Source organism: Microcaecilia unicolor, chromosome 4, assembly GCF_901765095.1.
Source record: "Microcaecilia unicolor chromosome 4, aMicUni1.1, whole genome shotgun sequence".
NCBI classification, from domain to species: Eukaryota; Metazoa; Chordata; class Amphibia; order Gymnophiona; family Siphonopidae; genus Microcaecilia; species Microcaecilia unicolor.
The window spans coordinates 154,691,880-154,980,237 of NC_044034.1; the positions used below are offsets into that span (position 1 = coordinate 154,691,880).

The 288,358-nt window shown below is 42.8% G+C and overlaps 2 protein-coding genes across 3 annotated transcripts; one reads left to right on the top strand and one right to left on the bottom strand.

The window, feature by feature from the left end:
• Nucleotides 1-23,652: 23,652 nt before the first annotated feature.
• Nucleotides 23,653-74,045, bottom strand: APIP (APAF1 interacting protein). 2 transcript variants are annotated; one of them, XM_030200792.1, is made up of 7 exons: nt 73,893-74,045; nt 62,886-62,986; nt 44,594-44,642; nt 37,077-37,194; nt 34,164-34,299; nt 26,703-26,870; nt 23,653-25,167 (listed from the first exon to the last, which is right to left on the bottom strand). In XM_030200792.1, exons 1-7 carry the CDS (start codon nt 73,938-73,940, stop codon nt 25,068-25,070), a joined length of 720 nt encoding a protein of 239 aa, XP_030056652.1. In that variant the 5' UTR covers nt 73,941-74,045; the 3' UTR covers nt 23,653-25,067. The 2 variants fall into 2 exon arrangements, with proteins under 2 accessions (XP_030056652.1, XP_030056653.1); XM_030200793.1 differs by lacking the exon at nt 23,653-25,167 and adding an exon at nt 25,178-25,748.
• On the top strand, nt 74,046-216,261 carry PDHX (pyruvate dehydrogenase complex component X). The gene is made up of 12 exons (XM_030200791.1): nt 74,046-74,220; nt 74,331-74,494; nt 87,975-88,058; nt 122,986-123,086; nt 142,152-142,330; nt 146,812-146,910; nt 172,166-172,349; nt 174,687-174,834; nt 195,533-195,591; nt 198,868-199,026; nt 214,921-214,985; nt 215,859-216,261. The coding sequence occupies exons 1-12, from the start codon at nt 74,162-74,164 to the stop codon at nt 216,121-216,123; spliced, it is 1,566 nt and encodes a 521-aa protein (XP_030056651.1). The 5' UTR covers nt 74,046-74,161; the 3' UTR covers nt 216,124-216,261.
• The last annotated feature ends 72,097 nt before the right edge of the window (nt 216,262-288,358 follow it).

Genomic DNA, 288,358 nt, shown 5'->3' on the forward strand with positions numbered 1-288,358 from the left:
TACTAAAGCCATAACATTTCTAGGATGCGAGTACTACAAAGATTGGACTTACCCCTAGCATGCTGCCATGCTTCCTCTTGAAATTTCTTCTTTATTCCATTAAATTATCTAATCCTTCTCCCTTCCACAGGTTACTAGAGAAACACTTTTAAGTGCATCATCTCCTGCTGCTGGTGTTCTCATGATAAATATCACATGATTCTGGGGTACCTACAGTCTTTGTAGTGTTCTACCTGTGGTGGTAGGGATCACCGGGTCCCCCTTCTTGACTGGATCCAAATCTGCACTACGAAGGTCTAGGCAATATTTGTCACTGGTTACGGGCCAGAAAGGTTCGGGGTGGATCTAGTCAATTTGCTCTCCAGCACTGTTCCAATCCTGCAAGGTTAGGAAAAATGCTTCATCACAATCAAAATTAAATACCCTGCATCAAGAAGTTTATGTACTAATGGGTATTACTGCCAATGCAGTGCACAAGATTGTTTGGTGCCATTTTGAATTTATCAAGAGTTGAGTGGAGGGAAACTGTCTTCTCCCCTTGTGGCTGGACACCTTCTGGACATGCTCATAGGCCACAAAGGTAGGGAGGAGAGGAAGTGCAAATGAATTTCTGTATGGGGTTTGGAGGAAGAGAGGCAGGTACAACAGGGGGAACAAAGCCCAGTAGCCTTTTTTTTTCTTTTTACTTGGTAGAGGAAACAATTAATGTTCTGGCCCACAAGCCACTTTTTTTGAAGGTAGGGGGATAGGTCTCTATGCAAATAGGTAGTGTTGCTATGGTTACACTGCCTTTACTGTAGGTACTACTGTCACATTGTACATCTCATAATTATCATATTTCCCTCATTAAAATGGAAAATATTGCCCTAGTTAAAACCTATCATCCTTATATTACAAGGTGGGTTGGGAGCAGAGCTTTTTTCCAGTGGGTACTATGTACCTGCTAAAATTGACCCATGGTCCCCAAGTATTAATGAAAGAGCCCAGACTCTGCACATCAATGCAGCCTTTTCATAGATTCTGAGGTTGGTTGCGGGGATTCTGGCTATTGTGGGGCAGAGCTCCCAGTGATCATCTCATGCCTGAAGGATAGCCTGGCACTTGAGTATTAGCACCGTTTTTGCTAGAAAAAAATGCACTGGTTAGGACACACATATTCCAAAATTATTTATCACATTCCTGTCCAAATTTTAATAAGGATTCCCCTTACCTTAAAGAATTTAGGGGACCATTTACTAAGCTGCAATATAAAGTGGCCTTAGCATACCCTTACACAGGAATGCCAGGGCCATTTTTACCACAGCCAAAAAAAATGTCTCTTTTCCTATTATTTTCATTTCTGGCCATGGGCTATTAACAAAATATCTAAAATCCTCACCAAACTTAACAGTTGTGTATATTAATCAGATTAAATTAAATCAAGGAAGAAAAAGCCTCAGCAAACCCCAACCATTTAAAACATTTGGTCAATCACGGGCTTAGTTGCAATCACTGGCATAAAAAACCTCCATTGATCAATTATTAATTTTTAACCAATTTAAATTTTTCATAAAAGCACTTAGCTTGAAAAAAAAAAAGCATGTAGCTTGCACAAAAGCCCCTCTGTTTACAGTGTTAAAGAAAATCCATCTCTGACAATGACAAGAATTTCGAAAAAAATGCGTCTGGGAATAGCAGAGAGAGCTGGAGTACATTTTTAACCTTGGTCAGCACCGCATCGCTGTTGCATAAGGGCTAGTGTTGTCATTAGTATGCAGCCATTTTTGAAAATTATCACAGCAGTACTTACTGCTCCCTATTTTGTAGGTGACAAGGGGTCCAGCGTTATCCGTGCGCTAACCAGTTAGCGCATGGTAATGTAGATGCATGAACTGGTTAGCACAGGAACACCAACTCTCTGCCCTGACACCTCCCCTCAAAAAATTACAAAAAAATATTTAGCGGTTAGCACTTACACATAGCAGAACTAATGTGGAACACTTTAGCGTGTCCTGTATTAGGAGTGCGTTAGTGCCTATCATTCTTAGTAAAAGGGTACCTTAATATTTATAACACAAATGCTGTTTATATCCAAAAAGCATCATTTATCCCCCCTTGGGGATCTTGCCAGGATTACTGTGTTCACAGAAATGGCTTTTAAGTGAAAGAAGGGTAAAGGGATACCAATCAAAAGGCATTGCTTTATAATTACCCTGTTAAATAACCTCACAGCAATATGAAGTCATCACATAAATTTCTTTTTCTTGAGGCTGCCCATTGTACTCTCATGTACCACTCCTTTATTTACACCTAGAAAGGATCCAAGCACACCCTTGCTTCTTGTGAAATTTTCATTTGGTTTGGCCAAATGCTACTAACTGTAGGTGTGGACAGGAATACTTAATTCCAATTGTTTGAAAAATATTGTGCAAGTCTGAAAAACTACCTTGGTGTGTTATTGTGGCACATGAGAAAATGACACAGTACCCAGCAAAACTGTGCATTGCATGAGAGATTATCTACCTATAATGTCTCTTTTGTAACGAACTTTTGGGTCAACATATGTGCCCATCCTGTGACTGCTTGCCCTTATCTGCTCAATTTCCTGCATATAAGATCACTTTTCTATCAGCTCATTTTCATTTACTCTGATATTGGCATACATTTCCCTTACCAGGCTCTAATGACCTCATGAGCAGGCGGTACATAATTTCAGCCTTGCAATCTATTTTCATCATGAAGTAATTCATGGGGAAAGATTCCAGGGTTAGGAAAATGCAAGGTGAAAGAAAAACTGCAAACATCCTACACACTGATTTATGAACATGAATTGGAGGAAGTACATCTTGCGAACAAAAATTTAATTCGTGGCAGCTCTTGGAAGCAGGATATATTCTAGAGAAAAGCATCATGCAACTAAAAATATGCAGAGGAGGCTATCTTGGAGTTTAGCATGAAACTGGTGCTTGCCTTCATCACTACTCACTTTTTTTTTTGATTACTGGTACTTCTGTTGGGGGCATATGCTGGAACAATCATAACTGATGAGGTTCATTTATGCATCAATATGCCAATGTGAACTGACACTTCTTTAAAAGATATCACTAATTTTTACATTGTTCATTGGTGTGGAATCCTATACCCTGCAGATGATATTGTCCACCAGAAAAACATCAAGTAACTCACATTTGTGAGGCATGCTGGTACCTGCCAGTGCCATTGCAGAAGTATCTAGTCACTCACTTATTAAAAGGTGCCCTAGTAACTGTCAACACCAATGTGTCAGCTATTCTGTATGCAATAGTAGTTTTTGAGGTTTCTTTTGGACATATTCAGGCTCATTTTCGAAAGAGAAGGATGCCCATCTTTCGACATAAATCGGAAGATGGGTGTCCTTCGCACAGGGTCATCCAAATCGGTATAATCGAAAGCCGATTTTGGACATCCCCAACTGCTTTCCGTTGCAGGACGACCAAAGTTCATAGGGGTGTCGGAGGAGTAGCGAAGGCGGGACTTGGGCGTGCCTAACACATGGGCGCCCTTGACCCATAATGGAAAAAAAGGGTGTCCCTGACGAGCACTTGGACAACTTTATCTGGTCCTGTTTTTCTTACGACCAAGGCACAAAAAGGTGCCCGAACTGACCAGATGACCGTCACCAACCCCCTCCCACCCTCAAAAAAAATCTTTAAAAATATTTTGTGGCAGCCTCTATGCCAGCCTCAAATGTTATACTCCAGTCCATCACAGCAGTATGCAGGTCCCTGGAGCAGTTTTAGTGGGTGCTGCAGTGCACTTCAGGCAGGCAGACCCAGGCTCAACCCCCCCCCTACCTGTTACACTTGTGGTGGTAAATGTGAGTCCTCCAAAACCCACTGTACTCACATCTAGGTGCCCCCCTTCACCCATAAGGGCTATGGTTGTGGTGTACAGTTGTGGGGTTTGGGGGGTTCAGCACACAAGGTAAGGGAGCTATGTACCTGGGAGCAATTTATGAAGTCCACTGCCATGCCCGGTTGGTGTCCTGGCATGTCAGGGGGACCAGTGCACTACAAATGCTGGCTCCTCCCATGACCAAAGGGCTTGCATTTGGTTGCTTCTGAGATGGGCATCCTTGGTTTCCATTATTGCCGAAAATCAGAAACGACCAAGTCTAGGGACGACCATCTCTAAGAACAACCTAAATTTCAAGATTTGGGAGTCCCCAACCGTATTATCAAAACGAAAGATGGATGTCCATCTTGTTTCGATAATACGGGTTTCCCCGCCCCTCCATCGGGACGTTTTGTGAAGACATCCTGGGTGCCCCTTTCGATTATGCCCTCATTGTGTCATAGATATAAATCATTGACCACTACTTTGATTATAGCACGGTCTACTCCTGCATTTGCCATATAACAATTCCAAATTGAATTCCACAATTGCTTCATGGCCCTCCAAACTCCAGAAGACACTTATGGGTAAGAACCAAAATCACACCAAGACTGTTATGTCAATTTGCCCCAAGGCTGAGAAAAAATGGAGACAAATGGATTTCAGAAGAGACCACTGAGCTTGTAGAACAGAGGAATGATGCTAAATTTATGAATCCAACAAAAGCAGGAGCACTCACAGGCAAGCACTACCAGGAAGAGTAACAAAAACCACTGCTAAATTGTGACCTGCAAACTATGCTTGACCATGATCTAGAAAATGAGGATGCAACTCCTGGTAATGCAAATGATGAGAAACTAACTCAAAACTTAGATTGTTCAAGCCATCAAAAACTCAAGAACAGCAACGCAGCTAGGCCAGATCAGGTCTGCTTGGCAGTCTTAAAAGCAGGAGGCAGTATTGTTGTTCAGAGTCTATACACACTATTCTCTGCTGTATGAGCTGAAGAACATGTTCCCACTGACTGGAAACTTGCTGACATAGTAACCATACTTAAAAAAAGAAAAAAGCGATAATACCAAAAGTGAGACCTACAGGGGAAATCAGCCTCCTATCAGTTGATGGAAAAGTGATTCTGAAATAATCAGTCTGCCTACAACCAACGTTGGAAGTCAACATCTGAAAGGTGCAATGTGGTTTCAAACCAGGTATAGATCAAATCTTCTGTTGGGCCAACATTTGAAGAGAGGATAAGATGTGGAAAAAGAACCGTCACAGTGTCATTGATTTCAAAAGTGCCTTGACAGCATCCATACAGAATCTATTTAGAAAATACTTCAAGTGACTGAAATCTCACAAATATTAGACCAAATTATTTCTGCCTCCTATGATGGTACACTCTGCAAAGTAAAGATGTTTGGTGAAATATCAAACAACTTCATTGTCCAAATGGGTGTAAGACAAGGATATGGTTTGACACCACTAATATTCAATGCACTCATCGACTGGTTTGTGAGGTAAAGCTTGGCTGGACATGTGGGTATGAAATGTGGTGCAGATTGCCCAACATTAGCTGATGCAGGATATGCCAATGATATGGTTTTCATGCAAGAATCTAAATTCAAGGCCCAAAAACTACTACATATGACATAGAAAGAGCAGGAAAACTGGGATTAAAGATCAATGGAAAGAAAACCAAGTGCATAACAGCCGAAAGTTCAAGAATGGGCCTGCTAGTCTGTGGTGATCCAATAAACCAGATAAAATCAATTATCTCAGCGTTGAAAGTTGTTACAACTGCTGATATTGCAGCTAGAATCAGTAGCGCCCAAGCAGTCGACATCAGTCTAAAATGGTGGATGTGGTAGAACCACAGTGTTACACTGTAGATCAAGATGACAGATTTTAAATGTCACAATCATGACAGTCCTATACACAACAGAAACATGGACATTGCTAGCTGAGGACTTGCACAAACTGGAGATGTTCCATATGAAATACTTGCATATGATTCTTGGCATCTTGCTGCTCGAAATGAAACATCTGAGAAGTTTGCAACAATCTACAGTGGAAGAAAAGACAATCACACCTCATTGGTTTGGCCATGACTACTAAGATAGTTACTCCAGTGGTGTCAACCACCTGCCTGGAAGGTTATAAAAAGTGCTCCAAGAATGACCTGGTACAGGCAAATCAAGGCTGAAGCAAAACAGCTCCACCTCTTTATAGTTGATTTTACTGCAGCTGCTCAGAACTGGACTACATTGAAAGACAACAGATGCCCTTGCCATGGTCACCACAGCACTTGTGGGACCACTCTACCAACTAAGGAACCATCCTACTGGTGCTAGACCATCAACCTGATTTGAGGCTAGTCCAGTAGCTCAGTTGAAGTGCTTTACAAAAGAGACCTGGGTTTGACTGCCATTGCGCATCTACCAGCTCTGGAGTCAGCCAGGGCTGGGGATGGTGTGAATGCAGTGTTCACAGTCCCTGAGGCGAAGGAGCCCTAGTCCTCAAGCAACAGTGACAGTTGGAAAGGCTTAATTTCTGGGGGAGGTGGGGGTGTGGAGAAATAGCCTGGAATGCAATTTGCCCATTTTTCAAACTCTAGAGCAGCCTGCAGAGAATATGAAGGGAAGGGGGTGAGCCTAGAGCAGAAAACAGTCACTCTACTCTGTAATCCTGCCCCTCTTCTCCTGTCATTCCTGCTCAGTTCCACATACTTTTTGTCTACATGTTAAGCCCTGGTGGTTGGATCGAGGGGCTTCAGGAAGGAGCCTTGGTGCACGGTCCTCAGCTGAGGGCTGCTATTGCAATGATTGAAAATAGGAGAAAAATGTCCAGGTGGCTGTGAATGAGGGTTCATTGCACCCTGCTTCCAAAAAGGCAAGTGAAAAATTGTCAGATTTGTGTAGGAACAACTGCAGAATGTTAACCTGCTTCTTGAGTAAAGCGGTGGGGTAGCCATGTTATAAATAGAAATAAATGAAAATGGAGAAAATAAAATAAGATGATACCTTTTATTTTTTATTGGACTAATTTAATACATTTATTGATTAGCTTTCAAAAGGTAACTCTTCTTCTACAGATGATTTTCTGCAGGTCATACCAGGTTGCTGTTGACCTCAAACCACCTTGAATCTGCTTCCCTTTCTCCACTGTAGCTGAAGCAGAATGTGGAACCCCGTGGTAGCCCTGACCTAATAGTCCCTTTCCCTTTTTATGTGATTAGAAAATTAGCAGCAGGAAGAAAGATGAGATGGGGATTGCAGTCTGGTTAAGTTTTTATTTGGTTTGGTTTATCAACATTTGTTTATTTCCGATCTGAAGAAGAAGGGTTACATTTGAAAGCTAATCAAAAAATGTATTTAGTCCAATACAAAAAAGGTATTATCTTATTTTCTTTTTAATGTTTTGATTTATTTCTATTTATAACCTGCTTCTTAAAATTTAGCTCCTAGGATAAAATGTCCTGAGGAGCTATTTTGCACTAATTTTTTTCTGGGAAATGTTTTCCCTGTTTGGAAGTTTCAGAGAATTAAATCCTCAGGCAGCAAGTGTGTTCTTTTTAAAACTGTGCAGGCAAACCTGCCTTGCAAGTAAAGCGAATGCTACATACCTGTAGAAGGTATTCTCCGAGGACAGCAGGCTGATTGTTCTCACTGATGGGTGACGTCCACGGCAGCCCCTCCAATCGGAACACTTTCTAGCAAAGTCCTTTGCTAGTCCTCACGCCGATGCGCACCGCGCATGCGCGGCCGTCTTCCCGCCCGAACCGGCTCGTGCCGGCCAGTCTCATATGTAGCAAGACAAAGAGAAGGGAAGACACAACTCCAAAGGGGAGGCGGGCGGGTTTGTGAGAACAATCAGCCTGCTGTCCTCGGAGAATACCTTCTACAGGTATGTAGCATTCGCTTTCTCCGAGGACAAGCAGGCTGCTTGTTCTCACTGATGGGGTATCCCTAGCCCCCAGGCTCACTCAAAACAACAAACAAAAAAAACAGCACCACGGGTCTTTAAAAATGGAACACAGTTCTTTAATGAATGAGCCTTGACAAAAAGACCCGACACGGGCCGTGTTTCGGTGACTAGCACCTGCGTCAGGGGTCACAGTGATGACGTGGAAAACTTGGGGAATAACTCGAATATATTCCTCTACAATATATTCGAGTTATTCCCCAAGTTTTCCACGTCATCACTGTGACCCCTGACGCAGGTGCTAGTCACCGAAACACGGCCCGTGTTGGGTCTTTTTGTCAAGGCTCATTCATTAAAGAACTGTGTTCCATTTTTAAAGGCCCGTGGTGCTGTTTTTTTGTTTGGACTTTAGTTTGTACTTTGTTCCCTCTCTTTTGTTACATCTCACTCAAAACAACAACCATGGTCAATTGGGCCTCGCAACGGCGAGGACATAACTGAGATTGACCTAAAAAATTTACCAACTAACTGAGAGTGCAGCCTGGAACAGAACAAACATGGGCCTAGGGGGGTGGAGTTGGATTCTAAACCCCGAACAGATTCTGAAGCACTGACTGCCCGAACCGACTGTCGCGTCGGGTATCCTGCTGCAGGCAGTAATGAGATGTGAATGTGTGGACAGATGACCACGTCGCAGCTTTGCAAATCTCTTCAATAGTGGCTGACTTCAAGTGGGCTACCAACGCTGCCATGGCTCTAACATTATGAGCCGTGACATTACCCTCAAGAGCCAGCCCAGCCTGGGCGTAAGTGAAGGAAATGCAATCTGCTAGCCAATTGGATATGGTGCGTTTTCCTACAGCCACTCCCCTCCTGTTGGGATCAAAAGAAACAAACAATTGGGCGGACTGTCTGTTGGGCTGTGTCCACTCCAGATAGAAGGCCAATGCTCTCTTGCAGTCCAATGTGTGCAGCTGACGTTCAGCAGGGCAGGAATGAGGACGGGGAAAGAATGTTGGCAAGACAATTGACTGGTTCAGATGGAACTCCGACACAACCTTTGGCAAGAACTTAGGGTGAGTGCGGAGGACTACTCTGTTATGATGAAATTTGGTGTAAGGGGCCTGGGCTACCAGGGCCTGAAGCTCACTGACTCTACGAGCTGAAGTAACTGCCACCAAGAAAATGACCTTCCAGGTCAAGTACTTCAGATGGCAGGAATTCAGTGGCTCAAAAGGAGGTTTCATCAGCTGGGTGAGAATGACATTGAGATCCCATGACACTGTAGGAGGCTTGACAGGGGGCTTTGACAAAAGCAAACCTCTCATGAAGTGAACAACTAAAGGCTGTCCTGAGATCGGCTTACCTTCCACACGGTAATGGTATGCACTGATTGCACTAAGGTGAACCCTTACAGAGTTGGTCTTGAGACCAGACTCAGATAGGTGCAGAAGGTATTCAAGCAGGGTCTGTGTAGGACAAGAGCGAGGATCTAGGGCCTTGCTGTCACACCAGACGGCAAACCTCCTCCATAGAAAGAAGTAACTCCTCTTAGTGGAATCTTTCCTGGAAGCAAGCAAGATGCGGGAGACACCCTCTGACAGACCCAAAGAGGCAAAGTCTACGCTCTCAACATCCAGGCCGTGAGAGCCAGGGACCGGAGGTTGGGATGCAGAAGCGCCCCTTCGTCCTGTGTGATGAGGGTCGGAAAACACTCCAATCTCCACGGTTCTTCGGAGGACAACTCCAGAAGAAGAGGGAACCAGATCTGACGCGGCCAAAAAGGAGCAATCAGAATCATGGTGCCTTGTTCTTGCTTGAGTTTCAACAAAGTCTTCCCCACCAGAGGTATGGGAGGATAAGCATACAGCAGACCCTCCCCCCAGTCCAGGAGGAAGGCATCCGATGCCAGTCTGCCGTGGGCCTGAAGCCTGGAACAGAACTGAGGGACTTTGTGGTTGGCTCGAGATGCGAAGAGATCCACCAAGGGGGTGCCCCACACCTGGAAGATCTGTCGCACTACACGGGAATTGAGCGACCACTCGTGAGGTTGCATAATCCTGCTCAACCTGTCGGCCAGACTGTTGTTTACGCCTGCCAGATATGTGGCTTGGAGCACCATGCCGTGATGGCGAGCCCAGAGCCACATGCTGACGGCTTCCTGACACAGGGGGCGAGATCTGGTGCCCCCCTGCTTGTTGACATAATACATGGCAACCTGGTTGTCTGTCTGAATTTGGATAATTTGGTGGGACAGCCAATCTCTGAAAGCCTTCAGAGCGTTCCAGATCGCTCGTAACTCCAGAAGATTGATCTGTAGATCGCGTTCCTGGAGGGACCAGTTTCCTTGGGTGTGAAGCCCATCGACATGAGCTCCCCATCCCAGGAGAGACGCATCCGTGGTCAGCACTTTTTGTGGCTGAGGAATTTGGAAAGGACGTCCCAGAGTCAAATTGGACCAAATCGTCCACCAATACAGGGATTTGAGAAAACTCGTGGACAGGTGGATCACGTTTTCTAGATCCCCAGCAGCCTGAAACCACTGGGAAGCTAGGGTCCATTGAGCAGATCTCATGTGAAGGCGGGCCATGGGAGTCACATGAACTGTGGAGGCCATGTGGCCCAACAATCTCAACATCTGCCGAGCTGTGACCTGCTGGGACGCTCGCACCCGCGAGACGAGGGACAACAAGTTGTTGGCTCTCGTCTCCGGGAGATAGGCGCGAGCCGTCCGAGAATCCAGCAGAGCTCCTATGAATTCGAGTTTCTGCACTGGGAGAAGATGGGACTTTGGATAATTTATCACAAACCCCAGTAGCTCCAGGAGGCGAATAGTCATCTGCATGGACTGCAGGGCTCCTGCCTCGGATGTGTTCTTCACCAGCCAATCGTCGAGATATGGGAACACGTGCACCCCCAGCCTGCGAAGTGCCGCTGCTACTACAGCCAAGCACTTTGTGAACACCCTGGGCGCAGAGGCGAGCCCAAAGGGTAGCACACAGTACTGGAAGTGACGTGTGCCCAGATGAAATCGCAGATACTGTCTGTGAGCTGGCAGTATCGGGATGTGCGTGTAGGCGTCCTTCAAGTCCAGAGAGCATAGCCAATCGTTTTCCTGAATCATGGGTAGAAGGGTGCCCAGGGAAAGCATCCTGAACTTTTCTTTGACCAGATATTTGTTCAGGGCCCTTAGGTCTAGGATGGGACGCATCCCCCCTGTTTTCTTTTCCACAAGGAAGTACCTGGAATAGAATCCCAGCCCTTCCTGCCCAGATGGCACGGGCTCGACCGCATTGGCGCTGAGAAGGGCGGAGAGTTCCTCTGCAAGTACTCGCTTGTGCTGGAAGCTGTAAGACTGAGCTCCCGGTGGACAATTTGGAGGTTTTGAGGCCAAATTGAGGGTGTATCCTTGCCGGACTATTTGAAGAACCCACTGATCGGAGGTTATGAGAGGCCACCTTTGGTGAAAAGCTTTCAACCTCCCTCCGACTGGCAGGTCGCCCGGCACTGACACTTGGATGTCGGCTATGCTCTGCTGGAGCCAGTCAAAAGCTTGTCCCTTGCTTTTGCTGGGGAGCCGAGGGGCCTTGCTGAGGCACACGCTGCTGACGAGAGCGAGCGCGCTGGGGCTTAGCCTGGGCCGCAGGCTGTCGAGAAGGAGGATTGTACCTACGCTTACCAGAAGAGTAGGGAACAGTCTTCCTTCCCCCCAAAAATCTTCTACCTGTAGAGGTAGAGGCTGAAGGCTGCCGGCGGGAGAACTTGTCGAATGCGGTGTCCCGCTGGTGGAGCTGCTCTACCACCTGTTCGACTTTTTCTCCAAAAATATTGTCCGCACGGCAAGGCGAGTCCGCAATCCGCTGCTGGATCCTATTCTCCAGGTCGGAGGCACGCAGCCATGAGAGTCTGCGCATCACCACACCTTGAGCAGCGGCCCTGGACGCAACATCAAAGGTGTCATACACCCCTCTGGCCAGGAATTTTCTGCACGCCTTCAGCTGCCTGACCACCTCCTGAAATGGCTTGGCTTGCTCAGGGGGGAGCGTGTCCACCAAGCCCGCCAACTGTCGCACATTGTTCCGCATGTGTATGCTCGTGTAGAGCTGGTACGACTGAATTTTGGCCACGAGCATAGAGGAATGGTAGGCCTTCCTCCCAAAGGAGTCCAAGGTTCTAGAGTCCTTGCCCGGGGGTGCCGAAGCATGCTCCCTAGAACTCTTGGCCTTCTTTAGGGCCAAATCCACAACTCCAGAGTCATGAGGCAACTGAGTGCGCATCAGCTCTGGGTTCACGGACCTGTGTCTGCAACCGTGCCCGGCTCGACTCCGTGGAACCACGGCCACGGTGGGAGCGTTGAGAGGTAGACTCCCTCACCCGCACCGGCGAAGCTCCCTCCGCCGACGTAGTCAGGGAGCCTTCCTGGGAGGCGACCGCAGTCGGTACCGCACGCGGTACCGATGCTGGAGACCTCACCCCGGGCAATGGGCCAGCCGGCGCCTCACTCAACAGTACCAGTGGCGCAAGCACCCCCGGTACCGGAGGGGTAGGGCGCAACAGCTCTCCCAGGATTTCTGGGAGAACGGCCCGGAGGCTCTCGTTCAGAGCGGCTGCAGAAAAAGGCATGGAAGTCGATGCAGGCGTCAATGTCAGAGTCTGTTCCGGGCGTGGAGGCTGTTCCGGGCTGTCCAAAGGGGAGCGCATCGACACCTCTTGAACAGAGGGCGAGCGGTCCTCTCGGTGCCGATGCCTACTGGGTGCCGACTCCCTCGGCGACCCAGAGCTCTCGGTGCCGACACGGGAAGGAGACCGGTGACGATGCTTCTTCGACTTCTTGGAACAAAGCATGTCACCGGAGCTTCCCGGCACCGACGAGGACGTAGAATCCAGCCGTCTCTTCCTCGGGGCCGAGGCCGAAGGAGGTCAGTCTCGGGGGGGCTGTACCGCAGGAGCCCTCAGGGTGGGGTGAGACCCACCCGAAGGCTCACCGCCACCAGCAGGGGAATGGACAGCCCTCACCTGCACTCCAGACGAAGCGCCACCGTCCGACGACATCAGCAGACGAGGAGGTCTCGATACCACCGACGCCGACGCAGCCTTCCGATGACGCCCCGATGCAGAGGGCCGATGCCTCGATGCACTCGGGGACGAAGATGAAGGTCCAGGCGCCGACGACGTCGATGCAGTCGATACTCCCGGTGCCGATGCTGACGAGGAGCCCGAGAACAAAATGTTCCACTGGGCCAATCTCACTACCTGAGTCCGCTTTTGTAAAAGGGAACACAGACTACAGGCCTGCGGGCGGTGCCCAGCCCGCAGACACTGAAGACACGACGCGTGCCTGTCAGTGAGCGAGATTACCCGGGCGCACTGGGTGCACTTCTTGAAGCTGCTGGAAGACTTCGATGTCATGGGCAGAAAAATCGCGCCGGCGAGATCAAAACTCGAAATGGCGAAAAAGGCACCGCAAAAATTAGGGGGAAGAAAAACTTCGACCGAGGCCTAAATAGGGCCTACCCCGACGACGAAAGAAAACTTACCGGGGCAAAAACCGGAAGTATGGGAAGGGAGAAGACCATAAAGGTCTCCCTCCGACACCTTTTTTTTTTTTTTTTTTAAGACACAGTCGATAAACGACGCGCGAGGTCAACTTTTTGGGGCGCGAACGGCGAAACACGACCTTACCGAGCGCGGACAAAAGAAGACTGGCCGGCACGAGCCGGTTCGGGCGGGAAGACGGCCGCGCATGCGCGGTGCGCATCGGCGCGCGAGGACTAGCAAAGGACTTTGCTAGAAAGTGTTCCGATTGGAGGGGCTGCCGTGGACGTCACCCATCAGTGAGAACAAGCAGCCTGCTTGTCCTCGGAGAATGGTAAGTTTTCTGCCTTTCTCTTCCCTATCCTTAAAGTTTGCCCTTTGAGTATACAAAAGCTCTGTGCAACAGGTTACTAGCACTTCACAACAAATTACATTCAGGTCACCTAATAGAGAATGTATCTAGAAGAGGGGGCCATGGCTAGTACTGGCTCAGTAGTAGGTGCTGCAAAGTATCATGAGGATGACCTGCATTTAAGAGCCAGTTCAGATGTCCCACTCCCTGGGTCAGCCAAGGCTGTCACCAATAGCGTTCACAGCCCTCAGGGGTAGAGGGACTCCCAGTTATTGTGCAATGGTGACACCTACTGAATTCATTTAGGGTCCATAATTGGAGAATTAAGGATAGAGTCTTGTTGCTTGGCCCCCATTGAGGACGGTCGCTGCAGTGACTGAGCCATATGAATTGACAAGGAGAAACAGAATAGCAAAAATGTTACTGCACAGTCATGATACTGGATCCCAACCTTTTTCTGTTCGAGCTGGGAGTCCAAAAGGAGTAGAAGGAAGCCTTCTAAGATAGAAAAAACAAATCCAAAAACAAGAAGCTGGACTGGAAAGATATAAACTCAGGAGTGGTGTAAGGAATAGTTTCTTTCAAAGACAAGAATCAGCCTCCCACTGGTGGCAGTAGGGAATACAACTGTATTGGAATTCCAGAAAGTTTAGGACAAGCACAGAGGAGCTTAACTTAAGGGATGTGAAGGTAATGGTACTAATCAAATACAGCCTGTGATAATGAGGTGGGAATGGATAGTGGTGATTATCTGCCAGGTCATACCAGGTTGCTGTTGACCTCAAACCACCTTGAACCCACTTTTCTTTCTCCACTGTAGTTGAAGCAGAATGTGGAATCCCATGGTAGATCTGACTTAATAATCCTTTTCCCTTTTTATGTGGTTAGAAAATTAGCTGCGGGAAGAGAGTTGAGCTGGGGCTTGCAGTCTGGTTAAATTTTTATTTGGTTTGGTCAAATGCTACTGATAGTTCATGTGGACAGGAATACTAAATTTCAATTGCTTGGCAACTAGAGATAGATCTTACGAGACAAATCTAATCAATTTCTTTGGCTAGGTGATTGGGGAGAGCACTAGATGTGATGCAATTAGATTTCAGCAAGGTCTTTGACATGGTTCCATATAGGTGACTCTTGCCACCACTCAATCTTTTTCTAACCCAATCAGTCACTTTGAGGTCATACCAAGGGTGCTCACTTTGAAAGGGTAGAGAGTTCACTCAAAGAATAAAAGTTTTACCAGGTGTGACATAGGGATCAGGTCTGGTTCTTTTCAACATTTGTATTAAGTGATACTGCAGAAGGACTATTGAGATACGATTACCTGTCTGTGGATGATACCAACACCTACAATAGGGTAGACTGGAAGGTGTAGCTAACGTGAGGAAAGATCTAGCAAAGCTTGAAGAATTGTCTAGAATTTGGCAGCTATGACTTAATGCTAATGAATGCAGACCAAGTATTTGGTCTGCAAAAACCCAAGGGGTCAGTATGGTATAGGAGCTGAAGTACTTCTAAGCATGAAAAAAAAAAAAGAGTTAAGATCTTTGGGTGATCTATCTGATGATCTTAAAGTGGCCAAACAGGTAGAAAAGGTGAAAGCAAGACCAGGCAAATGCTTGGGTGCACAGGGAGAGGAATGGCCAACAGGATAAAAAGAGGTGATAATGCTTCTGTTTAATTCTCTGGTGAGACCTCATTTAGAGTACTGTGTACAATTCTGGAGACTGCACCTTCAAAATGATATAAAGAGGATGGAGATGGGTCCACAGGGTGACTAGTAAAATGGTCTGTGGTCTTTATTATAAAACATAGGGGGAAAAAGACAAAAATCTCAATATGTATACTTTGGAAGCAAGCTGGGAGAGATGATAGTGCACGAGAGACCTCTTTCAACTGAAAGGAAGCTCTAGAACGAGGAGACATCGAATGAAAAGGGGAAACACTCAGGAGTAAGCTAAGGAAAGGGTGGTGGATGTGTGAAAACAGCTTCCAAGTGAAGGTAGCAGAAAGCAATGTATCTGAATTCAAGAAGGCATGGGACAAGCACCAAAGATCTATGAGGGAAAGGAAGGAATTGTAGAGTTTAGGAGTGGCTAAGATGGGAAAAACTGGTCTAGGCTGCCTAAGTTGGTCAAGGAGTAGGTTTTCAGGATATCCACAATGAATATGCATGAGATCAATTTGCATATACTTCTTACATTGATGCAAATCTGTTTCATATATATTCATTGTGGATATCCTGAAAACGTGATTGGCAAGGGGGATACTCCAGGACTTGGAAAACAGTGGCCTAGACAGGCTGTGGTATTTAACTGCCATTATTTTCTCCACTTTTAGGTTTCTTCTGCAGTTGTCTTATATTCTCTGTTTCTAAATAAATCAGCCAAGTCTAGTACAAGTTAGTGATACTTTACATCAGTAGCAATAAAGGATCTGTACAGGAGTTGCACATTCTGGGAAGCACTGCTTCAACATAACCCTTGTTAAAGTTGTTGTGGATAATTACCTAAACAATAGGCGTTAGACAGTATAATTGCCTAAATGCTGTGGAAGTGTTTTTGGATCTCTGAATGGTTACAAAGATGCCTTGGAGGCAATGGATAAAGCAGGAAGCTTTTCTAAGGTACAGTAAATCTTCTCTTGGAACCAAAACACCAAACAGACCTATTTCTCTTTTTCCATCCTCTCTAATTAGTTCATGCAAATTTCTCTTCAAATGTAAACAATCTTTCAGCAGGAAATTAGTTGAACATTCAGGGAGCACTACCAACTGATACACGGGCCTTTTAACAACAGTAGGCACCTACTATAGAGTGGTCATCTTTAAAGAGTCTTGCACATCTAAGCTATGTAACATTTCCATTTTATTTTACAACTCGGATGCTATTTAGTTTCCAGGCTTATGAAGAAATTATATTACAGGTGACTGGCAAATGCCACTAGACAATAAAATGCATGCGAAAGTTGTGAAATTGGGACAGGAAAAGTCTTCCAGCCCTTGAAAAGAAAGGTGTTTCCATCTGTAAATCATCTTTTACACATAGGAAAATGGCTTTTCTAAAATTACACAGCCGAATATAATATATTCTCTAAAATACACAATGCTACTCCTGGAGGAATTTTGTGCAACTGCGCAATGCAGAACACAGGATTTCCCCCACCTCTGCAGAATTCTGTGCAGGCAACTGCAACAGCTCAGCTTCCCTCCTCACAGACATGATCAAGAGGAGCAGCAGCACAGCTGCATATAGGGCTGTGTCCTCCTCCTTGGTCGCTTTGTCCCTGTTCCTTCAAACTATGTGGCTATAAGGAAGCCTACGTGGTTCTAAGGCAGTGTCTCCCAAGTTTAGTCCTGGAGTACCCGCTTGCCAGTCAGGTTTTCAGGATATCTACAGTGAATATTCATGAAAGATTTGTATATAATGGAGGCAGTGTATGCAAACCAAGTTCATGCAAATTGTGGATATCCTGAAAACCTGACTTGCAGAGTGGTACTCCAGGACTGGACTTAGGAAACACTGTTCTAAGGAATAGTCAGGCAAAGGAGGATACAGCTTGATATGCAGCTGTGCTCTTCCTTCTCTTGCATTGCCATGAGAGGTGGGTGAGGGGTACTGGCTGAAGAAAAGTGGATGGGGTGAGGTGTGCTATGAGGAGGCTGGAGCACCACAAGCGGGAGATGTCAGGAGAAAGATCGATGTGGGTGAGTAGGGAACGGCAAACAGTTATGGGGAAGAATAGATCTTAGAGGATTGTAGCCTCCTTTCCACAAGTTATAGGCCTCATGGACAAATATGTCCATTTGGTAACCGGGGATCAGTTACAACCAAGTGAGGTAAGATGTTCTCTCTCCAGCATTGGGTCCATCATTAAGCTCCAGTGGTAGAGGACCCTGCCTCTGCAAACTGCTTGACTCTGCTTAAAGAACTGATATATGGCACTAGTTCTACTTTGTTTTATTATTTTTATGGATTTTAGAAATATGTTGTTTTCTGTCTTTGTATTGTACTTGATATTATATTGCGTATGTATATTTGTAACACATCTTGATCACTGGAATGTATGGGCTATAAATCATTTTAAAATAACCTAATGTAAGGCTGCCAACTGGAGCCAGATTTGCAGAACAGGGTTGACCGAGTCCTGGGTTTACCCTAGTGCATGCTGGGACTAGTAGTCTTGATTTTCGTAGGTTATGCAATGTGGAAATCAGAAAAAGTCCCTGCATGCAACAGGATAAACCCAGGACCGGATCAACCCTATCCTGCAAATCTGAATCCAGTTGGCAGTCTTAACCTAAGGTCCTTCTTGGAAACCACTGGTTCTGTTCTTAAGAGACCTGAGAATTCTGCTGAGGATCTGCACAATGGACACCTGTCCTCCTCTGATTATGAGTTATCCTGGACTATTTATTTACTCATTAGGATTTACTTACCACCTTTTTGAAGGAATTCACTCAAGGCAGTGTACAGTAAGAATAGATCAAACATGAGCAATAGGCAATTACAGCAGTAAAAATATTCAAGTAACAATACAAAATATGGCATGGTATACTACTTGCAATGACAACACAATACGTAACAGAACATTATAAAATATTATCTCAGTTAGGCTAGAAGTGGATAAACATGTCCCGCTGCAGTGTGTGCAGCCTGAGTCAATCCTTGTGTGTGTGAGTGAGATTAACAAGTTAGTTACTTCTTCCGTTAAAGGCTTGGTTGAAGAGCCAAGCTTTCACCTGCTTCCTGAAGTACACAGTCTTGTGTTAAGCAGAGCCTTTCAGGAAATGCATTCCAGAGTGTGGGGGCTACTCAGGAGAAGGCTCACTTGCGGGTATCACATCTTGTAATATTTTTTGGAGAGGGTGTAGTTAGTGAAAGTCCTTGGGAGGACCTTAGTGTCCTTGGCAGTGTATGGAGGATCATCTTATTCTTCAGATACTTGGGGCCATTTCCTTTCAGGGCCTTGAAGATCAGACATAGAGTTTTAAATTTAGCCCAGTATTGTACTGGTAGCCAATGAAGTTGTTGCACAAATGGTGTGATGTGGTCACATCGCTTGCAACCTTCTATGAGTCTTGCTGCTGCATTCTGAATCAACTGGAGCTGGTGCAGGGCCCTTTGTAGTCAGACCATTGTATAGTGCATTGCAGTAATCCAGCCTTGATGTTACCATGGCATGCACAACTGGGTTAAGATTTACCTTCTCGATTTAAGGAGAGAGGCAGCGTAATCTGTAGACAGTGCACCTGGACAAGTTTCTTTCAATGGATATTTTGATAATTGTTTCAGGATTGTTTCCTAGTTACGCAGTTTCACTAAGGAGAAGTTAAAGAGACATATTTCCGATCTTGAGAAAGTTAGTGTTGTGCTGGAACCTCAAGTGAAGAACTTGCATGCCACTGGATTCATTGGGATTAAGGATAGTTTGTTTACACATTGGAGATTAAAAGTGATGGAGGATGTGGCAAGCTCTAGGAATCCGAGTTTCCTTCCCGTTATGCATTTGTTATTGCCTGAGATTCTTCTTAAGAAATAATTCTCAGAAATACTTAGTCTCAAATTCTGAAAGAATAGGTATTTCTAAATTATATATCTCACTGCTAATACTTCTTTGGCTAATGAAACTAAGGAGTATTTAGATATGGTGGTCAAAGCAGATTGGTAAATGACCTTTTACCAGTTTCAGAAAATTCACAAGACGTTATTGTTTCATTTGTTTCTGCGCAAGGTTAACAATTTGGTCTTTAAGCCCTACATTAGAAATAATAAAGGTAGTTACTACTGAAAACAACTGAATATGACATTCTGGAAAGGGGATTTCACCATGAAGATAAGATGGTGGGTGATAAAGGGTGAAATGAGAGTACTCCCTGTTTATATGGTAATACTGTAAAATCCTCTGGAAGTGGAAAGAATAGCTTACAGTACATTCATTTTTTGGGAGGAGGAGAGATGCTGCTGTTCTCTAGGGAAGATACAGTGAAATCTTAAGGCATTCAAGCATAGCGTCATGTCAAAAAGATGTTCTGAGGACCAGCGAGAAACAAGGCACAAAGCAGTTTTGTTTTTCCTGCACCGCATATCTCTTCATTCCCAATCAGAAATGGGAGATACTCTGCAAATATATCACAGCACTCCTGGGTCAGCATACCTGAGCAGCTGATTTGAGTGCTAGGAAATTGTATGGCAGGAGCTGCAAGCATGCAAAATCATCATCATCCAGCTCTCACTGGACAGAATAAGACACAGTGAAGATATATACACATTTTTGTAAATAAAACAAAAAAAATGGAACACAAATCTATCTACAACCGTATTTTCCAGGGGAGACAGCATTCTGTCAATGATTATTCAAAAGAAATATAACTAAATAAACACAGGTCCGGGCACCCACTCATTCTTTTCCCAGAGCATTTTGTTTAGTTGATCGGTTGATGCATTAAGGAACGTTTTTAGAAATGAAATAAATGAGTATGGCGTTGCAAGGCACACCAGCATCAGCTCAGCACACAGGGCTGCATTCAGGTGAAGCTTAATCAGTATTTATTTATTTAATACATTTATACCCCACATTTTCTCACTAGTTGTAGGCTCAATGTGGCTTACACAGAACTGTAGGGTAGGCTTCAAAAAAGCCCAACTAAAAGTAATAATAGGCATATATGAATCATTTAAACAACAAAGAATAACAAGGGTAATGCAAGGTAATAGGGTCCATGAATATTGCTGAATCCAGAAAGAAGTAAGATTAGGTTGAGTGGGGTAGAGCGGACAGATGTGAAGCATTTGTTTACACTTTCTAACAATAATAGAACCAGGGGACACAAGATGAAATTAGAATGTGGTAGGTTTAAAACAAATTGGAGAAAGTTTTTCTTTACTCAGCGCGTAGTTAGACTCTGGAACTCATTGCCAGTGAAGGTAGTGACGGCAGCTGGCCTTGCTGAGTTCAAAGGGGGTCTGCACAGATTCCTGAAGGAAAAGTCCATTGATCGTTATTAAATTTTGGTTTTTTTGCCAGATTCTTGGGGCCTGGATTGGCCGCTGTCGGAGACAGAGTGCTGGGCTTGATGGACCTTTGGTCTTTTCCCAGCGTGGCGGTGCTTATGTGAGTCTGGGAAGTAAGCCTTCTTGAACAGGATGGTCTTCAATAATTTTCTGAAATTTAAATAGTTCTGAGTTGATTTTAAGGATTTGGGTAAAGCATTCCATAGTTGTGTACCTATGAAGGAGAAGATGGAGGCGTAAGTAGATTTGTATTTAAGGCCAAAGCAGTCTGGATAGTGTAAATTAAGGTAGGATCGGGAGGAACTTGTACTTTCTGTGTGGCTAGATCATCTAGTACACTGTTGCATCTTGTGTCCCACTCGGAAAGAAAGTGGATAGAATCTGTAGTTGCTGACCATTGGTTGTCATACATCCTAGACCGTGGGAGAAAATCCGCCAGAAAAGTGGAGAACTCAAACGCCCCACCATAAAGACAATATTGCAGAAAAAGTGGGAGAGCGACCAAGGATACCAGAAACTGGAGGATGTTCAATAATAAACAGTTTTATTGATAATTTGAAGACTCTTCAGAAATAAGACTCTTCAAATTATCAATAAAACTGTTTATTATTGAACATCCTCCAGTTTCTGGTATCCTTGGTCGCTCTCCCACTTTTTCTGCAATATACATCCTAGACCAAAATTCCGTAGGATCTATTCGACCTCTTTTAGTCCGTGTTTTAGAGTCCGTGAGCTTGTACAGCGCATATATTACTACCATAATAAAATTACTATTGTCAATTAGGACCTACATATACTATTACAATATCAAAGATTCACTTTCTGGGGAAAGCACCTGGAACCCAGGTCCGTCACTTCTTTACAGACTTCAGAGCAGCAGAGGTGTTTTGCTTCAGCCCTCTCCTTCCAGGCTGCCTGCAGGAAGGATGTGGGAAAGGGATGAGACTGGAGCAGAGCACAAAAACAGTCACTCAACTCCTGAACTCAGTCCCTCTTCTCCTATTGGTCCTGCACCTGGCCTGCCCACTCCTTCCCCAGCAACACTGTTACAGGTCTTTTTTTTTTTTATCTAAAAATTACTGGAGTATATAGTAGTATATTTGTCAAAGATAAGCAGGTAACAGGCAGATAAAGGATAACCCTGAGAGGCAAGATGGCCGATCAGAGCAGACGCATGTGTCTGAGCTCCTGACTTACCAGGCCGTTGAACGTTAGGAGGTTCGTTTCCTTGTGCAGGACATGGGGAAGCGGAAAGGAAAACCCAGAGAGTCGGCCTCCTTACTCCCTGGGAGTGTTCCCTCCTCGCGACAAACGGTTCTGGAACAATTCGGGGTTCAGCCACTGATCATGCGGCAACCCGCCACAGAATGCTCCGCAATAACATCGCCGGAGACCAGCGAGGAGGCGTTATCGCTTAGTCCGCCTGGGAACATCAATCCTCCACAACCAGGAAGTAGAGTGATCCCGACGGTGAGAGCGGAAGGGACGTCCGAAGTGGCTGATTTTCCCCTGCCCTCAGGAGGCCTCGACGGTGGTCTTTCCCCAATCGTAGCGGAACAGCAAAAGTGTTTGATGACTTCTACCCCTTCTCCGATGAGCAATACCCTGGTTTTATTGGAGGTAAAAAAACCTAAAGTAGTAACTTTAGATGCCCTATGGGATGTTATCCAGGGAATGAACGCTATGCTTTCTCAAGTAACGAGTAACTTTTCACAAAATATTGATACATTAAAGCACCAGCAAAATCAACTTGTGGACAATTTTCAAACTCAAGCAGTGCAAATTGAGTCTTTGAGAACTGAACTTTCCACTTTAAAAAATTTTGCGGGAAATGTGGCGAAGGACAGAGAGATTCTGGCACGGAAGCTAGAATTTCTTGAGAACCAGGGGAAAAAAAACAACTTGAGGTTTATTAATTTTCCCAAATCGCCATTAATTTCAGCTATGGACATGTTAAGAAAATACTTTAGAGAAATTCTGGGTATACCAGCAGAGGGATTTCCGCCTATTACCCGAACACAGTACATAACTGGGAGAACAGTGAATCCGCTGAACCTTCAGCCACAGCAACCAGAATTTAATATTACAGAGTTTCTTGAAAACTCATTGGAACTAATTACGGAAAGAACTACTCTTATTGTTTCATTTGCACTGGAAATGGATAAAACAAATGTCTTTAAGCTTTATTTTAAATTTTTGAACAGTAAATTTCTTGGGCATACCGTTCGAATTTTTCCAGATTTAAACAGAGAGACTCAAGCTCGTCGGCGAGAGTTCCTCGGTTTAAAATCCAAAATTTTGGCTTTGGGAGGATTGTTTAAATTAGTTTTTCCTTGTCGTTGTATAATAACATTACAATCTGTTACATATATGTTTATGGATCCCAAGAAATTGAAGGAATTTTTGATTTCAAAAGAAAGTGTAACATGTTCGACCCAGGTAACCTAATAGGGTAGAAGGACTCGCTGAAGTCTGGCTGCGGATTGCCTCTTTGATCCTGCTCTAATTAGTTTTTGTTCTTTTTTCTTTCTATTATTTTTACCTTGTATCTTGTCTCAAGTTGTTGTGGTCTAAATGAAACTAATATTTTCCAATAAGTTTGTTATTTTACTATATTTCTGTATCCAACATTTATTGTTTTAATAGATGGATGTTTAAATGAAAAATAATAAATAAATAAATAAAAAAAAAGGATAACCCTGAAAAGTACCATAAGTACTGCCAGCATGGGACAGTGGCAGACAAAGAGTTCAGCACTTCAAGCTATGCTATTTTTATTGATTTGTCCCAGAACATGGGCCTGGGATCTTCAGTGCTCCTAAATCATCATGATGAGCTACTATTAACTGGTATGCATTGTTTCACCGCTCACGCCTCCCCCCCCCCCCTCAAAACACGTATCTGCTACATGCTTGAAGGCCTCTCCAAACTCTCACCCCACTCAGAATCTCAAACATGTGTCCAAAATGCTGCTGGTAATGCCTAATAGCAGTAAAGATTCTTTGTAAAACAAGACCACCACCGCCACTACTGCAAGTGAGAAGTACTGCCATTTTATTCAGTTCTTGCAACTCAATCTGAAAGTCAGAAGAATTTTGGGCATAAAAAAAACACTTTATTTAAAATTAATCCATAGCACAATATTAAAACTGAAAAATTACTAGTGTCTACAGCAGCACAAAACAGACGGTTCAATAGGAACTCCAGAAATAAGCCATTCAGTTGCTCAGCTATTTCTAAGAGATATTTATTCTTTAGACCTTTAAAATGATAGTCTCTGCCCATCATTATGAAGAGATTAAATTGGGATGCTGCATTGCTCTGTGGTATTGTCTCATCGAATCCGATTCAGGCACTCCACTCACACACAAAGCCCCAAAGTAGCAACAATTACAACTGTCTAAGGAAAGGAAATACTTAAAGAGAGGATGTGACCTAGGAAAAGGACTTAGGAGGAATCAATAGCACCAAGAAGCCCCTGGAATGAAATTCTAAAGACCCAAGTCAGCACTGCTGCTTGGAATGTGCTGAAATTACCTTTACAATTATTTTAATGGATATAACTTATGGTAATAATATGAATTAAATAATTTAGGCTTTTATCCTAATGCAACAGCATCAAGGGATTGTCGGTGACTTCCAGTGAAGAAAACAATTCACTAGAATTTAATCGCCAATGTTTTAAAAAGCAACATTCTCATATGAAAATTACAAAGACATATGCAGCAAATCACAAGAACAGATTAATACCAAGCATGTGATGCCATTTTGAAATGACTGAGGACTAACTGGGATAAATGGTAAACTGGAACTCTTTACAGTAAACTCCTTACTGTATGTATGTGTGCGGGTGGGTGTAGTCATGCAATCTTTATCTAGTAGAATGTTATTACAATTTGTTCTCAAGATAAATCTTTTAAGGTTTTGCTTAAAGTGATGAATCCTTAGAATGACCCCTGTTCACTCTGCAAAGGAAGCCACAGTTGATCAATGACACACACATGGCCATCCAGTGCTCATCTGATGATTTCACCTTTCATTGTCTTTGATACTGATAAATACTCATGTTGGGCTGACCAGCCTGTGGATTCTTTTTGTCCTTAATTTCAGGAGCACACATATGCCAAAATCTTTAGGATGCTTAGTCGTGAATTACCAAGTCTCCTCTGCTGTTTCCCCAGTGGTGACAGCAATATAAAAAGGAAGGCTTTTAACATCTATAATACACACTGGAAGGAAACAAGCAGCCAGAGAATACTCAATATTAAGAAATTTGCTGTAACAGAGCCCCACCATCCAACTGTAATACAAAAACATTTCCCTGTTTTTAGCATCCTGCTGTTTCTGGACCAAAAAGAGAAAATGTTTAATGTCTAAAGTGTGTCATGACTGAATTATACGATTCCTTTTTCTTCAGTAGGATCTTCAGAAGGGTCCAGTCCATGCTGCTTCATCTGTACTGCGATATCAAAGAGGTAATCGTAACATTCGCACCTGCAGGACAGAGAAATCTATGAGATAAAGCAGAAGCTGAAATTCTTACACCTTCTGCTCAAACAATCAGCAGCCTCAGCCAGGCTGATGTCCCTGAGCCATCCCTTTCTCTTCTTGTTACAAGGGCTGTATATCATTTAAGTAGAAGAAATTCAGCAAATGAAAACATAACAAAGATTTTAATGAGCACAGGTGTCCTAGTATATGTAGTATTTAACAGGTGAAAACCAGATGAAACATACCTAATGCACTCTGGGTAACACTAAATCAAACTGCGACAAGAATTTACTGACTTTACTACAACACAAATGTCATTCATTTTTTCCCGGTTTAAAAAGGCCCAAAACATCAACTTATAATTTGTCTCAATCAAAATAAACCATACACCTAAAATATTTTTTGGATCTTTCTCTAAAGAAGACTGCTAAATGTTTTTTCCAAATCAAGCAAAGTTTTCACTTTCAAAGCATAATCATCCGTTCTTTTTCTGAGGTTTTCAAGTTCAGCAAAATCGATTTTTAAACTGAACAGATATAGTGGTGTTTCATCATGTCCTGTTAAATTGCACTGGCTTCCCATAACTTTAAAAAAAAAAAAATCAGGTTTAAACAGTTTGTTAAGTTTTTTCAAATTTTATATGGCTTCATGTCTGACTTGTTAATTACGGTAACATGAGAGACAGAAACAACTAATTTTATCCTCACTGTTTTGTGAGAGAACTCGGTTTCAGAAGATTTTTAGCTCTTTCTCCCCTGTATTAGGATTTCTTTATGGAGTTCTTTACCTCTTGTTATTAGGTCAGGTAATAGCTGTCTTAGCTTTAGGAAAAGGTTAAAAACTTTTCTATTTCCAAAGACAGTTATATGACTTAGCATTACTATTTTGTATCCCTTAACTGTCCAAGGGCCCTCTTTACTAAGCTGCATTATAGGCGCATTAGCATCTCTAACGCTCGTTAACCATTTACGCATATCTACAATATCCCTGTAGGTGCCTACACAGCGCACGCGCCTTAGTAAACAAAGCCCTAAATGACTGTTCTCATCTTGTGTTATACTCAAGATGTAAACAGCACTGAACCCTGAAAACGGGACTTTAGCGGTATACAAGATTTGTTTTGATTTAATGTAACAATCACTCCCACTATCTCAATATAGGTTTCTTCTTATGTAGGGATTCTCCACTTTAGTACTCCAAGTACAGAACAAGTCCATATCAAGATGTGGGAGTGACTTTTATATATTTTTGAACCTGAGAACCTCAGAAAGCAGACCAATCATTAAGCTTTGAAAGTGAAGATTTGGCTAAAATGGATTTTCCAGTACACGCAATCCCCTTCAATAAAAATCTAAGAAGTATTTAAAAGGTATTTAGATGTATGATTTATTATTCTATTTGAGACAAATCCTAAGCTGTTATTCTGGGCATTTTTTGATGCTGATGAAACGTAAGCTGGCTTTCAAATATTTTAGAGAGGATTACTTTTCCTAGCATGTTCTATTATTTTCTACTGTCATGGTCTCACTCGTGCTCACATGGTCTTTGCCTTCTGCCAGGTTTCTCCCCACACGTAAACTCCGTGACGCCGAACCAGTACAGCACAGGAGTCTGGGTATTCATTCATTGCACGGGCCATGCGCTCCTTCAGGTCCTTCTCTTCTGGTGTATTCTCAATAATAGGGACAACAAGCACATCATCATACCTAAAAAGGACAGGAAAACTGCTGGTGAGCACAGTACCAGAAGCCACACTGTCTCCGCACTGGCTACTGTGCTTGCATTTTCACATGCCCAGATGATCACATAGTCTGAATACTGCAATGGGCCCTTTCTCATCAGAAATCCAGGAATATGTACCAAACAGCAGCAGCAACAGCAGAAGCCTGATTTTAGTAAATTATATTGTTCATGGCTTTCTTAATTTTTTTTCTTGTTCTCTTATTTCTTATATTTTCTGCACTTTTTGCAACAAAATAAAATACGATCACAACATATGCTCGGTTACCATTCCCCACCCAAGGGACTTTTTTTTTTTTTTTTTAGAACTACTCTCTTGTTGTGATTTTTAAGTTCTCTCTCTCTCACCAAAATGAAAGCCCTTTAGAAACCTTGGCAGGACTGGTCCAAGCAATGGAATCTATCAGATGACAGAATATTCAATATCACCCTCAATGTGTATAGTACAAAGAGAATTTTGTTATTTACACTGAAACAGTCTACTCCACATCACGACATGTTCTTGCAATCTGAATAGTCCAGACCAGCCCATATTGACAGAAATGCAATAAAGTCACTGAAATCAATACTCCCTGTATAATATCCTGTCCTGTGCTTTAAAACCCTCTGCTTAGTGTGTGGCGGCAGCAAATAGAATGTTGGGTATTATTAGGAAAAGAATAGAAAACAAAAATGAGACTGTTACAAGTGTGACCGCACCTTGAATACTGGTACAATTCTCACCGTATCTCAAAGAATATATAGTGGAATCAGACAAGGTACAGAGAAGGGTGATGAAAATGATAAAGGGGATGGGACGCCTTCCCTATGAGAAAAGGCTGAAGTGGCTAGGGCTCTTCAGTTTGGAGAAAAGATGGCTGACGGGAGATATGATGGAGGTCTATAAAAGGGAAAATTAGGTTCTTACCTTGGTAATTTTCTTTCCTTTAGTCATAGCAGATGAAGCCATTACGTATGGGTTATGTCCATCAACCAGCAGGGGAGATAGAGAGCACTCAAACTTTCACAGTGTCCTCTTGGCCAGCTAGCTCCACTGCCTCTTCAGTATTTGAAGCTTCCAAAGCAGTATGGCAAACCGCAATGGGAATCACAAGAGCTTTCCTCACAGCGAACGATGGCCCGTCACATGGGCATGAACTCATAAAGGAGGGAATGCACATCCTCCTGGAGGGAATAAACTCATCCTCCTTATTGTATAAGTGGAGAGGAACACACGCGCCTCCTGGAGGGAATCACACATCCTCCCAACACACTGGAGGGAATGAACTCATCCTCCTATTTATAGAACTGGAGGGGAACACACGCACCTCCTGGAGGGAATGAACACATCCTCCTAAATTTAAACTGAACATGAATCCTGAAGATTGTTTTCCAACTTTCTCCCAAGGAAGGAACTTCAGGAAATTAGAACAGAACCTGAAAAACAGATTCACAGCATACAGACAATCATACAGGGAGGGCTCATGGCTTCATCTGCTATGACTAAAGGAAAGAAAATTACCAAGGTAAGAACCTAATTTTCCCTTCCTTGTCATCAAGCAGATGAAGCCATTACGTATGGGATGTAACAAAGCAATCCCTAGATAGGGTGGGAACAAGCCACACCACGCGCTAGCACTTGTGCACCAAACGCGCATCCCTCCTGGCAGCCACATCCAGCCTGTAATGTCGGGCAAAGGAGAGCTTAGAAGCCCATGTTGCTGCACTGCATATCTCTTGAAGAGCGAGTGCTCCAGTTTCAGCCCAAGAGGAAGAAATCGCTCTAGTAGAATGTGCCTTAAAGGCTACAGGCGGAACCCTGCCGGCCAGCAGATAAGCTGAAAAGATAGTTTCTTTGAGCCAGCGGGCAATAGTGGCTTTAGACGCTGGAGACCCTCTGCGAGAACCGGATAGCAAAACAAACAGATGATCAGAAGTCCTGAAAGAGTTAGTAACTCGCAGATACTGCAGCAGAGTCCTGCGCACATCCAAAAGGTGCAGCTGCCCAAAAGATTCTGGAAACTCTTCCTCTGAAAAAGAGGGCAAGAAAATAGGCTGGTTAAGTGAAAGGCTGAAACCACCTTAGGCATAAAGGAAGGCACGGTCCGAACCGTGACTCCGGACTCTGAAAATTGCAGAAATGGGTCTCTACAGGACAGCGCCTGGAGCTCTGACACCCGTCTCGCCGAGGTAATGGCCACCAGAAAAACGGCCTTCAGTGTCAAGTCTTTCTCCGATGCTCGCCGAAGCGGCTCAAAAGGAGATGCCTGCAGGGTTTTCAAAACTAGCCCCAGGTTCCAAGCTGGACAGGGTGCTCGCACTGGAGGTCGGAGCCGAAGCACCCCTCTAAGAAACCGTGCCACATCTGGGTGAGCAGCCAAAGACACGCCTTCCACCTTACCACGAAGGGAGGCCAACGCTGCCACCTGCACCCGCAGGGAATTATAGGCCAAGCCTTTTGTACACCTTCCTGCAAAAAGTCCAGAATCGGCGAGACAGGAGCCCGCATTGGAACAATGGCTCTGGAAGCACACCAAGACTCAAACAGGCACCAAATCCTGGCATAAGCCACGGAAGTGGACCGCTTGCGGGCTTGCAGGAGAGTTGAAATAACTTTATTGGAATAACCTTTATCCCTCAATTGCGCCCTCTCAATAGCCATGCCGTAAGACCAAAGCGGCCGGCGTCCTCCATGGCTACCGGTCCCTGAGTCAACAAGTTCGGTACCAGAGGTAACGGCAGAGGAGCCTCCAGGAGCATCTGTCGGAGGTCTGCATACCAAGGTCTCCTTGGCCAATCCGGGGCGATGAGGACCACTTCTCCTGGGTGCAGCCGAATCCGCAAGAGCAGGCGCCCTATCAAGGGCCATGGGGGAAACACATAAAGTAGACCCGGAGGCCAGGGTTGAGCCAAGGCATCCAACCCTGCCGAGCGAGGATCTCTCCGTCTGCTGAAGAAGCACGGGACTTTGGTATTGGCACTTGTCGCCATTAGATCCATCACAGGCTTGCCCCATTTGGCACAGATCTGCAGGAATACTTCGTCTGCCAGATTCCATTCTGCTGGATCGATCTGATGCCTGCTCAGATAATCGGCCTGCACATTGCTCTGACCTGCAATATGAGCTGCCGACAGACACTGAAGATGCAGCTCGGCCCAGTGGCAAATCAGTTCGGCCTGTGCGGCTAGTGCTCTGCACCTTGTTCCGCCTTGTCGATTTATATAGGCCACTGTTGTCGTGTTGTCCGACATCACTCTGACAGCCAATCCTTCCAGGGTCACTTGAAAGGCCAGAAGCGCCTGAAACACCGCTTTCAACTCTAGGCGGTTGATGGACCACTCCGACTCCTCGGGTGTCCATAGACCCTGGGCATGCTTCCCCTTGCAGTGTGCGCCCCAGCCCTTCAGGATGGCATCTGTTACCACTAGGCACCAAACGGGGAGCGTCAGCGACATTCCTCGCCGCAGCATGCTGTCCGAGAGACACCACTCCATGCTGAGACGGGCCGCAGGGAGCCAAGTAAGTCTGCATTGGTAATCCTGAGAAATAGGAGACCATCTCCGGAGTAGGGAATACTGTAGAGGTCTCAGGTGCGCTCTCGCCCAGGGTACCACTTCCATCATGGCTGTCATCGATCCCAGCAGCTGGACAATGTCCCAAGCTCACGGGCGGGGCATCCTCAGGAGCAGACGGACCTGATTCTGAAGCTTGCACCGCCTTAGCTCGGGTAGGAACACATAGCCCAAGACTGTGTCGAACCTAGCCCCCAAAAACTCTAGATTGTGAAGGGGACAGGTGACTTTTGGCCATATTGACGACCCAGCCTAGAGATTGCAGTACTGAGACCACTCTGGCTGTAGCTTGTAAGCTCTCTGTTGCAGAGTCTGCTCTGATGAGCCAGTCGTCTAGGTACGGCTGAACCCTGATACCTTCTCGCCTGAGAAAAGCAGCTACTACCACCATTACCTTCGAAAAGGTTCAGGGAGCTGTGGCGAGGCCAAAAGGCAAGGCCCTGAACTGGAAATGTTTTCCCAACACCGCAAACCTCAGAAACTTCTGGTGCGGGGGCCAAATCAGAATGTGCAAGTAAGCTTCTTTCAGGTCTAGAGACGTGAGAAACTCTCCTGGCTGAACCGCCACAATGACGGAGCGCAGGGATTCTATGTGGAAATGCCACACTCTCAAGGACTTGTTCACTTCTTTTAAGTCCAGAATAGGGCGAAAGGACCCACCTTTTCGCGGCACCACAAAGTAGATGGAGTATCGGCCGTAGCCTTGCTCGGCGGGAGGCACCAGGGTCACTGCCCCTAACTGAATCAGACCTTGTAAAGTCTCCTCCACCGCCGCCCGTTTGACGGCAGAACCGCATCGGGACTCCACAAACACGTCTCTTACTGGGGCGTTGAATTCTATTCTGTATCCATCTCTGATCAGGTCCAGAACCCACTGATCTGAGGAAATCTTGGCCCACTCCTCGACAAAGAGGGAAAGCCGTCCTCCGATGACAGGCATCGAGGAGAGGGCCGGCGCACCATCATTGAGAGGGTCGCCCCTGAACTCCTGGTCTTGAGCCACCGGCTGCAGAACGCTTGTCCGAGTGAAAGGAGTTCCTCTGCTGACCACGGGCACGAGAAGTGAACCCAGCAGAACGCCCCGGGCGGTACCTTCTAGCTTCACGGAAGCGAGGTCTGTACGAGGAGTGGACCGCCTGGCCCTTAGAGGAAGGCCTCTGCCTATCTTCGGGCAAGCGCTGGGGTTTTGGATCACCCAGGCCTTTCACAATTTTTCTCTAACTCCTCACCAAATAGGAGAAGTCCTTGAAAAGGCAACTTCACCAACCTTTGCTTAGAGGCCATGTCCGCTGCCCAGTGTCGTAGCCACAGACGACGGCGAGCCGCCACTTGCTACTGCCATTTGTTTAGCCGAAGCTCTGACAAGGTCATAAAGGGCATCAGCCAGAAAGGACAAGGCCACCTCCATCCGCAGAGCCACATCCAAGAAGGGCTCCGCTCCATCTCCGGGCTGCGCCACTGCCTGTTGCAGCCAAGCTAGGCAGGCTCTCACGGCATAACAGCTGCATGCAGACGCCCTCCGAACAGTGAGACCTGCAATTTCAAAGGACCGTTTCAACGCTGTTTCCAGCCTACGGTCTTGAACATCCTTCAGGGCAACACCTCCTTCAACAGGGAGGGTAGTTCTCTTTGTCACCGCAGTGACTAGGCATCCACTGTAGGCATTTGAAAACGAGCCATATGTCCCTCACGCAGAGGGTATAACTGCCCCATAGCCCTGGAAACTCTCAAAAGGTCCCTCGGGGTCAGCCCACTGAGCCGAAACAAGCTCTAGGATGGAGTCATGCAAAGGGAGGGCCCGAGCAGCTTTCTTGGTACTAGCCATCCTGGGATTACCCGAGGAGGCCATGCCACTGTCAGGATCTTCAATCGAGAGGGCCTGCAGGGTATCTGAAATAAGCGCTGGCAGCTCATCACAGTGGAAAATCCTCACCGCGGAGGGATCATCCAGATCCTGTGGTAAATCCGCACCTGACTCTGGTTCCTCAGACCAAGAACGTCTGTCAGAGTTCTCCGAATCCTCACACCCCGACCACGGGGGGGAAAAAGGTGCACCACAATCTGAAGGGGAATTAACCCTTCTGCGCTTATCTTTAGGCCAAGCATCCGGGAAAAAAGCCTCACTGGGCAGTCCCAGGCCAGAATCCATCGGGGGGGGGGGGGGGGGGGGGGGGGGCAATCAGAGGAGCCTCAGGCGACCCTTGAGGAAGGGCTCTTTTCATCATGTATGCTTTTTATGCAGCAAAAGCACAAAATCCGGGGAGAAAATCACCCCCTGGGCACCCAAATCCTGTTCCGGTGCTAGCCACTCCTGAAATAACCTCATCTCGAGGTGCCCCACCCGGCTCAGGTCTCTCCGTGTCCATGGAGGCCGCGCCATGCGGTGTAAGCAAAATGGCGCCCGCTGCCAGCTCAGAGCGGGAAGAAACATCGCTCGCCATGCTCGGGCCGGCTCCTACGCCAATACAGCACGATTTACAGAGCCCTGCTGCTGATTTGCGCTTGCCACAAGTGGAACAGCGCTTTACATTGTCCGCAGCCATCGCCGAAAAACGGCGGTAAAATCCAAAATGGCGGCTTCGCGCCAAACCCCGATCGCGGGCCCACCCCGGAGGAGTTGGAAAACACTCTTACCTCAAAGGATCTAGTGTACAACTACGATCCTGCTGAAAATCAGGTCAAAAACCTCTGTTCCAGCGTCTCTGCGTTTAAAAACGCGACGCAACTTTTTTTTTTTTTTAAGCTGTGAGGAAAGCAGAGGTATTGAAGACTCCGGAGGCTCAGATGAGTGGGAAAGGCAGGGAAAGGGCGAACCTATATGCCTGCATCCACTGTTGGTGGGTAAGGACAGGGAAAACAAGGTAATATGTCCACATCCATAGAGGTATGGGTAAGGCAGGGAAAGGGCTAACCTATGTGCCTTTAAAGTGAAGCTGCTATAGCCTCCAACACCCCGGTTAACAACTGGCAAGCCAGGAACCACCTCCCGGCAGATTTTTCTGGAGCTCGAACAAGCTGCAGCCACCCTGCTAAGGGAGATAGAGAATACTGAAGAGGCAGTGGAGCTAGCTGGCCAAGAGGGCACTGTGAAAGTTTGAGTGCTCTCTATCTCCCCTGCTGGTTGATGGACATAACCCATACGTAATGGCTTCATCTGCTTGATGACAAGGAATAAGGAGTGGAATGGAATGGGTGGACGTGAACGCTTGTTTACTCGTTCCAAAAATACTAGAACTAGGAGGCATGTAATGAAGCTACAAAGTAGTAAATTTAAATCAGAGAAAATATTTCTTCACTTAACGAGTAATTAAACTCTGGAATTCATTGCTAGAGAATGCAGTAAAAGCAGTTAGTTTAGCAGGGTTTAAAAAAGGTTTGGATATCTTCCTCAAAGAAAAGTCCATAAGCCATTAAGATGGAATTGGGAAAAATCCACTGCTTATTTCTAGGATAAGAAGCACAAAATGTATTGTAGTGTTTATTTCTAGGCTAAGAAGCACAAATGTATTGTAGTGTTTTGGGATCTTTGCCAGGTACTTCTGACCTAGACTGGCCACTGTTGGAAACGGGTTATTGGGCTTGATGGACCTTTGGTCTGTCCCAGTACGGCAATTCTTATGTTCTTAAAAACAAACCTACAGGTATCCTGGAACGTGTGATCTCTGACCTAGCACTAATCCAGTCAGCTCCATGAATGGCTGCAGTACCTGTAATAGCCCCCTGAAGTGCATTTCTTGATCCCTTTAATCATCTCTTGATGTGCAATTCTGAATTCCTTCCCTGGAAAGAGAAGTGTGGCCATAACGGCAGCTTTGGAGTGAGTGTGGATCACTGCTCCGGCTCCTGAGGATGAAAAGGAGTATTAAACATAAGGTGGTCTTTTCCCACAAGAATAATGGTCATTATTACTTCAGCCAGTTTTCCAAGTGGATATTTCTAGGTTCAAAGATAATAATTAGGTCATGGAGCTGAAGAGATGCAATCAGCTCTGTACAAGCAGTTAACCCTCTGTTACCAGAGCCTGGGTTTGAGCTGAGGAAGTAAGAACTGCAGGCCCTCACATATTTCAGATCCAAAAACCAGGGAGTAAGGGGACAGTAACTGCAACCCTCACGTGCCACAAATCTGTCAAGAGCTCATAACAAAGAACCAAATAATTCAAAAAACACATCTACTACATGTTTTTCCTTGTACACACTAATTTCATACTGAAGCCACCCAATACTAAATTACTAATACAGATATCCATGGCATACCATGAGCCCACCAGTATCTAAGCAACTCACATTATAGTACGTAAACTAGAAAAAAAAAGGAACAGAAAGCTTAGATCTGCAGGTTTTCTCTCTCAGCAGCATAGAAATCTATCAGGTTTTACTTTGGTGATTGTTCAGTATAAAATAGCTTCAGTTTAAAATAACTTTCTAAAATTATTGTTGGCCAGGTTGGAACACTCATAGTAACATTCTTTTTTGAAGGGGTTGTGTCAGCATTAGCGCACCGCCAGCGCTGCTTAGTAAACAGGGGGAATAGTGTGCAACTGAAAAGGAGACATGGTTATGGGGGGGGGGGGGGGGGGTGTCACAAGAGCTCACTAAAAATGTGTGCACTATTATAGAATTTGGGGGATCCGCGCCTATAACATATTTCAATTGGGCATGGATCATGGCGCTACGCGCTATTCTATAAACAATGCTCAACTTGGAGCGGTTTACAGGATAGCGTTTGGGGCTCATTTTTTTTTTGCTCCCAAATTGGACACACTGAAGAAACAGTGGGGCACTTTTACTAAGGCGTGTATGCGCCTACACGTGTCCAACACGCGTCAAATTGGAACTACTGCCTGGCTACCGTGTACCCTGGGCGGTAATTCCATTTTTTGATGTGCATCCAAAACATTCAGTAGAAAATATTTTCTATTGCATGGCGCTTATCCGGAGGTAATTGGCAGTGTATGCACGCTGATGATTACCACCCAGTTAATGCGCGAGACCTTACTGCTAAGTCAACGGCTGGCGGTAAGGTCTCAGGCCAAAAATGGATGCGCGTTTGTTTTAATTTTTTTTGTTGTGGGGGGGGGGGGGGGGGGGGGAGAGATCTTTGCTGAAGCCCTGTAAAAAACAGCTATATTTGATAACTGGTGAACAGCTATATATGTGCTTTCTAGGAAGTATGCAAATGTTTAGTTAGTTTTCAAATTGATCCATTTTTCAGTTAGGGAAAGGGAAATGGGACTTGATATACCGCCTTTCTGAGTTTATTTTGCAACTACATTCAAAGCGGGTTACATATATTCAGGTACTTATTTTGTACCAGGGGCAATGGATGGTTAAGTGACTTGCCCAGAGTCACAAGGCGCTGCAGTAGGAATTGAACTCAGTTCCCCAGGATCAAAGTCCACTGCACTAACCACTAGGTTACTCCTCCACTTACTGTTTGCTAATTGCACATTTTTTTTGTCCACTGTTCCAAGTTCTGAGAATAAACACATTTGTTTGTTCTTTCTGTCTGTCTGGACTGGTAAAGAATCCTGGTGGTTTGTGTGTTGGGTCTGTAAGTGCTTTCTGGGAACTGTGGGACCACTGGGAGTGTGGCTCCAGTAACCTAGAAATCACTGGAGATTAACTGGAGAGCGGGAGACTTGCCCAGAGGCGGCTGTGACCCAGACAGTGGGAGGAGGGTGCTAGTGTAGAGCACAAGTGGCAGGTGAAGGCGGACCTGAGCTGTGCTGGGGATAGACCCTTTAAGTGGCCGCGGGGTAACCCCAGGCAGGTGGCTAGGTATTTCGTGACAGGCACTATTTACTGAATCCAGCTCTATATCCAGCAGCATCACCTCCATATCTTACCCTGGATCTGAATTTTAAATTTAATGCCTTGCCCTAACCTCAACGTTAAAGTTACAATCAGGTTCTCAACTTCTTTCTCTAGCCAAGAGAAGTTACAATCTACGTTGTATATGAAGGAACGGAGAGAGAGAAGTAAGTTGCCCAAGGTCACAGACAGTTATCAGTAAGAGGAGGAGGATCTGAACCTTGGCTTCCCTAACCACCAGACCCACTTCTCTATCTGGTTATCTAGATCCTAGGACTGTTTCCCAAGTCTGGTCCTGGAGTACCCTTACCAGTCAGGTTTTCAGGATATCCACAATGAATATGAATGAAAGATATGCATATCATGCATATTCATTGTGGATATCCTGAAAACCTGACTGGCAAGAAGGTGCTCCAGGACCAGACTTGAGAAACACTGTCCTAGAAGACATGGCTCTTTAGACACCGTTTTATCTGTTTGTTTGTTTGTTTGTTTTTTTCCCTTTAATTGGAGTTTCCCTTATGTGGCCTCTACTGCTTTGTCAATGCAGTTTTATTGTTCTGCTAAATCAGTTCACCCCCCCGCCCCCCCCCCCCCCCCCCCACCCCCCCCCCCCCCCCCCCCCCCCCCCCCCCCCCCCCCCCCCCCCCGCCGCCCCCAACTTGTGTGTTTGGTTTTGTTATTGTCTCAATTCATTGATTTTATGTCTGTTAAACGTGCTTTATGACTGTAAACCACTTGATATTTTTTACTATTTGTTAGATGGTAACAAGCTACGCTAGATCGGTCTCTAACACTTCCACATACCTCTCATGGTGTAGGCATTCATAAAGAGAGGGGTGCATTGACTTTTCTTTAAATTCTTATATGGTGGAGGGCATTTAATGTCATGTTCTTCTATGTCGCAGACAAACAAATCTTCAGGCTGGAAAAACAAACGTGGGAAGACAAAATATAATTCCATCTTCTAACATTTTTAAATATTTTTCACAAAATAGGCCTTGAAAGCTTTTCCATCTTTTCTGTGCAGTAAAAATACTGGTTGGATTTTCATACTGATCCCAGCAGGTACCTGAAGATCAGAGACAGGTCAGCAAACCTTTTATCAACTACTTCTTTCACTTTCACACCTGAGATACATTAATACCACAAATATACCAGGAAGCTTTTCCCAGATATCTGTAGGGTTACAGGACATATCTAGTCTGTATGTAATCTTTATTTTGGTGTACTAGTTCAAAATCAAAGTTTTGACATTACTCAGCTAAACTGCCATTTCTGTTTATGTCTGCTGGAATAGCCTCCAACTACACTCGTTATATGGGTACATTTTCTTCACATACAATAAATCCAGGAAACCTCTTGCATCCTCACCAAGTTCAACTATTAGTCTGGCTATAATAAAAAAGTGCTTTTTGTCAATGAGCAAAATCATTTTTACGGTGTCTGTATTTTGAACATATAGGTGGTTCACAATCCAAAAATAATCCAATAAAATATAACCAAGAGTCTAAAAACAAGCACAAAGGCAGATTTAAAAGAAAGCACTTAAAAGGACACAAAAAGGATAATACCACATAAATTATTATTTATTGCATTTGTATCCCACATTTTCCCACCTATTTGCAGGCTCAATGTGGCTTACATAGTTTTGTTAACACAGTTAATCCTGGATGTCAGGTACAGCTATTATTGTGCAGAGATTAATTAAGGGAAGAAAGTAGAGAGAAGAAGGAAGGAATTTATTAGGTATAGTAGAAGGTGGGTTTTCAGAAGTGGATTAGTGAGGTTCTGGGTTTTCATTGTAGGCTTTGTTGAAGAAATATGTCTTGAGGGATTTGCGAAAGATAGTTGTTTCGTTGATTGTTTTCAGGTCTCTAGGTAGTGCGTTCCATAACTTCGTGCTCATGTAAGAGAAGGTGGTAGCATGCATCAGCTTGTATTTTAGTCTTTTGCAGCTGGGGAAGTGCAAGTTGAGAAATTTGCGAGATGATTTTGTGGCGTTTCTGGGAGGTAGGTCCATGAGGTGTAGCATGTAGATTGGGGCGTCTGCATGAATGATTTTGTGTACCATCGTGCAGATCTTGAATGCAATACGTTCCTTAAGTGGGAGCCAGTGAAGTTTCTCTCTTAAGGGTTTTGCACTTTCATATTTAGTTTTTCCAAATATGAGTCTGGCAGCAGTATTCTGGGCAGTTTGGAGTTTCTTGATGTTCTGCTCTTTGCAGCCTGCATACAGTGCATTGCAGTAATCAAGATGACTTATTACCATTGACTGTACCAGGGTACAGAATATGTATCTCAGGAAGAAAGGTTTTACTTTTTTGAGTTTCCATATGGAATAGAACATCTTTTTCGTTGTGTTTTTCATGTGGGCATCGAGAGTAAGGTTTCGATCAATGGTGACTCCTAGAATTTTCAAGTTTTGAGTAACAGGCAGAGAACAGTATGGTGTGGTCATGGTGGAGACATTTTTTTGTGTTATGTTGTGAGGTGAGAACAAGACATTGTGTTTTTTCTGCATTAAGTTTCAGCTGGAATGCATCTGCCCAGATGTGCATTATTTGGAGGCTTTGGTTGATCTCGTTGGTGATTTCATTTAGATCGTATCTGAACGGGATGGAGATCGTGACGTCATCTGCATATATGTAGGGGTTGAGGCTTTGATTGGCTAGAAGTTTAGCTAAAGGTATCATCATCAGGTTGAATAAGGTTGGTGAGAGGGGGGATCCTTGGGGTATTCCACATTCAGGTATCCATGGGGGTGATCTGTCCGCATTCGTTGTTACTTGGTATGATCTTGTGGACAGGAATCCTTTGAACCATTTGAGAACTGTGCTTCCTATTCCGAAGTATTCTAGTATATGTAATAGTATTTCATGGTCAACCATGTCAAAGGCACTGGACATGTCGAATTGTAAGAGGAGTATGTTGTTGCCCGTTGCCACTGCTTGTTTAAATGAGTTCATTGCAGACACTAGAACAGTTTCTGTGCTGTGATTTGACCGATATCCTGATTGAGACTCGTGGCAAATTGAATGTTTATTTAGGTATTCAGTAAGTTATTTCATTACTATGCCTTCCATGAGTTTGGTTATGAGTGGAATAGATGCTACTGGTCGATGGTTAGGTCCATTGTGCTTTTTTTTTAGCATCTTTCGGTAGCGGAGTAAGTAGGATATTTCCTTTGTCCGTGGGAAAGAGCCCATTTTGAAGTCTGTGATTTACGTGGTTCGTGATGTCTATTTTGAATTGTTTGGGTGCTGATCTTATTAGACTGTTAGGGCACATGTCTAATTTACATTGCAATTTGGCGTATTTTCCGAGCCAATGTGAGATTTCATTTGATGAAAGTGTGTCAAAGTTGGTCCATGATCGATCTGCTGGGTATTCCCTGGGGTTTGGGGCTAGACATTCAAGGATATTTGTGAAATTTGTTTTATTGGTGGGTATCATGAGTCGGAGCTTTATAATTTTTTCCTTGAAGTAATTTGCAAGATTGGTTGCTGATGGGGTATCTGTGTTGTTAGAGGTGACCGTAGTAGTATTTAGGAGGTGGTTTACGAGTGTGAAGAGTTTGTGTGTGTCCTTGTAGTTTGGCCCTATTTTGGTTTTGTAATACTTCCTTTTAGTTTGTCTGATAGTGTATTTGTATTTTCTTTGTAGTTGTTTCCAGTCTTTGAGTGCGTTTTCGTCTTTTTTCTTGTTCCATGCTCTTTCTAATCTTCTGATCTGTGTTTTTAATTCTTTTAATTCTTCGTTAAACCATGGAATTGAGTTCTTTCTGTGTGAGATTCTGGTTTGAAGTGGTGCTATATTGTCTAATATTGTTCTGCATCTGTTATCCCATTCTTGGAGAAATTGGGGTGAGTCTGTAGGTGTTGTCCATTCGTCGGTATATAGTTGCTGCCAGAATATTAGTGGGTCTATTTTGCCTCTCATAGTGTAGGCTTTAAAACTCAAGGGAAAGACCACTCTCAACACCAACCACACCAGGTGCACATTCCCAGCCTTGTGCCAATCTTCACAAAAATGTCTGGTAAAATAACCAGGTCTTCAAGGCAACTTTAAATTTCCTACACTTGATTACTCTCCAATATTGGGAGGTAACTTTTTCCATAAACAAGGCACTAAGGGCCCTTTTACTGAAATGTGTTATGCAATTAACAAGTGCTTATTTACAAGGCAGCATGATGGCACGTGCTAATTCATGTATTAGCTGTACACTGTGACAGGGGGAGGGAACTGAGTGGAAAACAAGTATGAACTGCACACTTGGGGTGACATGATACAGATGTTCAAATATTTGAAAGGTATTAATCCGCAAACTAAACTTTTCCGGAGACGGGAAGGTGGTAGAACTAGAGGACATAAATTGAGGTTAAAGGGGGGCAGACTCAGGAGTAATGTCAAGAAGTATTTTATCACGTAAAGGGTGGTAGATACGTGGAATGCCCTCCCGTAGGAGGTGGTGAAGGGTGAAAACAGTAAAGGAATTCAAACCTGCGTGGGATAAACACAAAGGAATCATGTATAGAAGGAATGGATCTACGGAATCTTAGCGGAGATTGGGTGGTGATGCCGGTAATTGGAGAGTAAAACCAATGCTGGGCAGACTTCTACGGTCTGCGCCCTGATCATGGCTGAATAGATATGGATGGGCTGGAGTGTAAAGTTTAAGGGGATTCGACGTTAGCTTCAGAACATTAAGTACAGGAACAGTGCTGGGCAGACTTTTACGGTCTGTGCCCTAAGAAAGGCAGGGACAAATCAAACTTGGGTATACATTTAAAGTAGCACACACCATGTAAAATGAGTTTATCTTCTTGAGCTGACTGGAAGGACTGTTCAGGTCTTTTATCTGCTGTCATTTACTATGTTACACTGCAGATTATGTACAGTACTTAGCATCTTTGCAGGGTGGGTATAAGTGCATCCATGCTAACTGCTAATAATTATAATGTTCAGTAAAGAACCTTCTTCTGCATTAACTGCAGGGGACATTCTGGGCACTGTTACCACACAGCCTTTACACTAATTACATGTTAAGTTTTGCTGTTAAATGTGTGGTAAATGCAAAAACTTACCTGCTCTTTAATAAAGGGGCCCTTTAACATATAAAAGCAGCACATCTTGTAGTGTCCAATCTGACTATCAATGGTAGAAGGTAAACGCAATAAACCACTACTACTTATCACTTCTATAGCGCTACAAGGCATACGCAGCACTGTACACCATACATGAAAAGACAGTCCCTGCTCAAAGAGCTCACAATCTAAATAGGGCAAACAGACAGAACAACTAAGAGGTAAGGGAATTAAAGACGTGGGGATAAAATGGTAAAGGGCAAGAGAAGGAGAGAGAGGAGTCGAAGATGACCTCAAGGTTATGAGCTGATGAGACAGGGAGAATGAAAGTGCCATCCACAGAAATAGAGAAAGGGAGGAGAGGAGAGGTGGGTTTAGGGGGAAAGATGAGAAGCTTGGTTTTGGCCGTGTTAAGTTTCAGATGACGTTGAGACATCCAGGCAGCGATATCAGCAGGCTGATACATTGGTCTGGATGCTGGTTGAGATTTCGGGGGTAGAGAGGTAGATCTGGGAGTCATCAGCGTAGAGATGGTATTGAGAGCCATGGGATGATATCAGAGAGCCAAGGGAAGGAGTGTAGATGGAGAACAGGAGAGGACCGAAAACAGAACCCTGAGGTACACTGATTGGTAGTGGGATAGAAGTGGAAGAGGATCCACCAGAGTGTACACTAAAGGTGCGAAGCGAGAGGTAGGAGAACCAGGAAAGAACAGAGCCCTGGAATCCAAGTGAAGACAACGTATCAAGGAGTAAGCTGTGATCAACAGTGTCAAAAGCGGCGGATAGATGGAGAAGGATGAGGATAGAATAGAGACCTTTGGATTTGGTCAGTAACAGGTCGTTGGAAACTTTTGTAAGTGCAGTTTCAGTTGAATGAAGAGGGCAAAAGCCAGATTGGAGTGGGTCAAGAACAGTTTGAGATGAAAGAAAGTCAAGACAGCGGCAGTGAACAGCACGTTCAAGTACCTTGGAGAGGAAGGGGAGGAGGGAGATGGGTCAATAGTTGGAAGGACAGGTAGGGTCAAGTAAAGGCTTCTTAAGGAGTGGTGTGACCACGGCATGTTTGAAGGCATCAGGAACAGTCGCAGTGGAAAGTGAAAGATTGAGGATATGACAGATAAAAGGGGTGAGAGTAGGAGAGATGGTGTTAAGAAGGTGGGTAGGAATGGGATCAGAGGAACAGGTAGTTTGTTTTGAGGAGGAGAGAAGATGTGTTGTTTCCTCATCAGTGATTTTGGGAAAGGAGGAAAGGACGGAGGGGTTGGGGAGTTAGGGGAACAGACAAGGGGAGGGAGAGGTGGGGGTGGCTTGGTTGAGAATTCAAGGTTTATCTTCTGAACCTTGTCATGGAAGAACTCAGCTAGGGTCTGAGGAGATAGTAAGGGGGGAGTTGGAGATGGAGGCACCTTGAGGAGAGAGTTCAGTGTGGCGAAGAGAAGTCGAGGGTTTGAGCCGATAGAATTAGTCAGCTGGATGTAATAGTTCTGTTTGGCAGGCAAAAGAGCAGATTGGAAGGAGGTCAGCATAAACTTGAAGTGTATGAAGTCAGCAAGAGCACGAGATTTCAGCCAGAGGCGTTCGGCGGAGTGGGCACAGGAACGTAGGTAGCGGATTTTAGAGGTCAGCCAAGGCTGGGGTTTGGTACGCAATAAACAAAAATAAGATAAATTTAACTAGATGTGATGAGGTATGAGGAAATCAATAAGCTGGCTAAGTAGTATGAAAGTCCTTTATCTAAAGACTTACGTATGAAAGAATCAAACTGGATTCTAGAGAAAACTGGAAGCCAATGTTAGCTATGGAGCAAAGGTGTAACATGGTCGTATTTACCTGCATTCCACAACCACCTTATAGCTACATCTTGAATGGCCTGTAATCGCCTCATAGAAAATGTGCTGACTCCAGCCAAAAGAGATTTACAGTAATCTAGACTAGTTATCAGAGTACGTATTAGGATATGAACATCAGACTGACTTAGCCTAAAATTTCGCTGCTCAAATAGGTCTTGAATGAAAAAAAGACAAGTGAACCAGAGACAAAATGGATGCAAATTTAACATGTGAATCCAATATAATATCCAGTATGGAATCGGATACTTATTAAGGGAGCACAAATGTTCAGTCATTGGAGCTGGTATGGGCTAGAAGGTACCTTCTGCCAAACCATAAGGCTTCAGACTTCTTGGGATTAAGTTTAAACAGTGATCTCTAAACCAGCCAGCCACTGAATCAAAGTGGACTTATATCTGATGAAGATGGATCAAAAGATAAACAGCTGGATGTGACCAGCATAAGAGAAGGCAGAAAAACAAAAGCTTTGAGTAATGAAAAGAGGAGACGAAAAAATGTGAATACAAAAAAACAGTGAGAATTAAACCTTGGGGAATGCTGCAGGGGATCTCTGTAGAAGAGAATTGCAAGTTCCTGGCCTGACAGAAAACAGGAAAATGAATCAAGAAGGGATCTGGTCATGCCAAGAGTGTTCAATCGAAGCAACAGAAGGTAGCGTTTAGTACTAATGAAACTAATACAGACTCTCTCCCCAAGTCCATGTTCAAGCTAATTCCGTTTGCTAAAGAGACGAGAGAGGATTCAATGCTATAGGCTGCTGTCACCAGTCTACATAGTGTCTCTCGTTTCGTTAAGTCAATATTCTTTTTGTGAGCCAATGCTATTCTAGAAATAAAAAATAATAATGTCACAAAGTCATGGAACCCTATGCATTATATAACAGACTTGAAAAAATGTTCGACACAAAGCACTGACCCCCACTGGTGTTTTGACCCACAAGTTGTTTGCTTCAAGAGCTAATTTCAAAGCATAACATACAATTGAAATGCTTGAAAAACAATGTATGTGAAGTGTATGTTTACAGCTATTTGATGACAGCCAAATTAAAGAGCCCTCAGAGATGTTTCTATTCATTGACAATAGACCACTTTACGACACTCAGATTAAGAGTTACTTGAAATTTTTTGGTGCGAGTGTAAAAGGGTCCCTGGATTCTTTATATATTGGATTTGAGAGTCCCTCTTGGATTACTTTTATTTCCCTCATGACATCATAAAGCAAATGCTCCACTTAGATGCCAGTAAGAGCAATTCATCGGTTCCTGATACAGCTTGAGGGCCAAAATTTCCATAAACGTACTGAAAAAATGTAAATAAAAAAGGGAGGCGAGTATTACAAAGCAATGATTACATTTAAGCAACATGTTTGTCCAACAATATACTCACCTGTATTCTTTCCTTCTGCACCCCAGATGGAGCAATGTAGATTTCATCCCTTTGAGGAAAAAATACAGAGAACGTATTACGGACATCCAGGAAAAAAATCAGATCTGATGCAATCATGCACTACATAGGGCTGGGGCTTTCAGCTGCTGGAAACAGGATACACTGTACATGTGTGATAATATACAAGGAAAAAGAAAAAAGGAAAAACATTTCTATTTGAGGTGTGAAAGATTTCATGATTTTACAAGAAGAAAGCAAGTCAACATGGATGTTGAAAACAAGTCTTTCAACTCACAGAAAAAAAAAAAACCGTGGAAGCAGTTCATGCACAAAACAAAAAGGGGAAAAAAGTCTTAAAATTTCCATATCCTTGTAGCCTGGACATGCTGTGGCAGAAATTACTCACTGCAACAATTTGTTGGTAAATGTTCCCTAAAACTAACCCGACTCCCCTCCCTACCTTTCATTCAACTGCATGCGAACATATTCACACCATCTTCTTTAAATGACTTCAAATTTCTACAGCTGATGCTATAGACAGACTTGGGCTTTTTTTTAATTGTCAGGGTGCTTTTGTGATATCTCAAACTATGGCCAACCTTCCTATGTCACATACAAATCCAGAATGGTTCTTTGTTATAAACACAGTAGGAAAGGGGGAGCCAGGATTCAGCTTCTGCTGCTCCCACCGACTCTCCTTGTGACTCCTGCAAATCAATTCACCCTCCATTGACGCATACTGTAAGCCTTCCTGGGCAGGCAACTCACCTAGCGCTTGGACTTGTACAAGGCAAGTAATAAATCTGAAATCCAAACATCAACGTGTGACTCTCTCATCTCCATGCCATCAGTAAATCCTTCAGCTCTTTAGGCAAACACTGTGTTTCTTGCTGATCTCTCAATATTAAATTCTATTCTGCTTATACAAATAAAGGGTTTTCTTTCTTTTTTTAAATAAGGTTGTCATTCAGCACACAGAACACAAGCATGTGTTTAACAACCCTGGGCAGGGGTCCTCAAACTTAAGAGAAAGGCAATCTAGAATACTACAAAAATCACTGACTGGGAGAGTGGGTGGTCACACAAGAGTTTATTGAGCTTGTCCCACGTTATCGGATTGCTTTTGCTGCTGTTGCACGTTCTATGATGTATTTTACTTTCTGTTAATATATTTTGAACATGTTCATGCTTTTCTAATTGTTATGTAAGCCACATTGAATCTGAGTTCTACTCGGGCTAATGCAGGATAGAAAAGTCATAAATACATAAATAAAAAAACAGATATCACTTCCACCACAGGCTGGATTCAGTCACAGCCAGGAACCTTAAGGCAGACCAGAAAAATTAGTTCTATGGGCTGTGGTTTGAGGACCTCTGCTCTAGAGAGCTACATTTTTCATGCAGTCTAATTTTCTACAGCTTCCCTTAGACTTTAACTCCACTGCCACCCTGTGGCAAGATTAAATAACCCACAGCAGGATTAGTATCAATAGGTTATAAATAGTTTTATTAAGGAAGAGAAGAGTTTTGGATTTAGCTCATGTCTTTTATCAGTTGTAGCTCAAGGCAGGTACAATCAGGAGGGATTTTTCTCTCTCTGGAAGGCTCACAATCTATGTTTGGACCTGAGCAATGGAAGGTTAAGTGACTTGCCCAAAAAACCCAAGGAGCAGCAGTGGGATTTGAACAGTGCCCCCCCCCCCCCCCCCCCCGGTTCTCAGCCCACTGCTCTTATCGTTAGGTTACTCCTCCACTCCAAGTATTTGACAGCGGTAATTTGTTTAGGAAAGACCTCCTTTAATTATAAATACAGAAGCTACATGAAAAACAGTGAGGTAAAACTTTCATTTTGCTCCTGAAGTAGCAAATCTTTGCAACCATTGCACAACTACTCTGGATACTGTACTAATTTTATCTGATTTAACGCAATTGGGATTTTAACTCCTATGCAAGGAGGAAGAGAAGTGAAATTCTGTTTGTATGTGATATACAAGGAAAAATGGAAGCATGTGTCTTTAGGCTGCTTTCATATTTCCGCCCCAATTCCTCTCCCCAAAGCATGACATAACTAAAAATGGAAGAACCCTTCCTAATGACTACCTCATGCCATTAGGATTTCATAACCTGTAAGATGCAATAGTAGCCGTGCTCAGTGCCACTTCTTGGTCACCAATCTTATCATAAGCATTGCACTGAGCTCTGGTTCCTCACAGGCAACATCACTAGGTCTGTGGAGTCGATACACCAAATCTTCAACTCCAACTCCATTTTCCTACTGTCCAAACCTGACTCGGACTCCTACTATTTACAGTAAAGTTAAAAGAAATTTGATTACATTACATAAATATAGGATATTTCTTTGTGTACAAAAATTAGGACTAATACATAAAACGTATTTAAAGTTTTAACAAAGAACCTGCTGTCAAATTTAAAAAATGCAATACACTGTTGTAAGTTTTTATTTTGAAGCTGGAGTTGGAGTCTGTACATTTTTACTGACTCCAATTCCACCCAAAATTGCTTTCAGTTCCACCTCCACAATCCTGATGACCACCAAGATCAGACCCGATTCTTTGTTTTCATAAGTAGATTGATGACAAAATATTTGTAATGGTCATGTTGAGGCCTAACTGGGTATCTTTCAGAATACCTGCTGGATAAAGCACATTAACCAACTAAGAACTAATGCAACAAACAGCACAGATTACCTCTGTTTTAATGCACATTTCTGTGGGGGCCCATGGTAAAAACAAGTTTTGCCAATGAGATAAGTATGCACAGCACATTTTAAATCCCATGATAATGAGGATATTAGTTGATCAGCACAGATGCAGAGAAGTGAACAGAAGAGCAGAAGGCTGGGTGCAACGCTGGGCTTCAACGCAAGGTCCAAGGAGCTCATTCTGTGGTTCAGTGCTAGAGAGCATTTTATGCTCAAGCTTTAACACAAGCACACCGGACCTGCACCTTTTTCTAGCTTTGTGAAAAGGAGGAGCGGAGTGATGTGCAGGAATAAAGAAATGCTGCATTGCTGACAAATTGATATTTGCAAAAAGCATGGAGTTGCCCATGCTTACATCTGCACCTGTGCTCGAATGCTATTCTGTGCATTTTTTGTAGTTCTATCATTATTTACATGCAGAATAGCATACTAGTACACACATGCCTGTATACGCTGTCATCTCCAATTTTCCTGGGTATCAAATATAGTTGATATCCAATGAGTGATTTTGGGTTCTATTAATGCTATCTGGTGTTATTAGTTTCAAATCTAGTATATCGTTCACACTAGTATGTTGAAAGAACCAAGCATAAAATCACATTCAATTCTTTATCATTTTTTGTCTCTTTAAATATGCAGTGCTCAGTATGTGCTATTGTGCCAATTTACCGTAGTTCACGATGACAGCTTATGGCACAACAACCCTGAACCATCATAGTACCGAACCTGCCTGCCTTTTTAGTAAGATAATTGAGTCAGTATAGATGTAACTGTCACTTATCTTATTGGCCAATCAGTCCAGTGCTGGGTTAATTTTTTTTTTCTGATCAACACCCATGTATTAGTGCTCAAAAGTGCTTTAAAACTAAGCTTCTATTCTTATAGTTGTTCCTGACGCCGTCACGGTGAAACATGGCTCCATGTCAGGAACAACTATGAGAATATCAGCTTGGTTTTAAAGCACTTCTGAGCACTGACACATGGGTGTTAATCGATCAGCAGCAGCACACAACCCAGCACTGGACTGATTTGCTGATAAGATAAGTAACATTTACACCTATACTGAATGAATTATCTTACTAAGAAGGCAGGCAGGTTCGGTACTATGATGGTTCAGGGTTGTTGTGCCATAAGCTGTCACCGTGAGCTATGGTAAATTGGCACAATAGCACATACTGAGCACTGCATATTTAAAATGACAAATAAAAAATGGTAAAGAATTGAATGTGGTTTCATGCTTGGCACTTTCAACATACTGGTGTGAACGATACACTAGATTCGGCACCAAATATAGTTGCCAGTAGCAAAGACCCATGTGAGCATGCATCTGGCATGTTCTCCCATGATAATGCACTTTTCTGCGCACAGCCCATTTGCATTCTATTTCCTCACTGTATCAGGAAGCAATGTTTTCTTTTACATGTGCATTAGGAAACTCTGCGCTGAGCTTCAGGGCACAGCCCTAACACATGTTTTCTGCATCTGCACCTTAGATGGATGAGTACATTACTGAGTTTTGCAATACTCTGAGCAAGTAACAAGCGACTTCCTTCAAAGAGCAGGGAAAAAAAAATCAGTAGGAGTTACAGAGATCTTATAGCCTCTGGATATTCCACTTTTTCATCATCTAAGTATCTGGAGCAAACTGAGCTGCAAGCACAGAAGCAGCAGCTTTATAGCCTCTGTACAACTTGATTAGCAGAATGAACAGTATAGGTCGACCGAATTTCAGTTTCGGCTTCAGTGCTGAGACCAGCTCAAAACTGGTATCCAACCTTGGTCAGTTTCGGCCAAAAATGACAACACATTTTTGGCTAAAACCGAAACATGCTTCCCCCACTCCCTCCCTCTCTCCCCCTCCAAAGAAAAGAAGCGCCCCCTCCCCCAGGCTATTTCACTGGTAATGTAGTGGCTGGCTAGGGTAGGAGCGAACCCCAATTGCTCCTGCCCACACCCAAAATGGCTACCGAGACCTCAAGTAGCAGTCTCATGAGACTGCTACTTGAGGTCCTGGCAGCCATTCTAACCAAGGCTCCAGCGTGGGCAGGAGCAACTGTGGGATTGCTCCTACCCCGCCTAGCCACTATACCACCAATCATACGGAAGGCCTGGGGAGGAGGCTATAAGTGGGTTCATAAGGGAAGGGATCCTTCCCTTCGGAAGGTGGGGGGAGGAGGAGGAGTGCAGGCTGTTGCTGTTCAGGGGCTGGGGCAGGCCTCATTTTAACCTGTGGGATAGTTGGTCCATCAACAGTAGGTGGAGATAGAGATGTCTCAGTTCAGTTTTCAGTTCTCTCTCTTGGCATCCAGTCCAGTGCCTCAGTATTTACGTAGACAAGCAGTAAAGATAAATTCAGAATAATCATAATAACTTTAACAACTCGTTAAAACCTAACAATAACCAGATGAGCGAATGTGTGGACCTCTCTCTTCTCTGGACAACTTGTACAGAACAAGAGATATGCAGGAAGCACCATGCAAGTGACAGTCGTTATATGATCCATTACTTTGCACCAACATCTCAGAAACCTCAAAGCCCCAAAATTGGCACCCCACGTGCACCACAATGCCCACTCTGTTGTACTTGGCAAAGGTATGAAGCATCAACCACATTGCTGCCTTGCAAATATCCGGAGACAGTAAGGTTGTCTCCGCCCAGGATATTACTGTAGTCCTCCTGAGCCAACAAGGCCTGTAGAGCCTGCTTCCTGCAAGCAAATAAGCTAACACGATAGTCTCCTTCAGCCATTGAGCAATTGTGGGTTTGGAAACCATGAGGTCAAGCCTTTGTTTACCAAAATGAACAGTCTGTCCGATTTGCAAAACTCAAATCGTGACTTCCAGATATCTAATGAGGACTCTAAGCATATCAAGAAGCTGTAAGGAAGAATACTGAGCCTCTTCATCCTCTCTGCAAAAGGACAGAAGCTCCACAAATTGGTCGAGATGAAATTCTGGTTGTGATGAAATTTTGATACCACTTTCAGCAAAAAGGAAGGAGGAATCATGCACAGAGAGACCCTGCCTCCAAAAAGTAAAGGCTCCCAACACAAGAGACAACCTAAAGCTCCATAACCCTAACTGCTGATGAAACAGCCACCAAGAACGCTGACTTTAGTATAACTACTACTACTACATAAGATCTTTCAAGGTGGCCTTCCGGAGTAGCTCAAAAGGAGGCTTCTGAAGAGACTGAAGGACTAAATTAAGGTTCCACTCTAGACATGGTGTTTGAAAGGGTGGCAATAAGCGGCCCACTCCTCGCAAGAATCGAACGATATCTGGATGAAATGCAAGAGATATATATATATATTTTTTTTTTTTGTTACATTTGTACCCCGCGCTCTCCCACTCATGGCAGGCTCAATGCGGCTTACATGGGGCAATGGAGGGTTAAGCGACTTGCCCAGAGTCACAAGGAGGTGCCTGTGCCTGAAGTGGGAATCTAGTCGGCCCTGAAACAGGCCAAAGACACAAACTGAACTTTTACAGAATTCAACGCCTATCCTTTCTGAAGACAAGTTTGAAGAAATGTTAGGATGTGTGCAATCTGAGCAGAGAAGGGAGAAAGTACGCACTCAGAACACCAGCCCTCGAATGTCCTCCAAATCCTCAACATACGACATGGATGTAGAGCATATCTAAGTAAGGTAGAAATGACCGAATCAGAATAACCTTTTTGTCTCAACCAAGCTCTTTCAATGGCCAAGCTGTAAGACCAAAGGACATAGATCCTACCATAGCATCGGACCTTGTTTCAGTAGGCTGTACTTATGGAAGACAGAGAGGACCACCGTCCAGCAGCTGAATCAGGTCTGCTTACCACAGTGGAGAAGTGGCCTAGTGGTTAGGGTGGTGGACTTTGGTCCTGGGGAACTGAGTTCAATTCCCACTTCAGGCACAGGCAGCTCCTTGTGACTCTGGGCAAGTCACTTAACCCCCCATTGCCCCAGGTACAAATAAGTACCTGTATACAATATGTAAGCCACATTGAGCCTGCCATGAGTCGGAAAGCGCGGGGTACAAATGTAACAAAAAAACAAACAAAAAAACCCCTCCGCTGCCAATCTGATTTCATCTCCTCCATCCACTGCCAAAGATCTGTTTTCGTACCCCCACTGTTGGAGCTGAACCCTGCGAGTCAGGACCTGCATGCTCCACACCCACTGCCAACTGGGTTAAATGTATGCAGTCCTCCTCCACTGCTTCAGTTCCATGTGTGTCGTGGGCTACCAGTTTCTCCTAAGAACGTAAGTGTTGCCATACTGGGTCAGACCAAAAGGTCCATCAATTCAAACAGTGCCCAATCCAGGTTACAAGTACCTGATAAGATCCCAAAACAGTAAAATAGATTTTATGCTGCTTATTCTAGAAATAAGCAGTGGATTTTCCCCAAGTCCACTTTAATAATGGCTTATGGACTTTTCTTTTAGAAAGCTATTCAAACCTTTTCTAAAATCCTGCTAAGCTAACTGTTACCACCACATTCTTTGGCAACAAATGTGAAGCCCTCTCTCATTCTCAGGCTTTTTCTTGGACGCCATCTGGCTGCCAATCTTTCTATCTTCAAAAATCAGCTTCGCCTGCACCAAGAGCTGCCGAATTGCCTACAGGCTGGGGATTGCTCAGGGTGAAGACTGAGCTCTTGAGTAGGGCATCCATCTTTCCTGGTGACATCATTTCCTCCCTGTAGTTCTTTTCTAACTTGTAATTGTTTTTTGGAAATTGCTTCGATGGTACTCACTAATGAGCAAACACATCATTAACCTGGAAACTTTGCTACACTGAAATAAATCAAAGCACACACAAAATCAGCTCTAGACTAGAATTAAAACTGCTGCACTGTTAGCACAGTTTATCATTATCAGGACCACAGGTCTTTTACATTCATATATAAACAAAAATGCAAAATGCAAAGCCTCCTAAAAGACATCTCAGATTTAATTTCCAACAGCAGTCCTTAATAAAAGGCAGCAGAGACCCAGGAAGGGGGGTAAAAGAGTGGCACAGTGCAAAATGGCAGGCTTTGATTTTGAACAAAGCAGCCCATGTTAGCAAGTCAAGTTATAAGTGGGATTCCTGTGCTCTGACATATTGAAACTGAGCTTCTGAGCACACCAGACTAGAAACGTGAGCTGAGTGCCAAGGCAAAGTAAATCCAGATTAACCATTTGCCAAGCAATGGTTTTGAGGTCATTATGTTATATAAGCAGATTAAAGGAATAACAGCTTTGTGGGTGCACTAGAGATGTAAGGGGAGGGGAGGGGAACTAAATACCATTAATAACCCCCCCCGCCCCCCCCCCCCCCAATGTGATTGGTAAGGCTCCAAATCTTCATCCTCCCCGAGTCCTCGGAAACTGTGCACACTTGTTTACTGCCATTTCTGTGATCTCATCCCTTTACTTCTGCACCAGTTGAGATGTGTTTGAGGATTCTGGGAATGGGCTCAAACCCACAGTGTCTGAGCTTGTAACAAACAAAGAACTTGGCTTCCATCACTGTTTTTCCCCATTCTCTGCGACAATTGAAACTGATGCTTCAGTCTAATTTGTAATGTAAAGAGGAGCAAAAGTTCACATCATAAAAGTACAAATAAGTGCGTGTTCTAGTGGAAGTTTCCTTTTCCTCAGAATACTGCTGCATAATGCTGTCTACTCAAAGTTGCTCTGTTTGCCCTGTTGTGGTCCAAAACACACAGTTCTCACCTCCTTACTTTTTAATATCTTCCTATTCTCTGTGGCCACTTTAGTCCACGATAAGAACATAAGTGTTGCCATACTGGGACAGACAAAGTCTGTCAAGCCCAGCACCCTGTTTCCAACAGTGCCAATCCAGGTCACAAGTACCTGGCAAGATCCCAAAACTGTACATTTTATGCTGCTTATCCTAGAAATATGCAGTGGATTTTCCCCAAGTCCTTCTTAATAATGGCTTATGGACTTTTCTTTTAGGAAGATATCCAAACCTTTTTTAAACTCTGCTAAGCTAACTGCTTTTACTACATTCTCTGGCAATGAACTCAGTTTAATTACACGTTGGGTGAAGAAATATTTTCTCTGATTTGTTTTAAATTTACTACTTTGTAGCTTCTTTGTGTGGCCCCTAGTCCTAGTATTTTTGGAAAGAGTAAACAAACGATTTACATCTACCTGTTCCACTCCACTCATTTATAATAGACCTCCATCATATCTCCCCTCAGATGTCTTTTCTCCAAGCTGAAGAGCTCTAGCTGCTTTAGCCTTTCCTCATAGGGAAGTCCCACCTTCTTTATCATTTTCCTCGCCTTTCTCTGTACCTTTTCTAATTCACCTATATCTCTTTTGAGATACGGTGACCAGAATTGCACATAATATTCGAGGTGTGGTCGCACAAGTAGCGATACAAAGGCATTATAATGTCCTCATTTTTGTTTTACATTCCTTTCCTAAGAATACCTAACATTCTATTTGCTTTCTTAGTTGCCTCTGCACACTGAGCAGAGGGTTTCAATGTATTATCAATGACACAGATCTGTTTCCTGGTCGGTGACTCCTGATGTGGAACCCTGCATCACATAGATATATTTCAGGTTCCTCTTTCCCACCTAGATCCCTTTCCTGGTCAGTAACTCCTAATGAGGAACCTTGCACTACACAACTATAGTTTGGATTCCTCTTTCCCACGTGCATCATTTTGCACTTGCTCACATTAAACATCATCTGCCATTTGGGCATTAGTAGTCTTATTTTATTGATGACATTCTTTAGTTAGTCCTCATAGAACTCAGTTTGCATTTTACTTATTTAATCTCCTGTCTTTGAAATGGTAGACATTTGGCTATTTGATCACCTTCTTATCCTTAATTCAGGTAAAACAGTGCCTTCTTCGATCACAGGGAGACTATTTTGTCCTTCTATTGGTCCTCGATTATATGGGTTGCCAGTTACCTTGGTTGATCTATTTTAATACCTCAGAGTCTATATGAATCACCAGCTTTTATTTAAGCTTCAGGCTGCAGCCACTGTTAAAAGTAGTTTATGGGTATTATATCAGTTACACATTGTGCACTTATATTTTGACAAGGATGAACAAATTACACTTTTTTATGTCCATGTGATCTCATGTGTCAATTACTGTGGCTGGGATTAACTGCTCTTTGCTCAAAAAGTCTTCAATCAGTACAAAATACAGTTATCTGGACCCTTTGTCATGCACAGAAATTTAATCATGTCACCCTCCCCCTTCCAACATCATTAGCTTCCAATAGTAGTTTAAAGCCTGGTTTAAATCCCATTGCTGCTCCTTGGGTAAGTCACTTAACCCTCCATTGTCTCTGGTACAAATCTCAGTAGTGAGACCTCTAGGGACAGGGAAATACCTAGTGTACCTGAAAGTAACACATCTTGAGTTACTACTGAAATAGGTGCGAGCTAAATCCAAATAAATAAATCCACAATAGGATCCAATTCAAATCTGTCACTTACTCCTTTACGACCCTTCTCACACTCTAGGCTTTTAGCTGAGCAATTCTGTTTCACATGCACACCTTAATTCTACCAGACATAGGTTTTTTTTTTTTTTTGTAGTATGTTTCCAACACTTTGGAATGCACTTCCATTTGCTTGGGTTTAGAGTTACCTAAAAACCCATCTCTTTAATCGGGTGTTCAGGGAACTCTAAGCACTGAGGAACATGTTAGCTTCAGAGCTGTCTGTCTGTCCCCCTTCTCGCTCTTTTTGCCCCTATCCTCTAGCCACTTACTCCTCTTTGTTGCTTCTTTCTATCTGTTCATTGAACAGTGGAATTCCTTTCAACTCATTACTGTGTTTAGATTGTAAAGCCCTTGGTTAAGCCTAAATGAAAGGCTGTATATTAAATTTTAAATAAACAAACTCGTACTCTACTCCTACTCTGTGTTCAGGAGCAGCAAGGACAGGATGGGACACCTCTGAGGTGCCACAGCCCTAAGCTCAATGGCTTACACAATGGCCAAGTTTCTAATGTTTTGCAAACAGATCACAATAAGATCAATCTTCAACCCCATGGAGAATGTAATTTCTCTTTGAAAATTCTCTGGTTCTTTGCATACTTCATAGCTTCAGGAATTTCAAAATGAAATCCCTTTGTGGGTCTTCCCCAACCTAGCCTCTGTACCCTTCCCTGTATTTCCTCTGTAAATCAAATCAAATCAATTCTTGTATATTGCTAATATCCCCTTTCCAGAGTTCAGTGTGGTTTACATTCTAGGTGAGACAAAAGCCAATAATGTTCGTGTGAGGTATGAGAACAATTAGAGACCATTGGTGTAATGCACAAGACCAAAAATATTATAGGAAAGGATAATGGATGATACTAGGAGGTAAAAGTCAACGGATTGTTATGAAGCAGTCTTTGGGAAGAGAAAGGTTTTTAGCCTCTTCCTGAAGTTAGGTAGCTGTTTTGTGTTCTAATGGCAATAGGCAGAGAGTTCCATATGGGAAGAGAGAGCTGAAAATGTTTTAATTTCGAATTGTCTTTTGAAACGGTGACACTAGCAACAGTTGTCCTTGAAGTCTGTTAGACTGGACCAAACGTAGCGAAGTGATCTTAGTAGTTCAGAGGTGAAACCCTGTAAGATTTGAAAAACTAAACAAGCAGTTTTGAACCTGAGTCTTTCTGCTATGGGAAGCCAGTGAAGTTTGTTAAGATGAGTTGAAACACGAGTATATCTATTCAATCTGTATATTAGTCTAGCAGATGCATTCTGATTCTGTATGATTTGCAGTTTTTTCTGATATTGACACTTAATACCAAGAAACAGAACATTACAGTAATCCAAGTGTGGTAGGACTAACATTTGGACTAGTACTGCAAAGGCTTTTTGGTCGACGAATGATCTGGCTAGACACAGCTATCTCATTTTGAATAGTGTTTTCTTCCATAGATAGTTAATATGGGAAGAGAAGACGAGTGAAGAATCAAGCAATACCCCTAGTACTCTGGTTTCAGACTCAACTGTAAAGCTTTGGCCACTGGACAAAGATATTGATGATGGGACCTGATTTCAGAACCACAGGACCTTGGTATTTTGCACATTCAATTTCAGTTTACTGGTCAGAGCCCAAGTGCTAACAGCAGTCATGCTATTCACTACAGACTCAGTTGTATCTTTGTTTGATGTTGTCACTAGTAAGAGAAGCAGGATGTCATCTGCGTAGGATAATAACAGTTCATTAAGTCCCAGGCGTATTGAGGCAAGGGATGACATAAAAGGGATTGAACAGGACAGGTGAGAGGAGAGATCCCTGCGGGATCCAGCAGTTAGGAGACCAACAGTTGGAAAGTTGGTTGTTTTGCTTCACAGAATAGCTTCTATCTGAAAGTAATTCACTGAACCATTTGATCACAGTTCCTGTTATTCCTATCTGATTCACATGTTCAAGTAGCAATGTGTGGTCAACCGCATCGAACGTCACTGATTTATCAAATTGGAGAAGAATTACTTGGTCGCCTTTGCATAAGTGTTGTTTGACATATGTAGTTAGAACTAGCAGCAATATTTCCATAATATTTGACGATCTGAAGCCAAATTGGGACCAGTGTAATATAGAAAAATTTTGCAGATATAAAGAGAGTTGTGTACTAATGTAGGTTTCTAATACTTTAGTAAAAACGGGTATGCTTGCCACTGGACAATAGTTTGCAGGCGATGTTACATCTAGTCCAAATCCCTTCAAAAGCGGAGTGAGAACAATTTTGCCCATATCAGGAGGAAGAGAGCCAGTTTTTAACGGCTTATTGAGATCATCGTGTAACCTGTTTACTGATTCTATAGGGATGGATTTGAGTAGGTGTTTTGGGCATTGATCCAGGAAGAAGTTGACTTGGGAACATTTCAACAGCAGTGATCTTACATCCTCAACTGTTAGTGGTTGAAAATATTCCAAGTTTTGGTCTGTTTTAAGTCCCTGGATTGTAGGCTGAACTACAGGTTGGGCTATTTTCCTCTGTTGGAGTAGCTTTAGATAGTTCAGACCTAATTTGGAGGATCTTATTGGCAAAATTATCAGCTAGGTCTTGGGTGGTGGGACATATTTTCTTTGAACGTTCATCATCATTAGTGGAATCTAGTTTTTTTAACTAAGGAGAAAAAATTTTTGTTGTCAAAATCTTGACGTATTAGGCTGCTATAGTACTGACGTCTTGAAACAGCTAACTTCTTTTTGTAGAGTTGGAAGGCTGACTTCCATTTGAATTTATCAGTAGTATCTTTGTTCTTTCTTCATTGCTTTTCAAGGCATCGACATTCCCTTTTTAAAATGGATAGTTCCTCTGTAAACCATGGCGAATTTCTGGACGTCTTGACCTTTTTAGTGGTAAATGGAGCAATTTTGTCTAGTATGGCTTTCACCTTGGTATCCTAAATAGCACCTATAACAGGCACCTGTGTTTAGTTTGGAAGAACTTCCATTTGCGCTTCTAAAATCTGAGGACAGGATCTGTGTAGCCCTTCAGCACTCTGGAACTGTGGTATTTGTCTGTGCTAGTCGAACAAGAAAAGGTAGAACTGCCTACAAAGACTCCAGATCCAAAACAAAAACAAAGTCTACAAAAGTAAATGCTGAATTACAGCCCCAAACATCAAGCTTTACCAGCCTGACAAAATAAAGTTTGCCTTCCATAGTCTTGCTGTTAAAACTGTGTTAAAACAAAAATATTGGAAGTCGGGTTTTCTTGCTGTTATCATAGAATGTGCTTGCTTCTTGGGTCTAAACCTTCAGAAATGCCTTGGAGTCACTTGCCTTGAGTCCATAAAGAAAAACTCCGTAGGATTTTTATACAGTGCTCTCAGAGCTGATGGAGTGCTGCGACAGCCAGGATACAGAAAGAGCAAGTTTGTGTAGACAGACTGGAAACTGATCATATTTTCTCAACACACTTCCATCTTCAGCCACACATTCCAGCAGAAAGCCTGTGTGCTTTGTACACAATGAACCCAGGCTTGCCAACAATTGAAAAATAAATCAGGAACATTTTAGGGGTAAAGGACGCATCTCAGTATAGAGAATTGCAGTAGAAACATAGAAACATGACAGCACATAAGGGCCAAATGGCCCATCCAGTCTGCCCATCCTCAGTAACCACTAACTCCTCCTTTTCCTAAGCGCTTCCACGTGCCTGTCCCATGCTTTTTAAAATTCTGACACAGTCTTCGTCTCTACGACCTCCACCGGGAAGCCATTCCATGCATCTACCACCCTTTCCGTGAAAGAGTATTTTCTTAGATTCCTCCTAAGTCTATTTCCTCTTAATTCTATGCCCTCTCATTCGAGAGTTTTCCCCTTTAAAGGCCAAAATCATAAGAGCGTACTTTCTTATTCTACATAAAGGGGTGTTATCCAAAAGTTGCCCTTTCCAAACTGTGGATTGGGACTCCAAATGGGGTCATAAAACCTGTGTTTGGGGTTATGACCTGGGAGGGCTCTCCAATGGTGTATCATTATTCTGCACCTCTAGGGGGGGTCACACAATTTTATTTGGTTGAATCATGGGTCTAAGCCACAAAAAGATTGAAAAAAATCACCATCTTAAAGACTCTGAGGTGTATTTTCAAAGTATTTAGACATTACGTGGAGGGGCATAATCAAACGCCCCGCCCAAGTTTTCCTGAGGGCGTCCTTGCAGAACGTTCCTGCGAAGGGGCGGGGAAACCCGTATTATCGAAACAAGATGGGCGTCCATCTTTTGTTTCGATAATACGGTCGGGGACGCCCAAACCTCAACATTTAGGTCGACCTTAGAGATGGTCGTCCCCGGTTTTTGGCCATAATGGAAACCAAGGACACCCATCTCAAAAACGACCAAATCCAAGTCATTTGGTCATGGGAGGAGCCAGTATTCGTAGTGCACTGGTCCCCCTGACATGCCAGGACACCAACCGGGCACCCTAGGGAGCACGGCAGTGGACTAACTGATGCACTAACTGAAAGGAAAAAGCCCTTCCCTTACTGATCCGGAAAGGAATGGGCATGCATGAAGGAAATCACATGCAAATGAGCTGCTGTTAGCTCATTTGCACACGATTTCCTTCCTAAGGAGGGGAAACCAGTGCAGAGCAGCCAAGCATTATGCGTGGCTGCTCTGCGCATACCAAAGACGGCTTCATACATGCAGACAAGCTGCATGTATAATAGCCGTCTACAACCTTAGAAAAATACAAGTCCAGGTGAAAACGTCCAAATGCTGGTCAGGGATGTCTTTTTTTTTTTAAGAGTAGGGGTGAAGGACGTCCTTCGTTATGCCTCAGTCCCTGCAACGGCAGTTGAGGACGTCCTTCGATATGCCTCCGTCCCTGTGATGGCAGTTGAGGACATCCAAAATGTGGATGTTTCTGTTAGAAGGACGTCCATGCCTATGCCTCCGACACACCCTTTATTTATTTGGATTTTGGATCACAAGTAGCAGCAGTGGGATTTGAACCGGCCACCTCTGGACTGCAAGACCAGTGCTCTAACCACTAGGCCACTCCTCTACTCCCTTGAAATTTGGCCGTCCCTGTGGGGGGCAGTTCAGGACGTCCACGCCTTCGTTATGCATCCGCTGACACACACATACCTCCCTTCCCAGGGACCTGCATACTGCTGCGATGGACCTGAGTATGACATTTCAGGCTGGCAAAAAAAGTTTTTAAAGTTGTTTTTTTTAAGGGTGGGAGGGGGTTAGTCACCACTGGGGGAGTCAGGGGAGGTCATCCCCGATTCCCTCCGGTGGTGATCTGGTCAGTTCGCACAACTTTTTGAGGCTTGATCGTAAGAAGAAATGGACCAAGTAAAGTCAGGCAAGTGCTCATCAGGGAAGCCCTTCTTTTTTCCATTATCGCTCAAGGATGCCCATCTGTTAGGCACGCCTCAGTCCCACCTTCAATATGCCTTCGACACGCCCCTGGGAACTTTGGTTGTCCCTGAGACGGGAAGCAGTTGAGGACGCCCAAAATCGGCTTTCAATTATGCCGATTTGGGCGATCCTGAGAGGATGCCCATCTCCCGATTTGTGTTGAAAGATGGGCGCCCTTCTCTTTCGAAAATAAGCCTGATAGTAACCTATGGATAAGTCTAAGTGCTTAGAAAATGAGCCCCTTTGAGGCATATTTTCAAAGCACTTTGGGAGGCTAAGTTCCATAGGTTTCTATGGAACTTTGGGAGGCTAAGTGCTTTGAAAATGAGCCTCTTGGTATTCTAAGAATCTTGCTTTAATTTTTTCCCCCCATTACTAACCACTAGAGGGAGCTCTGAATCCATATCTACATCTCATACACACATGCACACATATACACATTCTTACTAATACTGTTACTCCCTCAGAAATAAGAACAGGTCACTATTCCATTTACTTTGTAGTTCCAAAATAGAGGGTCATTTTGACCAATTTTGGATCTCAAGGCAGTTAACTGTATGCTGAAGGTTCAGTTTTTGTATGGAGACACTTCGGTCATTGTGGCCGTTCGATCAGAAGAGTTTCTAATGGTTCAAGATTTGACAGAAGCTTACCTGCATATCCTGTTTCATTCCTTATACCAAAAGTTTCTTTGTTTTGTGGTTTTGGGCCAGCAGGTGGTGGCAGTGGCTCTCAGAAAAGAGGACGTTCTTGTCCATCCTTACCCGCACGATTGGTTAATCAGAGCAAAATCATATCAAGGAAGTTTGCAAGCTACAGAGAGAGTAGTTCAATTTCTTCAATCGGTTGGGTGGTAAACCCTCTCAAGAGTTGTCTGGTGCCATCTCACTCACTTATCTAGGCGTTTCCTTAGATAATCTGCAAGGCTGAGTATTTTTGCCTCACAACAGGATTGTCAAACTTCAGGATCAGATACAGCCCCTTCTTTGCAAACTGGTACCATGTATGAGAGATCGTCAAGTATTAGGATCAATGGCAGCGACAATTGAGGTACATATGAGGCCTCTAGTAATCCTGGTGGCACGCAATTGGCATTGCAGACCTTGGTATGCCAATCTCATACGTCTCACAGTCTAGGCGGGACTGGTAGTTGGGAGGCGGGGATAGTGCTGGGCAGACTTATAGGGTCTGTGCACTGAAGAGGACAGTACAAATAAAAAAGTAGCACATGAATTTATCTTCTTGGGCAGACTGGATGGACCGTGCAGGTCTTTTTCTGCCGTCATCTACTATGTTTACTACATATGAGCATAAGAATAGCCATACTTGGTTAGACCAATGGTCCATTTAGCCCAGAATCCTGCTTCCAACAGTGGCCAATCCAGGTCACAGGTATTTGGCAGAAACCCAATTAGTAGCAACATTCTATGCTACCAATCCCGGAGCAAGAGGTGGCTTCCTCCATGCCAACCACAATATCTACTAGGTTCACATGATCAGGCATGGGTATATAGTGCTATTAAACCAGGGCTGTGGAGTCAAAGCAATTTTGGGTGAACCTGAAGTCAGTAAAAATGCACTCACTCCGACTATAGCGTCAAAATAAAATATATTTTATAATGTAAATTTATCATTTTACAAACAGAACAGAGCAGACCACTATATTAAAGAAACAGATATTTACTTCTCAAGATGCTCGACACAGTCACGTTTTGCCTTCCGAGAGGCTGTGTCAGGAGCTACACTATTTAGCATTTCTCAAGGAACTGTCCCCTAACAGAAAGTAAAAAATTCAAAGCAAACAGCAGCAAAATCTCTGTCAAGCAGAGCTCCTTCTCCTCTGTGGACTGTTCACATGCAGATCGCCTCCTCTGTGTTATAGTACACGGGACTTTATATACATACCTCTGTCGTGAGCCTAAAGTACTGGTAAAGATATTTACCATTCTTTTCATCCAGAACAAAAACATTTAAAATTTAGTAATCAGTAGGAGTCGGACTCAAAGGTTTGGTGTATTGACTTCACAGTCCTCAGTCTCACTGTTAATGCTATCTTACTACTTGTATTGTCCCAAAGAGACACACCACCTTGTGGAGTTCAGAAGCGATAACACACAAAGGTAAAACATTAAGATGCATTTGGAAATACAGACATTATCCCAGCTGTATTGGGTGCCACCACCCTGATTAAAAAGGTAACTCTCCACCCACTTTTTCTATGCAGTCGGGCTCTTAGCTGTTCTATGACCCACTGCAGGAATCTAATGACAGATTAGTTCACAGAAAATAGACAAAAAGCATTAAAGAGCTCTAAATTTTAGACAGCACCAAATAGTTGGCAGAAATAAATTACAGAGGGAATATAAGCAATAAAACAAAATAACTGAATACCACAGCATAGCTGAATTAAATGATGGACTACTAAATGTTGCTTTATAACATTTGATCCCAAATAGGGAAGTCGCTGAATCACATACATTCTGTAAAATGAAATGCAGAGATGAAGCGAGGTATTCTCCTTCCTATACACACCGACAGAGCAAAGAAGAGACTGCAGGTCCTTTTTCTGTATTACTTGGTTCTATGCAATGACAGGGAACACCTTACAGGAGGCCCTGGCTGAGCCAGGAGCGTAAGAGTGCATGCCTTTCCTCACTGTGAAATGCAAGATATCAAGCAATCAACTGACTCTCAGGTGCACAGGAACAGAGCATACCCATATTTCAGGCTGATTCCTCCTCCAGTACCTGTCAACCAGCCCAAATGATAGAACTGTCTGCATAGCTCTGGGATCAGGTTTCTTGGATGCCCTTTGTCCTGTAAAACACAAATACATAAGGATCTGTTTATCAGATTGGATGAATGGAGAAGCACTGTCTGCATAACTCTGGGATCAGGTTTCTTGGATGCCCTTTGTCCTGAAAAACACAAATACATAAGGATTTGTTTATCAGATTGGATGAATGGAGAAGCTAACCAAGTATAACACATTCATCCTAATCCCCCAAAATACAACAGCACAGGGAGGGCAGCCTTAAATGGCTACTTTTTGAGAGTCATCAAAAATGGTTAAGAAAAATCAAGATGTACACAATCTACATCTATAGGTGTGACCCCATTACCACAAAATGTGAAAAACCTGGTACTGCTTATTCACAAATGACAGATGATGCACTCGATCCTTTTGTGAACTGGATCATCTACAAAGTATTGTGAGCTCTTTGAATTTTCACTGCGCCTGTGTTAGACATTCTTGCAATTACACAAATAAACATTTATATGTTAAACATTGTGTAAGTTATTGGTCTATTTTTTTGATCTAATTATATATATACACGCACACACACACACACACATGTGCACGCAGGCACACACACATATATCTACTATATAGTCAAACCCATTTAATATCACTAAGGTTAATATCACACCCTGCAAAATATCACAGATTTTTTTTAAATCTCCGGAATTACTCCATCTATTGTAACCCCGCGTAATGTCACATATCAGTTAATGTCAAGAATTTTAGCCGCTTGGTGATTCAAATCTACCACTTAATGTCACAAAATGAGTCGCCATGCCGTTAAACAGACAGTCACAGTGTTCTTCTTTATCACGTGACAGATTCTAGTTCAGGTGCAGCTTCACACAGACTCCAATTAGCAGTGACGCGTCGGTCTACCCATGCACTTAAAATGGCAACTATGCATAGAGTGTGGATTTGGACAAATTCAAAAATGGAGATTATAAGGATGATAGATAACAACTGTAAGCGCAAAGACATTGTTGAAATGTTTGATATTGACATTTCCACTGTGTCAAAACTTGCTAACAACCGGGACAAAATAATAAAGGATTTTCATTCATCACTAGCAGCGGCAAGTGCATGCGGACTAACCTATACATAGATGTCGGAGAGGCATCGTTAAAGTGGTTTAAACAGACCCGCACTGCAAAACTTCCGGTAAGTGGGCCGATGCTTAAAGAGATTTCTGAATGACTGGCTAAAGAGGCGGGGTTACCTGAATGGAAATCTTTTAACGGATTCCTTGAACGCTTTAAAAGCGCCATAACATCATGTTCAAGGTTGCTGCTGGTGAGTGTGCTAGTGTTGAACAGGAAGCAGCGAGTGGTTGGCTTTCTCGTTTGCCAAAAATAATGGAGGGCTACAGACCCAATGATGTGTTCAACATGGATGAAACTGGCGTCTTTTACAAACTGTTACCAGACTGAATTCTGGGCTTCAAAAAACGAGAAGTGCTATGGTGGAAAAAGAGCTAAAGACCGATTCACAGCCACAATTTGCTGCAACATGTCTGGCACTGACAAGTGCTCACTGTTTGTAATTAGTAAATCACAACATCCGGTCTGTTTCAAGAATGTTAAAAGCCTTCCAGTGACCTACAAGGCATACAAATGCACATGGATGACTGGAGAACTATTTGAAAATTGAGTGTTTCAACTGATAAAAAAAAAAAAAAAATGAAACAAAGGAAAAGGAAGGTCCTGTTATTTGTGGACAATTGCCCAGCGTACACCAACATCAGTAAACTGACTGCAACAAAGCTCGCCTTTCTGCCACCAAACACATCCAGTGTGATTCAACCTTGTACCAGGATATCATCTATGCATTCAAGCAACAATACAGAAAGCGAATTGTGCGATACATTCTGCATCCAATGGAACAGAAGTGATCAGCCGACATGGGTGTCAATTGCCACTAATTTCATGCACGCTGCATGGAATTCAGTTAGCCAGGTGGCCATTATCAACTGTTTTCGCAAAGCAGTTTGATTCATCACACGTACATGAAAATGCTGGTGACACAATCAACACTGATCAGCCTTTACACATCCTGAGCGATGAGGAGTGGTCTGCAATTTTGGACGGTTCAGCGACTTTTGAACAATTTGTAATTGCTAATGATGAACAGATTTTAACTGAAAGTCCATTGAAGAAATCGCTGCAAGCTACTGTAAAAACAGTGACTGTGCTCTGGAGGATGAAGAATGTGTTGAAGATGAAATGGACGAAACAACCTTTAAAGAAATGGCCACTGTTACATTTGCCCAGTCTGTGACTGCTTTCGAAATGGTGTGTGCTTATATTCAGTACTTCATTACTAGACCAGTGAAACTCACACAGTGTAAAATCAAGATTTTTTTTTCTGCTGCAGATCAGTGCATTTGATTTGAAAGTTCCTGCCCCTTTTGTGTAATGTATAGTGTGTCAACTCTATTGAAAAAAAAAAAAGATAAAATATGAAAATAACCCTCTGGGTCTGTCTTCTCTGCTTTTAGTGCACTGTAAATTACTCCTGTTAATGTCAATTCTGCTTAATGTCACATGATTTGAACAGTGCCTTGAATGTGATATTAAGCGGGTTTAACTCTGTGTATGCATGTTCACTTGCGTGGTTCTGATTTTAGATATTTTTATTTTAATTTCTATGAACATTAAGAGGTCTTTTAACAAGACATGTTAAAAAGTGGCTGGTGCTGTTGTAAAATGGCCACCTTGCCATATTTTTGGTAATGGCCACGTGCTAATTTTCCCATTAGTTGATGGCCATTACCTTGGGAGCCCTTACCGCCACCTATTTAGGAGGCAGTATGGGCTCCTGCGCTATCAGGTAGCACACGGTAATGTGCCCATGCTACCCAATTAGCACAGGCACGCCTACTCTCTGCCCAGGGGCACACATCCTGCACCAAACTTTTTTTCCCCAGTGTGGGATTAGCATGTGCTAAGCGGAAAACTACTGCAGGATGCCAGGCCCTCCCAAGGAGTTTCTCTAACCACAACCGCTCTAAAGGACATCACATGATGTGATACCCATAAGTGAGCCTTCTTCGGAGTAGCCCCCACACTCTGGAATGCACTCCCTGAAATGTTTCACTTAACAGAAGACTATCTCTACTTCAGGAATCAGGTGAAAGCTTGGCTCTTCAACCAGGCCTTTAACACAAGAGGTGAATGAAACCGGCTGCACATACTATAGCAGGACGTGTTTATCCATTCCTACCCTAGCCAAAAATATTAGGACTAGGGGGCACACAAAAAAGCTACTGTCGCACAACAATGCTAATAAGTACTAAATGTAAAATGAACTGGAGAAACTATTTCTTCACTCAACGAGTAATTAAACTCTGGATTTCGTTGCCAGAGAATGTGGTAAAACCAATTAGCTTAGCTGGTTTTAAAAAAAGGTTTGACTAATTTCCTAAAACAAAAGTCCATAAGCCATTATTAAGATGGATTTGGGAAAATCCACTGCATAGTCTAGGATAAGCAGCATCAAATCTGTTTTGCTGTTCTGGGATCTTGCCAGGTACTTATGACCTGGAATGGCTACTGTTGGAAACAGGATACTGGGCTTGATGGACCTTCGGTCTGTCCCAGTATGGCAACGCTTATGCTCTTCTTGCATGAGGTAGGCCCGGGTTAGGCCTACTGCGCCTTAGTAAAAGAGTCCCTAAATTTTCTCAGCAGGTGTGAAAACTCCACTTCCAAAAACCCAGTACTACTCCTTCCTTGTATATATCAGATTCCCATTGATTACAGCAGTTAGGCACTATTAACGACCCATATAGCAATGTAAAAATAACAGAGGATAACGTGGCTGGGTTGATGGAATTCTCTAGTTTCTTTAAAGGGTAATTGATCATGGCTATGAATATTGCTAACAGACAAGAAACAAATCATGTCTCTGCAGGTAAACCAAAGAAAATGGATTTCACTGTTTCATCTTTAAGAGGTGCTGTTAATACTAACATAATAAATGGTGTCCTTCCGCACTCAGTTAAAGAGTACACTGAAATATCAGCTGAGTATCTCTGTTGATTTAAGGTGTTCTTACTGTAATAAGATTACCTGTGGAATGAAGTAACCTGAAGATTGTTGGCTTGTGGCCATTTGATATGCTCACATCATTTAGTTTACATCCGTTGACATTCGTAAGTGCACAGCAAGCCTAATTTGAGACCTGGCTTTCCTGGTTCTCAGCCCACTGCTTTAACCACTATGGGTGGAAAAGTAGTTCAAACAGTTTGATGACAGCCTCAAGCTTTTAGGATCCAGGAAAAAATGTCTCTCTTGCTCATTTTGTTCTTCATATTTTTGAGTGGTTTTTTTTTTTACCATTCTCTCCTTTTGCCTTCCCTTCAGCGGCAGTTGCTACCAGGGATGAGGAGTTAGTACACCAAACCTTTGACTCCTACTGATATTAGGCTTTAATTTTTTTAAATTCTGGACCTACTACTACTACTTATTTCTATAGCGCTACTAGACATACGCAGCGCTGTACACTTGAACATGAAGAGACAGTCCCTGCTCGACAGAGCTTACAATCTAATTAGGACAAACAGGACAAACAAGAGATAAGGCAATACTAAAGTGAAGATGATAAAATAAGGGTTCTGAACAAGTGAATAAGGGTTAGGAGTTAAAAGCAGCATCAAAAAGGTGGGCTTTTAGCTTAGATTTGAAGACAGCCAGAGATGGAGCTTGACGTACCCGCTCAGGAAGTCTATTCCAGGCATATGGTGCAGCAAGATAAAAGGAACGGAGTCTGGAGTTAGCGGTGGAGGAGAAGGGTGCACATAACAGAGATTTACCCAATGAACGGAGTTCCCGGGGAGGAATGTAGGGAGAGATGAGAGTGGAGAGGTACTGAGGAATGGATTTATAAGTCAATTAAAGGAGTTTGCGGAAACGGATAGGAAGCCAGTGAAGAGACTTGAGGAGAGGGCTAAAATGAGCACAACGACACTGGCGGAATATTAGTCGTGCAGCAGAATTTTGAACAGATTGAAGATGAGAGAGATGGCTAAGTGGGAGACCTGTGAGAAGCAAGAAGGGCGAATTTTGGTGATATTATAGAGAAAGAAACGACCTAAAGTACTTGTAAATACAGGATACAATTACCAGCACTTTAGATCCAGGAAAAAGAGTAAAATGATAGATTTGCCATATAATGTACATTTTTATTTTGAAGCTGGAGTTGGTACATTTTGACTTCACCCAAAAATGCTTCCAATTCCAACTCCAGCCCTAGTTGCTACAGCTTTCAACAAGCAAAGGACCTGCAGACAAGTCCATGAATTTTAAGCACACTGAATTAAAGCATGTAATGTTAGTGAGCTGATCTTGACTAGTCAACCTGAAAGCCAGAGCCACTATATAACACTAAGGAAAGCTAAAAGAACTAAATATTTACAAGATGATTGCTTGTTATTCAATGGGATTATCACTTTCAAGCCTTAAGCAGAAATGAACATCCCACATCAAATCAAGACTGCTTTCCAAGTCATAGGATGGTATAAAAGTGTAAAATTCATTTGGGTATTATTACTAAAATCTGTACCATAATAATCAAGTGCTTTATGCAGGTATATGTGTTAGGTAAAGTATGCATACTCTGAAACACACACACACACACACACGTTTACCTGCTGAAAAAATGAGCCTGGAACAGGATGGAGGACAGGGTACTAGTACGTGTGCTGGATCCATTTTCAAATACAAATAAGTATCTATATATAATATGTAAGCCGCATTGAGCCTACCATGAGTGGGAAAGCGCGGGGTACAAATGTAACAAACAAAAAAATCATTGTATGTAATTTCTGGTGCACACTTTGCATCTATTTCAATGTAGGCACAAAGAACTTGAGTACTTTTGTATCAGTGCCACTGGGATTTTCAAAGGGAGTTTCTCTTTGAAAATAAGCTTGCAGACTTGTGGAGAAACTCTTGTTACCCTTGAAATACACAGTAGATTTCTGTGTCATATTTTCTGTTGAAGTGAGAGAGCAAACATGCCAAGAAGTCTGTACTGCTCCAGTCTTATGCCACTGGCTTTAAATGACGCCCAATGAATTTTCTAGCTGACATCCTCATAGAAGATTTTAGACTTCCAAAGCCAAAGAACAACAGACTTAAGACTCTCTCTCTATACTGTACATTGGGTGCTACCAAATGTTCAATACATGCTATGTACTTCTCTAAGGGGCCCTTTTATTAAGATGCAGTAAAAAGGACCCTGCACTAGTGGCAGGGGCTGTTTTTTTGCCGTGCGCTGAAGCCCTTTTTACCGCAGCGGGTAATAAGGCCCAAAAAAAAATTAATAGCCATGTGTTAAGATTTCACTTACCATGTAGCCCTGCGGGGTGGGGTGGGGAGAGTACTTACCACCACCCACTGAGGGGGCGGTAACTGGGTAGCGCATGGCCCTGCCCGATTACTGTCAGGTTAGCGCCTGCAGAAATAGTTTTTGAAAATTTCCGCTCACGCTAGAAATGCAGTGCGCTGGAACTGCCACTGGTGGTAGCTCCAGACTGGCACACAATAAGCCTGCAGTGGGCTTACCGCTGATTTGTAAAAGGGTCCCTAAGTAAGCGAAACAAGTGATGCAACATTTCATACAGAACTTGCTTTAGAGAACTCAGAGTCCTCACAACAAAACCATGTTGCATTTTTCATGCCAATGCAGCTCTGTTGACATTCCCTGATGTGAGGTGTTCCAGATCAACCTACCCCTCTTCTCTCAGAGGCTTTACACCTTCCAGGTCATGGTTACAGCTGTAGGTGGAATGACCAGTGGAAGTTCACTGACCCATTATAGATGAGTTAAGCAAATGTACTTTGAACTATGAAAAAAAAAAAGTTTCCATTGCTGCCTGCATCCTCACTGTTTTGTTTTTGGGGGAGGGAGGGTATTTTCTTGTTCCTCTGGGCATCTGGATCAACTGGAGCTGGCCTCTGTGGGCTACAGCATCATGAGGCTTTTTCAGAGCCACCAGAGATTTTCCCACACCCTCATTTTATATTTCTGTCCATCACAAGGGGCTACAAAAAGCTACAGCTCCTTCCAGAATCCAGTCAATACCCTTAAGTACAGGCACTAGGTATTACTGACATACGAATCATTTAGTAAAATGGCTGGTCTAATGATAAAGTACATAATAAAAAATCCCTCCACTGGATTATTCTTTCAATAGCTCTTTCCGTATAGCAGAATAAAAAGCTGATCAAATAAGCAAGTTCAAACTTGGCAATGTTCTACAGCTAAATGCTAAACCTGTGGTCTGTAGTTTGATCTCTAGGACCACATTTACTAATTTACTAATAGTGCTGTTTTTAGGCTTCTGGCAAAAAAAATTAAAATCTGGAGCCATAATAATTGAAGGTTAAAAATTATTTAAAGAATCAGGAAGCTAGTCTATATAGTTCACCTAAGGATACAATTTTAGAACTTAGAAGTCAATCAGCCTTTGAAAGCTTAAGGTTTTCAGTCAAGATAATGATTACATGTATATAAAACAAAACAATTTATCTTATAACAAACATATTTTCACACAACCTTTTTTTTTTCGTAAACAAATTACCCTAACTATGGAATTATCTTTTGTTTCTTGGTAGTCGTATGCCTGAACTCCGTTTTGAGAAACTGAAATCATGACTGCAGTCATTAATTTGAAGCACTCTAATATCATAAATGAAAATAATGATAATACCCCAACATTTACTTGGTGAAAGACAAATATGTTGAAGAGTTTCAGAAACTTTACTGGAAAGTTTCAGATTTTGCTAGATATTAGGATATATTACATTTAACTTTCAAAGTACCACTGACATACACAACACTTTTATTCCACTGTTTACTGAGTAGCGCAGCAATGCCGACACAGTTCATTCAAAGTGAATGGGCTGTGTCAATAGCGCACGGCTTAGTAAACATGGGGGGGGGGGGGGGGGTGTAAAATTAGGTCACATGGTTGTAAATATCCCTCCACTAAAAAGCATATAATTTCAATTCACTTTGATTAGACAGAAAGCATGTTAAGTTGTAGAACAGAATCAAACTAGATCTCATAGCTTAGCATTACCTGAGCATTTTTGTCCCTGATTCAGTTTCTGTAGGGCGACTTAGGCCAGTGCTAGCTTTATGACATTTATGCTGGTACATATAGCGCTCACTTCGAATAGAAATGGAAAGAAAAAAAAAAAAAAAAAAACAGGACTACAAATACAACAGTCACCACTCTCCCCTATCCTTTCTAATGTGTTTATTTTCTCCTTTGGATTTATTCTAGAGAACGTATTCAAAATCTGCATGACTGTTCATAAAATTATTTACGGCGAGGCACCTGGATACATGACAGACCTTATTGACCTGCCAACCAGAAACACCACAAAATCTGCACGATCATACCTAAACCTCCACTACCCAAGCAACAAAGGACTCAAATATAAATCCACCTATGCATCCAGCTTTTCCTGCTTAAGCGCACAACTATGGAACGCACTGCCAAAAGTTTCCGGAAAGCACTAAAAACAGACCTATTCAAAAGAGCATACCCCACCGACCCAACATAAAAATACATGGACACCTGCGACACAATGCAACCAAAGAACGTAAAGGACGTTACCTGCCTCTTCCTTCCCCTCCCTCTCTAAGTTCCTCCCAATTGTACTTACCATACATGTACCTTATCTACTACAATATCACCTTGTATTCATTCATACCATGTATCTGTTCAGACCGGAATCGGCTAACGCCGTTAACGGTAACATGTAAGCCACATTGAGCCTGCAAAAAGGTGGGAAAATGTGGGATACAAATGCAACAAATAAAATAAATAAAGCAGAGTTCTTAACTTTTATGTATGCAGATGACATTACGGTGCTGGTCCCTGTCCATATTATAATTATTCTAAGTTAAAGCAGCACAATGGCCTGAAGTCTCCCTCCAAAAACTGACTCATTGCAGTTAAACCTGAGAGGACACAGCAGCCAAATACTGAAGTGATGGAGCCTGTCCATCAGTTATTAATCTATTTTTATTTTATACTTGCTTTCCTAATGTAATTTGTAATTTTGCATTTATTATCTTTTCATTACTTTTTATTCTTTAATTTTTTTTAGGTACCATTTCAATTTAAAATTGTAATTGTGATTAATTACACGATTAAAAGGCATGTTATTTATTTAGGGGCCCTTTTACAAAAGGGCAGTAGGGGTAGCACTGGCTTGGCATGCAGCGATTTGGCCCTACCACTGGGCTCCCAGGGGAGCCTGGCAGAAGTTCCAAATTCCATTGCTAGAAAATATTTTTTTAATTTTCCAGTGCTGGGTTGTGCGTGGTGATAATCAGCTCTGCCCAGTTACTACTGGGCTACCGCCAGAGCCCCACCTCAGGACACGGCCATGCAACAAGTGTTTAACTTACCACATGATCATTTCCTTCCGTAAAAGAAAAAAAGCCTTTTACTGGTGGCAGTAAAGGGGGGCCTCAGCACACGGCTAACCCATACGCTGACACCACCGCAGGGCCCCTTTTACCGCCAGTTGCATAGGCGTAGTTTGACTGTTTCATTTGGGGGGGCAAAGGATGGGGCGGAGCATATTAGCATATTCATTTGCATATATATATATATATATATATGCATGAATATGCTAATATGGAGGAAAGAGTAAAAACACAGCAAGAAAGATCTAATATACCTGGCATTCTGCTACTCCCTCCTATATAGGAAAGCCTTCTTTTGTTTTTTTTTCTCTAGCCACCAAAAACTCCAGTATCCTCCGCTCGCTAATGTGTGAGAATCTACTTACACCAGGGATCCGCTCGCATCACACTTACTGAAGCAGTCCTCTAGGCGACAGCGCCCCGCCAGCCTCCTGACCACAAGCCATACCCCGATCTGCTCACAGCCCAGCAACACCATAAGCAGCTCCGGCAACGACGAACGGGCAGGCAGCGCTGCTGTAGTAAAAGCAACAAGGAGGCAGGTTCAACTCCGTCCATCACTTCCCTGCCCTCTCAGCGTCCCGCCCGAAAAGAAATTACATCACAGGAAGGCGGGACGCAGAGGGCAGGAAAGTGATGGACTGAGTCGAACCTGCCTCCTTGTTGCTTTTACTACCCCAGCGCTGCCTGCCCGTTCGTCGCTGCAACTTCGGGTAAAAGTCGCCATTCCAGTTGTCGTCGTTTTGGGGGGCATTGCCCCCTTGCCCCCCCAGTCTAAGCCCATGGCCATTTGGTAAACAGGCCCCTTATTTCCCCCCCTATTGCAGCTCCTTGTGACTCTTGCCAATGGAGGGTTTAGTGATTTGTCCAGAGTCAGAGAGAGCTGGGGGAGGGGGGGGATACATTTAATTGTGTACAATCAGGTACATTAGGTATATTTTTTTCTGCCTTTGGAGAATTCACAATCTGAAGGGTCCTTTTACTATGCGCTGGTAGGCACTAACTTGTACCTCCTGTGCCAAAATACAATACTGAGGGTCGTACTCAGTTCTCAGGCATTTGTGCACGCTTCCCCACCAGGGGTGTGCCTGCAGTTGGCCAGTAATCGGTTAGCACTGCTGCATGCCAAGCACATGGTTAACACAGTAAGGGCTCATGCTAACTGGATATTAGCACCTGGCCATTAATGGTAAAAATAGAAATACAACCATTTTACAGCTGCACTAAAGGTAGCCTGGGGCACAGGGAAACCCACACAATAAACAGCCCCTTTTAGCACAGTTTAGTAAAAGGACCCCTTAGTTTGTACCTGAGGCAGTAGAAGATTAAGTGACGTTGCCCAAGATCACAAGGATGGGCGACACGATTAGAACGGAGTTTCCCTGGTTCTCAGCCTGCTGTTCCTGCACCAGATATTTATAAGCCAAGCTCAGCCCGTCCCAGCTACCCCGGCGGCTCTGGGCGTCTCACCTTGGCATTGTCAGTCTGGTTACAAGCCGCTCCGTTGCAATAATACATGTTCTCAGAAACACTCTCAGCCTCCGCGCTCTGCAACTAGTCCTGCGGCCTGCCCCGCCTGTGCTGACGCGCCGCCACCGCTGAAGGACCCCTCAGCAACCGGGGGTCCTGACTCTCTGCCGGCGCGTCCCGAACCAGAAACTGCACCCAAAGGGCAAGCGACTCCCTACTCCGGACCCCGGCCTGCTTGGACGCTCAGGGCATGTCTCTCGCTTAAGAGGATGATGAGATCTTTGCTGCTGAGGGCAACGCAGAGCGCCCGCCACCTCTTATCACCACAGTATTTCAATAACTTTTGGTGGTGTGGGGAGTAGCGTTTTCTCTTGTTTTTACAAGGACCATTCTGGCGTTTGCATGATTTTTATTAATGGGATGTCGCTTTTGGTTCAGGCAGAGGGTAGGGCAGACCGGTGCCGGGGCGCGGAACATGGCGGCTTTCTTGAGACTGGGTTACTTGGGCTTCCTGAGGTCACTCTTCGTTCCTGGCCCCCACCTCCTTCCCCGCAACTTGGCTGTTGGTTCCCGCTGTTTCCACGCTTCAGTAGGTCTACAGGGTAAGTATTGCTGCCACATGGAAGTAACCGGCTGTCGTTGTCCCCGGTGTAATGTTTCCAATTGAGTTAATTTTGTGTTTGGCGGAAACATTAGCCTCACGCCTATGTGAAGGTATATTGGAGTGAAGCAGGCCATAAATTGCAATGATGGAAGTAAATTTGGAAGCCCTTTTCCTGAAAGTGTTAACAGCCCATGCATTACAGCTTTTTTAAAATGTAATATGGGGGGGGGGGGGGGGGGAGGTAGAGAGTGGGTGTGGAAGTGTTAACCAGCAACTGTGTGTTATACTTAATGAGCGTTAACTAACTAATGCAGAGCTAACACCTTTACTGAGCTGCTGCAAAAAGTGGCCTTAGCATGCCAAAACCATTTTTATCCTGGTAGGAAAATTGCTGATATTCATTTTTTCCCATTAATGGCCATACACTAATTTACCCATTATTGCGTGAGCCCCTATTGCCACCTATTTTGTAGGCAGCAGGGACTCGCATACTAATCCTGCACTAATCAGCATAGTATGCAAATCTCTCTCGTGAATATTCATTGTGGAAATCCTGAAAACCTGACTGGCAGGGGTGCCTCCAGGTTTGGGAACCACTGCGCTAACCAATTTGCATAGATGTTGCCCACCCTCCGCCTCCAGATTTGCTCCTTGGGTAGTGCACACACACATGGCAAAATTACCATGGGATGACTTAGCGTACCCCACGGTGAGCCATTTTCTTGTTGTAGTAAACATGTGTTAGTACTTATCACAACTTAATAAAAAGGACCCCTAAGTGCTCCCACATTAATTCTATGCAGGTGATGCTCGCTAATGACAACATTAGTGCACAACCTGCAATAATTTTAAAAATCCCCCAAAAGTGCAGTGTTATGTCTGGAGTTAGCATGTGGTAAAACCCACATTACCATGCGTTAAACACAGGTGCTAGCACATTTTTGTAAAAGGGTCCCTTATTGAATTCCCTACACTTAGACACTTAGACTATGATTTGGCTGGTTGCCTGCGTTGGTGGTCTGCATAAAATACGCATAAATATGCAAACATATACAAGTTGAGGGCTTCTTTTACAAAGCCGTGCGGCAAATGAGAGGAACCCCATTCAATTCCTATGGGCTTCGCCTCATTTGTGGCGGCGGAATTGCTAGTGCGGCTTTGTAAAAGAAACCCTAATGATCTATTTTATCAAGCTGCACTAGCTGCTCCCACTGCGGTAATGCTGACAAAGCCCACTCACTTTGAATGGGCTCCATCAGTATTGTTGCACGGGAACCACTAGCACAGCTTGAAAAATGAGGCCCTAAATGAATAAAAAATGTATAAAAATTCATTAATATAAAAAGAAATCATAAATTAATAAAAAAAGCATACATAAATAACATACTTCAAATATCAGTGATAACAGAAATTCATGCACTGATTAAATATAAAAGTAAATCTTAAATATGTAGAAATATATGTCAGGAATACATAAAAGTACCATGAGATGATAATCATTTCATTAACCTGATGTTATTTTAAAGAATGTTTTCATTATGTTTTGCACATATTTTTTTAACAAGATGCTATAATGTTCAGCTAATTAAAATTTCACTTAGGGCCCTGTTTACTAAGCTGCGCTGTAGGCATGCAAACTTTTTAGCATGCGCTAACAGTAGAGATACCCATAAGAATATAATGGCGCACACTACAAAGTTAGCACGCCTACACAACATGTCTTAGTAAACAGGGCCCTGAACGTGTTGCCCACTGAAGCGGTGAAGCCTGTCCGTTGTAATGTTTATTTAGAGTTCTAAGTTGTCCCTCAGTTATTATAGACAGAGGGAATCAGAACAAATGTGTCTAGATATTTATATTTTTCATTTTTATATTTATTTTACAAAAGTGCGGTAGGGTTACCACACGGGTAATGCATGGCACTACTGCCGGGTGTGCCCAGGCGCTCTGCGGTAATTCTGCATTTTCTGCATGCTGTTTCCAGTGGTAGAAAATAATTTTCTACCATGGGAGGCATTCCCGGCGGTAATTGGCAGCGTGGTCACATTGCTGCATGCTGCCCGATTACCGCCGGGTTAGCGCGTGAGCCCTTACCGCCTACTAAATAGGTGGTGATAAGGGCTTATAGGCAGTGAATGGCCACACGCTGATTGTAATATTAGCCCAAGGCCATTTATTGCTCCATTTTTAAAAAGGCCTTTTTCCTGCCACAGTAGAAATTGGCCTAGCATGCGGCAGTGTCATGTGCCAAAGGTAATGCAGGCCACTTTTTACCGCAGCTTAGTAAAAGGATCCCTTAATGTGATCAGTGTTCAGTAGAAGTTTGCTTCATAGTAATACTAGTAAAAAAAGCCCGTTTCTGGGAGAGATGAAACGGGCGCTAGCAAGGTTTTGGGGCAGGGGGAGATGGGGTTTGTAGGCTGTGGAGGCATGTGCAGCGACGCAGCTGTCCCCGAAGCACCCTGCAGGCACAGGGAGGTAGCGTTTGTAGCCTCGCGACCCGTGTCCCCCGACCCCCCTCGAGGTACCTGCGAGGTCCGTGATGGTGTTAGATCGCGTTTGTTTAGTTTCCAGCAGTGTGCTCCGCAGATGGCGTGGAGGTTCGTGATGGTGTTAGATCGCGTTTGTTTAGTTTGCTGCAGTGTGGTCCGCCCTCTGCCCTAGTCATGATGTCGTGATGCGAGGGCGGGGCATACGGCGCTTCAGAGTTCTGACTTCTGTTTTCGAGGCATGGGCAAACCAGATATCTCTGGCGCCTCACAGTTCCGCCTTTGAGGGGCTTTTGAGGCTTCATTTAGAACGTTGGGGTTGCGAATTATGTCCGGAAGGGGCGTGGCTGAGGGTGGGTCCAGAGTGACAGTGAGTGTTGCTGGGAGCCAGCCTAGCCTTCAGTGCTTCAGTGTTTCCCTCCCACAGAGTGAGCCAGGTGACAATTATTATATGGGATTTTATCCTTTTTTTGTATTTGGCTATAACACCAAAGCAAAAGTTGTATTTCTGTTCTTTTATAGCTTAATACTTGTCTGCATGAAAGCTGTTTACTATACGAAGCATTATATGATTGAACTTGTCGTCTGATGGTATTACATATACATTTATGGTTTTTATGTTTGTGTTTCCATTATGTCCCGCAGATCAATCCAGAGACTTGCAGGTTATACCCATCTACCAGCAGGTGGAGATAGAGATTATTCCAAATCAGAGCTATAAGCCATTCTGTGCTAATTCCTTCAGTATCTCAGTAGATGGATGGACATATCCTGTGCAGCTCTGTAATAGGTGTTTGCTCCTGTCCTGGTCTCCAGGTTTAGTTGAGCTAAGTGGATTGCCTCGGCGTTGCCAGCCTGTGGGGTACACTTGGTGGTATCAGGTTCCTCTTCCCCCTTCCCCACCACCGCCTTTCTTCACTTGCTCCTTCTGGAGATTTATAAAAAAAAAAAAGATTGATTCACCAGAAAGCCTTCCGCCTCTTTAAAAATTAAAAGAAAAAGAAAGGAGGAGGAGCAGTAGGAGTATTGTACCAGACGGCTGAAGCAGTGCTTGGTGGACTGGGGCCTTGGGAAGCATCGTGACTTGCTTACTGCACTTGCCTCTGCCAGTGACGATCTGCCAACCAGTATGTGGTTCCTATGCGGCCAGAGCCTGCCTCAGTTGGGTTCAGATGGCTTCCTCTGCGGGCTTCTGCCACAGAGATGTCCTTGGCAGTGAGTGCCAGACATTGGCTCTGTCTCTGTCACTAGGTGGCAGATACTGCTTCAAAAGCTAGATTAGCGAAGTTGCCCTTCTAGGTGCCGATCCTGGCCAGTTAAATTCTTTTGACTATTGGAGGGGGGGAGGGGACTATGACATTTAGGCATCACCTTACAAAATAGCACCTACTGCAGATAGGTGCCTAACGGTCAATTAATGGTGTCTATGATGTGCACCTCTATGTTCCAGTTTTTAGAATTGCCCCATATATTCCTACTAATGACAGCAGACATTTACAGAGTAGGGATCAGACTCAACCCCTATGGAAATAGCTAAGTTTTCCACCCCCTGTTGGAACTCCCTGAGACAAATGTGGGAGTTCTGTCCCCCATGGTTCAAACACACAGAGGGCTGCACAGTGCAGAGAAGAGGAAGCTTCTGATCTGGCAGGGGCAGCAACACAACAAAAGAAAACAAACTAACAAAACAGCAGGGCATGAAAATCCCTGGTGCCAAAGGGGAAGTTGCCATGGCAACCTGGCACTGGGCAAAGTCAAACCTTGCCATGAGATAGATTTGCATATCCAGGAATTCAACATATGCAAATCTTTTTCATGCATATTCATTGTAGCTGTATAGAAACTCGACTGGGTTGGGGAACAGATTTCTAGTGTTTATTCACTTTTCACTGGATGAGCTGTGCCAGCCTATTGTACCGTGTTTTTTTATACAGGGCTTGTGACATTGCACCCAGCTGTCATTCTAGCTCTATACTATAGAGTCAGCATTTGTCTGGTTTTGCCAGTATTTAAATCATGTTCTCATTTTTAGGCTCATATTCACTTCTCCTTAGCCGTTCCTGTGTCCACTTTTGATCTGCATGTGGTGGTTTTAAACAGTTCTTAGTCTAATGCTGTATTGAAAATGGACAATGATTTTACAGTATCAAATATAATAAAACAATCATTTTACAAAAATCCTGTAGAACTTAAATAAATTCTCAGTAAGCAAAGTTTTCATCTTCTTACCAGTCTGCATATAAGATTGCTCCAGCCTCAGGTCCTTAGGCAAAATCTATTCCAAGTCAGAAGTGTCTTGACATTTTAGTATTTGCCCCCTTATGCCTCCCATTTTACAGGCTCAAGGGTGAAGAGATTCCTATATGACATCAGCATGATAGTCTGCCTACGTGGATAAATGTGCTAAAGCGACCTCCCTTTAGGGAAAGCTAAGCAAACTTGGGATCCTGTGATGAGCCCAGACTGTGGGTTAAGTACTGTAGGTCTGCTAAACCGATCAAATAGCCAGAAATGTAAATTATCCTAAAACAGAATGACGCACCGAGATAACTGGCTCATGAGTTTATTTTTACATCATTGCTATCCTATTTAATATTATGAAAATGATTTATTTATAAACCCAAATTGTGAATGGGGTGCATTTAAAAAGTAAATAATATGTTGTGCTTCTTTGAGAAACAGATATTGAATGATAAGTTCAGTCTAATTTATTTATTTTTTAATTTAAATTTTATTGCATTATCTAAACATGGTAGGGGACACATAAATTTCAAAATGCTTCAACAAGAAAATATATGTAGCCAATACAACAGAGAATGTCAAAAACCATGACAAGTGTGAAACCCATAAAAGTAAGCAGAGCAGTTATTCCTCTAGAAGAACTTTTCAGTTAACCAAATCGTTTCCCACCTCATCCCTCCCCCTCCATAATTCCAAATGGCCATTGTTGTGCCATCTCCTTCCTGCCTGCAGCACATGAAGGTGATTTAGGAGCAACAAGTAAAACATGAAAAAATCCTAAAAATCCAAGTAATTCCAGGACATGTAGCTGCTCCCAGAATGCAGGTAAGGTTAGATATTTCCACTGTCTCATAAAATCCTCCCATCCCTGCTCCCCCCTACTCTGCTTACTGTGTGTAATTCTGGTCGCCACATCTCAAAAAAAGATGTAGTAGAATTAGAAAAGGTACAGAGAAGGGCGACGGAAATGATAAAGGGGATGGGACGACTTCCCTGTGAGGAAAGGCTGAAGAGGCTAGGGCTCTTTAGTTTGGAGAAAATTACAGCTGAGGGGAGGTATGATAGAGGTCTATAAAATAATGAGTGGAGTGGAACGGGTAGACGTGAATCGCTTGTTTACTCTTTTCAAAAATACTAGGACTAAGGGGCATGCAATGAAGCTACAAAGTAGTAAATTTAAAATGAATCGGAGAAAATATTTCTTCACTCAACGTGTAATTAAACTCTGGAATTTGTTGCCAGAGAATGTGGTAAAAGCAGTTAGCTTAGTGGGGTTTAAAAAACAGTTTGGATATCTTCCTAAAAGAAAAATCCATAAGCCATTATTAAGATGGACTTGGGGAAAATCCACTGCTTATTGCTAGGATAAGCAGCATAAAATGTATTTAGCTGTTTTGGGATCTTGCCAGGTACTTGTGACCTGGATTGGCTACTGTTGGAAACAGGATGCTGGGCTTGATGGACCTTTGGTCTGTCCCAGTATGGCAATGCTTATGTTCTTAGTAGATGGTATGGATGGGCAGACTGGATAGGCAATATGGCTTTTATATGCCATCATTTTCTAAATCCTGATTATACAAATTATCCTTTTTGTTTGAATTATTTTTCAATGGTATTTAATGTGATAATTCAGCAGCATATTTCAACAATTATCCTTATGTGAACCCTTAGTTCAGTAACTGGTGGCAACTTTGTGGGCAGCAACAACTTCAATTAAATATTTCTTGTAACTGTTGATCAGTATTCACATTGTCCTTGAGGAATTTCACCCATTTTTCCATACAGAGCTTTTTCATCTCTGTGACATTTGAGGTCTTTCTTGCTTTAGATTTTGCCACAATATTTCAATACGATTTAAGTCAGGATTTTGACTTGGTCAATCCAAAAGAAGTCTCTTTGTCTTAACCGTTATATAGTAGATTTGCTTGAATGTTTGTGGTCGACGCCTTGCTACATGACCCACTTGTGGCTCAGCTTAAGCTCACCGATGAGCTGACATTCTCCTCTACTGTTTTCTACTATGAAGCAAAATTCATGGTTTCATTGGTGATGGCAAGCCATCCATGCCCTGATGAAGCAAAGTAACCGCACATCATGATATTCCACAGCTGCGCTTGACAGTCAGGATGCGGATTTTACTTTGGAAGGTAGCTTGTGACAAAACAGGGGTGGAAAAGTCCATAGTCTGCTACTAAGACAAACATGGGGAAGCAACTGCTCGCCCTGGGATTTGCATGGAAACAAATACAAAGAAAATACAAATATGCAATAAGACAGACCAAAAGGTCATATTATAAAACTAAAATAGGGCCAGATTACAAAGACACAAAGAAATTATACCAACTCGTGAACAAACTACTAGACATCACCTTGGTCACCACAACCAATACAGACATCCCATCTGCAGACAACCTTGCTAAATACTTCAATGAAAAAATTGCAAACCTAAGTAACACGCTACCTCAGGACAACACCGATATCGAAAATTTCATCACTGGTTTGGATCCAACCCCTGGTGAATACCCAGCGGACCGAACCTGGTCAAACTTCACTCTCCTCACTGCGGAAACAGTCACCCAGGCGATTAATAGGTTCTCCAACTCTCACTGTAAATTGGATACCTGCCCCAGCTACCTAATAAAATCCGCCCCCACCTCTTCATAGTAGACCTTACATCCCACTTAAACTAATGCTTCAACAAGGTCTCCTCCCTAAGGAAAATGGCAACATCCTACTCACCCCAATACCAAAAGATCCCAAGAAAGAAAATCAAATGAAATCACTAACTACCGCCCAGTAGCATCAATCCCACTGGTGGCCAAACTGATGGAAAGCGTGATAACCAAACAACTTATTGATTATATAAACAAATTCACAATATTACATGAATCACAATCAGGATTTCGCCCCTCCATAGCACTGAAACAGTACTAATTACCCTCTTAGCCAAATTCAAGCAGGAAATAGCAACAGGCAAAAGCATACTTCTCCTCCAATTCGACATGTCCAGTGCGTTCGACTAAACCATAAAATACTACTAAGACTCCTAGATTACTTCGGGATTGGCGGACACATACTTAGTTGGATCAAGGGTTTCCTAACCACTAGAACATATCAAGTGAAATCAAGCTCAGACATATCGCCACCGTGGAAAGCAGAATGCGGAGTACCTCAAGAATCACCACTATCGCCGATCCTTTTCAACCTAATGATGACCCCATTAGCCAAATCCTTATCCAACCAAGGCCTTAACCCTTTCATCTATGCAGACGATGTCACATATACATTCCTTACAAATGTGATCTGACAGAAATCACCAACGAAATCAAGCTCAGCTTGAATATCATGGACTCACGGGCAAACGCATTTCAACTAAAACTCAACACAGAAAAAACACACTGTCTTATCCTCTCATCCCAATACTATACGAACAAACCCACAAACATAAACACCCCAGATTATACCCTCCCTATCTCAGATAGCCTGAAAAGTCTCGGTGTTACAATGGACTGTAACCTCACACTAGAGAACCAAGTGAAATCTACAACAAAGAAAATGTTCCACTCAATGTGGAAACTCAAACCATTCTTCCCTAGAGAAACATTTCGCAACTTCATACAATCAATGGTACTAAGCCATGTAGACTACTTCAATGGAATTTATGCGGGATGCAAAGAACAAATTATAAAGAAACTTCAGACCGCTCAAAACACGGCAGCCAGGCTTATATTTGGAAAAATGCAATTCGAAAGTGCCAAACCCTCCTAGAAAAACTGCACTGGATCCCAATCAAAGAACGTATTACTTTCAAAATCTGCACCCTGGTTCATAAAATTATCTACGGCGAAGCCCTGGGATACATGACAGACCTCATAGACCTACCAACCAGAAACACAACATAATGAACACGAACATACTTAAATCTCCACTACCCAAGCTGCAAAGGACTCAAATACAAATCAACCAATGCATCCAGCTTTTCCTACATAAGCACACAACTATGGAACGCATTACCAAAAGCCGTGAAAACAACTTATCACCTAAACTTCTGGAAATCATTAAAAACGAACTTGTTCAAAAAGGCATACCCTACCGACCCGACTTAAATGCCTGTACCCTGCAACACAAGGAAACCAAAGCTCGTAATGGACATATAATATCTCTTCCTCTCTACGATTCTCTAATTGTTTATTTTATTTATTTATTTATGCATTTGTATCCCACATTTTCCCACCGTGTGGCAGGTTCAATGTGGCTTACATATTGCTAAAAAGGCGGTTACAAAATAGTTGACTATTCAGGTTGCATTCTTCAAGAAGAACAGACATTTTCTGAGTGGGATGAATAGTTATGAGTGTAAATCTTCCACATTCAGTAAGTTTCTAATTGTGCCTCTGGAGAAGGGGTAAAATTGTCTCTAACAAATCTATCTTAAATGTTACCCTTCTGATGAACTCATTGATGGCTTGACCTTAGAGCAGTGGTTCTCAACCCAGTCCTTGGGACAGGTTTTCAGGATACTCACAATGAGTGCATATAACATAACTTTGCATACATTGGAAGTAGTGCATACAAATTTGTCTCATGCATATTCATTTTGGATATTCTGAAAATGTGATTGGCTGGGTGAGAACCCCCTGGCTTAGAGCATCAGTCCTCCTGATTTATTCGAAATATGAAAGTATAGCTAAGAAAATCCCTGTCAGGTGTACATTGAAGTATTGGTGAGTGAGGGGCTGGTTTATTTGGATTTATTTTACCACCTTAGAAGAAATTCACCCAAGGTGGTTTATAGCAAGAATAAGTAAGGCATAGGCAATAGATAACTACTGCAGTAAAAGTATTTATCAAACAGTATACATCATGTTTACATTGCAGGTAGCACACTGCACCATTATACGCAGCATCCCTCCATAATGTGTCTGTACACACAGACCTTATTCTACCAAAACATTACTGTATTTGTTCATACCAGAATTGGCGAACGCCTTTACGGTACTATGTAAACCACATTGAGCCTGCAATTAGGTGGGATAATGTGGGATACTAATGTAACAAATAAAATTTGTAGCATGGAATGTTGCCACTATTTGGGTTTCTGCCAGGTACTTGTGACCTGGCTTGGCCACTGTTGGAAAACAGGATACTGGGCTGGATGGACCATTGGTCTGACCTAGTGTTGCTACTCTTTTGTTATGTATCATGAGCCAAAAGTTTGGTTTTTAACTTGCCTATTTCACTATTTCAGAAATCTTTTGGCTCATCCAGATTCTCTTTGGCAATTCTGATATGGGTAGTTTTTTCTCAAACTGTTCTCTCTTGAATATCATTCTCATTCATTGTTTTCCTTTTTGGTTGACACCTGAACCTCCATATCTGCTGCAATGAGTGAGACCTGCATATTTTTAGATGTTGTCCTGGGGTTCTTTGACTTCATGGATAATTTTGTGGTTTGGTCATGGGGGAATATTTAGTAAAATAACTGCTTCTGGGTACAGTTGCTGTAGTCTTCAACTTTTTCCATTTACAGACTGCCGGACTGATAATAGCAGGATGGAACTCCGAATGTTCAGAAATGGTCTTGTAACCCTGTACAGGCAGATGAGCTGACATTCTCTGATCCTCTGATTATGGCATGATGAGTACTAAATAATCTTTATGGTGAATACCAAACTCCAAACCTTTTGGACCTTTTATATAAGACAGGATGCCTAAATTTAGGTGTGCAGGGTGCTTTGTGTCACCCGGTTATTTAAACACCTGGTTCTAATTAGTTTCACTGACAGCGATTCAAAATTACTCTTAACATTCTATTCTTTTTTTTTTTTTAACTGTTTTTATTGACAGGAGAGGCACAAATAACAGGATACAGGCAACAAGAGAGCCGCAGCTCGTATCCAAACTTTACAAATAGAGTAATAAAACATGATACAATGAGATGAAAACCAACTAATACAAATAGTGAGCTATCATTGCCTGATAGAAATACAGCAAAGCGTTTCAGTCGTGTCAAACTGTCCACCTTTTTATAAAATGAAGCGACTTATAAACTGTCACCCTAACGGGCTCCTCCCTCCCGTGAATCTGAACTGCAACCCATGCCATCAAAGCCACACCTTATTTATTGGACAGCTGCGACAGGCATTCATGACATCTCCGCCAAATACTAATAAAGGCCTGGGCATGTTTTCGAATAGAGTCCAAAGTCCCCTCCCTCTCCCATGCTCCCATTATTTGCATGCAGGGAACCTCGGATTTCCTAAAAAGGTGATGGTCCCACTATCCCCCACCCCCCATCCCCCCAGTGGGCTCGCCACATTCTATTCTATATTGTGCTTTGAAAATACAGCTCACAGACAAAAAAACAAAAAATTGTTTAATTTTTTTATTCCTTTTTATTGTGTAAGCAAAGACTGGTTTCAGTTAATCAAGGGAGTCATGATAAGAACTTCTAATTGTCTTGTGTAGTAGTGCTGTTGCTATTTCTTTGCTCTCAGTGGTTTGTACAGGATTGCTGCACTTTCTTCTGCTAGATATTTCTTCTGCTAAGTATTTGTTTACCTTCCTGATCAAATTTCTTTGTTGCAGTCGTCAGTTGGAGATGTTTTCAGTTTTCTTAGCTTGTCCAGGCAAGCGTAATGTCATCCTGATGTTATATAGGAAGCTCTTCACACTCAGTAGCTGGAATGTTTCCAGTCATCTATAACAGAAGGTGTGATGTTGTCTATTGGTCATTAACATCTCTTAAGATTACAGCTAAATTCATAGGCCAAAGAATTAATGAGGACTCGATGGATTCAGTGTCGGACAAAACAAGACTGGGAATGACAAATTGTCCATCTTCATAATTTTGATGGCAGATTAGTCTGATACATTTTCATGGTGAACCTGATATACTCCAACAATCCAGGGTTCACTCTGGCCATTTGCAGGCAATGTTTTTTTATTCAGGAGTATGAGATGCTATCAAAAGCTTTGTTTTACTTGGTCCATTAACAGTTATGTGGAAAAGGAATGGGACTTGATATACCGCCTGTGTTTTTTTTTTTTTTTTTGCAACTACATTCAAAGCGTTTTACATAGTATATACAGGTGCTTATTTGTACCTGGGGCAATGGAGGGTTAAATGACTTGCCCAGAGTCACAAGGAGCTGCAGTGGGAATCGAGCCCAGTTCCCCAGGATCGAAGTCCACTGCACTAACCACCAGGCTACTCCTCCACTTATAACTTCTTTTATGAAATAGTGACAAAGTTGCACACTCAGATTCCAGAGTGTGCAACTTCAAAGAGGTGTGAACCAGGGAGGGGCATGGGTGAGTCAGGGGGCATGGTTATAGGATATTATCATTTACATGCCTAACTACTTGTACTGAGGTTTTACTTTTTGTTACAGCAGACCATGATGGCTTTATTCCGTATAAACTGATCTTTGTTTCCAAGTGATCCCCAATGATTGCCCTTAGTTTGAGTCCCAAGTGTGATTGTATACTTTAACCACATATATTGCAGTGAACAGCTCATAAACTGTAGATAGGTGTGTTATTGGTCTCCCTTCAGAAGGAGAAGTGTTCTTCCTGTAGTCCTTGTTTCACTGTAAAAACAATTGAGGGAATTTAGTAAATGGAGCTCAATTCCATGCCTAAACAATTGGTGCTAAAGGCCCAATTCTATATATGGTGCCTAAAATTAACATGCGTTAGGCAATTATGCCTAAGTGTATTCTAAATACCACATGTAAATCTACACACAGTATTTAGAATACGCGGGCACAGTTCATGTGACTACGCGCGGACATTTACAACAAAAAAAGCTGGTGTAAATCCCTGCGTGTAGTTTTCGCGCACTGGCCCATATTTTATAACAATGTGTGTAGGTTTTTGAACACGCTCAAAATGCCCATTTCCACACCCTAAGCACGCCCCCTTTTGCCTGTGCGCATTAGAATTTAGGTGCAGTACATTACAGAATATGCTTAGCAATGTATGTGCATAAATTCAAATTTTTGCCAGTTTGTGCTCATTATTGCTTGTAAAGAGCTGTTAACGCTTAAAACCTTGTTAAAACAATCTATTCACATAGTTAAAGAATATGCCTAGATTTACGCGCAGAATCGCACGTAACTCTAGGCGCTATATGGGGAATTTATAGAACTGTGCGCAGGCGTTAATTCTCTCCTAACTGGACTTATGCCTGCTGAAAGCATGTGTAAATGCTGGTACCTAATTCTGTAATTCCACATGCAACTTTTGGGAATGCCTCTGACACGCCCCTGGCCATGCTCGCTTTTCAGATACACGCTATAAAAGTTGCACATGGAACTTTGTAGAATAGTGTGCATCCAGATGCGTGCACAACCGCCAATCAAAGCCAGTTAGCTGCAATAATCATTAGTTAGCGCCCAGTTATTGCTAGCTAAGGTCTCGTTAATTCTGTTGGGCACGCACAATATATAGAATCCGGGGGTAAATGTATTGCGCCTCAGGATTGTCAGTGCACTACAGAATGTGAGATTCCTTTAATGTTTGAGGGCCTTTCCAGTGTATCACTAACCTCAGAGCATTATTCACTGCCACTTTCTGTATAAGTTCCTCAGTAAACAGATTCAGTTGTGAAGAATGGGTGGTAATGGTCTTAAGCAGCCTACCTGTAAGAAGATCTGTCTGCCCAGTACCTGGATTTGGCAGTATCAAAACTTGTAGCGTAGCTGCATGGCATTATTTATTAATGCTTATATTTTTATCCTCTAGGTATACCCCCTGTTAAGGTTTTCATGCCAGCACTATCTCCAACAATGGAAGAAGGGAGTGTAGTAAAATGGCTGAAGAAAGAAGGTGAGTTGCTGTGACATAGTAACAGCAGTCAGATTGAAAAGAGAGGTTTGTCTTTGGTGCTCAACCTTTCCGAGTGGAAGGGTAATCATGCCTCTGTGCTCCCTGACCAACTTCTTTATCCAACAACAGAAGAGCCAGCTTGGAGTCAAGGATTCAGAATATAAGTACACATCATAAGGGGAATAACGTTAAGAATACATGTTTTTTCCTGGCAACATATAGGTAATGTTACATAGTAGTGTGCTCTGTGCATTTCAGTGTAGTTGACATACAGACATCCATGTTGAAATGCTACGTTACCTGGAAGTTGCTTCATCAGTTAAAGCAATCACACTGGGCTGTTACTTTCTTCTCCATGTTGCCTCTTGTTAGATAAGAAAATCTGGTCCCCAAAAATTTGGCATAGAAAACAAAACCTGTGTTTTTCTTAACAACCATCTGTGTCTGCAAGTGGAAAGACCAGAGATCCAGAGAGTCAGTGCTTGAAATCTCTGTAACTTGTCCCTGTTTCTGCCTCCCCACTAATGATAACTGCTGCCACCAGTCCAAACTGGAAATATTGCAGGTCTGCTCTTCCCTGCAGTAGCAGAAATAAGTAAGTCCACTTATGCTCAAAAATAAGTGTCTATAATCTAGGTAGCATAACCTAGGACTTCTGCATAACCCTTGCAGGATCCCCAGTATTTCAGTGGCAAAAGGCAGTAAATTTATTACAGAGACACAAAGCAATCCAGAATGAACCTACTGTTATTGCAGGGCAGTGGTGTCCATAGCTTCGGGGGGGGGGGGGGGGGGGGGGGGGCGCGCTGGTTATTTCCCAGTACCAGGCAGTGGAGGGATTTTGTGTTGCTGAAGTGACACCGGAATTTGAATATATATTTTGTATGATTAACCGAAAGGGGTAACATCCTAGCTATATGCTCTGTATAGTTTCTAGAATAGGTAAAAGTTTCTTGATGTTGATAGTAAGTTTAGTGTGAATGTGCTGAACATTACATCCGGCATCAGAAAAACGCTATGAAACATATCTGTCCTAGATTTCTCACTGATAAAGTAAATAACAATTGTAACTTTTTTTCAGAAAAAAACAATATAATAACTTTAATTTTGACAACGGTTTATAAAACAAATGAAATTCTGTTTGAGAATTTAATATTTCCGTTTTATCATTTTTAACATCAACAAAATATTTAGGAATTTTTTTTTTCAGCTATGAATTTTAGTGTTCAGAGCATCCCAGATATAAACGTTGTTTGCAGCTGTCATGATTGAAGAAAGGTTGAGAACCACTGCGCTAGACTTAAAAGGCTAGCAGTGCTAAATGAAGAGGCTGGGCAATGTATTATTTATCCGCACTTGTCTGTGAATTAGGGCACTCCAGCAGTACAGACTGACATAGATGATCAGCAGTCCTCCTCTGTCAGCTAGAAATCCTCTGCCCCTCTTATTTTTGTTTTGTGTATCTGTTTCTGACCTATGAAGCTAAAATATTATTTGTATTGTGGTGCATATCTTGAAGTTTTGCACTTAGCCAGCAGATTTCTGCCTTTCAGATTATGTGGCATATTGCTGGTCTTAAGAAAATTAGCTTATGCAAAAATATGAGGCATATGCAGATTTAACACCTATTTTATTGTAATTGGGACCAAAACAAGTAAAAGAACATGATGGTAGAAAAGACCATTCAGTCTATCCAGTCTGCCCATCTACATGTACTGCCCAGTCTCTACACAGGGACGCTGGGGGGGGGGGGGGGGGAAGATTCCCCGGGGCCCTGCCTCGAAGGAGGGCCCAGCGCTGGGGTCTGTCTCTCCTGCTGCTGCGTGTCGGGACCTGGGTGATTGCATTAATACGATAACCTGGGTCCCGGTACACAGAAGCAGGAGAGTGACAGACTGAGGTGCCTGAGTAGAAGGGAGTGGGGGACCCCGGCAGCCTGAGTTGGGGAGCGGGGGACAGTGGTGGCCCTGCCCTGGACCCAGCTCTGTCTCTCGGTGGCCTTGTCTCTACAGTCCCTCCCTTTCCCTCAGAAATCCTCTGTGCATGTCCCATGCTATTTTGGATTCTGATAGCGGCTCTGTCTCCACCACCTCCACTAGGGGGCTGTTACATGCATCTTGCCACCCTATCTATAAACAGACGTTTCCTCAGATTATTCCCGAGTTTGCCTTCTTTCACCTTCATCCTTTGACCTCTCATTCCAGAGCTTCCTTTCCAGTGGAGGCCTATCTCCTATGCGTTTATAACTTAGTTATTTATATGAGTCTATCATAGAACCCATATCCTGCCGTTCAAAGCGGGTTAGAACAGAAACAGTTATACAACACAGAGAAATACAATCAATGCCATAATTATAACAAATACCATTGAAATAATGGTCTTCACAGCTTTTCGAAAAAACTCATATAGTGTGAGAGATTTCTAACATCAGATTGTAAATTATTCCAAAGATTAAAGGCTCTTCCAAGTAAGGTAAAGATCACTGACAATTTTTGTAGCCACCCTCTGATTCCATCCTGTTTATATCCTTTTGAAGATGTGGTCCCCAGGACTGTTTCTTGTTCGCCCTGTGCCCCCAAGCATCCTAATGGCTTTTGCCATTGTTTTATCTACCTGAGATATCATCCTAAGATTACCACCAGATCCTGCTCTTGCGTTGTGCACAGAAGAACTTTGTCTCTTATATTGTACTGAGCATCATAAATGCATAACCCTGCACTTTTTAGCAATAAATCTTAGCTGACAAACTCAAGACCATGCCACTAACTTTGCTAGATTCCTCCTCATGTTTTGCACATCTTGAAGTGTCTACATTATTACAGATTTTGTTATCGCCCATAGTAAAACACACCTTTCCTGATAGCCTTTCTACAATGTCACTTGAAAGAATGTTAGTAAGTTGTGGGCATAAGTACATAAGTAATGTCACACTGGGAAAAGACCAAAGGTCCATCGAGCCCAGCATCCTGTCCATGACAGCGGCCAATCCAGACCAAGGGCACCTGGCAAGCTTCCCAAACGTACAAACATTCTATACACGTTATTCCTGGAATTGTGGATTTTTCCCAAGTCCATTTAGTAGCGGTTTATGGACTTGTCCTTTAGGAAACCGTCTAACCCCTTTTTAAACTCTGCTAAACTAACCGCCTTCACCATGTTCTCCGGCAACGAATTCCAGAGTTTAATTACGCGTTGGGTGGTGAAAGATTTTCTCCGATTTGTTTTAAATTTACTACACTGTAGTTTCATCGCATGCCCCCTAGTCCTAGTATTTTTGGAAAGCATGAACAGACGCTTCACATCCACCTGTTCCACTCCACTCAATATTTTATATACCTCTATCATGTCTCCCCTCAGCTGTCTCTTCTCCAAGCTGAAAAGCCCTAGCCTCCTTAGTCTTTCTTCATAGGGAAGTCGTCCCATCCCCGCTATCATTTTAGTCGCCCTTCTCTGCACCTTTCCAATTCTACTATATTTTTCTTGAGATGCGGCGACCAGAATTGAACACAGTACTTAAGGTGCGGTCGCACCATGGAGCGATACAACAGCATTATAACATCCTCACACCTGTTTTCCATACCTTTCCTAATAATACCCAACATTCTATTTGCTTTCCTAGTGATTTTATTCAGGGCAATATTCAGCCTGTAGCAGTCAATGGTCATAGTAAAACAAACCTTTCCTGATAGCCTTTCCACAATGTCACGAGAAAATGTTAGTAAGTTGTGGGCAGGTCAGTTTATTCCCTGTAATCTTAGTGATTTTATTCAGACCAATATTCAGCCTGGAGCAGTCAATGGTCATCCTAGCACTGGCCACCGCAGGCAGAAGTTGACCTGGATAGTCAATGTTAGGCCTAATCCGGGCACCAGCGTTAAATATCCAGGGCTTGCATAGCTGCCGGAAGTTATGGGGCCCCAGACAATATTCAGACTGATGCCCAGATAAAGTGGATAAAGTTAGTGTGACGCAACGGTGAGTTTCTGAGCCTGAAAACTGTATTATTCATGAAGTGTATTTCTCCTAATTGGCCAGCAGATGGCACTTGTTTTGTGTTTTAAAACAGTTGCAGAAAAAGACTTTCTCTCTGCCAGTTTCAGCTTATGGAAAGGCAATCTGCAGTACCATTGGGCAGCTACTTTCAAAATTGATGCCCAGGGCTCTGATTGGCCTTGGATTTCAAATCAAGCCTGAAGGTACTGGATTTTCCCCAGTCTGAGCTAGGGAGTGGAGAGAGAAAGATCTCTTTACTGAGGCCCAGTGAGCAGTTATATTTTATAACCTGTGAGCAGCTATATTTCCTGAACTCCCCAGGTACTACCCAGGTAGTAAATAAATGTTTAAATAGTTTTATAATTGATCTATATTCATTTACCTGTTATTGCTTGCTGATTTCACCTTTTTTCTGTTCACTGTTCAAGTTCTGTGACGACAAACCTTATTTAATTTATTGACTCTGCTGTCCTGGACTAACTAAGCATCCTGGTTCGTGTTTTGGGGTCTGTGGGTGCTTTGTGGGAACTGTGGGACCCCTGGAGTGTGGCCCCAGTATCCTAGAGATCAGTGGGGAATAACCTGAGAGTGGGAGACTAGCCCAGAGGCAAGCAGGACCCAGTTATTGTGTGGAGGGTGCTAATATAAAGCACAAGCCCAAGTGTAGGCAAAGCTGGGCAGACCCTTCAGTTGGCCACAAGGTAACTCCAGGCATTTTGTGACAGGCAGCCTTTTTGCAGTTCTAACTATCTCAATATGACCACTAACCTGATAAACTGTGCCTCAGCCCTAGTCCCATTCACGGACAAGCCTAGTACTAAGTGGACAGTGCTGTGGCTGTCTCTGTGGATTTTGTTTTGTGACACTGCAGAGCATTTCTAACTGGATATCTTCTTCTGATTATTGGCCTGATTATTATCACCTCATTTGGGGACAGGCTTGTAAACCTCAACATGTATACTCTGGGAGAGAGGGGATATGATAGAGAAGTTTGAATACCTCAGTGGCATCGGTGTACAGGAGGTGAGCCTTTTTCAAAAGAAGGAAAAGCCTGGAATGAGACGACATAGGAAGAAGTTGAGAGGAAATATGCTTAGGAAGAATGTAAGAAAACCCTCCTTCATGGAAAGGGTGGTAGATGCGTGGAATGGCCTCCCGTTGGAGGTAGTGAAGTTGAAGACTGTGTCAGAATTTAAGGAAGCGTGGGACAGGCATGTGGAATCCCTTAGGAAAAGGAGGATTTAGTGGTTACTGAGGAAGGACAGACTGGATGGGCCATTTGGCCCTTATCTGCCGTCATGTTTATATGTTCTATGTTTCTACCAACTAAAAAGTAGGGCTGCATTTCGATTAAAATTTTAATCACGATTAATCATGAGTTCCTTAGCACAGGCAGCAGATGAATCCATCAACTGGTGGGTTGTATCCATCTACCAGCAGGTCAAGATAGAGATCACTGACTTAAGTGAGTGGTATTGGACGACCAGCCCCTCTGTAAGCTAGTATATCTCCAGCAGGTGATGGACGTCTTCTTTCCAGCTCCTGGATTCTTCTGCTTTGGGACTCCTCCTGGGCTACTGTTGGCTAGCCAGTTGAGAGTGGGGGTGATTGGCTCTTGTGCCATCCTTGGGGGCATACTTCTTTGGGGGTCCTTGCCTCACCCCTTGTCCGCTTTTGCCTCCCTGCCTGGCCTGATTGCTGTAATCTTCCTCACCATTAAAAAAAAAAATACAAAAAAAACCCAGAAACAGCTTCAGAGCTTGTGCTGCAGCCTTGGCTGTTTTAAAAAAAAAATAAAAAAAGAGAAAGATTCAGCGAAGTTTAGTTGGAGGGAGCAGGAACACAGACTCACTTCTCAGCTGTTCTGTCAGCGATTTTCGTCTGGGAGGTTTGTTCTTGCTCTATTTGGGTTGCGCTGGGTGAGTGACCTAATTTCTTCTATTTCCTCGAGCAGCGTGTTGGTATGGCAGCTGAAGTAGTTAAAAGCGCTGCTCCCGCTGCGGTAGAAAGAGATCTGCAGCAGGTCTTTGTTTAGCAGGCTGCTCCAAATCTGTGCCGGCTGAAGTGGCACCCGTTGCTTAGCTGTCGGTTTCCCGCGGAGAGCACTGCTCCACGCGCCATTTTAGCATTTGTCTGCTCCCTCCGACGCGGCTCCTGCCAGTCAGCTGATGGCGGTTTCGGAGCCATTGCCTGCGGCTGAGTCAGAGCGCCTTTCTTCCACTTCAGCGTGTCTGACTGGGGAATCCCTTTCTGTGCATGGGGGCTCAGGGAATCCGTTCTTCCCAGAATTTATTCTTTTATTACACCAGGCTTATCTTTTAAAGAAGACTTCCTCTCGGCCTTCTTTCCAGGGTCCTTTAATGCCTGTTAACTCCTCGGTAACAGGGTTTGAGCACATTCTCTCCTCTGCTCATGATTCTCTCCCTCTTAAGAGGAGAAGAACAGCCTCTGTTTCTGAGGGGGCATCTTTGGGGCCTGGGTCTCCTTTACCTTCCCTTGCTGCTTTGTCAGGGGATTGTCTCCGCCCTTCTAGAACAGAGGATTTTGAGGAGGGTGATTTGAAGCAGGAAGAGCCTGATGACCCTACTGCAGTTCGTGTTTTCCATAAGGATGAGCTTACTTCTCTTATTTCTAATGCGTTGGCAACTTTGGATATTGCAGATCCGGAGCCTCAGTCTTCTTCTTCGGTCAGTCTTAAAATGACCAGTACTCGGAAGATAAATGTTCTGCAGCCACCTCCTCATTTCCCGGTGCTTCAGGATGTCCTGCGCAATGATGGGGGCGAAGGTCCACTCTTCAGTTCCCGAGATTGGCGGTTCGGCATTTTCGCATGGAAACTTTGTGGTCCGTAGTAACAGCAGTTCAGCCAGGAGAGTTCCTCTCGGCGCTGGACCTCAAGGAGGCATATCTTCATATCCCCATTTGGCAGCAACATCAGCGTTTACTCCGTTTTGCCATTTTAGAATGTCATTTCCAGTTCCGGGCACTCCCCTTTGGCCTTGCTACAGCTCCTCGGTCATTCTCCAAGGTCATGGTGGTGGTAGCAGCATTCCTGAGGAAGGAAGGGATCAGGGTTCATCCCTACCTCAACGACTGGTTGATTCGAGCGGACTCGGCTCTAGAGAGCCGCATGGCTACCGACCGAGTCATTTGTCTGTTGCAGTCATTGGGCTGGGTGATCAACTTACGCAAGAGTCATCTGATTCCGTCTCAGCAGTTAGACTACCTGGGAGTTCGCTTCGAAACAGCACTGGGACGTGTCTTCCTTCCAGAGGAGCGTGTGCTCAATCTCCATTCTCAGATTTCCGACCTTCTCCTGTTGTCCAGTCCCCAGGCTTGGGACTATGTTCAGGTCCTGGGTTCCATGGCAGCGACCTGGAGGTTGTTCCTTGGGCCAGAGCTCACATAGTAACATAGTAGATGACGGCAGAAAAAGACCTGCACGGTCCATCCAGTCTGCCCAACAAGCTAAATTCATATGTGCTACTTTTTATTTGTACCTGTCCTCTTCAGGGCACAGACCGTATAAGTCTGGCCAGCACTATCCCCGCCTCCCAACCACCAGCCCCGCCTCCCACCACCAGCTCTGGCACAGACCGTATAAGTCTGCCCAGCACTATCCCCACCTCCCAACTACCAGTCCTGCCTTCCACCACCAGCTCTGGCACAGACCGTATAAGTCTGCCCAGCACTATCCCTGCCTCCCAACCACTAGCCCCGCCTCCCACCACCGGCTCTGCCACCTAAACTCAGCTAAGCTCCCAAGGATACATTCCTTCTGAATAGGATTCCTTTATGTTTATCCCACGCATGTTTATTATTATTATTTATTGCGATTCCCACATTTTCCCACCTATTTGCAGGCTCAATGTGGCTTACAGAGTGTTGTAATGACAAAGTCATGACAGGATATTGGAAACAATCAAAAGTAAACAGAGGATAGATGAGGAATTAGAGAAGATGGAATCTTTGTGTTTTGTGTCTTTAAGGGTTCTTTTTGTAGGCTCTGTTGAAGAGATGTGTTTTCAGAGATTTGCGAAAGTTGCTTAGATTGTCCATAGTTTTTAGGGCTGGGGGTAACCCATTCCATATCTGTGTACTTCTGTAGGAGAAGGTAGTGGCGTATGCCTGCTTATATTTAAGTCCTTTTGAATTTTTTTGAATTTTTGAATTCTGTTACCATTTTCATCTCCACCACCTCCCGCGGGAGGGCATTCCAAGTATCCACCACTCTCTCCGTGAAAAAGTACTTCCTGACATTTTTCATGAGTCTGCCCCCCTTCAATCTCATTTCTCATTTCATGTCCTCTCATTCTACTGCCTTTGCATCTCCAGAAAAGATTCGTTTGCAGATTAATACCTTTCAAATATTTGAACGTCTATATCATATCACCCCTGTTTCTCCTTTCCTCCAGAGTATACATGTTCAGGTCCGCAAGTCTCCCCTCATACGTCTTGTAACGCAAATCCCATACCATTCTCGTAGCTTTCCTTTGCACCGCTTCAATTCTTTTTACATCCTTCGCAAGATACGGCTTCCAAAACTGAACACAATACTCCAGGTGAGGCCACTTCAGTCTTCGCTTCTGTGCAGGTGGTTTCCGGTTTCTCAGGATTATCAGCGCAGACTCCCTTGGCTTCCCAGGGCGAGGTGCAGCCTGACATTGTGGCTTCACGGTCCCCACTTGCGGAAGGTTGTATCTCTGGCGATTCCACAGTGGGTAGTAGTCACAGATGCCAGCCTATTGGGTTGGGAGGCTCTTTGTCTTCAATGGTATGCCCAGGGAACTTGGTCAGCGAGCAAAGCCAGTTGGCCGATCAATCGCCTGGAACTCAGAGCAGTGTTCAACGCCCTCCTACAGTTCCAGTCCTTGTTGGAGGGGAAGGAGGTCCGTGTATTTTCGGACAACATGACTGTGGTGGCTTATATCAATCATCAGGGCAGCACTCGGAGTTCAACCCTGGCAACAGAAGTGGATCGCCTCCGGTGGGCGGAGGCTTATCTGGAGTGCCTGTCAGCAGCTCACATTGTGGGTATCAACAATGTGCAAGCAGATTTCCTCAGCCGACACACCCTGGATCCAGTGGAGTGGGAGTTGTCGGCAGAGGTGTTTCAGTTGATCTGTTGGAAATGGGGAACTCCGACGATGGACCTCATGGCGACCCAGGGCAACACCAAGGTATCCATTTTCTTCAGCAGAAGAAAGGAACCCAAGTCTGCAGGACTAGATGCTCTTCAACCGTGGCTGGAAAACGCTCTTCTGTATGTGTTTCCTCTTTGGCCCTTGATCAGGCGGGTTCTGTTGAGGATCACTCTGCACCCGGGCCAAGTCATTCTAGTGGAGTCGCCCTTTCGGCTTCCAGTCCTGCCCGACCTCCTTCGTCAGGGACTAGTAAACATGGAGGATCCCTACCACTTTGGTCTTACGGCTGGCTATTGAGCGGTCATGTTTGAGGAAAAAGGGCTATTCTGATGTTGTCATAGCTACTCTATTGCAGGCTCGTAAACAGTCCACTTCTACAGCATACGCCCGTGTTTGGCACACATTCGTGGCCTGGTGTAACGCCTGCGCATGGTCTCCTTTTCAGGCTTCTGTGGCTCAGCTCTTGGCTTTTTTGCAAGACGGTTTACAGAAAGGTTTGGCCTATAACTTGCTTTGGGTTCAGGTGGCAGCCCTGGCGTGTTTTCAGGTCAGGCTCCCCCTTGGCGGTGCATCCAGACGTGGTTAATTTTTTGCGTGGGGCACTTCATCTCCGCCCCCCTTTACGCCAGCCCTGCCCGTCTTGGGACCTTAATATAGTTCTTAGCATGTTGCAGAGCCCTCCTTTTGAACCATTACATAGGGCTTCCGATAAAGATCTCACCCTGAAGACTGTATTTTTGGTGGCTATAACTTCAGCGCGGAGAATCTCCAAGATTCAAGCCCTTTCATGTTGGGATCCCTTTTTGCAGTTCTTGGAAGTGGGGGTCACGTTGCGAACTGTGCCTTCTTTTTTGCCGAACGTCATCTCGGCTTTTCAACTCAATCAGCCTCTTTTTCTTCCTTCCTTTCGGGAAAAGGATTTTCCTGGGACTTTCCGGAGACTTCATCTTTTGGATGTGCGCCGCGTCCTCCTCTGCTACTTGGCGATGTCTAACGACTTTCGACAGACAGACCATTTATTTGTGCTTCTTACAGGTTCTCGTCGTGGTCAAGTGACTTCAAAACCAACTATTGCGAGATGGCTAAAAGAAGCTATTTCCTCGGTGTACTTGTTGGCTGGTCGGATCGCGCCAGAACCTTTACGTGCACATTCTACTAGAGCGCAGTCGACTTCATGGGTGGAGTCTTCAGTCTTGTCCTTACAAGAAATTTCTCGGGCGGCTACTTGGGCCTTCGTACACTCTTTTTCCAAGCATTATAAAGTGGACGTGGCATCCAGATCCGATGCTGCTTTGGTACATCCCACCAGGTGATGGATTCATCTGCTGCCTGCGCTAAGGAAGGTAAAATTATGTCTTATCTGATAATGTTCTTTCCTTTATCTGCAGTAGTTGAATCCAGCATCCCTCCCTAGTTTACCGTCCCTTTTTTTCCTATTCATTCTGTGTGTTTGTTGTTCCTCTCTGTTCCAGTTGTTTTGTTTCTTACAGTTTAAAACATGAATTTCAAAATTTAGAAAGAGTTTCATCTACAATTTGTTATACTCGTGTTCTGTTGTGGTTTCTCTCCTGGTGAGGAAGTTTTCCTGTTTGGAGCTACCTTTGCTTTGTGATGAGACATATACTAGCTTACAGAGGGACTGGTCATCCAATACCACTCACTTAAGTCAGTGATCGCTATCGCCACCTGCTGGTAGATGGATACAACCCACCAGTTGATGGATTCATCTGCCGCAGCTAAAGGAAAGAAAATTATCAGGTAAGACATAATTTTACCATTAAAGGTATGTTATTTATTTTTTCCCCACTGCAGTCCCTTGTGACTCTTGGCAAGTCGCTTCACCCTCTATTGCCCAGAGTTACAAGGAGCTGCAAGGGAGGGGGAGAGAAATAAAATGCTCCCTAAAAAAAAAGAATAACAAGTAATGAAAAGATAAGAAATATGAAATACAAATTGACAAATTACAAATTAAAGAATCTAAAACAGCATGCAGAATAGCTATAAACAACCTTACAGTTTTCATAGTCTACTTCAGAAAAGTAATCCTACTAAAAAGCATAAAACTCTTTTTACGGGCCTCTTCTGAATATAAAGTACTAGATTAATTCAGAATTCATGTACCTATTTTTAATGGTTTGCAAATCTTAACTCCAGACACACAATTGAAAAAAGAAAATACCTGTTCGTGACCAGGACGTAACATATCAGCCAGTGAGATGATGCATTTTGGTTACTTATAGCTGGTGTGGTTGTTTCTCTGTGACAACTGTTCATTTCCAGAGATGAGATATTTTGACAAACTGTGAAATTTACTTCCTTGAGTGTTCTATTTTAAGGCTCACATCAGTTCTTTATTTGACAGAACAGCAATTACTGTGTGTGTTGAAAATGTTATTTTTGGCCCTCATTAAGTTCACTTTAATGAGCATCTCAGCAGTATTCACACTATTATTTTCATTAGTTGTCAGCTGATCTGCAAAACTCAAGAAATGCACACTGGTTGCATGTTAACTTTGATTTGCGTTTTGGAAATAGTTATTTTCTCTGACTGTACTGGAATGCAGTCTCTGTGAACCCAGAAGTTGTGCTGAGCCAAATTGACAAGGTAGAGTGATAAATCAACTGGACCGGATTGCATACACCCCAGGGTACTGAAAGAACTCAAATGTGAAATTGCTGATCTGTTAGTGATCTGTAACCTGTTGTCAAATCATCCGTAGTACCTGAAGGTTGGAGAGTGGCCAATTAATGCTGATTTTTAAAAAGGGTTCCAGGAGTGATCCGGGAAATTACAGATCGGTAAGCCTGACTTCAGTGCAGGGGAAAATACTGGAAACTATTATAAAGAGTAAAATTACAGAACACATAGACAATCATTGTTTAATGGGACAGAGTCAGCATGGGTTCAACCAAGGGAAGTCTTGTCTCACCAGTTTGCTTCATTTCTTTGAAGGTGTAAATAAACATGTAGATAAAGGTGAGCCGGTTGATCTGGATTTTCAGAAAGCTTTTGACAAAGTTCCTCATGAGAGACTCCTTAGAAAATTAAAAAGTCATGGGATAGGAGGCAATATCCTTCTGTGGATTAGGAATTGGTTATTGGACAGAAAACAGAGGGTAGGGTTAAATGGCCATTTTTCTCAATGGAAGAAGGTGAACAGTGGAGTGTCACAGGGATTTGTACTGGGACTGGTGCTAATTAACATTTGTAGATGACCTGGAGAATGGAATGACGAGTGAAGTGATTAAATTTATGACAAAAAAAACTATTCAAAGTTGTCAAAACGCTTGCGGATTGTGAAAAATTGTAGGAAGACCTTAGGAAACTGGAAGACTGGGCATCCAAGTGGCAGATGAAATTTAATGTGGACAAATACAAAGTGATGCACATTGGGAAGAATAATCTGAATCATAGCAGTCAGCTCTCAAGAAAAAGATTTAGGTGTCATTTTAGACAAATCGCTGAAATCTTCTGCCGAGTATGTGGTGGCAGAGGTGGCCAAAAAAGCAAACAGGATGCTAAGAATTATTAGGAAAGGGATGCCAAATAAGACCAAGAATATTATAATGCCTCTGAATCACTCCATGGTGTGACCTCACCTTGAGTTCAGTTCTGGTCACAATATCTCAAAAAAGACATAGTGGAATTAGGTTTCAAAGAAGAACGATCGAAATGATAAAGGGGAGGGAGCTCTTCCAGTAAGAGGAAAGGCTAAAGAGATTAGGCCTCTTTAGCTTGAAAAAGAGATGGCTGAGGGAAGATATGATTGAGGTCTATAAAATCTTGAGTGGTGTAGAACAGGTAACACTCAATGAAATAACATGGAAATACTTTTAAAACAGGAGGAAATATGTTTTCAGTCAAAAAATAGTTAAGCTCTGAAACTCGCTGCCAGAGGATGTGGTAACAGTAGTCAATGTATCTGGGTTTAAAAAAGGTTTGGGCAAGATCCTGGAGGAAAAGTCCATAGTCTGTTATACATATGGACATGGGGGAAGCCAGTGCTAGCCCTGAGATTGCTAGCATGGAATGTTGCTACTAATTGGGTTTTTGCCAGGTACTTGTGACCTGGATTGGCTACTGTTGGAAGCAGGTTACTGGGCTAGATGGACCATTGGTCTGACTCAGTATGGCTATTCTTATTTTCTTATGAACTAGGGTATTAACTCACTTGAACCTCTTCCAGTGTTGGAACAAGAAATCAGAACTTGCAGAACTTTCCTCTGAAAGATCTCTTAAATAGCCACATCTTCACTGTCTTGCAAAATCTCTGAACCTCACTAGAAGAGCACACTCTCAATGACAAGGAACTGTACATGACAAGGAACTGTACATTAGTGGACCAGCAAAAGAAAAGGCTTTTTTCTTTATTGGATGCAACTGTGTTGACCTGAAAGAGCACCTTGGTACACGGGAACAATCAGACTTTCAGGAATTTGGAGGAAGAATCCCTTGACTTTTTTCAAGACCAGGCAGATGGTTTTAAAAATTACCTAACGAGCAATTGGCAACCAATGTAGATGAGACATGATTAGTATAATTTAACCATCATGTCTACAGTAATCCTGGTCGCCGCATTCTGCACCATCTGAAGACAATGGGGATAAGCCTTTGGAATACCTGTTAGCAAACTATTACAATTATCTGTCAAGATAGCACCTTTACCACTGTCTTTAGGGGTGCAACGCCAAGAGATCTAGTTTGGCAATAGTAAATTTGTTCTATTGAGGCCATGATACTTAATACAAGTTAAAGAGCCCAATAAATTTAACATGCACTTATCACTGGATAGGGGTGTTAATTTATGAAATGGGATAAAAATCTTAATTTTAATAACATTTATATTCTGCTTAGTCAAAAAATAATTGGTTCAAGGAGGATTACACTGGCGTAAGAATACAAATTCTTACAGCAATATCAACCTTTTCCCTACACAATCAAAATATTACAATCATGTCAATCTAAAATGTTATTCAATATAATATTTCTCAAATAAAGAAGTTTTAAACTTCTTTCTAAATCAATTTTAAATGCAAATGAGTTATATATAAAAGGGAAGTGAATTCCATAACTCTGGACCAATACCAATTATGAGTCTCTTAAACCAAGCTTTCAATCTAAAAAATTTAACAGAAGGTACCGATACACAGAATTTATCTTCTGATCATAAACTACTAGTTGGAACATGCCATGTTGCCCAGTTCTTCATATAGTTTGTGGCCATACCATACAGTATTTTGAACATAGAAGCACCTTAAAATCTAGTCAATGTATGCTGCTTTGGATGTACCACAGAAAGTCGGTATATCAAATCCATCACCCTTACCCCCTTACTTCAGTTTCATTAGATATGGAGTTGACTTTTCATATTTTGATCTACCAAAAATCATCTTTGCTGCCACATTTTCTAACATTTCTTAGCATGAAAGCTGATAATTTGGTAATCCTAGAAGAATTCCATTACAGTAATCAAATGTTGTTAATATAACAGCTTGTATCACCCAAACATAAATGGTTATTATCAAAATAATCTCTAATATGATGAATGTATCGTAATTTTCCATACATTTTCTGTAATAGAATATTTAATGTTTATCCTAAGGTCAGATTAGGATCAAGGTAAAATCCTAGCAGTTTAATAATTTCCCATAGCAATCATGATGCACCTAACTTTAGGTGCGAGCACTTACTCTAGCTCAGTGGCTGGCGTGAATGCTTACTCCTAACAGTGGGCAGTTATGCACTTTTGAATTTCAGCATGCAACTTATATATTAGTGACTAACTAAGGGCAGTTATGCACATAACTGCTAATTGGTGTAGAGTATAGAGAAATTGTGTACTACTGGATGATGATGTTTTTCTAATATATTGTCCAAGTCTCGCAATAAAGAATAATTTTTAAAATCCTACTGATGGCAATTAGCTCCAATTAAGGCCAATTATAGCCAGTAATTGGCTGTTAACTCCAATTAGGCAGTTATAGTTACACATAAAGCTGACCTTATTGTATAGCTTGAATGCAAATTTGCACGCTAGTTGGAAATTTGAGTACTCAAGTTCATAGAGGGGTCCTTTTACAAAGGCATGCTAATGATTAGCGTGTGCTAAACGCTGTAGCATTTAGCGCGCACTAAAAACACTATCGTGCCTTTGTAAGTAAAAGACCCCCAGAATTAGGGAGAGAGTGAACAGGGTGCTGGTGGTTAATGCATTCTATCCGAAAACTGAGACGCAGATTCATTTTGGTCCCTGGAGGCCAAATGGGAAATATTCAAGATTTGTCTACTATCTGTTGTAAAAGAAGACACATGCGAGCAGTTTAATATATGTGGAGGGGCATAATCGAACAAGGATGACCATCTCTAAGGGCGCCCATCTCTAAGGATGGCGCCGCGAAGGGGCGGGGAAACCTGTATTATTGAAACAAGATGGGCGTCCATCTTTCGTTTCGATAATACGGTTGGGGACGCCCAAATCTCAACATTTAGGTCGACCTTAGAGATGGTCGACCTCGGTTTTCGCCGACAATGGAAACCAAGGACTCCCATCTCAAAAACGACCAAATCCAAGGCATTTGGTTGTGGGAGGAGCCAGCATTCGTACTGCACCGGTCCCCCTGACATGCCAGGATACCAACTGGGCACCCTAGGGGGCACTGCAGTGGACTTCCTAAATTGCTCCCACGTCCATAGCTCCCTTCCTTTGTGTGCTGAGCCCCCCCCCCTAAAAAACAAAACCCACTCCCCACAACCGTACAACACTACCATAGCCCTTATGGGTGAAGGGGGGCACCTACATGTGGGTACAGTGGGTTTCGGGTGGGTTTTGGAGGGCTCACATTTACCACCACAAGTGTAAGAGGTGGGGGGGGGGGGGGGGGAAATGGGCCTGTGTCCGCCTGCCTGAAGTGCACTGCACTCACTTAAAACTGCTCCAAGGACCTGCATACTGCTGTGATGGAGCTGGGTATGACATTTGAGGCTGGCATAGAGGCTAGCAAAACATGTTTTTACATTTTTTTTTTTGGGGTGGGAGGGGGTTGGTGGCCACTGGGGGAGTAAGGGGAGGTGATCCCCGATTCCTTCTGGTGGTTATCTGGTCAGTTGGGGCACGTTTTCGAGTCTTGGTTGTGGAAAAAAAAGGGACCAAGTCGGCCAAATGCTCGTCAGGGACGCCCTTCTTTTTTCCATTATTGGCCGAGGACGCCCATCTGTTAAGCATGTCCCTGGCCCGCCTTCGATACACTGCCAACACGCCCCCGGGAACTTTGGTTGTCCCCGCGACGGAAAGCAGTTGAGGATGCCCAAAATCGGCTTTCGATTATGCCGATTTGGGCGACCCTGAGAGAAGGACAGCCATCTCCAGATTTGTGTCGGAAGATGAGCGCCCTTCTCTTTCGAAAATGCCCCCGATTGTCTCCTTTTCCTGTTCCAAGCATTATTTTACTTGCATTCACTGCTTTACTCCCTCTTTTTCTCCCGCTTTTTAAAGATGTTCACATCTGCACTCCATAAACCTTTTCAGTATGTATAAACCTTCGACCTTTCTAACACAGAGCACATTTATAGGACTTTAGTATTCTCAGGACTGCAGGGATATTACAGTACATTCAGCATTGCTAACAAAACAGGACTCGCACATAACGACTATTTATGTCAGTAGCTAACACTTCTACATACCATCACGTTTCACTTCCTCAAGTGAATGATAGCTCATGCTACATACACAACACCCGGTGATGGGTATGGTGGCCAAATTTCCTCTGTTGTGACCAGAAGCCATTATATTCAGATGGAGTCTTATGATTACAGAATATTTGGGACTGTGTTCCACTGATAAGCATAATAAATAGAAATAAAAGAAAGAGAAGAAAATAAGATGATACCTTTTTTATTGGACTAACAATACATTTTTTGATTACCTTTCGAAGGTAACCCTTTTTCAGATCAGAAATAAGCAAATGTTGGCAAACATCAGACAGGACTTAACAAAGATCTGAGTTTTCTAGCCCATTATAAACCATAAAATTCTACTTTGTCACCCTCTTATCTACCATCCATCTCTCCCTGTCTCTCATCCAGTCAGCTCCCCGTTTCTTACCTAACCCATCCCACCCTCTTCCTATGAGACTGTCATTGAAATTCCTTTGTGTTTCATTTATATTTATTTATTAATACATTTATATTCCACATTTTCCCGCTGACTGCAGGCTCAATGTGGCTTACACAATCTGCATGAAATATAATCATATAGTTGAAAGTAAGGTAAAAACAAAATTTAAACAGCAATATGAAAAAGATAATAAGGATAATTAGTGTTCTTGAAATCTTGTTAATAATAGGAATTAATCAGAATTAGTTTGCCAACATTTGCTTATTTCTGATCTGAAGAAGAAGAGTTACCTTCGAAAGCTAATCAAAAAATGTATTAAGTTAGTCCAAATTTGACTATCATCTTATTTTTTTTCTATGTTTTGTTTTATTTCTATTTATTACCTTTAAAAGTGGACTATCACAGTTACCACATCAATTTACTGATAAGCATGGAGAATGAGAGTTCATGTGAAATGATTGTTTTAATAATGATATATTCTTGGTTTGTGTTAAGTCAGTAATAATGAGTGTTCCCTCTTGCCCAGGCCATTAACCCCGCTGCTGTCCCCATCTGCTCTCCAAGGCATTTGTTGAACACATGCTTGGCCTCCTGGAGACTCACTGTGTGAACAACATTGTAGGGCTCCTTCCACTGATTCTTGCCACGGTATACAAAGCCCAAAACCATTTTTTTTGTGTGTGTGTGTGTTCTTCTTCTTCAGCCTACACGGAGCCTTTCCATAATTGCTGCACAGGTTTGTTTTTTAATTTCCTTATGGATATAAAATGTTTAGGGGTTTTGTGCAAGTAAGCATAAGGTTCTTCCATGTCTTTATTGATTAATGTTTCCCTATTACTTTCTTTGGTGTCTTTCAAGCATATTTAAATGAGACAATACATAAAGCACAGGTAAGCAGTTTTAGCTTCTTGGCCTTAATTAGAATTAACATCAGGATACTGAGATCAGCAATCAGCATGCTGAGAATCTTCTACTCGGTTTAAGATTTAATGGTGTCGAGCTAGTGACTCTGTACACTGGGAAAGAAATAATAGAGTTCTTTCATAATTATAACAATGCTGATAAAAGCTACATCACAGCAGACATACTGCCACAATTTTTCTCAAGTAAGGTTCAAAACTTTTTTCTGCACCATTGAATATCTCAAGTTGATTTTGAGATCTTCAGACTGGAGAAAGTTATTAACTAGCACTTTCTCCATGTTTACATTGCTGTCAAAAACACTACAATAAATTGATCTTGCAACAGCACCGCGTGATCCAATACTCTCAAGGTTCATAAAACAAATTGTGGTCATATTACTGCCTTTTATTTTTCAAATAGTCTTCACCAGTTTGCAAAATAGCATAGTGCCTTCAGTCTGGGAAGATGCTGTTATTCGTCCTTGTTTGAAAGATTTCACACCAGGTGACTATTGTTTCAAATTACAGGTTAGTAGCTAGTGTCTCTTTTATTTCCAGAGTAGCCAAAAACTTGGCAGCACAACAACTAGGTGATTATATAGAAAAGAGCAATATTCTGCACCCAGATCAATTGGACTTCAGTAAATCGCACAGCACTGAAACGTCTTTACTTGCTCTGCATACATATGTGGAGGCTCACTAGACCATGATAAAACAGTTATTCTTCTGTCATCTTTGAAAATTCTGAGAGTAAGACTGGATGGTATATGTTGTTTGAAAGAAACGTCATCTTATATATCAAAGAAATGCTTCTTTAAATTATGTATGATCTTTTCAGTGTAACCTCTGTTTTCTAGTAAAGTATTGCTAATGTTGATTCTTTTAGCAGTGATTTAGTAACCTTGATTACTGCAGTTCATTGTTCAAAGGGATCCAGTTGACTGACCTCCAGCACCTTCAGCTTCTTTCAAATACAGCAGTAAAATTATTTTGAAGTTAAAAAACAGGATCATATGACACCATTGTTGAAAGAAGAGCATTGACTTCCAGTCTCTTTTGCAGGATAACATTTAACATTTTTAATTCTTGTATATAAAATTAATCATCCTGGGTTACCCACTTTCCTTATCACATTTCTTTTAACATATTCATCTAAGCAGAATTTGTTGGCAGTGCCATCTTTCCGTCACACAGGTTTTATCTGTATCTATTCTGTTTTTAGTGTAGTAGGTCCTTCCTTTTGGAATAATTCACTACAATATCTGAGGAGGGAGTTATCTCATGAGATGTTTAAGAAAAGCCTTAAAGCCTTCCTGTTCAAGGATGCATTTGAATTACATTAAGACCACAGTAGAAGGAGGAATCTAGTAAAACCAGCTGAGGACATGGCACACATGGTTGCAGCTAGACAGCTATCCTGCTCTAGAACTGGATTATAAAATTATCCTTTCTTTGAATCTTGTTACTTATTTTAGTTTCTTTTACTATTTATTTTATTGATTGTCCTGTAACAAATGCTGTAAACCACTATGTCTGTACTTCCATATAGTGGTATATCAAGACTTTGAATAAACCTGTAAACTGTACATATGAAAAGCTGTTTTCAGAGAACCAGATTTTTTTGCCATTCTCAAGTGTGCTCCTGACAGCTTCATTTGATAAAATCTGTTTTTGTCTGCCTTGAAAGCTCTTAGATTTAGGTAACGATGTGCTGATGCTTTGAGAAGGCAGCAGGGGTCATATTGGCTATGCTCAGAACAGTAAGGCTGCTGTATTTGAAGGAGAGTACCATTTAGAACTAGATATATTCCCAAGCCTTTCCTGTTTTCTCTTGTTTTACTAATAATACTTCATTAAAACCGGAAGGTAAATATTGTTTCCACATAACCTTCCTCTTTCCTCATAGTAATACTAGATGATGGCGGATAAAGATCTGTACAGTCCATCCAGTATGACCAACAAGATAAACTCATTACATATATTATGACGTGATACTTCATATGTGTAATCTGGTCTTTATTTGTCCTTGCCATTTTCAATGCACAGACCGTAGAAGTCTACCCTGCACTGTCCTTGTTTCACATTTCTGAAGTTGTTGAAGCCCCTGAAAAGCTCCACTGCAGCACATCCAAATCTATTCAGCCACGATCAGGGCATAGACAATAGAAGTCTTGCCAGTACTGGCCTTGCTTCCCCATTAGCGGTGTTGCTACCTAATCTCCGCTAAACATCTTTGGATCCATTCCTTACAAACAGGGTTCCTTTGTGTTTATCCTACGCATTTTTTAATTCCGTTACCGTTTGCATCTCCACCACCTCCCTTGGAAGAGCATTCCAGGTACCTACCACCCTCTTAGTGGAAAAAATACTTCTTAACATTTTTCCTGAGTCTGCCCCCTTTGAACCTCAATTTATGTCCTCTAGTTCTACCACCTTACTGTCTCTGGAAAATGTTTGTCTGCGGATTTATACCTTTCAAATATTTGAATGTCTGTATCATATCACCCCGGTTTCTCCCTTCCTCCAGAGTATACATTTTCAAGTCTCTCCTTGTCTTGCTGTGCAAACCCTCTTCCATTTTTGTTGCTTTTCTCTGAACCGTTTCAAGTCTTTTTACATTCTTAGCAATATACAGCCTCCAAAACTGAACATGATACTCCAAGTGGGATCTCACCAATGACTTGTACAACACCTGCTTTCTTCTGCTGGTTATACCTCTCTCTGTGCAGCCTAGCATCCTCCTAGCTGCAACCACCGCCTTGTCGCATTGTTTTGTCATCTTAATCCTCGGACACCATCATCCCCAGGTTCCTCTCCTGAGCTGAGTTTACCAGTCTCTCCCCTCCTATCTGGTACATCATTTTTGTATTTCTGCACACCAAGTGCATCACTCTGCACTTCTTTGCATTAAATTTTAACTGCCACACCCTTGACCATTCTTCTAATGTTTGGAGATCCCTTCTCATGGTTTCAACTTCCTCTGGGGTTTCTACTCTTTTGGCTATCAATAGAAATCAAACAAAATAAAACATGGGAAAGAAAATAAGATGATACCTTTTTTATTGGACATAACTTAATACATTTCTTGATTAGCTTTCGAAGGTTGCCCTTCTTCGTCAGATCGGAAATAAGCAAATGTGGTAGCAGATAGTATATATAAAAGTGAAACATCCAAGCATTACTTTGACAGGGTGGGAGGGGGTAGGAGGTATGCATGGGGACATCAAAGCATTTCATTGATATTCTAACAGGATGGGTGTGGGTAGCCGCAAGATACCACCGTATCTGCTCGGACCCAGGGGATAGAGACAGACACCTTGAAACCCTGACTGCATCCTTCAAACAGAAAGGCTACAACCCCAAAATAATCTCCAAGAATATTGCCTCCTCCCTCAAAACATTCAGGGAAAATCTGCTACAGTACGAAGAAAAAAAAGCCACAGACAGAATCCCCCTTGTAGTGACATACAACCCAGAGCTGGAGAAACTGAGGAAAATCATAAGAGACCTACAGCCTCTACTCCAGGAAGATGAATTACTGAAAGAGATATTCCCATCCCCACCAGTACTGGCCTTTCGACAGCCACCCAACTTAAAACACAAGCTAATCAGAAGTAAACTCCCAACACAGACTGAAAAGGAAAAGAAGGGCACATTTCCCTGTAATATATCCAGCTTCAAGCTATGCCAAAACATTTCACAGGACCCCACAGTCATTCACAAAGGAAAAATATTCAACATAAAGGAATCTTTCACATGCTCATCTTCCACTGTGGTATATATCATTCAGTGTAAAAAATGTAACGAAGGATGCTATATTGGAGAAACAGGCCAGATGCTTAAGACAAGATTTAATCTGCACAGACATCACATGAAGATAGCCGGTGCCAGTCAGGTTCCCACCCCGGTGGGCCAGCATTTTACAAGACCAGGACACTGCACCAGTGATTTCATAGTAAGAATCCTGAAAAGTAACTTTAAAATAATACAGGAACGTAAGACCTTTGAAGTCAGAATGATTGAATATTTTGACACCCAACAGACAGGACTTAACAAGGATCTGGGTTTTCTAGCCCATTATAAACCATAAAATTGTATTTCTCTGTTTATCACCCTCCTCTCACCTACCCACATCCATCCTGTTAGAATATCAATGAAATGCTTTGATGTCCCCATGCATACCTCCTACCCACCCCCACCCTGTTAGACTGTCAAAGTAATGCTTGGATGTTTCACTCATATATACTATCTGCTACCACATTTGCTTATTTCCGATCTGACGAAGAAGGGCAACCTTCGAAAGCTAATCAAGAAATGTATTAAGAAATGTCCAATAAAAAAGGTATCATCTTATTTTCTTTTCCATGTTTTATTTTGTTTGATTTCTATTGATAACCTTAAGAGTGGACTAACGCGGCTACCACACCTCTCTACTCTTTTTTACTATCTTCGTGTTATCCGCAAAAAGGCAAACTTTTCTTTCCATCCATTCAGCAATGTCTCTCACAAATATATTAAACAGAATCGGCCCCAGCACTGATCCCTGAGGCACTCCACTATTCACTTTCCTTTCCTCTGAGCAGATTCCATTCATTACCACCCTCTGTAGCCTGTCCTGCTCCTTCTCTCTCTCTCTTTTTTTTTTTTTTTGGTCTTCCATCTCAGTGGAAACCACAAGCCTTCATTTTTAACTACACAGGGGTCTTGTCTCCACTTTGCATTCTCTTCCAGCCTGATCCAGCCATCACAGTGGCAGTCTCTGTCCAGGGTAGCTTCATAACAGACTAACCTGCACTCTGAATGTGGCCAGTAGGTGTCACCATTGAGTAAGGTCTGAGATTTCCTTTTCCTCAGGGGCTGTGAATGATGCTTCTACTCTACAGCAACCTCTGCCCCAACCTGACTTGGGAATTAAAGCCATTTGGTCCTTATAATATTGTTTTTAAATTTTGGTTTCCCAAGAAAATGTAATAAAGAAAAAACATTTGGAATGCTATTGAAGATAAGAGTGCACATCTTTCATTTGGTTAATGGCAATACAGCTGTCTAGCAAATTATTCATGATTATATATTGTGAAAAGTCATTGAGTTTTAACAAACAGCAAGATTATCTGACAATGAGAGACTGACCTGTGTTAAGTAGTGTCAGAAGCCCTGGTTTCTTTTTCTTTCAAACTTTGTTTTTTTTGTTGTTAAGCAAATTGCAGAACAGAAATTCTAAAAACAAGGCTATGTGATTATAGATCTTTCAGAAATGATTAAAAAAACAAAGACTTGGCCAAGGAACAAAAACACCATCCCATCATAGAACAATAGAAATAACATTACTTTATTATGATGAGGAAGGATTAATTGCATTTTGGTTCTTTTTATTTATTAATTATTTTGGATTTAGTTCACATCCATTCAGTAGTAGCTCAAGGTGAGTTACATTCATGTACATTAGATACTTCCCTGTCCCCAGAGGGCTTACAAGCTAAGTTGTACCTGGGGCAACAGAGGGCTAGGTGATGATCATAAGCAGCAGTGGGATTTGAAGTAGACTTCCCTGGTTGTGAGCTGGGTGCTCTAACTAGGGTTACTCCTCATTTTAGTGTCCTTCAGCAGAGGGGCCCAGATCAAGGGGGATGTGGACAAATCATTCATAATAAAGTAAGAGGGGTGCCCATTTTTAAAGTACACCAGATTTTAACATACCACTTGGACATGTATCCGTTTCGATGTAACGGTAGCTTAGCAGCTATAAGCAGATGTGCCCGTATTTATAAATGATCTGGCATTGAGAGCGATGCGGCCGACACAAAATTAGTCAAGTTGTTAAATTGTATGTGGATTGTGAGAAATTACAGGAAGACCGGAATTCTGGTCATCCAAATGACAGATGAAATTTAATGTGGACCGATGCAAAGTGATAGCATGTAGGCAAGAATAATCCAAATTATTAACTATCTGATGCTACATTCCACATTAGAAATCACCACCAAGGACAAGGATCTATGTGTCAAGGACAGTATGTTGAAAGTTTTTGCTCAGTATTTCAGAAACAGCCAGAAAAGCAAGCATAGTAATATAGTAAATTACAGCAGATAAAGACTTGAATGGTCCATCCATTCTGCCCAACAGTCACACTCATTATCAATTCATGATTAAACCAACAATAAATGTAATATATAAAATACTTAATCATTGTCTTTTCTTTGGTATTTCAGGGACATGGACTCCTAATAGAAAGTTAGGAGTTGTTAGGGAAGGAATAAAAAATAAAGCAAAAAGTATTATAATGTCTCTGTGAACAATTCTTGTCACCTCATCTCAAAAAGGATATAGCAGAATTAGAAAAGATACAGAGAAGAGCCACCAAAATGCTTAAGGGGATGGAATGACTCTCATGCTAGGGCTATTCAGCTTGGAGAAGAAACACTGAGTCTATAAAATTTTGAGTGGAGTGGAATAGGTAAACACAAATTGATTACATTTTCAAAAGTACAAAGACTAAGGACATGCCATGAATTACTAGATAGTACATTTTAAAACAATTTTTTAAAACAAATCCTATATAATAATTCTCACCTCCAACGTTCTAATGTGCCTGGGACCGTGCCTCCCTCAGAGGTGGTCTGCTAGGCAGGCACGCACTGACGTCAGTGACAGCTGATTCCAAAGCAAGGGGGAGCGCGTGATTGCCTACTCCTCCACCTGCATGGGAATCAGCTGTCAGTGCGCCGCTCCCTGCCACTTCGGAGCAAGTGGCAGGGAGCAGGCCAACACAACCCCCCCCCCCTGCGTGTTATGGCCCCCTGTACCCCCCCTTCCGCGACCCTGTCGACCCCCCCTTCCCACCGAAAAAACTGTCCCCCGCCGCCGTCCAGTACCTCTGCTGACGGGGGACCCCAACCCCTGTAAGCCAAAGTCCTGTGCTGGCCTTCGCGGCATTCCTTCTTCAGTGATCTGTTCAAGTTCCTCTGCGTGCGTCTGACGTCAGACACACGCAGAGGAACTTCAACAGAAGATCATTGAGGAAGCAACGCCGCAAAGGCCAGCACAGGACTTCGGCTGACGGGGGTTGGGATCCCTCGTCAGCACAGGTACTCCACGGTGGCGGGGGACGGTTTTCACCGAGAAGGGGGGGGGGTCAACAGGGTCGCGGAAGGGGGGTACAGGGGTCCATAATGCGGTGCGGGTGGTGAAAACGGAGGGAGGGCGCAGTCTGGAACAGCGAGGGAGGGTGGGGGATGGCCTTGCTAGCGCCCGTTTCCTTCCCTTCAGAAATGGGCATTTTTTTCTAGTTTCATATAATTTTAAATCTCTAATCTAATATCCTTAATACCTTAGGAAGTTTTAATTAAACAATTCAATAATACTAAGATGCATACAGCAATCCAGTAGCGAACGGGGTGCTATCCACTCTTGTGTATTGAGTGTCACATGAATGATTATCTCCCGGTTGGCGAGAGGTTATGTGTGTGTGCTTGATGTAAAGAGCTCGTATCTCTCAGAGAATAAGTCCATTGTCTTGAGGCTAGAGTAGCTAAGGGCGAAAGAGAAGTACATAGAGGAGGCCTGCAGGAACATTGTAGAGAAGTCCCCCTGTGCTACCTTTGGAGGAGGGAAGTCTAAAAGTAATCCTGTAGCCAGGACCTGCCCACCAGGTGTGGTGTGGAGTATCCTTGAAGGATACTATTGAAACAGGAGCTTTAGGGAATCCTGATAGAGAGGTTTCAATAACGGTGAAAGAAAGCCAGGATGGGAAAACAAAGGATGCAAATTATCCCTGTCGACTTCAAAACAACTTGTTGATGCAAGGAAAAAGCACAATTTGAAGTGTCTATATATAAATGCTTGAAGCCTAAAATATAAGATGGGAGAGTTGGAGTATATAACACTAAATGAAGAGGTAGAAATAATAGTCATCTCAGAGACCTAGTATCAATGGAATAGTGTGTTATCAGGGTACAAATTATATCGCAATGATAGAGTGGATCAAATTGGAGGGGGGTTGCGCTATATGTTAAAGAGAGAATTGAGCAAACAAGATAAGCATTCTATATGAAACAGCAGCATGTATTCCTTGTTGATAGAAATTCCATGTGTGAAGGTAAACAGTATACTGGTAGGGCTATACAACCATCTGCCAGGACAGAACGAGCAGACAGATGAAAAATGTTTACAAAAATAAGGAAAGCTGGCAAATTGGGCAACATTATAATAATTGGTGATTTTCAATTACCCCAATATTGACTGAATAAATGTTACATCAGTGAGCGCTAGGGAGGTAAAATTCCTAGATATAATAAATGACTGCTTCTTGGAGCAACTGGTCCAAGAACAGACAAGAGGGAGGGCTATTTTAAATCTAGTCTTTAGTGGTATGCAGGACTTAGTTCAAGAGGTAACGGTGTTGGGTCTGCTAGGAAACTGATCATAACATGATCAAATCTGACTTAATAACTGGGGTGCAGTCACTAAAGAAATTAATATAGCATTTAATTTTCAAAAGGGCAACTATGACAAAATGAGGAAAAAGGTTAAAAATAAGCTAAAAGTATCGGCCGCAAAGGTTAGGACTTTAAATCAGGCATAGATGTTGTTTAAAATACCATCGTGGAAGCCCAGACCAGATGCATTCCACTTATTAGCAAAGGTGCAAAGAAGTGCAAGTGATGGCCAGCATGGTTAATAGGTGAAGTGAAAGAGGCTGTTGGTGCCAAGAGAACATCCTTCAAAGAATGGAAAAGGGATCCGAATGAAGAAAATAAGAAACGACATAAGCTAGATGCAAAACACTGATAAAGAAGACTAAGAGAGAATATGAAGGAAAACTTGCCGCAGAGACAAAAACTCATAGTAGCACCTTTTTCAGGTACATCAGAAGTAGAAAGCGTGTGAGGGAATCTGTGGGACCGTTAGATCATGAAGGTGCACAAGGGGCATTCAGGGAGGGCAAAGCCATAGCGGAGAGATTGAATGAATTCTTTGTTTCGGTCTTTACGGAACAAGATGTAAGAAATCTACCTGTACCAGAAATGGCTTTCAAGGGTAAAGATGCAGAGGAATGAAAGAAATCTTGGTGAGCCTGGAAGATGTACTGAGCTAAATCAACAAGTTAGAGTGATATATCACCTGGACCAGAAGGCATACACACCAAGGTTCTGAAAGAACTCAGACATGAAATTGCTGATCTGCTGATAGTGGTCTGTAACCTGTCATTAAAATCGTCCATAGTACCTGAAGATTGTGATAAAAGCAGTTAGTGTAGCTGAGTTTCTCCGAGGACAAGCAGGCTGCTTGTTCTCACTGATGGGTGACGTCCACGGCAGCCCCTCCAATTGGAAACTTCACTAGCAAAGGCCTTTGCTAGCTCTCGCGCGCCCATGCGCACCGCGCATGCGCGGCCATCTTCCCGCCCGAACCGGCTCGTGTTCGTCAGTCTTCTTTTGTCCGCGCTCGGGACGGTCGTGTTTTGCCGCCGTTTCGTGCCCCTCAAGTTGATCCTCGCGCGTTTTCGCTAAAATAAAAAAAAGAGGAGAGACCTTTCGGTCTTGTCCCTTCCCGTGTGTCCACCTTTTCCCCCAGCGTAAGTTTCCTTTCGCTTTCGGGATTGGCCTTTTTGGCCTCGGTACGGGTTTTCTCTCCTTATTTTTGGTGCCTTTCGTCATCATCGGGTACCGGGACCTCCACTGTTGCTGATGTCGTCGGACGGTGGTGCTTCGACTGGAGTGCAGGTGAGGGCTGTCCATTCCCGTGCTGGTGGCGGTGAGCCTTCGGGTGGGTCTCCTCCTGCCCTGAGGGCTCCTGCAGTATAGCCCCCCCGAGACCGACCTTATTCGGCCTCGGCCCCGAGGAAGAGACGGTTGGATTCTACGTCCTCCTCATCGGTACCGGGAAGCTCCGGTGACATGCTTCGTTTGAAGAAATCAAAGAAGCATTGACACCGGTCTCCTTCCCGCCTCGGTACCAAGAGCTCTGGGTCGCCGAGGGAGTCGGCACCCAGTAGGCATCGGCACCGGGAGGATCGCTCACCCTCTGTTCAGGAGGTGTCGATGCGCTCCACCTTGGACAGCCTGGAACCGCCTCCACGCCCAGAACAGACTCTGACCTCGACGCCTGCATAGACTTCCCAGTCTTTCTCCACAGCCGCTCTGCACGAGAGTCTCCGGGCCGTTCTTCCAGAGATTCTGGGAGAGCTGTTGCGCCCTTCTCCTCCGGCACCGGGGGTGCTTGCGCCACCGGTACCGTCGAGCGAGGCGATGGCTGGCCCTTTGCCCGGGGTGAGGTCTCCGACATTGGTACCGCTTGCGGTACCGGCTGCGTCCGCCTCCCAGGAAGACTCCCCGACGACGTCGGTGGAGGGAGCTTCGCCGGTGCTGGCGAGGGAGTCTACCTCTCGACGCTCCCACCGTGTCCGTGTTTCCACGGAGTCGAGTCGGGCACGGCTTCAGACACAGGTTCATGAACTTGTGTCTGATACCGATGGTGAGGCCTCGTGGGAGGAGGAGGAGGACATCAGATATTTCTCTGATGAGGAGTCTGATGGCCTTCCTTATGCTCCCACTCCCTCTCCTGAAAGGCAGCTTTCTCCTCCCGAGAGTCTGTCTTTCGCGGCCTTTGTCCGGGAGATGTCTACGGCCATCCCCTTCCCGGTGGTTGTGGAGGATGAGCCCAGGGCTGAAATGTTTGAGCTCTTGGACTATCCTTCTCCACCTAAGGAAGCGTCCACAGTACCCATGCATCATGTCCTAAAAAAGACATTGCTGGCGAACTGGACCAAGCCTCTAACTAATCCCCACATTCCCAAGAAGATCGAATCCCAGTACAGGATCCATGGGGACCCAGAGCTGATGCGCACTCAGTTGCCTCACGACTCTGGTGTGGTGGATCTGACCCTAAAGAAGGCTAAGAGTTCTAGGGAGCATGCTTCGGCGCCCCCGGGCAAGGACTCTAGAACCTTAGACTCCTTTGGGAGGAAGGCCTACCATTCTTCTATGCTCGTAGCCAAGATTCAGTCCTACCAGCTGTACACGAGCATCCACATGCGGAACAATGTGAGGCAGTTGGCGGGCTTGGTGGACAAGCTCCCTTCTGAGCAAGCCAAGCCGTTTCAGGAGGTGGTCAGGCAGCTGAAGGCGTGCAGAAAATTCCTGGCCAGAGGGGTATATGATACCTTTGATGTTGCGTCCAGGGCCGCTGCTCAAGGTGTGGTGATGCGCAGACTCTCATGGCTGCGTGCCTCCGACCTGGAGAACAGAATCCAGCAGCGGATTGCGGACTCCCCTTGCCGAGCGGACAACATTTTTGGAGAAAAAGTCGAACAGGTGGTAGAACAGCTCCACCAGCGGGATAACGCTTTCGACAAATTCTCCCGCCGGCAGCCTTCAGCATCAACCTTTTCAGGTAGACGTTTTTATGGGGGAAGGAGGGCTGTTCCCTACTCTTCTGGTAAGCGTAGGTACAATCCTCCCTCTCGACAGCCTGCGGCCCAGGCTAAGCCCAGCGCGCTCGCTCTCGTCAGCAGCGTGCGCCTCAGCAAGGCCCCACAGCTCCCCAGCAAAAGCAGGGGGGCGAGCTTTTGACTGGCTCCAGCAGAGCATAGCAGATGTCAAAGCGTCCGTGCCGGACGATTTGCCGGTTGGGGGGAGGTTGAAAGTTTTTCACCAAAGGTGGCCTCTCATAACCTCCGACCAGTGGGTTTTCCAAATAGTCCGACAGGATACACCCTCAATTTGGCCGCCATGCGTCCAAATTGTCCACCGGGAGCTCAGTCCTTCAGCTTCCAGCACAAGCAGGTACTTGCAGAGGAACTCTCCGCCCTTCTCAGCGCCAATGCGGTTGAGCCCGTGCCACCGGGGCAAGAAGGGCTGGGATTCTATTCCAGGTACTTCCTTGTGGAAAAGAAAACGGGGGATGCGTCCCATCCTAGACCTAAGGGCCCTGAACAAATATCTGGTCAAGGAAAAGTTCAGGATGCTTTCCCTGGGCACCCTTCTTCCCATGGTTCAGCAACACGATTGGCTATGCTGTCTGGACTTAAAGGATGCTTATACACACATCCCGATACTGCCAGCTCACAGACAGTATCTTCGATTTCGTCTGGGATCACGTCACTTCCAGTACTGTGTGCTACCCTTTGGGCTCGCCTCTGTGCCCAGAGTGTTCACGAAGTGCCTAGCTGTGGTAGCAGCAGCGCTTCGCAGGCTCGGAGTGCACGTGTTCCCTTATCTCGACGATTGGCTGGTGAAGAACACTTCCAAGGCAGGAGCTCTACAGTCCAGGCAGATGACTATTCGACTCCTGGAGCTACTAGGGTTTGTGATAAATTACCCAAAGTCCCACCTTCTCCCAGTACAGAGACTCAAATTCATAGGAGCTCTGCTGGATTCTCGGACGGCTCGTGCCTATCTCCCGGAGACGAGGGCCAACAATCTGCTGTCCCTCGTCTCCCGGGTACAAGCGTCCCAGCAGATCACAGCTCGGCAGATGTTGAGATTGCTTGGCCACATGGCCTCCACAGTCCATGTGACTCCCATGGCTCGTCTTCACATGCGATCTGCTCAATGGACCCTAGCTTCCCAGTGGTTTCAGGCTGCTGGGGATCTAGAGGACGTGATCCACCTATCCACGAGTTTTCTCAAATCCCTTTGCTGGTGGATGATTTGGGCCAATTTGATTCTGGGACGCCCCTTCCAAATTCCTCAGCCACAAAAGGTGCTGACTACGGATGCGTCTCTCCTGGGGTGGGGAGCTCATGTCGATGGACTGCACAGCCAAGGAAGCTGGTCTCTCCAGGAACGCAATCTGCAGATCAATCTTCTGGAGTTACGAGTGGTCTGGAACACTCTGAAGGCTTTCAGAGATCGGCTGTCCCATCAAATTATCCAAATTCAGACAGACAACCAGGTTGCCATGTATTACATCAACAAGCAGGGGGGCACCGGATCTCGTCCCCTGTGTCAGGAAGCCGTCAGCATGTGGCTCTGGGCTCGCCGTTACGGCATGTGGCTCCAAGCCACATATCTGGCAGGTATAAACAACAGTCTGGCCGACAGGTTGAGCAGGATTATGCAACCTCACGAGTGGTTGCTCAATTCCGGAGTAGTGCACCAGATCTTCCAAGTGTGGGGCACCCCCTTGGTAGATCTCTTCGCATCTCGAGCCAACCACAAGGTCCCTCAGTTCTGTTCCAGACTTCAGGCCCACGGTTGACTGGCATCGGATGTCTTCCTCCTGGATTGGGGGGAAGGTCTGCTGTATGCTTATCCTCCAATACCTCTGGTGGGGAAGACTTTGTTGAAACTCAAACAAGACCGGGGCACCATGATTCTGATTGCTCCCTTTTGGCCGCGTCAGATCTGGTTCCCTCTTCTTCTGGAGTTGTCCTCCGAAGAACCGTGGAGATTGGAGTGTTTTCCGACCCTCATCACACAGGACGAAGGGGCGCTTCTGCATCCCAACCTCCAGTCTCTGGCTCTCATGGCCTGGATGTTGAGAGCGTAGACTTTGCCTCTTTGGGTCTGTCAGAGGGTGTCTCCCGCATCTTGCTTGCTTCCAGAAAAGATTCCACTAAGAGGAGTTACTTCTTTTTATGGAGGAGGTTTGCCGTCTGGTGTGACAGCAAGGCCTTAGATCCTCGCTCTTGTCCTACAGAGACCCTGCTTGACTACCTTCTGCACTTGTCTGAGTCTAGTCTCAAGACCAACTCTGTAAGGGTTCACCTTAGCGCAATCAGTGCATACCATTACCGTGTGGAAGGTAAGCCGATCTCAGGACAGTCTTTAGTTGTTCGCTTCATGAGAGGTTTGCTTTTGTCAAAGCCCCCCGTCAAACCTCCTACAGTGTCATGGGATCTCAATGTCGTTCTCACCCAGCTGATGAAACCTCCTTTTGAGCCACTGAACTCCTGCCATCTGAAGTACTTGACCTGGAAGGTCATTTTCTTGGTGGCAGTTACTTCAGCTCGTAGAGTCAGTGAGCTTCAGGCCCTGGTAGCCCAAGCCCCTTACACCAGATTTCATCATAATAGAGTAGTCCTCCGCACTCACCCTAAGTTCTTGCCAAAGGTTGTGTCGGAGTTCCATCTGAACCAGTCAATTGTCTTGCCAACATTTTTTCCCCGTCCTCATTCCTGCCCTGCTGAACGTCAGCTGCACACATTGGACTGCAAAAGAGCATTGGCCTTCTATCTGGAGCGGACACAGCCCAACAGACAGTCCGCCCAATTGTTTGTTTCTTTTGATCCCAACAGGAGGGGAGTGGCTGTGGGGAAACGCACTATATCCAATTGGCTAGCAGATTGCATTTCCTTCACTTACACCCAGGCTGGGCTGGCTCTTGAGGGTCATGTCACGGCTCACAATGTCAGAGCCATGGCTGCGTCAGTGGCCCACTTGAAGTCAGCCACTATTGAAGAGATCTGCAAAGCTGCGACGTGGTCATCTGTCCACACATTCACATCTCATTACTACCTGCAGCAGGATACCTGACGCGACAGTCGGTTCGGGCAGTCAGTGCTTCAGAATCTGTTTGGGGTTTAGAATCCAACTCCACCCCCCTAGGCCCATGTTTTATTCTGTTCCAGGCTACACTCTCTGTTAGTTGGATAAGTTTTTAGGTCAATCTCAGTTATGTCCTCGTCGTTGCGAGGCCCAGTTGACCATGTTTGTTGTTTTGAGTGAGCCTGGGGGCTATGGATACCCCATCAGTGAGAACAAGCAGCCTGCTTGTCCTCGGAGAAAGCGAATGCTACATACCTGTAGAAGGTATTCTCCGAGGACAGCAGACTGATTGTTCTCACAAACCCGCCCGCCTCCCCTTTGGAGTTGTGTCTTCCCTTGTCTTTGTCTTGCTACTTAAGGGACTGACGAACACGAGCCGTTCCGGCAGGAAGACAGCCGCGCATGCGCGGTGCGCATGGGCGCGCGAGAGCTAGCAAATGCCTTTGCTAGTGAAGTTTCCGATTGGAGGGGCTGCCGTGGACGTCACCCATCAGTGAGAACAATCAGCCTGCTGTCCTCGGAGAATACCTTCTACAGGTATGTAGCATTCGCTTTTAAAAAGGTTTAGACAAATTCCTGTAAGAAATGTCCATAAATGGTTATTAAGGTAGACCCAGTGCAATACACTGCTTATTCCTGAGTTGGTAACATGGTTTGGCCACTGTTGGAAACATGATATACTGGGCTAGATGGACCCTTGGTCTGAGCCAATATGTTAATTCTTATTTTCTTATGATTCTCCAGGCTTTTTACCAAGTACAATTACTATAGCTCCAAAGCTACATTTATTTTTTGTTACATTTGTACCCAGCGCTTTCCCACTCATGGCAGGCTCAATGCGGCTTACATGGGGCAATGGAGGGTTAAGTGACTTGCCCAGAGTCACAAGGAGCTGCCTGTGCCAGGAGTCGAACTCAGTTCCTCAGGACCAAAGTCCACCACCCTAACCACTAGGCCACTCCTCCACTCCAAGTAACACAAATGATATCATATACATGATAGTGATTCTCCTATAATAATATTAATTTACCACTGAAGTACTGCATCTTATCACATTTCCACCAAATATGTTTAAGAATAGCTTTTGAGAACACAGCCCTTTTATCTGGGCGTAGGCATATCAATTTATTTAACCTAGCAGGAGTAAGATCAAATTGATAATTTTGTATTTGCATCAATGTGCACAGTAGAATATTGTGTTTTTGAATATTGGACAAAGAGTTTTTAATAGTTTGACTTAACAATGTTGCTTTACAAAAACAAAAAAATTGTATTGTGGAGAATGACTTGATTGCTCCGTGACATGTGTTTGAGTCCAGATGAGGTTTCTGTTTCCCAAGCTAGGGATCCTTCAGAGACCGCATTTGGTCAATGAGTGGGTAGGGGAAGTGGGTCCTAAGTGAAGCCTAGTGGCTGAACCTAGGACCCAAGAGAACAAAATTCAGAGAGAATCGTGATCTGTGGCCCATTTTCTAACCACCACCGATGTAATGACTGGATTAAATGAGTTAAAAGGTTATAAAAAAAAGAAATGAACGTTCTATAGCCCAACGGAAACGAGGTTCAGTTGAATAAAAAGATCATTCACGTTTTCTTCCAAATAATTTAAAATTCTGCTGTAACCTTGTCTTTGCTTCCTGACAATTTAAAATTCTACTTTAACCTTGTCTGTGCTTCCTCAGTCCTCTGTGAAGCATCTGTTTACTGTGCTGAGGCCAGAGTGTGAGAGGTTTCCATTGTAATGACATTCAATAGCAGACTTCAGTTAGTATTCGGGTCACAAAAGAATTGTGATTCAGGGAGCTATTATCACATAGCAGCAGCGCTTGATCAGTTTAAGAAATGTGCTTTCTGTCGAGCTACCATTCATGTATACCTTACAGTTTCTGCCCAGTATTCCTTTTCAAATAGTTTGTTTTCATCTCATTGGTCACAGACTTGCTTGTCTCTTTAAAATGTCTGTTTTTTTTTTATGCCTGGTGTTACAGAGCAGTAGAGCAGAAACTACACTTTGATATTGTGCTGGTGTTTTCCAGCGTGTTGAATAGACTTGAATGATAACCCTTTGCAGGGCATGTGAGAAGACATGGCAGCTTTGAAAGGCAGTCACGTTTTTCACCATTTCCTGAGGGGAAAAAAAATAATTTCTTTTGTGCGATGTTTTTATTAGTGAGGACGTTACTGTATAATTATATATATATATGCTCATTCAAGTGTATCTTTGTTATTCCTAATGAGAGTGAAACTCATTGTGTCTTAGACGTAACATGCATCTTGTTTTCCAGGTGAAATGGTGAATGCTGGAGATGCACTGTGTGAGATTGAGACCGATAAAGCAGTGGTTACTATGGAATCCAGCGAGGATGGTGTACTGGCTAAAATAATGGTACGAGGGGAGGGGAGGGTTGGAGGAGCTGGAGAGAAGTGTCTGCTTGTTGAACTATGGTCACCACCACATAAAAGGTGAAAAGAGACTGGAATAGGAGCAACTAATGACTGAAATGACCAGTACTTTGCACCTTTGCCTTCCCAGTGCGCTAGCAAATGTTGTGTCCACTTTGTTTTCTCAGTTTTCTCTTTTGATTACAGGGATTGTATGGTGCATCTTATAAATACCTTAAATACTCTGAGTTTCAAACTTAGGGGAATGTTTACTATGGCCGCGTTAGTATTTTTAACGTGCCTTTAAGTTAAGGTGCGTTAAATGCACCTATACATTCCTATGGGCACATTAGCATTTAATGATCGTCAACCATTAACGTGTGTTAAAAACACTAACATGCCTTAGTAAACGTATCTCTTAGCATGACTTTCAGGAAAGAAAATCACCGTTCTTTGTTGGCCCTATCTGTCTGTCTCTGCAGCCTTTTTTTTTTTAATATACACCCCAGGGTGTGCCACATGAGGGAGCTGTACTGGGAACGAAAGCATCAACAGCTGTAGCTTTGGAGTCAGTGCCCAGCAGAACCAGGAAAGCACATGCACAAGAGTGCTGTGATGGACAGACACACTGGAGCTCTGATCCTGAAATTCGTTTTCGACCACATGGGGTCAACCAGCCTGCAGAGGGAGAGGTCAGCACACAAACCACAGTGACTCACTCCACTTGCCAGACTGACCTGCTCTAGCAGAAGCCACTGATTCACTAGCCACACTTGTTGCCAGAGAGAAAAAAAAGCCAGCAGGAAGCTGAGTGGCTGCTGGCTTGGGCCTCTGGACTCTCTACCATCCAGTGCGACCCAGTCAGTTGCCACATAGCTTCCAATTTTCTGGCAGGTTTTTGTCTTTCTGGCTTCCACGATGCTTAATGAGTCAGTGGCCACAGAAACGTTCCTGTGGTTGGATGCATGAGGTCAGTCCAACAAGTGGGGGTGAGTCACTGTAGCCCTAGTTTGTATGGACTTCCTGCTGTTATCCTCTCCCCCTCCCTTCTTATTTAGTCATTCTTCTCATGATTTTATAAACTTTTAATCATATCCCCTCTCAGATGGACAGGAAAAGGAAAGGGGTTGGGATCTGATATACCACTTTTCTGTGATTACAATTAAAGCGGTTTACATATTATGGGGGTCTTTTATGTAGGCACGCTGGCGCTTTTAGCACGCGTTAAAAATAGGCGTCCAGTGAACGCTAAAGACGCCCATAGGAATACATGGGCATCTTTAGCATTTAGCGTGTGCCTATTTTTAACGTACGCTAAAAACACCAGCGTGCCTACGTAAAAGATCCCCTATATACAGGTACTTATTTTGTACCTGAGGCAATGGAAGATTAAGTAACTTGTCCAGACTCACAAGGAGCTGCAGTGGGAATCAAACTCAGTTCCTCTGGTTCTCAAGACACTGCAGTAACCATATGGTTACTCTTCTGCTCTTTTCTAACTGAAGAGCACTAATACATTTAGCCTGTACATCAGGGAGGTTCTCCGTTCTCCTTTATCATTTTCATCACCCTTCTCTGATCCTTTTCGAGTTTCCCGCTTATTGTTTGAATGGGACCCACCAGAAGGGCACACAGTTCTCAAGGTGCATCAGAGATGCATACAGAGGCTTAATAATAATCTCAGTTGTGTTCTCCATCCCTTTTCAGATGTTCCCTAGCATTGTTTTTGCTTTTTTTATAGCCATGGCACAAAGAACTGAAAATGTCAGTATATTATTCATAATTACTCACCTTATTTCCCGATGGACCATTGGGAAATAAGGTGAGTCAACGAGGGGTCACGACCACAGTCGTGATACACTATGATTTAGAATAAAAACTGATCAGTTTGCATCAGGGGTAGAAATCTGTGCTCCTTGTGTAGTCTACGGGAGTCCACTGTGACTCGACACATCTGAATCTTGAGGGGTGTTTTCACCTTATATCCACCCTACTGCCCTTCCCCCCCCCCCCCCCCCCCCCCCCCCCAGTAATTTATCTTAATCATTGCAGTCATGGTCCTGGATGGGGGTGGGGGTCACCTTTCACCAGAGCTCTTTTTGGAGTTCTGAATATCACCCTTATGCAAGGTCTTGGACTTCACCCCCCCCCCCCCCCCCCCCTTCCTTCCCAAGTGTTGGGAACACTACATTATTCCTAGCCAATCAAGAAACAGAAGACCCAACTCTGGGATCAATCCATGAACCTTCAAAAGTACACAGCACTTTGCAACCTGAGAGCTGACCCTGCCAGTCTTTACATCTCTGCTGATGACATCCTAGTACGTAGTGTTTGATATTTTACAGAAGTGGTAGAAGAATGATCTCGCAGGATGAAAGATTTAGGCCTCTAGAATGTGCAGAACGTTTGAGAGAGAAAAAAATCATACCAAGAAAAAGAGAGACTGAAATAAGATGAACAAAGGGTCTGGTAGAGGGCCAAGAAACAGACCTGTTCAAACTTAGAGAAAAATAGCTAAGAATAGAGCTTGAAATAATTAACAGAACTGTATTTGAAGCAGTGTCATCTGGGACACCCGAGACTTGCAAAAATTGTAGAAGCTGGAAATTGAGAAGGGCTGATGGTGAATGAGAATCATGCTGGAAGTTGTCACTTGGATCATTTCCAGGTTTTCTCAAATGTGACTTGCCAGGGCATTGCCTAAGAAAAAGAGAAGCTGATGGAACTTTTTAGAAGAACAGGATCTGTTTAAAAGAATGGCATTGTTTTCTGTTTGTTTCAGCAGTAATGCAAGTTTTTCCATAGCTTTTAATAAATCCTTCTGGATGTGTTCTTTAAAAGTCTGGTAAATAATGCACCCGTGTCCTAATCTGAATTCATGTTGTTGTGTTGCTGCTCCTAATATCTTATCATCCAGATTCCCAAAGCAGGTCCCTCTGTGGACATTGTGCCAGGTTAATACATCTGAGATAAAAGCTGGGGGGAAGCTTGAACCTATTTCTTTTGGCATGGGTTCTTTAGTGTCCATTTTGGGAAACTTGCTGTTTGATTGGAGTAGTCCCATGTCAGTAGTTCTTCTCTTCAGTCCCCGTGCTTTCCAGACAGTGCTCGTTTTTACCAGATGACCAAAGGAAGGCAATTTGACTTAGACTGAATGTATGGAGATATACCTCATTCATATTTCTTGGAGTACCATAAAATTCAAACTTGTATGGGCTCATAAGGACTGGAGTTCTGACCTCTGTTGTAACTGTGAGATTTCTATTTGGCGTATTGTTCTGCCCTGTAATGCACAGTGTGCTGGTTTCTGCTCAAAGCTTTGTACATAAAACTTATTTTTGCACTGTGCACTCACAAAGCTCTGTTAAAGCTTAGCACTCCTCTTGTTCCTATGCTCCTCTTGCTCCTTCTGTTGCAAAGAGCCTATTACCTATCAGTAATTCGTATCTCTGACTGCAGAGTGACACAAAGGCCATTTAGTCTCCTATCTTATGTGTGCAGCACAATTTTTAGAAATGTAAATTAAGTGGTCACTTTGATTTTGCTATCATTTATGTTGCCAATTTCACTAAATGGTAAGGACTGTACAGATTATTGAGATCTCCATGGAGTACCTGAATTATTACTGTTCCTCCTAGGTCATAGTGCTTTCTGAAATATTTAGGGTTAGAACATGAATTAAAAGCTACAATTCAGAGAGATTTAAAATGCATTGGCAAATATGTAGAAAGAGGTATAGATAGGGAACTACAATCATTTGTCTATTAGCTTACCTGAACCTTTAGCATTTCAGTGGGTCCAAAAGGACCATCGGCACAGCAGCCAGTCACATAATCTGTCAACCTGGGACAGAGAAATATCCAGTGTACTTGAATGTAACTCACCTTGAGCTACTACTGAAAAAAAGGTGTGAGCAAAATAAATCCATCACTATCATACTTCAGAGAGAAAGACTGTGAATTAATGTATTTGGTGATGTTTGAAAAGGGCTCTGTCAGGGTAGATATAAATGAGAAAAATACATATTTTTAAAAGGAGATTCAAGGTTCCTTTAATATCTGGATGTCTGTTTTTTTTCCACAGTTTGTGTGTTTCTGTTTTATGTGTTCGGCAGTTGCTTCTTTGTACTTCCAACTAAATCAGAAAGAGGGCTGGTGCTGTAAACCTTCAATTCATAACTGCCTGAGAATTTTCCTCTTGTATCTCCCTTCTTCCCCCAACCCATTGCACTGACAGTCATGGGCAGGAGCCATGCATCCAGGATCCTTCTAGAATTTTGCAATCCTGAGCCCTGTATCTGGTCACTATAAATTGTGTGTAAAACAATGACCATTACTGCCTGCCCAGCACCTGAAAGGGTGTCTGCAGCATCCCCAGGCTTAGCCCACCCAGGGAGCACATCAAACGGGGACCTTCTGCATGGCAATACACAGACCTTGTCAGATAAGCTGTCGGCAATCCAAATATTTGGTATATATTCAAATATGAAGTTGCATCGTGCTGTAATGCTTGATATTTGTTTACAGTTTTAGGGTCCCAATTTAGGGCCCCTTTTGCTAAGCTGTGGTAAAAGGCTGTCTTTTTTTTTTTCTAAGAAATGGCCATGCAGTAAGGATTCCCATGCTAACCTGGCAGTATCCAGGCAGCGTGTAGCACTGCTCAGTTACCACCGGGTAAACACCGGCACTAGAAAAATAAAAAATATTTTTGTGGCGCTGGAAATGGCATTTGCTGGGGGTGGGAACTACCACCGCGCTGCTGCAGTAGGCCAGAGGTAGTTCTGGATTAGCGAGCGCTAAGCTCGCATAGGGCTTACCACCTATTAGTAAAAGACCCCCTTAGTAATGGCCTATGTAAAGAAGTGGGTTTTTTTGTTGTTGTTTTTTTACTTATAGTGTTAAGGGAAATTGATACGATTGGTTCAGTTTTCTTGTTATTATTCCATACCACAGAGAGACAAAGAAGGTCAAACTGCATGCTGAAATGACCCAATCTCCGTAAGAGCTTTTGGGCTTCAAAATAAATTAAGGGCATCTGTATATTCTGCATAGAAAAGAAACCTAGCTTTATTTTTATTACAGCATTTCACACCAAAGAGATGCAACATTTCCTATGAATGAGTGGTGGGTGTCTTCAGTCAGCAGTACATGGAGGAGTAGCCTAATTTTGAGGTGCACTGCTGCACCTTGTGATCTTGGCCAAGTCAAAACAACATAATATAAGAACATGAACGTTGCCATCATGGGACAGACCAAAGGACCATCAAGCCCAGCATCCTGTTTCCAACAGTGGCCAATCCAGGTCACAAATACCTGGCAAGATCTCAAAACAGTACAACACATTTTATTCTGCTTATCCTAGAAATAAGCAGTGGATTTTCCCTAAGTCCATCTTAATAATGGCTTATGGACTTCTTAGGAAGTTATCCAAACCTTTTTTAAACCCTACTAAGCTAGCTGCTTTTACCACATTTTTCTGGCAACGAATTCCAGAATTTAGTTACATGTTGAGTAAAAAAAATATTTTCTCTAATTTGTTTTAAATTTACTACTTGGTAGTTTCATTGTGTACCTCCAGTCATAATATTTTTGGGAACAGTAAACAAGCCATTCACATCTACTCGTTCCATTTCACTCATTATTTTATAGACCTCTATCATATCTACCCTTCTTTTCTCCAAGCTGAAGAGCTCTAGCCGCTTTAGCCTTTCCTCATAGGGAAATTGTCCCATCCCCTTTATCATTTTCGTCGCCCTTCTCTGGACCTTTTCTAATTCCACTATATCTTTTTTGAGATGCAGTGACCAGAATTGAACACAGTATTCGAGGTGCGGTCGCACCATGGAGTGATACAGAGTCAGTATAACGTCCTCATTTTTGTTTTCCATTCGTTTCCTAATAATACCTAACATTCTATTTGCTTTCTTAGCCACACACTGAGCAGAGGGTTTCAATGTATTTTCAACAATGACACCTAGATGCCTTTCCTGGTCGGTGACTCTTAACGTTGAACCTTGTATCATGGAGCTATAATTCGGATTCCTCGTTTACATATGCATCACTTTGCTCTGTTTACTAAGCCGTGCTGTAGGCGTGCACACTTTTTAGCACACGCTAATGCTAGAGACACCCATAGGAATATAAAGGGTGTCTCGGTGCGCACTAAAAAGTGTGCATGCCCACAGTGTGGCTTAGTAAACAGGACCATAAACATTATCTGCTATTTGAATACCCAGTCTCGTAAGGTCCTCTTGTAGTTTTTCACAGTCTTCTTGCAATTTAACAACTTTGGATAACTTTGTGTGATCAGCAAATTTAATTAACCTCACTAGTTACTCCCATCTCTAGATCATTTATAAGGATCCCTAAGTAAGTCGTTGGTGAGGCCCCACCTGGAATATTGTGTTCAGTTTTGGAGGCCGTATCTTGCTATGGATGTAAAAAGAATTGAAGCGGTGCAAAGAAAAGCTACAAGAATGGTACTGGATTTGCGTTACAAGACGTATGAGGAGAGACTTGCTGACCTGAACTTGTATGCCCTGGAGGAAAGGAGAAACACGTTCAAATATTTGAAAGGTATTAATCCGCAAACGAACCTTTTCCGTAGATGGGAAGGCGGTAGAGCTAGAGGACATGAAATGAGATTGAAGGGGGGCAGACTCAAGAAAAATGTCAAGAAGTATTTTTTCACGGAGAGAGTGGTGGATACTTGGAATGCCCTCCCGCGGGAGGTGATTGAGATGAAAACGGTAACGGAATTAAAAAATGCGTGTTATAAACATAAAGGAATCCTGTTCAGAAGGAATGTATCCTCAGAAGCTTAGCGGAGATTGGGTGGCAGAACCGGTGGTGGGAAGCGGGCCTAGTGCTGGGCAGACTTCTACGGTCTGTGCCCTGAAAGTGGCTGATACAAATCAAGGTCAGGTATACAGAAAAAGTAGCACATATGAGTTTATCTTGTTGGGCAGACTGGATGGACCATGCAGGTCTTTCTCTGCCGTCATCTACTATGTTACTATTCAGCTCATAATCGAAAGTGATCGCCAGCCATTTCCCGACACAAATTGGGAGATGGCCGGCGATCTCGGTAAAGCAGTGAAATCGGTATAATCAAAAGCTGCTTTTTTTGACAGCATCGCCGCTTTACCGTCGCCTCGCTGGCGAAAGTTCAAAGGGGCGTGTCGGCGGTGAAGCGAGGGCGGGACATGGGCGGGTATGGGCGAGGCTACCAGATAGCCGTCTTTCGCCGATAATGGAAAAAAAAAAAACGACGTTAAGCAGCATTTCGCCGGGTTTACTTGGTCCTTTTATTTTCACGACCAAGTCTCAAAAAGGTGCCCCAACTCACCAGATGACCACTGGAGGGAATGGGGGATGACCTCCCCATACTCCCCCAGTGGTCACTAACCCCCTCCCACCAAAAAAACCCCCACTTTAAACACTTTTTTTTTCCAGCCTGTATGCCAACCTCAAATGCCGTACCCACCTCCATGACAGCAGAATGTGTTCTGTCCTCCGACAGCCTTTTCCTGCTTGTGATGTGGCTCTGGGGTGAGTGTGACACCTTTTCTGTTATTTGCACTGCAGAGTCACATCAGCAATGCATTGTGAGTGTAGGTATTGGTAGTTGGTAGGCTCTGCTCCCATGGTGCTTTTCCCCCCTGCTTACTGGGTCAGAGTGTGCCCTGTTTTGTTTCCTGTTGTAGTCCATGCGGTAGTGGCCATTTTTGTAAGCCAGTTTTAGTTCCCTTTCCTGTGTTACCCATGTTAGAGAACGTAGTTCTTACCTTGAATGGTGCTGAAAGAGGGCATTGTACACCATTGTGCCAGCTCTGACCTACTGCTAATCTTAGTACCAGGGGACTCTTTGCCAGTGGGGGCACAACCTCTGATCTGCAGTTAACTGTGAGTAAACGTGCTTATTCAAATAAAGGACTTTTTCAAAGAGATTAGTCTTCAGGTGTGAACTGGTGTGCCAAAGTTATACAGCAGCAATAAGTCCTAGAGGCTGTATACAGGTCCCTGGAGCAGTTTTAGTGGGTGCAGTACATTTGTGGGTACTGGATTTGGGGGGGGGGGGGGGGGGGGGTTGGGGGGCTCAGCTCCCAAAGTAAGGGAGCTATGCACGTGGGAGCTTTTCTGAAGTCCACCGCAGTGACCCCTAGGGAGCCCGGTTGGTGTCCTGGCATGTCAGGGGGGCCAGTGCACTAAAAATGCTGGCTCCTTCCACGGCCAAATGTCTTGAATTTGGTAGGGGTTTGAGATGGCTGACATAACTTTCCATTATCGCTAAAAAATGACGCCGGCCATCTCAAACCCCGGCCAAATCCAAGGCATTTGGCTGGCCGGAACCGTATTATCAAAACAAAAGATGGCCTGCCATCTTTTTCGAAAATACGAGTCTGGCCAGCTGTTTGCGGCACTGCCAAAATACATCGCCGGCTATGTATTTCGCCGGCGCTGTTTGATTATTCCCCTCTATGTTACTATGTAAATACGTTAACCTTCAGGTAGGTACAGACTGTAGATTTTAAGTCCTCTGGGGTCAGGAAAATGTGGTGTACCTGAGTGTAACTAGTGAGAAAGGCATGAACAAAATGTGAAGCACTTTAATCCCTTCTGTGCAGATCAAGTCATAGTTAAAAAAAAAAAATCAGAAAGCAGTTCTAATGTATTTTTCATTTTTCTGCATGTAGAAAATTTACTACAACATTCTAGCCATTAAAGATTGATTATACCTAAAAAAAAATGTGCATTTTCTATTTAACATACTGCTGGACAGTGTTTTTATCTTTCACTCTTACTTAGTTGAGGGTGTGCCTAAAAATGCATTAAGCTGAGAAGTGTAGATGATTCAGTAAATACTAAAGCCTTTTTTAGTTTTTAATGTTTAGTTTTTAAACATATGTATGGCCATACATATTATCGGACACCTAGAAGTTAAAACTGCATTTGTAAGTTTATTAGAATCTGCTATAGTGGGCCTTTTGCAAAGACACACTAGCGTTTTTAGTGCAAGCTAAAAATAAGTGTACACTAAACTCTAGAGACACCTATATATATTCCTATGGGCATCTCTAGAGTTTAATGAGCACTAAAAACGCTACCGCACCTATGTAAAAGACCCTCTTATGGACAGATGATCGAAAGCCATGTGCTGTTCCAAACAGTGCTCTAAAATTAGCTCTGGAACAGCATGGGGCTTTACTGCCCTTATGATCAGAGATAATAGCATTTAAATGTAGGCACGCTGTTATCGCTGATCATAGGGTAAAGTGTGGGAGGATTATGCCTGAGCATGCGCTCAGGCACAGTTCTCCTCACTTGTTTAACAGGTCTGGACTGTCAAAAGCCCAGACCTGTTAAACACAGGGCCTTGAAGGTCCATTGGACCACCAGACTCCAACAGCATGGCCCTGGTGGCCTAATACTCCCACTTCAAGCCAGTCGACACAGGGGCTGGAGGTCCGGTGGACCTCCAGTCCCCCCGACCCCCCCCCCCCCCCCGACACAAGTTCAGGGGGGCTGGAGATCCAGTGGGTCTCCAGCCCCCCCTAATCCACCTTAGCATCCGCTCAAATAGAGCTCTGATAGCCCAGTGGGCCCGAGATCAAGCCCTCCCCCCCCGACCTGGTGATCTAGTGGCCCCTTCCCCACCCTCTACCTTTGTTGGAGGAGGGAGGTGGCCTCCCTCCTGTTCCACCGGTGCTGCCTTGAAAATGGCAGTGTCCAGCCCTGCCCAGTGCATCCTGGGATGCACTGAGCAGGGCTTCACATTGGAAGAGGAAGGAGGTCACCTCCCTCCTCCAACAAAGGTAGGGGGTGGGGAAGAGGGCTGCTAGACCACCAGTTCGGGGGAAGGTTAATTTGCAGGGCTCTATTTGAGGGGATGCTAGTGGGGGGGTTAGTGGTGCTGGAGACCCACTGGATCTCCAGCCCCCCCCCGACCTAATTTCCCTAGCACCAGAAATGCTGCGCACTGGGGGTGGGACTACCTCTGGTGCCTGCGTTGGGCCAACAGTAGTTGTGGATTGCCGTGTGGTAAGCCCATGGTGGGCTTACCACTGCTTAGTAAAAGGGCCCCTATATTCTTAATCAGGCCTAACCATAAGAACTTTGTTTTATCCTGATTAAGCTTTAGACAAAAACGAATAGTTCACTGATCTATAACTTGTACGCATTTCTATATGCCCCTCAGCATTTCTTCATGATCTTGTAATATCTGCATAAACAAACAAAAATAACTTTAATCTGTCAAGCGCTTTACCCAATGGTTATAACAGTAAGTTAAATAAAATGGTTGAGAGGGGTGAACCCTTCACCACTATTAAATGGTTTGTTTTGGCTGAGGCCTGACCCTGTGTTCACATAAATCTTTCATTTTCTGAAAGGCCTCACCTCTGGAAGTGTTGCTGCTGCTTGAATCCTGTAGAGGTGGGTTGTAAATGTCTCCCAGAATTGATAACATTTCTCTGTCCAATACTGGGTAATGTATTTTAAATCAGACTGACACCATCAGCAGGTCAGTGGCAGCTATTCATCAGCTCCTCGATGCTGCGAAAAGCAGACAATTGATAGACTCATTATATCAGCATGGGCTGCATACATTTCTATTTCCATCCTAATGTGGAAAATGCATATGTCATGCATCGCTGTGGCAGGTGCTTTGAATAGGTTAGACTTGGGGAAGTTGTAGAAGGGAGTTAAAATTGCAGTTCTTTTAAAAAAATAAAATCTCTGGTATTTTCTTGCAGATCATTTTATTTGGTCAGCATAAATAATTACATTTAACTTAGGGCTTCTTATGTCTGTTTTATTATCTATTTTTCAAAGAGAATCAGTGTGGAACATAAGGGCTAGATTCAGAAAATGGCTCTGAAAAATAGGCGCCTGGAAAAATCAGTGCTTAGTGCTATTATATAAAGGACGATCCAGGATGATTGCCCTTTATAATGTAGTGCCTAGCAGGAATTCCTTATCTCAGCTTTGGGCATGAAGACTTATGCCAGCAGAAATCTGGTATAAATCCTGGCACACAAGTTGGGTGTAGATTCCCACAATTCTATAATACTGCAAACATCTTTTGATAATGCCCCGATCCATCCCCCCCCCCCCCCCCTTTTAGGTTGCATGCTATGGGATTTGGGCACCCAGGCTTATAGAATTGCATGAAATCAGATGCGCACACAACCCCTAATTAACACAGTAACAGTAACCTTCAGTTAGAATATAAGAATAGCCATACTGGATCAATCTAGCCCACTATCCTGCTTCCAACAGTGGCCAATCCAGGTCACAAGTATCTCTCAGAAACCCAATTAGTAACACCATTTCATTCTTTCAGTCCCAGGGCAAGCAGTGGCTTCCCCCATGTCCATCTCGTCCAAGAACTTATCCAGACCCATGGGCGTAGTTTGACTGTTTTATTCGGGGAGGGGGGGCAAAAGATGGGGTGGGACATATTAGTATATTCATTTGCATATATATATATATATATACACACACACACAAATGAATATGCTAATAGGAAGGAAGGGGGAAAGAGCTGGCTTTTTTTGGGAATAACCATAATGAATATGTATGAGATATCTCATACATATTCATTATGGTTATTCCCAAAAAAGCCAGCTCTTTCTCCCTTCCTTCCTTCTTTCCTTCTTATCCAGAACTCCCTCTTCCTCTCCAGTAGTGTTTCCCCACCCCCTTTCCCATACCATGCCAGTGTAGACCTATGTTCCTGTACCCGCGCCGCCGAACGCCTCTGGCAGAAATCTCGGGCCCTTGCTGATTTCTTACACTTTAAGTTCATGCTGACCTCCTTCCAATCTGCTCTTTTACGCGCCAAACATGATTATTATATCCAACTGACTAACTCTCTTGGCTCTAACCCTCGACTTCTGTTCACCACATTGAACTCTCTCCTCAAGGTACCCCCTCCCCCAACTCCCCCTTCATTATCTCCTCAGACCCTTGCTGAATTCTTTCACGACAAGGTTCAAAAGATAAACCTTGCTTTCTCTACCTCACCAGCTCTCCCTCCACTAGTCCGTTCCCCTCTCTCTCCTTCCCCTCATTCCCTTTCCTCCTTTCCTGAAGTTACTATTGAGGAAACTACACTTCTCCTTTCTTCCTCAAAATGTACCACCTGTTCCTCTGATCCCATTCCCACCCACCTTCTTAATGCCATCTCTCCTACTCTTATTCCTTTTATCTGTCACATTCTCAACCTCTCACTTTCCACTGTGACTGTCCCCTGCTGCCTTTAAACATGCTGTGGTCACACCTCTCCTTAAGAAGCCTTCACTCGACCCTACTTGTCCCTCTAATTACCGACCCATCTCCATCCTTCCCTTTCTCTCCAAATTACTTGAGCGTGCTGTTCACCACCGCTGCCTTGATTTTCTCTCCTCACATGCTATTCTTGACCCACTACAATCTGGTTTTCGCCCTCTCCACTCAACCGAAACTGCGCTTACTAAAGTCTCCAATGACCTATTACTGGCTAAATCCAGAGGTCAATATTCCATCCTCATTCTTGATCTTTCCGCTGCTTTTGACACTGTCGATCACAGCATACTTCTCGATATCCTGTCCTCACTTGGATTCCAGGGCTCTGTCCTTTCCTGGTTCTCTTCCTACCTCTCCCTTCACACCTTTAGTGTTCACTCTGGTGGAGCCTCTTCTACTTCTATCCCTCTGCCTGTCGGCGTACCTCAGGGTTCTGTTCTTGGTCCCCTCCTCTTTTCTATCTACACTTCTTCCCTTGGTTCATTAATCTCATCCCATGGCTTTTCCTACCATCTCTATGCTGATGACTCCCAAATCTACCTTTCTACCCCTGATATCTCACCTTGCATCCAAACCAAAGTTTCAGCGTGCTTGTCTGACATTGCTGTCTGGATGTCTCAACGCCACCTGAAATTAAATATGACCAAAACCAAGCTTCTCATTTTCCCTCCCAAACCCACCTCCCCGCTCCCCCAGTTTTCTATTTCTGTTGATGGCTCTCTCATTCGCCCTGTCTCCTCAGCTCGAAACATTGGGGTTATCTTTGACTCTTCTCTCTCCTTCTCTGCTCATATCCAGCAGATCGCCAAGACCTATCGTTTCTTTCTTTACAACATCCGTAAAATCCGCCCCTTTCTTTCTGAGCAATCTACCAAAACCCTCATCCACACCCTTGTCACCTCTCGTTTGGACTACTGCAATCTGCTTCTTGCTGGCCTCCCACTTAGTCACCTCTCCCCTCTCCAGTCGGTTCAAAACTCTGCTGCCTGTCTCGTCTTCCGCCAGGGTCGCTTTACTCATACTACCCCTCTCCTCAAGTCGCTTCACTGGCTCCCTATCCGTTTTCGCATCCTGTTCAAACTTCTTCTACTAACCTATAAATGTACTCACTCTGCTGCTCCCCAGTATCTCTCCACACTCGTCCTTCCCTACACCCCTTCCCGTGCACTCCGTTCCCTGGATAAATCCTTCTTATCTGTTCCCTTCTCCGCTACTGCCAACTCCAGACTTCGCTCCTTCTGTCTTGCTGCGCCCTATGCCTGGAATAGACTTCCTGAGCCCCTACGTCTTGCCCCATCCTTGACCATCTTTAAATCTAGATTGAAAGCCCACCTCTTTAACATTGCTTTTGACTCGTAACCACTTGTATCCACTCGCCTCCACCTACCCTCCTCTCCTCTTTCCTCTACACATTAATTGATTTGTTTGCTTTATTTTTTGTCTACTAGATTGTAAAAGCAGGGACTGTCTTTCTTCTATGTTTGTGCAGCGCTGCGTACGCTTTGTAGCGCTATAGAAATGCTAAATAGTAGTAGTAGTAGTAGAAATGCATAAGCTCTATATGTAGATTCTTCAAGAGGTAGTGTGTCATGATTTAGGCTCTACACCATTTCTGATGTTTTGGTGCCACCTCAGTACGGCCAACACACAATCTCTCCACTGCAAAACACTATATACAAACTTGTGCAAAAACACACTCATAACCTTACCAAACCATGACAGGACGAGCTACAACCTTATGCGTGGAAAGGCAGCACTGTAATTACACCGGGCTCTAAAACACCAGTACACAACCTAGTGAAAAAACAAAACAAAAAGGGCTGCAAATACTACACGCTAGCAGAATACTGCACCTTGATCACACATGAAAAACACATGACACAACACACAACAGATATGACACAAGAAACTAGAAATAAAAAAAATATGAAGGCAAAATACTGAACTGGAAAGTTACCTCAAAAAGTCAGACTCAGCATGCAGCAATACTAGAAAAATTGGAACTTACATGCAAAATATCACATCACATATGCACATTTCCAAAAACTGATATATTCCAATTAATAAATTCTGAATAAAATACTTTTTTCTACCTTTGTTGTCTCATCATTTAGTTTTTCTTTTCGCTTTGGTCCCAGTGTCTTCTGTTTTATGCAGTGTCTTCTTTCCATTTGATATTTTTTCTCTCACCATGTCCACCATCCTTCCTTTGTCCTTATGCATCCTGTCTACCATCTGTAGCCCTGTCCCTATCCTTCCTCCAGTTTCAGCATCTGCCCTCAGTGTTCCAGCCCTTAAATTCAGCAGTTTCCCCTTCATCCATATCCAACATTTCTCCTCACTCCCCTCCCCTCCATCCATGTGCATCTACTTCCTCTGTCTTCCTGTCCCTCCATCCATGTCCAGCATTTCTCCTCTCTCCCTTCCCCTCCATCTGTGTGCATCTCCTTCCTTTGTCTTTCCTTCCCTCCATACTTGTCCAACATTTCTCCTTTCTTCCCGGCATCCATGTCCAGCATTTCTCCTCGCTCCCCTCCCCTACATCCTTGTGCATCTCCTTCCTGACTTTCCTCCCCCCCATCCACCATATCCAGCAACTCTCCATTCTCCCCTGACCTCTCCTCCATCCACCCATATCCAGCAAATTTCCTCTCTCCCCTACCCCTCCATTCATCCATCCGTGTCCAGCAATTCTCTCTCCCCTGCCCTCTCCTACATCCATCCATATCCAGCAAATTTGCTCTCTCTCCTGCCCCCTCCATGCATCCATGTCCAGCAATTCTCCTCTCTCCCCTGCCCTCCCCTCCATCCATCCATGTCCAGCGATCTCTCCCCCTTCCCTCCCATCCATGTTCAGCGATTCTCCCTGCCCTTCCTCAGCTCCCCAACTGCCCTCCTCTCTGTTCTTTCCTGCCCCCCCCCCACGCTTTTAACCCTTTTATTTTCAGTCGCAGTGACTTCATTGAAGAAGGCAGCATAGTGGGCTTGTTCAGCTTCTCCCTTCCTTCACTCAGTGTCCTGCCTTCTGTGATGATGTATTTCCTGTTTCTCCAGGGCGGGACATTGTGTGAGGGAAGGGAGAAGCTGGAGGCGAGCCCGCTATGTTGTCTTCTTCACTGCCGTCGCTGCGATTGAAAATAAAAGGGATAAATGTGGCGGGGGGGGGGGGGGAAGGAACGGAGAGAAGGTCTGTCGGTCGGGGAGCTGAGGGCGGGAAGGAGGGACCGTCCGAGAGCGGCCTGCAGCGTTGCGCCGGCCCTTTGTTTAGGGAGGGCAATGCCCCCCAAACTACACCCATGTCCATACTTTTTTTTAAACCCAGATATGCTGTATCAATTGGTGCCAATTTAGGTCAATAATTGAATATTAGGGTCCAATTGTTGATGTTATTTGGCTCAATCAGTTAGACTGCCTGTGTATATCGGGATCACACCCAGCTTTGGGCACAGGTAATTAGGTACCCTATATAGAATTCGGGGGCAAATGGCAAAGGTCTGGACATTCACATTTCTCCAAGTATTTTACAAAAGACTCTGCTGAACACTAATTAGATTCACTTCTTCTCATGGAAAACCTGTTCAGCATGTTTTTGCTCGTAGATCACAGAGTTTCTCTGAGTGTATTGCTATGTCTTGTATTTCCTTAATCATCAAACAACAGAAACTCTGTTCAGATTTAACTCGTTGCCTGATTTTTATTCCTATGTTCTAACAACTGAATTCCTGAGGTAGTGCATTAGTATTTTGTTTTCATTTTTTTAAATAAAAAAACCTTACAGTTGAGCTATGAAGAGACATGCTGAAAGACATCTTTTCACTCCAGCTGTCTAGAATCGCACAGCGATTGGACTTTTTCCATCCTTGGTGTTTAAAAATGGTACAAGGAGGTGGTGTGGTGTTTGGTGTCTTCAGAAGAGTTGAGTTTGTACACAGAGTAAGAGGTGTGTCGGTCAGGATGGTGATCTGATTGGATGAACACCGCTTGCATTTAAAATTCCTTGAGGGACAGGGCTTGTGAGTGAGTTTGCCTTGGTAACTGTTTTGTGTTAATAAACTTTGGCTTATCCACACTTTCTTGGGATTGAAATATGCAGTAAATCTTTGAGATCTTTCTCATGTTCACAGGCTTCTTAAATGCACTTTTTTTTTTTTTCTAATGTCTTGACAATATTTTTATATTTTTGTTTTTATCATGTTTAATTAAAATAAAGTTAATTTGCTAACATAAAACTTCAGTGATGTATGTGAACTGTCTCTGTGGGGCAGTATAAACAAGCTAATGAGGAGCCCTTCTAAACAAACCTAGGAAAAATCATTTGCTTGGTGTGTGCACTGCAGTTGCTGGTCCCGGATTCCTCTTTTTTTTTTTTTTTTTTAGAGACTCCGAGTCTGTGGCTTCCCCCTGCACTGATCACTTATTTAATATTCTTATCAAATAAGTGATTAGTATAGGGGAAAGCCACAGACTTGGAGTCTCTATAAAGGAGGAATTCGGGACCAACTGATGGCTTGGGGTTGCTGCTGTGCACTGCTGTGCAGAGGTATCTGGACTCAATGCCTGTGTCAGCATTCACAGCCCCTGAGAGGCAGGGAGCCTTGATCCTCACACAAAGGGAGCATCTAGTGACCAGACTGGAGGCCCACAGTTGCAAGGGTCCGACAGAAGCCCTGTTGGTGCATGGCCCTGACTGAGGACCATAGCTTCAATGTTCAGATTAAAGTAAATTGAGGCCAAAAATATGAACGTTCATGGCAAGAAATCACATTCTTGATTCTGAATGAGCTGGAAGTATAGTTTGGATGTTTTATTATCCTTTGTTTTGAGCAATAAAATATTTGCATGCATTGATGTACATAAGCTAATTGAATTTTAGATCTTATTGCTGACCTTTCCAAATACAAGATCAGGGAGAGTTAAAATGTAGGTGCAATAGGTGGACCCCTGCCCTTGAAGGTTTATAATCCTAAAATGTGCCTAAAGATAGGCGCCAATTTTGCATAAAAACTGTAGAATAATACCACCTATGCGCATGATTGCTGCCACTAATTGGCAATTTTGTACATAAGTGCTAGGCGCTATTCTGTAATGTACACACCAGCACCACTTAGCGCTTATGTGTGAGGGGGTGTAAACATGGGTAGAATATGGAGTGGGGCATGGGCGTGTCTCTGGAATACACTAACTTATAGAGTGCTATGTTTCGCAACTTCATGGCACAATTAGGCACAAACACTTGCTACTGCCATTGACTTTGCATAAGTTTTGATGCTTAACTTTAAAAATGCCAGCAGCAGCATACGCTAGTATTCTTTGATGCTATTTTAGCACCAGGAAGCTGTTACAAAATTGGCGTTAAGCGCATTGCATTGGTGAGCCTAACTCTTGGCACCAGTTGATAGAATTGCCACCTTCTTGTACCTGAGAGAGTGACTTATCCAAGGTCACGAGGATCATCAGTGACAGTTGAACCTTGACCTCCCTGGTTCTCAGCCCGCTGCTCTAACCACTAGATCACTATGATGATAGCAATACTTAGCATTTTTTTGTAGCGCAAGTGGGCGTACGGAGCTCAGTTTAATGGAGATAAGTGTTCAATTGAGGTTTGGGAGCTTGTTATATATTTATCTATAGTTACAGTTTTAGTTAGTTATATGCAGTTCCAGGAGATAACAGCTTGTCTTTACTCCTCTTGATGCTTCAGAGTTCCCCTCATTAAATGTGTGAAGATCTCTGTGAAACACTGATGGGCTGATGCTCAAATCGTAACACCGGTGCTAGAGGCGATTAGCGCCGGTATTAGTGAACGCAAAATGCTCAGAGGGCTCTAGTGTGGGAGACAATGTGCGTACCAAAGACTAGCTTAAAGTTCATGCAAATGTAGTCAAATGGATGTTAATGAGGTCATTTCCTATTCCCTTCCAATGCTCCAAGAACAGCGCACAAAACAAAACTGCCCTTACCACTGAAAACCTAACGCCAGCTTGGAAAAGACATTAGGGTATTTGAAGAGAGGATTTCTCATGATTCTTTCTTTAAAATCTGTCAGTTTGTATTTAATTTGGAAGCATAAGGACGCCTGTGCAAGCCTCTAAGAGCTGGTAGTGAGAGATGAATGCGCGCAAGGCAGAGCAAACCTGAAAGTGCAAGCACACATTGGTGCCTGGTTTCTCTGCTTAAATATAAGCCTTCCAAGAAAAATAATTGAAATGCTTCTATTGAAAGACACAGAAAATATGTGCTTGTGTATCCTTCATTTTTGGGTTTGCCTGCCGCATGCACACACAATCTGAGCTTACCACGAAACTCTTTCTGCTCATTCACCAATCACCCCCCCCCTTGCTTTTGCTTTTATAGTGTGCATATAATTTGAATACCATTTCCTTTGAGCATTGGCAAGCTATTACGATGGTATGGGTTCTGCGCTGTTGTCTTTACTGCAGGAGTTCTGAGCATCGGCCCATGAGAGCCAGAACTGAGTAAAAGTGTGCATCATTGAAGCTGTCACAACCTCTTGTTTTCATCATGCTGGTCTTTAGTCCATTATATCAACAACTACATTTAAAACAGATTGCTTCTCATTAAGAGAGTATGGGGATGGTTATTGGTAGAGAAACAGAAGGCTATAACTTCAGGCCTTCATTCAACAAATTTCTTTTGTAGAACTTCTGTATCCAAAACCCGTAGTCCATGCAGGTGAAACTATTCCATTCACCATTCTAGAATAGACTTGGGATGTGAAGTTGACCTGATTTCAATTTGATTCCTTCCTCTCTCCGATGCAGATGGAAGAGGGGAGTAGAAATGTGCGCCTGGGCACACTGATTGCTCTCTTGGTGGAAGAAGGCCAGGACTGGAAGCAGGTAGAGATCCCTAGCGACACCACTGCTTCACCACCTGCACCATCTCCAGCACCTTCAGTTCCAGCCCCCAGGAAAACAGAAAGTCATCCCGGTAAACTGAGGTAAGTTTACGATTCAAATAGTACTGTGAAAATAATGAAGGCCAGGAGTTGGCATTTAGCAGAGTATACAAGTGTGTTTTGCCTAACATAACATCTACAGTGGGGGAAATAAGTATTTGATCCCTTGCTGATTTTGTAAGTTTGCCCACTGACAAAGACATGAGCAGCCCATAATTGAAGGGTAGGTTATTGGTAACAGTGAGAGATAGCACATCACAAATTAAATCCGGAAAATCACATTGTGGAAAGTATATGAATTTATTTGCATTCTGCAGAGGGAAATAAGTATTTGATCCCCCACCAACCAGTAAGAGATCTGGCCCCTACAGACCAGGTAGATGCTCCAAATCAACTCGTTACCTGCATGACAGACAGCTGTCGGCAATGGTCACCTGTATGAAAGACACCTGTCCACAGACTCAGTGAATCAGTCAGACTCTAACCTCTACAAAATGGCCAAGAGCAAGGAGCTGTCTAAGGATGTCAGGGACAAGATCATACACCTGCACAAGGCTGGAATGGGCTACAAAACCATCAGTAAGACGCTGGGCGAGAAGGAGACAACTGTTGGTGCCATAGTAAGAAAATGGAAGAAGTACAAAATGACTGTCAATAGACAAAGATCTGGGGCTCCACGCAAAATCTCACCTCGTGGGGTATCCTTGATCATGAGGAAGGTTAGAAATCAGCCTACAACTACAAGGGGGGAACTTGTCAATGATCTCAAGGCAGCTGGGACCACTGTCACCACGAAAACCATTGGTAACACATTACGACATAACGGATTGCAATCCTGCAGTGCCCGCAAGGTCCCCCTGCTCCGGAAGGCACATGTGACGGCCCGTCTGAAGTTTGCCAGTGAACACCTGGATGATGCCGAGAGTGATTGGGAGAAGGTGCTGTGGTCAGATGAGACAAAAATTGAGCTCTTTGGCATGAACTCAACTCGCCGTGTTTGGAGGAAGAGAAATGCTGCCTATGACCCAAAGAACACCGTCCCCACTGTCAAGCATGGAGGTGAAAATGTTATGTTTTGGGGGTGTTTCTCTGCTAAGGGCACAGGACTACTTCACCGCATCAATGGGAGAATGGATGGGGCCATGTACCGTACAATTCTGAGTGACAACCTCCTTCCCTCCGCCAGGGCCTTAAAAATGGGTCGTGGCTGGGTCTTCCAGCACGACAATGACCCAAAACATACAGCCAAGGCAACAAAGGAGTGGCTCAGGAAGAAGCACATTAGGGTCATGGAGTGGCCTAGCCAGTCACCAGACCTTAATCCCATTGAAAACTTATGGAGGGAGCTGAAGCTGCGAGTTGCCAAGCGACAGCCCAGAACTCTTAATGATTTAGAGATGATCTGCAAAGAGGAGTGGACCAAAATTCCTCCTGACATGTGTGCAAACCTCATCATCAACTACAGAAGACGTCTGACCGCTGTGCTTGCCAACAAGGGTTTTGCCACCAAGTATTAGGTCTTGTTTGCCAGAGGGATTAAATACTTATTTCCCTCTGCAGAATGCAAATAAATTCATATACTTTCCACAATGTGATTTTCCGGATTTAATTTGTGATGTGCTATCTCTCACTGTTACCAATAACCTACCCTTCAATTATGGGCTGCTCATGTCTTTGTCAGTGGGCAAACTTACAAAATCAGCAAGGGATCAAATACTTATTTCCCCCACTGTAACTATGGAGCTGATGTCGTAAGCAACGTTTGCCCTCTGGAGACAAAAATGGGAAAAACCCTTCTGTGCATTTGGCTGTGTGTATATGTGAAAAAGGTCAGGTGTTCCCTAGTGTGTAACAGCTGGGGGCTTTGTCTTCAGTTCCCATCTAAATGTTTAGGGAAATATTAAACTCAGAAATATGCCTTTTATGTACCATCTCAATTATCTGATTTTTTTTTTTTAGCTGCTAATAGTTTATATATCTCTTGGTTTGAGGCACTTCTTGAAATTATCACCAAATAAATTTCTCTCTAATATATTGTACCCTGCATCTAGAAGTATACGTTTGATTGTGTCTATTTACCTAGTTTGTTTTTCCTTTTTTAGTTTTTCTTTGTGATTCTTGAGACCCTGTAAATAGTTGTCTTTTGGGATTCATTTCCCTGTTTAGTTTGTATTTTTAGAATGTGCAGTTTTTCTCCTCTTTTCCCTTTCCCTCATCTCCGTCAGTATTCATCTCCTTCTTATTCTTCCCTCCCCTCCATCCATGTACAGCATTTCTCCTCTCCCCCTCCCCTCCATCCATGTTCATGTCACTTCCTCTCTCTTTCCTCCTCTCCATCCATGTCCAGCATTTCAACTCTCTCCCCTCCCCACCATCCATGTGCATCTCCTTCCTCTGTCTTCCCTCTCCTCCATCCAAGTCCAGCATTTCTCCTCTCTCCCTTCCCCTCCATCCGTGTGTATCTCCTTCCTCTGTCTTTCCTTCCCTCCAACACATCTCTTCCCTGCCCTCCACTCCATTCATGTCCAGCATTTCTCCTCGCTCCCCTCCCCTCCATCCATGTGCATCTCCTTCCTGTCTTCCCTCTCCTCCATCCATGTCCAGCATTTCTCCTGCCCTCCTCTCCATCAATCCATGTCCAGCAACTCTCTTCTCTTCCCTGCCCTCCCCTCCCATCTATGTCCAGAGTAAATTTCTACAAAACAGATGAAGATGTGATTCCATGTGCCCCAATGAAAGGAGTGTTTAATTCTACTTCCATTTAATTTTAATATATTCCATCGTCTTTATAATCACCATGCTTCCCAATGCAGATTACAACCAGTTAAGATGAACCCATCAGGAAACAGAATATTCTCACTGACATCTGGCCATCTGAATTGTATAGAAGCACAGTGAAGAAAAATGAGCACAAACTACAGAATTTATAATTGCTGTTTCTAGTAGCTACAATAATTTTTTAAGTTGTTTTAGTGATGTTCAATTATGTTTTTTTCTCCTCCATCTTATAAGGCACTCACTGCCTAACTAACAAAAACAATGTTAGACTTGTTACAGATGGACTGACAATAAAGAACGACAACGTGGATGCAGCAGCTCACAGGTTTGCTTGCTGTGTTTTGAGTGAACGGCGACGGCTGCGCGGGGGAGTGGAAACAGAGATTAATCAAATGTCTTCCTTACTTACAGTGGACTAGATAGTCTCACTTCCACTCCTCTCTCCATTTACCGAAGTCGGAGTGGCGAACCGGCAGGCAGTGGCAGTAAAGGCAGCAAGCAGGCAGGCTCGCCTCCGTCCTTTGCTTCCCTGCCCTCTCAGCGTCCTGCCCTCGCGGAAAGGGAATGACATCAGAGGAAGGCAGGACGTTGAGAGGGCAGGGAAGCAAAGGACGGAGGCGAGCCTGCCTGCTTGCTGCCTTTACTGCTGCCGGTTCACTGCTGTGACTTCGGTAAATAGAATATTTTTTAGGGGGCAGAACGGAATGTAGGGGAGCTGCCGGCCCTCAGAAAAAAAAGGCGCCGGTACCGTACCGGCACAAAAAAAGCAGTGCTAGTAGTTCACCTCTTTTGTGAAGGAAATTTGCTGGAAAGAGCATTTTTGGCCGTCATCTCATCCAGAGTAGCAATCATCAGTTGCATTGTGTGTAGGGGAAACTGTGGTCCTGCTGCCTAGAGATATCACAAGGAGGCAGCTCTTGTGATAGAGCTTGTACTGTGCTGATTTGCACGTGTGGCCCTGTTGCCTAGAAAACTCAGGAGGCATTGATCGTCACATTGCCATCTGCTTCAAAGAAAGCTGCTGGTCCCTTGGACAGGGAGCCAGAAGGGTGCTAGAAAGACAGTGCTTTGGAGCAGCTAGAGAAGTAGGCATTCCCTTTACATCTGAAATGGGAAATAGATGGCTAAAACATTCCTCCAATAGATACGAGTCAAATTGCCTGATTGTCTAATATATTCATGATTTTGTTTCCCTGTGCAGAGTTATTGTGCACTGTCAACTGCTTTATAAAACAAATCAAAAGACCCCCCCCCCCCCCCAAAAAAAAAAAAAAAAAATACCCAGGAACTTCTTTGCTACATTTATATATTTGTGATCCAATAATCTCTTCTTCTTCAGTGTAATTGGAGCCACATAGGTTTCAGGAAAAGGATGGTGGAACAGGAGGTACTGCCAAGTTAGTCTGTATAGGTGATACCTGCTATTTTACCATCCTTTAAAATGCTGTTATTCAGTAAGAGGTCTCTTTCATTACATTATTCATTTATAACGCCAATGGAAGCATTTTACAGGTGATTAGCAGAACTGTAATTGAGCATGTAATCATTTGGTATATTCACTGATCTGGTACAGTAGTAAGATGTGACAGAGTTCCTTACCGATCTCTTGTAATACAATTCAGGTGACTTGTGTCACGCTACATTTGAGGTGTTGCCACAATACCAAAGTAAATGCTTTGTAGCAGAATTGTCTTAAACCTCTGGTAATTCATCCTGTTTCTTCGTTTTGGTCTTTTTCTTTCTAGAATTCGCTTAAGCCCTGCTGCTCGGCATATTCTAGACACACATGGACTTGACCCGAGTGGTATTATTCCGACCGGGCCACGTGGAATCATCACTAAAGAGTATGTTTTGCACCTTCCTTGCAGCTATATTTTGTGCTATCCTGGGAAAACTTCATGGCGAAGATAAAGAGGTCCTTCAGAAATATGTTCAGGATGTTAGACTAAACATATTGGGGGGGGGGGGGGGGGGGCGGGATTCAATAATCCACGCTCTGGAATGAACACTGAAAAAGATTGGCGTTAAGCATTGTTCTATAAAGTGTGTGTTCCCTTTATAGAATTGTGGTTAGTTCCGGTTTCCGCTGCCAACTCTGGGCGCCAGGCTAAATCCTGGCACCCAATTGGGCACAGAGATCCATTATTTTATAATACTGTGCGCAACTTTTTGAAATGTCCATGACCCTCCCATAGCCCGCTCCCATTTGGGTTGCATGCTATGAGATTTGGGTGCCCAGTGTATAGAGTGACAGATGCACACACAAATCCTAATTGGTGCTCATTAACATCAATAATTTGTGGTTACATCCAATTATTGATAATTAACATATGATTAATTAACTTGCAAGTCTCAGAAGTCCCCCCAAATTTGGGTACCATAAATAGAATCCGAGGGGTTATGTCTGGATGCCACATCATGATGATTTTTTTCACATATATGTTTCACCTCATAACAACAAACTCTAAGAGGGGCATTTTCAATATGACGTCGGGCTTTGGATGGTTTGCACTAAACTTCCCAAATACAAATAGGAAATATAGCCATTTTCAAAACAGCATAAGGTCTATCTTTTTTCTTTTTGAAAATGTCCATATCCAAGATGTTTTTGTGCTCTGCGTGTTTTATCTTTTTGGTCCATTTTCGAAAAAACAAGCCGTCCAAGTAAAAAATCGCACAAAATCAAGCCATTGGGATATAGGAGGAGCCAGCATTCTTAGTAGACGTGCTCCACAGACATCCCAGGAGAGCAGTGGTGCATCTAGGATGCACTGCAGTGAACCTCATATAAAAGCTCCCAGGTATATATCTCACCATTACCCCGTTGTACTGTAAGGTGAGCCCTGCAAAACCCACCCAAAACCTACTGTACTCAACTGTACACCACTACAATAGACCTTATGGGTGAAGGGGTCACCTATATATGGGTACAGTAGGTTTCTGGTGAGTGTGGGAGGGCTCTCACTTTCCACCACAAGTGTAACAGTTAATGAGATATGGGCCTGGGTTCTCCTCTCTCCAGTGCACGGCACTGACCACTACACTACTCCAGGGACCTGCTTGCTTTTCTAATAGACCTGGCTGTAACATCTGAAGCTGTCATAGAAGCTGGTATATACTGTTTTTATTCTCATTTTTAGGGGGTGGGAGGAAGTCAGTGACCACTTGGGGATTAAGGGGGGTTCATTCCTTAATCCCTGTAGTGGTCATCTTGTCATTTAGGGCACCTTTTTGTGCCTTATTCATTGTAAAACAGGTCTAGACCAAAACATTGAAGTTGTAGCCCTAGACATTTTTGTTTTGTTCCATTATGGCTGTAAAACGTCCAAATGTTATGAATGCCATTATCCTGCCCCCTTGTGATTTGGACGCACTACAGATGAATTGCATAGATAAACATCTCTTGTAATATTGAATTAGTGGAGGAAAAGACTTCAGAAGCTCTGTATTTACTATCTTAAATATCATGAATGACAGACTGCCGCATATCTCATTACCTAGACTTTTATTATGAGAGACTATGGTACAGGCTCCTCATTAGTCAAAAAACCTCCTTTTAATTAATGTTGTGCTTCTTTCCTATAGTGTCTTTTTAATTCTCTATTCTATCAAACTTGTAAAGTTTAATTTCACTTATCTGGGCTGTAGCGTCATCGAAAAGGTGTGCTCGACAGAGAGCCTCTGTTTCCCAAGTGCTTCATCAGGAGCTATGCCCTCGATCGCTGGATATGCCCTGGGAAGAAGTTGCACATTTAGCTGTTTTGAGAGAGAATATACAGGATGGAAACAGCCATATAGCATTTTTTCTGAATTTTAGCCCGGTTTTAAACGAACGCCAACTTTGTCTACCAATCAATGAAGACCTGATAATTAAAGGGACAATGCTGTTCCGAATTTTTAAAGGGGCCGAGACATAATTACAGGAACGCCTTCCATTCTATGCGGTTATTTAACCCCATAGGTGTGAGGGTATTATGACAATAGATAGCATTGTCCCTTTAATTGCCCTCCTTTTCTATTCACAGGTTTTTACAACACCTGCTTTTTATTGTGCATAGGCCTGTGTGCCATTTTCATAAGATTTTCTTTGTGTATGAAATGTGTTTTCCACATGGATAAAGCATTATAAAATTTACCCCCCCCCCCCCCCCCCCCTTTACCAGATGTTAGCATGCATCCACACTAATCTCTAATGCATGTTAAAACAGCCAGTGGTTAAAAAATCCATAGTAGCTGCTTAACATGAAGAGTGAGCGTGACAAGGACTGAGCAGAGGGCGAGGTAATCTGCTTACATAGAAGACTGTCTACACTGGGTGTCATGGTGGGCTATTTTGAGAACTGGAGTCAGAAAGGAGATAGAGCGGGACAACTCAGGTCCGTCCCACTGTACCACCAATGATCACCTTCAGTTATGCCCAGGGTGAGGGAGGGGTCATGGGGGCTGGACCAAGTAGGGGAGAGGGTTCTGACTGGCAATTGTGGGTGGGGCTTTGGGTAGGGGAGGGGCTTATGGACTTTTACTGCTCAAGGGGGCTGGAAGGGCGATTCCATCAGGAGTGTTGAGAGATGTGATCTGGGGGTTTGGGAGGGGGTCAGGGACTTAGATTGGGGGATTAAAGGGGGGATTTGGATGTCAAGAGGATCAGCATGGGGGTATTGGGTGGGGTTGAAATGTGTGTGGGGAGCCACTGCTTTGGCATGTCTTCAGTTTAATATTATTTTAAGCAAGGGCTACACCACATTGCCACATTGTACAGACTATCTGGCACTGCATGCACCAAGATGCCGTGCAGTATGGCTGTTCTCTGTGCAGTAAATGCAGAGCAGATGCTGGGCATGCCCTTTTATTTACTGCACATTAATTTTTCCTTTTAACACTTGGTAAGTGCAAATGCTCGCTGCACTTTAGTATAAAAGGGTCCCTAGTTCTTAAGATATGCCACACAGGTGGTCATTTTAGAAGTATCTGTATGCATAAATAGTGGTATTTGCATGCATAGATTGCATATAAATGGTGATTTGGGAATGTCACAATTTACACTTTGTAGATGTATGAGGAAGCAGAAATTTCAAGGGGGCTTGTTAAGACAGAAAGTTGTTTTTTTTTTTTACCTGCATGTGAAAATATGCACAATGACAAGATTGCGCCTACTACACGTCTCGGGTGTAAGGATGTTTAGGAGAGTGTTTTGGGTAGAATCACGATTTACGTGAGCAGATGTAAACGTCTGTGACTTAATTTTAGCCACAATTTCTGTAGCGTTTATGGGGAATTTCCATGCAGCTCCTCTTTTTTTTTTTTTTTCTTCCATAAAGAAACATCTGATACTTCTGAGTCGCACCCCCCCCCCCCCCCCCCCCAAAATAAGGTAAAATTGTAACATCTTGTTCTAGAACACATTTTCTGCTGATAATGGTTTGTTTATCTGATTTGTACTATTCAAATATTTCAAGAGCCTATCCTCTTTTTTGAGGTCAATGTTTTTAGAATTTCCATAATGAATATGCTTCAGATAGATTTGCCTTTACTGGGTCAAAGAGGTTGGGTATATTTATTGTGGCAATCCTGAAAACCCAGTTGGATAGCTGTGCCTCCTGGGAAGGGTTAGGCTGTACTCAGGGCTGGCTCAAGTCAAGGAACCATGGTGCGCCCCGTCGTCTATCTTTAAAGGCAGTTTTCCCCTCCTGAATACTGACAGTGTTTCACCTAACACTACCCACATTGGTCCCTATGTCTTCCCTTTGCCGTGCCCTGTGGAAACAGGAAGTTATGTCAAAGGAGGGGCCGGGGCGTGGCAGAAGCCGCTGGGGCTGATGCGGGTAGCGTTAGGTGAGATGCTGTCTCTGTTTGGGAGGGGAAAACTGTCTTTAAAGGTAGACTGGGAAGGTGGCCTAAGACAGAGGGAGAAAGGGTGTTGCTGCCAGGTAAACTCTGAGCCAGCTCAGGCATTTGACGCCCTTTTATCTCGAGTGCCCTGGGCCAGAGCCTCACCTGGTCCATAGGTTAAGCCGGCCCTGGCTGTACATATTTAGGTCTTTAAGTCTATTCCCTTGTGGCTTTTGGTGCATTTTTTTGGTAGTCCTTCTCTGATTAGGCCTTATTTCTTTCTTTCCTGCTGGTTACATTTCTCCCATCATACCTCAGCATCCCCCTGGCTCTAGGCATTGCCTTGTCAGACCGTTTTGCTAATTTGAGGCCATCGAAACATGATCATTCCGAGGTCTCTGTCCCAGTTGGTGAATAGAAAGATTTTTTTGTAACCAGAGGAACTTCTCAAGAACATTTCTTTTCCGCTCACTTTGGATTAATTACACAGAGCACACTTACCCACTTTGAGGGTCACTTTAGCAGTAATATATGTACCCACTTTGGATTAATTTAGTCATTTATGCGTAGATGTGGCTAAGTACGTTCATAAAATACTGACTGGTGCAAAAGTACGCACTTTGAAATAACAATATGCATTTTGCTGGTGGATGTGCACAAAGGTGGCGTTTGGGGAGAGTGAGCAGGTATGCGCAGGATAGGTGCCGTGGAGGGGCATAATCGAACGTCGCCGGCGAAATAGATCGCTGGTGATCTATTTTGGCGGCGGCGCAACAGCTGGCCGGAACCATATTATCGAAAAAAATGGCCGGCCATCTTTTTTTTCAATAATATGGTTTAGCCCAGAGTTCGCTGGGTTTGAGATCGCCGGTTTTGTTTTTCAGCGATAATGGAAAAAAAATGCCAGCCATCTCAAACCCGGTGAAATCCAAGGCATTTGGTCGTGGGAAGAGCCAACATTTTTAGTGCACTGGTCCCCCTGACATGCCAGGGCACCCTAGGGGGCACTTCTAAAAATGTTTAAAAAATACAAAAAAAGCTCCCAGGTGCATAGCTCCCTTGCCTTGGGTGCTGAGCCCCCCCCCCAAATCCTCCCCAAACCCACTCCCCACACCTCTACTCCATTACCATAGCCCTTATGGGTGAAGGGGGGCACTTACATGTGTGTACAGTGGGTTTTGGGGGGGGGGTTTGGAGGGCTCAACACTTAGCACCATAAGTGTAACAGGTGGGGGGGGGGGGGGGATGGACCTGGGTCTGCCTGCCTGAAGTGCACTGCACCCATTAAAAACTGCTCCAGGGGCTTGCATACTGCTGTCAGGGACCTGGGTATGACATTTGAGGCTGGCAAAAAAGTGCTTTATTTTTATTTTTTTCGTGTGGGAGGGGGTTGGTGACCACTGGGGGAGTACGGGGAGGTCATCCCCCATTCCCTCCAGTGGTCATCTGGTCAGTTGGGGCACCTTTTTGAGGCTTGGTCGTGAAAATAAAAGGACCAAGTAAACCCGGCGAAATACTGCTTAATGCCGCTTTTTTTTTTTTGTCCATTATCCGCGAAAGCCTGCCATCTGGTAGCCATGCCCATGCCCGCCCATGTCCCTCCGCTTCGCTGGCGACACACCCCTTTGAACTTTTGCCGGCGAGGCGACGGGAAAGCGGCAATGCTGTCAAAAAAGCAGCTTTCGATTATACCGATTTCGCCGCTTTTCCGAGATCGCCGGCATCTCCCGATTTATGTTGGAAGATGGCTGGCGATCACTTTAGAAAATAAGCTGGTTTGTGACTTTATGAAATAGGCTGGAAATGTGTGCCTGCTTATCCTTCACACATACGTGACCTGTTACAAAAGTGCTCTGTTTGTGTCCGTTTTTCTAATATCTTCCAAAAAAAAAAAAAACAGCTACAAAAAGTTATTTCTAAAGCAGTTAATAATGGTCTCTCTAATGAAAACAATGGTATGTCTTCATGACAGCTAAGGAACATTAATTAGATAGTGAATTGTCCCAGGGGTTCATCTGTTACAGAATAGTTACACACCATAAATTATTTGTGCTGCCATCACAACTAATGTGGATTCAGTTCAGCATGCCATCATTCTTGAGCAAATGAAAACAGCAAAGTGGTTAATATACCCACAGCTTTCTAGATCTGAGTTTAGATATGTTAGGAGGTAATATTTGATAACAGCCTGCCATAATAAAAAAAAAAAAGGATTTTTAAAGCAAACTTGCCCGTATATGTTCGCTTTGGAAATTACCCCAGCAAAACTGCTCACACACAATTACATCTAATAGATAGTGTGGATAGTTTTGCCATGAACCTTTTAGTGCATAATTTTGTAAATCTAAAAGTATGCATGCAAATGAAAACTCTGCCCACTACTTCTTACAACTACTACTACTTATTTCTATAGTGCTACCAATTGTACGCAGCACTGTACCAATACATGTGAGAGAGAGGCCTTGCTCAACAGAGCTTGCATTTTATTCAGTGCAGACAAACTAGACAAGTAGGGGATTAGCGAGTTTCATTTATAATGGAAATGATTAAAACAGGGTGAATAGGGGGTTAAGAGTAAAATGTGGACGTTTATCCTGGCTTTGAGTAGGGCCAGAGTGGAGCATGGCTACTAACTCAGGAAGTCACTTCGAAGCATACAGTGCAACAAGGTAAAAGGAGTGAAGTTTGGAGTTGGCAGTTGAGGAGAAGGGTATGTATAAGAGAGACTTACCAGATGAACATAGTTCCCAGGAGAAGTGTAGGGAGAGAGAAGAGAGGATCTGCAGAATGAATGTACTTGCAAATCAGTAAGAGCAGTTTGAACTGTTTATGGAAGCAGATAGGGAGCCAATGAAGTGACTTAACTTCAAACTCTTCTTACTCTCTTACCTGTCTATATGTTCCATCTTTGCTTTACCCTTCACTATCAATTAAAATGTTCTATTACGTATTGTGTTGACATTGTAAGTAGTATTGTTGTTTGAATATTTTTACTGCTGTACTTGCCTATTGCTTATCTTTGATCTATTCTTACTGTACACCGCCTTGAGTGATTTCCTTCAAAAAGACAGTAAATAAATCCCAATAAATTAAATAAATAAAGGATAAGTTGCGCAGCAGATTTTTTAACAAATTGAAGAGGAGAGAGATGATTTAGTGTAGAAGCTGACTGAATTTTGGTTTCAGCTTCAGTGACAAAACCGGCCCAAAATCCAAATTTGGCCAGTCTTTGTTTTTGGCTGAAACCGAGACCCACCTCCTCCTCTGCAACCACTCTCTGCTGCCTACCTTCGAAGCCCTGGTTGTCTAGTGACCTGTTGGGTGCAGGAGTGATCCCTGGTTGCTTCGCTCTCAAAGTGGCTGCCATGACTTCCCACAGCAGCCTTGCGAGACTGCTGTGGGAGGTTGCAACAGCCATTTTGAGATTGCAACCAGTGGGGGCAGGAGTGACTGGGGATCGCTAGGCCTGGGGAGGGCCTACGTGTGAGGGAGGTAGGTGGCCAGGGGGAACCAGCTTTCTGCTGGGGGGGGGGGGGGGGGGCAGCGGTTTTGATTTCGGCTTTATTTTCAGCTGAAACCGAGTGGCGAACTTCAGCCAAAACCAAAAGCCCCGGTTTCGGTCACCATGTATTTTAGTGGGAGACAGTATACAGAGTTCATGCATATCAGAAGAGTATTTTTGTAGAAGCATAGCTTTTCTCATGGAAATACATTAGACCTTTTTAAAGGAAGATTTTCAAAGGAATATATGAAGGTAATGAAGCAGTTATGTAGTTACTCTCCCCAGCCTGGAAATTGTCCTCAAGAACATATGCTTGTTGTCTTACAGCCTGTGAACATTTTATCACAGGAAGTGGGGGTGAGGTGAGAAGAAGGTGAGGCCTCAGATTTTCAAAATGAAACCAAGTGGAGAGTTTTTTTTTTTTTTTTTGGAAAATTACCTTAGTTTCCCCGGGCTCAGAATTATCACCTTAGTTTACTAATGATTAATACACAGTAAGAACAAAACTGCTACATCAACTGCATGGCAGATAACTTGTTCACTAAACCTCTTGAGGTGAGGTAAACTGCTCTTCATTATCCGTTTCATTGAATTAACAAACAGTAACAATTTCCGTAGTAACAATGAGGTACAATCCCTGTTCATGCCATGCCCCAAAATGTGTTCTACATTTAACATGGGAATTAATAGATGCTAACCGTTTACCCAGGTCCTCACTTACTTCTAGAACATGATAATTCCCTGGTAAAACAACTAGCGCAGGTTAGTAAATGGGCCCCCTCTTCTTGTGCTTTTCCTTGTGTTTAGGTTCTGGTCAACAGCTCTCCGGTTTGTTGCTTGCAATGAATTGCTGAAATTGTTTTTAGTTGTTTTATTAATGGAGAACAAATACAAGGAAGCATTTCATCCTGAAGGATGCTATTTCTAACTTTAATTGCAACAGAAACTCAAACCCTTTGGTACTTTGAGGCAGTTTTCCTGCAGTGTTTTAAGTTGCTTGAAACCTTTGTTAAATACTTTGGGATCACATTTTTTTAGGTGGGACCAAGAGCTGTAATTTTAACTCTGCCTCAGCTTTGTGTTGACTGTACTACATTGATTGACAGAAAGCTGAACCAACTCCGTGAGACAGGACTTGATTCAACATGTGACTGTGTGAACCTTATCTTTACCGTACTGAGGATCAAATCTATGAAGTTTCATGGGACTGAGATAATTTGGCTGTGTAATGGAGCAGGAAATTCTTCCTGTTAGCTATCTTTTTGATCTGGTGTAGTCTAACATTGTCAGCCTCTTCCTCCTCCTCTGTGACCATTCACAGAGCTCAAATATTTTTGGTTATCCAATTCATGCTAAATATGTGCTTCGGTTTGGAGCGATATCATTAGACGGATGGTGGTGATGAGCCAAATCAGATTGTTACATAATTTCAGCCACTATGTAATCATCACATTAACCTAAACTTGCTGGCACGGGAGTCTATAAAATCTGAAAAATGTAGTAATTCATTGTTTAACACGTGAAAACAGGCAAACTACCACAAAACCCATTAACAAAGTATGTTCCATATCTGATATGTGCTTTCCATGAGACAAAAAGGCTCCTTATAAAACTGTGTGTCTCAATAAACTCAAAAGCCGTGCTGACACGATGGCATATGCATGCTCTGTGTAGATAGGGTGCAATTTGGGCCAAGCAGGGGTGGAGTGGTGATGTATATACTTAGGACCAAATTCTCTAAATAGCACCAAAAAACGTTATGCACTAAGCACTATTCTATAAATGGCGCTGAAAGTTAGGTGCTGTTTATAGAACATGCTTAGGACCAAATTGGCGGCTTAAAAATTGATGCCGAAAAACCATGCAGTTAGCATGATTCTATAAACTACGCCTAAAGTTAGTCATAGTTTATAGAATATGCCTAGGCGCTGTTCTTGCAACTAAAATTTAGACGTACCCATTTAGGCCACTTAAACCAGGCCCAAATACCTGCACCTAAGTTAGGCGCTGATCGGATGTATTTCATAATAGTGCGCATAGTTTTTTTGAAACATCCACAACCCACCCATTCCATGCCAGTGGCCATGCCCCCTTTTTGACTGCATGCGTTACAATTTCTGTGCACCGTGTTGTAGAATATGCCTAGAAAGTTCTGTGCATAAATTCTAATTAAAGCCAATTAGTGCCGCTAATCGATTAAGTACCATACTGATTGGCTTGTTCATTAAATTCTGCTGTGTGACCAAATTAGCATGCATAACTTAAGGCGCTATATATAGAATTTGGGGGGTTAGTGCTTAACTTTAGACGTGAGGATTTACACCAAGCAAACCCAGGTATAAATTCTTGTGTCTAAATTAGGCATGGATCCCCCTTATTCTATAACTTTTCGCATAAATATTAGGAACGCCCCTGATCTGCCCATGACCTTCCATTGGCTGCACATACTTTTCAGAGCCTTTTCAGAGCAACTAAAAATGCACACATAAATTTCAGTGGTCAATTAATGCCAATAATTATTAGCACCCAATTATCAGCTGTAATTGGCTTGTTCAGTTAAATAGCGTGCACACCCAAATTTGCGAAATTTAAACGCCATTTATAGAATTTGGGGGTTATTGTGAACAGTACTGGAGTATATATACACAGACCTGCACCTTCTTTGGTGCAGGTGTAAATTTATACACTAGGGGTCGTTGTACAAGCCTGTTTTGTAAAGGCTTTTATTTTAAATGCGCTAATCAGGTTTTAGACTTGCATAAACCAGCATGTAGATATTTGTATTGCATAAACATCTAACTCCCAATTTTACAAAACTGGTGTGTGTGTGTGTGTGTATCTCTCTCTCTCTCTATTTATATATATTGTGACGTCAACATCAGAACCCGGGGTAAAAAAAAAAACCATGCCTCACAGCTGATCCAACCCCTCCCCCCCCCCAAACTGCCATACAGCTTGACCAACACAAACAAACAAAAAAAAAGGCTCAAGCCTGCCTGATGCCACTGACGCGCTCAACAGCCGCCCTCCCGAAACACCTGGTGGGGTGGGGTGCAGCATGACACCACCCCTCGGCGCATCAACCCCCCCCCCCCCCCCCCCCGAGTGCATTCTTGCCTGCCGTGTGCACGCCGCGGGGGGGGGGGGGGGGTGTCGGTTCCGCTGGTTCCCTGCTCCCTGTGCCCCAGAAGTAACCTGTTCCGAGGCAGAGGGAGCAGGGAAGCAGCAAAGCTGACACTCCCCCCCCCCCCCCCCCCCCAGCGGCATGCACCCGGGGCTGACCGCCTCCACCGTCCCGCCCTTGCTACGCCACTGGTGAAGGGGAAGATGCTGGATAGAGGAGTAGAGAGGATAGGGAAGACAGGAGATACTGGATCAAGGAAGGATGGAAAGAAAGGAAATATGCTTGCTCAGAGCGAGAAGGGTAAATAGTAGACATGGTAGGAGTAGGGTGACAGAAGAGAGATGCTGAATTGGGATGGGGAAGAGAGAGGGAGGGGGGACCCTGAAACTCGGAGGAAGGGAGGGGGGACCCTGAACCTCAGAGGGAGGAGGGACCGTAGCACTCGAAGAGGGGGGGGGGACCCTGGAACTGGGAGGGAGGGCCCCTGGCACACACTCTCATTCTCACACACACACTGTCTCTCTCACAGACACACTCGCACCCAGTCTCACTCTCTCTCTCTCTCTCACACACACACACACTCGCACATTCACTCTCTCACACAGTCACTCTCACACACACTCTCTCAAACATACACACTCCGAGGAAAACCTTGCTAGCGCCTGTTTCATTTGTGTCAGAAACGGGCCTTTTTTACTAGTATGTGTATATATATATACACACACACACACACACAGAGTGTGCATCTGACCAGGGGGCGTGGTCTGGGCCAGGACTGTAGCAGGCCTAAAATTAAATGTGTCCTCCCCATTTCATAAGGAGCATGTGCTCTGTCCAAATAGATTAACATCAGAATTTACACCTGCTAACTGCATCCAGGTTCCGGCATTGAATATCTGGGTCAGTGAGGTCTTCTGGAAGTTAACAGCACCGGCAGATATTCAGACCAGTACCTGATTAGCTTGGCAGATAAGGTACGACAAACTTTTGCTGTCCTAATGTTATGCAGTGATTTTGGGGAATAGGAATACACTTGGAATTTGCATTTTTGGCCATTATAAAATAGGAATATTTTTTGAACTTTTCATATTGACACCCTGTTATCAAATGACTTCATAGAGTCCTTGTTTCTCTTAGTAGGGCTTGTAATGTAGGCCTCATTATTTTGGTAGTCTTTGTTTGGCTTTTCTTTTGAGCCTTTCAGGGGCATTTTTGAAAGAGAAGGGCACCCATCTTTCGGCACAAATCGAGAGATGGGCGTCCTTCTCTCGGGGTTGCCCAAATCAGCATAATGGAAAGCCGATTTTGGGCGTCCTCAGCTGCTTTCCGTCGCGGGGACGACCAAAGTTCCTGGGGGCGTGTCGGCAGCATACCGAAGGCGGGACGGGGCTGAGGTTAAGAGATGGGTGTCCTCGTCCGATAATGGAAAAAAGAAGGGCATCCCTGACGAACATTTGGCCGACTTTACTTGGTCCCTTTTTTTTCACAACCAAGCCTCGAAAAGGTGCCCGAACTGACCAGATGACCACCGGTGGGAATCGGGGATCATCTCCCCTTATTCCCCCAGTGGTCACCAACCCCCTCCCACCCAAAAAAAAAATTAAAAAGCATTTTTTGCCAGCCTGTATGCCAACCTCAAATGTCATACCCAGCTCCATCACAGCAGTATGCAGGTCCCTGGAGCAGTTTTTAGTGGGTACAGTGCACTTCAGGCAGGCGGACCCAGGCCCATCCCCCCCACCTGTTACACTTGTGGTGGTAAATGTGAGCCCTCCAAAACCCACCCGAAACCCACTGTACGCACATATAGGTGCCCCCCTTCATCCCTAAGGGCTATGGTAGTGGTGTACAGTTGTGGCTAGTGGATTTTGGGGGGGGGGGGGGGTTGAGGGGCTCAGCACCAAAGGTAAGGGAGTTTATACACCTGGGAGCAATTTGTGAAGTTCACTGCAGTGCCCGGTTGGTGTCCTGGCATGTGAGGGGGACCAGTGCACTACGAATGCTGGCTCCTCCCACAACCAAATGCCTTGGATTTGGTCGTATTTGAGATGAACGTCCTCGGTTTCCATTATCGACGAAAAACCGAGGTCGCCCATCTCTAAGGTCGACCATCTCGTTGACCTAAATGTTGAGATTTGGGCGTCCCCAACCGTATTATCTAAACGAAAGATGGATGCCCATCTTGTTTCAATAATACGGGATGCCCCGCCCATTTGCGGGGACGTCCTCAGAGATGGTTGTCCTTAGAGATGGTCGTCCCCATTTGATTATTCCCCTTCACATATATCTTTCTTGAGATTTGGTTTTCAGACAGCCTAATTTGTATTCAGTGGCAGCCCTACCATTAGGTCAACTGAGATGGAGGCCTTAGAAGGCACTAATTATGGAGCGCCATCTTTCCCCCTTCCTTCCTCAACTCCCCTCCACCTTCTTTTGGCACTGGCAGCGATCCCCATATGCTGCTCTGCCGCCAGCACCAGCGTCTGCTCTGTACTGTGGCCCACCTTTCTGACATAACTTCCTGTTTCCTTGGAGGCGGGCCGCAGTACAGAGGACATGCCGGTGGCAGGGCAGCATATGGGGATTGCTGCCGCCGCTGACTTTTGAAAACAACAACCAAAAAAAAGAAGGTAGGAGGGGGAGATATGCTAGACCGGACTATGGGGGCAAGTAGAAGTTGGCGGGGGGGGGGGGGGAGAGAGGCTAGACCGTGGCTAGGGGGGGGGGGGTAGGAAGGTGTTGGCAGGGGGAGCATGATATTGGGGGGCCTTTTTTCAGTTGTAGCTCAAGGCAGTTACATTTGAGGTACAGCAGGTATTTTCCAGTCCACAGAAGGGTCACAGTCCTGAAGCAACGGAGGGTTAGATAACTTACCCTAAGAACTGAAGCAGGATTTGAACCGGGCTTCCTTGTCTGCTTTATCTGATAAGAGGGATTAATTTCACAATAAAGTTATAGAATTTAAAACAAATTATTGTTTGTTGGAAGGTTTTTTGCCAATGACTGAAACAACTGAGCACTAATTGTAAGTGTGCAGAAGTTTTAAGGCTTTTTCCTTCCATTCTATTTATATATTCATGTTTTGGTAAATCACATTTCAGTTTAAATTGTGTATAAAAGGAAATGAATAGATTAATAGATTCATGGAAGACTTTCTATTAAGGGGAGAGAATTTTTCTGTTTTGTTTTCAATGACGTCAGTCCACTTCCTCAATTGTTTGTTTTTGTAAAATATGAACGTGTGCAGCTATTTCTGGCTCATATGCACACAGTTACACCTACCTCAGAGCTCTTGCTTTCCGTAGAGTAATTTTATAAAGGTATCGTATGTACTCACGTACCTTCTCTTCCTATGCATCCAGTTATACATCCTATATAATAAAACGCACCTCCAACATTCTGAAGCCAAGAAAGTGAAGCCTTCAAGCCTTGAAGCATTCCTGCAACATTCCGGAACTACGTGTCATCAATTGAGGAGATGGAGCCTTACAGAGCGCACAAATGCTTCAAGGCTTGAAGGCTTCACTTTCTCACACACACACACATACACACACACTCACTTTCTGTCTCTCACATACACTCTCACACACTCTCTCACTCACACACACACACACACACACACTCTATCTCTCACACACAGACTCACACACACACTCTGTCTCTCTCACTCATTCTCTCTCACATACACACTCCATCTCTCACCCACACACTCTCTCTCAAACATACACACTCCGAGGAAAGGGGGGCATAGAACACGCTGGGGAGGAGAGGGGCGGCAAGAACTCGGAGGAGAGGGAGGGAGGAAGGGGGGCCAAGAACTCGGAGGAGAGGGAGGGAGGGAAGGAGGGGGTCATGGAACTCGGAGCCCCACACACACACACTCACTCTCACACACACATACACTCTGTCTCTCACTCTCTCTCTCTGACACAAATACACACACACTCTGTCTGTCTCTCTCTCACTCATTCTCTCTGTCTCTCACACACACACTCCGAGGAAAACCTTGCTAGCGCCCGTTTCATTTGTGTCAGAAACGGGCCTGTTTTACTAGTAAGTACATATAAGTACATAAATACTGCCACACTGGGACAGACCAAAGGTCCATGAAGCCCAGCATCCTGTTTCCAACAGTGGCCAATCCAGGTCACAAGTACCTGGCAAGATCCCAAAAAAGCTCAATACATTTTATGCTGCTTATCCCAGAAATAAGCAGTGGATTTTCCCCAATACCCTCACATGGCAATTAACAGCTCAGTTGATTGTATTTTTCTTCATATAAAAGAAACTTCATAAAAGTAAGCATTTTCTTTCCGAGGATGGTTCTTTTTATGGTTAATTCGTTGGGGCCCTTTTACTAAAATGCACTAAAATTTGCAGTTACTACATCTAAACGCAGGATTTTACCATGTGGTAGCTGCAAATTTTACACAGTATCTTCTGGAGGTGTTCCCACTTTTTATTACAGGTCATGTGTTTGTGGTATCTGTTGAGATTTAACACTGGACCACTTAACCACTTCCTATTTGGGAGATGGTAAGTGGTCCTACATTAACTCTCTGTTATCCACTTAGGATTCGATTCTGTATATCGTGTCTAAAAAATCAGAGGTGAAACAAAATAAGTCTAAATTTCTGCACGGTTTATATAATATGCCAAGCGCCTATCTGCGTGACTAAATTTAGTCGTGGGTAGTTACACCAAGTATAACTTGGTGTAAATGCCACCACTTAAATTACGTGAGGATCTGGTGTATTCTGTAACAACACACACAGATTTTAGAAATGCAATTAATCCGCCTATGGCCACGCCTCCTTTTCAACTATTTGACTTAGAATTTACACGCTTCACATTATAGAATACACTTAGTTCTGTGTGTAAATTCTAATTAGTATCAATTGCTTGTTAAGTAGCAATTATTGGTGCTGATTGGCTTAAGTAATTAAGTTGCATGTACAAATCCGAATATGACTGGATTTGCGTGCGCAGCTTAAGTCGAACTGTATAGAATCCAGAAGTTAGCATGCAATAAGTGCAATGTGCTAGCTTCCACACCAAATCTCTGACCCTGCTACATCCCCTAAAAGAAAAAAAATCTGAAAAATGTGGTAATTCATCGTTTAACACGTGGAAACAGGCAAACTACCACAAAAACCATTAACACAGTTGTGCCTTTTTCCATGCGATACAAGTTAAGAGCTTAACTACTTTCCCTAAATTAATTTGGAGTGGAGAAGCCTAATGGTTAGTGCAGTGGGCTGAGAACTGCTGTGACTCCTTGTGACCTTGAACAAGTCACTTATCCCCAAACAAAGTACCCGCTTATAATAAATGTAAACCACTTCGTACCACAAAAGGCAGTATATCAAATCTATGACTCCTAAGACCCTATAGTAAAAGGGCCCCTTTGTGTGAGGTTCTTTATTTCCCAGTAAATTCCTCTCGTGTTACTCATGTAACATCACATCTCCTGTTAAACATTGTAGCCTTTAGGAAAAACAACCTCTGATTCTTAATCAAAAAAATGCTAAAGTAAAAAGATGAGTATGGGAATATCCTGACAGCGATCAGAAAATTATAGATTCATCTTTTAATCTGTCAAAAATCATTTAGCATAATATTCTCTTAAATTTGCTTTGTGTGTCTGCTGGGAACTGTAGAAGGCATTAAGAAAATGCACATTCCCAAGCATGAATGAATTATACTCCAGAGATCTCATGCTTTATTTTTGTTTATGTCTTCTGTGGCTAATTTATTGAGGCACAGAATAGGATATTCTGCATTTTTGCTCCAGATAGCATAAGAAAAAGGAGTCTGCAAACATTTTATTAAAACATCACAGTGGGGTGTTTTTATAAAGCACTTATTAGTCTACCAACTCTTATATCAAATAAAAAGACAATCCACCAAAGCAACAAACTTTCTTCAGCAAACAAACTTAAAACAGCTGTAAACTGTTTAAATATGCTTTGCATCCTGAATAAGGTTTCAAATAGCCTATTACAAAAAAATATTATTATCTAAAAAGAGACCAAGCTATGGCAAAAGGGGGCCGGCTTATTTCCTCTTAACCCAAGGGTAGCATCTCACTTTTTAGTCAGGTGGGTGAAGGTGAAAGACTGTAAAGTTGCACAAAGCATGAACTCTGCTACTGGTGAAAATCAATTTGCATTTAAACAAAAGCTTAGTAAAAGCATTTTTTGTTGGAAAATATGTGCAAGAAAATGTGCAGTGTAGTTACAGATCACCTTCAAGAGAGTCCTTTGCACCCATTCTGCTTATCACATGCAGGTCTTACATTCAGATAATTTAAATTGGACAGTCCTCTGCCACAAATACCAGATAAATGCATAACACATTGCAAAATTAAGAGAGAAAGATTGTGTTTTCACCCCCCCCCCCCCCCCCGACAGTACTTGCTTGACGCTTTGTCTTCCCTTATGCGTCTAACACCCTCTTTTGGGGGGTCATTCTATAAAATAGGCATACACCTATTTTTCTTTTATAGAATATGCACACTATGATACAATTACCCCCTTTCCAATTCTTCCAGAAATGAAAACACTTCATCAGAGTGGTTTTCTTCTAAAAACAGACCTTCCCCTGATATTCAGCTGGTGGCAGTCGGCGCTGACCCCAGATATTCAATGCCGGGCAATATCCAGCAATTGGCATTGAGTATCCGGTTTCAGTTTTGTCTGTGGGAACTTAACTGGTTAAGCCGATATTCAGTGCTAACCAGTTAAGGGCTTCTTTTACTAAGCGGTGGTAAGCCCAACACGAGCTTACCACTCACTATAACGGAAGTACCGCGAGGTTACCACAGCAGCCCGGCGGTACTTTCCACCCCTACCGCATCGTCATTTCCAGCACTACAAAAATGTATGTAGTACGGGAGCCCTTACCGCTACCCCACCCCCCCACAAATGGCCATGCAGCAAGTGCTTTACTTGCCGTCCGGCCATTTCCTGCAGGAAAGCAAACCGGCTCCCTTTTGCCGCAGCTTGGTAAAAGGGGCCCTAAGTGCCTAGTGGTTAAAGGAAGGCTGATAAGCATAAGCTGGTTAGTGCTGAATATTTGCGCTTAAGCGGATAAGCTGCGCAACATAGCTAGTTAGGGGCTAGATTCTATATATGGTGCCTATACAATCCATGCAGAATTAAGCATATTCTATAAAATATAGGCACGCGGTATATAGAATATGCTTTATCAATACCATAACACCTAAATCTACACACGTGCATTTACGCCAGTAAAAAGCTGGTGTAAATTCATGCGCGTAGATTTAGGCACACTGACCCAAATTCTGTAATTACGTGCAAAAATTTTGGAACGCCCATAAACATGTCCCTTTTAAGCTGTACACGTTTATTTTGAACGCATTTTAAAATTTAGGCTCAGCTCTTTATAGAATATGCTTAGTGATTTCCGTGCATAAATTGTAATTATTGCCAATTAGTGCTCATTATTGCTTGTTAAGTGCTGTTAAAAATGCTAATTACCTTGTTAGCTCATATCTCCGCCCCATATATAGAATCCGGGGGTAATTTCTAATATTCAGCTGAGATAATTGGCTATCGCGCTCTGAATATTAGTAGTTAGCCAGCTAAACGCCATTTAACCAGCCAGGAGCCATTCCTGGCCAGTTAAATAGCGCTGAATATCGGGCCTCTTTTGTCTACCTAACAGTTTTTTTAATCAATTTTTCAGTTTGTCAGTTTGATATACCGCCTCTTTTGAATCACGAATCAACGGTTTACATTTAAATATTCAGGTACTTGCACTGTCCCTGATGGGCTCACAATCTAAGTATATTGTACCTGGGGCAATAGAGAGCTAAGTGACTTGTCCAGGGTCACACGGAGTGCAGAGGGAACAGAACCTGATTCCCCAAGTCTGCAACCCACTGCACTAACCATTAGGCCACTCCTCCACTCCCTACACTAATTTAGCAGGTTAGATATCATTCAGTGCTGTTCTTCCTTTTTTAAATATATTTTCTGGAGGAGTGGCCTAGTGGTTAGGGTGGTGGACTTTGGTCCTGGGGAACTGAGGAACTGAGTTCGATTCCCACTTCAGGCACAGGCAGCTCCTTGTGACTCTGGGCAAGTCACTTAACCCTCCATTGCCCCGTGTAAGCCGCATTGAGCCTGCCATGAGTGGGAAAGCGCGGGGTACAAATGTAACAAAAATAGAATAAATAAATAAAATCTGAAGATAGAACTTTTACTAGTATTTTTTCCATTGCTAATATGATCTCGGAGAAGAGTCCCCTCTAGGCCAGAATTAAAAAAAAAAAACCTCCATCCGCCAAGTCCAGAAATTAGGAAGCATAAGAAAACCACAGATGACTAGCAGGTAGATGATCAAAGCCCCGCGCTGTCCCATGGACGCAGCCTGCCTCCCTCCTCTTTCTTCGACGCCGCAAAATGGCGGCGCACAGCCCTGCCCAGTGCATCCTGTAGATGCACTGGGCGAGGCTACACACCCTTGTGTAGCCCCGCCCAGTGCATCCCAGGATGCACTGGGCAGGGCTGGGCGCCGCCATTTTGCGGTGTCGAAGGAAGAGGAGGGAGGCAGGCTGCGTCCCTCCTCCAACCAAGGTAGGGGGGCCGGCACTGGGCAGGCAGAGGGAGGATGGGCGTCGGATCGGATGGCAGAGCAGACACTTGCCAATGCTGGGGGTTGGGTTGGGGGGCGGCGGTGGCCACTGGACCACCAGGGACCATTTCCGGGGGGGGGTTGGGGGGGGGCTGGAGACCCACAGGATCTCCAGCCCTCCCTGAACCTGGGGGGGGGGTGGGATCATCAGGAGGGACCAGAGGTCCGCCGGACCTCCGGTCCCCTGTCGCTGGGGGGCTGGTTTGCGTCATTGGGGCGAATGGGGGCCTGCCAGCATGCAAATGCATGCTGGACAGGGCTCACCATTCCTCCCCAATGATCTGCAAACCGCCAGCTCGGAGCTGGTGTAGGGTTTGTCACGGCCAGCAACCCAATCTTTGGCACGCTGGTCGCTGATCATTGGGGATGAATGCGTTAAGCCCCGTTTAGCATTCATTTGCATGCTACTTGCGGTAAGAGCCCTCGAGCTCGTTGTTTCATGCACTCGAGGGCTCTGATCATGCGGGGTTAGCAAGCACCGGCGCTAGTATGGCGCTGGCATTTGCTTTTGATCACCTTTTCACTGCTGCTTTTAGCTCCTAGCCACAATTGCCCTCCCCTTGTCCCTTCCTCCCTTCTCACCCATTACTTCCCTCACCCGTAACTGTCTTGTTTGTCTGTATTACTTAGATTGTAAGCTCTTTTGAGCAGGGACTGTCTCTTTGTATCAGGTGTTCAGCGCTGCGTGCGTCTGGTAGCACTATACAAATGCTATAATAATAATAATAATGAGGATATAGATGTGTTGTTATCGTCAAGACAGTTTTTAATTTTAAATATATGAAACTGAGCTCTGATCTGCTTTGAAGCAATCTTAGCAAATTAAATCTTGACAGTCTAGCATCAAAAGATGAAGGCTTTTATCGTATCAGGCCTGTAGAACGACTTTCAGGTTACATTAGAGTTAACATTTGAAAATTTTGCATATTAATTCATAGTGAAAATAGGTTTTCAACCTGCAATCTGTGAATACAGAAAAGAGAGAAATTGTTTTCATGCTTCTTTAATAGAGCTTCCAAGTTACCAAGTTCACGAGGGAGATTTTAGGCAATCCTGGATTTCTGACAACTCCATCCTGATGCATTATGGGTCCTGCAGCATACTGCTGGAACTGGGTAACTTGGCAGCTCTACCATAATCCATATGAGGAGAATGTAGAGGTGGGATCAGATGGTGGTAGCAATATCAGTAGCCATGGGAGATGGCAGCAGCTATAGTAGTGGGATCAGGAGTGACTGCGCAGGCCAGAAACCAAAGCATTCATTGAGCTGAGACCAGAATCAGTCTGGGAACAGCAGTGCAACATCAGTAGGTGAGGAGGAGGTGCAGTAATAATGGGGACTAGCTGGATGGAAAGAGAGAAACTGACTGGTAGGGACTGGTTGGAGGGGGAGAGAAGGAGGATAGTGGAGATTGACTGGGGGAAGGGGAAGAAGAGAGAGAGAAAGACAGACTTGATGTTGAGAGGGAGGGGATCTAGGTAGAGCAGTGGGGATGAACGGGGGGGGGGGGGGGGTCACTAAACCTTTTGGAGGTTAATAGGGGTGCGCACAACCAATAGGCTAGAATCTGTCTTCTGGTTTGTTCCTGAACGGGTACTGGCATGCAGTGATCAGATAATGTCTGATATTAATTCCTGGGTGCATCATCCTGAGAGTTTCATGGAATTTTAGTGATTCTCTTTCCTCAGTCTGAGTTTTAGCACTTGCCTGTTTTTATAAATGCTGTATTAGGTGGCAACCTTTCTTAGAGGTTTTAATTTACAACCAAATACTTCTCCTAGTACCAACGACTCGCAGGACTTGGGCACCTATTAATTTAAATGAATCCACTTTCTTATAAACCGCTACTAAACGGACTTGGAAAACTCCAAAAGGTTTCCTAAAGGACAAGTCCATAAACCGCTACTAAACGGACTTGGAAAACTCCAAAATTCCAGGAATAACATGTATAGAATGTTTGTACGTTTGGGAAGCTTGCCAGGTGCCCTTGGCCTGGATTGGCCGCTGTCGTGGACAGGATGCTGGGCTCGATGGACCCTTGGTCTTTTCCCAGTATGGCATTACTTATGTACTAATCCCAAGATGTCCCAAGCGGATAACGTCATAAAAATACAAACAATAAAAAAAAGTACAAAATAAAAATCATAATCCAATAGATAGATGCAACCACACTAACCTCAGCTTCCTGTCTAGATCAAAGCAAGGAATTAATACTTTTAATCATTTCTTTAGTGACCCCTTTTCCTTACTTCATATACATTTCTGCACATTTTGGTTGCATTACTTTTAAAAGTGTATGTCAGAGATGCCAAGTTACCTAGTTCCAGGCTGGAGATTTTTGGCCAGTCCTGGATTTCTGACCATTCTATCCTGTCACATTATAGGACTTGCAACACGAATTTAAATGGGCAGGGTCAGGTACTGCAAATTCCACACTACTTTGGGATGTAAGTTCAAAATCAGAATTAGCCAAAATGTCTCCAACCTGGAACTGGGTAGCTTGACATTTCTGATATATGGGTGTACAAGATTTTAGCAGCAAGAATGTGGCTGGTAGTGTTCTGGGACTGAGAAAAAGATAGGACTGCAAATTTACAGATCAACAAAAGAGCTACAGGAAACAAGAGCTTGCTGATAATGAGCTGTGCATGAGCAAAAGAGATCAAATCAAGCTATCAAGATGTACATATATACATTTTTATTACATTACAAGTGATTTTTGTGAAGTAATTTAAAAAAAAAAACCCAACTGAACACTAGCTGTGGAAGCATGCAAGGAATCCCAGCTTAGGTCCCCTGGACCATTCTACCAGAGCTGGTTATGCACAGAGGCAGTGTGCTGAGGCTCAGAGAGTGAGGAAATATGGCTGTCTCTACTTGCAAAGTAGTAGCGCTGAAAATGCCCCAGAGACGGTAGTACTCCAATTTCACGGCCTATAAGGATCACCTTCGCAGTCTGGGCAGATCACCCAAGGAATCACATCATTGCATTACTTTGTGGGGAAAAAAGGTGGAATACTATGGAGGGTGGTTTTTATTACACAGCCCCTAGGTTAATAGGGCTTATTTTATAAAACCACAGAGGCACCAATTTGTATTTGTAAAATATTAGCACAAATCCTGCAGAAATAGTGCCTAGATTGTGAGCCCTGTTCAGGAGCAGGTCTAGATATTAGCATGTAAAATCCATGCATAAGATATAAAATACATGCAAGAGTCGCAATTCTGCCCATGCTTAGCCCAAACTCCTTTTCGGAGCATATCTACTCTGCAAATAAGCACCTACTTGCACTCTGCTTACTTTTAGGTATGACCATCCTAAAGAGAACTTTATGGACCAAAAAATGGTTACAAAATTACCCCCAAAGAGTGCAAGATGTCTGTTTCCTGTGGCCACTGGGAACCCATCAAATGGTGAGCTACAATTTCTGAACTCCCAGGGAGTTTAATTTGCAGTGTCAAGTTTCGTAGAGTAAGAGTACCAACTCTGGGATCTCAAAACGATACTGTATATTACCGTACCCTTTCTTTCACGGGAATGTTTGCTGTACGTTCCTTCACTTTTCTAAGATACATTTTACAGTAATGCCTACAATTTGGTGGAAACCTTCTGACAAGGAGTGAGAGTAACTTTACACGCACACAAGGTTACCACATCAGCTATAATCATCTAATTTAGCACTGACAGTTTCCACAAAGAATAAAAGGAAACATCCGGGTTAAGTGGGAACCTTTTTCAGAGGAAGGAATGCTCTAGAAGCCTAGGTCACATCTTGAGGCTCCAAGGCAATAACCTTGAGAGAAACATTAGAAAATATTTCTTCATAGGATGGGTGGTGGATTCAGTGCCTACATCTCTGGCTGCCCTTAGGTTTTTGAACTGCCAACCACCCCCTACTACCAAAGGTAGCAGGAGACAGAGTTTTTCAAAACCAGTTGGTAGAGCCCCCCCCCCCCCCCCCCCCCAATGACTACCAGTACTACAGCTGCTATTATTTATAGATGATCAGAGAAACAGTCCCTGCTACACAGTTTGCAATCTAGGATTTTCAAAATGAGTCGCAGCCAGTTGGTGGGGCCATCTCCCCTGCCCCTCCAATGACTGCCAGTACTACAGCTGCTGCTATTTACAGATGATCAGAGAAACAGGCCGTGCTACATGGTTTGCAGTCTAATGGGATATGAACCTGGGTGCCATGTTTTACAGTCCACTGTACTGACCACTAGGCTGCCCTTCTGCTCTGCAGGGATGTCTATGTGACCATTTCTGTTAAAATGCTGCCAGACAGACATCCTTGTCCCTGGATTTTTGGCGTTCACAATTTGGACGTTTTAGTTAGGCTGTTCATTTTGGATGTTCTCACGTATTTTTGAACAGGGAACCCAGATGTATTTCCTATTCGAAAATGGTTGTGAGATGGATGTTTTTTGATGTTATGAGGACATTCTTCCAAAAATGTACTCATTGGCAACTGATCCATGAAATAGTGTTGTTTTATTTAAGCATCGTGACACAGATGCTGACAGACTGAAGAGTAGGACACCTTTGCCAGCATGTGCTGAGGTGTGATGCATATTTCCAGTGAGAGCTTCTTTGAGACATTACTGATTAAATGATCAGCTTTTGTGGAATATATGGACACTGACTTTATAATGAATTAAAATGTGTACTTAAATTTCACACATATATAGTATTTCCAGTTATAGATTTGAAGTCTGCATTCTGATATTTATGCATAGTTCTTGCCAGGTACTGTTTTCTACTGATGCTTAGAATACTGTCAGGCTTATTTTCGAAAGAGAAGGACACCCATCTTTCGACACAAATCGCAAGATGGGCGTCCTCACAGGGTCGCCCAAATCGGCATAATTGAAAGCCGATTTTGGGCGTCCTCAACTGCTTTCCGTCACGGGGATGACCAAAGTTCACGGGGGCGTGTCGGAGGCGGGACTGGGGCGTGCCTAATACATGGGCGTCCTCGGCCAATAATGAAAAAAAGAAGGGCGTCCCTGACGAACACTTGGACGACTTTACCTGGTCCTTTTTTTCTTACGACCAAGCCACAAAAATGTGCCCTAAATGACCAGATGACCACCGGAGGGAATTGAGGATGACCTCCCCTTACTCCCCCATTGTTCACTAACCCCCTCCCACCCTCCAAAAACAATTTTTTAAAATATTTTTTCCAGCCTCTATGCCAGCCTCAAATATCATACCCAGCTCCATGACAGCAGTATGCAGGTCTCTGGAGCAGTTTTAGTGGATGCAGTGCACTTCAGGCAGTCCCATCCCCCCCCCTACCTGTTACACTTGTGGCGGTAAATGTGAACCCTTCAAAACCCACCAAAAACCCACTGTACCCACATGTAGGTGCCCCCTTCACCCCTTAGGGCCATGGTAGTGGTGTACAGTTGTGGGGAGTAGGTTTTGGGAGGGGGGTTGGGAGGCTATGCACCTGGGAGCTATTTCTGAAGTCCACTGCAGTGCCCCCTAGGGTGCCCGGTTGGTGTCTTGGAATATCAGGGGGACCAGTGCAGTACAAATGCTGGCTCCTCCCATGACCAATTGACTTGGATTTGGTCGTTTCTGAGATGGGCGTCCTCGGTTTCCATTACCGCCGAAAATCGGGGACGACCATCTCTAAGGTCGACCTAAATTTTGCGATTTGGGCAGCCCCGAGTATTATCGAAACGAAAGATGGACGCCCATCTTGTTTCGATAATACAGGTTTCCCCGCCCCTTCGCCGGGACGTCCTCAGGAAAACTTGGGCGCCCCTTTTGATTATGCCCCTCTGTGTATTTAAATCAGTACCTTGCTATTTTGTTTTTAGCTGTTCATTTATGGCTAGGATTTTGTATGCTTTGGTATGTTGTAAGGAGTATTTGTATGCATTAAATCTGTACGCCCATCCGGGAGCACATCATTTCTGGAGTTGTCTGTATTTCACATGAGTACTTAATGCTGCCCTTTAATACACAGGGATGTGTTGAGATTGCTAGAGCAGAAACCAGCAAAGAAAGCTGCTGAAAAAAGTCCGTCAGGTCCTCCATCATTCCCCCAGCCTACTGCTGCACCTTCTGCTCTTCCAACAGCATCCGCTCCATCTGCTTACCCACGGCCTTTGACTCCACCAATTTCTGTCCCAGGACAGCCTGCCACCCAGGTAATAACTTGTCTTAAAGACAAAATGAATTGAAAGAATTTTGCTCTTCTCCAACTAAAGATTAATTTCACTTAAGAACAGTATAATAGATGAGTATTATTTATTTAACTTGTTGTACAGTAATGACAATTAACTCATACCTGTTTTATTCAGATGTGTGGTTGTACTTAGATAGTGAAACTGGCAGTGTTCTATTGTATGTGCTTCACCAGCTTAACCAGATCTGACTATATATATCTGCAAAATCTTTTTTTTTTATTTCTTATTTTCTACAAAACACGCGGAGCCCTATTTTAGAAAAGATGTGAAGAGGGGAAATAAAATGTTCAGGCTGAGCCATGAAGAATTCCCACAGTATTTCATAAGATGCTCAGCCAGCCATAGAGCTTCTTCCAAAATAGATGCAGGAGTGCACGTTGAGGGTTCTCCATGTTCAGCGGGAGCACTGATGCTCAAAATGCTGCACATGAAAAAATTGCTGTTTCCACTCTCCACATACCCTCCCCACCTTCCAATCCCCACAGTGCTTAAATGCTGATTTTTATATGCTTTATTCCACCTAACCTTTTAAGTGTAAGAGTGGATATTAATCTGTAATTGACATTTCTTTATGCCCCTCTCTGTTGAAGGGGTTGTCTTGGAGGTGGTGTCAATAAAATGTTTAAAATTTTTTCCTATATGTTTCATCATGGCTGTGAAATCCTGCTATTTTGATTTTAAGATGTTTAGTTCATTGCTCTAGATGCACAAAGAGTGACGACGGCAAGGAGTGTGGACACACAAGATCACTCAGGAGACCATCAATAGATGACAACAAACTTTATTGGCCACAGCCTCTTGGCAAAAAAAAAAAATATAGATATAGATAGATATAGATATAGATATATACACATATATGTGTGTGTGTATGTTATATGCCAAAATGTCATGGCCCATTATCAGTTGCTTATCAATCGCTTAATATCTTTTGTGTCCTCCTTCCTGGCTGTCTCCACTCCCTATGTATCTACATATTACTGCAGATGTTTGATCTTCTTTGTTTGCTTTATGTAGGTCATCACTGTAGTCAAAAGCCTATTGTCAATTATAAAACAAACAAAAAGGATAAAAATTGAAACCAAATAAATGAATGTTGGGTTAGAGGTACTTGTACCCATTGTCAGCCACTAGATCTTATAGGGCATGGTTGTCCAACCTCGGTCCTCGAGGGCCGTAATTCAGTTGGGTTTTCAGGATTTCCCCAATGAGTATGTTTGAGATGTGTTTGTATGTACTGGCTCCATTGTATTCAAGTAGATGTCATGCGTATTTATTGGGGAAATCCTGAAAACCTGACCTAGTGAGGGTCAAGGTTGGATAACCTGTTAAAGGGTGATATCCCTAATTGTATTAGTCTGAAGACCCCATTGCATGCTATTGGCATTCTAATGTTATGCAAAATCCCCTTTATCTTTTACTTCTTTGCATGTTGAAAGAAAAGGCAGGGAGCATATATCTCAGTACATCTTTTGTCTAGTGGCTGTTTTTGTCACAGTTGTTTGGCATGAAATTAGTAACTTTCAAATGTCCTTGCAACATCCGTGTAGTGCTCTGAAAATTTGAGCCACAGCCACTTCTGCTTTTTCTGTCTAGCAGCCTCCATCCCTCTTCCCCCCCCCCCCCCCCCCAACACTAAAACACAAAAGTCCATCTTTCAGAATTTCCAAATGCTGACATACATGTAATGTATAGGGAAAGGGAAATAGGACTTGATATACCGCCTTTCTGAGGTTTTTGCAACTACATTCAAAACGGTTTACATATATTCAGGTATTTATTTTGTACCAGGGGCAATGAAGGGTTAAGTGACTTGCCCAGAGTCACAAGGAGCTGCAGTGGGAATCGAACTCAGTTCCCCAGGATCAAAGTCCACTGCACTAACCACTAGGCTACTCCTCCACTCCAGAACTGAATGTTCAAAGAGTACTGCACTTGAAGCTTAGATCTGTCATTTGCCAGGACTCCAGCAGTAAATTTAATTCCCTTCTTCCCTCCCTTCATAAAACTTCCAGGACTTGGATTTCTCTTTGTCTTTGAATGCATGTCTCCCAGCCCAGCTGCCTTCTAGATTACATTGCAGCACAGTTTTTAAATAGAAAAGCAGCAAGACATTTACGTGCTCATTCTTTCTTATTTGGTATGTACCTTCTAGTCCATTTTGGGAATTAATTGTTCTTGATTTAGGAGGAAAAAAGAATGGCCGATGATGACATTGGGCTTCACTATATTTTCATGTCAATAATAGGCAGTGTTTTAGCCCATATGTGGTATGGAAAAAAATGTTTTGTTTTCCTTCAGGGCACATTCTCTGAGATCCCTGCCAGCAACATTCGAAGAGTCATTGCCAAGAGGTTAACGGAATCAAAAGCAACGATACCACATTCCTACGCTACCACCGATTGTGACCTTGGAGCAGTCTTAAAACTAAGGGAAGAGCTTGCCAAAGGTGTGTTCATCTTTTTCTCATGTATTATAAACTGTCCTAGACTCCTCTCTTAAAAAAGCTGCTCTCTCTTGGCTGCAAAATCCTTTGTAGTTCAAATGACAAAAAAATTTAAAAAGAAAAGGGAGAGAAACTTTTACAAGGCTTCAAATGCTCCAACTGGGATGATTTCTGTTGCAGTTTGAGGAGTTATGCAGCAGTGCTGAGACAGTCCCACAACAGTACCTTATTGATTTGTGCAGGTCATACCCGTTTGGCCAAGTTATTCGCAGACTGATTTAGAATTACATGGTTCTTAAAAGAGCATGCTCTGACCCCATGACCGTGTGTTAACACTTGTGTGGATATGGGTTCATATCACTGTGTCTGTATTACAGCAGCTGTGTCTTGCAATTACACTAGAGAGGGAATGGAGAAGATGAGGATAGGAAGGATTTGTGGGTGTGTGGATGGATAGCGGTACAGGGTGATAGGATAGGGTGGGGGGAGGTTGTACACTCTTACCACCCACACATTCACACCCTGTTCACATCTCTCTACATCCTCTCATACTCTTTCCCGTTCTCCCCATCCCTCTGCTCTCCTCCCTGTCTTCTTCCCACCCTTACAGCCTCCACCTCTACAGTTGGCTATGTTCAGCCAGAAAGGCCTGAAAACCCTCTAGTTTTGCCGCTTTGCTTTCAGTTGCTTCTGTACTAGAGCTTGTGTTCTGGATTTGTTCACTTTCCTGCCATTACCGTGTCCCTTTTTGTGCCAGTATCACCGACAAATAGACAGATGAGAAAACATAAGTATGGGGGGGGGGGGGGGTTGTGCTTTTTCATAAAATTCATTGTAAAAAGCTAAGAGGAATATATGTCCAATCTGAAGGACATTTTCATTCCTTTTTCTCTAAAAATTTGTGGCTATTTAATGCTTTTGTGCAATTGCCTTGCTTAATGAAGGAGGCTGTCGTGTGGTTGAGAAAGTTATTGAATAGATCATAAACAATTCCATTAACGTGGTATTCATTTCTAGTCCTGCAGGGCCACTAACACAGTAGATTTTCACGATATCCCTAATGGTAGCGCTATAGAAATGATAAATAGTAGTAGGAGGATGTGCTGGAGAGAGATTTATATACAATGGAGGTGGTATGCATGCTGATCTATGTCTTGCATATTCATTAGCATTATCCTGAAAGCTTGACCCACTTGCAGCAAGGAAATACCACTGCCATCGATGGTGATGGGATAAAAGAGAGATGAGACTGCCTGCTAAGATCACATTTCATTTCATTTTAGTATTTATTAATGATTTATATACCACAACTGCAAACATAAATTCATCTAATGCAGTGCACAATCAAAACACACATAATATATCCCCACAAACTACAAACCAGCATGTTATTTCAAGGTGTTATGTTGACTGCAAAACTTTGCAAGACGATATTACCACTAGAGTTCTTGGTGGCCATTGTGAATAGGTCGAGCCTCAAGCTGGGAGCCAGTGGGCATTGATCCTACCCCACTAGACTTGTGCTAAGCCCCAGGAGTGTTTCAGGGTGTGGAGAGGTGGGATGGTGGTGGTGGTGGTGGTGGTGGGGTGACATCAACATTGGTTGTACCTGAAGGGGTTTGCGCCTGGGGGAGAATGCCATGTTTTAGGTGGATGCCTACATGGGGGAGGGGGGTCTAAAAGGGGGGAGAGGACTTGAATGGGTGGCCACAATCAAGGGGAGGGCTGATATTGTAAGAGGAGCTGCCATCTGGTACTGGCAGCTCATGCTGGGTTCGGGCCCTTTACAGAGGGAGCAGTGATTGCTCCCACATATATTGTTACAATTGATTCCCCACATGTTCAGCTTTCTAAATTTGTTGCTTCGTCTATATGTGGAGGGACTTTGGTGTACAGTCCTGTACCTATTTTACAAGAGGCTATATGTTATGACAGAGCCTCTTGTAAATTATTGTGGGACTTCCCCATCTTCTGACTTGGATGTGTGAATTTGCTTCTCCGTGTTCTATCTAAAATCTGCCTGCACACCACAGACACCTCAGCAACTTAAGCAATTCTATCAGCATTTCGCAATATCCATCTGTAATATAATGTCAAGACAAGCTCAACAGAGAAGTCCATAAAAGTGCCAAATTTCTAGTGCGGAGGAAATGGCAGCGAAAGCTTAGCTTTGGTGAGCAGGCCACATCATATGAATGAAGGACGCCAGAATTCTCAAATTAGTGCTCTGTGGCCAATAGGTACAGACCACAGGGAAACCCCCACCTCAGATTTATGGACACCTACTTGTAAAGTAGACTGTAAGACAGACCTCCACAGTAGTGGTAACACAGCCCTAACCTAGCTGCCTAAACCCAAACCAACTGCTCGATATTCAGCCCGCGGCAGTATTTAGCATCTGAACTACTCACAAGACCCCTGATATTCCATACCGAGGCGTGTGCAGGTCTCGGCGGTCACTCAGATGTTAAGTGGGCGCTGGCCGATATTCAGATCAGTGCCCGGTTAATTTCACCACATAAAGTTAGGACAACCTTTTTGCTGCCCTAACTTTATGCAGTTCTTTAGCCGGTTAGTGGGCTGAAAAATTGCAGCTAACCGGCTAAGTTTGCACTCTTTATATGTCCCTCCCCTGGGCTGCCCCTAATCTAGCTGGTTAGAGGATGGTCATTTAGTGGGGATATTCTGCGGCCTAACCAGTTAAGAGCCGCTGAATATTCCTCCGACATGCAATTTAAACAGCTCTTGGCTGTTTACATCACTTTGAATGTAGAGCCCCAAGGAAAAACTACAAAAGGAAAAGCATGATTTAAAAAAAAAAAACAAAAACAATTCCATAAGTTCATTAACTGCAAACTTTTTCTCCTGAATTGTGGGTCATGGATTGGTCTTTATATTTTATCAACTGACACATAAATAAGCTTAGTTGAAGGGAGTTGTTGAAAATGCTTACATCATCATTGACAGGAAAATCAATCCAACCTTCATAAACCATACTGACTGGCTTTACACATCTGGTTAGGCTTGTTTGCAGTGCAGCTGTTCTGTGCTGTCATTAACCTGCTGCTTCTGAAAAACATACAAGTGTGTATGGCATGTTTTGAACCCCCACACTGTATCCAAGCAATGCTCACATATAATCTATAGGAATGAATGTACTGAATTGTACATATTTTTGACTATTCATAAGCATGTTATTTCAAGGTATGACGTTGGAGGTTGCAAAACTTTGCAAGGCAAAGCATTTGTGTACTGTGGCTCAAAAGGTCCTTGCAAGCTGGTTACAACTTTCCTGATGCACAAATGTCATCAAATGCACCCAACTGATTTCTTAATTGGGGAGTTAAGAATATTGTTATCCATGGCTCCTGAAGTGCATTCTAGTTAAATAAAGGCTTGCTTGTGCTGGATAGAGTTTTAGCAATGTTTCAGATAACTTACAGCCCCCAGAATGCTGAACTTGGGTGGTCCTCCTGCTTCTGCACTTTGTGAGCAGACGGCATTTTCATATGTGAGGAAATGTTCTGTAGCCATTGGGTACAATTTGGGGCCCCAAAAGCATTATAAAATGTCAAATTTACTATAATATATTTTAGTATAATTTGGTTAGTGCTTAATTAGCAGACAGGAACTTCCCTTTTCAGCAAAAACCTTTGATAAAATCACTGTTTAAAATTAAAGTTGTAGCTTTCTGCGGATCCTGCCCACCCTTGTTCTTTGCTATCAGTTTTGAGTAATTCCTGCTTCTAGCTCAGTCAAGTATTGGTTAATTGAAGCAAGAGACCTATTTACATTTCTGTAAACTCGCTAGTTTATACAGGATAACTCTATTTCACATGTCTCTTTAGTCACTGACATGATGAGCTTAATTGTGCATGAAAATAAACCCAGAAATAAAAGCCCTTGGTAATATTTATGGCTCTGTTTGACTCCGTAGATTAGATCTCTGACATCTCCCTTTTGCACAAACATTAATGTACAAGACAAAATGTGAATGAGGTGCTATTTCCAGCTCCTGACTAGGGTTTCTTTTCTTAGCTTAAAAGCTTGCTTTGATTTACCTGAACTTCTTGACTGGGAGATTCATCTAAACATAACTGGCCAGCACCTTTCTAAGCTAGCTTTGTTCTGAAAGTGTCAGTGGCAGGGCTTGTAGAGCTTCCTCACTGGCCCATCTCTGCTCTAAAGCTCTAAGTTTCATAGATATTTTCTCGATATGTGAAAGTTAAAATCCATATATATTGAGCCTCCAACATGACACAATGGCTCAATATGGTGTATGCTCTTATGATACTGGAGCGTCAGAATTTCCAACTGATCTGGGAGCCCTTCTGGACAGTCATGTCACATCGCATTTGCACTTAGATTTTGAACTGTTGATGATGATGTTAGACTCATTTTGTCATTTGTTCTCCAGACTAGGATAAGAAACTACCAGGTTTGGAGGTATTATTATTCTGAGTCTTGTGTGGGAAGAGGGATATAATATTGAAAATTGTTTGCTTTGTTCTCTGCTTGTTGTAACAACAAAGATGATTTTTTAAAAATCCATATATATCAAGAGAGCCTGCAAACAGTCTTATCTTGGGTATGTTGTAAGCATGATTTTGATATCAACAGACTAGCAGTGTATAATTTATTTTTCAGGTGTCTCTTCAATTCTTGTTTGTCCCTATATAATTGTGCAGTGTTTTGATAGAAGAAAGAACTCACTTTCATACTGTGCAAACAACAAAGAAGCCTTTTTTACCTTTATAGCTTGTTTACCTAAAGCAAAAGGTTATATAAACAGTATATGTGGCAGAAATGTATATTGACAAGTTGTTAATAGATTAATCTGAGTTTCAAAAAGTTTTAAAATATCCTTTTTCTCATGGAATTCTATTAATCAAGGTCTGAAAAATACATGAGCTCGCTTGCTCAGGGCAGACACCTTCATCTTTGATCCTGACTGCAATATCTGCTGCTCCATTGGGGTCCCATAAGAGGCAGTTGTGTTGTTTCTTGCTATGATCAGGACTTGAGAGGACCCAGAGAGTGATGCTATGGAGTTGGGAGAGAGAGAGAGAGAGAAAGAAGGGGGTAGGACAGAGGAGGGTAAAATATGAGAGTGGAAGGGGAAGACAGAGAAGGCTGTGTGAGGATAGGGATGAGGATTGTGCATCATTGAGGTGCACTCCTGCCACCAGCAGCACGTGGTCAGGGCCTTCAAAGAATCAGTAGATCTCCAGCCCTGTTCGCTTTTTTTTGTGTGTGCTGTGGAGGCTGCCCAGTAGAGGACAAAATCTGTAGTGTGTATATATATGTATGTCATGGAATGCCTAGCACCCGCCTAAGGTTAATCCTGCGGCCACCTGGAGGGTCTGTCCCCAGCACTGCTCAGGCCCACCTGCACCTGGGCACATGCTCTAGACTAGCACCCTCCACCCCACCAACTTGGTCCCACTTGCCTCTGGGCGAGTCTCGCACTCTCAAGTTATGCCACAGTGATTTCTAGGACACTGGGGCCACACTCCCAGGGTTCATACAGTTCCTAGAAAGCACCCGCAGACCCAAAACAGAAACCACCAGAATTCTTAGTCCAGGACAAAAAGAGCTAATAAATGAAATGATTTTATTATCATGAAAAATTTGAACAGTGAACGATATAAAACAGATGGAAAAGCAAAAAGCAATAACAGGGAACTGAATAAGGATAAATATTAAAACTATCTAAACACTTTGTTACTACCTGTGGAGTTTCAGGAAATTAACTGCTCGCAAGTCTTGAACAGGGTCTTAGGACAGAGATGTTTCTCCTCTGTACCTTCAAGCTGAGACTAAAGAAAATCCAGTACTTGCTGGCTAGATTTGAACTCCAGGGCCAATGAAAGCCCAGGGCACCATCTTTGAAAGTAACTGGCCAATAGTACTGCAGATTGCCTTATCTGGAAAAGAAAAAGTCTTTTCCTTCAACAGCTTTAAAACATAAAACGAACACCATCTGCTGGCCAATTACGAAAAATACACTTCATGAAATAATACAGTTCACAGGCTTAGAAACCCACTGTTTCGTCATGATGTATATATAATTTGTATGCATGTACCTTCATGGCACTAGTTATATTTGACCAGATTATAGTCATTTTGCTCATATATAGTTATTGCAATTGAAGGGATAATACTGCTCTAAATGACTTGCCCTTCACAGCTCACCCAGATTCTAACTTTATTAAGCGCTTGTTATACTGCTCATCAAGTGGCCATCTGAGCAGTTTACAATTCTAAGAGTGGGGAGGGAACAGGGAGCAGAGCAAAGGCAGGACAGGGAGAGAGGGGGAGGAAGAGAAAAAGAACTACAGTCTATAAAAGGACAGAGGGGAAAGAAGAAAGGATAAGCGGCATGTCTGGTATGCCCTGAAGGCTATCACTGGAAAAAGATGTGGAGGTTAGGTGTAGGCATCTGCAAAAAGGATTTTGATTTACTGAAAACATGGGGCCCTGTTTACTAAGGTACGCTAGTGTTTTTAGTGTGCACTAAAATTAGCACACATTAAACGCTAGAGACACCCATATATTCCTATGGGTGACTCTAGCATTAGCGTGCTTTAATTTTTAGCATGCGCTAAAAATGCTAGCACGCCTATGGCGTGACTTAGTAAACAGAACTCTTGGTTGGTTTTCTAGTTGGAAGAAAACTTAGCAAAGAATGAGCTATGTCAATAGTGCATAGCTGTAAGGTCATTAAACTGGCAGCCTCCTACTGCCACAATGGCTGTTCAAGTAGAGCTATTTGATCATGCACATAATATATTCCCCTAAAAACCTTCATGCATTTCTTCAGACTGTTGATAAATAGAAATAAAACAAAAAAGAGAAAATAAGGTGATACCTTTTTTTGACTAGCTTTCAAAGGCTGAACCACCTTCTTCAGGTCAGGATAAGATATAACTTTATGTTCTTTTTTTTTGTTTTCTTCTATTTGCATTTATTTTACCATTAAAGTGGACTAACACAGCACGCTACTTTATTCAGAATGGTGGTGAGCAGAAGCAGTTACATATTTGATATGGCTTCTGTTCTACATCTGTATAGTAATCTTGCAGAATTTCTGTGCTGAATATTCCTCAGTCCTGTACAAAAGGTAGACAAATGCGTGAAATAAAGCCTATCTGTACATAAGTATTGTCATACTGGGACAGACCGAAGGTCCATCAAGCCCAGCATCCTGTTTTCAACAGTGGCCATTCCTCCAAGTTGCAAGTACCTGGTAAGATCCCAAAACAGCAGAATACATTTTATGCTGCTTATCCTAGAAATAAGCAGTGGATTTTCCCCAAGTCCATTTTAATAGTGACTTATGGACTTTTCTATAGGGAAGCTATCCAAACCTTTTTTTAAACCCCGCTAAGCTATCTGATTTTACTACATTCTCTGGCAATGAATTCCAGAGTTTAATTACATGTTGAGTGAAGAAATATTTTCTTTGATTCGTTTTAAATTTACTACTTTGTAATGTACATTGCATTCCACCTAGTATTTTTGGAAAGCATAAAGCAATTCATGTCTACCCGTTCCACTCCACTCATTATTATACCTTCATCGCATGCCCCCTAGTCCTAGTATGTTTGGAATAAAGAAACAATTCACATCTACCTGTTCCACTCCACTCATTATTTTATAGACCTCTGTCATATCTCCCCTCATTCATCTTTTTTCCAAGCTGAAGAGCCCTAGCCACTTTAGCCTTTCCTCATAGGGAAGTTGTCCTATCCCCTTTATCATTTTCATCGCCCTTCTCTGTACCTTTTCTAATTTCACTATATCTTTTTTGAGATGCGGTGACCAGAATGGCACACAATATTCAAGGTGCAGTCGCACCATAGAGCAATACAAAGACATTACAATGTCCTCATTTTTGTTTTCCACTCCTTTGCTAATAATACCTAACATTCTATTTGCTTTCTTAGCCATCACTGCACACTGAGCTGAGAGTTTCAACGTATCATCAACGATGACGCCTAGATTTCTTTTCTGGACTGTGCCTCCTAATATGGAACCTTGTATTACATAGCTATTATTCGGGTTCCTTTTTCCCACATGCATTACTTTGCACTTGCTCACATTAAACGTCATCTGCCATTTGAATGCCCAGTCTCCCAGTCTCGTAAGGTCCTCTTGTAATTTTTCGAAATCCTCTCACGGTTTAACAGCTTTGAATAACTTTGTGTCATCAGCAAATTTAATTACCTCACTAGTTACTCCCATCTCTAGATTATTTTTAAATATGTTAAAAAGCAGCAGTCCCAACAGTGACCCCTGGGGAACCCCACTATCTACCTTCTCCATTGAGAATACTGACCATCTAACCCTACTCTCTGTTTTCTATCTTTTAACCAGTTTTTAATGCACAATAGAAAACTACTTCCTATCCCATGACTCTCCAATTTCCTCTGGAGTCTTTCATGAGGTACTTTGTTAAATGCCTTTTGAAAATCCAGATACAGAATATCAACTGGCTCACCTTTAGCCACAAGTTTGTTCACCCCTTTGAAGAAATGTAATAGATTGGTGAGGCAAGACTCCCCTTCACTAAATCTATGTTTGCTTTGTTTCATTAATCCATGATTTTGAATATACTCTGTAATTTTGTTCTTTATAATAGTATATACCATTTTTCCCGGCACCGACGTCAGACTCACCATGTTTGATCTTTAAAGATAAACTACATATTACTAACAATTGTTCTGCAATTCTGTCTACTGTGGGATGAATACCATCCAGTCCAGGTAATTTGCTACTCTTCAGTTTGTCAAATTACACCATTACATCCTCCAGGTTTATAGAGATTTCATTCAGTTTCTCAGACTCGTCAGCTTTGAATACCATTTCTGGCACCAGTATCTCTCCCAAATCTTCCTCGTTGAAGACCGAAGCAAAGAATTCATTTAATCTCTCCGCTATAGCTTTGTCTTCCCTGAGTGCCTCTCTCTTCCCCCCCCCCCCCCCCCCCCCCCCCCCCAGTTATCTAGCGGTCCAACTGATTCATTTGCCAGTTTCTTGCTTTTAATATACCTAAATAAAATGTTATGTTTTTGTCTCCAACACAATCTTTTTTTCAAATTCCCTCTTTGCTTTCCTTATCAGCACTTTGCAATTGACTTGCCGTTCCTTATGCTGTTTCTTATTATTTTCAGTCAGATCCTTCTTTCATTTTCTGAAGTTTTTTTCTTTTAGCTCTAATAGCTTCCTTCACCTTACTTTTTAACCATGCAGCTAACACAACTTTTACTTTCACTTTCCAGCCTTGCAGTCAAGTTGAATATGCCAAAAACATTGCCACTTTGTTTATCAGGATTATACTTGTGGTTTATATTTAGTCATGGCATTCTCTTAGGCTAAAATGTTACAAGGGTTTTCAAAAACATTTGAGGGCATTGCTCAACCCATGAGGAAGAGCTGTTCTTCCATCTACACTCCAGTCTGTTGCACCTAGAAGATTAGTGCTACTTCTATCTCAAAGCTCTACACAGTTCTCCTTATAAAGACACAAATATATTTATTTAATAAATGTTGGCATGATGCAGACCTCAGAAGTGACTCTTCACACGAGGTACTCTACCCCGTGATTTGCTTTAATTGTCGGTCAATTATTGCATTTAACTATTTTTACTATTTTCTCACAGAGTTTTTCATCAAAAGTAATAATTTATTAAGAACTTATCTGTATAGGACCCAGGCCGACATGGGCCATGTTTCAAAATGCTGCATTTAAAAGAGTTTCATGAGTTGGACAATCCAGGCAGAAGGTGGGGGTTGTGGTAACGGCAGCCGAAGGAAAGAGGATGGAGATGCTAGATACAGCAGGGAAGGGCCTAGGGAAGAAGAGACATTGGACACAGGGCATGAAAGGAAGGGGATGAGGAAATCCTAGACTATAAGGGTTTAGGTCTTTGAGTTGTCTGGGGGGGGGAGAGGACATATGGCTGAAGATTTGCCTAGGGTGTCAGGTACCTTTGGGTTGGTCCTGAAGTGCACATAACATGAAAGATTATTTTTAAAAACATTTGAGAAGAATGCGCTGAGGTTTGGCAATTTAAGTTTAATAAATCAAAATCTAATAAGAAAATGGAAGATTATACATCTGAACTGCAGAAATATGGAGGAAAGTACCATTTTGGAGAAGGGAACTAGTAGTCATTAAAACAGAAAAGAATAGCACTTAGCACCGGAAGCCATGACTACCTTTAGGTGTGAACATTTACACCAACCGAACCCCTTTTTCTATAGCAGTGCACATAAATTGTGGGAACTCCCCCGATCTGCCCATGGCCTCGCCCCATTTTTGGAGCCATGCATAAAATTTACCTCCAGATCCAGGTGCATAAATATGACGTGTAAATTTAAATTGATGCCAATTAGCACCGAGAATTGATTGCTAGGGCCCAATTATTGGTGCTAATCGTTATTCAATTAAATTGGATATGTGTCCAAACTTGCATGCACAATTTTTAGTGCCATTTATAGAATTGGGGGGGGGGGTGTAGTAGAGAGCTAACAATTTGCATGAATGCATAAGGAAAGGTTTGACTGTTTGGAAGGAAAATGTAATAGTACTGTTTCATAGGTCTCTGACCAGAGCCCATCTCAGGTCTGGAGACCATGCCTGCCAAATGATATTTGTAGTTGCAGGTGCTGTGACAACCATCTCTCTGATGCACTCTTTTTCTTTATTATATTTTTAGTCTGAATGTGGTGAAATGTTGTAAACTACCCTGCTATTTTGATATTTAAGGTAGCATTACAGAAATGCCCTTCTCTAAAATAACCTTTTCCCCTCTTCAGTCAGGGAAAATGCATGGTTTTATTTCCATACGCCTACATCCTGGTTTGTAGGATAAGATAGAACTGTGTCTTATTGAATTAAAAAAGGCATTTCTATCTAACTCCTAATGATCTCCAAGGTAAAAAATGTATTTTGTTATTGCCATGATTATAAAAACATTAGCACAGTTGGTGATGCTTATTCACCTCCTACAATATATGTGGGATTTCGTGCACTTCATTTACTCAGGATATGTTTTTATCGTATTACTGGCTGGAAATTAGCTCAGCAGAGATAACATGGAAACTGTCACGGTGTTAGGATGACTTCACAATTACCCTTTGTTCATCTTTTTAACTTATTACTGTATAGCATCAGAATAATGGAAGGAAGCCCTTTATAGAATAGTTCTTAGCGCTGGTTTCCATGCCATACTCTGGGTGCCAGATTTACGCCTGCTGAAACCTGATGGAAATCCCGCCCCCAACTGGATGCAGAGACCCATTATTCAATAACACAACGTACAATTTATGAGAATGCCTATGACCTTCCCATGGCCATGCCCCCTTTTGGGTTGTGTGCTATGCTATTTAAGTGCCCAGCGTTATAGAATAGTACGCAGCCAGATGTGCATGCAGATCCTAACTGGTGCCAATTAATGTCAATAATTGGTTGTTAGAAGCCAATTATCCAGTTATTGATTAACAGCTCAATAGGCAATTAAGTTACTTGCGCACCTCAGCAGTGTGCCCAAATGTGGGCACCATATATAGAATCCAGGAGAGAATGCTTTAATAGCTAGGGGAAGAGAGAACTCAAATTTTCAATGCTTTTAAAAGGTAGTGACAGGAAGACCAAAGGACCACATGCAGACGTGGCTGGTGTTAGATATTCTGGGGCCCAGAAATTTGAGAGGGGCTGCAAAGCCTGGCAGTAAACTATAACTTCTTCACTACTGGATAAGTTTGTGGCTTCCTGCAGTTGTCCTACTTGAACCCCCACCCACGTGTTGATCCTGGATGCAGAGGATGATAATAACATCGGAAAGCTATCAGTTTAAGATGCAAGTAAAAGAAAAAATATAGATATATCTTTCTGCCTTGATTTACAAAGGATCTGTGTGGAAACAGTTTTCTCAGTATCTGATAGCTGTGCCCACAAATCTTTAGTGAAAATTTCTTGTGCCTCCAAATGAGGTTTTATGCCCTTGAATTTCCAATCCATCAGACTTTAAGCTGTCTACCAACAGGCAATTGAGTTAAGAACTATGTATTTATCTGGCCTGGGGAAAGCTTTTCCCCAGTTGCTTCAACGACAACAAAAACAAGGATAATCAAGATTTCTCCAGAACGAAAAGAGTATTTGTAGTTTGAAAAAGAGACACTCGATGATCAACTTCTGCTGCTCCTATCTCAACTGTCTTTCTTCACCCCCTCCGAGTTACTCTGTGCCATAGCTTTCTACAGCCCTGAACTTCCCATAGTCAATTGCATTTCCACAGTCCAGTCCAAAACAACTGATCACAGCTTTATGGTGTTCATCCCCCTGAATCCTGTAGAAACATCATCCATCACAGAAAAGGCATGTTTGCCAACAGTAGGGCAAGGTAAGGCAGTGACCCCTTTTTCTCTGCAACATGGTAAGAAGCCTGCACAGGGATTGATGCTATGGACCCCACATGGGCATTTTACTCCATGGACTGTGAGAGATTTTCACAGTAAACCAGCACTCATACTATTAAGCTGAAAATTATCCCAGAAACACAATCTGCTTACAGTTACACCTTGTGCATTTTTTGGAGGAAAAGTAAAGCATGCACCTTTTGAAAATGCAAAAGTGTAGTTTCAAATTCCTCCTCCACCCTGCCCCCGGAATCATCTCCCCCTGCAGTGACACTATTTGCATATTTTTTCTGCATATGGGATGTGCAGTTATCTAAAATCCCACTTCTGTAGATAGTGCACTGTTTTCTTAGCAGAACAGGCTTTTTGGAATTGCCTAGAATATGGTATCAGCGATTAGTGTATCCGGGTTTTAAAATGTTTTGGGCAAGTTCCTGGAGGAAAAGTCCATAGTCTGCTATTGAGATAGACATGGGACTGCTTGTCCCTTGAATCAGTAGCATGAATCTTGCTACTGTTTTGGATTCTGTCAGGTACTTCTTACCTGAATTGGCCACAGTTGAAAGCAGGATACTGGGTTATATGGACCATTGGTCTGACCCAGTATGGCTATTCTTATGAAAATATGTTGGTTGGTTGACTATCCTTCCACCATAGAAACGTTTACTGCAATACAGGCTTGGATCAGTCAGTCCTCCTGAATAATGTCCGTAAAAAAGGCATATGAACCATTCCTAGTTAAACTGTAATTTTAAGACTGTGAGGCATATTTTCAAAGCACTTAGACATACAAAGTAACATAGAGGGGCATTTTCGAAAGAAACGTCCAAGTTGGGATTTGGACCTCTTTGTAAAACATCCAAATCCGGGGGTAGGGAAAACCATATTTTCAAAAAAAGATGGACGTTCATCTTTCGTTTCGAAAACACCAAGGACGTCTTTAGAGATGGACGTCTTTGATTTTCGGTGATTTTCAAAACCAAAGACGTCCATATCAAAAACGTCCAAATGCAAGCCATTTGGACGTAGGAGGAGCCAGCATTTGTAGTGCACTGGTCCACCTGACATGCCAGGACACCAACTGGGCACCCTAGGGGGCACTGCAGTGGGCTTCATAAATTGAGGAGTGGCCTAGTGGTTACAGTGGTGGACTTTGGTCCTGGGGAACTGGATTCGATTCCCACTGCAGGCACAGACAGCTCCTTGTGACTCTGGGCAAGTCACTTAACCCTCCATTGCCCCAGGTACAAATAAGTACATGTATATAATATGTGAGCCGTATTGAGCCTGCCATGAGTGGGAAAGCGCGGGGTACAAATGTAATATAAATAAATACATAGCTCCCTTACCGTGTGTGCTGAGCCCCCCCCCCCCTCAAATCCTCCCCCCAAAACCCACTACCCCCAACTGTACACCACTACCATAGCTCTTACGGGTGAAGGGGGGCACCTAGATGTGGGTACAGTGGGTTTTGGAGGGCTCGCTATTTCCTCCACAAATGTAACAGGTGGGGGGGGGGGGGGTATGGGCCGGAGTCCACCTGTCTGAAGTGCACTGCACCCACTAAAACTGCTCCAGGGACCTACATGCGCTGTCATGGACCTGAGGCTGGCATAGAGGCTGGCACAAAATATTTTTAAAGATGTTTTTTGAGGGTGGGAGGGGTTTAGTGACCACTGGGGGAGTAATGGGAGATCATCCCCGATTCCCTCTGGTGGTCATCTGGTCATTTTCGGCACCTTTTTGTGCCTTAGTCGTAAGAAAAACAGGTCCGGGTGAAAATGTCCAAGATTATGGCTCAAAGACGTCCAAGTGTTAGGCACGGCCAAGTCCCGCCTCCAACATGCCCCCTTGAAATTTGGCTGTCCTTGCTACGGACTGCAGTTGAAGGCGTCCAAAATCGGGTTTCGATTATACCGATTCAACGTCTCTGGGAGATAGATGTCCGTGTTCTGATTTATGTTGAACGATGGACGTCCATCTGTTTCAAAAATGAGCCTGATAGTAGACTGTGGAACTTAGTAAGTCTAAGTGCTTTGAAAATGAGCCCCTGTGTGTGAAATAAAATGTTAATTTCTTTAAGAAGGTGTAGTTTTTATTATTCAAATATAGACGAAATGTATTTTCAAAATTTGTTCTAGTTTGTTTTGTGATTTTACAGCACCATGTTTGTTAGCAGTTATTGCATTTTTCAGCCACAGTGATATTCAATGCTAAGATTGTTAGATGGAGCTAGATGCAGTTCTGTATCCCAGGCAATTAGTTGTTAGGTTCTCTTGCAGTAGTAATATTTCAGAAGAAATGTCACATGTATACCAGGGTTTGCAAACTTCCACAGATGATGTCACGCCCTGAAGAAGGCAAATCTGAGAAGACCATGGTTGCAATATCACTTCTTGATTTGAGGAGAGATAGGCGAACCAAAAAACAATGCTACTAGATTTCCAAACAGTACTCAAAACTGTAGGAGAGAGTAAAGGAGACAAGTAATATTTGCCAAATGGGAGTTGGGGAATCCCCAAAAAGAATGGAGAAAAATAAAACTTGCTAGTCTAACACATACATGGACTAACAGCAACTGCACACAGAGGGGCATTTTCGATACAACATCAAAGTCCGACTGGATGTTTTGCAAAAAACGGCCAAAATCTGAATAGGAAAGAAGGTCATTTAAAAAAATGAAAAACATCTATCTTTTGTTTTCGAAAATACTGTTTTGAACAAGGTTTTGTGATGTGGACGTTTTGTTTTTTGATCCATTTTTAAACAAAAAACATCCAAATGCAAAATGCACAAAATCAAGCCATTGGGATGTAGGAGGAGCCAGCATTTTTAGTACACTGGTTCTCCAGACATCCCAGGAAAGCAGTAGGGCACCCTAGGGGGCACAAAAACAAAAAGAGCTGTTTTTTAAAAGCAAGCGCGGCACCACAGGCAGCCATCAGGCATTGGCTGTCGGCTCTGCAGCCACTCCTCTCTCCTCTCACGTCACTGTCCCTGGAGCAGGACCCTAGAGGAGCGCAGCTACGAGAGAGGCGAGAGGAGCGGCTGCAGAGCCGACAGCCAATGCCTGATGGCTGCCTGCGGTGCCGCGCTTGCTTTTTTAAAACAGCTCTTTTTGTTTTTGTAGCGACCACTGCTGCTCAACAGGGGAAGCAGCAGTGGCTAGAAATGGGAGCTGGCGCCACGTGTTTCGCGGGAGACTTGGCAGGTCTGTGTTGGGTGGGCGGGCCTGGATGAAAAGAAGGGGATAGAGAGAGAGAGATACTGGATGGAAGAATCGGGAGAGGGGGGTAGACGGATGGAAGGATGGGGAGAGAAAGAGGGAAAACAGATGGAAGGATGGGGAGAGAAAGGGGGAGATGGATGAATGGATGCAGAGAGAAAGGGGAGAGACTGGAAGGATGTGGAGAGAGAAGGGACACTGAACAGAAAAGGGTAGAGAGATAGGGAGACACTGGATAGAAGGAGGGGGAGAGAGACATTAGATGGAAGGATCAGGAGAGAGGGTAGATGGGTGGAAGGATGGGGAGAGAAAGAGGGAAGACGCTGGATGGAAGGGTAGGGAGAAAGGTGACACTGGACGGAAGGATGCAGAAAGAAAGAGGGGAGACATTGGAAGGATGGGGAGAGAAAGAGGAGAGCTGCTGGATGGAAAAGGGGAGTAGAGAAAGACTGGAGAATAAGAGGAAGGAGCATGGGGAGAACAAGGATGAGAAAAAGATGAAAAGCCATAGGTAGATGAAGGAAATTAAAGAATGGATAGTAAGAATGAATTAAATCTGGACAGAGAGAGAGGCTGAAAAATATTGAAGAAAGCAAAGAAAAAGGAGAGAAAAATGACAAATGGCGCAGAAGAGGTAAGCGAAAATGAAGGAAAGCAGAATCTAGAGACTGGGAGCAACACAATGAGAAAAAGTAAATGGCCATACAACAAAGGTAAAGAAAATAATTGTATTTTTAATTTAGGATCAAGTAATATGGTACCTGTGTTAATAATGTTTCAGAGACCAATATTTCCTTAGGTCAGGAGAGGATACCATAACAGCACTATACTGACCCCGTCTCATCTGCCCGCAACCTCAGTGTCATCTTCGACTCCTCCCTCTCCTTCTCTGCGCATATCCAGCAGATAGCCAAGACCTGTCGCTTCTTCCTCTATAACATTAGCAAAATTCGCCCCTTCCTCTCCGAGCACACCACCCGAACTCTCATCCACTCTCTCATTACCTCTCGCCTTGACTACTGCAACCTACTCCTCACCGGCCTCCCACTTAGCCATCTATCCCCCCCTTCAGTCCATCCAGAACTCTGCCGCACGTCTTATCTTCCGCCTTAACCGATATATCACCCCTCTCCTCAAGTCACTTCACTGGCTTCCAATCAAATACCGCATACAGGTCAAGCTTCTCCTACTCACCTACAAATGCACTCGATCTGCAGCCCCTCCTTACCTCTCTACCCTCATCTCCCCTTACGTCCCTACCTGTAACCTCCGCTCTCAAGACAAATCCCTCCTTTCAGTACCCTTCTCCACCGCCAACTCTAGGCTTCGCCCTTTCTGCCTCGCCTCACCCCATGCTTGGAACAAACTCCCTGAGCACATACGCTGGGCCCCCTCCCTACCCATCTTCAAATCATTGCTCAAAGCCCACCTCTTCAATGTCGCCTTTGGCACCTAATCACTACACCTCTTCTCAGGAAATCTCAACTACCCCAACTTGACATTTCGTCCTTTAGATTGTAAGCTCTTCTGAGCAGGGACCGTCCTTATTTGTTAATTTGTACAGCGCTGCGTAACCCTAGTAGCGCTCTAGAAATGTTAAGTAGTAGTAGTAGGCAAGAGGTTTTGGCCTCTGAAAACTCATTGAAAAGGGTGTTAGGCTATTAAATAAATTATTTTCTGAAACCTGATGCACTGAAAAGCAGCACTTTACCCCTGTGTGACAAATGCATCTGATCAGTGTGACTAAATTTTGCTAGGGGATGGGGGTAGAGAGAAAATTTTGTGCCCACCCAAAATTGGTAGTCTGGCTATGCCACTGGCACCTACCACTAGACTACTCCAGGGACCTGCATGCTGTTCTAATGGACCTGAGTATAATATCTGAGGTTGGCATAGAGGCTGGCAAGTAATGTTTTTAATCACATTTTGGGGGGTGGTAGGAAGTTAGTGACCACTGGGGGAGTAAGAGGAAGTCACCCCTAATTCCCAGCAATGGTCATCTGGTCATTTTGGGCACCTTTTTGTGCCTTATTCGTTATAAAAACAGGTCTACCTCAAAACGTCTTAGTGTTAGTCTTGGACGGTTTTGTTCTGTTCCATTATGGCTGAAAAACACACCTCTGACACGCCCCCTTGTGATTTGAACGGACTTCAAAGAAAAACATTTAAAAATTGGTTTTGAAAATACCAATTTGGACGTTTGTGTGAGAAAAAACATCCAAATGCAGACATGCCACTTTTTTGCCGTTTTTCTCTTTTGAAAGTGAGCCCAATAGAGTAGTGGGACCTGCTTATCCAATCCTGCTCTAGCTAAGATCATATTCATGCACCTTTCTGGCTTCATGCACCATTTTTCTATAAGTTAGTCACCCTTATTCTCTAACTCCTATTATGCTCTCTCTTATCTGTCTATATGCTCTGCTTCCACTTACACCCTATGCTGTCTATTAAGATGTTTTATTGTGTATTGCATTGACATTGTAAGTAGGAAACTATGCCATGATGTATTGTTTGAATATTTTTACTACTGTAATTGTTTGATTATGTTCAGTTTGTTCTTGCTGTATACTGCATTAGGTGAATTTCTTCAAAAAGGTGGTACATAAATCCTAACACTAACTAACTACTAAAACCTAACACTCAAAAATCACGCAAACAACACAACAAAAAAGATGTTTTACAGCATGTGGAAACTGAAAAGAATAAGACCATTCCCAAGATCCGTCTTCCGCAGCCTAGTGCAATCATTCGTACTTAGCCATTTGGATTACTGCAACTCACTATACGCAGGTAGTAAAGAGCAAATACTGAAGAAACTTCAAACAGCCCAGAGCACAGCTGCCAGACTCATTTTTGGGAAACCAAAATACGAAAGCGCAAAACCCTTACGAGAGAAGCTACACTGGCTCCCACTCAAGGAACGCATCACTTTTAAAGTATGCACACTAGTCCACAAAATCATTCACGGTGAAGCCCCAGCCTACATGTCTGACTTAATAGACCTACCACCTAGAAACGCTAAAAGATCATCCCGAACTTTCCTGAACCTCCACTTCCCTAATTGCAAAGGCATAAAATACAAAGTGATGCACGCATCAACCTTTCTTCTTATATGAGCACGCAATTTTGGAACAATCTTCCACGTAACCTGAAGGCGACCAACGAGCTGACCGACTTCCGCAAACTATTGAAGACTCATCTCTTCGAAAATATCTATCGAAAGGATCAAAACACATGAAGTCTACGCACACTGTTAGTAATACATCAATACATTCTCATCTGTACTCTCATTTTAACATACTTAAACCTTAATCTACAGGTAAAAATGCTATACCTGAACGTTTTTTCGCGCTGTTGTTCTATAGTCCTATCAGTATCCGTTGTTCTTCCTTTGTTCCATTGTTTTGTTCCATTGTACTATTCTCTTAACGATACGTAGACTCTGTTTTAAACTCAACGCCTAACAATGTAACCACAATCGAGTTGTAACAAATTGTACTTCCATTAATACAATGTATTGTAAGCCACACTGAGCCCGCAAATAGGTGGGAAAATGTGGGATACAAATGCAATAAAATAAATACATAAAAATAAATAATAACTAATACATTGGCATGGATGCTAGCACCAAGTATAAGATGTGTGGAAGGAGCTAGAATGAAGTGAGCAGAGGCAAATCATTGTAAGAATCCCTTCCCAAACAGATTTTATTATGATTCTTACTTGGCACCATTTAGGGCTTTTTCTGTTCCAGTACCTTTATAAGAGAAATAATAAACAAGTCTTGCTTCCTTCACAGTCCTAGACTTTAGCACAGCAAGAAACAGTGGGACTACAGTATTCATTAATTATGGTGATCTTGTGACAGCTCAACGTTTGGAATAAATACATTGTTGTGTAAGATTCCAGACTAGCCATTTCTCAGTAGCTACCTGTATCTTATTGCATAAATCTCATAATGTAGCTTGCTGCATGTGGTCATACAGGTATGTCACCCTTATCAGTATGAAGATCTTAATGGGCATAAGTCAGTGGTCAAGCACAGTTCACAATACTCTCTCCCATCAGTAATTGCAATAATAATGGGTAAATGTAGTGAGCTAATGTTGATGATACTGTTAATATATTCCCTACCCTTAACCTCGGAATGACTTTGAATGTTGTTTTCTATTCAAAATCTACACCCTTTATATGCCTTTTTTTGTTACAATATGGTATATTTACTTCTTATTGGTAGCAATTTGCATCATTATAGGTAACTTAGATAATTGGTTGTAATTGTACAATTTGTTTGTATTAAATAAAATTAATAAAGTTTCTGGAAAAAAAACAAGAACAACAACAAAAAAAATTCCTCTCCCATCATGAATGGATGTACTACACTCAGAATAAAACAAAATCCATTGAGCCCAGGAGACTTAGTGAGGCCTGATGCTTTCTGTGATCATAAATGAGATGAGGCCATGTGTGTTTAGTGTAATATAACTATGATAATAGCATGGACACAGAGAAAGAAATAGTTTATAATGGCTGACATGGTCCTTTTTGGCTCTGTGGATTTTGACTGTGCCATCTGGCTCTGGTGCTTTTCTTTATGGTTGTTCATTCAGGGCACTGTAGAAAGAAAGAGTCCCTGGGTCTTCCCAGAATGTATTATCAGTCGTTCTATGATAGCCCCATTTGCAAGGCTTGCTGTTTCTGCTTTTCAGCCTATTTTAATCAACTGTACAAATAGTCAGTGTTGCTGTACTTTGTGGGGGGTCTTTTACAAAGGTGCGTTAGCATTTTTAGTGTGTGCTAATGATTAGCATGCGCTAAACGCTAGAGACACCCATAGGAATATATGGGCATCTCCGTTTAGCATGCGTCTATTTTTAAGCGCGCACTAAAAACACTAGCGTGCCTTTGTAAAAGGACCCCTGTATGAGGTAATGAGTAAGTAAAATTGATGAGAAGTCAATGTTGTACAATCCTCAGGGAAGTTATGGCTCAGAGTCCTAAAATATATTTTTTTAAATATTTGTTGTTGGTTTTTTTTTTTTTTTGCAGATAATATTAAAGTTTCAGTGAATGATTTCATTATCAAAGCAACAGCTGTGACACTCAAAGTAAGTGGACTGTTGACCTTCCAGCATCATGAATGAATTTCTGTTTTTATTCTAAAAGATTTTGGAATAAAGTGAGCCAGTAAATGCGCTGCAGGGTCTGGTTGGGAGGCTTAGTTCTCAATTGTGATGCAACATGCTCAGCTTTTGTGACTGTATATCTGTGAGGGACAGAGAGAGAATACGTGTGGGGCAACAGCTGCCTTCTCAGACGTCTTCCTCTTCTCTGAGCAGTATCTAAACTCATCTGGCTAAGGGGAAACTTGCAATTGTTTCAGTTCCCAGTTCTGGTTACTATGGAGTAGTGCTGGTAAACATACTTTCAAAATAAATAAATAAAAATGTATGTTGGACACATTTGAGCGTTGTTTAACATAGCTGCTAAATATTTTGCTTGACTTTTGACAGACATGGGCACCCTTGCAGAAGATGTGCTGGTGCCAGTACTTTGGATGTGCTGCTTAATAGTAAGGGGCATTTGGTTTATAAAGCCAGGAATTGCTTTTGCCAGAATTGACATCTGCATGTTTCCCCTTTCCTCCTTTACCAGTTAAAGTCTGATTTCAGTGCTCATTTTTGCCTTATTATGTTTCTGGTTGCTGAAACCCCTTGTGGCTGCAGAATCATTAGTTGGTGTTGTCAGTAAGCACAGCACTTACAGAAGAGAAACAGATTGTTGCACAGTTCATAACATCATTTCTTCTGTTCTATGTGCAGCCCCATTTTAGACAGGTTGTAGAAGCATCTCAGTGTGTCTGAAGTTTCACCAGTGTATTAGAACAGAATCTGCAGACATAGTCTGTTCTAAAGTACAGGAGAAATGGACATTTATGTACTGGGGATGTGCAGCATAAATATCCATTTTAGAAAAAGAAACATGTTAAAAATCGATGGGTTTAAAGCCAGTACATAACCAGTTATCTTAGTGGCCTTAAAAACATAACTGGTTATTATCCCGATGCTCTCATAATGACTGTTCCTTTGCCAGTTTGGCTTTTGGGGAGACAAAAACCACTGGGGGATTAAGGGGGCAAATCCCTCCCCCCCCCCCCCCCTCCAATGGAGTTCTGCTTAATAGAAATCCTAAATATGCTTGGTAGTAGGTGTAATTCCCAGTGTCGATCTTTTAGGACATAGATGCTTAGTCCTCTTCGGAAATGGGAAACAAATGTCTCTGAATTTACCATGCCCTTTCTGTTTACATGTATTTAAGTTAGATAAATGTTATTTTGTATTTTTTTCGTATTTTTAGGTGTGTATATTGTACCTCGCCCTGGATAAGGATGGGTTATAAATAAATCTAAATCTAATCCCAGTTTTGTAAAGTGGGGACTTTAGATGTTTATGCAAGATAAACATTTAAGTGCTGATTTATGCACATATCAAAAGCGAATAGGATTTGTAAAATGAGGGCCATAATACCAGTCCAAAATGTGATGCAGTCAGCCATGTGATGGTTTGTGATATATCGCTGAATTAGCTAAACTCATCAAAATATCAGCTTACCTGTTATTCTTTTTACTCTAATATATTATAGTTTTCTATCCTATAATTTTATTATGGCTTTACCCTGTTTTTTTTAATAGTCTCCTGGGGCCCCCTCTGAGGCATTTCCTTTTTATTTTAAAGCAGCTATAATGTGTATACAACCTCCAAATTTTATATGTCTGAAAAGCTTCATGTCTCTAGCAATGTCTCGTTAGAACAAACTTGAGATCTTTCTTTGTGTGTATAAAATGTTTTGGGAATTCAGCATATCCACCTCTGGGAAAAGAAATATTTCTCCTAATGTAGCTAGTTTGCTGTCTAGGAGAAACAATATATTCCTTTCGCCTTTTGTTTTAATTTCTAAGGCTTTATTCTTAAAAGTTCGAGAGTTCACTTACCCTTTTGTCCAAGTCATTGGCTCTCATTAAACATTTATTAAAGTAGAATGAATGCCACTCTTGCCTACTGCAGTGATCTGCTTAACCAAGGTCCAGTGCTGAGATGCCAGGTTCCATTTGAGGAAGTAAAAAGCTAAAGGCTTTTCAAATCCATGGTCATTCGTACCGAAGGTTTTCTCATGTCTAGATAATTTGTTTACATACTCCATTATCTGCTTGTCTGTCTGTCCACATGGGTCACAGAGGAAACACTTATCATCCAGAGTTGTGTTTTTTTTCTTGAGGGAAATATGTATATAGACAGTTTAATGTTGCAGCAAAAAAAACTTCTGTAATGGCTTCTCTCATAAGTAACGTGACAAATCTTTCAAGCAGGTACATTTATTGGCTTTTTACAAAGGTGTGACCTGTTGTAAAATCAGGCTCTGTGTGTGTACTTTTTCCACATATGGGATGGGCAGTTTTGTAAAATGTATTTCCACTGTTGTTTCCATGGAAATGACTTTGAAAATTGGCCTTGTAAGATCTATCCCTATATTATTTTTCATCCCTAAGCCATGGAGTTAAAAAAGCACAAGGTGATGTTTTGTTGGGAGAAGGCATTTCAGAGTCCGCGGGAGTGCTGTCACTGTTCCTTGTGCTCCGCACCGGGTGTAGGCATCTTCTTTGTTTAAGGTTCCTTCACTTTTACAGTAAGATTGTATCTTTTCATTGACTGACTGATACATTTGATGATTGTCTCTACAGAAGACCCCTGATGCAGGAGGTTTTACAGAAACCCGGACCGTGTTGGGTCTGTTTAATAAAATACTGATTAGACACCCCCTATCCTTGAAGGCTCCTTGTGCTTTTTTGGCTCCTTGGGTGTACTTTGGATTCCCTCTCCTACGTTTCTTTTCATCCTCAAGCCTTAACATAACATACGATTTTTATATACCACACTTACTGTTTAGCTCTAGACGGTTTACAAATAAATCAGTAAATAAGTTACAAAAACAGACAACATAACAGCTAGCTATGCAAAGATACCCTAACAAAGAGCATAAAAAATCACCAGAATCAACTAAAAATTTCAGGATCACCTAAATTTCAAATAATCTTGTTCTAATCGAAGAACAGTGGGCAATATATTCAAAATAACTTTTCAAGCTTGTTCACTCTACTGTTACCCCAGTACCTTCAATCCCTTTAACTTTGTCACAAGTCATGGCTTTGCCAGTAACACATATTACCCCTCTCTTTTATTTCTCGCCTTAATTCTAGCAGCGCATGCCGTAGGTTGGTTAATGATGAACATACACTTATTTTTACATATTTCATTCTGCCAATAATTAGTTGTACTCCCCTCATCAGCAACTGAATATTTTTTTTGTTTGATTTGTGCTTCCTCCAGCAAATGCCAGATGTGAACATGACCTGGGACGGAGAGGGCTCCAGGCAGCTGCAAACAGTTGACATCTCAATAGCTGTGGCAACAGACCGAGGCCTCATTACACCAATCCTAAGAGATGCTGCAGCCAAGGGCGTGCAGGAAATCGCTGTTCAAGCAAAGGTGGGTCAGAAAACTTGGTGGGGAGGGGCTGGGAGGGGGAGGGATCAACCCATGTGACCATCATTTATTTACAACAGAGGTTGGACCACCACCCAAATAAAAATGATCACTTTCCAACAAGGTCTTGGATAATTAACATCTTTCACCTTTGTATCTTTTCTATCAAAGTAAATGTGCTGGGGCTTAAATTTCTATTATAAATGTTAATTAGTGTGTTCAAGTTCATGTTCTATTAGTTTGCTAGATGAAAATCATTATTTTAAGCAGCCAGTTACTCTAAAGGGAATACAGAATGAAAAGCTCAGACTGTGTTTTTTTTGTAGCTGATGTCATCAGACAGCAAGAGAGTTGTCATGTAAGTAGGGGTGTAACCAGATACTCAGTTTTGAGTGGGCCTGAGCCCAAAGTGGATGGGCACGATAACCCTGCCCTCCCAGCACCTCTCCTTACTCCCCTCCCCAGGTGATCGGGTATCACTTACCTCCACTTCCCCAACTCCCCCAGCACCTTTAAATCCTTTAGGTATTCCCCTTGCTTGTACCAGGTCTGAGCTTTCTCTCGCACAGGAAGTTGCATCAGAGGGAAGGCTTGGGCCAGCGCAAGCATGGGGAATGAATTGCTGCTCACTACGGGGGGGGGGGGGGGGGGGGGGTTTGGGGAATGACATTAAGTGACCCCCGATCTCCTGGAAGGAGAGATGCATAGAGTCTTCAGCTGGCGGGGCTTGGAGATTCCCACCAGCCACATCATTGCCGTTCATTAGCTGGGAAGCTACAAAAGGGACTTTGTGGAAACAAATTCCCTTTACAAATTAGGGTAGACATAGCACAACATTTACTAAACATGACTTATGCAAGCAGGAAAAATGTGTAACTGTGAACCTCAAGTCATTGGAGAAAGAGAGAGATTCTTTGTATTTGTGTAATGGCACACACATCCTTTGGAAACAAGGTGATTTTTCGCCATTATACCTAGTTTTCCTTATCTGATAAGTTCTATATTAATGTATTTATGTATAGTTCATTTTATTTAAATAATATTTAGCTTATTCAGCCACAGTACTGGATTAATTTACAATAAAAGCACAGGAAATTATATGGTATGAGATACCATATAATATGAGATACAGTAAGACCATGAAATAACAAAACTAAAACAAATAAATAGACAAAAATAAGGGAAAGGGACTTAATATACCGCCTTTCTGTGGTTTTTCCAACTATATTCAAAGCGGTTTACATATTATATACAGGTACTTATTTGTACCTGGGACAATGGAGGGTTAAGTGACTTGCCCAGAGTCACAAGGAGCTGCAGTGGGAATTGAACCCTACTTCTCCACTCCAAGTGAGACAAAATTTTCAAAATAATGTGTGACCTCAACAATGACACTTAAAATTAAATCAAACATTGAGTAAATAATTCCAGCTCAAATTCCAGGGAACAGAAGATGCAGTTATAATATCACTTGGGTTTGCATAATGTTTCAGCTAGACCTGAATGCGGATTGGAATAAAATGTGCCTTCACCTTCTTCCTAAAGGACAGCAAATTTATTTCAACTCTGTCTCGGGAACAGAATTTCATAATACTGGTACTGCGATTGAAAAGGCACAATGGCATGTTTTGGTTAGCTGATACGGTTGAATTGACAGTATGTTCAATTACCTAGCTCAATAGACTTTATATGAATGAGCAGGCCTATACCAAGTAGCAACTAGCAATCTTCTGCATTCTCTTTGCCTTATGTTCCCAATGGTATGGCCCCAGTATAGCAGTGCATAATACCAGACCTGCTTTTCCAGCTAATTCATTCTTCATCTGAAATGTCTAGTGTTATGGGGGAGCAGAAACAAGCGACCTGTCTTTGAGCCCAAGTGATCAAACAGGGTTCTTGTTGGCTAGTTGTCCCCTGTCTTAGCTGAGCTGGAGGTACAGAGTGGCTTCTTGCAAGAGAATGTAGTGATGTTGGAGGAGGCCTCATCATCAGAGGGGCATCCTGAAGTAAGAGCTGTCCTGGGTACTAGTACTCCTTTGTTCACAGGAGTGTCATTGCTGACCTTGTTGGTGAAAATGGATAGGAGATGATTAGAGTGCAGTTCTGAAGATCTCTGCACCAGAGACAAAGTCTGTATTTCATGATGATGTGTGCAGTGATACTGGGCAGTGTTTTTATTTGCCTCTTGCTTCAATCAAGAAAGTGAGAAGCTTCTTTGGCCATTATTTCCTTGGATATTTCTGCTAAATTACAAGTGAAGGAGACTGAACACTCAGCTCTAGGGTGGTGGCAAGAGAGTAGCATATCCTATCTCCTTCCACACTACTCTCCCCTCCCTCCTAGTTCTATGTCCAACATCTCCCCCTCTTCCTTGTCCCTGCCGTTACTGCTCTATCTCTTCACAGACCTAGGCCAAAGTTGAAAGCAGACTTTGATGGCATGAATCTTTTAAACACAGGCCCACGCTTTTGCTTTCCGCCCTCCCCCCAATAGGAACTCGTATGTCAGAGTTGATGGAACATGGCAGTGTTTGAGCATGAACCTGTGCTTAAAGGCCCCACACCAGCACTCGGTGTGCTTCCAGCAGCAGCAGGCAAGAATGAGGAGCTAGAGGACAGGTTAGGAGATGCTGAATGGGGGTAGGGAGTGTATAGGGGATTCTGGATACTTAGGGGAAGGGGGATGCTGCCACCTGGGGGAGGAGGGGAGGGAGGAGAAGAAGAATACTGGCTACTCAAAGGATACTAGTACTTGTGGATTTGTTCCGCACACTTGTCCACTGGCTTGTCCTCTCCCACTTGGACTATTGCAGCGGAATTTATGTGGGCTGCCAGGCCTCACTGTTGAAAAAGTTCCAAACAGTTCAGAACACTGCCGCGAGACTCATCTTCAGAGAGCGCCGCTTTGCAAATGCCGAACCCTTGCGTTTCAAATTGCACTGGCTGCCTGTACAGGAGCGCATCGCCTTTAAACTCTGCTCCTTGACCCATAAAATCATCTATGGACTTGCCCCGGAGTATATGCACCCCTTGATCGATCTTCCGCCCAGGAATGCCAATCCTGCTGCTCGTTCCTACCTCCACCTTCACTTCCCAAACTGTAAGGGTGTCAAGTACAAGAAGATCTTCGCCTCGTCCTTCCGCTATTGGAGCCCTAAGCACTGGAATGCTCTCCCGCAACACCTCAAAACTCAAGTGGACCACGCCCTCTTCAAGAAGTTGTTGAAGACCTACTTCTTTGCCAAGACCTACACCTCACAATATATCGCTGACTGATGTATCCTCCATGACCCCTACCCTGCTAGTTCACCCTGTTAGATGCTTTTCCCCCTACATACTCCTTGTATACCTTTCTCAGTTTCCTATTTTGTAATTTTATTTAATGTTTTGTAAGCCACATTGTGCCTGCATGTCTGGGAAAATGTGGGATATAAGCGAACAATAAATAAATAAATACTGGCTACTCTGTTAGGTTACTCAAAATGTGGTACAAAGACATTATAACAATATACAGTTGCTACTTTAATTACTAACCACCAATCCCCAAATCATTATTAACATTAATCATACAAAACACGCATAAAATCTAAAAAAAACAAAAAACAAAAAAACACTATCACATATCCGGTACAAAAAGCTAAGCCTTAATTTTTGAAATCTTATATAATCAGGCTCAGTATGTATTCATATTCTCCATTTGTACTTGATAGACATTGTTGGTTCTTTTAGGAACTCTAGTCTTGTTTGGGCATTTGAAAACTGGCATTTAGATGTTCATATTGCACGGACCACTTCCTCAGGAGAACACATCTTACATTTTTGTCCTGTATACACTTTTGATCTTTGTGAGCCATTTGGATCTAGGTGTCATCATTGATGATACATTGAAACCCTCTGTTCAGTGTGTAGCGGCGGCTAAGAAAGCAAATATAATGTTTGGTATTATTAGAAAAGGAATGGAAAGCAGAAATGAGGACATTATAATGCCTTTGTATCGCTCCATGGTGCGACAACAGCTTGTATACTGTGTGCAATCCTGGTCATCGTATCTCAAAAAGGATATAGTGCAGCGTTTCCCAAACTGTGCACCGTGGCGAACTCGCAGGGGTGCCATGGGGTGCAGATGGGAGTTCATGACAAGCACCGGAACAAGTGTTGCAGCAAGGAGCAGGGAGCACACCTCCTCCCCCCAGTAATAATCCCTATGAGTCTGTGTAGTGGCAATTGGTGCTGATGTGAGCTACACATTCTCGTGGCAAGCTACCGATCACAGCTCAGCCTAAGCATTTCACAGATCTTTACAGACCATACAGCCAGGGTTGGAGAGGTGGAAAGGTGAGTCTCAGTGTGGGAGGATGACTAGCACCAGGTATAGGAACAGCTGGCTGCATTGACTAAAAAGGCAGATGTATATGAACACAAGCTAGACGATTTAGAAATTGCTCCCACTGGAGCAGTCTTCAGTTCTTGGGCCTGCTGGATTCTTTCACAGACTCAGAGCTGGTCAGCTTTGTTGAACAATGGCTCCCTTAGGCCTTAAAATGGTGACCGCCTAGACAAGCTGCGGGTGGAGCGGGCCCCACAGTTTGGGAAACAAGACAGATGCTGCTTCAAGGCCAAGGGTGATCATCGTAAAACTCTGTATCATGCACACAATATTGGAAGTCTATGGAAAACAGCAAAAGTTATGCTCACAGGGCAAAAATAATTTTCATTTTTTCATGATTGCTTCATACGGATTGCAACGCAGGGAAGCACCATTATAGGAATTTGTTCCTAGCTGATGGAAGGCAATTCGCATTTCATGCTGATGTACCCAGCATGTTTAAAATTTTGGAAAAATAGCATGCAATATATTTTTGACTCTATGGAAGATGGAGATATGGCTCACAAATCGGGGGGGTATGGAGACCTTTGTAGCTGGGTGAGGGAGGTGCAGCGAAAAATTGCTCAGACACTAAGGGTGCTGTGAACTGAAAAAGTTTTGGAACCAATGATATAGTGGAATTAGAAAAGATACAGAGAAGGAAAACAAAAATGATAAAGGGGATAGGACGACCTCCCTATAAGAAAAGGCTAAAGTGGCTAGGGCTCTTCAGCTTGGAGAAAAGATGGCTGAGGGAAGATATGATAGAGGTCTATAAAATAATGAGTGGAGTGGAATGGGTAGATGTGAATCACTTGTTTACTCTTTCCAAAAATACTAGGACTAGGGGGCACAAAATAAAGCTACAAAATAGTAAATTTAAAACGAATCTGAGAAAATATTTCTTCACTCAACGTGTAATTAAACGCTGGAATTCATTGCTAGAGAATGTGGTAAAAGCAGTTAGCTTGGCGGGGTTTACAATTTTTTTTGGATATTTTCCTAAAAGAAAAGTCCGTAAGCCATTATTACGATGGAATTGGGGAAAGTCCACTTCTTATTTCTAGGATAAGCAGCATAAAATGTATTGTACTGCTTTGGGATCTTGCCAGGTATTTGTGATCTGGATTGGCCACTGCTGGGCTTGATGGACCTTCGGTCTGTCCCAGTATGGCAGCACTTATGGACTTATGACCGTTCAGAATCCAGTGACAGCTGTTCATTTTTTGATTGTTACACTGACCAAGCCAGATGTTATAGTGGCCCTAGATCCCATCTGTTCTCTGCACAAAGAGTTCACAGTTTATATTTTCTATGTAGAGCAACAATGCAGGGGTCTTGTTGGATTCTGTACTGTCTTTTCAATCTCATTTACAAAATATTATTACCTATCAATTAAAATCAGGGAGGGAGCGTCGGCGTTTTCTGACTTCTGGTAATTTTAGAATATTGTTTCACTCTCTTATTACATCTTGATTTGACTACTGCAATGCACTGTATGTAGGTGTCCCTGTTTGTGCACTGAGGGCATTGCAGGTAGCTCAGAATACAGAGGCATGATATTTATATCTCCCCAGTTTTGAAAAGTTTATCTGGTTACCTGTTAAATGTAGAATTCAGTTTAAGACCTTTATCTTCAAAGCACTACATGATGAGACTCCAACATTGTTAGCCTCTTCCCTGCATGCTTATCAACCTATACGTGTTTTCTGCAGAGAAATTGTTGTACCGCCAATCCACAAGATTAGGTGGAATTATTATAGACTAGTAAAAAAGCCCCGTTTCTGATGCAAATGAAACGGGGGGGCTAGCAATGTTTTCTTCTGTGTACATGTGGGAGTGTGTGTGTCCCTGCCCTCTGGCCTCTCTCCCCTCCCCCCCTCTGAGTCCTTCACTGTTACAGAGCCAGCGATTTGATTTCGTGCTCTGCTGTTTTCCTTCACTGACTGTGTTACAGAGAGGGCGGGGCAGACACTCATAGGGAAACCGGATATCTCGCCCCCTTCACACTTCCGGCTGGAGGCTTCATAGAACGTTGGTGTTGCCTTTTATATAGAGAGATGTTTGATCTTTTATCTTACTGATCCTCTTTTCTGGAATACTTTGCCACAGGACTTGCATAGTGTGACTTCTTTTTTGCATTTTTTGGAAATGTTTGAAAGCTTATCCATTCAGTCAAGTGTTTTAGTTCTTTTTTTTTTTTAGGTATTTTCAAGTTAATTTGGTATATTTCTTATGCTCATATTAATTTCATTTTATTGTCTGTTGTCCTCCACCTGATTGTGTATCTTATTTTGTAAGCCACCTTGAATTGCTTAGAGCGGGTTATAAATGGTTTAAATAAAATTAAATAAATAAAATAATAACCTGGTTCAGGCTTTCGCCTTCAGAATTTTGTGGTTAATAGTGTAGTACTTCCATAGATATATTGATTTTCCGCTGATATTTCATTGAATATTGTTCTTGTCTCCCTCACAGGACCTTTGATTTGGGCTTGATAAAAAGGTTAGACAAGACATACAACAAATGAAAGCTCTTATAAAAAGAGAAAATTTAGATAATAAGTAGATACACAATTGTTTCATTGGGTTTTTAAAAACTTACCTTTCATTGTGCCCAGTCACTGCTACCTTATTTATTCTGTAAATAACAAAAAGATCCATAACAGTTTACTTAATCTATCATCTTCTTTCTCCAGCAACATCTTTATACGTAACCTAGAAGCTGATTTAATAAGCTATGCCTGAAGAATATGAACTGAAAACCAGTACAAATTTCTTAACACACACTAAAATCAGTCCACATTCTGCTGATATAGTAAACTAATAGCATGCTAATTACTACAGCATTAAAAAAAACTGCATAAACGAGAAAGAAATGCACACACCACCAAGGTAACATGCCATGCATCAGGCAGAAGGTTTTTTTTTTCTCCCCTTCTTTCCTGTGATGAGTCAGTCCCCATTCAGTATCCAGTACTGAACGGGATCGGCTCACTTTCATTCTGGGTACCTGGGCCAGGAGTCTCCTGAACCCGAGAGCCTCAGTAAAGAGGAGGAAAAACTTTCCTGTGCCACTGGAGGTCTGTCTTCACCTCAGAGATGAATTAAAGTTTTAGCATTGACCAGGGGAAGTAATAAACTATGCTAATTTTAAGCACAGTTTGCTTCTGCATGTAGCATATTAGCTTGTGCTTATTAGGGTGTATTTGCATATTAAATTCATATGATTAGCAAAGCTTAACACTGATCTTTGCTGCATAGGAGGTAACTGCTGTTCTGTGATCAGAGCAGTTTTTTATATCAGCCTACTAACTCCTTAAACATTTATCTGTTCTGCATTTCTTGCCTCTTCCCCTTCCTTGGGGATACTTGATAACTGCACACTCCTCACCTTGCCCTGCTGCTTCTCCCTTGGTAAATATATGATGCTGATTCCTGTGAACTGTAACATTGTTCGCAATATGTCATGACTTGACATGAATCAACACGTGTGACAAAACACCACATGGTACTTTGAACTGATGGATCAATTCACAGGCATCAATCGTGCTTGTTTATAGAAATGATCCTTGTGGGACAGCCCATTAACATTAATAGTACAATGACAAATGATTGTAAGGAAAGTGTAGTGTGCTAAGAGCTGCACTTGTCCTGTGGAATACTGGCTTTCTGGCAGGTTCTGGTACCTCTGGACCAGTGTAAGGTGATATTCTACATGTGTTTTCAAGAGCCCACAGGGAGTTATGAGGTCTCAAGAGGTCATGGATAAATTCTTAGGTTGGTTGCATAGAAGAGGTTTCAGTCTGCAGTGAATCCAAGACGCGAAGTACCTTCTTTTTGTCTGTATTTCTTAAGTAAAAATCCTGCTGCCTGCACTGGAATTATTCATTTCTACATGCCATGACAAGTCTCGCTTTCTCTGCTTCCGTAGTTCTCCTGTGGAGCAGTTTTGATAAATAGGTTAAATGCCAATAACCAGTGCTTCTTTAAGTGCTAGGGCATAGGGCATGGTTGTTATAACATTTTCACCCTGCAGATTGTATGTTCTTTGTGTATATGCAATACTGTAAAATGGACAAAAGATTCAATAATATCTCTTAACTTACGTTTGTTATTTGTATTCTCCAGAATTATTTGCAGATTTGTTTGCAAAGTGCTAAGAGTTAAAACAGCTGCCACTAATTTAATCTAAGTATATGTTAATAGTACCTCTAATTAAGTCTCCGAGGACTTGCCCAGAGTGAGCGATTGCTTTAATATACTGTGGCATGTGCGTTTTCTGCACAAGTACTGTTCTTGCTTCAGATATCATTTGGCACGGCCTTAAAACATTATCCGTAGAGCTCATTGGGTGAGGGGATGTAGTGGCCTGCGTTAGGGATGGGACAGTCTCCTTTGCCTGGAGTCCTGGATTTCCATTTTCTAACATTGTATCATGTGACAAATACTAGGAAGATAAATGATAAACTGTTCTTGGAAGCCACAGCATTATGCTGTTTCTGAGAGGTTTTTGTTTAGACAAGGGGTAATATTTTTTTCTACCCACCTCCTACTCTTCCTGTTTTACCCCCAAACAGTTGCATGTGGTAGTTAAATATTTTGTTGTGTTACTGTTTGGCTGGGCTATGTGATTCTTCTCTGCCGTCATCTGCTATGGTCCTATATAAAGGGAACCCATTGGTGGGAGTTGAAGGTATGTGAAATTTTAGTGCCTATCTGTGTATCTTCACCAATGATTCTATCTGTGCTCATGAGCAAATCCCAGCCATCCATGAATAACAATGTGATGGCAAAACTGTTTAAGGGCTTGCCCTGAATGCAAGGGGCTTTGTAAATTCAAAATCGGTTCTGCTTAGCTGCAGCCTGAGTCTCCCTTTGCCAGAGAGAGAATTAATTTCTGCTGGTGTTAAAACCTCAGATAGTAACCTACTGTTCCTGCCGTCTCCCTCTCTGGCATTTGACACTATTGTGAAAATATAGCCAGAGATTCCTTTGCACTGGAAAGGCTGTAAATGGAAGAATGAAAGTGAGAAAGCTGGCATTGGTACTACTAATTTGCCTCTAAGCCAGTGGTTAGTTTATAACAGCAGTAACTCATTAAATCTCGGGGATTGACTTAAATTCTTTTGCAAACTTATTAGAGCCACTATAGTAAGTAACACAGAGCAGAGTAAGAGTTTTTATAAGCTTTTTTTAATCTTGAAAATACTGGAAGTCCTTTAAAGACTAGGTGTGTGTTTTAAAGAGAATGATTGCCTTGTTTGGACTTGTCTAGAGACCATACAGCAGTTTTTTTCTTTTGTACTTGTTAATCCAGTCCACACCCAAGTGCAGTCCTTTTCATACAGTCGTGCTCTTCTGTCTTCGGGGATCAGCAGAATCCTGCCACATTCAGAGTTTTACAGCTCAGGAATTATTGACTCAGGAGAGGGACCGTGGGGTGACGGTCCAAGGATCTGAAAGTGAAGAAACAGTGCGACACGGCGACGGACTTAGCCAGAACGATGCTAAGCTGCATCAAGAGGAGTATAACCAGCAGAAGACACAAGGTGTTGGTGCCCCTGTACAAGTTGTTAGTGAGGCCCCACTTGGAATATTGTGTTCAGTTTTGGAGGCCGTATCTTGTCAAGGATGTAAAAAGACTTGAGGCAGTGTAAAGGAGAGCTACAAAAATGGTATGGGATTTGTGTTGCAAACCGTACAAAGAGAGACTTGCTGACCTGAACATATGTATACCCTGGAGGAAAGGAGAAACGGGTGACATGATACAGACGTTCAAATATATGAAAGGTATTATTCCGCAAACAAACCTCTTCCAGAGACGAGAAGGCGGTAGAACTAGACAACTTGAATTGAGGTTGAAGGGGGGCAGCTCAGGAATAAAGTCAGGAAGTATTTTTTCACGGAGAGTGTGGTAGATGTTTCGAATGCCTTCACGCGGGAGGTGGAGGAGATGAAAACGGTAATGGAATTCAAAAATGCTTGGGATAAGCACAAAGGAATCCTGTTTAGAAGGAATGGATCCACAGAATCTTAACGGAGATCGAGTGGCAACACCAGTAACTATGAAGCAAAGCCAGTGCTGGGCAGACTTCTACGGTCTGTTCCCTGATCGTGACTGAATAGATATGGATGAGCTGTTGTGTAACTGTTAAGGGACTTCAACGTTAACTTCAGAAATTTAGTACAAGAACAGTGTTGGGCAGACTTCTACGGTCTGTGCCCTGAAAATGGCAAGGACAGATCAAGACAGATATACATATGAAGTATCACATACCATGTGTAATGAATTTATCATGTTGTGCAGACTGGATGAACCACACAGGTCTTTATCTGCCATCATAGACTACGTTCTCCCTTGCATCAGTCAGATTTCACTGGAATGTATGACGGGAGAGGAAAGAGGTACATTGTGGAGCAGTGAAACTTTGAATCTTAGGTCCAGGTTCCATCTTCATCATGTTCTATTTGACCACCTATGCTCAGAGAAAGATTGTAGGTGTGAGACTGCATGAAGCATGATAGTGCACATTCTTAGCTCAAGAAAAGTATTCCATGTTAAAGATGAGAAGATGAATGGTGGTGATATAAGCTGTTTTCTTTAAGGGAATGTCTTTTACTAGCACCCTATTGCTCCTGTAGGATCTGTTGTATCCTTACTTCAAATCTGCTACAGCTGTAAGCCATATGGTAGTGAATTACAAGGTTTTCTCTGTATCAAATATTTTATATATTACAGCTGTAATCTATGGGCAAAACCACAATGAAGTAGCATTACAGATGTAGGCACCCAGTTCTCCCCAGTAGAGAAGTAGACACCTAGTTCTCCCCATTGCAAAGAAAAACATTCTTACCTGAAATACAGACCTCCCTAGACCCTCATGACAGATCTACCTTCAAGGCCAGAGCAACATTTCTTCAAGTGAACCACAAATGGCTCAAAGCCAGCTAAAGTATGAGCCTTCAGGAGTTTGCTAAATCTCAGATAATCTCTCTCTAATCAAAGGGATCTGGGAAGGGAGTTGAAGAGAGTTAAAGCGTGTGGCTGAGTCTCTGCAAGCCAATATCCTTTCACTACTACTTATTTCTATAGTGTGACTAGATGTACGCAGCGTCGTACACATTATGTGCAGGTACTCTCTCTATCCCTAGTGGGCTCACAATCTAAATTTTTGTGACTTTCCCAGAGTGATGAGGAGCTGCAGTGGGAATCGAGCCCCGGGATCTCAGCTCACTGCATTATCCATTAGGCTACTCTTCCACTTCCATTTTCACTGTAGGAAGAGTGAGGAAGAGATCATAGTTAGACCTAATATGCCAGATATTTTCTCCTTTCCCATACAATGTGGCAAAAGTAAGAAATACAATCTTGAACAGGGCTAGTGTTAGACATACAAAGACCCAGGGCAGAAACAAGAAGGGGTCCTGAATGCCTCCATCAGCTTCAGTCAGGTTTGGGGACCAGGGCAGTTGCCCTGTTTGCCACCCCTAATGACGGCCCTGCTCTTGAAGGCAACCAGTGGAATTCAGTTATATGAGCAAGAAGTGCTCCCTGAAGCTACAGCCCAGACCAATCAAGCCGACTACATTCTGAGCAAGCTGTAGATCGTGCAGCTGCTGAAGGCAAACCAGTGAACAAAGAATTATAGAAATCCACATATATCAGAATCAGAGAAGTTGTCAGGAAAGACTTGAGCACACTAAACAGAGCGTGTACCAAGGCCTCCAGACCACTGAAGTGGTATGAAATTCCAAATTAGATTTAAAAGGCAATTCTACAATGTAGGCACCCTCATTTACGAACATAAGAATAAGACCATAAGACTAGCCATACTGAGTTGGACCAATGATTTATCTAGCCCAGTATCCTTCTTCCAACAGTGGCCAATTCAGGTCACAAGTGCGTGACAGAATCCCAAATACTAGCAGCATTCCATGCTACCAATCCTAGGGCAAGCAGTGGCTTCCCCGACATCCATCTCAATAACAGACTATGAACTTTTCCTCCAGGAACTTGTCCAAACCTTTTTTAAAACCTAGATATGCTAACTGCCATTACTACATCCTCCGGCAGCGAGTTCCAGAGCTTAACTATTTTTTGAGTGAAAAAAATATTTCCTCATTTGTTTTACAAGTATTACTCATTGAGTGTCCCCCTAGTCTTTGTACTTTTTGAACGAATGAAAAATCGATTCATTTTTACCCGTTCTACACCACTCAGGATTTTGTGCCCCTTTCATGCATAAACTCTATTTATATAGTGTATATTTGCCAGAGGGTGCCCACATGAATGGAGAATGGCAGGGCCCCCACTTGCATGAATACTGTGTTACATGTGTCTTTGCCACGTTTAGGTGCCCATAGTTATGCCAGGTCAATGGCTGGTTTAACTACAAGCGCCTTAATGTCAGGTGTGTCTATACATTACTATTCTATAAGGGCACATGGGCAGGTTCTGAATCCTGGCTTCCTTGGTTCTCAGCCTGCTGTTCGAGATCTGTTATTCAGCAAAGATTGAAATCATTCATTCACTCTCCCCCCCCCCCCCAACCCCCCTAGCACTGAGGCCACCCAGTCTAGCAAAGGGGCCCTTTTAATAAGGGCCTACGCGCATCCACTGTGTGCCAAATTAGCATTCCCACCTGGCTACCGCGTGCCCCGGGCAGTAATTCTGAATTTGACGTGCACTGAAAAGACCCAGAAAATATTTTCTACCATGTGGCGCTTACCCAGTGGTAGACAGCAGTGTGCACGCACTACATACCTACAGCTTGTGTACTTTGTGAGACCTTACCACTAAGTCAATGGGCGGCAGTAAGGTCTCAGGCCGAAAATAGACACGCACTGGGTTTTATTTTGCCGCATGTCCATTTTCCAGCCCCTTAAAAAAAAAGGCACTTTTTCCAGGATGCGCTAAAAACTGGCCCAGCACGCGCACAAAAGACGCGTTTGCACTGTCGCAGGCCATTTTTTGCTGCGGCTTAGTAAAAGAGCCCCTAATAGAGCAGGGTGATTAGTGATGTCAAATATTAAATGAGATCATCTCCCCCTAGCAGGGTTTAATCTAGGGTTTCATAGTTTCAAACATCTTACCCAGTGACTTTTCAGGCATAAGATATGAAACTAGAATATGTCAGACGCGTGAAAATAAGTTTATCTGAGACATATTTGTGATGTTTGACATGGTTATCATTGGTAAAAGGATCAGGTTTGGTTTTTTATTTTTTAAAGAGAGACAACTATTCTCATCAAAATTTGAAGGGTTTAAACTTTAAAATATTAGAAGAGCCCACAATCTATCCACAGCTGTCTGAGACTCCAGCATTTCATTTCAAAAGAGATTTTATGTATAGGATGGTCCTTAACACAAAGACAAGTATGAGGCAATGTAATCTCTTCATAAAGATAGTTACATCTAAAACAATGCAGCTCCAAATGCATGCTGCCAAAGGGGAGTGGCCAGTTAATGGAAAACACTTTGTGATCTTCATTTTTATTTCTGTTATTGTGAGGAAGTGCATTTCAGGCAAACATCTTTTACTGGACTTCTAGAGATGTAAAAATAGGACTTACTATATAAATGACAGCTTTTGTTTATTCCTTGAGAGCAGTGGTTTTATATACTTGTGTGAGCGAGTAAGGAGGGCCTCCATTTTCTGCTGGCGGAAACCTGTTTTGCTTCCTCTGTGCAATTGCTATTTGTTCTTTGGTGCCTTTAAGACTGACTCTTCAGTTTTTGGCTGAAAGAAGGCCTCCATCATGCAGACAGCTTATATAATGCCAGCCTTCCAGTGGCCTTCAAACTGTGTGAATGCTACAATGCTTTTCAGTGTTTGGATCCAGCTTGGGTAGTGCAACGCCCTGCGTTATTTCTGACCTTGATACTATCTTGTAGCTCTGTGCATACTTCAACCCTTTAAGAACAAGTACTGAATTGGCTGTGGACCAGGCATGCTTGTACATGCTGTCCTGCAAAGTATCTCGGAACTATCAGGTACATCCAGTGCATCTTTTCTAGCAAAAAAGGTGCCAGTACTCAAATGCTAGGCTACCCTTCAAGGGTGGGGTGATCATTGAGGAATCCACCCCACAATAGCCAGGCCCACTGCAACCAGTCACAGAACCTATGACAAGGCAGAATTGGTGTGTAGAGCCTGAGCTCTTTCATTAAAATTCGGGGTCCTTGGGTCAATTTTAGCAGACAATGAAAAAGGTGCCGGTACTTAATACCCCCAAGTACCCCCACAAAAAAAGCCCTGGGTACATCCCATGAACTGTGCACCTTTACCTTCTCTTGGAGCTGAAACAAGAAAGACCTTGCACGGTGGCCCTGTGTTTGGACATCCATAACCCTCCACACTGTGGCGTATTCCATGAATTTTAATTAGGGCCGCATTCTGATCAAAATTTGTAATTGCGATTAATCGCGTGATTAAATGTGTGTTGTTACTTATTTAGGGGCCCTTTTACAGAGCCAGCAGTAAGCCCAACATGGGCTTACCACTCACTCTTCCGGGACTACCGCCGGCCCAACACAGCCACCGTCGGTGGTCCCGCCTCAAGTGCGCACCATTTCTGGGGGAAAAAGAAAATCCCCGAAAATGGCTTGCGCAGCGATAACTCAGCGGTAATCAGACATTGCCGCGCGCTGCCTGGTTACCATCGAGTTAGCATGTGAGCCCTTATCGCCACCTGAGTGGGTGGCGGTAAGGTTTTTTTACCCAGTGCGGTAAAAAAGGCCCTGGTGCACGGGAGAAACAGCCCCACAGCTAGCGCAGGGCCCTTTTTCCAGCAGCTTGGCAAAAGGACCCCTATGTTTTGTTCCCACATAACCCTCCATTGTCCAGAGTCACAAGGAACTACATTGGGAACAAAAATAAATACATAACATTCTGTTAATTGTGCGATTAATTGCAATTACAAATTTTAATCAACATGCAGCCCTAAAAAAATAAAAAGTAATGAAAATATACAAAATACAATATATAATCTGAAAAATTACAAATGAAAGAATCTGAAACAGCATGCAAAATAGCTATAAACCAGTGGCGTAGCCACAGGTGTGCCTGGGTGGGCCAGGGCCCACCCACTTAAGGCTCAGGCCCACCCAACAGTAGCACATGTTTAGCGGTAACTGGTCGAGATCCCAAGCTCTGCCAGCTGAAGACTTTCCCCTGATAGTAACAAAATTCTACTCTCCACAATACTGGCACCTGCGCATGCTCAGTTTTCAGCGCATGCCTGCTGCAGACTGCCAAGGTGGAAAGAAGCATTTTCCTGCCAGCTGAGATTTTTTTTGATGGTGGTGGTTGGGGGGGGGGGGGGAGAACATTTGGTGCCCACCCACTTCTTAGCTAGGCCCACCCAAAATCTGTTGTCTGGCTATGCCCCTGCTATAAACAGCCTTACTTCAGAAATGCAGCACTGGGCAGTGTGGAGGGGGACTTTATCAGACTTGTTCATTGGCATTTGTCTGAAAGGCAGTGTTTTTAAATGAATTTGATCATAAATTTTTTTTAATTTTTCTTAGGCTCTGGCAAAGAAGGCAAGAGATGGAAAACTACTGCCTGAAGAATATCAAGGTGGTTCTTTCAGGTAAATAAGATGGTCAGTAAGTGAAACTGAAAGAACCAGCTTGGCGCAAACTGTCACACAGATGACTCAGGATTCACTGAATGGGTCAGTTTTGATCTCCAGGATGTGAGGGCAGTGTTCACAGTCCCTGCTGGAAGGAAGGGAGTAAAGGGTCATGGATTTGATATACCACCTTCCTTTCTGTGGTACAACCAAATTGGTTTATATAGGTACCTGCTTTTTCTCTACTGGGTTCACAATCTGTTATTACTTCATGGTGTTACGCACCGGGTAATTTTATAACTGGGCACCCGGGTTCAGAGAGCAAGAAGGCACCTGTTTGTTGCCTAATACATAAAGATACAAAGGCACAGGTAAACCAGCAGTAATTGTGGCTAGATCCAGTAAGGAGCAGTATTAGTGCATAAAGTACTTGCGTAAATCGTGACTCTACTCATGCTGTACCCGAACACCTCCTAAATCATGCCTACATTCAGGTCTTGTAAAAGTAGGTAGCTTCTTGTCACTGTATGTGCGTAACACCTGGGTTAGTTTTATAAAAGCCCTTATATGTGCATAAAGCAGGGTTTTGTGAATGAACCCCCTCCCCCCACAGTGGCTCTCCACATGAGCCCAGCTGCTTCAGTGGCTGAGCTGAATTGCTAGGATTGTATTTAAAAAGAAAAAAAATTAAATACCAGGTTGTTGGTAATGAAGTTTCATGACTCTGTGGCTCAATAGAAGCCACATTTGATTGAGCTGGAAGCTCAAAATAAAATATAAAATTAAAAAAAATAAATATCAGAGCAGACTTAGTAGAAGGAAGGATCGTTTCCAGTACGGACAATCTTGAAGTTAATAAGATATAAATGGCAATAATCATTTCCTTTGCAGTGTCTCCAATTTGGGAATGTTTGGCATCAGCTGGTTCAGCGCTGTGATAAACCCACCACAGGCGTGCATCCTGGCCGTGGGACAGTCGCGGTCAGAGCTCCGACTTATGGAAGGCAGTGATGAGGATCCCAAGCTTCAGCAACAGCAGCTCGTGCAAGTCACACTCTCAAGTGATGGGAGGGTCGTAGATGATGAACTGGCTTCCAAGTTCCTGGAAAATTTCAAAGCAAACTTAGAGAACCCTTCTCGATTTGCCTTGCATTAAGTTATCAGAATCATCCTTATTATTACTGGGGGGGGGGGGGGGGGCAGTGTGTTGAGAGAGAGGTGTTTGGGCACGTTATATATGATAATAGGTAGAAAATGTGAATACTTAGCACAAAGCAGGCAAAATATTTATTTTACTAGTAGAAAAAGCCCGTTTCTCATTGAAATGAAACGGGCGCTAGCAAGGTAATCACCTTCTGCCATTAATGTTTTTAAGGGAAGTTCCAGCGTCCCCCCCTCCCTCCCAGTTCCAGGGACCCCCTCCTTCCCTCCCAGTTCCAGGGTCGTCGTCCCTCCCTCCGAGTTCCATGGTCATCGTCCCTCCCTCCCTTTCCAGTTCCAGACCCCCTCCCTCCCAATTTTAAAAGTCATCCTGACTTACCTCATCGGGGTTACGGCGGCTGGCAGCAGCAGTGTAAAAAGCGTGCAGGCTCGGCACTTCAGTTTTCCCTTCTCTGTCTCTCAGCTCCGGTCCCACCCTCATTTCCTGTTTCCGCAAGGGCGGGACCAGAGCTGAGAGAGAAGGGAAAACTGAAGTAAGTGCCGAGCCTGCACGCTTTTTACCGTGCAAGGTAAGTCAGGATGACTTAAAATTTGGAGGGAGGGGCCTGTAACTGGAAGGGAGGGAGGGACGGCGACCCTGGAAATGGGAGGGGGGGGCATGCTGGAACTGGGAGAGAAGGGGGACGGACGACGACCTTGGAACTCGGAGGGAGGGAACGAACTTCTGGTGGGTGAATATTATATGCAGCCTTCCCTCCAAGGGCGGGGCAGTGAGAGCGACTGCGATTGCCTGTGATTGGTCCCTTCTCCTTCTGATGTCGCGTTTGTTTCCCTGGCAACTATACAGAGTTCCTTCAAAGGCGAGGCGATTACGAACCCTACGAACACTACACGGCTTCACTGCCACGGAGCCAGCTTCAGAACGTTGGAGATGCGAATTATTATATTAGATATGAAATGATTTGGAATTGAAGCATCCCTTTGGAATCTTTGGCCATTTCCTGCATTGCTCATTTGGACTTCACAATTGAAACCGTTTCAAGTTAAAACACTTAAAGTGTAATTCAAAAGTAGTAATTATATATAGCTGCCTACATCTGCACTTTTTACGGTTACTTGTAAATGTGTATTTATGGAGAAATGTTAACATTGCAGATCTTATTGTATGTAATATAAAAGCTGCTGTGAAAGTGTCAAGCCTTATTCTAAGAGCTCAGAGACAGAGAGATGCTAAATAAAAACCGGTAACCCTTAGTGGACCAAGAGCATTTCTTTGCTGTTCAGGCAGCTGTTTCTCAAGCTGGGCTCTGTGCAGTCCCGGCTCCTTCTCTGTGACAATAAGAATGATGCATTACTCTGCTGTGATTCCTATTCCTGTCTTCATGTTCTCTGCAGCACTGCCAGCATGATTTTGTAACTCTGCAATTAGAATAAGCAGAGTCTGTTAGACCCTTTGATCCTGGATTATCCCTAAAATGGCAGATTCAACTTTAGGCATTTATATATCTGTTTGTGTAAATAAGGTCAGTGGTACACGTGTCTCGGTTTTAAAGTTTCACAAAAATCGATTGCATGATGATGAGGGGAAAAGGAAGGTTTATATAAGCTCTGATCCGGATTTATTAATGAAAATATCACAATATTTTCAATGGGAAAAACAATAGACAAAACTAGGAGCAATATTTCCTGTGATGCTAAATTGTGATAAATCCCTCCCACCTATCATATGCATCTTTGAATATAGCAGAAACATGCCAAACCTTTTCCATACCGAGATACGTAATGGCTGATAATGCGTCTGGGAGCCAGGGTATCAAGCTTTTGTTCAGCTGAGGATATTATTAGGTGTTGCATGAAGCACATTATAAATCTCATTCTGCCCTAATCTGACCAATCACATTTCTAGTTAGGTAAATCATCTAATGTGACACATACATACGTCTCACTTTGCCCCATTAAACTCCATTTTTCATAAGCTTCAGTAAAGAGAATCGAGAGTGATTTGAAAGGGAACATATTTTAATATATTCATGTGTGTAGCGCTCAAATGTGAAAACAGAATGAATGCATTCAGCAGCAAGGATTAGTGAACAGAAATGTACAGACATGTACAGCAGCATTCAGCTTCAGAAGTATCAGATTCTCTCTCTTTCTCTCCCCCCCCCCCCCCCCCCATTAAAAGTATCTGTAGCTGTCTTTTTTGTTGTTGTTGTTTTACGATGATATGTTCTGATTTTGGCTCAGACAACCAACCTGTAAGTCTAGTAGCCTCCCCGTGCAAGGTGGACATGGTCTAGGAAAGCTAGCTAACTGCTGTTGTCATAACTTTCCTATACAACTATACATTAATTACTGGTTAATACAGATTAGTACCTTGCCATTGCTAGTGTACCTATATAATTTTAGACCAGATATATCTAACCTCTGGCCCTATGGGCTTTTCCATCTGGCTTATAGAAAGACCTCCTACCGTTACACTTGATCCTCCCTCTCAAGAAATATCTCATGACTCCAATGAAGTCTTGCCGTGCTGCAGCCAGCACCACTGTCACTGCAACCTTCCCTCTTTCCTGTAACTTGGCAAAGTTACTCCACCACCCCTGCTTCTTTCTGTAGTGAGGGAGGTGACATTAATGAGGACAGAGGCTCAGTAGAAAACATGGTTCCCGGGAAGACTGTCCGCAGGTTACTGGTTCCTCTGTCCTTTTCCTGGAAACAGCTGTGGTCTGACACCATGCTTCCTAATGCCGCACTCACCACCCCAGCATTCCCTGCTACTACTTCATCTTCCCAAGGGAGAGATAGCACTTTAATGGGAGAGAGGAGACCCCACACAGAGATCGCCTCTTGTAGTACTGAGTCCTGTCTGCCCAAAACAACTCGTGTTGCTGGCATTTGCCACTGATACTGATAACACCAATTGGTGGCATGGTTTGCAGCTGTGTTGGTGGCAGGCCTGGGGCTTTACACTGAAGGATATATCAGCACCTGAAGACTCTGTCAGAGCGTGAGTGGTGCCAGTACATGGGAAGGAGGATGGTGTAAGGACCTAAAAAGAGATTGTGATTTAGGAATGGGTGAGGGAATGGGCAAGTGCTCATTAGCCATTAGAAGGAACCGTCTTTGGTCATTATTCTCCTTCCCGGTCATTTGGCTTAAATATTCCTGTTTCAAGATACCCCCACCCCACCCTGGGAACCAGCTAATGCATCATGCCAAGAATCTCATTGTTAGTGTGGCCCTTCATCCGTTTCAAAATATTTCCCTACCCCTAATTTAGACCTTTCTCTGATGAATTGCAAAGCTAGTAGCTTTTCCATGAGGATTTATAGTATCATTGTATAAACAAGTGGAGCATTTAGCGTAAGTGGAGCAAAATAGATACATTGATTTTCAAAAACCGCTAATGGCAACATAATTTGTAGTGTTTCAGTTCAGAATTCCTTTATTGTTTTGCCTACTCTGTCACAATTTTGTGAAGCAGAACTAATAGTGCTTTACCATCTTTGCTATGTTGTAATTCAGTTTCAGACGGACCGTCTCTTTACTTCCTAAACCAGAGTGAGAATTGTAGAATGGCAGTGGAAAAAAAAATATCTAATTTCAACATATCCTTTCAAAGATGGCAATTAGAATCTATTTATTACTGAAATGGTGGAGAAAAAATAGCCACCAGCTACTTTGGGCAGAATAGTTAAAGGTTGGAAAATGTTTCCTGTGGCATTTACAAAGAGGGAGTAAATGAAAATAAGGAAGGGGAGGGGGAAGGGATTTTGGATTTAGTTCATACTTTTTAGTAGTAGCTGAACATAAGAATAGCCATACTGGGTCAGACCAATGGTCCATTCAGCCCAGTATCCTGCTTTCTACAGTGACAAGGCCAGGGCACAAGTACCTGGCAGAAACCCAGTTAGTAGCAACACTCCTTTCAGGTACAGTAGGTATTTCTTGTCTCCAGAGGGCTTACCATCTAAATTTGTACCTGTGGCAATGGAGGATTAAGTGACCTGCCCCAAATCACAGGGAGCCACAGTGGGATTTGTACCTTGGCTCCTCTGTTTCTTAGCCCACTAATCCAACCATTAGGTTATTCCACTTAGTTACTTGTGCTCATAGGGTCCAAGTTCAAACTGAACATAACTGTAACATGCCTGACAGCTGAAGCTTTTATAACAGTGCAGATTGCCAGTGTGTAGTATTACAAAAACTAGCAGAGTCCTGGCTCAAACAGAGGTGGTATTTCGCCGGTCAAATGCAAAGGCACAGAAGAATTCATCAGTGCAAGCATGAGCATCGGCTGCCAACGTCAAGCAAGTGTCAACATGCTCAAATTCTGCAAGTGCAGACATGGAAATTGCAGTGTACTAAAGACTTCCTTTTAAATAAAGTTTTTAAAAAACTAGACACCCCCCCCCCCCCCCCCCCATCTGCAGCCGTCATGTTACCAGTTTGCATGCTGCAAGCCACTTCATCTGTGGAATTGTTTCTGGCTGAAAATGACCTTTTGCACTGTGGCCGTGAAATTTGCACACCAGTCCATCAACATACAGATTTCCCTAGAGGTACATAGAGCAATGCTGTGCTATATGATTCTTATATTCCACTAAGTTCAAGAGATGCTAAGCGGATTACAGACAATAAGTTCTTCTTTGGGAGAATTTACAACTGCATACCACTACATTGAAACTAAAAAAAAGAAAAAAAAAATCTCATCACCTATCTAAAACATTAATTACAGTTGCATATCTAGTACATTTAAACTAAAAAGGATCTTTCTCATCAAATGCATTGAAACAAAAAAAAAAACATCTTTTTCATCAAACAAAAAAAGATTACCAGTGTTGGCTATACCACAGTTCAAAGCTTATGAAAGCAGTTTACAATCGAATAGTCTTAGCATTTTTAACGCGCCTGCAATTAGCGTGCACACTAACCATGTAGGCGCCTACAGGGATATTGTAGGTGCGTACACAGTTAAGATGCGTACATGGTTAGTGCACATTAAAAATGTTAACGCGCCCTTAGATTGAGAAAGAAGGCAAGACAGAAAAGAGATGATGCAATACCATTCTTCCAGAACCCAATAGCATGACTCAGCACCTGAAATTATATTTTGGCCTATCTGTCAGCAACTGTGCAACCCATTTTGAACTGAAGTTGTTTGTAATATAAATAGCTTATTGTATTTAATGTTTTTATGAGATACAGGATGTAATGTATTATATGATGCATGTTGTATCATTATACTTTGCTTGATATCAGTGAAACATAAGATGAATATATCATATCAAGTCAAATTAATGTACATGCCATCCTAATAGATTATCTGTGCCCTCAAAATATAAAGTATAAAAATTTTAGATCACAAGGTCAAATATCCTCTAATTCTATCTAGTACACCTAAAGTTAGATATGAATTTGGCATGTAAGTTCCATATTACAATGGCAGGTTAAATGCATAAATGCACCTAAGTACTGTAGCACATAACTGTGTGTATGGGAGGGATATGGGCTGGTCATGGATCATCAGATCTGAGTTTCACCTTCATGGCTTCCTCAGGGGAAACCAAATAGCATAATATTAACAACAGGTCCAAGCTATTTAAAATGTTTTTACAATAGACTATTTTACACAGACAGGAGCAGAACTGCTTCTGGTCCACAGAATAGCTTCCAGCAGCAATACCAATGTTGTCAGTCTTTTAAAATCCACATATGCGCAGAGTTGTTATAATAACACCCAATGACTTCTATTAAATCCGAGTTGGGAATTGTTTTGGACACTTTCTACTCACACAGGTGAAGAAGTTTTCGCCATAACATTTGAAAGTTAAGCACATAGTTATTGATAAAACTGGGAGATGGAAGTCATATATTGACAAGAGTTCTTCCCACAATTTGAAAGATAAGAACTTTTCTATGACATAAGCTAACAGTGTTATACTGGAGGACATGTGCGATGATAGATAGCAGTGACCATTTGAATGGTGAAGGTCATATCTGTTTTTCTGAGCACGATTACTTTATTTGAAGATAATGTATTTGATCATTTTTTTATTTTAAATAAAAAAGGAATAATATATGCTGTGAGAAACTTTAGATTTATTTAAAAGACCTGAATAATATGAGAGAATTTATATCTGGTATTGATAATTCAGGATTCAGAAACTTATAGGTTAACTAATTGAGTCCCAAGATTTAACTATAGTTTATGAAGTGCATAACATGTCTGCTTTCCTCAATTATACTCAAGACATCCACACCCCAGCATTTAGTATCCTGAAAAAAAATCTTATTTAGTCTTACTATGAGAAAGATCCATAAGTACATAACATAAGTATTGCCGTACTGGGACAGACAGAAGGTCCATCAAGCCCAGCATCCTGTTTCCAACAGTGGCCAACCAGGTCACAAGTACCTGGCAAGATCCCAAAACAGTACAATACATTTTATGCTGCTTATCCTAGAAATAAGCAGTGGATTTTCCCCAAGTCCATTTTAACAATGGCTTATGGACTTTTGTTTTAGGAAGCCATCCAAACCTTTTTTAAGCCCTGCTAAGCGATCTGCTTTTACTACATTCACTGTCAACAAATTCCAGAGTTTAATTACATGTTGAGTGAAGAAATATTTTCTCCGATTCATTTTACTACTACTACTTATCATTTCTATAGCGCTACTAGACCTAAGCAGCGCTGTACACTTGAACATGAAGAGACAGTCCCTGCTCGACAGAGCTTACAATCTAATTAGGACAGACAAACAGGACAAACAAGAGATAAGGGAATATTAAAGTAAGGATGATAAAATAAGGATTCCGAACAAGTGAACCAGGGTTAGGAGTTAAAAGCAGCATCAAAAAGGTGGGCTTTTAGCTTAGATTTGAAGACGGCCAGAGATGTAGCTTGACGTACCGGCTCAGGAAGTCTATTCCAGGCATAAGGTGCAGCAAGATAAAAGGAATGGAGTCTAGAGTTAGCAGTGGAGGAGAAGGGTGCAGATAAGAGAGATTTACCCAGTGAACAGAGTTCCCGGGGAGGAATGTAGGGAGAGATGAGAGTGGAGAGGTACTGAGGAGCTGCAGAGTGAATGCACTTATAGGTCAATAAGAGGAGTTTGAACTGTATGCGGAAATGGATAGGAAGCCAGTGAAGTGACTTGAGGAGAGGGCCAATATGAGCATAATGACACTGACAGAATATTAGTCGTGCAGCAGAATTTTGAACAGATTGAAGAGGAAAGAGATGGCTAAGTGGGAGACCTGTGAGAAGCAAGTTGCAATAGTCTAAGCGAGAGGTGATAAGAGTGTGGATGAGGGTTCTGGTAGTGTGCTCAGAAAGGAAAGGGCGAATTTTGGTGATATTATAGAGAAAGAAATGACAGGTTTTTAGCATCTGTTGAATATGTGCAGAGAAGGAGAGGGAGGAGTCGAAGATGACCCCAAGGTTACGAGCTGATGAGACAGGAAGGATGAGAGTGCTATCCACAGAAACAGAGAATGGGGGAGGAGGAGAGGTTGGTTTAGGTGGAAAGATAAGAAGCTCAGTCTTGGTCATGTTTAGTTTCAGATGGCACTGAGACATCCAGGCAGCAATGTCAGACAGGCAGGCTGATACTTTGGCCTGGATGTTTGCTCAGATTTCAGGTGTGGAGAGGTAGATCTGGGAGTCATCAGCGTAAAGATGATACTGAAAACCATGGGATGAGATCAGAGTACCAAGGGAAGAAGTATAAATGGAGAAAAAAAAGAGGTCCCAAGACAGATCCCTGAGGTACACCAACTGGCAGTGGGATAGAAGTAGAAGAGGATCCACTAGAATATACACTAAAGGTACGCTGGGAGAGATAAGAAGAAAACCAGGAAAGAACAGAGCCCTGAAATCCACGTGAGGACAGCGTATCAAGGAGTAGGCTGTGATCGACAGTGTCAAAAGCAGCAGATAGATCGAGAAGGATGAGGATATAATAGAGACCTTTGGATCTGGCCAGGAACAGATCATTGGAGACTTTAGCAAGCGCTGTTTCAGTTGAATGAAGGGGGCGAAAGCCAGATTGAAGTCGATCAAGAATAGCTTGAGATGAAAGAAAGTCAAGGCAATGGCAGTGAACAGCACGTTCAAGTATCTTGGATAGGAAAGGGAGGAGGGAGATGGGGCGATAGTTGGAAGGACAGGTAGGGTCCAATGAAGGTTTTTTAAGGAGTGGTGTGACTACGGCGTGTTTGAAGGCATCAGGAACAGTCACAGTGGACAGTGAAAGATTGAGGATATGACAGATAAAAGGGATGACAGTAGGAGAGATAGTGTTAAGTAGATGGGTGGGAATAGGATCAAAGGAACAGGTAGTTTCGAGGCGGAAAGAAGATGTGTAGTTTCCTCTTCAGTGATTTCAGAAAAGGAGGCAGGGGTTGGAGGGTTGAGAGAATGGACTAAGGGAAGGAGAGGTGGATGTGACCTGTTTGAGAATTCAAGTTTAATCTTGTGAACCTTATCATGAAAGAACTCAGCCAGAGTCTGAGGGGAAAGTGAAGGGGGGGTTGGAGGTGAAGGCACTTTGAGGAGAGAGTTCAGTGTGGCAAAGAGACGACGAGGGTTTGAGCCAAGAGAATTTGTCAACTGGAAGTAATAGTCCTGTTTGGCAAGTAAAAGAGCAGACTGGAAGGAGGTCAGCAAGAATTTGAAATGTATGAAGTCAGCATGGGCACGGGATTTCAGCCAAAGGCGTTCGGCAGAGCGGGCACAGGAACGTAGGTAGCGGATTCTAGAGGTCAGCCAAGGTTGGGGTTTGGTACGTTTTACAGAACGGGGAATGAGAGGGGCGAGAGTATCCAGAGCAGAGGAGAGAATAGTATTATAGGAAGCGACAGCCTCATTGACAGACTTGGATAACATAGTGGTAGAGAAGAGATTTGAAACATTGGAGGACAGAGTAGAAGGGTCAATAGCCTGAAGATTCCTAAATGTATTGGTTAAGATTTACTACTTTGTAGCTTTATTGCGTGTCCCCTAGTCCTAGTAGTTTTGGAAAGAGTAAACAAGTGATTCATGTCTACCCATTCCACTCCACTCATTATTGTACATAAGAAGGAGTAGCCATACAGGGTCAGACCAATGGTCCATCTAGCGCAGTATCCTGTTTTCCAAACAGTAGCCAAGCCAGGTCACAAGTACCTGGCAGAAATCCAAATCATGGCAACACTCCATACTACAAATCCCAGGGCAAGCAGTTGCTTCCCATGTCTGCCTCAATAACAGACTATGGACTTTTCCTCCAGGAATTTGTGCAAACCTTTTTTAAACCCAGATACACTAACCACTGTTACCACCTCCTCCGGCAAAGAGTTCCAGAGCTTAACCATTCGTTGAGTAAAAAAATATTTCCTCCTATTTGTTTTAAAAGTATTTCCATGTAACATCCTCGAGTGTCCCCTAGTCTTTCTACTTTTGAAATGAGTAAAAAATTGATTTACTTCTACTTGTTCTACACCACTCATGATTTTGTACACATCAGCCTTTCCTCATAGGGAAGTCGTCCCATCCCCTTTATCATTTTCATCGCCCTTCTCTGTACCTTTTCTAATTCCACTATATCTTTTTTTAGATGTGGCGACCAGAATTGAAAACAATATTTGAGGTGCAGTCACATCATGGAGTGATACAAAGGCATTATAATGTCCTCATTTTTTTCCATTCCTTTCCTAATAATGCCTAACATTCTATTTGCTTTCTTAACCGCCAACACACACACCGAGCAGAGGATTTCAACGTAACATCAATGATAACACTGAGATCCCTTTCCCGGTCGGTGACTCTTAATGTGGAACCTTGTATTACATAACTATAATTTGGTTTCCTCTTTCCCACGTGCATCACATTGCACTTCCTCACATTAAACGTCATCTGCCATTTAGATGCCCAGTCTCACAGTCTCGTAAAGTCCTCTTGTAATTTTTCACAATCCTCTTGCGATTTAACAACTTTGAATAACTGTGTGTCGTCAGCAAATTTAATTACCTCACTAGTTACTCCCATCTCTAGATCATTTATAAATATGTTAAAAAAACATCGGTCCCAGCACAAACCCCTGGGGAACCCCACTATTTACCCTTCTCCATTGAGAATACTGACCATTTAATCCTACTCTGTTTTCTATCCTTTAACCAGTTTTTAGTCCACAATAGGTTATCAATAGAAATCAAACAAAATAAAACATGGAAAAGATTTTTATTGATAACCTTAAGAGTGGACTAACACGGCTACCACACTCCTCTACTTAGTCCACAATAGGACACTACCTCCTATTCCATGACTTTCCAATTTCCTCTGGAGTCTTTTATGAGGTACTTTGCCAAACGCCTTTTGAAAATCCAGATACACAATATCGATGGGCTCACCTTTATCCACATGTTTGTTCACCCCTTCAAAGGAATGTAAAGGATCGGTGAGGCAAGATTTCCCTTCACTAAATCCATGTTGGCTTTGTCTCATTAATCCATGCTTTTGAATATGCTCAGTAATTTTGTTCTTAATAATAGTCTCTACCATTTTGCCCAGCACCGATGACAGGCTCACTGGTCTATAATTTCCCGGATCACCTCTGGAACGTTTTTTAAAAATTGTCGTTACATTGGCCACCCACCAATCTTCCGTTACCATGCTTGATTTTAAAGATAAATTACGTATTACTAACAATAGTTCCACAAGTTCATTTTTCAATTCTATCAGTACTCTGGGATGAATACCATCTGGTTCAGGAGATTTGATACTCTTCAGTTTGTCAAATTGCCCCATTACATCCTCTAGGTTTATAGCAATGTCATTCAGTTTCTCCGACTCGTCAGTTTTTGAATACGATTTCTGGCACCGGTATCTCTCCCAAATCTTCCTCCATGAAGACCAAAGCAAAGAATTCATTTAATCTCTCCGCTATGGCTTTGTCTTCCCTGATTGCCCCTTTTACCCCTCAGTCATCTAGAGGTCTAACCGATTCTTTTGCCAGCTGTTTGCTTTTAATATACCTAAAAAATTTTACTATATGTTTTTGTCTCCAGCGCAATCTTTCTTTCAAAGTCTCTCTTTGCATTCCTTATCAGCGCTTTGCATTTGAATTGCCATTCCTTATGCTGTTTCTTATTATTTTCATTCGGTTCCTTCTTCTGTTTTCTGAAGGATTTTCTTTTAGTTTTTACTTTCTTTTTAGTTTCAATGTATTAGATACACAACTGTAATTGTTTTAGATATGCATTTGATGAGAGAAATTGTTTTGTTTTGTTTTAGTTTCAATGTATTAGAAGGACTTATTGTTTGTAATCCACTTAGAAGCTCTTTTGAACTTAGTGGAATATAAAAATCATATAGCACAGCATAGCATATTAAAGAGAAATCTTTAATAAAGTAGAAGGTGTATTTTTCTTAGCAAATATATTTGCCACTGTACTATGAAAAGGGGTTATTTGATTAGCAAAATATACAAACCAGCCAGCCTTCCTAATTTTATAGGTTATGTTTGTCTCCCTATAAAAAGAACAGGGTGGTAAACAGAGAAACTGAAGATAATAACAGAGACCTTTGCCAGATCCACCCCCTGAAAGCCACACAGCTCCTCCATACAGGAAGAAGGCATTTTCTGAAGCAGGTTGTTTGGACACAGCACATGGGTGGCTAAGCAGTAATTAAACTGACAGTGCAGCCCTAAACAGCAGAGGTACAGTTACATTTTAGGGCTAGCCAAAAGCATGGGGAACCCAACACTGAGGTATTTTAGTCATACGTTGGACTGATATGAGAAGAAGGTTGAGAGGTCAGGTGAGGACATGGATAAGAGGAGAGCTGGTGTAGGAATTTTACCAAAAGGATGAAGCTATACTGGGCAACCATTTTGTTCTTTATCTACCATCATTTACTATGTAGTGTTAGATTATTTTTTGTTCATTGACCAAAGAGCTAGCATCTCTCTATTATGATTACTACACATTACTAACTGTATCTGATATCCTGAAATGACAATGTTAGCAAATCTATGTAAGCCACATTGAGCCTGCAAATAGGTGGGGGAATGTGGGATACAAATGCAATAAATAATAATAATAATTATATATTAAGAGTGCAAGATGACTCAAGCCAAGGACAATCAGGTCCTTGACTAGTATTATCTTTAAAATAGTTATTCTAGCATTTAATGCTTTCTGACTTGAACTTCCCGATTATCTTGCCTGCCTAACATCCCTTACTCTCCCTCTTGAATTCTTCATTCCTTAAATGACCATCACTTGGTCCTTCCTAGTCCCAAAGTAGCACATTATGAATCTAATAGACACAGTGCATTTTTCTTCCTCGCCCCTTACATTTGGAATAACCTCCCCCTTCCTCTCTGCTCTGAATCTGCCTTTTAAAATGTTAAGAATTCTTTAAAGAGTTGTTTTTCTAAACAGGCATTTGAAGTTGGTTTGGATTCTCCCATAGAAGGCCTTTCCCCCTTTTCCTTATCTGTCCCTGCCCCTCTCTTACCTACCTTGGTGTGACTGTTAAACTTTCCTGTTTTGAAGTGGAGTTCCTTTTCTTTTCTTTATCATTTTTAGTCTGTACACCGCTCTGTACTGTCTTGGCAGCTAGAGTGGTCTAGCAAGTCATAATAAGTTATAAATTACTTATAATAAGTGCTTATAACATAGAAAATCTGATGCCCTGTTCCATGGTGTGCAGACGTAGTTGAGGGAAAAGAAAAGTCTTCTTTGCGTCAAATGTGATTAAACTACTAATATGCAGTGACTTGATACCGCTTTAGTTTTTTTTTTTAATGCAGGAGAGGAGGTGAATCATTTAAAAAGAAACCCCAAACTGGGGCCTGGAGAACGCTGAAGAGATTACACTTGGTAAAGAGGGTTTACTGGAGTCACTGTTAAAGTGTTATTGGCTGTGCATGCCAGCAGACTCTAATTAGTGACTAAGGGGGTCTTTTACAAAGCATAGGTACAAAGTGTATGCTAAATCGGGATTACCACTGGCCCAATACAGCTGCCAGTGGTAGTTCTGCCCTGAGCGCATGCCATTTCTGGGAGGGGGGAAGAAAACCCCTGGAAATGGCTTGCATGGCAAGAACCCGGCAGTAATAAGGCATTGCCGCATGCTGCCCAGTTACCGCCAGGTTACCGTGGGAGCCCTTATCACCACCTCGGTAGGTGGCAGTAAGAGTTCTCTTACCGCATGGCAATGTTTGGAGGCTTTTTACCTGCTGCGATAAAAAGGGCCCTGGTGTGTGGGGAAAACAGCCCCCACCGCTAACGCAGGGCCCTTTTTCCCGCAGCTTGGTAAAAGGACCCCTAACAGAATTGCTGGTGTATGCCTGAGACCTCACTGTGCCATGTGGAATAGATTCTACAGTCAATTTTTAACATCTGCATTCCAAAATAATCAATATTTGTATCCTTGCTGTTCCAATATCAAAACTACAAGAACTGCAATATCTTAAATTTGCTGTAAAAAAAAGAAATCTGTTTTTGACCATTTTTGAAAAGGCCTTTTGTCCATACAATATCACTCACAAGGTCAGGCAATAGTGTTTCTGTTATCTCCACTGGTCTCCATGCCTTTATCCATGCGCATCTTCAACTGTTGAATTTCAGTGTATAGATAAGACCAGTCTCCATGCCAGCCTCAGATGTGATACTCAGGTCCATTAGAGCAGCATGCAGGTCCCAGGAGTAGTCTACTAGTGGATGCAGTGCACAGCAGACACATGGACCCAGGCCCATACCTGTTACAGTTATGGTGGAAACTGTGAGCCCTCCAAACCTCACCAGAAACCCACTGTACCCACAAATAGGTGCCCCCTTCACCCATAAGGGCTATCATAGTGGTGTACAGTTGGGAGTAGTGGGTTTTGGAGGCATCAGCAGACAAGATAAGGGAGCAATGGTGAGATGTGTACCTGGGAGCATTTATTTGAAGTTCACTGCAGTTCCCCCTAGAGTGCCCATTGCTGTCCTGGTATGTCTATGTGGCCAGTCTATTAGGAATGCTGGCTCCTTCTACATCCCAATGGCTTGATTTTGTGCATTTTTCACTTGGACATTTTTTCCCGAAAATGAACCAAAAGATAAATGCAGAGAACACAAAAACATCTAGCAAATAGCCATTTTCGAAAACAGAAAAAGATGTTTTTCTGTTTTGAAAATGGCTATATTCTCCATTTGAATTTTTAGCAAAACATCCAAAGTTGGACTTTGACATCATATCGAAAAGGCCCCTCTATGCCATACTTTGTATTGTTGTTTGAATATTTTTACTGCTGTAATTGTCTAGTCTTATGTTTGACTTATTCTTGCTGTACACTACCTTGAGAATTCCTTCAAAAATGCTTTAAATAAATCCTAATACATAAATTAAAATAAATAAATAATGTTTTGAGTAATACATAATGTTTTTAAATGATTATGTTAATATTTGAACTCTAGCTGTGACATTTAAACACATACCTATCTATCAAATGCAGGCTGATGTAAGGATATCGGCACTGAATACCCAAGTGAGGTGGTGACTGTCACTATTTGCAATATTCAGTGTTATTATCCAGGGGCTCAATATTCAAAATGATTTAAATGGTCAAGAGAAGCTCCTGGAACAACGAGAAGAGAGTCCGAATCTCCCGCAAAAAACACAAGAAAACAACAAAACAAGCAGAAGAAATCCAGAAAGACCAGACTGAAACCACAGATGGTAAGAGCACCAAAAAAAGGTGGTTTCAGTCTGGTCTTTCTGGATTTCTTCCGCTTGTTTTGTTGTTTTCAAGAGAAGCTCCTGAACATTTAAATCGCAGGTCTGTGGCTAACCAGGCATTTCCAGTGGTACTTAACTGACTAGTGCCACTGAAAGTGCCAGATTAGTGCTCAAGTCAAAACCAGCTATTTTGGGGGTGTTCGAGGGGCAGAGTCAGCATAGCCAGTTAAGTGCCAATATTAAGAACTTAACCAGTTAAGATAACCATATAAATAGGACCGCATAGGACCGCTTAGTAAAAGACCCCCTCTATGTGGGCTTACCGCTCACTAATCCGGAACTACCGCCAGGCTGCCGCAGCAGACCAGCAGTTGTTCCCACCCACAGCAGGCGCTGTTTTAAAATTTTTATAGCACCATTGTTTACCCAGCGGTAATCAAGCAGTGCTTCAAACTGCCCAGTTACCACTGGGTTATTGCAGAAGCCTTTACCGCCACCTCAATGGGTGGTGGTAAGTGCTCCCCCTTCCCCCCGAGATGGCCACATGGCAAGTGCTTCACTTACTGCACAACCATTTCTTAAAAAAAAAAAAAAAAGACAGCTTTTTACCTGCTGCGGTAAAAGGGGGCTTCAGCACATGTCAAAACATGTGTTAATGCCAGCATAAGTCCCCTTTTACTGCATCTTAGTAAAAAGGGCCCAAAATGCAGCCCTATCTTTATGAGGTTCTTCATAGCTAGTTACCGTATTTTTCGGACTATAAGACGCACTTTTTTCCCCCCAAATTTGGGAGGAAAATGGGGGGTGCGTCTTATAGTCCGAAGGTAGAGATTTCCCTCCCTCCCTCCGAGTTCGGGATCGATTGCCCGCCCGCCCTCCGAGTTCGGGATGGCCCTGTCACCACTTCTCCCTACTCACGCGATCTTCCCTGGTGGTCTAGTGACGTTGGGGCAGGAAAGAGCCCCCTCTTTCCTGCCCAGCGCGCTGCTCTCCATCCTCCTGTATGCAGCCTGACGGTCTCGGCGAGATTCAAAATGGCCGCCGAGACTTCAGTTCTCGGCGGCCATTTTGAATCTCGCCGAGACCGTCAGGCAGCATACAGGAGGACGGAGAACAGCGTGCTGGGCAGGAAAGAGGGGGCTCTTTCCTGCCCCGACGTCACTAGACCACCAGGGAAGATCGCGTGACGTGAGTAGGGAGAAGTGGTGACAGGGCCGGGGGAGGGCGATCCCGAACTCGGAGGGAGGGATTCGGACAAGACGCACCGGAGCACCTAGGTTTTAGAGGAGGGAAAAAGGAAAAAAAAAATTTCCTATTTCCCTCCTCTAAAACCTAGGTGCGTCTTATGGTCCGGTGCGTCTTATAGTCTGAAAAATACGGTAAGTGCCGAATATCACATTTAGGGCCTCTTTTATCAAGCCGCGCTAGCAGTTCCTATGTGGCAATGCCGACGAAGTCCATTCAAAGTGAATGAGCTTTGTCAGTATTACCGTACCGGGGACCACTAGCACAGTTTGATAAAAAGAGGCCCTTAAACAGCTATGTTTTTTCCAGAAATTCAATGCCACAGCCTGGACATGGTCCAGCATTAAATTTCCAGGTTTAACACTGGTAACGATCAGTAAAACATTGATCACCTCCTGCTGATTATCAAGCCCCAGATAATTATCCAGGTAACCTGCTGTGCTGCACCTGGACTTTCCTGGCACTATCCGGATAGTACCACTGACTGAAAATCACTGACTGGCCTCTGTCAGTAACGGTTGTCTGGGTAGTTGCTTTTAAATATTGAGCCCAATGTTTTTAAGTTTATCTGTGCAAATGGTAAGTGATGTTGCACCTCTCTCACCCCCTGGTTCACAGCAAGGTCTCCACGCTTTAATGTGGGTCATGCAAATGAAAAATGACCCCTTCCAGTGAAAGGTTTACAGTTTTCCTGAAATTGCAACTGTCTCCTCATTAGATCATGACACATAAAGGCTAAAATGGCCTGTCTAGTCTACCTTGTAAGGTGGTTAGGGAATAAAACAAAACATATTATTATGTGTCTGTATTGCTCCATGGCATGACCGCAGTATGAGTATTGTGTGAAATTAAAAGGTATGCTGGAATCAGAAAAGGTATAGAAAAGGGTGACCAAAATGATGAAGGGGATGAGTGAAGGCTAGAGAGGTTAGGGTTCTTCAGTTTGTAGAAGAGGTGGCTGAGGGGGGATAGGATTGCAGTCTCTAAAATCCTCAGTGGCATTGAACAGGTAAACACAAATTGATTAATCTTTCAAAAAGTACTAGGGGACATGCCATGGAGTTACTAGAAGTACATTTTAAATAAATCAGAGGAAATATTTTTTCACTCAACACATAGTTATGCTCTGGAACTAGTTGCCAGAGGATGTGTTAAAAGCAGGTAATGTAACTGAGTTAAAAAAAAAACGTTTTGGAAACATTCCTGGAAGAAAAGTCCATAAGAAAGTCACTGCTTTATCTCTGGGAGTAGGTAGCATAGAATCTTGCTACTTTTTGGAATCTTGCCAGTTACCTCTGACTTGGATTGGCCACTATTGGAAGCAGGATGCTAGGCTAGTTAGACCTTTGTTCTGACCCTATATGGCAATTCTCCATGCAGATGTTCAAGGAAGGCACAGCGCTGGATGGTTCTGATGTGTTGAAATTTTTTACAAAGCAGATACAGTAAATCCTAATTTTCATCCTATGGGGCATGTAGTCAGTTTTTAAAGTTTATATTTTTTAAGTGTATTGTGTTGAATTTTATGAGTGTGATTTTAAATAAACTCCTTTGAATGGGCTGTATTGTTTGTAAAGCAGTGTATAAAAATAAAGGTCCTGTATCAAACAGGAAATTTTCCAATTGAATCCATAAATATTCTTAGGGCTATTTCTATGCTATTGGAACTGTTGTGAACGACCTCACACCTATGATGTCATGTGTGATGTCATACCTAGTAGTTTCCAATCAGAACCAGTGAGTGTGGGTACTTTGTGGCTTTCCTGCTAACAAGACCAGCCTCAGAGAGGTAGGTGACACACTGGGGAACAGCCCAAGGAATGTCAAAAATAATGGCTTGGCAGTAGAACTTTTGACTGTTACAACTCAAAAGTACTACTGCCTGTTATCAGTAGCCTTGACACAAAAAGCACTTCTTTTAAATATGATATTTCAGAATATCTCTTGGAGGAGTTTCCAAATGAGAAGGAGTTGCTAGTCTCCCACAAAGTAGCTATTTTACAGTCCAAGAGAATCTTGGCAGACCTCCAGACCTGAAGTTGAAACACTTGTGTATTTATTTATTTATTAGGATTTATTTAATACCTTTTTGAAGAAATCCATCTAAGTTGATGTACAGCAAAAATAATTTGGGCATAGGCAATAAGCTATTACAGCAATAAAGAAAAGAAATTCAAAACACAGTAAACACTATAACATATGTACAACACACATTAAAACATCTTAATAGACAACACATGGTTGGGGGCTGGACAGTGCCATCAGCAAGAAGGAGGAGGTGCCCATAAGCAGCTGCCCACTCTACGTGATGGAAAAACAGGACCTACAAGGAGCACTAGTGATACTGAAAACTTTACACGCCTTTGCCGAGTGACCTTGGGTGCATCTGTTAAATGACACTTGATGCTAAGCATCAAGGCTTTTCTCTAGTACATTGCTTTCAGTTAGTTGGCTAAATATGTCTAACATCATTTGCAATAAATTTTGTTTTGCCATTTGCTGAAGTTCAAATATGAGATTGGTTAACAGTTCTGAGAATGTTTTTATGAATGAGCAGGTGGACATGTTTTCTTTGTGCATACTGGCATTCCTTATATTTAATTTTTAAAAAATATGTGTTTGCAAGAAGAGCATGAAATGGACTATCCCTCAGGCTGTGACCAATGACAAAAGGTCTAATGTCTTGTTCCTAGGTTCTATCTGTACAGCATTCTTCTAGCACTGCAGATACTGGTCCGCTGCTGCCAGAATTCTGGTGGCAATTTAATATCCTCTAGTTTTCTTTGGCGTGCTGCACACAGGAGTTCCTGTTATGGTGGTGAAATTGCAAGCTGAAAATGAGAAACAGAAGACCTATAGTCTTATTAACATTCAGAAGCAACCTTAGGCCAGGCATTAAAGCAGAACAAGAAAAGGAAGGGCCTTTCTGCTTCCTTTCACTCTTCTTCATGCTTCCATTTTATCAAGCAGTGAGCGATTGGATCAGACTGGGGAAGGATAAATAGGGGACAAACCTCTGTCCTCAGGTACACAACCTACCAGAAGAAATTAGGAAATTTATCTTGGCAGCTCTCCTGTTTTCCAGCTAAGCAATTAATCCTTATAACAGTGGCATGCACAAAATTGTGAAACTTGTCTTTGCAAACCTGTTTTGGGTCTGTTAGTTCTGGAATTTAACTCAATTAAATTTTGGTTTGGGTCATGCCTTTCTATGAGTAAAGCTATACTCAACGCATGTTAAAGTAAAAATCTTGAGGTTGGCTCTTAGGCATTGGTGGAATGAGGCATTATGACATCACAATATCATCTCTGGTTACCAGAGATTGAAACTCTTCACAATAAGTGGGGGGAGTGATCAACGTGGGCTAGTGTTATTTTACTGTTAACCACAGTTATTAGTAACTAGAGCTCACTGCATAAAATGGGACCTGTTCTAAAATAGCACAAGTTAGTGGTAAAATAACTCATCATAACAGTAGCCCATGTTGATCATTTCCCCCTTAGTGTGAAGAGTTTCAATATCTGGTAACCAGAGATGATATTGTAATGTCATAATGCCTCATTCCACCAATGCCCAAGACCCAGTCTCATCAGTGATGTCATAATGTCTTCATTGTCCTATACTTGGCTCACTTTTATTAGATATTTCAGTGATTTCAATTTCTAGAAACATTTTTTTTCTTTAATTAAGGGGGAAAGTTATCAACGTGAGCTACCATTAATGTGTATTATGTTACTGTTATTCCCCAGTTATTAGCAACTAAGGGCGTCGTTTGCTAAGGTAAGCTCACGCGTTTAGCACGTGCTAAAATTGTGGGTGCGCTAAACATTAGAGACTCCCATAGGAATTCATTGGCGTCTCTAACGTTAAGCGTGCCTTCAATTTTAGCACGTGCCAAAAACGTGAGCGCGGCTTAGTAAAAGACCCCCTAAGGGCCCTGTTTACTAAAGTGTGCTAGAATCTACACAGTGCGTGCTAATGCTTAGCACATGCTAAAAACGCTAATGCGCCTCTAGCACAGCTTAGTAAACAGAGCCCCAGGACTCATTGCACAAAATGGGACCTGTGCTAAAATAGCATGTTAATGGTAAAATAACATGTCTTAATTGTAGCCCACATTGATAACTCCGCCTTAAACCATTAAGGGCTTCTTTTACAAAGCCATTCAATTCCTGTAGGCTTCATTGCGTTTCCCACATGGGAATTGCTAGTGTGGCTTTGTTATAAGAGCCCTAAATAAATTTTCAAAACTTAATACAGCAATAATGTTGATATTTTAAAGTTGATATTCTCTGATCTGACCAAGGAAAATATCACATAACTAAAGCATAGTGAGAAAGATGATCCACACACACACATGCAAAAAACCAAAAACAAACAAAACAACAAAAACCTAGTACTGTGTTACAGTAGTTTGAAATACCCAAGAGGTTATTCAGTCAATTAAATAGTCCTATTGACTGACACATAATTTAGACACCCAGTGATCTCATATGCATGGGGTAAATGTCAAATTTTCCATTATGCATACAGGGTAATCTTTCCATCTGGATTTAAAAATAAAAAGAAACCAGAAATGTATAAGGCATTTGGAAATGTGAAATGAATGCATATGTATCCAGTTAATACATGCTATACACATTGAGTTAATACATGCTATACACACAATCTTTGCTATACAGAACTGCTTATGTTAGCACTCAGTACTCTAGAAGTGAAATTTTAACATTCCTGATATGATCCAGAATAACCAGATTCAGAGCAATGGTGGCAACAGCAAAAGAATCCCTGGGAAATGCCAGGTACCCCAGAAATTCATTCAGTACTTAACACATGCACAAATGAGTGTGTCATTTCTAAACCAGAATAGCACAGATCTAAAACTCTGACCTCTGAGTCTTTCACTTTATATTGGAATCTCTGCAACTGGACAGCACTATTCTGGAAATAGCTGCCCATTCCAGACTCCTAGAACTTTGGAATGGCCTATCCAATCAGTTACAGAGTTTAGAAAAAATGTGAAGACTGCCAAGACTTGGCTATTTGCCCAAGCCCAAGATGTTTAAAAGATTAAGAGCCCCTTTTACTGAACCACGCTAGTGATTCCTGACGCGGCAAATGTGACGCAACCCATTGTGGACTTTGTTGCATTTGCCATGCAGGAATCTCTAGTACAGTTTAGTAAAAGGGGCCCTAAGTGAAAAGTTTATGGAATTTATGGATGACTATAATAAGAAATTATTATTTAGATTATAAAAGAATGCTTGATTTTATTATTTTATTGTCAGTGTTATTGTTATTTATATAATTCCCAGATATGTTCTGGCTTCTTTTTTGTTGTATCCCGCTTAGAATGGAATAGGTACAAGCGAATAGCAAATTCTGATATTATTATTATGTACTTGACTTGGAAATGTTACAAATGGATTATCCTCATGCAGTATCTCTCCTAGTCCTGGTCTTTTTTTGTAGGAGATGTCATGTTTTGTGATGTTTGAGTAGTTTGGCAAAGAACTGCACTCTCAGACCTTGGATGGGCTTTAACGAGTGGTGTGCAGGGCAAAAATCTTTGATCTGTTCAATTTCCTATGTCATTTGCAGAATATTGCATTTGGTTTTTCATTCCGAAGAGCGTGCACTGTTTTTCACTATTCGTGGATACTGCACACTAACATTTTGAAAGGTTTCCTCTCACTTCAGGCTAAAACAACATGAAATGACATGTTGACATTTCCTATGCCATTTCAAATGAATGCACATCCCTACTTATGACTGCAACCCAACTGGAAACAGAGTGGGTCTTCATAGGCAAGACCCCAGCACATGGACCACACCCTGTCAACATTCAGGAAAGGTTACAGATCTGGATGGCCTTACAACATAGTGATCTAACGGCTGTTAAATGCATGACATCCATTCCCTCTTGTGAGTGGTGTGCCGCAGTAATGGGAAAGTTGAATCTTGCTTCTTACTTTACCCATCATTGTGTGTCTAAACATGAAGGATTTAGAGGTGCAGCCAGTGTTGTGATACGCAGTAACCTCTGATTAGCTTATCTAAAGGGTTATTGTAATCTAAGTAAGAGAAGGTCTTAAAACAGAGCTTTCCTAGGGAATTCTTTATACTGTCCTGTCTACAGAAGCAAGTGTACAACACTGTCAACACTGCAGGGAAGATGGACGCATTCTTACAGCATGCGAAAGTATCTTTTCTACTTATTTTGGTTTCTTGGATGTGCTTTTTCATTTTGAAAGGAAACCACAGTTCTTGGCACTAATTCTGCATCAGTCCTCTCTGCTTTTGACATATGATGAGAGAAAGCCAGCAGTGGTAAATACATGCAGATGTGAAGAATGAATCACGTTTTTGAAGAACCAAGTTGCAAATGTTAATTTTATACTAATTAAACCCTCCCCACCCCTTATAAGGGGCATGGGTGACTTAAATTTATTGAAACAATCAGACTGGGGATTTCTTGTCTGACATGAAATGGGAAATTGAGCAGAACAAATTTTTTTTTATCCATCTTTTTTACTTTCATACAAGGGGTCTATCCAAAACAGGTAAGAACCTGATTTTCACCCTGGCGAAGACTGGTGCCTCTTGCACACAAGTTATCTGGGGCTTTTTCTCTGGTCCCAAATCTCTCTGTGGGAGAAAAGAAGGAGAGATGTGGAGGGTTTTCTCCCATGCCCTATTCTCTTCTGCACAATGTAAATTTCATGCAACCAGAGCTGACATTAGGTGACAAGTGCTCTAGACAAACCTTCAGCTTTCTATCACCCCCAATTGACTTTCTGATCCTTAGGCTGCAACTCTCCATCATTTTGAAAGTTAAACTTGACAGCATGGTCATCAAACAAAGATCCTATCAGAATGCAGGTTAAAATGTTTGCTGCTGGTTCTTTGAATCTGTATGGGCACACAGAGATAATCCAAAGGTGTTTTATGGCCAAATCCAAACAAACAAACAAACAAACAACATCCACTAGCGTGGCTTCGTAAACAGGGGGGGGGGGGTAAGAATATAAAATAAGCCATGCTGACTTATACCAAGGTCCACTAAGTCCAACGTACCAAGCAGACCCAAAAAGTATATCTATTTTTTATATTTAATTTCTAGGTATAAGTAAATCCTTCCAAGTCTACCTAGTTCATAATTTTAGTTATTAATTTTTCCTCCAGAAACTTGCCTTCTTTTGAATCACATTGAGGGGCATAATCGAACGGGGATGACCATCTCTAAGGGCGCCCATCTCTAAGGACGTCCCGGTGAAGGGGCGGGGCATCCCGTATTATTGATAATATGGTCGGGGACGCCCAAATCTCCACATTTAGGTCGACCTAAGAGATGGTCAACCTAAATGTTGAGATGGTCAACCTTAGAGATGGGCGACCTCGGTTTTTGCCGATAATGGAAAACGAGGACACCCAACTCAAAAATGACCAAATCCAAGCCATTGAGTCGTGGGAAGAGCCTGCATTCGTAGTGCACTGGTCCCTCTCACATGCCAGGACACCAACTGGGCACCCTAGGGGGCAATGCAGTGGACTTCATAAATTGCTCCCAGGTGCATAGCTCCCTTACCTTGGGTGCTAAGCCCCCCAAAACCCAATCCCCACAACTGTACACCACTACCATAGCCTGTAGGGATGAAGGGGGGCACCTACATGTGGGTACAGTGGGTTTCTGGTGGGTTTTGGAGGGCTCACATTTATCACCACAAGTGTAACAGGTAGGGGGGGCATGGGCCTGGGTCTGCCTGCCTAAAGTGCACTGCACCCACTAAAAACTGCTCCAGGGACCTGCATACTGCTGTGATTGATCTGGGTATGACATTTGAGGCTAGCATAGAAGCTGGAAAAAAATGTTTTTAAATTTTATTTTTGGGTGGGAGGGGGTTGGTGACCACTGGGGGAGTAAGGGGAGGTCATCCCCGATTCCATCCGGTGGTCATCTGGTTAGTTCGGGCACCTTTTCGAGGCTTGGTCGTCAAAAAAAATGGACCAAGTAAAGTTGGCCAAATGCTCGTCAGGGACGCCCTTCTTTTTTCCATTATCAGCCAAGGATGCCCATCTCTTAAGCACACCCCCGTCCCGCCTTCGGTATGCTGCCGACACGCCCCCATGAACTTTGGTTGTCCCTGCGACAGAATGCAGTTGAGGGCGTCCAAAATCGGCTTTCAATTATGCCGATTTGGGCGACCCTGAGAGAAGGACACCCATCTCCCGATTTGTGTCGAAAGATGGGCGCCCTTCTCTTTCGAAAATGCCCTTGATTATATTGTATATTCATAAAATGTATATCCCGCACTATTCTACCACTCTAGGGGGGTTACAATATAAACATACATAATAAAACTTTAAAATGTACAACAAAACAAATCAATTCACAAGCCAAAAAAACATAAAAGTCTTGATCACATCCTTCAGCAACAAATTCCACAACTGAATTATGCACTGCATGAAAAAATACTTTCTGCGGTTTGTTTTCAATTTGCTGGTTGTTAATTTCATGGAATGTCTTTTTGTCTAAGTATTGCTTGGAAGGGTAAACAATTGTTTCCTATTTAACCATTCTGCCCTACTTCTGTGAACTATCTGTTTGCACTGTCCTATGCAAGCAAAGGACTTCTTTATAACTCTCTGAAATCTGAAGAGATGTCCAGGACTGAGTCTGGGAATAGCAATAGTCTTACTATCTTTACTGAATTCATGTGGTGAAATAAATTGTAAATGAGATACATAACCAAAGTTCATGTAAGTAGAATCTGCTGTTGTGGAAATTTGAAGCAAAGAGAAAAGACCTTGGGAGCATTAACATTATGGTCTTTTATTTGAGAAAAGTAAGCCCATGAATTAACGTGTTCCCCATCAACAGGGCTTTGCTACATATGCTTCTCCCTTATATAAAAGAACCTTCAAAACCATCTCAAGACTCAGAATGAGCTACAGCTACAAACCTGTTTCGAGGAAGGGCCTTTACCTTTTTATGTTTCAGATCAAGCATGCTTATTTTTCCTGTCTTCATGCAGTTCAGGGCAGCCATCTTGTTTTCAAATTCTGTGTAGGCCATGCCCTTTAACCCCATGAACATTCTCCCAAGTGCCCAAGACTAATTCAAATGTTTATGTTTATCACTTTCCTTGTGTACAAATCTCTATTTCCTTTTCTCTGTACAGTGTATTGTGACTTTTAACACAGCAACTCTTTGCACTGTTGGAAGCTAATCAAAAAATGTATTAAGTTATTCCAGGACAAAAGCTATCATCTTATTTTCTTTCCTATGTTTTGTTTTATTTCTATTTATTACCAACAAGATAACAGAGAAAATGATGACTTACAAAAACCATCCCGCCCATCCAGTCTGCCCAGTTCTTCTGCCCACAAAACTAAGGATACATCCCAGCTGCCATTCACTGAGCATTACCATCAACAAGATTTCTCCATACTCTGGATAGCTTTTTATTTTATTATTATTATTATTATTATTTATTTCAACCTTTATATTCTATTGTCTTCATTAGAAAAGCATACAAATCCTCACAATTTCCTCCAATACTCACCTTTATTTATTTATGACATTTATATCCCACATTATCCCAAACAAGTTTAAGTTCAATGTGCCTTACAATAAACAGTATTGCATACATAACCAAGAATAATGCATAACTAACCACAAGACTACTACTACTACTTAACATTTCTAGAGCGCTACAAGAGTTACGCAGCACTGTACAAATTAACGAATAAGGACGGTCCCTGCTCAGGAGAGCTTACAATCTAAAAGACGAAATGTCAAGTTGGGGTAGATGAGATTTCCTGAGAAGAGATGAAGTGATTAGGTGCCGAAGGTGACATTGAAGAGGTGGGCTTTGAGCAATGATTTGAAGATGGGTAGGGAGGGGGCCCGGCGTATGGGCTCAGGGAGTTTGTTCCAAGCATGGGGTGAGGTGCATATATAACCAAGAATAATGCATAACTAACCACAAGACTCTGTAGTAACCAGCAAAACTAGGGTGCCATTATTCAAACATTCTAGATCCCCCTGTGTTCCTGCATTTCTGCTCAGAGTTTTAATTGATCAGCAGATTTACAGCCTCCCAGACAGACCCAACTGCTAACTATGTTCTATTGTCACAGTAGAATCAAAATAGCTATCATAACTAGTGATCCTCCTAGAAGTTGACTGCATGAACATCTGCATTTCCACTAGAACTCCTAGTTGCTAGAGAACATGCAGCCTGCCAGACACACAGACCCGACTGCTGTTCTGTTATACCATCCCAGCCTGCTGGACGCCTATGGAGCTGCTAGGACTTCTGACATGTCAGATTAATCTCTTGCAATACATTCTAGCAGCCTCAAAAACCATTATTCAGTGGTGGCACCATGAGTGCTTAAACATGTGTTGCCAGGTCAAGCTCACTGCTCTCTCCACGTTTAGCAGCTAAATACCCTCTGTGATTATCCCATGCACACTTAAACTCAGTTTCTGGTTTGGCTTCTGCCAACCACCCAGAAGGGTATTCCATGCTATATCACACCTTCCAAGAGAGGCTTCAGAACCACAGCTCTAACATATTGTTATGATCGTGGTCAGAACCCCTCTCAAACTTACCTTTTGCCTGGGGGTCAGCTTTTTAGCTGGCTTCTGTTCTGTTTTTCTGTCATGTTTGAGCTAGCTCTCTCTCTCTCTGTGCCGGCTGCTGCCAGCATGGGGCTAATTGTCTCACTTCACGGCAGCTGTGGGTGTAGTCTGAGTTGCTCTAACTCTCTTTGGGTGTACTGGCTTCAAGTGCTTCACGGTTTTGCATTGGTGTGGGTTGGGCTTCTATGGGTTTCAGTGTGCTCTCTGGGTCAGTGTGCTGTTGCCTGGGTCTAGGGAGTGTGACATCATCAGGGAGAGCCTTGATAAGGAAGTGGTGTTCTTTCCTTCGGGGCCTTCGCAACGTTTGCTTCTGGCTACTTGCTTTAGGTCCAGGTTAGTTTAGTGCAGTGTGCACTTGTGACTTGTGTGTTTGACTTCCCTGTTTTTCCCTTTTGTTACGGTGAGTAGCACTGCTGTTGGTGCAGTGCTGGAGTTTGGTGCTGGGAGCACCCTTGTTAGTAAGTGCTTAGGAAGCACCTATTGTTGTTTGGGTATTTGGCTTTCCTGCCTGTTTCCTTGTGTCTTCCCCGCTTTTCCTAGTGACCTGTGTTTAGCTGCTGTAGCTTGGTACTTAGGAAGCACCGGGGTGAGAACCCGTGTTTAGCTGCTGCAGCTTGGTGCTTAGGAAGCACCAGTGTTAGGTCTGGCATTTGTCTTCCCTTCCTTTTCCCTTGTGGCTTCCCTGCACTTCTGTTAGTGTAGGGCGTAGGGGCACCCCTGTTAGTTTCTGTTAGGAGCACTGCTGTTAGTGGAGGGCTTAGAAGCTTTTCTGTTTGTGCTGGGCTTAGGAACACTTTTGGTCACTTTAGGAGTTAGGTGACTTCAGTTACAGCTTGTTCTAGTCCTGGTCCCTGTGTCGTCCAGTAAGTCCTGCCGGCTACTCAAACCCAGGAGCTCAACTCCTGGGGGGCTTAGTAGCTAAGTGCAGGTGAAGCTGTGTGGACCAGTCCGGTGTGCTCCAGTCCAGTGTTCCAGTCCTGTGTCCTCCAGTCCGGGGGATTTCAGTCCAGTGTTCCAGTCCGGGGGGGGGGGGGTTCCAGTCCGGTGTTCCAGTCCTGTGTCCTCCAGTCCGGGGGATTCCAGTCCAGTATTCCAGTCCTGGGGATTCCTGTCCAGTGTTCCGGTCCGGGGTTCCAGTCCTGTGTCCTCCAGTCCGGGGAATTCCAGTCCAGTGTTCCATTCCGTGTGTTCCGGCTCGCTGGGCAGTGCCTGCAGTCCCTGCCGGTGTCGGTGTGCTTGCCCAGCGTTGGTTGGTGGGTTTTGCCTGCTGCTGTCGCTCCTCATCAGCAGCCCAAGGGCTCACGTTTGCTCCAGAGCCCGGCCCCGCGGGCTCTGAACCTGAGAACCTGACACATATGGACTGGAGTTGAGCCTGGGTTATACATAGGCCCTATGATTACCAATAACTCACTACCTCCATGCTTTCCTTGCAGCTGGACTCTTGAATGGTCCCAGCTGTTTCACCCATTTTAGGAGAAAACTGGTGTAGGGAAAAGGGGGGACCAGCGCTTCTGACCTCATTTCCTCCTATGGTTGTCATCTTTAGACCTTTTCAGTGGAATCAGCACAGGACCTCTCCAGTTGCAGGGTCTGATACTGTTGCACTCTTCATGCTTGCCTGGCAAAGTGTGTTTCTAGACAAACAAATGGGTTTTATAGTAACATAGTAGATGACGGCAGAGAAAGACCTTTATGATCCATCCAGCCTGCCCAACAAGATAAACTCATATGTGCTCCTTTATGTGTATACCTGACCTTGATTTGTATCTGCCATTTTCAGGGCACAGACCATAGAAGTCTGCCCAGCACTAGCCCTGCCTCCCAACCACTAGCCCCGCCTCCCACCACCGGTGCTGCCACCCAATCTTGGCTAAGCTTCTGAGGATCCATTCCTTCAGGGCCGTGCCTAGGGTCTCTGGCGCCCCCCTGCAGACTATCAGTTGGCGCCCCCCCCCCCCCCCCCCCCCCCGGTGAAAATGATCGCTCACCACTTGCTACACTGACAGGAATTGTCAGCAATATTCTTAGAAACAAATTGCTATACATTGCAAAATAAGATAGCAGATGTAAATTCTCAAAGTAGACATATTCCAAACGCTAAAATGAAAATAAAATGATTTTTTTCTACCTTTGTTGTCTGGTGACTTTCTTTTTCCGATCATGCTGGCCAGTATCTGAGTCTGCTGCTATCTGTCCTCTTAACTCCATTTCCAGGGCTTCCTTTCCATTTATTTCTTTACTTTTCTCCTTTCTTCTTCATTTCTTGCTCTACATCCATTTCCAGCAATTTCTCCTCTCTCCCTGGGTCCTGCCCTCCCATCCATGTCCATTCTTGTCCCTCTCTGCCCTTCCCTCCTCCATCCATAGCCAGCAATCCTCCTCTCTCCCCTCCATTTCCAGCAAATTGTCCTCTCCCTGGGCCCCCATGTCCATCCTTGTCCCTCTCTGCCCTTCCCTCCTCCATCCATAGCCAGCAATCCTCCTCTCTCTCCCCTCCCCTCCATTTCCAGCAAATTGTCTTCTCCCTTCACGCGATTCGCGAACCGCTTCTTAGCACTGCTTAGAAAAAAAAAATTACACGTCAGCAGGAACAGGCTGCTTCAGCCAATCCCAGGGGCCTTCCTTCAGCGTGTTCCGCCCCTGAGGGCTGAAGGAAGGCTCCTGGGATTGGCTGAAGCAGCCTGTTCCTGCTGACGTGTAAATTTTTTTTTAAGCAGTGCTAAGCGGCAGCGCGGTTCGCGAATCGCGTGAAGTGGGGGGGTGGGACGACGCGACGGCAACGAAGAGGTCGCAGCAGCGTCAGCATAGGCGGTCGGTGGCCCAACTGTTTGGGGAGGCTAAAGGGGGCGGGGTTATGGGTGGTACCAGGGGGCGGGGCTTACATCCATAATTGTCCGACAACACACAGGAAAAATAAATAAATAAAAGTAAAATAGTCACAATTAATACCTTTAACAATTCAACATCAGATCCTCCAAAATATTATAAAACTATGTCTGATGTTATGACAAACTAAAATGAATTTAAAGTGTTGATGTCACCTTAGTACGGCCAACACACAATCTTTCCACTGCAAAACACTATACACAAACTTGTGCAAAAACACACTCAGAAACTTACCAAATCATAACAGCACTAATTCCAAGGACAGGACGAGCTACAATCTTATGCGTGGAAAAGCAGCACTGTAATTACACCAGGCTCTAAAACACCAATACACTACCTAGTGAAAAAACCAAAACCAAAAGGGCTGCAAATAGTACACGCTAGCAGAATACTGCACCTTGATCACACATGAAAAACACATGACAACAGATATGACAAAAGGAACTAGAAATCAAAAGATATGAAGGCAAAATTATGAATTGGAAAATTACCTCAAGAAGTCAGACTTGGCATGCAGCAATACTAGAGAAATTGAAACTTACGTGCAAAATATCACAGATGCACATTTCCAAAAGCTGACATATTCCAATTAATACATTCTGAATAAAATACTTTTTTCTACCTTTGTTTTCTGAGCATTTAGTTTTTCTATTCGCTTTGGTCCCAGTGTCGTCTGTTTTATGGTGTCTTCTTTCCATTTGATATTCTTTCACTCACCATGTTCACCATCCTCCTGTGTCCTTATGCGTTCTGTCTACCATCTGTGGCACCCTGTCCCTATCCTTCCTCCAGTTGCAGCATCTGCCCTCAAAGCGTTTCAATCCAGTCCTTAAATTCAGCAGTTTCCCCTCCATCCATATTCAGCATTTCTCCTCACTTCCCTCCCCTCCATTCATCCATCCATCCGTGTCCAGCAACTCTCCTCCCTCCCCTGTCCTCCATCCATATCTAGCAAATCTCCTTTCTCCCCAGTCCTTCCATCCATCCATCTAGCAAATCTCCTCTCTCCCCTGACCCCTCCATCCTTCCATATCTAGCAATTCTCCTCTCTCCCCTGCCCTCCCCTACATGTCCAGTCCAGTGATTTCTCTTCTCTCCCGTCCTGTCTACCCCCCCTCTCCTCATCCTTCCATCCATTTTCCCTCTTTATCTCCCCATCCTTCTATCTTCCTCTTCCCTCTTTCTCTCCATGTCCTTCCATTCGTCTACCCCCTCTCCCGATCCTGCCATCCAACATCTACCCCCCTCTCTCCCAATCCTTCCATCCAGTGTCTCTCTCTCTCTCTATCCCCTTTTCCATCCAGTGTCTCTCTCTCTACCCTTTTCCATTCATCATGCCCCCCTCTCTCTCCCCATCCTTCAATGTTTCTCCTCCTGTTAGTTTCTCTCTCCCTACTCATCCTTCCAGTGTCTTCCCTCTTTCACCCCCCCTCCCATTTTCTCCTCATTTTAAGCAGCTTCTCCCTTTCTCCAGGACTCCAGCCCTTCTCCATGTCCCCTCCTTCTCTCCCCATCTTCCCACTCTCTCCATTATACCTGCCTAGTGCCTCTCGCTCCCCCTTCCACCCGGTATTAATTTGTTGGCCACTGCTGCTGCTTCTCCTCTTCAGCAGCAGCGCCCCGAGTCCAGACAAAAAAAAAAAAGGTAACAAGCATTACACGCACCCAAAGCGCAGGAATCAGCTGGGAGGACCAACACCACACGCAGCTTCAACCGCTTTGGAGCCCCCAGGAGCAACAGTTGGCTGCTGGAACAAGCGCGGGGCTGTACCATAGCAGCTTTCAGCATGGGCTATCGGCACTGCAGCCGCTCCTCTCTGTCCCCGGAGCAGAGCAGGAAGTCGATGTCAACTTCCTTCCTGCTCCTCCAGGGGCAGAGAGAGGAGTGGCTGCAGCGCAGACAGCCCATGCTTGAAGGCTGCCACGGCCCCGCTCTTGCTTCTTTTTTTTTGTTTTATCGCGCGACTCGCGCTGAAGAGGAGACTTTCCCACTTTGCCGGCCCAGACTCGGGAGTGCGGGAGACTCCGGACTTGGCAGGTCTGGATGAGCGGGCCTCGGGCCTGGAGGGAAAGTGGCTACATTTGGGGGGGGGGGGGAGGCAATGCAGCATGGGCGGGAAAGGTCACAGCTGGGCTGGGGAGGCTTAGCCTCCCCAAGCCTCTTATACGGGGCGCCTATGCAGCGTCAGTGAAAGCGGAGCACTGCCGACGTCTACCTTCCCTTCGCGCTCTTGGTTCCCTCAGTGTCCGCCTTCTTCTGACGTCAGAAGAAGGCGGGACACTGAGAGAACCAATGAGTGCAAGGGAAGGGAGACGTCGGCAGCGCTTTCACTGACGCTGCTGCGACCAGGTAAAAGATTTAAAGGCCTCGCGGGGCGAGAGTAAGCACCGCGGCGGCGCCCTCCAGAGGTGGGCGCCCCCCTGCGGCGCTTACCCTGCTTACCGCATCGGCACGGCCCTGCATTCCTTCTGAACAGAATTGCTTTATGTTTATCCCACGCATTTTTGAATTCTGTTACTGTTTTCATCTCCACCACCTTCCACAGGAGGGCATTCCAAGTATTCACCACTCTCTCCGTGAAAAAATACTTCCTGACATTTTTCTTGAGTCTGCCCCCCTTCAACCTCATTTCATGTCCTCTAGTTCTACCACCTTCCCATCTCCAGAAAAGGTTTGTTTGCAGATTAATACCTTTCAAATATTTAAACGTCTGTATCATATCACCCCTGTTTCTCCTTTCCTCCAGGGTATACATGTTCAGGTCAGCAAGTCTCTCCTCATACGTCTTGTAACGCAAATCCCATACCATTTTTGTAGCTTTTATTTGCACCGCTTCAATTCTTTTTACATCCTTAGCAAGATACGGCCTCCAAAATTGAGCACAATACTCTAGGTGGGGCCTCACCAACAACTTGTACAGAGGCATCAACACCTCCTTTCTTCTGCTGGTCACATCTCTCTCTATACAGTCTAGCAACCTTCTGGCTACAGCCACCACCTTGTCACACTGTTTCGTCGCCTTCAGATCCTCAGATACTATCACCCTAAGATACCTCTCCTCATCTGTACATATCAGACTCTCAACACCTAACACATACGTCTCCCGTGGATTTCTACTCCCTAAGTGCATCACTTTGCATTGAATTTTAATTGCCAAACCTTAGACCATTCTTCTAGCTTCTGCAGATCGTTTTTCATGTTGTCCACTCCCTCCGGGGTGTCCACTCTATTACAAATCTTGGTATCATCCGCAGAAAGGCAAACTTTGCCTTCTAACCCTTCGGCATTGTCACTCACAAATATATGGAACAGAATCCGCCCCAGTACCGATCCCTGAGGGACTCCACTACTCACCTTTCCCTCATCCGAGTGAATTCCATTAATCACCACCCTCTGGCGTCTGTCTATCAACCAGTTCCTAATCCAGTTCACCACGTCGGGTCCTATCTTCAGCCTGTCAAGTTTATTCAAGAGCCTCCTGTGGGGAACCGTGTCAAAAGCTTTGCTGAAATCTAAGTAGATTACGTCTATAGTATGTCCTTGATTCAATACTCCGGTCACCCAGTCAAAGAATTCAATGAGATTCATTTGGCACGATTTCCCTTTGGTAAAACCATGTTGTCTCAGATCTTGCAACTTATTGGCTTCCAGGAAATTCACTATCCTTTCCTTCAGCATCGCTTCCATTATTTTTCCAATAACCAAAGTGAGGCTTACCAGCCTGTAGTTTCCAGCTTCTTCCCTATCACCACTTTTGTGAAGAGGGTCCACATCCGCTCTTCTCCAATCCCACAGAACCTCTCCTGTTTCCAAGGTTTTATTAAACAAATCTTTAAGAGGACCCACCAGAACCTCTTTGAGCTCCCTCAATATCCTGGGGGGGGGGGGGGGGATCCCGTCTGGTCCCATGGCTTTGTCCACCTTTAGATTTTCAAGTTGTTCATACACACTCTGTTCTGTGAATGGTGCTATATCCACTCCATTCTCGTATGTACTTTTGCCAGTCAATCGTGGTTCTTCTCCAGGATTTTCTTCAGTGAAAACAGAACAAAAGTATCTGCTTAGCAAATTTGCTTTTTCTTCATCATTATCTACATAGTGGTTCGCAGCATCTTTCAGTCTCACAATTCCATTTTTAGTCTTCCTCTTTTCACTAATATACCTGAAGAAATTTTTGTCGCCCCTCCCTACATTTTTAGCCATTTGTTCTTCCACTTATGTTTTTGCCAGACGTATCTCTCTCTTGGCTTCTTTCAGTTTCATCCGGTATTCCTCTCCGTGTTCCTCTTTTTGAACGCCAGCTCTTTAGCCTTTATTTTCTCAGCCACTTGCTTGGAGAACCATATTGGTTTCCTTTTTCTCTTGCTTTTATTTACTCTCCTTACAAAAAGGTTTGTGGCCATATTTATAGCTTTCAGCCTGGACCACTGTCCTTCCACTTCTCGTATGTCCTCCCAGCCCATCAGCTCCTTCCTCAGGTATTCCCCCATTTTACTAAAGTCAGCATGCTTGAAATCCAGGACTTTGAGTTTTGAGTGGCCGCCCTCCACTTCAGCTGTTATATCAAACCAAACTGTTTGATGGTCACTGCTGCCCAGGTGGGCACCTACATGGGCATTTGATACACTATCCCCATTTGTGAGCACCAGATCCAGCATTGCTCCCTCCGTCGTGGGTTCCGTCACCATTTGTCTGAGCAGAGCACTTTGAAAAGCATCCACGATCTCTCTACTTCTTTCCGATTCTGCAGATGGAACCTTCTAATCTACATCTGGCAGATTGAAATCTCCCAGTAACAGCACCTCTCTCTTCTTTCCCAACTTTTGAATATCTGTAATCAGATCTTTATCTAGTTCCTCAGATTGTGTTGGAGATCTGTAGACAACACCCATGTGGACAGAGGTTCTATCATCTCTTTTTAAAGTGATCCATATCGCTTCTTCCTTTCCCAAGGCCCCTGTCATTTCAGTTGCTGCGATATCATTTCTCACATACAGAGCTCCTCCACCTTTATGACCATCTCTATCCTTCCTAAATAGATTATAGCCTGGTATGTTTGCATCCCATTTATGGGAATTATTGAGCCATATCTCCGTAATTCCAATTACATCTAAGTCTGCCTCTAACATCAGGGCTTGCATGTCATGAACTTTATTGCTTAGACTGCGAGCATTTGTGGTCATCCCTTTCCATCTGCATTTCAGTGGAATTTTTATCTTCTGTTTAGTTTTTTGTTTAGTCTCACTTCCTGCTGTGCTGGTAAGAAGTGATTTGCTAAGATTGTTGTTTTCATTGCTTTCTTTTTTACTGTCGCATCTCGTCTTTAGCTTTAGCTGGGGGTGACCACTTGAAGTGAACTGCCTTCATATGCCACCCCCGCCTTCTAGTTTAAATGCCTAGAAATATATTGTCTGAATTTCTCCCCAAGGATTTTTTTCCTGCCACATTGAGATGCAGCCCATCGTTACAATATAGTCTTTTGTTTTTCCATGTATTGCCCCATCCTCCTATGTACCTACATCCTTCTTGGTGACACCAGGCTTTGAGCCAACTATTGAAATTTTCAGTACTTTGCAATCTTTTCTCTCCCTTTCCAAAGGTAAGTAGTACTTCAGAGAAAGCTATTGTTTGTATCAAAGGTTTTAACCCCTCTCCCAGCTCCTGAAAAGCTCTCTGCGTGGCAAGTGGGGTATTACTGGACAAGTCATTTGTTCCCAGGTGGATAACAACATCAGTGTTTGACTCCTTAGTTTCTTCTCTGATTATAGAGATTATTTGATTGGTACTCCCGGTAGCTGAGGAGCCTGGAAGGCATTTCACTTTGCATGGCCCCTTGAACTGTGTTTCAAAGTTAATGCCTCTGATAATGGAATCCCCTAGTAGCAACAGTTTCCTGATATGAGTTTCAACATTAGTGCTTTGGGGCTGTCTTTTCTCTTTGGGAACTTTCATATCTTTTTGTTCCACCTTCATTGCTTTTTCTTCTGCCTCAGTTCTATTTTCAGGGACATCACAGTGCTGTAATGGAGCAAAAGAATCCTGTAGGGGCAACACTTGTGAGGGCGGATGCTTCTGTGTCACATAACATAGTCTGCCTGAGCCTACTGTGAACCTATTACTGGCTAAATCCAGAGGTCTCTATTCCATCCTCATTCTTCTTGATCTTTCCGCTGCTTTTGACACTGTTGATCACAGCATACTCCTTGATATCCTATCCTCACTTGGATTCCAGGGCTCTGTCCTTTCCTGGTTCTCTTCCTACCTCTCCCTCCGCACCTTTAGTGTTCACTCTGGTGGATCCTCTTCTACTTCTATCCCTCTGCCTGTCGGCGTACCTCAGGGTTCTGTTCTTGGTCCCCTCCTCTTTTCTATCTACACTTCTTCCCTTGGTTCATTAATCTCATCCCATGGCTTTTCCTACCATCTCTATGCTGATGACTCCCAAATCTACCTTTCTACCCCTGATATCTCACCTTGCATCCAAACCAATGTTTCAGCGTGCTTGTTTGACATTGCTATCTGGATGTCTCAATGCCACCTGAAATTAAACATGACCAAAACCGAACTTCTCATTTTTCCCCCCAAACCCACCTCCCCACTCCCCCCGTTTCTATTTCTGTTGATGGCTCTCTCATTCTCCCTGTCTCCTCGGCTCGAAACCTTGGGATCATCTTTGACTCTTCTCTCTCTTTCTCTGCTCACATCCAGCAGACCGCCAAGACCTGTCGTTTCTTTCTTTACAACATCCGTAAAATCCACCCCTTCTTTCCAAGCACTCTACCAAAACCCTCATCCACACCCTTGTCACCTCTCGTTTAGACTACTGCAATCTGCTTCTTGCTGGCCTCCCACTTAGTCACCTCTCCCCTCTCCAGTCGGTTCAAAACTCTGCTGCCTGTCTCGTCTTCCGCCAGGGTCGCTTTACTCATACTACCCCTCTCCTCAAGTCGCTTCACTGGCTCCCTATCCGTTTTCGCATCTTGTTCAAACTTCTTCTACTAACCTATAAATGTACTCACTCTGCTGCTCCCCAGTATCTCTCCACACTCGTCCTTCCCTACACCCCTTCCCGTGCACTCCGCTCCATGGATAAATCCTTCTTATCTGTTCCCTTCTCCACTACTGCCAACTCCAGACTTCGCGCCTTCTGTCTCGCTGCACCCTACACCTGGAATAAACTTCCTGAGCCCCTACGTCTTGCCCCTTCCTTGGCCACCTTTAAATCTAGACTGAAAGCCCACCTCTTCAACATTGCTTTTGACTCGTAACCACCTGCCTCCACCTACCCTCCTCCTTCCTGTACACAATAATTGATTTGATTTGCTTACTTTATTTTTTGTGTATTAGATTGTAAGCTCTTTGAGCAGGGACTGTCTTTCTTCTATGTTTGTGCAGCGCTGCATATGCCCTGTAGCGCTATAGAAATGCTAAATAGTAGTAGTAGTCTTAGGTGGTTTTATCCTTTGAGGCAGTAGTAAGAAGTTGGTATGATTCTGTGCAGTCATAGAAGCTGCTTTAAGTGCATCCAATGCCTGCTTTACTTTACTGAGCTCCTGTTTTAAACTAGCAAGCTGAAGACAGATAGGACAAGCCTTAAGTGAGACACTCACAGAGGGTCCTGTGCTGGACTCGTGATTCCTAAGGGAAATGTTCCTCCTGAAGAAGGGGTGTTCGAAATGCGATCTCGCATCGAGGAACAAAAGAGAGAAGGTGTGAAGAGAGGAACAAAAGAGAGAAGGTGTGAAGAGTTAGAAGGTGCTTAAAGACTGGAAACAGTATGTAAATTCCAGGAAGCCCTTGACACACCGTACTGATTCACTCTGATGAAATAACAATACTCCAAGAAGAGTGCTGGAGAGACTTTGTTGTGAACATTGTGCTCCCGTTTGATGTGATTCAGGAGATTTTCATGATTTATAAGGACTATAATTTGAATCTTTAAGGACAATAACTAAGACACAAGTGGAAGATTTGAAACTGAGGAAATAACATCAATGTGTAAAATAAGTGAGGAGAATGTACACAGTTAGTGGATATATAGAAATGTTTCCACATAAGGTTTATGTGAGTGGGTGGTGAAGTGAAAGGTGTGACTGGATGAGTTCCGGAACTTGCATAGTATAAGTTGTTTTATATGATATATGTATTTTAATAAAAGAAATGAAATGTTTTAAAGGAAGAACGTTTTTTGTGATATAGCTTGAAACTAAAGCACCACAATTATTACAAAGAATAAAAGTCACCCTGATTGGTTGAAATGGGTATGAATAGGTGTACTATGATAGGATTAACAGTCTGCAAGATTGCCTGTGTATGACTGAGGAGTAAAGTTAATGAGTTTTGGCTGGTATATATATATGACTGGAAAACCCTGGGGTGGGTGGGACTGTAAGTCCCAATGAGTCAGCCAAGTGCTGTATCAAAAAAAGTTCTCTAGGTATGACCAGAAATTGTACAGTCTGATCAAACAATTTTCAGTTGATTTAACTATCAAATTCCACTAGAATATAACTTTTCTTTAGTAAATCTAAATATTCCCAATAATTATAGCAGTTTCATCAATGTAAAATGCAAATTTATAACCAGTTGGGAGACTAAGTTTTTGTTTTTGCCTAGGACTGACAGAACCTTTCCACAAAGTTAGAATACGCCGTGCCCCCTCCCTACCCATCTTCAAATCAATGCTCAAAGCCCACCTCTTCAATGTCGCCTTCGGCACCTAACCACTACACCTCTTCTCAGGAAAACTTATCTACCCCAACTTGACATTTCGTCCTTTAGATTGTAAGCTCTTCCGAGCAGGGACCGTCCTTAATTGTTAATTTGTACAGCGCTGCGTAACCCTAGTAGCACTCTAGAAATGTTAAGTAGTAGTAGTAGTAGTAGTACAGGACAAGAAGCAGTTGGGCTACGACAGCGCAAATATTCAATGACACTATCTGGTTAGTACCCTTGCAGGTCCGAAGGTGGAATCAGGGTGGATCTAACCAGGCATGTTACATCACATAAAACGCAATCCTTTGTGTTAATGTTGAAGCACTGGATGCATACTCCTGAATGTACTCTTTTCGATGTTCCACTCCTTCAGTGAAAAGTTCTTTATGTATTGAACAAAAAGATTACAGGCATGTAGAGAATCTCAGTGGGCCTCACTGGGCCTCATCATTTATGCAGTCAGAGCATCTGGAACACATTTTAACATGACATTTATGGCGACCAACTGTGCCTGCTCACATTCCAAATTTGAAGAAATGCCTTTTAATGGTTTCTGTCACTTATAATGTTCCTCTGAAAACTGGCCTTCGTTTATTGCCAGGACATATACAGTGGCACCATCAAACAAAAGCAAATAAATAAACAATTTTTTATACAAGTTTGTTTTCCTGTTTATAGGAAGCAGTTACTCTAACTGAAAGTCCATGCTTTTGGTAGGTCTGTCCAATGGTGTAATATTTTATGCGTTCATTTTAAATGCAAATTATTAATGACTTAAGAAAATGCAATCACATTGAAATGTTTATTTTGGGTTGTGAGAGAATTTTCCCCCATTAAAGGAAAGTACTAGGTCAAAGTATTTAAGTAAAAGTAAAAATAAATGTGTATTTTAATGCTTAAGTAAAAGTACAGTGAAGAACACTTTAAAAAGTTCATCTAAGTGAGAGTAAATAAAAGTTATTGTCTAAAATAATATTCTTCGAATAAAAAGTAAAAGTACCACAACTACAATGAATGCAACTATTGTTAATGTTTTTATTCCAACAACTTTTACTCTCCAATTCAATCCACTTTGCTTTTAGTTAAAACTAAATTTTGAAAATGACTATCTCTCATGTGAGTACGCTTGTGAGTCATTAATCCAGCACAGCTAAAAAAAAATGTGTTCAACAACTCCATTGACATGAAGTGGAGTGTTCAGTCTGATAAAAAAGTTCCTTCAAATCAGGCCAGGCTACAATATCACTGATGTCTTCTGACAGGGTCTGCAGGTTTTGATCAGGGTAACTCTGAAAAACCTGACTTCTGTATAGTAAAGAATACTTTCTCATCAGTATTGTCATTATCATCTGCATTAGAAGTAGTGCTGTCTAATTCATCACTTACATTTTCATCTTCACCTTCATTATCATCATCACACTGTCCAATTACAAAGAAGGCTTTCACAAAGTTGGACTCATTTTCTGTTGTTGATCTAACAATTTTTCATCTGATGGCAAACTCTGTTTGAATATGTTCAAGAATTGATGCAATAACGTCAAAGGTCTGAGAACCATTCAGTCTTAAGGCCAGGCATGCAGGCTTCCTTTCCAAAGACTGTATCAATCCAGTGGACAATCACCCCAATGTCAAATTTTCCATGGGATGACCAGCAATCTGTTGTGGTAGAGACATATGTCTTGTTCACCAAGAATTGGTACCAACTTCAGCTTCATCTCCACTTTAAACTCCACTGTGTCCCCCGTTTTGCTGTTTCATTTGGCTTACTGAGGAATCATCATTTATATCTCATTTCTGCTTTTACTTTTAACTGCAAACATCAGATGTAACTGAGTAAAAGTAGTAAAAATTAGTGAAATTATTACTTCAGTAAAAGTAACAAATGTTATCCTGCACTTAAAAGTGACAAAGCTTTTAATTAAGTACAGTAACTAGTTGCATTTATTTCATTACTATTCAACACTGTCAAATGATAACCAGTTATTCAACCATGTGTTTCTAGTGCTTCCCTGGAATGAAGGGGAAGCTAAAATTCTTTCAAATTCACTAATGACATTTTTAAGCTGGTCAGCTGCTTTTGAAGCAGAAGAAGAACAAAGCAAAGGAGACCAGTCTTGGTTAAGGGAAATCCCTGCCTCTTGGTCAGCATGCCTGACTGTTGAGAGCTTGTGAGTCACATGTCTGCCTTACTGCATCATCCCTAGATACAGTTGCTGATGATTGTATTCATGCTTAAACAATTGTCTGGATTCTGCAATCTCTACCTGTTCGGCATATCTAACTCATCTACTTTACCCATTGGTACTCAAGCAGACAGTGCACCGGAACTTGGCTGCATAACCTCACTAATTCATTAACTGCTCACCTCATACAGAATAGGCCTTTGTGAGGGAGGAATTCTTATTACAGATGTTAATGTGAACATGGGGAGTGATGGTAAATAGTAGCATAACAGAAAATATTTGTCATCTTGAATGTTCACTTCTGGTAGAGATTCTCAGGGAAAAGATAAGTACTTAGTGATACTAATTAGATTTATATGCATCCTGTGCAGTCAGTCACACAGGGCACCATGCGTGAAGGGGTGACAGGTGTGCTGCCCCTCCTCCATTCTCTTCTATATCATAATGGCAGGGTAAAAGAGAAAGAGGCTCAGGGGAACAATAGGGGTGGACAGAGGGCTAGGAATGGAAAGAGAAGTGGGTCAAAAGAGAGAGTTAAAGAGGGATGTTATGCTGGATCCATCACTACTACAGAAGAAGGGAGTGCTATGCTGAAGGTAAGCAAGGTGCCAATTTCAGTTTTTGCAGAGGGCACCAGATAGCCTAGTGCTGACTCTGTATTTTGTAATGCCAAAGACCCTAGTTCTGAGCACTAACTCTTTTATCATCCCTGGGAATGGTTTAGTGGTTCAAAGCCAAGCTTGGGCCTTGTTCCTAGGTATTTAAAAATTATTGGGTTCAGGTTTGGGGCCAGCACTAAGCCTTTTAAAACACCCTTACCAGAAACAGGAAGAGTCACCTCCAAAGACCTGTAGCTTCTTGGGCCATACACTCCCACTGTGTGTATAGCAGCCTATCGGCCTTCTCACTGCTCGAACAGCAATGCAGGCACAAGAATGTGGAAGAGAGCTCAACTTTCCTCATCCTCTTCCAGTAATCTTCCAGCTCACACATCCTCCCCAGTACTCCCCCAGTCTTTCTCCTTCCCCAGTGTCTTTCCCTGCTTCATTTATCCTCCATCACTTTTTGCCCGAAAGACAAACTCATCCTTTCTCGGTACTTCTCTGCAGCCTCACATTCTCCGTAAGTGTTCTCAGGCCACCTCATCCTCACTCATTTTCCCCTCAGTTCTTCCCCATTCTCAATAATTCTCCTCCAGAACACCCTTCCCTGCAGGGGACATGGCTAATAGTATTTACCACAAGGTTGTTGAGGACTGCATGTGTGCATACTTACTGTCCCTCTGATAGTCTTTCCTCCTCGTCTATGTCTGCGGGGAAAGACCTTGGTGAATCAGTCACTCAGAATTAGGTTTAGACATGATCCAAAGACTTGCAGTCTTGAACTCCACCCATAATACAAGCTTTTACTGAAAAAAAGATTGCATCATCTTGCTATCAGAATGACTTGAGTATCAGAGTCTCAGGGAAAAAGTGACAAAATCTCAGTCCACAGTCAAATCAGAGATATTGCCATTTCCTGTAAAAATTTTGAACTGTAGTAATCTGGTGCTAACCATGGTTTTAAGTATTCCTTCTCACTGAGAAATCCCCAGATTATGAATAGGGTTTAAAATCCTCAATATTGAGATTCTCTAATCAGAATTAATGGGGTGAACTCCATGCTGTCCCATTGAGCAGTTAAGTGACTTTGGACAAGTCACTTGCACTCCCCCATACCTTGGCTCTGACTCCCTGCCATAAGAAGTAATTTTTATTATGATTTTCTGATGGTTTAGTCAAGATCTGGATTAACCAGGATCCATCACATTTGTAGGAAAATAGCTAAAGCAATCTAAATATACACTAAACTGGGGAAGCCTTCTTTAGTCAATCAAAGGAAAAGTCAGCATTTTCATAAGTCAGGGCTCCCCAGCAACAGACTATGGACCGGAAGCAGTTCTCCAAGCTAATTTTCTGGACCATCATACATTTCCTGCCCACAGCCTAATCCAGCCCACAGAGCAAGTTTTCATTCCTTTGTTTTTTTATGTGTGGCAGCAAGGGTGACAGGGATCCATCCCCACAAGCCAAAAAAGATGATTGTAATGTGGCATAGCAGCAAACTCCAAGGGTCCCTCTGCTGTCACTTTTGGTGATTTAAAATGTCCCATGTGACCCTCCTCTTCAAAAGTTTGGGAAGCCCTGCCATAGTCAATTGAAACAGAGAAAATGATGGCAGACCTCGTGATCGAGGTGTAAGAAGGACCCGCACATTCAAACACCTGATAAAACTAAGTAATATCTGGTGTGAATTTATATGAATTAAAAGCATTTACCAAGAATAAATGAGCTTACAGAGGTTTTCTGGCTGATGATGAGGAAGCCCAGCCCCCGATGCTTTGTTGTATGCTGGGGGCTTCTCGAGGCCTTCCCTCTGAAAAGTACTCTGACTATTTGAGCGATTCAAGTCAGATTTTTTAATGCTTGATATTTGATATCTCCTTATTTCCTAGATATTAGCCATATTGACAGGGAGATTACCTCTTTGTTATATTGATAGTTTTGTACCTATAAAGAACCTTAAGACGCATCTAAGTCTAGAGTCTGCCTCCTTTTACAATTGCACATTGATCTCTGGTTTTCCCATCACTTCTTTGAGACCAGGGTCCTCTGTTCTATTCTTTACACTTGTATCCCACCTTATTCACCACATAGGACCATCCAAATCAGCTTACAATTTATTGAAAATAACATATAGTTCTAACAAATTCAATGCAATATATTAAAATAGAATTTCATCAGTTCACGTTAAATACAAATCATAAAAATATTCAAAACAGCTTATAGTATAGCAAAACCTCTCTGTGCCCATCCCAAGCCTTCTTTAATTATGTAGCTGTATTTGCCTCTCCTGAAAAGCTTGGCCATGCATCCTTTAGTCTTTTTGGGAAGAAATATTTTCTAGTGTTACTCCTGCATCTACCCCCCTTTTGAGATTATTAACTGCCTGCTGAATGAACACCTGAAGGTAAAGAAAGATGTCCTATAGTTCCATCTTTCAACACCCAAAAGCAGACAGTATAAATGAAGATTTACCTGTTAACTTTAAATGCCATTTGCTGTGGGTCCTCCATCACCATCATGAAATGCAAATATAAATACACAAGGACTCAAAATCCCAAATTAGGAAGCAGCATTTTGGTTATTAAAAGTGCCCTTTCAGAAACTGGATATTATGAACATGTTCTCAGAGCAGGAATGCACTTACAGTAATAAAATTAGCTAATAAGAATTTGTATCATCTTATCCAGATTAGTCTTAAGGTTGATAAACTGGTATGTTGACATTTTTTCCTTTCCCTGTAGAAGTGATAATCATCTTCTATCACCCTCAGTGTAATCTGTGACCCTCTGTACCAGATCAGGAATGCACTTGTACATAGGTCCTTCTACCTGTTTCATGTGAAATGGACATTATTTCAATCCTTCCAATTCTAAAGAAGGAGCTCCATTAACCCATTCCTTCCTGCTCTTTCCTCCCGTTCTCTCAAGTTACAATATTTAAAGGGGATCATCAAAGCATTATGGAACCCTTTGTTTCTGGATTGCACATTTGAACCCAACATAGTTTAGCGGGGACCTTAAAGAGTGGCGTAGATTAAATGAGTCAGGGGTTTCGGGGCATTTCCAAGAGGTCACAGCAGAAGCATTCGTATCACAGCCCCTGTCAGGCTTCTACAAAGTTGCGTATTCAGCTGCACACCTGATTGCTGAATTGAGGACAGAGAAAAATTCTCAGGAAGTTATCACAAATGAAGTCCTGATGCTAGGGTCCACCTTGGGGAGTCAGCACTCAAGAAAAAGATCTAGGTGTCGTTGTAGATAATACGCTGAAATCTTTTGCTCAGTGTGCAGCATGGCCAAAAAAGGAAACAGGATGCAGGAATTATAAGGAAAGGGATGGTGAATAAGACTGAAAATACTATAATGCCTCTGTATCGCTCCATGGTGCTACTACACCTTGAGTATTGCATTCAGTTCTGGTCGCTGTATCTCAAACATCATGATGTTCCATTATAACTTTCTATAGGGTTGTTCTGGGAGGGGAAATATTGAATTTAAATATCAAAATCTCAGTGTGAAAGGAGGCCTAGAGGTCTGAACATTAATTGATTGGGGATCCAAAGCTGATCATTCACCCAGGGCGCTGGACCTATTGGAGTTTTGGTGAACTGGGCCTTTGGCCTCAATGCCATATCTATTAAAGTGAACTCAGATTTGATGAAAAGAAAATGTGCTGATAAATGAGCATCACCCTGTGCCATAATCTGCTTCTTAAAACAATTTTCTTTTGTAGAGCAGTTGCTAAACATATCTCACCCTACTGCCAGGTTCCTTCAGTAACCTGATTAAATGCCCAAAAGGAAGTAAACTGCATTTCTTATTTGGGATGTATATAATCAGTCGTCCCTCCTGAAAGAGGGAGGCTGGCTTCTTTCCAGTGTACACACTGTGCTTGTTACCAGCCTACACTCGCACCAATATTATCTCCATATGTATAATTATCTGTCTCCTCACAGGCCTCTCCTGTTGGATGGTCCATTCTATGGCGACAGTCAGGCCCTCCATTAGAGGCTCAGATTACTCATGTTGCATCTCATGTTGGCTAAGAATTAAAGTAGCTGGCAAGTCTTGATGGAAAACATAACCGGAACTATTATAGTGAAATAAAAATTATCATAGTCCACAGCACATTTCTTTATTTTACAGGAAAGCACTTGTCTTCTGCTATCTTTTAGTTATATGTACATTACACAACCTTATTAAAAATCATTTAGAACTTGTTCCATATAAACGTCTTGCCAGAGCTGGGGGAATCAATCCAGCAATAATACATCTTTTGTTCTTGAAGCAACTAAAGTAATTTCTAGTTATGATTCCTTCACCTAGGCTTTAATTTTCTGTTTCCAACTGTTTTATTTAATGCTGTTTTCTCTTTCCATTATATTATATTCCCTGTTCTGGTTATTTCTTTTCTTTCCTGCACTTCCATGGCCCCCCTCAGTAGAACACCTCACGAGAATTTCAGATTTGTAAGCTCACAATGGTATGGTGTCACATGAAATGTGAGTTCAAGCAACAGGAGCTGAGCTAATTTCATTTTGCTAAATCCTTGAGTTTCTTTCTATAGGGGCTTTCTGAACTGCCCCAGTGACCCCACAGACAATCAGGTTTTCATGACATTCACAAAGAATATGGCATACACTGGAGACCTAGTATATGCAAATTTATCTCATCCATATTCAGTTGTGGATAGTCTAAAAAACGGAATGGTTCTGCAGTTCCCAGAATAGGTTTGGGTGGCTCTGGTTTATGTGGTCTTACTGAGAAAGGATAAAGTCTCAGATGAAACAGGACCACCTATTCACATAGGTTATGTTTTCAAGATATCCCTAATGAATATGCATGAGCAAGATCTATGTGTCTACCACCTCCATTGTATGCCCATTTCTCTCATGCATAATCATTAGTGATATTCTGAAAATCAGATTTGTTGCTGGGTCTTGAGGCCTGGTAATGAAGACCACAGAAATAGATTCTGCCATAGGGCAGACCAGTTGGGTCTTATGGTTTTGTTCTGCATTCAATTTGCAAATGTCTATGAAGAACATGGTAAGAGCACCCTTACCTCAAGGAGCTTCACATCTAGGCATGTTTGAGAAGAGAGGGGTCATCAGACTTTCTCAATATTTATTTGGTGTGAGAGTCTCTAGGCTTCAGAGCTCTGAGCTCCAAATACTAGGCTGCATTACCAGTCCACTTTATTAAGGGGAATGGGACTTGATATACCACCTTTCTGTGATTTTTGCAACTACATTCAAAGCGGTTTACATAGTATATACAGGTACTTATTTGTACCTGGGACAATGGAAGGCTAAGTGACTTGCCTAGAGTCACAAGAAGTTGCAGTAGGAATTGAATCCAGTTCTCCAGGATCAAAATCCACTGCACTAGCCACTAGGCTACTCTTGCAGCTCCAATTTTTATTCTAATTTTTCACTAGGAACAATCATGGTTCCCCATACAGTTCAGTTCACATTTTTAAAGTTTTTTCAAATGTCAGCATTAGCACTGTTTATATGTTTTATATTTTTATATGTCTTAATGAATTTGGATTGTATCTGTTTCTCTTTTCTGATGTAATTTCTTTCAGCTAAGAATGTGTTATCTTTTGTAATCTGTTTTGAAAGAAATCCACTATTTCTGGGATAAGCAGTATAAAATGTTTTGTATATTTTTGGGATCTTGCTGGGTATTTGTGACCTGGATTGGCCACTGTTGGAAACAGGATGCTGGGCTCGATGGACCTTTGGTCTTTCCCAGTATGGCAATACTTATGTACTTATGAATTGCTGAGATAAAAGCAGAATATAAGTCACAGAACAGAATAGAATAGCACTGGGCAGCAGTTATCAGAAAAATACATAGCACAGCTGGGGAATTCAGAGGGAGGAGGAGAATAGCAGTGGGGGCTTTGAACCCAGAATACATTGGTCATCCCTAGGGTTAATTATTGTGGTTTTAAATTAATACACTCTTTCAAATTAAATAGCTTGCAGTACTTATGTCTATCAAACTCCCTCTGGAGCCAGAGCCACTGAGAGGGGGGCTGGGGGGGGGGGCAAAATTCCCAGGCCTGGACCTCCAAGGAGGGCTCAGCACCGGGATCTCTCTCTCTCTCCTGCTCCTGCCAGGACCTGAGTGATCTCGCCCTGACAGGAACAGGAGAGAGAAAATGCCGGTGCCATGGCCAGGCCCCGCTTGGCAGCTGGGGCGGACCTAGCGCTGCTCTTCTGCCCAGCTAAGCAACAGCTTTTCCTCTCAGGGCACATGAGAGATAAAGCAGCCTCATGGGCAGGCAATTGGCAGAAGAGCAGCGCTGAAGGAAGATGACTTCTGCTGGCGGGGCCTCAGGATCCCCACCAGCCAACAAGGTATTTCGGCAGTGATCTGAGGGAAGCAGCAGCAACGATTATGGGGGGGGGGGGGGGTGGCCGTGATCTAGGGGGGCTGGAGCGGTCCGGGGGGCGGCAGCGGTGGCCCTGCCCCAGGCCCGGTTCAGTCTCTCGGCGGCCCTGTCTGGAGCACAAAAAATTCAAGGGGTGAAAAAAGTCTCAGAGCCCTCTCTCCATTTCTGTTAAACAGAAAATTTCTTAAGTGAAAGAATCATTGAGGGTAAATTCACTTCACAAGTATAAAAAACCTCCTGAAAAATATTTGTTAAAACTCCAGTGGTTAGTGTTTCTCAGCATTACATGGATCCCAAACCTGACTTTAAATATATGAAAACAAAGACATCTTTAAAAGGTGTGCAACTCCGCTTCCATTTCAAACATACACTGACTAAGGCCAGGGGATCCAGTGATGCTGTATTATGTGGAAGCAATAAAACTATTTACACCTTGACACAGCTGTTTGGCGAAACTTTGGCCATGGTCGATGTATGTTTGAAATGGAAGCGGAGTTGCACACATTTTAAAGCTAAGTCTTTGTTTTCTTACATTTAAAGTCACTATTTGGGATTCATGTAATGCTGAGAAACATTAACCACTGGAATTTTAACAATTTTTTTTCAAATTTTTTTTTAATGCCTGTGATTTTTCCACGTAAGACATTTTCTATTTAACAGAAGTGGAGAGAGGGTTCTGAGGCTTTTTCCCTATTGAATTTTTTGTACTCCAATGGGAGTTTGATAGATATAAGTACTGCAAGCTATTTAATTTGAAAGAGTGTATTAATTTATGACAACAGTGTCTCTTTCATCCTCTGTTATATTGAATACTTTAATTATTGTGGCTGACAGAATTTTAGATGGTAAACGTGAAGTGTTGCCCATCTCTTGGGAAAAATGAATTCTGCAAGCTATAATTTGTGTTCCATCTGTATCTAATTCTCTGACCCTGAAATTAAATTTCCTTTGAAAAATTGGCTCACTTCTCTCCAGCACTGGGTGAGTCAAGCTTTGGAATTAACTGGCATGGGAGCAGGGCAAGGGAAGCCCTGAGCACTCGGAGGGCAATGCTATAACACCACATCTAAACATAGGTGCCTAGAGGCTGCCTGATTGACATGAGTACTTGAGCCAGCAATAGAATTGGTATATGTGCTCACACCTAAATGCTGGAGATATTCATGTAGGTTATAGTATATAAAAGTTATGTAATGTATGTGTGAGTCACACAAATGTTATGCCCTTCTGTTCACCTACCTGTAAAATATGCACTATGCAAGATTTGCCTATATTTACAGAACAGTATTTAGGAAGAATTTTGGCATTTAGATTCACACAGAAGAGAAAATGTGTTTTGCTCTTAACAGATCTGGCATTCAATAAACCTATCCTCACCCAATCACGGGTATCGTCTCATACAATGGATGAAATCAAATTAATGAGAAAAAGTCTACTCATACAAAATATAGCTGCTAAACTGATTTAGGGCTCTAGGAAATTTGAGAGCTACTCCATTATGGATGAAACTACATTGGCTTCCTCTGGAAGTGAAAGTAATGTTTATTTGGTCAGGTACGTTTATGTTTAATAGAGTTAATTATACTACCAGATCCTAGGAAAAGATCTCACATGATCAGTCGTCATCTATTAGGCTTCCCAAGCTTCAAGAGTGTACATTTTATGAAAGTTGTCAATAGCTCTTTTGTGTATCAGATTGCTTTGATATAGAACGAACTTCCTATATCTGTTAGGCAACAACACTCCTATTTTTCTTTTCATAAAAGTTTGAAAGCCTATTTATTTCAGAAATATTATGCCTGTAAGAAGAGCTTGTTACAGCTTTTGATCAGTTCTTAGTGTACTATTTGTTACTATGTAGAAATCTTTGTATAATTTTCGCTTGGGTATGGGCTATGATTGTACACTGCTTTGAACCTATTGGGATTAAGCAGTTCGTAAATCCTAGAGAATAAATTGAGAATAAAATGAGAATTGAAATGAAATAAGGCATAGAGCAGGATGATATTCAGATCAATAAAGTATTTTGAGGGAGACTTCCATATCACCTCTGATCCAATAATACATCTATCGAAGACATAATCCAAATAGACTGATCACTTCAAAAATAACAAGATGAAAACAAAGTTTTATCCAAAGATTCGCATAAAAGATCACCCTAAGTAGCTCATTAGTCACACTTCATCAGTGTAATGGAGTTGGGTAGTAGGGATGGGCAGCCAGAAATTTTCCATATCATGTTTTTCTTGTTTCAAAACAAATGTCGTTAAGTGTGTGCACTATGGGGTAAATTTGAGAAAGGAAGGCTATAGTTAGGCAGTAAACATTTTGACACTAAGAAGCAATTATCTTTAGGAAAGTCCATAGTCTGCTATTCGAGATAGACATGGGGGAAGCCACTGCTTGTCTTGGGATTGGTAGCATGGAATCTTGCTACTCTTTGGGATTCTGGAATCTTGCTACTCTTTGGGATTCCAGAATCTTGCTACTCTTTGGGATTCCAGAATCTTGCTACTCTTTGGGCAAGGGAGCATGCGATGAGGCTGCAATGTGGTAAATTTAAAACGAATTGGAGGAAATTTTTCTTCACTGAACACATAGTTAAACTCTGGAATTCGCTGCCGGAAAAGGCGGTTAAGGCGGTTAACTTAGCGGACTTCAAAAAAAGGTTGGACGGCTTCCTGGAGGAAAAAGCCATAGAATGTTATTGAATGGACGAGGGAATAATACAGTATTTCTAGGATGGACGGGACAAATTGCTTGTTCTTTTGGCCGCTGTTGGTGACAGGGTGCTGGGCTCGATGGACCCTTGGTCTGTCCCAGCATGGTGATGCTTATGTATAGAATCTTGTTACTCTTTGGGATTCCGGAATCTTGCTATTCTTTGGGATTCTGCATGAAATGTTGCTACTAATTGGGTTTCTGCCAGGTACTTGTGATGTGAATTGGCCATTGTTAGAAACAGGATACTGGGCTAGATGGACCATTGTTCTGACCCAGTATGACTATTCTTATGTTCATGAGCACTTATGCCAACTCAAAAACTGGTGTAAATGCTGGCATCCAAGTACTGGCAGGTAGGCATGTAAATGATAGTGTTCTAAAACATTGCACCCAATTGCTTGGCACACTTGTGACCCACCCATGCCCCTCCCAGGTCCCCCTTTGCCATAGAAATTAGATGCTCAGTTTATAGAATAGAGGCATGTCAGTTAAGTGTGCAACTGCAATTTTTCCCAATTAGCCCTTGTTAAGACCAATTATTGGTACTTGTAGCCACTTGATTTGATTGTACACCGCTCTGATTTTTCATTCAAGGGTGATATATCGAGTCCCAAATAAACTAAACTAAACTAAAGTGCCAATTTAGTGCTAAATTAACAAATTAAATTGCACACATAACTGACACTGCTTGCTCAATTGTTCGCCATTTCTAAAATTCGAGACCCCCTTTGTAAAAACACAAGAACAAAGGGGGAGCGACCACTGATGTTTCAACTCAGGGATATTTATTAATAAAACATAAATATAATACAGAAACACCCTAAAGATGCACAAGCACAAACCATCATCACACGTGCACACTATTATTGGCAGGAACATTTGTTTCAAATGACAGCCCATCCCTGCTGAGCAGAGGTAATGCGAATGTTTTATTTCTGAAATGTGATCAACGCACCACTGGCAGAGTACATAATGCAATGACACTGTCCTGAGCTATCTGCAGCTCACTTGCAGATTCTTCAGTTCCAAATCAGGTAAATAAAAGTGTTTAACTACAATAAAACAAGGTTGAATTAAAGTGCAATAATTCAGAATTATTAATGCTTCATTTATTTTTTCTTTGCATAACTTGGTTGGTGGGAGGGTGTCCTCTCTGGCTCACTCCACAGGCACATGGCTGTATTAGGAAACAAACTTTCCCCTGTTTCATATTAAGATAAATCAACAGCAGTTTGAGTGTTTACTCAGCCACCTTTCCCCATCTGTGTGATTCTGAATCTTGGCTCTTGATTTCTGATATAGTGTTAGTTAAACAGTGTGCCTTCCCCTCTTCCCCTGAGAATGGGCATCTCACAACTTATGGGTGTCCTTGTTATATATCATACTGATCTCTCATATAACATAACATTATCTGTATCACATGATTTTGCTAATGTCTTTGTATTAGTTAATGAGATTTCTCTTTTGTGTGTTGTACTGCTCTTCTGGAGTCCTGTCAACTGATTATTCCTCACTCTTACTATTGATCTTGGAAGATTATATATTTTTTGGGGGTAGGGAGGGCTTCAGTTTGCCTTTTGACCCTTCAAGTGTATATTTTATTCAGTGTGATCATTTTGTCTTCAATGCATTACGCACTTTTTTTCTCAGATTGTTTTCCAAGCCACTTATAAGACTGGTTGTGTCCTAGACTTGATTTTTCTTTCAGTTCTTCTTAATGAAGATCTAGCACATGGCCTAGTCTTGGTAACTGTACTGTGGTCTGATTGTGTACTGATGAAAATTGCCCTTAGATTCCCTGTCTCTGCAGTCAATTATGTTTCCAAGCCTTGATATAGGGTCATCAGACTTACATAAATACTTTAAAACACTTAGTGACTGTGAATTCCCCAGCTCGCTGAGGGGCCCTTTTACTAAGCCATGTAAGCATCTACGTGCACCTGTGTGCCAAAATGGAGTTGCCACATGGCTCTTGTGGTAATTTCATTTTTGGCGCACGTCCGATATGTGCATCTGAAAAATAATTTTTCTTTTCGGACACACGTATCGGATGCGCCAAGTGGCACTTGACACGTGTAGGTCTTTACTGCCCAGTTATGGCGTGAGTCTTTATTGCTAGGTCAATAGCTGGCGGTAAAGTCTCAGACCCAAAATGGACGTGTGACAATTTTGATTTTGCCGCACGTCCATTTTCTGCAAAAAGTTTAAAAAGGTCTTTTTTACAGGCACGCTGAAAAATTGATTGACACATACCCAAAACCCATGCCTGCACTACCGCAAGCCACCTGAGTAAAAGGACCTCTGAGATTCCCAAGTTAAATGTGGAAAAAACTGTTCCTCTCTGATGGATACTTTAGATTTGATAGTAGCAAAGAAACAGCCCTAGAATCCAGTGGTTCGCCCTGGCTACAGGGTTATTCCACTTGTGAGAAATAAACACGACCTTATTCATTCAGAAGCTAGTTTTGGAGTTTAGAACAGCTTTGAAAAAGTTAAAATATCACAGCTTGATGAGAACATGGTGTCCCTGTTTATCAGTGCACAAAAAAGTTAACACCACCTTGCATAAAGCATTCTCGTGGGTTGACAGAATAGCAATCAGGTATTATGTTAGAATGTATTATGTTAGAATGCCTGCAGAAACTTTTTCAGGTTGGGTGAGGGAAGGTATAAGAAAATAGTAGGGATATATACAATCAAAGTCATAGCAACAATTACAAAATCAGAGGATTGCCAATGACATCCCTGTTCCTTCCGTCATGGCATTCATGGTAACTGCTTGTCTTACAGCACTGAAGGGGGGGCTTCTCTTCACCTGAGATCTGTATCATGATTAATCAAAACCTTAATAGTGGTTTTACTCCAGTAATGACATTTAAAAAAAATTGTGGTAGTGATTGCCAAGGATTAACATTCCTCCGAGACCACTGATTTTAATCTTATTAGTCATGGGCTTCACTAGCTGTGTCTGTTCTCCAGTGTGCCACAGGCTAACTGCTTCTCACCAGAAGGTTGAGACCCGTTTGAGGTTTCCACCTGATGCACAGACTGCATATTTTAAAGGAGGGTTCATGGAAACATTTTTCAGTTCCTTTTTGGATCATTTTCATGTTTTCTAGGATGCTTTTTGATCTGTTTTTCAATTTGTTTCAGAAATTAATGGAGTTATTTTTCTAAGGAAGTTATACTCTTACTGGCAGCCAGTAAGAACTAGATTTAGTAAATGGCACCCAAATTTCGGTGCAAAAAAAAATGCTCATAAGAATAGCCATACTGGGTCAGACCAATGGTTCATCTAGCCCAGTATCCTGCTTCCAACAGTGACCAATCTAGGTCACAAGTACCTGACAGAAACCCAATTAGTAGCAACATTCCATGCAGAATCCCAAAGAGTAGCAAGATTCCGGAATCCCAAAGAGTAGCAACATTCCATGCTACCAATCCCAGGGCAAGCAGTGGCTTCCCCATATCTATCTCAATAACAGACTATGGACTTTTCCTCCAGAAACTTGTCCAAACCTTTTTTAAACCCAGATACACTAACCACTGTTATTATTCTATAAATGGTGCACTGAATTGGGCACTGTTTATAGAATAGTGTGTAGTATTGGGATCTTTGCCCAAAGGATTTACACCAAATGAAACATGGTATAAATCCTTGTGTTTAAGTTAGACATGGATCCCTTGAATTCTATAATACTGTGCACATGTTTAGTGACCATCCATGTTCCGTCCATGCTCTCCCATAGCTACGCCCCCTTTTCAGTTCTGTGCTAAAAGATTTGCACACACATCTTTACAGAATAGTGCTTAGCAAGATGCTCATGCAAATCCAAATCGTTGCCAATTAACACCAATAATTGATCATTGCTCAATTAAATTGCACACACAAATTGAGTATGCGCCCAGATTTGCATGTGCAGCTTTGAGTGCCATATATAGAATCCAGGGATAAATGTGCAACTTCCCTATCCATGTATTTTCAGCCACTTTGGGGACCTACATTTAGATACCAGATATCTGCATAAACCAATAGGATACGAGTATATACGCATGTATGTGTGCACAAATGTGAATACATACCAAATATGTACCTATGTACTATTCTAAGAATATGGGCAAACATATAAGTGGAGTCTGGTCAGGGTGCACAATTATACACCAGGGGCATAGCCAGACACCCAATTTTGGGTGGGCCTGGGCCCAAGATGGTTGGCAGAAGAACCCCACACCATCCCACAGGTGATTTGGTCTCTCCTTCTCTCGCCTGCATGCTATATAGTCTCTCAAACATTTCCCCTCTCCCACATACCTTTTAAATAGCAGATTTTCACTGGCAGCGAGCAGCAACTAATACACACTGCTTATGTTGGCCCCACAGCCTTCCCACTGATGCAACTTCCTGTTTCCGCATAGGCGGCAATAAGGCTGTGGGACCGGAATGAGCGGTATGTATCAGTCGCTGCTTGCTGCAGATGAAAATGTGTGCAGAAGGGACAGATGTTGAGAGTTTTCAGCTGTTGGGGCTTGGGAACCCCTACCAGCTACATCATAGGTGTGCTGCTACAGGTTGGGCCTGAGCCCAAAGTGGGTGGACCTAGTCTCATGCGTTTACATAAGTGTTTAAGCCTAAGCATATATATATGTCTTGTTAAGCTAGGCACTGTTCCCTCTAAAATGAGCAGGAGTCCTCCAAATACATTGCTGCCAGTGGGTGGCGGTGCTTCAATATTGTGTTTTCATTCGCTAGGGACAGGCAGGTTCTCTGGAGTCCTGAAGAGCATGCCCATCCCTCACTATTGAAAATGTGATAGTGAAATAGCACCTCCCAATGCAAGGACTGTAGGTAGAGGACTCCCACTCAGCTTGCAGGGAACCGTGGAAGTAGGTGCTTACGTTCTTCAGAAAAGAGGCAATAATTCTACTTATGAAGGTCTGGAGAGCTGCCAACAGCCTGGCTGGTGACATCAGTTCAAGAAAGAGCAGATCATGTGCCTTATAAGCCAAAGTAACCATGTGAATACATAAAATTCAGAAGTTTCACTGCAGCTGCAAAGTGGCTCACTCATCCAAGAGCAGTCACTTTTACAACCTGATGGCCTCAGACTTACAGGGGAACTTTCATCTTCAAGGGTTTGATTCTTGTCTACTAGTTGGCATGGATATTACATTGCTGTCTGGTGGCTTCTTAGCAGACAGTCACCCTTCAAATTGAGAAGGCTCAGAGTTGGCAGTCGTTGACTTTTTCATAGTGCTAACAGTGTTCTGTGTCCTCATTCCAGGGCCCGAAGGTCCAGCAGCTTAGTAACCAAAACCAAGCACTTGGTTGAAAGTTTGAAAATAATTGTCCATAGTAACCATCTCATTTCTGTTTGCCATCACAACATGAATCAACCATTTGTCTGCTGTGGTCTGAGGATAAAAAGGAAGTGGTGAAGACCAGTTTATCACTTTGTGATAAACACAAAACAAAGCACAGCTTCCTTTATGTCACAGCTCTGAGCTCTGAAAAATGAAATGGGTTCACTCTTCTCCATTTACTTCTACGTGGAAGATGTGACACACGAGAGCTGGCACTGTAATCGTATTTCAGCTTTATTGTCAAATGTTCCTTATATTAGTTCTTGGTGGCTTATCATCTTTTCTACAAATTAATACTTTACCTGTCACCCTACGGCAGAAATGCAGAAACCTGGTGGCTAATCAGTCCTGTGAAACAGCAGGAATATTTGTTGGATGTGAGACTTTTCAGTGGATGCTCTTACACCTGAGCTTTTGAGATCAGGCAAGTCTCATATTCAGCTGTACAGAAAAGAAAATAAATAGTACATTGCATCAATGTCAGTCATATTACTACTGTATATTCAAGCCCACTTTGGAATGCTGAAGAACGTTCTTGTAAACCTGGTGATGGATCTGAATCATGTGCCTAAAACCAGGGAAATCACATTTTTTCTATCATTTTGAGTCAATCAAAAAATTAATGTGGTCAACAGGACACTTCCAATCACACTAGGAAGATGTTAATAGTTACATATAGTTTATTCCAGTACACTGCTTTGACTGATCCTTAGATTTGTAGTCTTTTTAAAGATTGCATTCACTTTTAGTTTGTGGAGCATTTTTGCTATGTTTGGGCTTTTCATCTATATACAGACTCCTGAGGCAGGCACTTGGGCTGAAACACGGTGCCATGTTGGGTCAATATATTTGTATATATTCTATTTTATGGAATAAACTATATGTAACTATTAGTATCTTCCTAGTGTGATTGGAAGTGTCCTGTTGACCGCATTATGTTTTTGTTTGACTTGTTGTGTGTGTGGTGGTCTTCGTTTCTCCACTTTGGTGGTTGATACTTCTATCATTTTGAGCCATTTCTAATCTGAAACAACAGAAACACTGAAATGTTGTGTTTTTTTGTTATTTTGCTACATGCTAAAATTATAAAGCATCAGATTAATCCTATTTAGTGCATGTAGAAATGACAGAAATAAAGTGAAACGAAAGCAAACTAGAAAAAAATAGAAATATAAAAGCAAACTGAAAGTGTTTTTCTATGTACATCCCTAGATGTAAGTGGATGCAGGAAAGTACTTACTCATTTGAGGTTAATTCTCAAAAAATCGCCTCAAGTTAGGTACTGAGTTGATTGTGTTAAGCATGAATTCTACAGCAGCAACTACATGTGTAATTGCTATTGTGAAATACCAGGGTAAGTCCGCAGTTATGCACCTAACTATGGGGGCCTTTTACAAAGCCGCATTAGTGTTTTTAGCTCATGGTAAAAATCATCAGTTGGTAAACGCTGGGACGCCCATATGTAAAAGATCCTCTATGGTCATGAGCACTAATACCATCTTAGTGGCCGATGTAAATGCTTGCACCAAACTGTTGGTAACTAGATGTGCAATTATTAGTATTCTAGAACCCATAAGTGCTATGCATGCCCCTAACCCACCCATGCCCCCTTGCAATTGCATGCTATGGATTTTGCATGTACAATTCGTAGAATACCAACTATGGGCAGCTATGCGTGTAACTGCAAATTACCAATTAAAGCCAATTATTGGTTATTGTTGTTGTTGCTATTAAGCCACAATGGATGATAGAGAGAAGCTTCTCGACTAGAAGACCCTGAAGAATGGGTGGAAGAGAATGAAAGAGAAAGGAGAAGGAAGGGAGAAGGGGGAGGGATTCCGAAGGTAGGGGTAGAAACATTGTGGATGTTGAAGAAAGCCAAAGCTATAAGGAACAGACAGAGGTCTGGACAAAGCAGTTATCTGGTTATGGAAGATTAAATATGCTTCATATTACTGTAAAAAGATTGACTGGACAAATTGATTTTTTTCCTTTTGTGTATTGCAATAAAAATTATTTATAAAAAATATTCTTTACTGTGTATTGGGTTGACATTGTAAGTAGCGTTCCCTGCCTTAATGTGTACTGTTATTTGAATAGTTTTACTGCTGTAATTGTCTACTGCCTTTGTCCAGCTTATTCTTGCTGTACACCACCTTGGGTGAATTTCTTCACAAAGGCAGTAAATAAATTCTAATAAATAAATCAATTAAAAAAGTATATACTTTTGAAAATGTCAAGTATGTGCATTCTTTAGTCCTCTGAGCTAAACATACCCCAGAGGGATGCCTCTTTAACCCAACTAAAAACAGGCTGTTCTGAAAGTTGGTGTGTAATTGTAGCTGGACAAAGAAAGGCAATTTTCAGCTGAGCCATTGCTATTTTCCCAGGTATATGGCTTAGAGGGCAGTGTTCAAAGTTAGCTGAATTATCTGTATATGCCTTTTGTTTCAGTTGGATGCAGTTTGCTGTAATATTCTTCAGATTGTACTAGGCTGCACAGGTTTGCTATTCTCTAAACATCTTACAAAATATTACAGGCAAAAAATTCAACAGGAATTACTCACCCACCAGCACAGCATCAGACATCAGTTTCAAGTTATAACAAACTTACAAAATCTAACATCAGTACCTCTGGTAATTATAAGTAATTAGACTAATTATATAAAGAAGAGAAAAAGAAGGAAGGAGAGTTTGTTCCTCATACAAAGGTCACAGAACAGAGAGAAAGAAGAGAAAGAAAGAAAGAAAGAGTGAAAGAAAGAATGACTGAAAGAAAGATTCTTAGATATAGAGAATTAGTTTCTACGGAGGGGGGAGAGCACCCCTTTGGGAAAAACAGGCCATTTGGATGGATCTGAAACTCTCTTTCCAAGCATGCCTAGTTTTTCAGTTTCTTTGTCTGCAGTGTGGTTTTATAGGCTGTGGTGAGCATCCACCTCTCCTCTACCCTGGACCAATCGTAGGTATTGCATATATGCTGGAGACTTGTAATAGGGTCTTTCATATGTGCTGGAAGCTTGCAATTGGTGTCCTTGCCATACCTCTCCTCAGTAAATTACATTTGTAACAGGATATACCAGATATCAGAGTTGCTTTAGCAATGGTGACCAGCCAGAAATTCCTGCATGTGGCTGATAGGAAAAGAGAGAAGGGGGATGGGAAATAATGCAGCATACCTGAAGTAGAACTTTATAGCTTATAGCTAAAAATTATAGGACAAGATCAAGTTATGCATCACTAGAAATCAAATTACAAATTATAATCTTTAATCAGATTCCACAAAAGCAAAAATCAGCACAGATTACAATTGGGCCAGGCTGCGTGCTTTTCTTATCCTGGAAGAAACTTGTATCTCCATGGTTCTAACATCACAAACCCTGCCATGAAAATAGGCATGAACATTCAGACAAGACACAAGCTTTCAAACATGGTTGTGTATAGGTATGGAAAACTGACCTCTCATCTCCCTTAAGGGTATCCTAGTGTTGAGTAAAGTAAGATAAATATTTACGGTCTTGGTCCTAAGTTACAGAGTGCAATTCCCAAAGGATTGTGGTTCTAGAGACATTATCTAAAATGTAAGCAGAATTGAAAGCATGATTCTTTGGTCAACCATCAAGTAGTTGTTGGAGATAAGTGCATTGTAGCTGGGGGGTGGGTAGATTGGAAGGAAAAGGGGGACTATTATTTTATTTTGCTATCTATAACACAATTTGGGTTTTCTGGTTGTGTTCATTCAAGTTATCTTATTCAGAGAAGAGTGAGCACTGTGATTAAGTAGGCAGAGGCTTTTATGTTCAGTGGAGGCTGCATCCTGTGTACCAAACTAAAGAAATGTTTCATTGGGTCTATTTTAAAGCAGAGCACCTGAAAAACCCAGAAATAAGCTATCTTGAAGTTTGAGTACTCATGCAGAGCCAACCTTAGGGGGCAGGGTAACAATCCTTACTCCTCAGTAATGTGCCTTTTGCCTCCTTTAAGTTGGTCAGTAGCTTCTCTCCTCTTTCTCACTCCTTCCTAGTTATAGTTTAACTTTTGCAGATGGGCTTGTACTTCACTCAACTCTCTCTCTCTCTCTCTCTCTGTAGGCAAACAGATGTCCTGCACTCCTATCACACTTCTATTCACTCTCTCTCTCTCTGTTCTCAGCAGGGCCGGTCAAACCCGGTAAGCAGGGTAAGCACTGCAGGGGGGCGCATGCCTTCAAAGGCGCCACTTTGCAAGCAATCAAGCTCTGCTGAGTATCTAATCTCTGCTGCTCATCTCAGTCTGGCTCCAAAGATGTCAGCTCTCTGTCCCGTCCCCTCCCCCCCTCCCAAGCAGAGAAATATCCTCCTTGTGTTGGTCAGAGGACATCACTGCTCCAACTGAATCTGGCTCTGAAATAACTTGTGGGAGCTCAGCTAACCTCTGTCCTCTGCCCAGAGAGGGCTCAGACAGAGACAGCACAGCAGAGCCTGGACCCTTGTTTTGTCAGAGACTGCTGTTTAGTGCTGCACCTGACCCACCCTTTTCCACCCCCAACACAGCAACTCACAGGACAGGAGGGCTAGATGCCTGCTTTCAATTCCTAACCATCACCTATCTCCCATTCCCACTTCAGTAACTCCTGTTAGTCTGTCCAACTCAGATTGTAGAATATGTTAGTTTATGCTGATTAAGTCTGTCCTAGCTAGATCCTAAGCTGTGCTCGATGGGAAGGCTATTGTGCTGCATGCAGAGTCTAACTTCTTAGGATTTCATGTTAGTTTTTGAAGAATTTGAAGAGGGGCTATCTCTGTTCTACATGTGTGACTGCAAGGCCAAGTGCCTGAATAGGGATCGGTTTGTTAGATTCTGAAATTTTGATAACACATTGTTTTTCAGAGTTGGCAAGACTGTCTGTTCTCCTAATTCCTGGTCTGTGTGCTAAGTTATTTTTCTTCTATACTGGTGTAATATTTTCAATGATGCCATGGCTGGGAAAAGGGGTGTGTCTACTGTGGGGGCGGAGCCATAGTGAGCCCGCCTCTGGATGGGTAGGGGCGCCGACTAATAGACTGCAGGAGGATGCTAGAAACCCTAGGGCTGGCCCTGGTTCTCAGTGCTCCTTTTTCTTAGATCAGGCAGTTCAAACAACACCCAAGGTTTGAGTCTGCTTCTGTGTTCCCCAGTAAGGATTGTAGGCTTGCAGCAGCTTTGCTCTGTTACTTTCTTCAGAGGATCGGGATCAGATCTCCCCAATTATCTATCCCTCCTTTTTTTCTGGGAATCTCAGGGAACAGCTGTGAAGTGCATCAGAATGGTGACCCATGTTTAGTTTAGTCTCTTTGGAAGAAGGCCTCTCTCATTTTCATATGTGCAAGGGAACAGCTGTGGACCAGACTGGCAACTTTGGACCAGACTGGCAAGAGTAGAGAACCAAGGCTCAGATGGGGCCCAAAGAGGAGTAACCCATCTCCTGTATTTCTGCATACTTCTAGTTCTTTGGTACACAATGATTATATATAATTCTTTCTGATAATGTATATTGAGTGTGGTCATTACATCTTCTGTTTGAGTGTACCTAATTCACATTCTTTGTTGTTGGTAAATAATATATTTTTGTGGGGCTAATTAGTATAATTATATGTGTTGACACATCTGGTATGTCTTTCTGTCTGCTATGGTTTATACATTTTTTCTCCCATTACCGTTCGATGCCATAATCATGGCATCTTTTGGTTTTTGATATTCTTTTTCTTCAGAAATGATCATGGATCCTGTCCATCAATTGCAACCTCACCCCCTGCTTACTAAGCCGCACTAGTGACTGCCATAAGGCGATGCTGACACATCCCATTCAAAGCGAATGGGCTATGTCAGCATTATTTATTTATTTATTAGGATTTATTTACCGCCCTTTTGAAAGAATTCACTCAAGGCAGTGTACAGTAGTGCACTGCCAGCCACTAGCACAGCTTAGTAAACAGGAGGGTTCTTGTTTGGCAGAAATAAGTAACAAAACTGCAAATCTGTCCTAAAGTTTGCCACTTTGATTTATTTCCAATCACCCTTGTTCAGAGCCCTTATTTTATCATCCTGACTTTAATATTCCCTTATCTCTTGTTTGTCCTGTTTGTCTGTCCTAATTAGATTGTAAGCTCTGTCGAGCAGGGACTGTCTCTTCATGTTCAAGTGTACAGTGCTACGTACGTCTAGTAGCGCTATAGAAATGATAAGAAGTAGTAGTAGAAGCTGACGTGGTATGATGAAGGCTGGAGATGGATAATATCTCTCTTCAAGCCAACACTGTGCTAACCTTGTACATTCCTAACATGAGAAACTCAAGGTCATAAAACCGAGTTTTGTTATCTTTGGAATGTAATATTTGTGATGGTGATAAGAATTTACCTATGTGCATAGGAGAGACTGAATTCATCCGTGCTTGAATATCTCTGACTATTGGGGAACATCCTAGGGGATCAAATGAGGAACATAGATGCCAGTTCACAGAAAACTGGGCTTCTATCACCAGATTACAAGTCACTCAGAAAGAAATTTGCAAGCCATGAATCTACATAGTAGTGACTTGGAGAGTATAACTCTGGTCCCATTGGTGGGGATTTTATCTGCGCCACAGGGGTTACTTTAGAAGAAAATAGATGGGGGACCTAAGTTACCAACCAAAAGAAAAAACTATCCTTACTATAGTATTAGACAGAGCATCCCAAGAAATTCAAATATAAATACAATATTAAAAAATAAAATGGAGAAAAAAGCCGCAGTCAAAAATGGCTCTCTCCCTGACCACATAGGGTCTCTGACAGTCCTCAATCGAGCATAGATCTTACAAAAGCCCTAATAATATAAAACAAAATCTTATCTATATCCATTGAGTATGTCTCCTCTTATACAATTGTGTTAAAGTACCACCACTAATCATTTCTATAGCGCTACTAGACGAACGCACTGCTGTACACATTTTCCCACAGATTCTATATAGTGCACCCAGAGATCAGAGCCAAAATCGGTGTGGATTCTATAACAATGTGTGTAATTTAACAAACTTAACAAGCTAATGAGCTCTGATAACACTAATTGGTACTGATTAGAATTTAAGTACATAACTCACTAAGCATATTCTGCAACAATGTGCACCAAACTTCTAACATGTGAAGGCAAAAGGGGGCGTGGTTATAGGCGGGGAAAGGGGTGTTTCAAATTTTCATTGGTGTAAATGGATGCACATAGATTTAGGCGCTGAAATATCAACTAAGCATATTCTATAATCGGCGCCTAAATCTAGGCACCGATTATAGAATACGCTTAGTCAGCACTGATTTCAGCACCAATTTTTTAGGAGCCATACATAGAATCTCCCCCTATATGCAGGTATTTTCTCTGTTCCTAAAGGGCTCACAATCTAAGTTTTTGTACCTGGGGCAATGGAAGGTTAAGTGACTTGTTAAGAATCCCACATAATATCACAAATCTTCAAATTTCAGAAATATGGGGGGTAATAAATAAAAATAAAACAAAACAAAAAAAGAAAATAGGATGATACCTTTTTTTATTGGACTAACTTAATACATTTTTTGATTAGCTTTCAATGGTAACCCTTCTTCTTCAGATTAGTTAGTCCAATAAAAAAGTTATCATCTTATTCCTCTCAATATTCAGATCAATTTAGCTTCCTAAGTGGCACTTTAGGTTATCGGCTGAATATCGGCTAGCACCTAGCAGATAGCTGGTTATATCGGGTGATATAACCGGCTATCTGCCAATTTTCATTGCGAAGCCGACTAAGTTTGGCGGCCATCTTTGGTCACGTCAACAGATGGAATAACTTTGGCTGGTTCCAACTTAACCGGCTAGTGCTGAATGTCGGCTTGAAACTGGCCAAATGTAATCCGGATATTCAATGCCAGTCACCAGAAACAGCACAGTATTGAATATCTGGGCTCAGTGCTGAGGGAGACAGCCCAGCTACCTCCCATCGTCTGAATGTGAGCCCCATTTTCTTTTCTATGTTTTGTTTTATTCCTGTTTATTACCTTTAAAAGTGGAGTAACACGGCCACCACATCACTTTACTATAAATCATACTAAAAAATGAGCACCAGAAAAGATTGCCATTCTATAAAGGGCATGTGCGTCCTTTATAGAATAGAGCTTAGTGCAGGTTTCTGCACCCAAGTCTGGGTGCCAGACTTACATCTGCTGAAATCTGGTATAAATCCTGGAGCCCAAGATGGGTGTTGAAACCCAGTAATCTGTAACACTGCGTGCAACTTTTTGGAACGCCCATTCCTCTCCCATGAATCATTTCATAAAATCCACAAACTATAATTTTGCTTCTAATTTTTTCAATTCTGCACCGAAGTATGAAGCACATGAAAAATACAAAGTTCCCAACACTTCCTATCTCTGTTGTGATAACAACTGGGATCAGTCCCACAGAAAATACAAATTTCCCAACACTTCCTATCTCTGTTGTGATAACAACTGGGATCAGTCCCTCAGAACAGGCTGGAACTTCCAAGGTCATTCAGTAAAATGCACCTTCCAGGCCTCATAAACTCTTCAGGAATACCAAACATGCAGTTTAAAACCTCTGGCTCCTTCCAGACTTCTTCTTGTAAAGCAGCTCTTGAAAACAGCTGGAATTCCAAACTCTTCCAGGCTCCCTGTTTTCAGAAGCTCACTTTTTCTGGTTAGGCCTAGCTGGTCTGGGATGCCTCATCTCCTGGATTAAGGCCTAGGCAGCCACGAAGAGAGGCAGCTCCCCCTGTGCTTTAACCACTCACTCTCAAAACAAGACCACAGAATTAGAGTCTTTTAAAGTTCCCACCAAAACAAAAATGGAAGCAGCCCATCCTACATTACATCAGTGTACTACTCAGGAGAGACAAGGAGCAAAAACACCAGAAATTTTCTCACTCCAAGACACAGGGAAACATTTTGGGGCCCTGCTACTCAACAACATATGTTTTGAAACATTGCAGTGTTAGTCCACTTGAATGTACAGAAATAAATGTTAATATATAAAAAGTGTTTTTATTGGACTGACAATACATTTCTTGACTATCTTTTGGAAGCTAACAGCCTTTTCTTCAGGTCAGGACATGCCATTCTTGTGTTTTTCCTTGCTTTACTGCCAGCTCATTCTTTTGAAAAGTCTTTTGCCATGTCCACATATATTTGATGAGATCCTGGAATGCACCTTCTCCTTTAAAAGTGTGAAACATGGAAGAGAACCACGACTAGATTCTGTATTGCCTGCACAGTTCATTATTTATTGGCAGGGAACTAATGGGATATGAAACCTGTCTGGATCACTTCAACCTTTTTTTTACCAGTCAGCTACAAAATTCCCTGAAGAAACTTTACACCCTGAAGGTGTGAAAACATATAACAGCATTGAGGATGTACATGTGAGCAGTTCACCTAATGGGTTTTGTACTTTGATATGTCCATGAGGCTCTGCAATGCTACCTTGATGCTGTAAACTGCAGATGAGCATTATTGACCTAGGAGGAAGTATATTTCCTGATAGCTAATGCACTACTATTAGTCATATAGCACAAGTTATAAAACTTTCCAGATACATATGTAGCTTGGGGCCCGTCCTATCCACCCTGCAGCTGCTTATGCCTCTGCAAGAGTTGGTTTTGGTGCTGAGCCCTCCAGAACCTGGAATCGGGTTCTGGGATTTGTGCCTGCTAAAGCGTGGCTTGCAGGTTTCAAAACAGATAGTTGCTTCCTGAGCTTTATAACCCCTCCCACCTCCCCCTCCCCCACACACCAGAATTTACCAAAGAACACTGTTCAACAACAACCTGCTTTATTGGAATAATTGTTTTATTTACTGTACTGTACAGTGTAGCATATAATGACATTTAGAAGACAATAATCAGGATAATCAATACAAGACAAAGGTAATATACTACTCACACCATTACCAAAAGACACCAAAAAGAAAACTAATGATATCACCAACTATCGACCTGTGGCATCCATCCCACTTACAAGCAAACTGATGGAAAGCATTGTGGCTAAACAACTTACTGAATACATCAACAATTTCTCAATCCTTCATTAGAGAGGTGACGGTGACGAAGAAGGGCAACCTTCGAAAGCTAATCAAGAAATGTATTAAGTTATGTCCAATAAAAAAGGTATCATCTTATTTTCTTTTCCATGTTTTATTTTGTTTGATTTCTATTGATAACTTTCAATCCTTCATGAATCACAGTCGGGCTTCAGATCTCTCCACAGTACAGAAACCATCCTGGTAACCCTCCTAGCCAAGTTCAAAAAGGAAATCGCATTAGGTAAAAACATACTCATCTTGCAATTCGACTTGTCAAGCGCATTCGATATGGTTGACCACTATATACTATTAAGAATACTCGACAAGATAGGCATAGGAGGGAATATACTCAAATGGATCAAGAGTTTCCTAACCACGAGCTCTTATCAAGTAAAAGCAAACTCAAACATATCACCATCATGGAGTACCAATTGCGGAGTACCCCAGGGTTCACCCATATTATTTAATCTGATGATGATCCCCGTTGCTCATGCCCTATACAAGCATAATCTTAATCCTTTTCTGTATGCGGATGATGTCACCATTTACATACCGTTCAACTTTAATCCAACAGAAATCACTGTTGCAATAAAGAGTAGTTTAAGTTTAATGGATGCCTGGGCATCGGCATTCAAACTCAAACTCAACAAGGAAAAAACTCACTGCCTTATTCTCTCTTCTCACCACAAAACAAACCTCCCTTCATCCATAAAAACCCCGGAACATACTCTCCCAATATCGGACAAACTGAAGATCCTTGGAATTACTATTGACACCAACCTAACCCTGGAGAGCCAAGCCTCTGCCACCACGAAGAAAATGTTCCATGCAATGTGGAAACTCAAACGGATCAAACAATTCTTCCCAAGGGAAACTTTTCGTAACATAATTCAAACAATGGTATTATCACATGTTGACTACTGTAACGCCGTATATGCGGGATGCAAAGAACAGATCTTAAGGAAACTCCAGACCGCGCAGAACATGGCAGCTAGACTCATTTTTGGAAAGACAAGATTCGAAAGTGCTAAACCCCTAAGCGAAATACTGCACTGGCTACCAATCAAGGAGCAAATAGCCTTCAAAATTTGCACTCTGGTCCACAAAATAATCCATGGTCTGGCCTCAACCTACATGACTGAACTTATCGACTTACCAACTAGAAACATCATCGAATCATCAAGAACGTTTCTAAACCTGCATTACCCAAACTGTAAAGGACTAAAATACAAATCAACATATGCATCCAGCTTTTCCTATATTTGCACCCAGCTCTGGAACGCATTTCCTAGAAACATTAGAACTGTGAACACTCATCTAAAATTCTGAAAAGACCTCAAGACTCACCTCTTCCGGAAAGCCTACCCAGCAGACCCGAACTAATTCATGAACAATGCATCACATATATCGAACTAAGAAATGAACAATACCCCTTCCACATAATCTTTTACTTCAAACTGTACGAATTTTACCACTCCAGTTATATTTAAGTGTACTTCTACCCTTATCCTACTCTGTATTGCTCACAAGAAGCTGTAGTCCCATCCTCGGAGACTTATCAGCCTCATTGGGATTACTTATTTCTATATGCTACTATATATTCATCCCAGAGTTGTATTCTCTTTTCCGGAACCTTATCAGCTTCCTTACACCTACTGTTACTCTATTTTCCACTCTGTATAAATTCCCGGAGTTGGTACTCTCCTCTTCGGAACCTGTAAGCCACATTGAGCCTACTGCTATGCGGGAAAATGTGGGATACAAATGTAATAAATAAATAAACATACTTTAGTATAAGGGAATAAGGGCAAGGGTAATGCATCTGATACATCACCTTTCTGTGGACAACCAAAGTGGTTTACATGTTATACATAAAGCATTCAAATTTATTTCAATTAAGAAAACTGGTTTTGTAGTACTAGAATGGGACTGCAATGCAGTCCCTGGCTATATTACCCCAGACCAAAAGAACTGGTATCCAAAAGGGATCATCTGTAACCTAAAACTTTTTAAAACCTCTGCAGGGTGCACGCAAAGTCCAGAGATTATAGAGAGTTTAATTCTCATGTGCTTTTCTTGAGCGCTCCAAAGGTGGATAAATGTCTAATCTGGGGTGAGAAACTTCTCACCGATGCAGTCATGAGGGTAATTCTTTAATCGGGTGCCTATGGGGTAAGACTATCTCAAGCCTATGCTATCAAGAAAAGAAGACTCCAACTTTTCTGGTCGATAAAGCTTATACATATAGGTGTGATCACTTACACCATCCCTATATCTGGTAGAAATGTCCTGCAGGAACTGTATCCATTCCTAGGCTGACTACTACTACTATACATCATTTCTATAGCACTACCAGTCGTACGTAGCGCTTCACAATTGAACATGAAGAAAAGACAGTCCCTGCTCAAAAGAGCTTACAATCTAAATCAGGACAGACAGACAGGACTGATCTCAAAATCAGTTCCTTATATTCTCAGACACTGAGTGAAATTTGTATTGGTTACTTCTGGTTAATACTAGAGATATTTCCTTGTTTCTTTTCTGCTTTTAATGTTTTTTTTTCAGGCAGAGTGTGGCTCAACTGTGGATCCAAAGGAGCCTTTTGTCTGCAAAATGCAGTCAAATACCTTTCCTCTCTATTAAGATTTATAAGCTCAATGGTAGCCTCACTCTCCTGTCCTTTTGGAAATCATCTTGCTTACTGGAGTCCTGGGAATTAGAGGTTCACTGCTGTGGATTTCTGCAGCCCACCTCCCCCACCTCTAGTCTCTGCCTTGGTTCTGAGGGGCATTTTCAATATGACATCTAAGTCCAACTTTGGATGTTTTGCTCAAAAAGTCCAAAATTCAAGTGAGGAATATAGCCATTTTCGAAACAGAAAAATGTCTTTTTTTAAAATGGCTATTTGATAGATGTTTTTGTGCTCTGTGCATTTATCTTTTTGGTCCATTTTTGAAAAATAAAAATAAGTCCAAGTGAAAAATGCACAAAATCAAGCCATTGGGATGTGGGAGAAGACAGCATTCTTAGGAGATTGGGCACACAAACATCCCAGAAGAACAGTGGGGCACTCTAGGGGGCACTGCAGTGGACTTCACATAACAGATCCCAGGTACACATATCACCGTTACCACCTTATATTGTAAGGTGAGCCCTCCAAAACCCACTAAAAATCTACTGTACCTAACTGTACACCACTACAATAGCTCTTATGGCTGCAGGTGTCACCTATATGTGGGTACAATAGGTTTTTTTGGGGGGCTGACACGTTCCACCACAAGTGTAACAGGGTGGATTATAAGCCTGGGTCCCTGTCTCCAAGTGCACTGCATTGACCATTAGGCTACTCCAGGGACCCATTTGTTGTTCTAATAGGCCTGGCTATCTGAGGCTGTCATAGAGGCTGGTATGTACTGTTTCTTTTACATCTTTGAGGGGTGGGAGGGAGCCAGTGACCACAGGGGGAGTAAAGGGGATCATTCCTTTATTCCTCCAGTGGTTTTCTGGTCATTTAAGGCACTTTTTTGTGGCTTATTCATACTAAAAAAATAGGTCTAGCTCAAAACGTCTTAGTTTTAGTCCTGGATGTTTTTGTTTTGTTCTTTATGACTGAAAAACATCCAGGTCTTAGGAATGCCCAGATCCCCCCATTAACATGCCCCCCGACATGCCACCTTGAGATTTGGACACACTGCAAGCAAACAGCATAGGAAAATGTCTGGAAAATGGGTTTTGAAAATAGTGATTTGGACGTTTTGTGAGAAAAATGTCCAAATGCTGCTTTATGCCAATTTTTAGACATTTTTCTCTTTTGAAAATGAGCCCCTCTGTCTCACAACTGACACACTCCAGTTGCATTAGCCACATCCCAGGGTTCTGACAGTCAGGTGGGAGTTAACCCTGTCACTGCTGACAGAGTCCAGCAACTTCCTATGAGTTCCACTGGAATGGTTTAAATAAATCCTCTCTAGGTTTTGTTCTTAGTTGCCTTCAGGCTGTGTTTAAGTCCCACAATAAACAGCAATGCCTCTTTTTTTTTTTTACTCCAAAATTTATGCTCTTCTTTATAAGCTTAAGGAGACTGGAATCTTCTTTTAATGAGTCTTTCACACAAAGAATAAACAGACAAATCTTAAATATACAAGCGCTGAGAACAGAGACTGAGAGAACAGTGCGGGGCATGAGGGAGTAGTGGAGTGGGACTGAAACACCAAGGTAAATCATCAGAGAGAACATGAATTTTGAATTTCTGTTCCATTATTCAACTCCCTCTCCTTTTCCCAATTTTGTCTTTAGCCCTTTTTCATCTTCCCTCCCCCTCCCTCCCCATTTCCTATTCTCTCTGCCTCAGAAGTATCACAGGAAAAAGTTTCATTGCTGGATGGGATACCATACCTCACAGGTAATGGCCACTAGGGATGAGTGTTCACTCTCAAGAGGGTTGAGTGAATGCCAAAACCACTTATACTGTCAGCCTGACTAAAACACAAGAGGCCAACATCTGGCAGACAGATGCACACTATTGTAAACAGCTGCCACTCAGGAGGACACTGTTCGAGCCTCACGCATTGAAATGTCATTAATCAGACTTACTATCTTGTACCTTCGAATTCACAAGCATGGATATGGTGATCGAGACATTAAAATAGCAATAAAAATAATAATGCCATGCTAGATTTGTATTTTCACAGCTGAGGACCACCTGCTTTCTGTAAAGAGAGAAAGGTATCTCAGGTCAAGGAATACGAACATACAACATCTGTATGTGAAGAGCTCATATACAACCTGAAAGGAACAAGGACAAAGAGGCCCTTTTTTCCACCATCATCCATTTCCCCCCAGCATCTCCCATAACAAAAATAAATCACTTGCTGATGGCTGCTTTTACTGGAGCTGGAGAACAGTGAGTGTTTTCCTTGTAACTTTACCCTTCGATTCTGGGGTCCATTCAAGCTATACAGCTTCTTAGTTTCTTCCCTTCCTTCATTTCTTTTCACTCCTAATGCTCTGTGAGCCTGGATGGTCTTCCTCTCCTTTCTGGCAGGGTCAACCATTCCTCGAAGTTGAAGTTCTGCACTGCCGTTTGGAAGCACAGTCATTCAGAACAGATCACTGATGCATATCCTTTCCTTTCAAAGCATCTCTAGAAAGAAAATAGAAAATTATTGGCCATGACAATATTACTTGGAGTTTTTAGTTTCTATATAAATGAAGGATGTGTAAAGGTTGAATTATTTAGTACAGTGGAACTTACCCGGGATACTGCTTATCCTGCTCCCTGAGAACACTCATCTCTGGTAAGAACATAAGAGTAGTCATATTAGGTCAGACCAATGGTCCATCTAGCCCAATATTCTGTTTTCCAAACAGTGGCCAAGCCAGGTCACAGGTACCTGGCAGAAACCCTAATTGTGGCAGCACTTCATACTACAAATCCCAGGGCAAGCAGTTGCTTCCCATGTCTGCCTCAATAGCAGACTATGGACTTTTCCTCCAGGAAGTTTTCCAAACCTTTTTTAAACCCAGGTGCACTAACTGCTGTTACCACCTGCTCCGGCAAAGAGTTCCAAAGCTTAACTATTGGTTGTGAAAAAAATATTTCCTCCTATTTGTTTTAAAAGTATTTCCAAGTGTCCCCTAGTCTTTCTACTTTTGGAATGAGTAAAAAAATCGATTTACTTCTACTTGTTCTACACCACTCAGGATTTTGTAAAAATCAATCATATCTCCCCTCATCTATCTCTTTTCCAAGCTGAAGAGCCCTAAACTCTTTAGTCTTTCCTCATTCGAGAGGAGTTCCATCCCCTTTATCATTTAGTCGCTCTCCTTTGAAACTTTTCTAATTCCGCTATATCTTTTTTGAGATACGGCGACCAGAACTGAATGCAATACTCAAGGTGTGGACACACCATGGAGCGATACAAAGGCATTATAGTATTTTCTGTCTTATTCACCATCTCTTTCCTAATAATTCCTAGCATCCTGTTTGCTTTTTTGTCTGCTGCCGCACACTGAGCAGAAGATTTCAGCGTATTAACTACAACGACACCCAGATCTTTTTCTTCAGCACTGACCCCCAAGGTGGACCCTAGCATCAGGTAACTGTGATTCGAATTATTCTTTCCAATGTGCATCACCTTGTATTTGTCCACATTAAATTTCATCTGCCATTTGGACGCCCAATCTTCCAATTTCCTATGGTCTTCCTGCAATATTTCACAGTCCACACATGTTTTAACAACCTTGAATAGATTTGTATCATCTGCAAATTTGATCACCTCACTCGTCGTTCTGATGTCCATATCATTTATAAATACGGTGGCATCTGTTCCTAGGAATTTCAGAGCTACAACTCTATGCATACACTGATCAAAGTCAGGACCGGACCAGCCTTTTTGGGTTGCCGTAGAGATGAGGCCTATCTTAGCCTGCATATGACTTTTCTAGAAATATTTGTGATGGTGGACAGGGCATAGGGAAGGGATATTAGTGTTCCTGAAAGCATACCTCTCATATAACTCTAATCCAACCAGACACTATGACCCAGTCCTGAATTTTCAGCCTCCAGCCACTGATATGTTGAGCCTTGTCTTCCTACAGTTTACACTAAACAGGCAGGGTGATAAAATCCCAGAAACTATTAAAATAAACATCTGGGTAGAAGTTCCCTGAAAACTAGTGTC

What these genes read in the sequence shown, in the direction of transcription:
- APIP (XM_030200792.1), bottom strand. Translation starts at nt 73,940, where the DNA reads ATGTATTATTGCAACGGAGCGGCTTGTAACCAGACTGACAATGCCAAG. An exon ending in ACCAGACTGACAATGCCAAG is followed by an intron (nt 62,987 to 73,892) that starts GTGAGACGCCCA and finishes TGTGTTTTACAG; the next exon opens with GACAAAGGGCATCCAAGAAA. An exon ending in TGGCAGAAGGCAAAGACCAT is followed by an intron (nt 25,168 to 26,702) that starts GTGAGCACGAGT and finishes TCTGTCCTGCAG; the next exon opens with GTGCGAATGTTACGATTACC.
- PDHX (XM_030200791.1), top strand. Translation starts at nt 74,162, where the DNA reads ATGATGAGATCTTTGCTGCTGAGGGCAACGCAGAGCGCCCGCCACCTC. An exon ending in CAGGACAGCCTGCCACCCAG is followed by an intron (nt 172,350 to 174,686) that starts GTAATAACTTGT and finishes GTTTTCCTTCAG; the next exon opens with GGCACATTCTCTGAGATCCC. An exon ending in CAACAGCTGTGACACTCAAA is followed by an intron (nt 195,592 to 198,867) that starts GTAAGTGGACTG and finishes TGCTTCCTCCAG; the next exon opens with CAAATGCCAGATGTGAACAT.